This window comes from Kogia breviceps, chromosome 6 (genome assembly GCF_026419965.1).
Source record: "Kogia breviceps isolate mKogBre1 chromosome 6, mKogBre1 haplotype 1, whole genome shotgun sequence".
NCBI lineage: Eukaryota > Metazoa > Chordata > Mammalia > Artiodactyla > Physeteridae > Kogia > Kogia breviceps.
The window spans coordinates 119,938,488-120,191,628 of NC_081315.1; the positions used below are offsets into that span (position 1 = coordinate 119,938,488).

The 253,141-nt window shown below is 38.7% G+C and overlaps 3 protein-coding genes, 1 long non-coding RNA gene and 1 other non-coding gene across 7 annotated transcripts; 3 read left to right on the forward strand and 2 right to left on the reverse strand.

Moving 5' to 3' along the window:
* Positions 1-47,381: 47,381 nt before the first annotated feature.
* Positions 47,382-53,127, reverse strand: LOC136794399 (uncharacterized). Its single transcript, XR_010841131.1, has 3 exons — positions 52,845-53,127; positions 52,127-52,269; positions 47,382-47,779 (listed from the first exon to the last, which is right to left on the reverse strand). It is a non-coding gene; the product is annotated as an uncharacterized lncRNA (long non-coding RNA).
* On the forward strand, positions 52,433-90,895 carry AP1AR (adaptor related protein complex 1 associated regulatory protein). Of its 3 annotated transcripts, XM_067036491.1 has the most exons (11): positions 52,433-52,941; positions 71,865-71,913; positions 72,407-72,433; positions 75,018-75,043; positions 77,607-77,703; positions 79,483-79,581; positions 81,519-81,577; positions 82,396-82,463; positions 83,541-83,669; positions 86,450-86,711; positions 90,095-90,895. In XM_067036491.1, the coding sequence occupies exons 1-11, from the start codon at positions 52,859-52,861 to the stop codon at positions 90,096-90,098; spliced, it is 903 nt and encodes a 300-aa protein (XP_066892592.1). In that variant the 5' UTR covers positions 52,433-52,858; the 3' UTR covers positions 90,099-90,895. The 3 variants fall into 3 exon arrangements, with proteins under 3 accessions (XP_066892592.1, XP_066892591.1, XP_066892593.1); XM_067036490.1 differs by lacking the exon at positions 90,095-90,895 and having other exon boundaries at positions 86,450-87,706; XM_067036492.1 differs by lacking the exons at positions 79,483-79,581; positions 90,095-90,895 and having other exon boundaries at positions 86,450-87,706.
* LOC131759024 (small nucleolar RNA SNORA70) lies at positions 78,029-78,163 on the forward strand. Its single transcript, XR_009336359.1, has one exon. It is a non-coding gene; the product is annotated as a small nucleolar RNA SNORA70 (small nucleolar RNA).
* Positions 90,896-93,190: 2,295 nt separating the features above from the next.
* Positions 93,191-99,670, reverse strand: TIFA (TRAF interacting protein with forkhead associated domain). Its single transcript, XM_059066661.2, has 3 exons — positions 99,361-99,670; positions 98,719-98,954; positions 93,191-94,676 (listed from the first exon to the last, which is right to left on the reverse strand). The coding sequence occupies exon 3, from the start codon at positions 94,650-94,652 to the stop codon at positions 94,095-94,097; it is 558 nt and encodes a 185-aa protein (XP_058922644.1). The 5' UTR covers positions 94,653-94,676; positions 98,719-98,954; positions 99,361-99,670; the 3' UTR covers positions 93,191-94,094.
* An 8,861-nt stretch (positions 99,671-108,531) lies between these two features.
* On the forward strand, positions 108,532-227,234 carry ALPK1 (alpha kinase 1). The gene is made up of 15 exons (XM_059066614.2): positions 108,532-108,655; positions 122,129-122,180; positions 172,672-172,903; positions 177,181-177,335; positions 204,092-204,290; positions 207,981-208,040; positions 210,344-210,430; positions 211,188-211,264; positions 212,141-212,236; positions 214,159-214,263; positions 214,949-217,079; positions 219,719-219,872; positions 223,584-223,746; positions 225,256-225,442; positions 226,563-227,234. Exons 3-15 carry the CDS (start codon positions 172,783-172,785, stop codon positions 226,760-226,762), a joined length of 3,735 nt encoding a protein of 1,244 aa, XP_058922597.1. The 5' UTR covers positions 108,532-108,655; positions 122,129-122,180; positions 172,672-172,782; the 3' UTR covers positions 226,763-227,234.
* Positions 227,235-253,141: the final 25,907 nt, after the last annotated feature.

Here is a 253,141-nt window from a genome sequence, read left to right on the forward strand (position 1 = left end):
ATGAGCTTAGCAGGAGCCTGCTAAGATTCAGAACTTGGTCATTCGTATGCTTATTAAATTTGAATTGTTATCTTTTCAGCAGCTAAAGTTTTTTGTTTTTTTTTTTTGAGGAGGGGAGCTGAGTTCAAAGATGGGACCATATCATAGTTTTAACAGGTACCATCTTGGACTTTTTTTTTTTTTTTTGGAATTTTTGAATTTTATATATTTTTTAATACAGCAGGTTCTTATTAGTCATCCATTTTATACACATCAGCAGATAAAGTTTTATCATTTAACCTTTCATCAAATTAATCAGTTGGAAATTTCTTTGCTAGTTTTCCAAAGCACCATAGAATATAGTGACTTTCACCACCAGACCATGGGCCTTTTTTATTATGGGTTTACCCCTATATTACAAGAAGCTAGCTGATGGTATATTTTTTAATGTGAGGTTTTTATAAAGGGAAGAATGAAAATTCTATATATAATATACTTATTTATACCATAGTTGCTATAAGACAAAATCTTAAGAATTATTTTTGTGGGGCCAGGGGAGTGGGATATGTAAAAACTCAATATTTAAGAATATGTGCCATCCATCCACTGAATGCCCTTCTCTGGTCTGTCATGCTAGCTTGTTATATATTTTCCTGGTTTTCCATATGTAATATAAAAAATATTCATGTCTATTATTTAATGTATTTTCAGCTTTTTAAAAGGCACAAGAGTATATGTGTAAACATAACATACAAATAAAGATCAAGAAGAAACAATTACACTCCATAGATGTTGGTTTGGAAAGATTAACCTACATAAATTAATCTTGCACAAAACCATAATGATGATTTTTCATATAAGGTGAAACATTGTTTAATTGTTGGATCAGTGGCCTTCAAAGGTTTTAGTTTGTTTTGCTTTACGTGAAATCTTACATAAATATCCAATATATATAAATGATAAAAGCAGAGCTGCTATAAGTGATTTTGCTATAGGTCCCAGTCTCCTGGGAGGCAGACTCCAGGAAGACATTAGCATGCGAGAAACTTATTAGGGAGAGCTCTGGGATCAACACCCGTGAAGGAAGTAAAAGAAGCAGAATTGGGCAGTTCAATACAGTCACAGCAAGGCCTCAGTGACTACCGGGTGCTCCGAAACAGGGATGGCCCTTAGGGATTGACCTATAGTTGGGACAAGGGAGCCCTCTTCAGCCAAAAGTAACCGCCAGAGAGGACGGACAGCTGGGGGTTGTCATCTAGCAGCGTTCCAGCAGCCATCAGAGAACCTTTGGTTCTGAAGGAAGGATCTGAGCAGCACAACACAGCATCCACGTAGACTCTATGATAGGTTAAAAAAATTAAAAACGGGTACAGCCTTTATTCTGTTGTGTTGCCTGCTTCTATTATGAGATTCAGGTCTCCAATTATGATAAAGTTTTAGTTGACTAAACACTATGCCCAGAGTTCAAAAAAGGCTTGAAGTTATTACAAACAGGTGAGCAAATGATTGACAGAAAGGCCCATTACTTAAAATCAGGAGTAGGAAATCTATGAAATTTTTTATATGTAAACTGCTTATGCCAAAATTTATGCTATTAAGTCCCTCAGATAGTGCCTACAAGACATCAGGACAAACCATCCGGGCGTGTGTTGGGAGCTGGGTAGGTTCAAGCCTAGATGTAGGTAAGTGTTTTGTGCTTTCTGGCCCCTTTCCCAAGTTCCAAAGCAGTTTTAATCCTCAAACTTTTGAAGCACGTTTAAAATAAAATTTTCAGTGGCAGAGCAGAACTCACTTGTAAAGAAACCATATTCCCCTGCCCCCAACACACTACTGCAACTGATTTATGACTTGGAGATTTGGCCCTAATCATGGCTTTTCTATTTATTTTTAGCACAAAAGTCTCAGCAGCTGAATTTGGTAATTCAGTAGGCACTTAAACTTTCTCCAGTCTTGGCCCAGAATATTTTGGGGGCTCCTAAGAGTAATTTTAATTACTATTTTTATCCCTGGAATTTTAGGAGTGAGCAAGATCAAGCAAGACAGTGGCCCTAAGCCAGTTACATACTAAAACTATAGCATTGTTTAGGCATGATTTCCCCCTTTGGTTATAGGAAAATTTTAGAAAAATGTACAGACTTTCAGATAAAAAGACCTCTTTATGTTAGACATGAATTTAAGACTTGGTTCTGCATTTACTAACTGTATAATTTGTATAAGTCACACCCACATCTCTTTAAACTCCAAGATTCTCACCTGTAAAATGGGGTAATTTTATGTAAGGCTGAATAAATTATCGCATATCTTATCGTAGTGCCTTACACATAGCCAGCTTTCAATAAACGATAGTCATTAAATATAACATTCACACATAAGAGAGGACATTCTTCATTATCCATGGATACATTCAGAGCCATAAAAGATGAGTATTTTCTTGTTGCCAAAAGATAAATACAAGGGAATTCTATTACAATGCTATGGTTCACGATTCTTCATGATTGAAATCTTCTGTGAGTTGTCTTATTAATTTCAACTATTAGTGCTTCATGAATCAAAATGGTCATAAAAATAAGGAATCGAAAAAAAGAAATAAGGACTCAAGAGCCTAAAGACTTGAATAGAAATGAAATTATGCTCTGTGCAACCACACCTTCCTTAACGAGATGTTATTTTCTCTAAACACCTGCTTACCACAATACCATGCACTTTCTATTGCTCCTCTGCCTTAGTAAACTTACGTGCAGAATCACACTCACCAATGCATACACAATTCTGCCGTGGATTTGCACAGTTTACAGAATTAAATCAATTCTGAAGATACTTTTCTAAGTTTTTCTCCATTGCATAGGCCAAGAGTACTATGTTATGTTTATAGAATCGCAAACGGTATCTTGCTTTGATTCCAAAGTGAGATTTCAGACTAATCTGTTGGTTTATATGTTATATTACATTTTCAATGTGCACTAGAAATGTTATCAACCAAGATATGTATAATTGAACACTAGTACTCTCACATTAAAAATCCGTACATACATAGATACATTCTGTACACAGGTAGAAAGTATAAGCCAGTAAAGATTATTAATATATAGTGTTTAAAAGAGTTTTATTAATTTATTCATGAGGTCTTATCTTTTTAGTCTGTAAAAACATGCTAAAAGCATATTATGATCTTAATTTCTATTGTAGTAAATCTTCAATTACATTGCTCCACCCTGGGTTTCTCTTTCATACTTCCTTTTCCTTTAAGTATTCTCCCTACCTGCAAAGTGAAAGTTCCTCAAATCAGATGTTTATGGATATGAATGTTTTATAATAAACTATGGCGTATCTTTAGTGCCATCTCCTAGTGCATTTCAAAACTGGTTCTCCCACATTTTCCTTAACTGTCAGTTTATGCTTCAGATATTTTTATAAGATGCTCAGATAGAGCTAATGTTGGCAAAATAGAGCTCTCTTCAGGCATTTCTTCCTTTTTCAACTTGTAAGAAACATTTCTTGAGAGCTCCATGCTTAGCTACCTAATCATCACAATCTCCTTCCTCTGTAATGGAAAGATACTGTGCTTTTCCTTCCCCGGCCATATCACTGACACTGAAGTAGATGACACAGGCTTTTTTCCACCAGCCTGACTTACAAAAGACCTAGGCTAACAAAGGAGACATTATTTTTGTAATGCAGAAAGGTTTAGACACAAAAAGCCCTGAACTTCCATGCCTGTTTTAAATTGCAGGTGCTTTACTGATATCATTTACTAGCGCTAGGTTCTGCTGCTTCATTTCTGCCAAAGCAAGTAAGACAAACTGCTGTGAAAACTACCTCTTTACTAGATGAGTCACTTCTCTCCATCAGTGCCTAGCAGAAGTGGTCACATCAGGAAAAAATGATCCTAGGGAATCCTCAAAGTATTTCTAAACTAGGTACTTCATCTCTTCATTGCCATCTAGTCAAAGAGCAAGGTTATTGCACCCCCTGCCCGACTCTTTTATTTGCTCTAATGTTGACCGAGCTTCCAGTTCTATGCAGGGCTTTGTGCCTCATAGAACCATGTTTTTCAATATAATCTAATCTTCAGAGGAGGCCTAGAGAATGGACAATAATTTTTTTTTCATAGATGTGGCACATATAATCATAGCAAGACTGAAAGGAAACTTGCTGCGAGACACCATCTGTTGCAAACTTTTTTCTTTACGGAACAGGAACATCAGTATGAACTCATGTTTAGCCTAATATAGATACAGATAAATAAAGACGGAAATAAGTATAGATATGAGTATATGCAATGGCTTAGCATTGAAAGAGTTCAGGACATGACACCCCAAAATATACCACTTTGGTACATTGATTATTTTGAGCTGAAAGCACGTGAAAAGCAGCAAATGCAAAGGAGGCTTTCTCTGAACTCCCCTTATCTGCCTAAAGACAGATCCTCTAAAAGGAACTCAGTCATAAATCCTCTTGACATGAGTTTCATCAACCAGGGAACGTTGACACCTATCACAGGGGAGGAGACTAGTGGACACCACAGCCAGATACACTTTGTCACAAACCATCATACCTCCCATCTCCCATTCTTCTAAGAGCCCATTCAACTTTCCTAAAAATCATTTTCTAAATTGCCTATATCCTCACTCCCCTTCCCCTATTAAGATGGTATATAAGTTATCAAATCTCATTGGTTGGTGGGGTGAGGGTTAATTCATTTTTTTTTCCTGTGATGCTCCCATGCATGAAATATTAAAATTTAATGAATTTGTATACCTTGTCTCCTATTAATCTGTGTGTTGTCAGTTTATTTCAAAGACACAGCTATCCAATCCAGGAGGATAGAGGGGAAGTCTTTGCTCCCCTGCAGCATACACTCATATATTTCCAAACTGAGAGCACCTAGAAGTAAAAACACCCCAGTGGTAATCAGTACACCAGCACCCAGACCTTTGTTTCTAATACCATTCTCTAATAAAAGGAACCCAGGCTTCCTGGAGAAATGGCCGATTCTAGACTGGGCAGGGAATATACAAGATGAGCCTGGGATATCTTACAGTGCCAGAAAGTAAGGGCTAAAATCAGTCAGTCTCTCTCTTTCTCTCTCTGTCTGTCTATCTCTCTGTCTCTGTCTCTGTGTGGGTCTCTCTCTATGTTTCTCTCTGTCTCTTTCTGTCTCTGTCTCTCTCTCTCTCTCTCTCTCAAATACACACACACACATACAGAAGGGGTATAAGAGCCAACTGAAAGAGTTCCCAATGGCCAAAGCTGGAACAATTTGAACAAGAAAATATATGAAGTAGTATTGTATTGTAACACAAAGTATAATATAAATACCCATGAGTTCATCCTGATATAAATAAATTAATGTGGGAGAACAGACAAATCTCCTATACAGAAGAATTCAGAATAATTAATATAGATACTGCCCCCTCAAGAATGTGGAGCATAACTCCTCTCCCCTTAAGTATGGGCTTTTACTTTCCAAAGATTACTGTATGAAAGGGAGATGGCGAAGTAACTTTATAGTCGAGAAGCCTGACTACCTCAGCCATGTTATCAAGCTCAGTATCATCAGTGGTAAGTCATGTTAACAGCATGTACCCTTGATGGGATATGATAAGAATGTTACTTTACATCTGTGATCTTCCTCTCAAGAAACCATATCTCCATGCTAACCATGGGGAAAACATCTGACAAATCCCGACTGAGTATCATTCTACAAAATATCTGACTGGTACTCCTCAAAACTGTCAAGGTCATCAAGAACAAGGAAATTCTGAGTTACTGTTCCAGACAAGTGGAGGCTAAGGAGACATGACTGTTGAATGTAATGTGGTATCCTGGAAAGGATTCTGGAACAGAAAAAGGACATTAGGTAAAACTAAGGAATTCTGAATAATATTTGGACTTCAGTTAATAACAATGTATCAATATTGGTTCATCAGTTGTGACAAATGTACAATACTATAAGAATAAATGTAAATGTAAGATGTTAATAGGAGAAACTGGATGCTTGAATAGATAGGAACCCTATGTACAATCTTTGCAACTTTTCCACAAATCTAAAACTATTCTAGAATTAAAAGTTTATTTTTAAAAAAGTAATTTAATGAATTCCACCTAAACCCTTAGTCATCTCAGTAACTGTGTATTATCCCCTTTACTGTAAATGTAATTTGTGTTATCAGACAACATGAGTTTCTGATGATTTCTTTTCATCCTCTTTATATATTATTTTATAACAGCAATATGAAATTCACATTAATTCATTCTTCTTTGAAAAATCATTTAACTTTCCATGTGAGCATTTGATTAATGCTTAATAAATTTCCAGGGGAAGAGGAAAGAATAGGAATCTAAATGTCCTTATACAAAGCAATTAGCTCATACCCAAGAGAGCCTTTGGGTTTGACATATACTCCTATACTTGTAGATGTTCCTTCTGGGTGTGGGGTGTGCCTCCAGAATGCCCTGGAAGTGGACACACTGTAAATGCAACAGAGAGTCTGCTGGCTCAGAGGTCCTGAAGACTCTCACCACTGTTAAGTGTTCTGACCTGCTCAGGACACACCAAACTGGATCACCATCTCCTTCCCCCATCAACACCCAAAGAAAAGTCTTAATCTCAGAGCCTACCCAGAAGAGAGTTCCTAGGCTGTAAATATCTTTAAAAGTCTTTCCAGGGCAGCCTCCAAGGTTCATATCGATATGCCCCTGTGGCCTTAAGGACCCTGGAGAGGAAGCATGCAAGGATAGGTCCTGCAGCCTGGCAACTTCCTTTTGCACTCATATCTGCATGTCACTAAGAGGCCTTCTCGGGGGGAGAATAACAGGTGCTGGGTACTCTCTATAGGGTAAGGCTTTACAAGGTCTGATAACTGCTTCTGACAGCAACACCTGTTCTCTTCTCATTAAGGGATCTTGTGCTTTCTGAGCATTTGAAACTATTTCTGCCTGAGTATCTTCAGTATCTTCCTATCATTTTTTGAAGGTCAGCGATTCTAACTATCCAATGGTGATTATGGAGACTATGTGTACATTGAACAGGTGACATAACAGAGAAAAAGGAATTTCACTTGCAATCTGTTCTTCACTCCTGCCCTTGAGGAAGCAGGCTGTGCTTTGGTTTTCCTGTTTGTAAATGTCAACTTAATCTAACTCTCGAAGGGGTAAAACATTATCAGATAAGGTTTAAAAAACATCTTGACTTTGGTTAAATATTAAATTTAAATTATTGGGTTACAGTTATATATATATTTATTATGAATATTTATTATACTTATTTAATTTTTATATACATTTTCCAGAAGACATAGTAATGTGTTAACAGTGGTGGACATGTTTTTATTTCATCGTTTTTGCTTAATTTATTTTCTACAATGCAGTCCATGTACACTAGTAGCAAAAGGCTATTGTTTTTAATCTATGCTAATTTATGCATTCAGTACATTAAATTTCTCTATCTGCTCCCTGCCTGGCAGAAAAGTGATTTTTTTTAAAGGATAATCTATGTAATGAAATAGAAAAGCTGCAAAAATACATACTAAGAATGTTAATAAACTGAGTTTTTATTCATAAATAAAATGCTCCTCGAAGTTTTCCACGAGGTATTGGCCTTCAAGATGGAAATTTCCAAACTGTTTTCACTTGCTACTATAAAAACTGCATGAGTGGTCAGGCCTGAACACAGATGGTGAAACTTGGTGATGCCTAGATGACAAAAAAGGATAATAAGGCCCATATGCTGAGCCGTTTTCTTTACACTGCACCTGGTCTATGGGAGCCCAAAGTGCTCCAAAGCTGATGTCATAATTGGTTGCTGGGAAAATGAGCTTAATGTCACAGAAAGGTCAATCGTTAACACTGAAAACCATTTGAACTAACTTCTTATCACTGTACTTTGAACGTAATTTTTATACAGTTATTTTGTTCAACTGTTTGCATACCCAGGACAAATAATGAAAGTTTAAATTCTGGAATCCCTGAAAACATTCTTCAGGAAGTTCCTTACCTCTGCTGCTCTTCCACTCCCATCATAACAGAGTGCTAGGGAAGAGGGGAATAATTCCAAACAAGGCCAAGACAAGTTCCTTTTGAAGCCCACTTGGACCATCTGCTGGAGCAGTCCTGTTCTCTCCCTCAAGTTGGCAAAAATGCCTATTTTAATCTAACTAATCAAATAAACAGCAAGTCCAAAATTCTTATTTCTTAAAACTTAATTCTTCCCTTATACATAGTCAAAGTGCCTTGCAGACCTGCTCAACCAGGCTTTGCCACATTCTGGATAGTATGGGAGTTAGGTAGTAGCTGAAACTAAATAATACAGCCCAGCTCTCAAGTGATTTGCTCAAGTCTAAGTGTCTATCTCCCAAACATTATGACTGCTTTCCTCATTTCCTTTCATGTAAAATTGTACAGAACTTATTTAAATATTGCAAAAGTTAAAAAAAAAAAGTTCAGTTACAGATTTTTAGAAGATTTTCTTCCTTTCTTCAATATTTTCTCAAAACAATGGGCCAAGTAAAAATTTCTCACCTATATGTTATCCAGACATTTGCAGGGAAGAGAACCCTTTGGAAAAGCAGTCTGCGCCTTCACTTGGCATTTGCTTTCTGTACTGAGATTTTGGGGGTTTGTTTCATTTTGGTCTTTTGGAAAAATTTTGCAGGTCTGCTTTTTCTGTTGAATCACTCAATCTGCAAACACTTATTAAACACCTATAATCTGCAAAGCAATGCAGGCACTACATGCTACAAGAAATTCAAATTATAAAGCCTGGTATTAGATGCTACAGAGTTTATAATCTAGCTGGAAGAAATCAGAAATAAATGTGAAAATTTTACTAGCAACAAGAGATAAAAATAGGTTATAGATCCAATTCTGTGGTTGAATATGATAAAGTTAGAATACTATTATATGGGGGAGTGACATCAGCAAAATCGTGGCATAGGAATTTCTAGTGCTTGTCCCCTGCCAAAAAAAAAACCCCATCAAACTGAACAATTATCCATGCATGAAAATATTTACCTTCACAGAGCCAAGGATTCCAGGCGAGGGATTACAGCACCTGGGTAAAGCATAGAAATAAGAAAACATGCAGTGAAGAAGATAGGAAACATAGATTCACATTATACCCATCACTCCTCCCCCAAGCCCAGGCCACCGAACATGGAGAGAGGACCCTCCCGGTGGAAGGAGAGTGAAGGGAGCAGCCGCCTTCACCTCGGACTCCAGCACCACGATGACTCCCACGGCCCTAGCTGGCTCCCTGTGGGCTCCTGCGAAACCAGGCCCCAGGCTCACCCCAGTGTCTACTGGCTCCAGCAGCCCCAGGTGACTCCTGAGGCCCCAGGCAGCTCTTGCAGCACCGGGCTCCCAGCTCACCCCTGTGCAGGACAGCTCCCAAGCCCCAGGCTCCAAGTCAGCACCGCCCCCCCTCCTCTGCAAACCCAGGTTCCCAACCGGGCCCAGGGCCGGGCCAATTACCACAGATGCAGCCTTTCAACCTACCCCTGCACCAGGCTAGCTCTCGCGGCCCCAGGCCCCCAGCCCTCTCCAGCACCAAGCTAGACTCTGCAGACCTAGACTCCAGATTAGCTCCCTCCACTAGGAACTGCTCCTTTCCCTCTCTGGAGACACTAAGCTTAGTTCCTTCCCCTAATGTTAGAAATTATAGTTTTAGCTGCTCTCCTATGCACTTCTGGAAACAAGAACCACTGCTTTCCTTGCTTGGACTGGAGATGCAGAACTCTTACATCTGGGTTTAGGTGAGCCCAGAATCACTCATATACGGAGAGCTGCATAAATCAGGATAGAGCATGGACTCTATAACAAAACAGACCTGGGTCTAAATCTCAGCTTCCCTACCTCCTAATTTCTGATCTCTCAATTTTCTCATCTGTACCTGTTGAGATGTTCTGACAGCTAGGGATAATGAGTCTGGCTTCTTATAAATACCCAACAGCACAGTTATTATTTTCTCAGTCCTTGACTTACTTGCTTAGGTCTCTATTAACAGAATTCGACTAGATGTGATGTTTGCTAGCTCCTTACAGCTCAGTAGGACCCAGTCTTGATTCCCTATCTACCAGTCCTCAACTGAGTCTGTCAGGGAGAGAGATTAAGGGCAAATCTTTCCACTTCAGAGTCACAGATAGACAGAAACCCAATGGGCAGTATTATTGAGCTACATGCTACTGAGGTAACAAAGGTAGGCAAAGAAATTATGATGAACTGGCATTTGTCTTCAGTGTTTGTCTGCCAGCCCCTTTCTTTAATTTCATCTTTTGTTTCGCTTTGCCATTAATCATCCTGTCTCTCCCCTGGGATCTTTCTTTTTCATTCTTTCAATTTTTTTGAACTAAAATCATGGCCTTACAAGTTGAGAGGGACACCGAATACTAACTGCATCTGTGTCATTTTAGAAGTGAGAAAACTATGGCTCAGATGAGTAATTTGCCCAAGTGAAGCCAGCTTCTTTGTTCCAGACCGGGGATAACCACACAGGTCTCAAGGCTTCTGGTCACATGCTCATTCCATGCCTCCCTACTGTCTTCATATTACAACTGAAGTAAAATCACCAAAGAAAAAAGTCTACAATTCAACGGTATGCTTTGGGAGTTCATTTAATTTTTTTTATTTATTAATATACATAATAAAGATCAAAAATACATTAAGTATGAGTGTATTTATGCATTTTAATTAAGAGGATATTTTGTTAAATAAGACAGACAACCAATATGAAAGTTTTTAAATTGCAGTGAGTATGTAAATAATGTGGGAGTTTCTTAAGTCCAAAAAGTGAATATCTAGTAATTTACTCAAAAAATTACATTTTCTCTGACACCATCACAGATGATCAGATATTACAGAACTAAACTACAGGTAAGGGAAATGGTACCATGAGAAAATTAATTTTATGTCTAAAATCCCTCCTCTTATGAAAGGAAGGATGAAATAGTCAATGGTGGAAGGAAGGAAGAAAAAAAGAAAGAGTAGTAGAAAATGCTTATTTCAGAAAAGGTTTAACTCTGCTTCAGGAAGATTTCACAGCAAAGTATCAGCAACAAATTCCAGAAAGCCAAATTTATTATCAATTCAAAATCAGAAACATTCCCAGCTTCTCTGTATGTTTGTAAGATACATGATACTGAGAGTGAAATAGTTAAACCTTAAGCCCCTAGGAAGTATTAATAGTATTTCACAGTCAGGATAAAGATGCCCACGCTTCTGCCCAATGGAGAAATCCATTACTGGCTAAGGCTCAATCAAGAAATTACTTTTTCTGCCAAAAGGAACAGAATTTAAAATGCCTTCTCCAGTCCCTATAGAGGTATAAATTAGAGCATTCAGAGCAAGTTTAAGGGAACTATGAAAGGTAAATCTTTTCTTTGTGTAACTACTACAGATGTTTTACAGAGCATATTGTAGAAGTATACTTTCTTAGGAATACCATTTATAAAAACTCAATACTTCAAGTGAATATGGAACATACACAAAGAGACTGGTAATTCTGCAAAATAATAGGCAAAGAATAGGATCAACAGAAGTGGAACAAACAAAAAGAAAAAGAAACCACATTAGACAAGAAAAGGGACCCATTGTCTTAAACCATCCATGATTTATAATTTTCACCGATAAATACTATAAAGAGGACTTTAAAACACGTGTGTGTGTGTGTGTGTGTAACATCTCTGGAAGATTATACCAGACACTGGTAATAGACGATGCTTCTGAGTAGGGAAACTGGGGCACAAGGGAGAGAGAGACAACATTTCACTGTGTTCCATGTGAATGTATTAACTAGTTTTTTAAAAAGTAAATAATCTTAAATGCATATATATGATATCCAAAAGGATTCATACCAGCATGTTAATAGTGGTTATCTCTGAAAAATAGACTGATTGCTTTTCTTTTCTCTTCTGTATTTTATAGTTGTCAAATTTTCTACAATGAGTGTGTATTAATCTTATAATCACAAAAATATGTACCGTTAAATGTCTTTAAAAACATAGAATAGTGAGTAACCAATGAATCAAAATAAATAAAATAAATAATATCAACATTCTTACTATATAGCATTAGTAGTTGTTGCATATAATTTCACGTAAGTCAACAGTATAGAAAACTAAATACAGTTGTCATTAAACAGTATTCACTTTCAACGAACTTCTTTTTTCTTCAGTAATTTCACATCTTAAGGAACTCATCAGGTACAGATACCTGAACTAAGTGGTGCCTACCCTGGTACATTTGGGTACCTACCCGGGACATCTGGGTACCTAAGAAGTACAAAACTGGATAAGCAGCACTCCTAACTGGCTCTACCACGGCTAACTTCCACATAACACGTGCTCAAGGCTGGCCCTAGAGAAGCAGATGCAGCTGATATAAGAGTAATGTAAAAATTATAATTTTATACATAAAATATATTTAAAACTTTTATACCTATATCTATTAATGTCTTGGATAAATAGGTGACATGAGAAAGTTTTTAAAATTTTTCATTATATTTCACCAAAGAAAACATACAAATGGCCAATAAGTACCTGAAATGATACTCAATATCATTAGTCATTAGGAAATAAAAATGAAAATCACAAGATACTAGTACACACCCACAAGGATGGCTATAATCAGTAACAGATAATAACACGTGTGCAGGGATGTGGAGAAACTGGAACACTCATGGATTGCTGATGGGAATTTTAAATTGTGTAGCTGCTTTGGAAAACAGTTTGGTAGTTCCTCAAAAATTTAAACATAGAATTTCCATATGACCCAGAAGTTCCACTTCTACATATATGCCCAAGAGAAATAAAAACACACATCCACAAAAAAACCTGTACACGAATGTTCAAAGCAGTATTATTCATAATAACCAAAAAGTGAAAACAACATAGATGCCCATCAGCTGATGAATAACTAAACAAAATGTTGTATATCCACCCATACAATGGAATGTCATTCAGCCATAAAAAACAATGAAGTACTAACACATGTTACAACATGGATGAACCTTGAAAACATTGTGCTTAAATGAAAGAAGCCAAAAACAGAAGACCATATGTTGTATAAAAACATAGATATGAGATGTACAAAGATAGAAAATAGATTAGTGGTTGCCAGGGGCTGAGAGGAAGCGAAAATGAGGAGTGACTGCTAACGGATACAGAGATCCTTTTGGGAGTGATGAAAGTGTTCTGGAATTAGATAGCGGTGATGATTGTACTGTCTTGTGAATATGCTAGAAACTACTGAATTGTACATTTTAAAGGGGTGAATTTTATGGTATGTGAATTATATCTCAATGATTTTTTAAAATTTCATTATGAGCTGCATGCCCAAGGTCAGGGTATCAACCTGGTCAAGTTTATTGACCCACGGGCATAAGGATCATGTGGGCTGATTCTTTGGGAGACAATGGTGTTATTGTTATTTATTAAATAGAATATTAAAACTAATGCAATACAGACCATATTTAAAATCTCCTCAGGGATATGCTAGTCCTTAAATTTTACTTTGGAACTTATTACCAAAAGAAAAGTAATATGACACACAAACAAGAGCAAATATGCTTTTTCACAGACTTTCATTATAATAGCATAGGGGTTCTGGTTATTTTTAGAGTTCTTATCACCAATGACAGTGAAAATTGATAACAATGTGGCCTCAAATATTAATTTGACTCATACAGCAAGTGTTTGGCAGTATATACGAATATGGCCATAGCCTGACTTTTAATATTCATCAATACATCTTGTATATTTTACATACAGATTATGCAGAATCCATATTTTAATTACTGTAAACTAAACATTATTATGACTAATTTTAAAATTAGAATGCTTTTTAATGTTCAGAGTATATTGCAGTTATTAAATTTCTATGTATTATTAACATATGTAAATGAAAACATCTAAATTCTCTTGGTTTTTCTCCTGAATTATTTGGTTAATATTTTGTTAATATAATATTGTAAGAGGACAATAAAATTAATGAATAACAGTTCTCCACCCCTCATTTCCCTCTTCCTCCCCTACACACATGAAGTACTCACAGTTTTACTTAAGAGTGTTAGTGCCAATTTAAATGTTTTTACTTAGCATTTCATTAGGAAATTTTTTATACCAATAAAGTTGATTTTACCTTATAATACTGAATTAGTTATCTACTGCTACATAACAAATTACCCCAAATCATAGTAATTAAAAACAAAAACATTGGGCTTCCCTTGTGGCGCAGTGGTTAAGAATCCACCTGCCAATGCAGGGCACACAGGTTCGAGCCCTGATCCAGGAAGATCCCTCATGCCATGGAGCAACTAAGCCCGTGTGCCACAACTACTGAGCCCGCGCACCTAGAGCCCGCGAGCCACAACCACTGAGGCCCATGTGCCACAACTACTGAAGCCCGCGTGCCTAGAGCCCATGCTCTGCAACAAGAGAAGCCACCGCAATGAGAAGCCCGCGCACCGCAATGAAGAGTAGCCCCCGCTCACCACAGCTAGAGAAAGCCCGCATGCAGCAACGAAGACCCAACACGGCCAAAAAAAATAAAATAAATTTTTTTCAAATTAAAAAAAAATTTATTATCTCACTGTTTTCGTGGGTCTGGAGTTTCAGAGCTGGGTGGTCTGGCTCAGGAGTTCTCATGAGGTTGCTGGAGCTTCAGCTGAAGGCTTGACCGGGACTACAAAATCCATTTCTACACCAGTTCTGCTACATGGCTGTTGGTAGGAGGCCTCAGTTCCTCACTGTACACAGAGCTGTTTCGTATATTCCCCCAAAGCCAGTGACCCAAGAGAGAAAGCATGGAGGGAGCCAGGATGCTTCTTATGATATAGTTTTAGAAGTCACACCCATCATAATATCCACCGCATTTTATCATTAGAAGTGCATCTCTAAGTCCGGCCCACTCTTAGAAATTAGGTTCCACTTTTAGAAGAGAAGAATGGCAAAGAATTTGTACACATATTTTTAAATCTCCACAAATCCCTTTGAAATCAATCAATCAGCATGAGTATATAGTTAATGCATTATAAATAAATCTCATGTTGTATTAATTTGGCTCCAAATTTCACTTGACTAATTTTAGTTCTTTTTTAAAATTAACTAATTTATTTTTTCAGTAGATTTGAAAGATTTCTGTATTTCAAATCAAGAGATCTAATAAGAGAATCACTTGTCAACAGGCATTCTGTGCATCTTACCACATGCAAATTTTATAGACTAATATTGCTGACCATAATCACTTTATGGAAATGTTTTGCTAATAGAAATAAAGACTAAATAGATTTAACTATGTCATAGAATATATTTCAGAGTAGGCTTAGAACCTGTTTTTTGTTTTTTCACACACACACACTGTATTTTATTTTTACAAGAGATAAACTGACACCAAGCATTGTAAGTGGATGACCACAACAAAAGCAACAATGATTGCAATTACCAAACACACTCATACTATGTCATAATATTGACATTCAGTCCAGTAATCCTCCACTGTAACAGCTCCTTTACTTTGCAGTGAAAATTGAGTTGTATATTTTTGGCCTCTGAGTCCTTGTGGGATTTTTTATTATTATTATTCAAACAGAAAGTCACAAAAATTATAATCATCCTCATCAGTTCACTCAGTCCCATGTAATTAATTTTTTTATCTTGATCTTTTGTTAGCACTTTTATGAATTCATCAGTTTTCCATTAGAGTTCTGAAAATGCTAATTCATTCAGTTCAGCAGTATAGTCAGTTACCAGCAACCTGTACTTGTCAGAGTCTTTTCCATGAATTCCTTGAAGATGAAACCCTTTTATGGGAACATTTTTGCAAAAGCATCAGAGTACACCCAGGACTGTCTGTAAATGACAAAAGACTTAAAAATGACCACGGTTAAAGATTTGATGAAAGTTCATAATAATGCAATTGACAAGGAAATTTAGTTATTTCTGAGATATACATTTTAAAGTAAAGGAAGTTCTATATTAGGATTCTAATTGTTTTGTTGGAAAATTTGTTTTCTCTATTTCATATATCACTTTTCTGTAAAAAAAAAGTCAAGATTTAACAATAAAAGCAATGTGACAGAGACTATTAAATCTCATAAAATATACATGTGTTTCTGTATATGTCATAGCCTTCCCTACAGTTAGATTGGGGCCATACGTCAAGTTCTAGCTAATAAATTGTAAACAGAAGTGATGAATGTCATACTCAAGCCAAGACAGTTAAAAGCTGAGTTGCCTTTTCAAGCCCTCTTTTCTCTCCCACAGCAACTTTGAATAGTGCATGCTCCAGTTCTATAAGAAGACATCTCAATCATTATTGAACTATGTTGTGAATGAAAGGTAAACATTTATTTTGTTAGGCTACTAAAGTGTGAGGATTAATTTGTTAGCTAGCATAGCATAACAGAGCATAAAGTGACTAATTCATACTGCTAATACTTTAAATATTTGAAAGTACAATTTTTTTATGTCCTAAACAAATGTTTTTATCCTTATTAGAAATTAAGATATTTCCTTCCAAGAACAAATAAAAGCAACTGACACTAGAATATTTAAATCCAGTCAATGGAGCATCATACTGTATCCCAGTTAATTATTACCTAAGAGGTAGAATCAAAGAAAAATAGCCTCGAGAACAAAGAAGCTATGAGGAAAAATTAATGGCAGCAATTTAATCTCAGAAAAACCCAGAGGTTAAGAGAAATAGTAAAAGATGTTCATGACTTTATGTGAAATTCACTCTAAACTGATATTTCTTAAAGCTAAATCCAAGGCTTAAAAAATAATTCATGGAAGAAACAAGAAAAAGAAACAGCTAAACTTGCACATTCCTAATCTTTGGAGGCTAAAATCTGAGATAAATAATGTTTTACACATGGCAAGACTTAGGGTTATGTACATACTAACTAATCGAAAATTAAATTCCTAAATCCAATCATTATCGTTTAGAAATCTTACCACATGTGTCTTTTGGTGTGGAAGATAGTTGAATAAGGGAGGAGAAGAGGATGATGTTGACCAAACGACAAGTGAAAAAATGGGAATTAAAAAAACTAACAACAAAGGAAAATCAGGAAAGACTGGTAAATCATTGGAGGAAAGAGGGAGCTAGATTATTTTATTTTATTTTATTTTATTTTATTTACAGTAGGTCCTTGTTGATCATCTTAAATATTTTAAATATTTCAGTGTGTACATGTCAATCCCAAACTCCCACCCTATTATTTTAAACAAAGAAAAAATGAGTACTGATGATGAATTCAATCCCATTCAAAAAGAAAAAAGGCCCAGTGAATTGCTATTTTATTTTTTGCCTGCAGGTGGCACCTCTAGCTAAATATTAACAGAGATATTCCCAAGTATTTCTGTACTATCCTCACGTAGGTAATCCTGAGAATTAAACCTACGCTCTCACTTTAAAAAGAAAAAAAAAAGAAGCCAAAATTGTATTTCTGTCACTTCTTAATACAGTACTAAAATAGGAAGTTTTCAAAATTTTTCATGGTTTTTGTCACTTCGCTAAATAGCATATTTTTATTACAATTTCAATTGCTTGCTGTAGTACATACAGAAATATGGTTGATTTTTGTATTTTGACCTTATATCTTGAAATTCTGCTGAATTCATTTATTGACATTAGTATTTTTCTGTAGATTCATCAGGATTTTTTATCTACCGGTTCATGTCATCTTTGAATAAAGACAAGGAATGCCTATGGCCAATATGCATATACATTATTTCTCTCTCTTTCTCTCTCTCTCTCTCTCTCTCTCTCTCCTCTCTCTCCTCTCTCTCTCTCTCTCTCTCCCTCTGTCTATTTCACTGTCTAGGACTTCCAGTTTAATAGAAATGGTGAAAGCCAACATCCTCGCCTGGTTCTTCATCTTAGCAAAAAAGTATTCATTCACTCTTTCACCATTAAGTGTGATTATAGCTGTAGGTATTTTATAGAGTTCCTTTATCAAGTTGAGAAAGTTCCCTTCTTTTCCTAGTTTGCTGAAAATTGTTATAATGCATGGATGTTAGATTGGTGAAATACTTTTGTTGCTGTTGTTGGAGTAATGGCTTAAGTATTAATTTTCTGCTTTTAATTTAATTTTTTTTTTTAATTTTTATTTTTTTTGAAGTACGCGGGCCTCTCACTTTTGTGGCCTCTCCCATCGTGGAGCACAGGTTCCGGACGCGCAGGCTCAGCGGCCACGGCTCACAGGCCCAGCCACTCCACGGGCATGTGGGATCCTCCCGGACCAGGGCACGAACCCGTGTCCCCTGCATTGGCAGGCAGACTCTCAACCACTGCGCCACCAGGGAAGCCCTAATTTTATTTTTAAATTTTATTTTCACACACACACACACACACACACACACACACACACACACACTGTATTTTATTTTTACAAGAGATAAACTGACACCAAGCATTGTAAACGGATGACCACAACAAAAGCAACAATGATTGCAATTACCAAACACAAAACACACTCATACTATGTCATAATATTGACATTCAGCCCAGTAATCCTCCACTGTAACAGGTCCTTTACTTTGCAGTGAAAATTGATTTGTATATTTTTGGCCTCTGAGTCCTTGTGGGATTTTTTTTATTATTATTCAAACAGAAAGTCACAAAAATTATAATTATCCTCATCAGTTCACTCAGCCCCATGTAATTAATTTTTTTTCATCTTGGTCTTTTGTTAGCACTTTTATGAATTCATCATTTTTCCATTAGAGTTCTGAAAATGCTTATTCATTCAGTTCAGCAGTATAGTCAGTTACCAGCAACCTGTACTTGTCAGAGTCTTTTCCATGAATTCCTTGACGATGAAACCCTTTTATGGGAACATTTTTGCAAAAGCATCAGAGTACACCCAGGACTGTCTGTAAATGACAAAAGACTTTAAAATGACCACGGTTAAAGATTTGATGAAAGTTCATAATAATGCAATTGACAAGGAAATTTAGTTATTTCTGAGATATACATTTAAAAGTAATAACTGGAATTATGACTTATAACACTATACCAGAACTTATAAGATTTTTAGAAATTTCATGTATGTATGAAACATTTATATTAACATATTTCCATACAAATAACCCAAAGAAAGTTTAGTATTAGTTGTTTCTTTTATACTGCAGGTTCTTATTAGCCATCAATTTTATACACATCAGTGTATACATGTCAATCCCAATCACCCAATTCAGCACACCACCATCCCCATCCCACCACAGTATTCCCCCCTTGGTGTCCATACATTTGTTCTCTACATCTGTGTCTAAACTTCTGCCCTGCAAACCAGTTCATCTTTACCATTTTTCTAGGTTCCACATACATGCATTAATATATGATATTTGTTTTCCTCTTTCTGACTTACTTCACTCTGTGTGACAGTCTCTAGATCCATCCACGTCTCAATAAATGACTCAGTTTCGTTTCTTTTTATGGCTGAGTAATATTCCATTGTATATATGTACCACATCTTCTTTATCCATTCGTCTGTCGATGGGCATTTAGGTTGCTTCCATGACCTGGTTATTGTAAATAGTGCTGCAATGAACATTGGGGTGCATGTGTCTTTTTGCATTATGATTTTCTCTGGGTACATGCCCAGTAGTGGGATTGCTGGGTCATATGGTAGTTCTATTTTTAGTTTTTTAAGGAACCTCCATACTGTTCTCCATAGTGGCTCTATCAATTTACATTCCCACCAACAGTGCAAGAGGATTCCCTTTTCTCCACACCCTCTCCAGCATTTGTTGTTTGTAGATTTTCTGATGATGCCCATTCTAACTGGTGTGAGGTGATACCTCATTGTAGTTTTGATTTGCATTTCTCTAATAATTAGTGCTGTTAAGCAGCTTTTCATGTGCTTCTTGGCCATCTGTATGTCTTCTTTGGAGAAATGTCTATTTAGGTCTTCTGCCCATTTTTGGATTGATTCTTTGTTCTTTTACTATTGAGCTGCATGAGCTGTTTATATATTTTGGAGATTAATCTTTTGTCCATTGATTCGCTTGCAAATATCTTCTCCCATTCTGAGGGTTGTCTTTTCGTCTTGTTTATGGTTTCCTTTGCTGTGCAAAAGCTTTGAATTTTCATTAGGTGCCATTTGTTTATTTTTGTTTTTATTTCCATTACTCTAGGAGGTGGATCAAAAAAGATCTTGCTGTGATTTATGTCAAAGAGTGTTCTTCCTATGTTTATCTCCAAGAGTTTTATAGTGTCTGGTCTTACATTTAGGTCTCAAATCCATCTTGAGTTCATTTTTGTGTATGGTGTTAGGGAGTGTTCTAATTTCATTTTTGACATTTAACTGTCCAGTTTTCCCAGCACCACTTATTGAAGAGACTGTCTTTTCTCCATTGTATATCTTTGCTTCCTTTGTCATAGATTACGTGACCACAGGTGCGTGGGTTTATCTCTGGGCTTTCTATCTTGTTCCATTGATCTATGTTTCTGTTTTTCTGCCAGTACCATATTGTATTGATTACTGTAGCTTTGTAGTATAGTCTGAAGTCAGGGAGTCTGATTCCTCCAGCTCTGTTTTTTTCCCTCAAGACTACTTTCGCTATTCGGGGTTTTTGTGTCTCCATACAAATTTTAAGATGATTTGTTCTAGTTCTGTAAAAAAAATACCATTGGTAATTTGATAGGGATTGCATTGAATCTGTAGATTGCTTTAGGTGGTATAGTCATTTTCACAATATTGATTCTTCCAATCCAAGAACATGGTATATCTCTCCATCTGTTGGTGTCATCCTTAATTTCTTTCATCAGTGCCTTACAGTTTTCTGCATACAGGTCTTTTGTCTCCCTAGGTAGGTTTATTCCTAGGTATTTAATTCTTTTTGTTGCAATGGTAAATGGGAGTGCTAATTTCTCTTTCAGATTTTTCATCATTAGTGTATAGGAATGCAAGAGATTTCTGTGCATTAATTTTGTATCCTGCAACTTTACGAAATTCATTGATTAGCTCTAGTAGTTTTCTGGTGGCATCTTTAGGATTCTCTATGTATAGTAGCATGTCATCTGCAAACAGTGACAGTTTTACTTCTTCTTTTCCAATTTGTATTCCTTTTATTTCTTTTTCTTCTCTAATTGCCGTGGCTAGGACTTCCAAAACTATATTGAATAATAGACAAGGATGTCTATTGTCTCTTTCCTGATCTTAGAGGAAATGCTTTCAGTTTTTCACCATTGATAATGATATTTGCTGTGGGTTTGTCATATATGGCCTTTATTACCTTGAGGTAGGTTCCCTCTATGCCCACTTTCTGGAGAGTTTTTATCATAAATGGGTGTTGAATTTTGTCAAAAGCTTTATCTGCATCTATTGAGATGATCATATGGTTTTTCTTCTTCAATTTGTTAATATGGTGTATCACATTGATTGATTTGCGTATATTGAAGAATCCTTGCATCCCTGGGATAAATCCCACTTGATCATGGTGTATGATCCTTTTAATGTGTTATTGGATTCTGTTTGCTAGTATTTTGTTGAGGATTTTTGCATCTATATTCATCAGTGATATTGGTCTGTAATTTTCTTTTTTTGTAGTATCTTTGTCTGGTTTTGGTATCAGCGTGATGGTGGCCTCGTAGAATGAGTTTGGGAGTGTTCCTTCCCCCGCAACTTTCTGGAAGAGTTTGAGAAGGATGGGTGTTAGCTCTTCTCTAAATGTTTGATAGAATTCACCTGTGAAGCCATCTGGTCCTGGACTTATGTTTGCTGGAAGATTTTTAATCACAGTTTCAATTTCATTCCTTGTGATTGGTCTGTTCATATTTTCTATTTCTTCCTGGTTCAGTCTTGGAAGGTTAAACCTTTCTAAGAATTTGTCCATTTCTTCCACGTTGTCCATTTTATTGGTGTAGAGTTGCTTATAGTAATCTCTTAGGATGCTTTGTATTTCTGCATTGTCTGTTGTAACTTCTCCTTTTTGGTTTCTAATTTTATTGATTTGAGTCATCTCCCTCTTTTTCTTGATGAGTCTGGCTAATGGTTTATCACTTTTGTTTATCTTCTCAAAGAACCAGCTTTTAGTTTTATTGATCTTTGCTATTGTTTTCTTTGTTTCTATTTCATTTATTTCTGCTCTGATCTTTATGATTTCTTTCCTTCTGCTAACTTTGGGTTTTGTTTGTTCTTCTTTCTCTAGTTCCTTTAGCCATAAGGTTAGATTGTTTACTTGAGATTTTTCTTGTTTCTTGAGGTAGGCTTGTATAGCTATAAACTTCCCTCTTAGAATTGCTTTTGCTGTATCCCATAGGTTTTGGATCGTGGTGTTTTCATTGTCATTTGTCTCTAGGTATTTTTTGATTTCCTCTTTGATTTCTTCAGTGACCTCTTGGTTATTTAGTAACGTATTGTTTAGCCTCCACATATGGGTGTTTTTTATGTTTTATTCCCTGTAACTCATTTGTAATCTCATAGCGTTGTGGTCAGAATAGATGCTTGATATGATTTCAATTTTCTTAAATTTACTGAGGCTTGTTTTGTGACTCAAGATGTGATCTGTCCTGGAGAATGTTCCATGCGCAGTTGAGAAGAAAGTGTAATCTGCTTGTTTTGGATGGAATGTCCTATAAACATCAATTCAATCTATCTGGTCTATTGTGTCATTTAAAGCTTCTGTTTCCTTCTTTATTATCATTTTGGAAGATCTGTCCATTGATGTAAGTGAGGTGTTAAAGTCCCCCACTATTATTGTGCTACTGTTGATTTCCTCTTTTATAGCTGTTAGCAGTTGCCTTATGTATTGAGGTGCTCCTATCTTGGGTGCATATATAGTTATAATTGTTATATCTTCTTCTAGGATTGATCCCTTGATCATTATGTAGTGTCCCTCCTTGTCTCTTGTAACATTCTTTATTTTAAAGTCTATTTTATCTTATATGAGTATTGCTACTCCAGCTTTCTTTTGATTTCCATTTGCATGGAATATCTTTTTCCATCCCCACACTTTCAGTCTGTATGTGTCCCTAGGTCTGAAGTGGGTCTCTTGTAGACAGCATATAGATGGGTCTTGTTTTTGTATCCATTCAGCAAGCCTGTGTCTTTTGGTTGGAGTATTTAATCCATTCACGTTTAAAGTAATTATTGATATATATGTTCCTATGACCATTTTCTTAATTGTTTTAGGTTTGTTTTTGTAGGTCCTTTTCTTCTCTTGTGTTTCCCATTTAGAGAAGTTCCTTTAGCATTTGTTGTAGAGCTGGTTTGGTGGTGCTGAATTCTCTTAGCTTTTGCTTGTCTGTAAAGCTTTTGATTTCCCCATCGAATCTTAATGAGATCCTTGCCGGGTAGAGTAATCTTGGTTGTAGGTTTGTCCCTTTCATCACTTTAAGTATATCATGCCACTCCCTTCTGGCTTGTAGAGTTTCTGCTGAGAAATCAGCTGTTAACTTTATGGGAGTTCCCTTGTATGTTATTTGTCATTTTTCCCTTGCTGCTTTCAAGAATTTTTCTTTGTCTTTAATTTTTGTCAGTTTGATTTCTGTGTGTCTCAGCGTGTTTCTCCTTGGGTTTATCCTGTATGGGACTTGCTGCACTTCCTGGACTTGGGTGGCTATTTCCTTTCCCATGTTAGGGAAGTTTTCGACTATAATCTCTTCAAATATTTTCTCAGGTCCTTTCTCTCTCTCTTCTCCTTCTGGGACCCCTATAACACAAATGTTGTTGCGTTTAATGTTGTCCCAGAGGTCTCTTAGGCTGTCTTCATTTCTTTTCATTCTTTTTTCTTTATTCTGTTCCGCAGCAGTGAATTCCACCATTCTGTCTTCCAGGTCACTTATCTGTTCTTCTGCCTCAGTTATTCTGCTATTGATTCCTTGTAATGTAGGTTTCATTTCAGTTATTGTAGTGTTCATCTCTGTTTGTTTGTTCTTTAATTCTTCTAGGTCTTTGTTAAACATTTCTTGCATCTTCTTGATCTTTGCCTCCATTCTTTTTCCGAGGTCCTGGATCATCTTCACTATCATTATTCTGAATTCTTTTTCTGGAAGCTTGCCTATCTCCTCTTCATTTAGTTGTTTTTCTGGGGTTTTATCTTGTTCTTTCATCTGGTATGTAGCCCTCTACCTTTTCATCTTGTCTATCTTTCTGTGAATGTGGCATGAAATACTTTTTTTTTCCTGCATCTATTGAGAGGATCATATGTTTTTTTCCTTTTTAATCTATTGATATGGCGAATTACACTGATTAGTGAACATGAACCAACCCTACAGTCCTGGGATAATCCAACTTAGTTATGATGTTTTATCCTTTTTATATATTTCTGGATTTTATTAGCTAATATTTTGCTGAAGATATGTGCATCCATGTTTATGTGATATATTAGTCTTAAATTGTCTTTTCTTGAAACGTCTTTGAACTGGAATCAGAGTGAATGCTAGTCTCATAAAATGAGTTGGGAAGTATTCCTTCTCTTCTATGTTCCAAAAACATTTGAGTAAAATTGATATATTTCTTCCTTAAATGTTTGGTAGAATTTACCAGTGAAGCCATCTGAGCGTGGAGTTTTCTTTGTGGGGAGGGTTTTAATTAAAAATTCAATTCAATCTAACAATGTCTGCCATCCAGTTGGGATGTTTGAAGCATTTATAGTTAATGTACTTATTTATATGATTGAATTTAAACCTACCACCTTGTTACTTTTTCCTTTTTCTCCAGCAGTGGACTGTCATTGCTTGTTACTTGATGGGTAGTTTATGGTGGGATGTAGAAGGTTCTTATTTCTCCTGCCCATCCTCAGCCTTAGCCAGGCCATATGTACCCATGTGCTTAGGTGTAGGCTTTCCCAATTTTTCTGTCCCTCCCAGCTCTAGGAATCAAACTCTTGGGAGTCTTGGTCTGGAGAAGGTTTTCTGCCTCTCCTCCAGCAGCATACAGCTCTTCTTCCAGTACAAGACTTGTGGTTGGGCAGAGGAGTTTCCTGTCCTTCTCACTGTGGCATATGGCTTTTGCTTCTGTCCCTTCCTCAGCAGCACTGTACCTATGCCTGGCCCTGGGAGTAGAATGGTTTCCTGCCCATCCCCCAGAGGCTTACAGCTTTTACTTTGCATGTGAGAAAAGTCTAGAAAGTGGACAGATTTTCACCAAGGAGCATGCTCTCGGATCTCCTGGCCTGTACCCAAGACTGTACTCACAGTCTTTTTTGTGAACACCAGGTAGAGACCAATGGACAAGAATTGACAAATGAATGACTCAAACGCTCCCAAATACCCTAAGCTGTCAGAGTAGCCCCCACTCAGCTTTAAGGTTTTGTTAAAACTTTAACTGTTTTCTTTTTCCTGCTTTTATGACAACAACCTCTTCTGTCTATGTTCTGCAAAAGGTGAAACAGGTTGTCTGTGCCATTTCTCCCTGGAGAGACTTGTCACCCTTTCGAATTTATCTGTTTGCCTTGAAACCTCAGTTCTCTGATGGGTTTGATAAGTTACTACCTGGCTTTTTTCTCATTGTTAGGATGCAAGCGACACTTTGGGTTTTTTTGGTCATGGGAGATGTGCAAGGAGATAGATGAAACAAGACTGGCAAAATGAGTGATGGCAGATGGAGATTAATATTCCTTTTTTTTCTAATTCTGTATATGTTTGAAATTTTCCAGAATAAAAAGTTTTTGAATAATTGCCTGAAGATTGAAACACTTTAGAGATTAGGCTTCATATTCTAGAAATTGCTTTATAATTAATATTTATTCTAAAATAGAAGCGTCTTTGATAAACTGAATTTATAAAGTAAAGGATTTCACCTCTGAAAGCAGAAGGATGTTAGAAAGAGTGGTGAGGAATTTGCCCTAATAATTAACTCAGAAGCTCTGATTATTGCATTTCCATCCCATGACCTCTGCAATCTTCTTGTCAATGTTGCTAACTTCTCTCAGTGTAAAGAAGTTAATTTTCTTGTCAACTGAACTTTGGGTCTTTTTATTACCAGCTATTACAGATACTTGTGTAGATTTCAATCCTGGTAGAAAGGACCCCAATGATGAAGAAATTTTATTAAATACTCCAGCCCTTAATAAAAAGATTCTATTTCTAAGTTTATTTTTTTATTAAGGTATAGTTGATTTACGATGTTGTGTTAATTTCTGCTGTACAGCAAAGTGACTCAGTTATACACATATATACATTCTTTTTTTGTAGTCTTTTCCATTATGGTTTATCCCAGGAGATTGGATATAGTTCCCTGTGCTATACAGTAGGACCTTATTGATTATCCAGTCTAAATGTAATAGTTTGAATCTACTAACTCCAAACTCCCAGTCCATCCCTCTCCCTTCCCCCTCCCCCTTGGCAACCACAAGGCTGTTGACTTTCCATGTGAATCTGTTTCTGTTTTGTAGATAGGTTCATTGGTGCCATTTTTTAGGTTCCACATATAAGTGATTTGTTATTTGTCTTTCTCTTTCTGACTTACTTCACTTAGTATGATAATCTCTAGTTGCATCCATGTTGCTGCAAATGGCATTATTTCATTCTTTTTTTATGACTGAGTAGTATTCCATTGTATATTTGTACCACATCTTCATTCCTCATTCATCTGTTGATGGACATTTAGGTTGTTTCCATGTTTTTGCTGTTGTGAATAGTGCTGCTATGAACATAGGGGTGCATGTATATTTTTAAATTATAGTTTTGCGAGGTATATGCCCAGGAGTGGGATTGCTGGATCATATGGTAAATCTATTTTAAGTTTTCGGAGGAACCTCCATACAGTTTTCCATCATTGTCTGTACCAACTTACATTCCCACCAAGAGTGTAAGAGGGTTCCCTTTTCTCCACACCCTCTCCAGCATTTGTTATTTGCAGACTTTTTAATGATGGCCATTCTGACCAGTGTGAGGTGGTACCTCACTGTAGTTTTGATTTGCATTTTTCTAATAATTAGTGATGTTGAGCATCTTTTCATGTTCCTACCGGCCATCTGTATGTCTTCTTTGGAGAAATGTCTATTAAGGTCTTCTGCCCATTTTTCAATTGGGTTGTTTGTTTTTTTGGTGTTGACTTGTATAAGCTGTTTGTATATTTTGGAGATTAAGCCCTTGTCAGATGCATCATTTGCAAATATTTTCTCTCGTTCCATAGGTTGCGCTTTTTGTTTTAGTTTTAGTTTTTTATGGTTTCCTTTGTTGTGCAAAAGCTTGTAAGTTTGATTAGGTCCCATTTGTTTATTTTTGTTTTTATTTCTATTGCCTTGGGAGACTGACCTAAGAAAACACCGATACAACCTACGTCAGAGAATGTTTTGCCTATGCTATGCTTTCTTCTAGGAGCTTTATGGTATCATGTCTTATGTCTGTCTTTAAGCCATTTTGAGTTTTTTTTTTTGTGCATGGTGTCAGGGTGTGTTCTAAATTCATTGATTTACATGCAGCTGTCCAACTTTCCCAGTACCATTTGCTGAAGAGACTGCCTTTTTCCCATTGTATAGTCTTGCCTCCTTTGTTGAAAATTAATTGACTGTAGGTGTGTGGGTTTATTTCTGGACTCTTTTTTCTGTTCCATTGATCTGTATGTCTGTTTTTGTACCAATACCACACTGTTTTAATTACTGTAGCTTTGTAGTATTGTCTGAAATCTGGGAGAGTTATGCCTCCTGCTTTTTTTCCCTCACGATTGCTTCAGCAATTCTGGGTCTTTTAGGGTTCCGTATAAATTTTTGGATTATTTGTTCTAGTTCTACGAAAAATGTCATGGGTAATTTGATAGGGATCACATTAAATCTGTAGATTGCCTTGGGTAGTATTGCTATTTTAACAATATTAATTCTCCCATTCCAAGAGCATGGGATATCTTTCCATTTCTCTGAATCCCCTTTAATTTCCTTTATTAATGTTTTATAGTTCTCAGTGTATAAGTCTTCCACCTCCTTGGCCAGGTTTATTCCTAGGGTTTTGTGAGGGGTTTTGGTGCAATTTTTAAAAAGTTTTTTTTTTACATTCCCTTTCTGATATTTCATTATTAATGTAAAGAAATGCAACTGATTTCTGAATGTCAAACTTGTATCCTGCTACTTTGCTGAAGATTCTATTTCTTCCTTTTTTTTTTTTTTTTTTTTTTTTTTTTTTTTTTTTGCGGTACACAGGCCTCTCACTGTTGTGGTCTCTCCCGTTGCGGAGCACAGGCTCCAGACACACAGGCTCAGCGCCCACGGCCCACAGGCCCAGCCGTTCCGCAGCATGTGGGATCTTCCCAGACCAGGGCACGAACCCGTGTCCCCTGCATCAGCAGGCGGACTCTCAACAACTGCACCACCAGGGAAGCCCTCTCCTATTTCTTAAACCACTCTCTCTGGCTTCTTTTTCTTTGCATAACCCCAATGCTCCTTGACTGCCAGTCCACTCTATAGCACTGACCATATATAAGGTGCATAGTATGTGCCAGGCACTGTGGCAGATACTTTTATACATATTACCTTCACATCACACAGACTCTCCTCCATTTCCACAGGTTCTCTTGTTGACCTCATCTGTTGCTCTGCCTCAAATTTCAATTCTAGCATCTCTAGGTCTGCCCTTTGTCCACAGGTCTAGGGCCACATTCCCAACAGATGGACTTCTTCATATTGTCCTCTCTTGCCCCTCAAACTTGATATGTCTGACATAGAAATACTTATGCTATTCCAGCTGTCATTTTATATCATGCCAGAAAATATGTGCTAAAAACTTACCACAGAAAATATTAAAACATATTTCAAGTCACACTAAATACTGAAAAAAATTCTATATACCTCAAACCCTACAAAGTTGTATTTTTTAATGATGCGACATTCCTTATCTATGTTATTGACCATGCTAAAGGGGAATAACTCTTACCTTTTGGCAAAATAGCTGAAGAATTATCACAAAATATATTAAATACTCACTATAAGCTGAAAATATGAAAATGTAATTCCTAAAAACGATGAACTCCCAAGAATATGGGGGAAGAGCTTAATTCTCTGAGTTAACTTTCACAATGTTAGAGTGTTCCCCCAAATTAAACTGCTCCTTAATTTTATCAAAGGGAAAAAATATAAAGTTAACTTTGGGTATTTTTTATTGTTGTCTATAATGGTGTCATGCTATGTAACTGAAGAGTAATGATCATTATAGGGTCTAAAATAAGAGAGCCAAAGAGCAATGTTTGTCATTATTTATCAACTTTATTCATAGCAGAAGGTAACTTGATTGACCAATTCAAGCATTTGAGTCAGATTCACTTTGTCTTTTTTAAAAAAATAAAATTATTTATTTATTTATATTTATTTTTGGCTGTGTTGGGTCTTCGTTTCTATGTGAGGGCTTTCTCTAGTTGCCACAAGCAGGGACCACTCTTCATTGTGGTGCATGGGCCTCTCACTATCGTGGCCTCTCTCGTTGCGGAGCACAGGCTCCAGATGCATAGGCTTAGTAGTTGTGGCTCATGGGCCCAGTTGCTCCGTGGCATGTGGGATCTTCCCAGACCAGGGCTTGAACCCAAGTGCCCTGCATTGGCAGGCAGATTCTCAACCACTGCGCCACCAGGGAAGCCCTCACTTTGTCTTTATATAATAGTAAGAAGCTCTTCTGGTTTGATGACAACTCTCCACAGGTCCACCCAGCTACTTTTCCTTTTTGCTGTACCAGATGGTCGTTCTTATTGGGAAGAAATGCAATCAAAAACCAACTCCAAGATAACTGAAAAATTGAATTCCTTTGCTTTAAAGCTAAGACCTGGGCCTTCAACCACAGGTGACTGATCCATTTATAACACAGCCCCTCCCTAGGGCTGAACAAGCAGAATCTAGTTTCCCCTTTCCCTGCCACATTTTACAGTTACCTTCATTTGTGTAAAATTCTGCTTGGTATGACCTAATGAAGTGTCCCAATTTTTATTACAGGCTTAGAATTCTGCTCTTCATTCAAACAGTAAATACATTTGCATTTGCCTGAAATACTTGAGTGAATTTTTTATAAAATTTATTTTAAGAAAAATTATCAATGTCTTGTTAAAATACTTGAATTTGTAAAAGGAGAGAAAAGTCCATAACTCTGTTATTTTAATACAGCTGTTATCATTTTTTTGTGCTCTGTTCTGGTCAAACTGCTTTGCAAAAGAGTGACAACAGTTGACAACTCAGGAATGTATGTATACAGTGGCAATTTTTTTCAGTAAAAGGCCAGACAGTAAATATTTCAGGCTTTGCAGGCCGTACAGTCTGATGGAACTATTTGACTCTGCTTTTGTGGTACAAAAGCAACCACAGACAATGCAGAAACAAGTGTCGCTCTGTTCTAATAAAACTATGAACATTAAAATCTGAATTTCATATAATTTCCATGTGTCACAAAATATAACTCTTTCTTAATTTCCTCTCAGCATTTAAAAATGTAAAATACAGTCTTGACTTGTGGGCCATACAAAAGTGAGTAGCAGGTTGGTTATCCATGGGTCATAGATGGCCAGCCCTGTTTAAGACCTTATCTCTAATTGTGAACCATGTCCTGAGCTCCACAGCCACAATTTCAGCTTTTTCCTGAACATCCCATCAGCACCTCAAACCAAAACCATTTCAAACCTAACTCAGAACATATGTCTCATCTAAACTGTTTGCTTGTCTCAAATCTCCTATTTCTGTTCATGGAACACTTGTCTCCCAGTCATCCAGACCTGAAGTTTAAAAATCATTCACTATCCTTGTCAAGTCCTGTCCTGTCTCAAATATGTCTCCAGTTTGCAATTCCCACACCCAGCATCGGAGTTCAGGCTTTCATTCTTTAGCCTGCATTGTTATTGTAGTACTATAACTGGTTTCCATGCTTCTAGCACTCCAATGTATCTAATATATTGCTTTCAGAATAAGCTTCCTAAAGGGCTGCTCTAATTATGTCACTATGGAACACTATCTTAAAACTCTGTGTAACTCTATTGCTTGCCAAATTAAATACAAACTTTTCAACTAGCTTTCAAGACCATCCAAAACATCCCAAATATCTTTCTAGTCTTGCTTCACCCTAAACCTTTGTTCATTCATTCAACAAAAGTGAAGGAGCACCTATTAAGTACCAAGGCACTATGCTGGATACACAAGGGGATACAATGATGAGCAAAAACCACATGACCTCTGCCTTCATAGAGTTTACAGTATAGTTGTGGAAAAAGACATGAGTCAAATAATCACTTAAAAGGTATAAGAAGAGGGGCTTCCCTGGTGGCGCAGTGGTTGAGAATCCACCTGCCGATGCAGGGGACAGGGGTTCGTGCCCCGGTCTGGGAAGATCCCACATGCCACGGAGCGGCTGGGCCCGTGAGCCATGGCCGCTGAGCCTGTGCGCCCGGAGCCTGTGCTCTGCAACGGGAGAGGCCACAACAGTGAGAGGCCCGCGTACCACAAAAAAAAAAAAAAAAAAAGGTATAAAAAGAACATGAAGCAATATTTTCAAAGTACTGAAAGAAAAGAACTTCAAATCTAGGGCTTTACATAAAACTAAACTATTATCTAAGTGTGTGGCTGAAATAATAATTCTTTCAATGACATAAGCATCAGAACATTCATCACATAAAGACCACCTTTAAAAACATTTCTAGAAGTGCTCCGGCAATAAAAAAACAAAAACAAAAACCTCTGCAGGCTTTGAGATCTATGGGAAGTAGGTCTACTTTAAACTTTGATAGGCCTGACTGTGGTGATATTTTACAGCTGTATACATACGTCAAAGCTTATAAAATTGTACTCTAAATATGTGCAGTGTATGTATGTCAATTATACCTCAATAAAACTGGCAAATATTTGGTAAGAAAAAAATTTTAATGTTAATGTACAGTTTAAAGTAAAAGAATAAAAGGAAAAAGAATAAAAGAATCACCTAGGTTATTTTTTAAACCCATAAATAAATGTAAAATTATGACTGTGAATACAGAGAGAGCATAGATGCTCCACCCCTTTTCCCATATCTTGCCGTATTCATCTCTTCCATCTTAGAAATGGCTGTTCCTAAGTTATAGCCGTTCATAATGAACCAGTGATCTAGTAAACAAAATGTTTCTCTGAGTTCTGTGGGCAGCTTTGCAAATTAATCAAACCGAAGGAAGAGTTCATGGGAACCTTCAATATACAGCCAGTTGGTCACAAGCACAGGCAACAACCTGGGCTTGCGGTTGGCATGTGGAGTAGGGAGGGATTAGGGAGTACTGTGGAACTGAGCCCTCGACTTGCGGAATATGATGCTGTCTCTGGGTAGATAAGGTAGAACTGTAGAATACCCAGCTGGTGTCAGAGCATTGCTTGTTAGAGGTGTGGCGACAAAATCTCCACCCCCATAACTTAGAATTGGGTGCTCAGAACTAAAAAGACCCCCCATTTTACAAATTAGGAAACTGAGGCACAGAAAAGCTAAGTGCCTTGCCTGAGGTCATGCCGCCGGTGAGTAGTAGAACTGGGATTACAAACCAAAGTAATCTGGTTCAAGAGTCCACACTCTTAACTATGAAATTAATAGATGAAGAGGGAAGAGAAAGAATTTCAAGCAGATGAAGCAATACATGGAAATGCCCCATGTGCTTGGGGAGTGTGGGGATTCAACGTAGGCCAGTGTGGCTGGGGCAGAGAGGGGAAAGAAACATGAAGACATCTCTGAGAGGAAGTAGAGGACTATTATGCAAAACCTTCTAGACCAGGTTGCAGAATGTTGTCTTTATTCTTAGAACAATGAATACCATATAAGTCTTGTAAGTAGGAACTAATAGGAATTTTGAAGATATTATTTTGGTTTCAATGTGGAAAAGAGATTAGAGAGGGCTAAAGTGGATGTGAACAAACTCATTATTGCAGTTGTACACATGAGATGTGCTGGTAGTTGAACTATGATAAAAATCAGTTTGAAGAAAGAAAGGCAAGCTGGAAATAAACATCTTACTACATAATTCAGAAGTCTTTTCCTTTGTAATAATTAGAGGCAGATTGATATTGGGAGGGAATGAATCTCCTCTGAAACTCTCAAGGTGATGGTAGACATAAAACTCAAGTTCTGGTACAGTGAAGCCTGGAGAAGACTGCTAGTGTCCTGCCCACTCTAAGCAGAATTTTTAAAAATAGGCTATCTTTGGAGAAGAGCAGACAGCCTTCTCCCACAGAGAAAGTATTAGAAGAACACAGAATATAGCGCCTAGTGAATAACTATTGTTCAATGTGTGCCAAGTGCAATTTTATTATGTACTTGGTTTAAATACTTTCCATAAGAACTCATCTCCAATCTTATAATGGAAGTCAGAGGGAAAATAAATTCCTACAACATTTAACTTGGAAGAGATATTGGATATTATGTAGTCACATTCTTTTTACAAATGAGGAGCCCCATCTAAGCTGTGATGTTAATAATTTAATAAACAGTAAATTAACTTGAAAAGTACCTGGCAGAACATGACACATATTAGCCACTTAATAAGTAATATTTATTAGTATTATGCTTAACATCACTATTTTTGATAAATATTATGTTAACAATAAGAATTCAATAGATGTTTATTCAGTGAGTTCTATGTGTCAGATGTTGGTCAAGGCTTGGAATATAAAATAACTAAAACACAATCCTTATTTTGAACTTGAGGTATTCACATCCTACTGATGATTAAATGAAATACGTAAAAGGCTAGATTACAACGTGAGGGGATAACTGCAACATAGTGAGTATTAAAGCATTATTTTTAAAGTTTTGTGGGAATTCAAGCCTTATTACTCACAGACTCCGTGTTCTTCCCACTCAACCATTTTGTCTATTCATATAACCCAATACACACACACGTATACATACAAACTCAGAGTCAGGTTAAAAATAATACACTCATGTTCCAAATTAGAGAAACACTGAGTTGAAAGTGAAATTGGTTTTATCATAGGGATTTTCACAGCATAGACACTGTGAAAATCAGTATTTGAAGCTTAAAGCTTTTGTGGTTCAAAATTCAACAAAATGGCATATACCTCACAGGTTTTTCCTTTTATTTTAAGAACAATTTGGATCCCAAAGAGAAAATGTAACCAGATAATAGGCTATCAGCCTAAACTTTATTTGGATTTTTGTTTGACTGGGAGAATCCATGCTTATAAGGATTATTATTGTTTAGATTAAGATCCCAGCAACCTCACACTTAGCAAAGTGTTAAATATATTAAACTTGAGAAGGTTTTCTGATATATGTGGTAGAGGACATTTCTTTTCTGCTCAGCATCCTTTCCTTTGGATTAATATGGAATCTCATCCATTCCATATTAATAGTTTCAGTCCATGCAAATCACGTAAGACTGTCATGACTCAAACAAAACCTATTAAAATATCTCCAGATCATCAGAGATTTCATATCTGGTAACTAGGAAGGAGTATAATGTTCTATTTTTCTGGACAAATGACTTGTAAAATGAAGTAGATTTGGAGAAACACTAGGCATCTTTCCATTATGATATTCTCTTTCTGAGAATGACGTCAGGCAAAGATGGATAATCTTAGTGATGGAAAGAAATAGAGTCCTAAGGATATCATTTCAACCCTGTATCTAGCTGTGCCTTAAAGCTCTAGCTCCTCCCACTGAAATTTCCACATATGTGAACCAAAAGAATATGTTTTCCACTTAAGCTTGTATGAGTTGAGTTTCTGTTGTTTGCAACCAAATGGTCCTGATGCATACATGCTGGTAGTACATAACATTTATTGCTATTATTATTTCACAATTATTCAGCACCAGCAATACCTCATACATAGTACTGTACAATATAACAGGTTTAGTATCACAATTCCTATCATCTAGGAACTTATTTAAATTCGGTCATGACACATATATACAATGGAATATTACACAGCCAGGAAAAGAAACGAAACTGAGTCATTTGTAGTGAGGTGGATGGACCTAGAGTCTGTCATACAGAGTGAAGTAAGTCAGAAAGACAAAAACAAATATCGTATATTAACGCATGTATGTGGAACCTAGAAAAATGGTACAGATGAACCGGTTTGCAGGGCAGAAGTTGAGACACAGATATAGAGAACAAACGTATGGACACCAAGAGGGGGAAGCCATGGCGGGGGGTGGGGATGGTGGTGTGATGAATTGGGCGATTGGGATTGACATGTATACACTGATGTGTATAAAACTGATGACTAGTAAGAACCTGCTGTATAAAAAAATAAATAAAATTTTAAAATGAAAAAAAACTAATACTAAACTTTCTTTGAGTTATTTGTATGGAAATATGTTAATATAAATGTTTCAGACATTACATGAAATTCCTAAAAATCTTATATGTTCTGATATAATGTTATGTCATAATTCCAGTTATTACTTTAAAATGTATATCTCAGAAATAATTAAATTTCCTTGTCAATTGCATTATTATGAACTTTCATCAAATCTTTAACCGTGGCCATTTTTAAGTCTTTTGTCATTTACAGACAGTCCTGGGTGTACTCTGATGCTTTTGCAAAAATGTTCCCATAAAAGGGTTTCATCGTCAAGGAATTCATGGAAAAGACTCTGACAAGTACAGGTTGCTGGTAACTGACTATACTGCTGAACTGAATGAATAAGCATTTAGAACTCTAATGGAAAAATGATGAATTCATAAAAGTGCTAACAAAAGACCAAGATGAAAAAAAAATTAATTACATGGGGCTGAGTGAACTTATGAGGATAATTATAATTTTTGTGACTTTCTGTTTGAATTTTTTAAAATGTGATGTAAATTTATGTAAAAAGAACTTAATGTAAAACAATGCCACCCTTCTCACATATTTTCTCTTGTTTTGGAAAATATAGATATTTTCTGTTAAAAATGTGATTTATGCTGACACGTAATAGGTTGATTATTGTTATTATAAATGAATTAATAAATATTTTTAAGTTTCAAAAAAAAAAGACACAGACGTAGAGAATAGACATGAGGACACAGGGAGGGGGAACAGGAAGCTGGGATGAAGTGAGAGAGTGGCATGGACATATATCCACTACCAAATGTAAAATAGATAGCTAGTGGGAAGCAGCCGCATAGCACAGGGAGATCAGCTCAGTGCTTTGTGACCACCTAGAGGGGTGCAATAGGGAGGATGGGAGGGAGGCTGAAGAGGGAGGGGATATGGGGATATATGTATACATATAGCTGATTCACTTTGTTATACAGCAGAAACTAACACAACATTGTAAAGCAATTATACTCCAATAAAGATGTGAAAATGATTTAAATAAATAAATAAATAAGGCCATGAAAATGAGAAGGATATTCATTTGTCAGGAAAGAAGGTGAGGTAAATAGAAAGATTGTGATACTACACTGATCTCTCTGATGTGCTTTTCCTTAGACGTTGCCCTTACCCATTCAGAGGACAATCTGCAGTAATTTTACTAGGTTAAAGCAAGTATGAGAAGGTAGAGTAATAACCAACAAGAAGATAATTCAATTGCCATATACTCATAAAACTAGAATACAACAGCAGTAAAATAAATGCACCACAGCTCCACACATCACATTGATGAATTTCAAACACAATGTAGAATGACAAAGCAACTTCAGAATACTATAAAAACATAAACACTTAATGTACCACTAGAAATATATAAACATAGAGTAAAACTATAATGAAAATTGAGGAAATGATCAAATTAATATTCAGAATAGTAGTTACCCTTGGTAAGAAAGGAGAGGGATGTGACTGGAGAGGGGCAGACAGAGGCTCTCAAAGGCATGGTTAACGTTCTATTGCTTAATCTGGGCTGAGAGCACATAGGTGTACTGGTTCCTATTGCTGCTACAACAAATTATTGCAAACTTAGTAGCTTAAAACATTAAAATTTATTATCTTTCAGTTTTGAAGTTTAGAAGTCTGAAATGGGTCTTACGGGGCATAAATCAAAGTGTTGGCAGAGCTGAGAGTTTTCTGGAGGATCTAGAAGAAAACACATTTTTGGGCTCTTCCAGTGTTTAGAGGCTGCTGCATTTCTTGATTTCTGGCCATACTGCTCCAACCTCTGCTTCTGTCATCACATGTCCTTCTCTGATTCTGACCTTCCTATAATAAGGATCCTTGTGATTACATTGGGCCCACATAGATAATCCAGGATAATCTCCCCATCTCAAGATCTTTAACATAATCACATCTGCAAAGTCCCTTTTTCCATGTAAGGTATACTACTCATATGCTCCAGGGATTAGTACATGGACATCTTGTGTGTATGGTGGGAAGGAGGGCAGGGATTATTCTTTCCAACACAGTGAGTGTTTGTTTTATTTCTTATGTCTTATTCATATGTTATATATATTCATAGTGGATGCTGTAGCGTACCACTCAAAATTCTGTTCAGGCCTAAAGCACTCATGCCTTCTGGGGAAACTGGCAGCTGACAGTGCCCTCTCTAGGAACTGCCCTTAACCAAAGAGAGGCACTTCACCTGATGTTTTCCCCTTCTCCAGAAGCAGCAGATACAGAAGTATAAAGGCCTGGCCTCCAGAGCTTCCCAACAGCTTCCTCTGCCCAGTCTGACTTCTTCTCCTCCCCTTATAGGCATTGATCTCAAGAACATGTCACAGTAGACCCACTGAGCAGAAATCTCTCTCTCAGAGTGTGTTTCCTGATCTACCATAATATCATTTTGTAAAGATAAAATATTTTGTGATCATTTAAAAAAATTTAAGGACTACTTAGGGCACTAGTAGGGAGTAAATAAATTCAGAAACAAAAACAAGATGTATTGGAATAAAAAGAAACTGGAAGCACTAAGTCCAATTTAAAATCCTATGGAAAAGGACACATGTACCCCAATGTTCATTGCAGCACTATTTACAATAGCCAGGACATGGAAACAACCTAAATGTCCAATGATAGGTGAATGGATAAAGAAAATGTGGTACATACATACAATGGAATATTACTCAGCCATTAAAAGGAACGAAATTTGGTCATTTGTAGAGATGCGGATGGACCTAGAGTCTGTCATACAGAGTAAAGTAAGGCAGAAAGAGAAAAACAAATATCACATATTAATGCATATATATGTGGAATCTAGAAAAATGGTACAGATGAACCTATTTGTAGGGCAGGAATAGAGATGTAGATGTAGAGAACGGACATGTGGACACAGCGGGGGAAGGGGAGGGTGGGACGAATTGGGAGATTAGGTCTGACATAAATATACTACCATGTGTAAAATAGATAGCTAGTGGGAACCTGCTGTATAGCACAGGGAGCTCAGCTCGGTGCTCTGTGATGACCTAGATGGGGGTGAAGGCGAGGAGGGAAGTCCAAGAGGGAGGGGATATAGGTATATGTATAGCTAATTCACTTCATTGTACAACAGAAACTAACACAACATTGTAAAGCAATTTTACTCCAATAAAAAATAAAATAAAAATAAATTTAAAAAATAAAATAAAATCCTATAGATATCTAGACACCTAGTAGATGCTTTGATTGAGGGATTAGCAGTAGATCTCAAAAGAATTACATAAATCCAACATTTCAAAATAACTTTCAATATGAATTAGCAACTGAACTATTCAGGGAGGTCAGGGTTAACACTCTTAATTTAGACTTTTGGATTTAGTCCCAACTCTGCTTCTTAACTTCTGTGAGCTGTAGTTTTCTTACTATGAAATGAGATAATTGGCTGCTAATCTCTAGTCTAAATAGTTCTAAAAATGTTTTAATCCAATCACAAAAATAGTATTTACACCAATTAAAAGATCTGAAAAATGAGAACAGACATAAACCAAAAACTTGCCTTTGAAAAAAATGCTGAATCTTTTGTTCTGCAAGCTATTAGGTGCCCAACATGGTTCCTGTACTCTAAAAGAAAAAGAAAAAGGATGGAAAAGTCCAACCTCTCACAGAGGGTCAGTGATAATTCAAAATCTACATTTGAAAATATTTTCCTCCCTACTGACAAAAGTCTGAATAGGTCCTGACTTTCATATTTTACATTGTGTATATTTCAAATACAACATAACTAAAGATTAACTCAGTATATCTCCTTATCTACTACTTCACTTGGAATATTAATATTGAATGTGTATATTCATGCCATGACCTGTTGTAGAATAATACCTTTTATGCCTATTATGTCATTAGGAATAGTATATAAAATATTCTATATTGTATATAGCTATAATCTATCCACACAAGTGAGGATTTATATGGCTAGGGAAGATACATTATATGAACTGGTAAGCATAGACAGATGTTCCCTGCAATCACTGAGCCATTTGGTTTGGAGCAAGCCCTACTAGCATAAATCTAAACCACCATGGGCTCACATATTGGAGAAAAGTCCATTGTGGAGTAAACACTCATTTATCAGCAAGTGTGTGTAGTGCAGGATATGTGACAGATATTTCATCTGGAAATCTAGCCTTGGCCTAAAGCCCCAACACAATTTTAGAACTCACTAGGTACTCTGAACTGAAAATAACAAATCCAAAGCCTAAGAACCAATTAAAAGACAAACCAACCAACCTACTACCTAAGATTAGGAAAAGTACTGCTTTAGACTTGTTCTTTAGTTTCCCATGTCCAATTTGATATTAGCCTCCTAGAACCATAAAGAAAAAATGGTTTTGAAATCATATTTGGGCCTAATCATAACTTTTGCCACATTTTGGTTTTTTGAATTTGGACGATACCTAATTATTTTAGCTTCAGCTTTCTCATTTGTAAATCTAACTTCCTCATTGAGAAAGAAAAATGAAATAATTAATTTAAACTACTTTAGGATTCTAAAAGGCTATGCAACTGTGATTCTGTTCTTGATGAAGTTGGTTTTGATGGTGAGGGGTTGACAGTGTTACCACCTTATTCATAATCAATAGAATCAAGACATTAGAAGAAAAAGAAAATGCTACAACAGCAGCATGAAAGAGGAGGCTGGTGGGGCAGGCATTTTTTCCATTCAAAAAATGACTAACAGGGCTTCCCTGGTGGCGCAGTGGTTGGGAGTCCACCTGCCGATGCAGGGGACACGGGTTCGTACCCCGGTCTGGGAAGATCCCACATGCCGCGGAGCGGCTGGGCCCGTGAGCCATGGCCGCTGAGCCTGCGCGTCCGGAGCCTGTGCTCTGCGGCGGGAGAGGCCACAACAGTGAGAGGCCCGCATACCGCAAAAAATAAATAAATAAATGACTAACAAAGGCAATTACATTAGAAATAATATTAATATGGGATTTGTATACTAAATCAATCTACCTTCTAGGCAGCCATCCTAGTTAATCAGTGAACCTAGCCCTTTTTCCCAGATGTGTAATTCATAAAACATGTCAATCCCGTAGGAAACAGCTAACCAAGCCATGTGCCCATTCTTGTATATGTCAAACAACAACAAAAAACACAAAATCACTAAATTGATGGTCTCAAGATTATGTTTGTAATAACTGCAGAAAAATGCTAGCACGAATTCAGCTCTTATCAAGCCATTGGTTCAAAGGCATAACAGATTATAGAAAAGGAGGAGACAACAGGCTAACTTAGAATATTATAAATGACACTAGACTAGCTATCAGTAATCAGAATTCAAATGCTAGCTCTTCCAAGAATTAACTGTTTTACTTCGTATAAGCCACTTTGCTTGTCTGGGCTTCTGCAGTTACAAATGCATTCTATGACTTATTTATTCAACAAATATTTCTTGATCACATACTAAGTACCAAGCACTGCTTTAGTTGCTAGTGATTCAATAGTGAGCAAATACAGATATAGTTCCTACCCTCATGGAATTACTAAAACTTGTTTCACTTTGTAAATCAACTATGCCTCAATTAAAACAAAAACAAAAACCTGTTTCACTGGATTATTGTGAGAATGAAACAAGTTAATATACTTAAAATATTTTGTTGTAATGTACTACAGGTAAAATCTAAATGCCTGTGCTCACCTCTCTTTAATTTATTTAGGTTTTGAAGAAATTAGAAAAGTATAGAGAATAACATAAACCTATATGTACCTATCCTCTAGCTCTAGTCAATCTTGCCATTTTTGCCTCATTTTATTTCTTTGTTCACTTTAGCTCTCCTCTCCCTCTACTTTTTCCCAATCTTATTTCCCTTCCTTCTTGCCTACATGTAGCTACTATACTGAATGTTGTGTTTAACATTTCTATGTAGTTTTAAAAAAATAGTTGCTACATAAATTAGTACCTTACGGTAGCATTGTGAATTTTGGAATTCCATTTAAATTGTATTACACTGTACATATCGTTCACCAGTTGGTTTTTCATGAAAAATTTTATTGGAGATTTTTAAAAATATTATCATAGTACTAGTTCATTCATTTTCAGTGCTATAGAGAAAGGACTGGCAAACTTTTTCCATAAAGGGCCAGATAGAAAATATTTTAGGCTTTCTGGGCCACATTGTCTTTGCAGCAACTACTCTGTGTTTTGACACAAAAGCAGACACACACGACACATAACAAATGAGGATGGCCATGTTCCAATAAAACGTTATCTACCAAAATAGGCAGCTGTGGACGGTAGTTCGCCAACCTCAGCTGCTGAGCAGTAGTTCTCAACCTTGACAGTACATTAGTGTTACCTGGAGAACCTTTAAAAAATGCCCATGTGGGCTTCCCTGGTGGCCTGCCGATGCAGGGAACACGGGTTCGTGCCCCGGTCCGGGAAGATTCCACATGCTGCGGAGCGGCTGTGCCCGTGAGCCATGGCCGCTGAGCCTGCGCGTCCGGAGCCTGTGCTCCGCAACGGGAGAGTCCACAGCAGTGAGAGGCCCGCGTACCGCAAAAAAAAAACCAAAAAAAAACCATGCTAGGTACTGAGACTACATTGGTTAAATCAAATCGCTGAAGGTGGCCTCTGGCACTACTGGCTCCCCCCTCCCTTTTTCTCAAGAACTTCCAAGGTGCTATTAAAAATTTTTACAACTGATATGATAATCTAAATTACTATAGAAATCAATATATAGATTCAAACATTAAAAATGTATTTCACTTTTGTCCTCTAAACTATACTACAGAATTATGTAAAACTGCTTGTTAGTAATATAAATTATAATGTGTATCATTCATCAAATCATTCTAGTTATTTCCAAATCATTTACTGAACTTTACAAATTGCCATTACAATCTTTTATTTTAATAGGTGTCCCTTGCTGAATGATACCCCTCTCTTAGCCATGACTTGACGTAGGAAACTATATCAAACTGTTTCAATAAACTCTGCACTAAATTGAGAGTAATTAGGCAACTTACAGTCTCAGTACATAGAGGTTCTCTTAATATTGCTACCAAGCAAGGGCTCGCTGCCAGACACACATAGAAGTCAAACTATTGCACCGACCTTTGAGAAAAGAAAGAGCTTTACTGCAAAGTGGACCGGCAAGACAGGAGGCAGGGCTCAACTTTTTTGAACTATGGAGGACAGGCTGGTATGCACAACTGCTGGAGGGGCAAGTTTCCATTGGAGAGCTTTACACTTGGCCATAGATGGTAAGGTATGTAATGGTGGGTTTCAGCATCAGATCTTCCTGGACAATGGACCCCTTGTTTCTGAAAGGGTTCCAGTGTGTTCAGGATCCAAGGGGAGGAGATGTAGGTTCTGAGTGTTATTTGAGGGGGGCTTTCCTTCTCTGCACATGCCCAGGTTACATGACTTGCAGTTTTGGCTCTGCTGTATCTGCAGGACAACTAAACATCCTTTTTATCAACAGAGAAGGACCAGTTTGAGCTGGTCCTGCGGTTATAATATTAATAATTTTAATTGTTAAAATATTGACCTATATTTTTTTCCAATTCTCATATTACTAAGATTTTTACATAGTTATTAACTCTATTATCTCTTACATGATTATCATACTTAATTCGGTTAAACCTAATCCTACAATCCAGAAGAAAAGAAGCACAACATTGCAATGATTATGACTGGCTCTGTGTCTAGGCTTCCTGGGTTGAAATACCAACTCTTCCTTAAGTTTTGAATATCTTGTTTATGTTTTAGTTTTGCCATTTGTAAAATGAGAGTGATAGTGATAATTCTATGACCCAAATGTGATTCTATGACCCAAATGTGTTTATATTTATAGTGATGCCTGACACAGAGCAAGCAGTATATAATTTAGTTCTCATTTTTACTATAAAAACAAATGTTGTGTACCTGTGATGGAGGGTGTAAAAATGGTTTTAACAAAGTTATCCTATTAAATAGAAGTGAAAATAAATAGGATAATAAAAAGGGCATCCTCTGGCTCCAAACCACCCATGTAGGTCTGCTTATCCTCTGTGGCCTTGTGTCTGTCATGGCATGTCTCCTATGCTGGAAGAACTTGCAGCACCTGAGCAGGGACAAAGGTGGCCTCCATTACTGCTATTAACTGATTTCTCTGTTTCTTCATAGCTTTCTCAAAGTCCTAAGGAGATTACAATTCCCACAAGTGACCATTCAAAGGTGAATCCAAAGGCGAGTCAGCCTGCAGCAGGTGGCCACAGCATTGGCAAGGGAGTCAGACTGGTGCTGAGCATTTGTCCCCAAGAATACAAGGGCTGCTCCAGTGGCACAGAAGCCCATTTTGGCCTGGAGAACATTGTATATTGGGTGCCACCACATGGGAGCCACAGCAACCTGGCTTATAAACCTGTAGGCTGGCAGGTACCTGCACATACTTCCAGTGGTACCCACATTGACCTCCACCACAACAAGGACCAGGTGATAGGCTCAGGCAAAGAATAGGCCAGTCCTTTGGGGGTTTGGGGGTTCTCTGGGACATCCAATGGCAGTGCCTGGGAAGCAGGATTTGGCATATGGGCAGGACCCAACTAATCAAGATAGACACCAATCTCAGGGCTGGAACAAGGTCCTGGAAGCCTCTCTCTGTGCCAGGAATTAACCTTTTAGTTGTTAGATTCTATAGAGATGGGAGGGAAGGTCCTGAGGGACACTCCAAGGGCTTGGAACAACAAGTATGTTGTTTACCAATCAGTATGAAAGTATCCCAGTATCTGAACAACAGTACACACCATAGTTGTGTGAATTAGATATAACAGATACCTTTATTTTGTTCTCACTGCTAAACAATGTTTTAGCTGGGTATTGGTTTATTTTCTCTCAGCACTTTGAGTATATTACTCCATGGTCTTCTGGTTTTTCTTGTTGCATTGAGAAGTCTTTTGAGGATCATCACTCCTATAAATGCAGTATGTTTCTTCTTTGGGGTCCTTGTTAAGATCTTTATGACTTGGGTGTTTTTTAGTTTTCATATGATGTGTCTAGATATGGAATTATTTTCCTCAGGAATTGTATTTTCTGAATCTGAGGATTAATTTCCCATCAAGTATTGATGATACTTCAGATATTATCTCTTTGAGTATTTCCAAACCCTATTCTTTCTTGCTTCTCCTTCTGGAACTCCTATTATACCTGTCTATTCTATACCCTACTCTATTAACCTCTTTTTCATATTTCCATCTTTAGGTACTAGACTCTAGGCAACTCCCTCAGAATTTCTTACTAGTTCATAAGTTCTCTTTTTAAAAAAATTTTATTTGTACCAAGGTAATAAAGTATCAAAGAGGCAACCACTTTAAATTTTTTTTACTGATTCCTTTAGTTATGACTTTCGTATCCCTAAATAACATGCTTTTATTGCTAGTTCTTGATTTTTCAGATTTAAGTATTACATCTGTTATCTATTGCTGCATAACAAATCACCCCAAAATGCAGTGACTTAAAACAATCTATTATCTCTCACAATTCTGTAAGGTGACAGGGTGGTTCTTCTTCATATGATATCAACTAAGATACTGGACAACTAGAAGGCTTAGATGACCTTACTCACATAGCTGGCAATTTGCTCTGGCTGTCAGATGGAAGCTTAGCTGGAGCTGTGGGCAGAGCACTTCAGCTCTCCTTCACATGGTCTAACATGGCACCTGAATTCTCAGACTCAATTAATAGGTACATGCACAAGTTAGGATTGTTATGTCTTCTTGATAATTCAACTTTATCGTAATAAAACATCCCTCTTTACCAGTGGTAATGTTCCTTGTATTGATGTCCAATTTGTCTCACATTAACATAATCATACCAGCTCTATGATTTAGTGTTTGTATAGTTATCTTACTTTATCCTTATTTTTAATCTATCTATGTTTTCATATTAAAAGTGCATCTCTTGTGAACAACATATAGTGGGATCTTTTTTTTTAATCCAGTCTGCAAAAAAAATTCTTACCTTTGAATTGATGTGTTTAGCCCATTTACAGTAATAATTAATATGGTTGGTTCTACCATCTTGTCATTTGTCTTTCATTTGTCCCATAAATTCTTCCTTGTTTTTTTTCTTATTTACTGCACTCTTTTGGATTGAGTCCTCTGTTTATTTCCTTGCTTTTAATATTCCCTTTTACCTCTTCCATTGGCTTTACAGCTATAACTATTTGTGTTTGTGTGTGTGTGTGTTTCCTTTATTGTGTGTCTTCTAGTGATTGCCTTAGGGCAGCAGTTCTCAATAAGGGGTAATATTGTTTCCCAGGAGACACTGGCAACAACTGAAGAAATTTTGGTTGTCACACTGGGGAACATGGATACAACACATCTGGTAGCTAGAGGCCGATGATGCTGCTAAGCATCCTGTACAGGTGGTACAGGACAGACCCCATGACAAAGAATTATCTGGTCCAATATGCCAATAATGCTGAGATTAAGAAATCCTGCTTTAGGAATTATTATGAGTCTTTAATTTACCATAGAAATTGAAATTATATTAAAATATTAAACCACTTCTCTGCTAATAGAAGAATCTTACAACCATGTACTTCCATTTAACCTCTCCATTCCTTTGTGCTACTGTTATATATTTTACTTGTACATGCTACGACTCCCACAATACATTGTTGTTCTTTTTGCTTTATAAGCTCAATTTTCCTTTTAAAATTTTAAAGAAAAAAAAAGTGGCTTATATTTATCCACATTTCTAGCACTCTTCATTCTTTCTTATAAATCTGCATGTCCATCTGGTATCATTCTCATGCAGCCTGATAACTTTCTTTAGCATTTTTTGTAATAAAAATCTGTTGCATTAAAAATTCTGTTTGTGTTTATCAGAAAATGTCTTTATTTTGCCTTCATTGTTGAAGGATATTTTCCCTAAATATAGACTTCTAAGTTGACAGTTGTTTTTTTCTTTCAGTCCTTTAAAGATATTCTGTTGTGGCTTGCATTTGTTCTGACAAGTCAGATGGAGTTCTTACTCTCCTATAATGAGTCTTTTTTCCCCATGCTTTTTTTTTTTTCTGAGATTTTCTTTTTATCTTTGATTTTCGGCAATTTGACCAGGATATGCGTAGATGTGGATTCTTTGTATTTATCCTGTGTAGGGTTTGTTAAGTTTTTCTGGCTATGTGGTTTGATGTTTTTGATCAGGTGTAAATTTTTGCTATTATTTCTTCTTCTACCAATTCTCTCTTTCCCCTTCTTTTGGAACTCAAGCACAAATAGGTTGAACCACCTGATATTATCTCATAGGCTGTTGACAATCTGACTTTTTTCCCCAATCTTTTTTTCTCTCTGGATTAATTTCTTTTTCACTATTTTCAAGTTCACTAATCCTTTCTCCTGCACTATCAAATCTGCTGTTAAGAGTAACTGATACTTTTAAAAAAATTCTGGTATTTTTCAATATAATTTTTAGTTCTAAAATTTATTTTTTTTTGATCTTTTTCTTTCCTGAAATACTATATATCTTCACCTATTATATCCATGCTTTCTTGTATATGCTTTCATCTAACAGTTGTGTTAAAGTTCCTGTCTGTAGAGTCGAATAGGTGGGTCATCTCTAAGTCTTTTATTGACTATTTTTCTTGATTACAGTCCCATTTTTCTGCTTATTTTCATGCCCATTAAAAAAATTTACAGCTATTTATGTAAAACAGCAATGAAAACAAAAATGTAATTTGTTTCATTTTGATTATTCCCAGAGAGTGTAAGCCCTTTCCTCAGTTAGGGTGAGGGTGATTATTCAGATTATTCCAAAAGTTATGTTGAACAGAGTCAAGCCACACTTTTTCTTCTAGCTTTAATTCACCCATAATTAGCCCAACTCCCAACACATTAACTCTGTCTTTTTTTTTTTTTTTTAAGTATTTGAGTTGGGAGGAGGTTGGGTACTTTCAGATAACTTTGGCTCATTTTTCGATTCAACTCTGATAAGGCCCACAACACCAAACATTGTGAGGATGTAGAGGAGTATATTTTTTATATCTATTTTCCAGGCTTTACTCCTTATTGCTGCTTTCTTGGCAATGTTTGGGTGTAAGTGGTATGTGGAGAGGGGGGAATTGTCAAGGTGGGTAATTTATTTTCAAATTTGGAGCTTATTCCAGTTATCTATTGCTCCATCACACATTACCCCAAATTTCGCAGTTTAAACATTTGAAACAAAGACATTTGAACGGAAATAAAACAATAAAATTTGAAATAAGATCATTTTATTATGTTCAGGGATCATGTGAATCAGGCTGGAAGTAACCTGCCTCCAGGGAGTAGGAATCTTCTAGAGGTGGCTCCAATCACATGCTTGCAGGTTGATCCCAACTGTAGGCTGCAAACTCAGCTTGAGATGATCCAGAACACCTCCATATGACCTTTCCTCATACCACAGCAGTTTTAGACTCCTTACATTGCAGTTGGGGTTGCAAAGTCATGCATCCCAAGAGGTCCAGCTAGAAGCTATAACACCTTTTATGACTTAGTCTCAGAATTCACAAATCATTATCTTCACCATTGTCACAAACTTGACCAGATTCAAGGCAGGGACCATGAACACTACCACTCCGTGGAAGGAATGTCATTGTCACATTGTAGGAAAGATTCTGTAGGATGGAAGATACTGTTGAGGACAATTTTGGAAAACTCAATCTACTATAGTCTTCTTCCAAACTCCTGTGCATCCCACAAGCCCACATTCCTGTCAAAATCTTGGTTGGTTTCTTCTCATCTCCATCTTTGACAAGCTAATTCTCCATCTGCCTGTATTTAGACCAGGTGCCTACTCCCAAGTGGGAAATTGTTGAGGCTTTCTGTTCATTTATGAATGCCTCATTTCTCTTTGAAAAGCAGTTCCTCAGGGTTTTCTTTCATTCTTCATTCCTCGCTGACCTCATTGAAAAATATGATTTTAACTTTGTTGAGGTTTTTCTTGTTGCTACCATTTGTCTTTCATGTACTTCTACATCTTAACTGAAAGCAGAAATCTCTCCTTACAGTTTGATTTTAATATCTTTATTTCTATTAGTTGTTTTAATTAACTATTCTCTTGTATTTCCTTGCTTTCTTTTTTATGACATTAACTATTTTAAACATACTTTAGAGTATCTATCTGCTTGCTTTATTACATTTATTCTATAAAATACATGGGATTTTTTTCCCTCTGCTATCCCTGTGTCATGCCTATGTCATGGTAGTTTGTAATATGTGATTGCAGGTTAATTTTCAGTGTAGTTTTATATCCACGGGAGTCCTGTGCAACCTAGATGGAAGTTATATCCCTCCCTCAGACCAAATATGATTTTGCTTTGCAAGAAATCTCAAGGGCATCACTGTATCAAAACCACTTTTATGTTAATTTCTTGGCCTGGCATTTCAAAACTCTGAGGTTACTGTAAATTCCAACTCCTTAAGTAGAAAGAAGACAGACCTTGTGTTTTTTTTTTTTTCCTAACCCAGATCACATCAATATTAAAAAGCTTCCTTTATATCTCCCACCTTTCTTTGCCCTGTTTTTTGATGCTACAACTCAACTGTGCAGACTACCTTTCTCCTTTGCCGGCAGGCTTTATGCTGGGATCTTCCAATAAAGGTGCTAGAGGGACACTGCAAGGCTGGAAGAAGCAATTCACTCTTTTTCTGCTGTTCTGTTCTCCATATGGTGGCAAGCAGATCAGCAGGAAGGAATCCTGGCAGTGATTACCACAGTGGCCACAGCCCTCTACTTCAGTGGTGAATGCCGCCTAGCCTACAGAAGTGGGTTCACCGTCAGACAGCTTTCCATCTAGCTTCTCAGTTACCACCATGATAGGCAGCATGTTTCTATGGCATCCACACTGTCTTCTCAGAGGTCTGAATGTCTAGTATGTAGGGCCTTCCTCTAAATGTCTAAATTTCTTCCCTCTTTACTCTTCCTCAGTCCCAGGCTGGTGGCAGCTCCCTGCAGTAGCTACATGTGTTAGACCTTCAAGTTTCCTTCTAGCATTAACCACTACTTACCTACTTAATGATTCCTTGTATTAAATTTTCCCTGCTCAAATTACTAGTACAAAGTTTCTGAACAGGCAAGAGAGATCTGGGACAAACTCTACCCAGTGGAAGCACTTCATATTAATCACATAACTGTTCTTATTAATCCCTCTCTGTAAAATGTAAATGTTGAATGAGCAAAGAAGGAAATCACTCAGTGTGCATTGTACTCAGTGGTACTGACCAACTAATGAAGCTCATCACACACCCAAAAGTCAGAATAAACGGGTCACTGGTGATTCAGCCAAGAGTTAAGTAATTTCCCCTTCTACTTGCCCTTTTATCTTTAAGCCCATCTTTGCATACCTTTGTTCTTGGAAAATCACTTAAACGGTGGTCCATTTAGCTATTTAGTTATGCAAATGTAAAGTAAAAGACCACTGCAGAAATAAAGTCATTTGAGAAGAGTGATTTTAAGGAGCTAAACCCCTCTGTAAGATAATGCAAAGGCTGTGTGCATGGTAGGCAGAGTTGTTTCACTTGGACTTTTTTTTGGAGAAATGTTTGTTTTTTAAGTATGAACTTAAGCTGTGACATGCCTGCAAATTGTTAGGACTTATTTTTATGGAACTATGCTCTTTTCAAGGCACTATTGAGCATTCAGAAGCTGACGCTATGTTTAGTGAACCTAAATTTTCACTTCATAATGAAGGTAAATATGTACAAAACAACTAGGCAATGCTGGGTTAAGTTAAACCTGGATTGGACTATTGGCCTTTTACCCAGTTAAGAATTGGTCTTTTACACAGTTAAGAATTAATAACAAGACTTTAGGAATCATAATGATACTGGATTATTGCGTTATGGTGAGATTGTGGGCTCCCAAGACAAACACTCCTAGCTGATAGGGGATGAGGTCTCCCTGTAAGTCAGTGGATATTCTAACTTTCAATCATCCTGGAAAAGAGGGAGATCATGGAACAGATAAGGCCTGAGAGTTTGAGAACTCATTCCCAAGTAGTCCACACTTTCTTAGAGTCTGATCTCAAGTAGTAATGTGGGGTATGCCTGAATGCATGCCTAAGAAGTGCAATTTTGAAAAAGCTAACTTTTTTCATGGGATGCCAAGGATGTAACTACAAAGGAAAGAATAACTTGTTGATAAAAATCTCCTTTGGTCTGTGGATAATAATAACAGCTAATATTTATATTACATTTATGGCATTACAGATAATTACAGCATAATATACAGAGTACACGATTGGAATTATATGTGTAATTATATTATTCTAAGCACTTACTTTTATATTACTAAGCATTTGATTAAATGCTTAATCATTTATACTGACAACAATCCCGTAAGGTAAATTTCATTATTATCTCCATGTTGTAGTGGTCATATCTAGTATCCTGTGTAAATCTGGTCATTCAAACAATGCTCCAATGAATGAAAAGGATGCATTTACATCGATAAACTCAGTGGATGAGTGTGGCAATGAGGAGCACAGAATTCTTCCCCAGCAGGGAACCCCTAACCCCCAAAACAGCACGATGGTAGCAACCAATCTCAAAAGAACAAAAAGTGATTAATAGTCAATACAAAAAAAAAAAAAAAAAAGTCAATACAGAGGGAGTTCTGAGCGAAGAGAGATTCCAATTTGGAACCACATAATCCAAAAGACAGTTCAAGGTACAGACCGCATCCTGATGGACTCCAGAGCATCTATAAGAAAAACTCTTGCTTTGACTTCAGGATAAACTACGAGAGAGAAAGGAACTTTGAAAGGGATGGGGAAGACGGAGAAAGGTCTTATTACCTGGAAGGTGGGCACATGGGGTCTCTCTAGAAGGCTGACATTAAGTGCCCATAATTGTAAATAATCTATTTGTGTCTCTTACTGGATAACTGAATATTCTGCCTGGGCAACTGCCATATAAATGAATTCTTTAGCTGTGTTACACTTGTCTATTGTCTTTACTGATTTCATACCCATGCCCAAATGTAGGGTTGAGAAAGTGATACTGTATCCATTCAGTATAATTTCCTGCAGATTTATTTAAGGTGTGTGTATCAATAATGTTCCTTTTTGTTGCTGACTAGTATTCCATAGAATGGAAATTCCATTGGAATAGAAATTCCAGCTGGAATGGAAATTCCAGTTGCTTTAAACATGTAGAGTTAAATTTTAAAGACTACTTCACAAATATATTTGCTTGATTTCAGGGGCTGAAACAGGAAAAAAAATACAGTCACTATTCAGGAAGTCATTCAGTCATTCCACCAACATTCACTGATGGCAGACTATTGGACCAAATATATCCCTATACACTTGATTACGAAAAAAGACTAAAACCAAAATAAAATCAAAATTAGTGAAGTAGCAGGGCTAAGGTTGAAACCCACGTCGGAATAGAATTCAGGAAGCAAGAAAATGAGTAGGTCAAAGAATATGTTATCATTAATAACAATTTTCTAAAATGTACAAATATTCCTAGAAATTGGCATGTCTGGTTAGTTAGTAATTAAAACATCCTATCCACTAGACCAGGCGTTTACTAAGCCATGACTTACACCCGATTTTAAGGCCAACCACAGAAAAAACCCTAGTTTTAAAGGAGCACTTGAGGAGGGTGCCGCAAACCAAGTCGCATCAGAGTAGCTGTCTCTTCCCACCTACTACTGTTCTGGTAAGCATGCTTGGACCGGCAAGGCTGGTGTCCCTGAAAAACCTTAGCCCTCTAACATATTTCCGCCGGACCCCAACTGCTCCTCCGAAATTATTTGACGGTTTGATTCTAAACAGAACAAATAAGGCCAGTAGGGCACTGTTTATAAACTTCCCTACAATGTTGACAGTATGGAGACTGAAACGCAAACTAGAGACCAGAGAGAAAAAATTCTTAGTGCTTCAAAACAACCACAGTCAGTTCCCTGACTCTATTTACCACTTATGGTGTAATATAGACAAAACCTAAGCACACACCTCACAGAGAAGTGCCCCCTTCACACCTGATGACTCCTGGCCCGGGGCTCTAGGTAAGCCGCTCACAAGGCTTTGGTACAAAGTTCGAAAACTGAGCCTTGATAGTGTGACACCGGAGACGCTCGGGACCCAGAGGCGGGAAACTGCAAGGAAAAAAGATTTCCTAGTCAGGTCAAGGTACAACAAAACAAACACCCACTCCCACGAATTGAGATATGTACCCCAGAGCTGGCGGAAGTGACGTAAGGCCAGTCGCCGGAGGAGGCGGGGCAGCCGAGGGAACGGCCTATTGGGGCCCGGGAAAGCCCAGGGGTGTGGCGGAGACGGTAGCCAGGCGCCGGCCTGGGCGCGCCGGAGGGCGGGGCATGGGCGCGGGACTCTCGGGGACTGGCCTGTTTCGGCGCCAGGAGGCGGTCACTGGATCTGAGCTTGGGGGTCTGAGGCGAGCGAGGGGCCATGAGGACAACGAGGGAGTCTAGAGCCCGCTGCCCGGCCCTCCTCCCTCGCACAGCGGCGACTCGGCGGCCGCTGGAGTAACCGCTCGCTGCCTTTGTTCCGAGCGCCTGTCCCTCCCGTCGCCCTAGCCTCCCACTCCGCCGCGCTCCGGCCGGCCCGCCCTCGGTCCCCGAACCCCCATTCGGCTCGTGCCGCGCGGATGCGGCTGACGGGCCTGGGTTTGGGCTTTGAGCTGGAGGAGGAGGAGGAGGAGCGGCGGCACCTGGGCGGCATGCAATGGGGAACTGCTGCTGGACGCAGTGCTTCGGGCTCCTCCGCAGGGAAGCTGGGCGGCTGCAGCGAGTAGGCGGAGGCGGAGGGTAAGCCCCCGGGGGGAGGGGCCCGGCGCCCGCTGACTCCTCCTATTTGGCCCCTGGCGGGGAACCCCTTTCACTTCCCCAATGATTTAGAGGAGGCTGGGAGCCCCGGTACCCTCACGGCTGAACAGGCGTGAGCGGGTTGTCGTAGTGGAGGCCCTGGGAAAGAGGTAGAGAAGGGGGCGGGGTATCGCTCTTGCCGCCTCCGAGCGAGATTCTCGCCGGGCGCGCTATCACGCGGGGAAAGAGTAACTGGAGGCATCATCTCTAGGAAGCACGGGGCACCGTCACACGAATGGTCAGTAGAACAGGATCCACGGCAACCCGAGCACTCCCTACGTTGAGCTTGGTTTATTGCTAAAGCTGGTAGTAGCTATGTGTTTGATTCTCTCTTTAGCTCTGACAGAGCAGGTGGAGAATCTCTTCCAAAAAGTTGATGTCTCAGAGATTTTTTAGTAGAAGTCATTTGGATGCTGGAGTAAAATAAGGTTTCAGACATTGAGCAGTTCTTTGATACTTGCGAATTGCTGGGTTCCTACTGGGCATTCGGATTCTTAATGTTAATAACAAGAGGAGCAGTGTGTAGCTTTTTCGTATTATTTTTTTGGAATTTCGAGGGGAATGCCATACCCTGATTGCTACCCACAAGCTCTGTAACACTAGGGAAATCACAGTCCTTCTGAAGTTCTCTTGATTAAATCTGGGATATGCCTAGGTTTTTTTACTCACACCATCCATACAATAATAGAATTTTATAATTATTCCATTTTTGTGTTTTTTATTTCATAAGGTAGTGTAAAACTTAAATTCCTTAGAAATTGACTTTGTTGTTGTTGTTAAATATTTCCCAGGAATTCAAACTTAGAATTGAAAATCGGAATCACACCACTTTATGTAAGGAATAAGACATTAATTTTGCACTTTCTGGAACACATTGCTAAGTTTTCACGATCTGTCCCATTTAACCAACATCATTAGGTAATAAGATGTTCAACATACACATATTGAAAACATGATTTATCATTTGGATCTTTTGGCCATGTAGATCTCATATGAGTCACTCATTCGTTCATCAGGCATTGTGTGACCTCTCTGATGCAGAGTAGTTAGGGTTTTACACTAAGTGTCCCTTGAATGGAAAAGTAAGGACTTGAAGACTTTGTGCCTAGTTTTAGTATTTTGGTTTTCCTGACTTAAGGGTTATTACTGTTACATGGGAACATGGCAGCTCTTTTATGTTGTCAGCAAAAGTCATCTGAGTTACTTCTAATTTTTATTCGTGGATACTCATTATAGTCAAGCTGCTTAAATAGGCTTGCCTAAGAACTAGGTGCCACAGAATCTTTGGCTTTGTTAATATTTTTATTTGTTCATTTGTAGTTGTGTTGTAGGATAACTAAAAATAGGATCTTATACTCAAATTAGGTAAGCAAAAATCATTTATATTTCACTTTGGAGTACATTGTTTGGTGTCTGTGGGATTTGGGGGTTTTGTTCTTTCTTGGTGATTTTACAAACTGAAAATGTGTTTTCCTTAGAGTCTAGCATTAAAATTACAGGTTTTACTCCCTGAGCACATGAACTTGACAGCATAGGGAAGGGTGAGGGGAAAATCAGTGAATCATTTTGAGTGTTAATTGTCTGTAGATGTGTCATAAAGTCATAATAGTTGGATGTGTACTCTTCTGGCTGTGGGCAAAACTTGAACAAACAAGTCCTATTGCGGCAGTGAGAGTCTGTGGGTTGTGGACACTGTCATCTAAAACAATATAATAATATTATCCATCCTTCTGTTTTAATCTGTAAATGTAGGTTTGGACAGTCCGTTGCTTGAATCTTCTGATTAACTTATTGTTTTATATTCATTTTAACATTTTAGGAGCTTCTAATAAACATGCAGAGGAAGGTGGTTATAGTTAATTGTTGTTTACAGAATAAGGTTAAACTTTACCTCTCTTAGTAGTTGCCTTTTTTTTAATCACCTGGTAGTTCTGATTTTCTTTCAGTTATAGGTCTAGGTACTTAACTAGCAGTTCATCTAAGGGCAAAAAAGTTGAGGAGCAATCTCAAAAACTTGATTTATACTTTGTCAATGTAGTGACCATAGGTGGAAGAATCCTGGGCTTTTTTAGGCTGCTTTAAGCTGGGCCTCACAAGGGTACGTTATAATCCAGGGCCTGATTTCTTAGCCTTGTAGATTTCCAGGGGTAGCTCAGAGTCAGATCACTCACTTTTCACTATCCAATTTCAAAACCAGAATTACCTATTTTTCAATTTATAACATATTAGTGAATTCTGGTATTTTATATTCTAGAATATGTCGACTAGTCAGAATATCAATATCAGTGTTAAGGTATGTCAGAAACCTTGCTACTAATAAAATTATTTGATGGTTAAAGCAGAGGGAGTTAAATATCTTCAAGGAATAACATTTAGACATCCTAATGAGTCATCCTTTTTCACGCCAGGGAGTTTTGCCTACCACACATTCTAGAGGGCGCCATCTGCTGGTCAGCTCTCCTTTTTGGGGGTAGTACAAGAGATACTTTGTATAGACACTTCCTGTGTTCTTAATTTTTTCTTTCTCAAACTGAAGGTCCAATTAAGTTTTGTTGTGTTTTATTTTAATTCCTATTTTTATCTTACCATATAATTAATTGCACATAGTGGTTCCAGTTAAGATGTACTGTAGTTTTATATGAAAGTATGCTCACGTTTTATATCTCTCTTGATGTTTAACATTTGTTGGCTCCAGCAGCAAAGTTGCCTTCAGTCGATAATTTACAATGATTTGCTGTTTTCTTTCCTGGTAAAAATGATTTTAATAATAGCTGCCAACATATGATTACTTCCTGTGTTCCAGGCACTGCTCTCAAGTATTTTACATTATCTCATTTATTCCTCACCACAATTCTGTGAGGAAGGTGAGTACTATTATATACACTGTAGGTTGAAAATCGAAGTTTAGAAAGTTTAACTTGCCTAAGATAGCAGAGCTGGGATTGCAGCCCAGGTCCCTCTGAATTGAGAGCCTTTACCCTTAACCACTAATATTTCATGGTTTTGTATTAAACATAAATATTACAAACATTTAGTTGCTCTGTCTCTCAGTGCATTATCTTGTACTTTCTCACTGGGAGATCTTATGCATATATCTCCACAACTTGGCTCTTTATTCTGTGTGATAAACTGTCTTTTCTTTTTTTCTTTTTTTTTTTTTTTTTTTGCGGTACGCAGGCCTCTCACTGTCGTGGCCTCTCCCGTTGTGGAGCACAGGCTCCGGATGCGCAGGCTCAGCGGCCATGGCTCACGGGCCCAGCCGCTCCGTGGCATGTGGGATCTTCCCGGACCGGGGCACGAACCCGTTTCCCCTGCATCGGCAGGCGGACTCCCAGCCACTGCGCCACCAGGGAAGCCCCTGTCTTCCTTTTCTTGAAACTATGCACTTGACCTCTGCAACATTGCTTTTATCTTTTTATTTTCCTGTTCCTGTCCTGGCTATATTTACTCTATCTGCCCATTAAATATGGAATTTTTCTCTGTCTTTTCTCTTCTTTATTTAGTTCCCTTAATTTCATCCACTCCTATGGTTTCAACCACCACCACTTCCAAATCTCATGTCTTCTGAACAGACTTCTTTTCAGAGGTTCAGCACTGTATTTTCAGTTGCCTATTGAAGAGATATACTTAGATGTACCAAAGCTCCTCAAATCAACTTTTCTAAAGTATCTAATATTTAATATTTGTGTCCCACTAAATATCTGAAATAGCGTGTTTCCTTTTCCCCTAGATTTTTTCTTCCTCTGCTTCATGTATTCCCTAATCAGGGATTAGGGACTCCCTTAACAGCTCTGTTCATAGTCTCTATACTACGAACTTTATAGTCCTCACTAATCAGCTATTCAGTCTTTCCTTAATACATACTGAACCTCTTTCCTTCCTCTGTGCTTCTTCCTAAAACTTTGTCTTTCAAATTGCTCTCCCTATTGTATCTACAGTTCATGCCATCTCCCCTTCCTATCAGTAGAGTTAAGCTTTCTAAAAACCACACTGGATCATGCCATTCCCTTGCTTAACAGTTTCCATCTGCCAACTATTTCCTACAGCTAAGTTGCTCAACCTTTTTTTCCTTCTGTGACAGGTGATGAGTTGCATGGCATTCAAACATGCAACATAATGTCCATCTGAATACTCAGGATTATATGCAGTTCTGCATTTGGGTAAAGAGTATGATCTCACTCTTTATTCTCTCATTCAGAAAATCATGTCAGAATACAAATCAGAATAACATTAAAAGGAAAGCAATGACTCTATTCTAATTTCAAAAAACTTAACTCATTCATAAACCTTAGTATTTTAACTTCTTTGATAAATGATAACCTTCCAGTTCAGAATAGTATGAAGTTCAGACTCCTGACAAGATAACCTTAATCTATTTTACCAGCCTAATTGCATTTTCTAATTATATTTTCCTTAGAGCATAGCATTAAAATTGTAGATTTTACTCCTTGTGCACATAGCGTGGCAGCACAGGTGGGGGGAATTAGTGAAAGGATTCTCTGCCATTCTTTCACTTGGTACATCCCCAATGGCCTGTATACCAGTTGGACTATACCTGTTTCTGTTTTCCTAACATACAGTGTTCTCTCATCTTGTGCCTTTGTGTGTGATATTTTTCTTCTTTTCCTGTTCTTGGTGAGCTTTTACTTATCCTTAAATATTCCTTCCCTGCTGCTCTAACCCCCTGAAACAATATTATCTCCCTGAGGCAGTAATATTTTCTACAGGCCTAAATCTGCTGTGTATTAGGGATTGAAAACTTTTTCTGTAAAGGGCCAAATAATACACATTTTAGGCTTTGCAGGCCATAAGGTCTCTGTTGCAGCTATTCACCGTTGCCGTTTTAGCACAAAAGCAGCCATAGATAATATGTAAATAAATGAATGTGACTGTGTTCCAATAAAACTTTATTTACAGAAGCAGGCATTGGGCCAGATTTGGCTTGTGGACCGTAGTCTGCTGCCTCCTGGTATATACCATGGTATGGGTTGAGAGCTTCTCAAGGTCGGGGACTATGTTTTATCTTTATCTTTCTTCATTTTTAGTATCTCATGTTTATTGAATGAATGAGTATTATTTATGAACTGTAAAATCTAGGGAACAGTGTTTTCTCCTTTTTTTTCCTCAAGATAATTCCCTAACTTTGGCATCACTCACATAGTTAAATATATATCCTACCAGTTTTATGTTGACTTACTTTTTAAAGAGACCGTATAGAGAATGAGAATTTTAAATATTTTATCATAATGTATATTGCTAAAATATACTAATCAGTAGTCATTATTGAATGATTCAGTTTGGTTTTCTGCATGTTTGTCAGCTTTGAGAAATATACAAGCATAAGATTTTTCTCTTGAAATTTCAGAAGTTAGGAAGGAAAACAGTAGCAGACTTAAATGGATATGAATTTCCTGAACATTCTGTGTTGTACCTTGAAGACTCCCCAGGGCTGTGTTCTGAATCTCACTCTGTTCTTCCTTAATATATTTTCCTTCCTTAATGTACTTTCCCTGGATGGCAGGAAAACACATGACCTTACCTACTACCTGCGTACTAATGAGCTCAGTCATCTCAGTCTGAGCCCTGAATATCTTAATTGCCTACTGAGTATTTCCCCTTGGGTATCAAACATAACCTCAAATTCGGTTTGTAAAGTTGAGCTCATCTTTCTTTCCTGCTCACAGTTCTTTACTCCTTTTCTTCATTTTTTTAAAGCCCCGACCATTTTTACTACTTTGTGTCCTACTTTGTGAGTAGTAAAATAATATACAGTTACCAAAGCCATGAACCTGCGAATCATAATAAACTCTTCCCTTTCACTCATCCTCCAAATCCACATTGTCAAGGTCTGAATGTCCCCTACCATTTTCTTCAGTGCTTTACCATACTTCTAGGATAAAGACTGAAATATTTAATGTAGCTTTCAAGACCTCACATTATCTATTTCTTGCCTTTTTTTTTTTTTTTTTTTTTTTGCCTCATTTGTGCCACACTCTTCCTTGAATCAGTTTCTTCCCTTTTTAGTTAGATAACTCCTACTCACTCATCTTTTAAATGCCACTCAGGTTATAATTATATCTGAAATAGTGTGATTATTTGGTTAATGTCTGTCTTCCGCTCTCAGTGTAAAGAAAGAAGTTCATGCCTATTTTGCTTACCATTGAATACACAGCTCCAAGTTATGTACATAGTATGTAGTAGATGTTTAGTAAATACTTGTTGACAGAATTAATGTATGCAGTCTTGATCTTTTCATTCCCCTTTGCCTTTGGTAGCTCTGCTCCCTGAAACATTCCTTTCCACTACTTGGGGGCCTGGCTAATTCTTTCTCCTTCAGCTGATTTTGATGCTCTTCATCTGAACATATCCCTTTCAGAGCATGGTAGTTGTTAATTTACCTGTGTGTCTACCCCATTAGACTGTAAACCTCCTGGGTACGTGGGTCAATTTTTACTCACTTCTGTATTTTAAATATAAATACATAGCTATGTCTGTCATTCAGTTGTCCAGGGAAGTAAGAAAAATTAGAACGTTCAAAATCGTAGACACATAAGTGGCAACAGTTTCTGAAAGAAGAAGGTGGTCAACAATTTCAGATGCTGCTCACAGACTACAGAGGATGAACGAGAAAGAACTAAAAGACCTCTAAGATCCATTCTAGTTGTTGGTCTCCTCTAAATCAGGCTCCTCTTAAAGGACAGTGACTTTTTTTTTTAACCCATGTTTTCCATCTTCAACATGTTTAACAGGAAGATTTGTCTCTTCCAAGGAACACAATAAATTTTTTGAACATCCAGTCTTCCTAAATTTGCCTTCATTAGGGAGGGGCTTATTTAACAGTAAATATTATTACTTTATTATTACCACTATGTTGATGCTGTTCTACCTGGAAAATCTGTTGGTGGATCATCCCTTGAGATTTGAATGGTTAAATCTTCACTGAAGTATTTGATACGAATTGAAAAACAATGTGTCCATCATCTTCAGTGTAATTTGCCAGGCTTCTATTTGTAACCATTCCAATTTTTGTCCAGAAAAAAAGAGTCTTGGGAAGCTTTTAATTTTTAATAGACTGTGGAACAGTTTACCATGGTTCTTCATTATTTTTTTATAATGTCAAACAGAAGATATAAGGAAAGACTATTATTTTAACAGATACTATACAGGAGAATATGAAGAAAAGGAACAATAACAATATAGGATTTATGAGAATTTTTAGTTATCTTTTACTTATGTCACTTTGATATGAGTATTTGCCTGCTTTCCATAATAACATGTAGAAGCATAAAAAACTGCATTTTCATTCTATTCTTGATTAGACTGATTTTATCCTTAATAAAAGATTATCTTGATATCTACCTTCACAGCATTGACTAAATATATATGCAAGAATTGCCACTTTTGTACCTCTTTACTTTCAAGCTTTTCCAAATTCCTTTACATGCCATGATCATTTGGAGTATGACAGCCTATCTTTTCTACCTTTTTAATATCCTTTACATGTTTGAGTCTACTTTCACATCATCAGCAATAGTAGAATGGTTATATAGAAACTTACATTACTTAGAGACAGCTCTCAGGGGCATAAGGATTGTGTATAAAGGAATGTCCATGGATGGCTTTGGAGAGCTCTAGACTTTTTATTTTATTTTTATTTTTATTTTTATTTTTATTTTTATTTTTTAGACTGTTTTTAAAAAGAGGGAAAATAGATTTCAGTTTTCTTTAAATTATTGTTTTTGGAACCTGTTTCAGCAGCTCACCTGTCACCATAATTAATACACCTGAGTATACACACTCTTGAATATGATGGTGAATTGTTGCCCATCTTATTTCTCACCTCACCCTTCCCTCCGGGGCATATGACTGAATTCATGAAAGTTAAATGCACACATGATGGGACTTTAACCAGTTATTTCACAGCTCAGCTTTATTTTATGTGTATTCCTAGAGGGCCTTTCCAGCGTCTTATATCACTTTGTCCTTTATCGTTTTCACCCCTGACATTTAGTTGCTGTGCGCCGGCTTTCTCTAGTTGTGGCAAGTGGGGGCTGCTCTTCATTGCACGGTCTCTAGGCACGTGGCTTCAGTAGTTGTGGCACGTGGGCTCAGTAGTTGTGGCTCATGGGCTCTGGAGCACAGGCTCAGTAGTTGTGGCACAGAGGTTTAATTGATCTGCGGCATGTGGGATCTTCCCGGACCAGGGATTGAACCCATGCCCCCTGCATTGGCAGGCAGATTCTTAACCACTGCACCACCAGGGAAGTCCCTGTACATCCATTCTTGACTCCTGCTTTTCTGTTACATCCGCATTGAGATTCTGACACTTCTCATCATCTCTCATTTTCCAGTCCATCTCCCACACCAGATGATTTTTATCTTCTAAATATTTCTTTAAACTATTCATTTCTCTTACACCACTCTAGTCCAAGCTATTATCATTTCTTGCCTAGACTCAAATTTTAATTGCATAATTATTCATGTATTCCCTCACTCTCTGTGCATTTATCCCCACTCATTTCTCTAGGATTCACATGGTTCCTAGCACTTGCAGCTTTTTATGAGGACCCATGTTTTCTCTTCTTAATTTGAAGGAAATAATGGTGTTTTCATTCCCTGATATAGTCACTTTAAATACAATAAACATTGATTGATTAAGTCTTTGATTTAGGGTGGTGATTCTTAACTGAAATATTCATTCAAAATTTCCATCTTCATACATGCAGCTCAGGTTCATTCATTTCTCCTTTGTAGTGTTTCATTGAGTGAATAAGCCAATGCTTAAGTTGATAAGCATTTAGATTATTTCAAGATTTTTTTTTTTTTACTATTACAAACTACTTCAGTTAACATTCTTGTAAATGTTTCTTTGTACACATGTACAGGAGACTCTTTAGGCATATATACCCAGGAATTGAATTGCTGGGTCGTAGCTCATGCACATCTTCAAATTTACTAGAACGTATCCGACTTTTCAAAGCAATTATCTCAGATTATACTTCTGCCAACAGTGGGTTTTCATTGTACCACTTCCTAACACTTGGTATTATCAGATGTTCCTGATCTATTAATGTGAAATGCTATCTGTTAGTTGTATTAAAACTTTATTGTATTCCTGTATACCAGCAACAAACAGATAATGCATATTTTTATGAGATAATGCATATTTAACTTTCTATGTTAGCAATGAAAAATATAACAAACTAGGGATAAATCAATAATAGATCTGTAAGACCAAAACAACATTTAAAACCAAAATAAATGGAGGACAATACCATGTTCATAGATAGAAAGGTCTGAATTCAATGCAATTCCAGCAGTTGCACTGAACTTGACAAGCTGATTCCAGCAATTTTTATGGAGGAGCAAAGGGCCAAAAATGGCATAAGGAAGGCATGTTAAAAGCCAAGATAGGCCGAAAGCTTGGCCTCTTGTGCCAGTTAGCCAAGTTGTGAATGCAAAGCAAAAGTCCTTGAAGGAAATTAAAAGTGCTACTCCACTGAACACACGAATGATCAGTGAAATAGCCTCATTGCTGATATGCAGAAAGTTTTAGTGGTCTGGGTAGAAGTCAGACCAGCCACAACATTCACTTAAGCCAAAGCCTAATCCAAAGCAAGGCTCTAACTGTTCAATTCTGTGAAGGCTGAGAGAGGTGAACTATAGCAGAGAAGTTTGGAGCTGGCAGAGGTTCGTTTATGAAGTTTAAGGAAAGAAGCCATCTTTATAAATGCAAGGGAAAGCAGCAAGTGCTGATATAGAAACTACAGCAAGTTATCCAGAAAATCTAACTAAGATAATGAAGGTGGTTATACTAAACAGCAGGTTTTCAATGTAGATGAAACAGCCTTCTATTGGAAGTAGATGCTATCTAGGACTTTCATAGCTAGAGAGGAGAATGCCTGGCTCCAAAGGACAGGCTGATTCTCTTGTTTGGGGCTAATGCAGCTGGTGACTGTAACTTGAAGCCAGTGCTGATTTACCATTCAAAAAATCCTAGGGCCCTTAAGAATTATGCTCGGGGGCTTCCCTGGTGGCGCAGTGGTTGAGAACCTGCCTGCCAATGCAGGGCACACGGGTTCGAGCCCTGGCCTGGGAGGATCCCACATGCCGCGGAGCACCCGGGCCCGTGAGCCACAACTACTGAGCCTGCACGTCTGGAGCCCGTGCTCCGCAACGAGAGGCCACGATAGGGAGAGGCCCGCGCACCGCGATGAAGAGTGGCCCCCGCTCCCCGCAACTAGAGAAAGCCCTCGCACAGAAATGAAGACCCAACACAGCCAATAAATAAATAAATAAATTTATTTATTTTTTAAAAAATTATGCTAAATCTACTCTGTGGTCTATAAATGGAACAACAAAGCCTGATTGACTGCACATCTGTTTACAACATGGTTTACAGAATATTTTAAGCCCACTGTTGAGATCTACTGCTCAGAAAAAAAGTTTCCTTTCAAAACACAACTGTTCATTGACAATGCACCTGGTCACCCAAGAGCTCTGATGGAGATGTACAATGAGATTAATGTTGTTTTCATGCCTGCTAACACAGCCTCCATTCTGCAGCCCATGGATCAAGGAGTAATTTCAACTTTTGAGGCTTATACTTAAGAAATACATTTTGTAAGGCAGTGTCTGTCAAAGACAGTGATTCCTCAGATGGATCTGGGCAAGGTAAATATGAAGCCTCCTGGAAAGGATTCACCATTTTAGATGCCATTAAGAACATTCATGATTCATTGGAAGAGGTCAAAATATAAACATTAACAGGAGTTTTGAAGTTGATTCCAACCCTCATGGATGACCTTGAGGGGTTCGAGACTTCAGTGGAGGAAGTAACTGCAGATGCGGTGGAAATAACAAGAGAAGCAGAATTAGAAGTGGAGTTTGAAGATGTGACTGATTTGCTGCAATATCATGATAGAACTTTAATGGATGAGGAGTTGCTTCTGATGAGTCAGCAAAGAAAGTAGTTTCTCGAGATGGAATCTACTCCTGATGAAGATGCTGTAAAGATGTTGAAATGACAACAAAGGATTTAGAATATTACATAAACTTAGTTGATAAAGCAGTGGCAGGGTTTGAAAGGATTGATTCCAATTTTGAAAGAAGCTCTACTGAGTAAAATGCTATCAAACAGTATTGCATGCAACAGAGAAACCATTTGTGAAAGGAAGAGCCAATCAAGCAGCAAACTTCATTGTTGTCTTATTTTAAGAAATTGCCACAGACACCCACCCCTCAGCCACCGCCACCCTCATCAGTCAGCAGCTCTCAACACCAAGGCAAGACCCTCCACCAGCAAAAAGATTATGATCTCTCTGAAAGCTCAGTCAATGGTTAGCTTTTTTTAGCAAAAAAGTATTTTTTAATTAAGGTATGTACACTGCTTTTTTAGACATAATGCTATTGTGCACTTAATAGACGACAGTATAGTGTAAATGTACTTTTTTAAAAATTGAAGTATAGTTGATTTACAATATTATGTTTAAGGTGTACAGCATAGTGATTCAGTATTTTTGCAGATTATACTGTATTATAGGTTATTATAGGATGATAGGTATAATAAACATACCTTTTTTTTTTTTTTTTTTTTTTTTTGCGGTACGCGGGCCTCTCCACTGTTGTGGCCTCTCCCATTGCGGAGCACAGGCTCCGGATGCGCAGGCTCAGCGGCCGTGGTTCACGGGCCCAGCCGCTCCGCGGCACGTGGGATCTTCCCAGACTGGGGCACGAACCCGTGTCCCCTGCATCGGCAGGCGTACTCTTAACCACTGCGCCACCAGGGAAGCTCAAAACATACCTTTCATATGCCCTGGGAAACCAAAAAATTCATGTGACTTGCTTTGTTACAGTAGTATTCACTTTATTGTAGTGGTCTGGAATCAAACCCACACTATCTCTGAAGTATGCCTGTAAATGAAATTAATTTGATATTCAGTAGCTTTAGTCAAATGCTACAAATATGAAAGCAGAGAATATGATTTTTAGCTTTGTATTTTTATTTTCAAGCAATCATGTTTGCATAATAGAAAAATCTTAAATTGTTGTATACTGATTGACTTTATAATTTTTCTTAGTAAATTTAGGAAGCTTTGTACAGTATGACCCACTTAAATGCTAGCAGTAGAGTCAGCAAAAGTAGGATGGCCATTCTTTATTTTTTAGATTCTTAAGAAGTTAATGATGAAGATATTAGACCAGATTTTCTTTTAAATGTAACCAGATTTATATACCCCCAATATTTAGTGAAAAACTTCTTATGAATAATACAAACTTATTTTTTCTTCTAAGAGTGTACTAAAAGCACCTATTGTGAGCAGCATTACATGTAAAATCAGCATACTTTTTAGTTTCCAAGTTGCACAAGTAGTATTTGAACATGAACATCAGTGTTTTTAACTGCAGAACTGTGATCAGTTAAACTTGGAGGAGGGTTAAGGAAACACAAAAGATACGTTTTTGATCATGGATATATGTTGTAAAGAGCTTAGTTATTGGAGTTAGATATTTTATATTCTTTTTTTTTTGTACTAAGTCTCCAAATTCCAGTGTGTATTTCAAATAACCTTCTCATTTCAGACTAGCCGTATGTCAAAGTGCTTGATAGCCACATGTGTGGCTGTCATATTAGACAGTGAAGATCCACTCAATAAGATTACAGTCTGAGGACTATTGTGGGAAGGAATGTATGTAAAATACATATAAAAACTAAGTTCATACATACCTAACCAAACCTGCCCATTGTAAGTATTCAGTAAATATGTCTCTCTTTGCTGTCCATTATAGAAATAGCCTGTTTGTTACACTTTAGTTTTGTAGCGTCATATATAGTCAGAAACTTCAAGTCAGTAAAGTACTAATTGTTTTTCAAATTGGAGGAAGCAAAATGTTATTTCTCTAGATTAAATAACAGTAATCAAGAGTCAGGCCTTTGCAGTAAACATTGCTTTTACTCAGTTTGTTTTTTATCTTTCCTTCTAAGATTTAACTTTCACTGAATGTTGTTGGAAATGTTCTTTAATTGGTTAGTACCAAATTTCTGGTTTTACACTATGGTCCTATTTCTTTTTATCTCATTTTCCTTTGCTCTTTTTTTTAAACAGTGCCTCCTTATACACAACTAAAACTTCATTGTTGAAGAAAATATTCTCAACCAGGACCTATGTATTGTACTATAATGAAATATAACTGCACAGTACTTGGGAGACCTGGTTAATCCCTGTGATTTTTCCTGTGGCTCATTTTGTTGTCTCATTGATACATAGTTATTTTGTTTGAACAACCACATTGGTGATTTCACCTTGTCTCTAGCTCTTGCTCTCAGCCTTATTGAGTCAGATATAAAAAACCAAAGGCAAATTTAGGAATTAAGAATGAAAAATATAACCGTCCAGGAACTATATAGTACTTGTATCTTGAGATAAGGACATTCTTTCATTATGAGTAAAGACTAATGAGATGGAGGTGCTTAGTGAGAATAGATTCAGAAAAAGTTAATTATACAATTCAAATAACTCATTACCTTGTAGCATTACCTACCACCGGGGCCAGACAGCTCAGTTCCTTGAACCAGGGACCCTAGTACAGGTAGACTTTGGATGAACTCTGCTAACATTTGCTTCTCTTTGTTCTGGTCTTCCATTTTCTCTACTTATCATGTTCTTCATTTAGATGTCATCTTATTATCTCTCCTTTAAGTCTTAAAACCCAGGAGCCATTCTGTTTCGTAAAGGTGAGCCAGCTTGTCAAGGTAACTGATCCATTCTGTATTGCTTTTGTAGTTTTAATTTTTGGTTCATATATTTCTAACTTGTTCAGAGATAGTTCATTCTTCCTGTCTCTCCCAGGAATAGGCTATACTTCTATTTTTCCATGGTGATTAAAAGTAAAATCCTTAAAAACAATAGACATGTATATGTATTGGTGATAACATGAAGCATATGTATAGGAGGGGAAAGATTGCTGACATTGCATCTTTGTCTACAGCCAACATTCCTTAGGATAGGAAAAGAAAACAAGATTAATTTCCTAGGTTTGAAGCAAGAAAGAAAAGTATAGTTTTCTTACTGATCTGAGATTGAGAAGTAGCCCCAGGGTTAGTTAAAGTACTCTCAAGGGGTGTTTGGACTGATGTTAATGTTCTAGGCTTGGAATTTGAATAGAGGACTCTCATCTAGACTCTTAACTGTGTGGACGTCAAACTCAAGACATCTAAAAACACAAACCTGCTCCTTTCCAAGACTTCTTTATCTCAGTAAATGGCAACTCCATTCTGGTTGTTCAGGCCAAAAACTTAGGAGCATCATTGATTCTTCCTTTTAATATATACTCTTACAGCTAATATATTAGGAAATTCTATCAGCCTTTTCTTCAGAACTACTTCTCATTACTTCAATTTGGTGATCCAAGCTACCATCATTTCTCTGCTGTACTATTATGATAGCTTCCTAATTGGGACCCTTAAAACTTATGGCAGTTCACCTATTCTGGATTTTCCACTGAAGTTTTTATACCATTAATAAATTCTTAAGGAATGATAGTAATAAAAAATCATGATTTTTGTACCTTCTAATGAAATAACAGAGCTGAAATGATTTTATCAATGGATGCTAAAACCATTTGGTAAAAGGATGATGTAAAGCTTTGTAAGGGACGGATTAGACTGATAATACCTGAACCTACAGGTCATTCTTAGTGTCAGTAAAAGTGAAGCAGACAAAAATAAAGTTCCTCATGATTTGATTCAGTAGCAAGTACCACATATGAAGGGTTCTTGCCTAAAAAAAGTGCACTCAATATAATCAAGGTTTTAAATAAAATTACCAGTACATAGGAAATACAGAGGGTAGAGGAAAAACTTTAAAAATACCAAGAGGAAAAATATCAGCCAGATCTAGGAGGTGAGAAATTCTATGGGGCAAACGACATGAAAAAAGGTAATGGTGCAAGAAGGAGGGCTATTAAAGAGGCTTAAGAGGCCTAACAAGCAAATGCAGTGTGTGCATCTTGTTTAAAATCTGATTTGAACAAATCATGTATAAAAAGATAATTGGGGGAAAAGTAAATGCCAAAGACAAAAAAAAAATTCTCTTTTGTGAGTCTCATCTAATTGAGAATAAAATCCAAAACCCTTTCCATGGCCTGCAAAGGCCTATGGTCTGACCCTGGCTACTTCTCAGACTTTATCTGCCTTTCTCCTCCACTCTAGCCACTCAGGCCCCCATTTTCTTAGAATATGCCAAGCACTATTTACAATAGCCAGGACATGGAAGCAACCTAAGTGTCCATCGACAGATAAATGGATAAGGAAGATGTGGCACATATATACAATGGAATATTACTCAGCCATAAAAAGAAATGAAATTGAGTTATTTGTAGTGAGGTGGATGGACCTAGAGTCTGTCATATAGAGTGAAGTAAAACAGAAAGAGAAAAACAAATACCATATGCGAACACATATATATGGAATCTAAAAAAAAAAAAAAGGTTCTGAAGAACCTAGGGGCAGGACAGGAATAAAGATGCAGACATAGAGAATGGACTTGAGGACACGGGGATGGGGAAGGGTAAGCTAGGACGAAGTGAGAGAGTGGCATGGACATATATACACTACCAAACATAAAGTAGATAGCTAGTAGGAAGCAGCCGCATAGCTCAGGGAGATCAGCTAGGTGCTTTGTGACCACCTAGAGGGGTGGGATAGGGAGGGTGGGAGGGACATGTAAAGCAATTTACATGTCCCTCCCACCCTCTGCTCCAAAGATATTACCACATTGGTGGGACATTGTAAAGCAATTATACTCCAATAAAGATGTTAAAAAAAATTTTAAAAAGAAAACGCAAAATATCAGGACAGTTTTTTTTTTTTTACAATGGTGTGTTTCTGCTCTATAACAAAGTGAATCAGCTATACGTATACATATATCCCCATATATCCTCCCTGTGTCTCCCTCCCACCCTCCCTATCCCACCCCTCTATGTGGTCACAAAGCACTGAGCTGATCTCCCTGTGCTATAGGCTGCTTCCCACTAGCTATCTATTTTACATTTGGTAGTATATGTAAGTCCATGCCACTCTCACTTCTTCCCAGCTTACCCTTCCCCTTCCCCGTGTCCTCAAGTCCATTCTCTATGTCTGCATCTTTATTCCTGTCAGGACAGTTTATAATGGGAAATATTGAAAAAGTCACATTCGAAATGTGTTAGGCTTTTAAGAATCCAATAATACGGAAAGATTTTAGTTTCAGTTTCTTTCATTTACTGCTTAAGTAATGGAGAGCACTCTGAAATCTGAAAAGATACTTTCGAAAACTGGCTTTCTGATTACTTTTAAAATATGTATCACAAAGTTTCTCATCTTCTTTTCAGATAAATTCCAGGATAAAGCTCTTCTAATAAAAATGTTACCCCTGAGTTTGCCAAATTGCGTATTACTTTAATCTATCAATATAATCTTAGCATTTATGGTAGTAGGAGTCAGTATGTGCCCTTTGTGAGTAACAAGGTCTCAATCTAATCTGTCCTAAAAGGAAAGCTTGAATTTTCTTCCAAACTGATTTTGCTTTTTTGTTTTCCTTCCATTAAATTTTTTTTTTTTGCTATTTTTAAAATTTGCTCTTTTGCCATTCTATCTCTTAGACTCTTGTTTAGTTATCAGACAGGACTTTGGTTATGGGGACAGAAACCCAAATCAAACTATTGTAGGCAAAAGGTAGAATTTCTTATAAGGATACTAGGTTTGTCAAGTACTAAGGAAACTATGGACAGGGCAGGGATGCAACTGGTCCTTAGGAATGACTTCAACACTGTCAGAACACTCTTTCAATTGATTTCATTCCTCTTTGCAGATTGTCAGAAGTATAACCCCTAGCTGCTCCTTAGAGCTCTCAGGAGGGTATATCTCTGTCTGCTCAGTTTCTGTATAACCCTGAACCAATCAAATGAAGTCTGCGGGATGGCTATGATCTAGGTTGGTCAGATAATCAGGGAGTCAGAGTCAGGCAAGAGCATGATTGTCCTCACCATAGTTAGATGTGGAGAGAGGGGACAGAAAAGATAGACATTTACAACAGCCAACACCTTGGGCTTCTACTGAAGTTATCTATCTATCTGTGTAAAATTGGGACAGAACACAGTACTCTGTCATCTAATGTAAGTGTAGTGCATCAGTTACTTCCCTTGGCTTGTATTGAGACAGTTTTAGCTTCAGGCTTTGCTTCAGCAGTGAAGTCACACTGATGGCTTATACTGGGATACTTGGTATTACTAAACTTTATTTTACTATTCGGTTATATCACTCAGTAAGCCTGGAAGAGGAAATAGATTAATCAGAGACAAACTCTTCATTCAGGGAAGAGAGTGATGGTTACTGAGGGAGAGTGTGTAGCACTTTATGCATGAATCCTAATGCCAGAACACAGTGCTACTGGAAGGCTCAACTCATTTCTGTTTTTATTTGAGAAATAGGGAAAATAAAAGAATGGGAGCACTAGATGCCTAGAGAATTGGGGTATTTTATTTATATTGGATATGTTGCATGAATTATTCGATTTATGAGATGACAATACCAAATGTTCCGTTTTTACCAATGATCTCTTAATGGGCAATAAAACTGCTTTGCATCTGTTAGCAAATAAAGATTGTAAAGGAAAAATTGCTTTTTTTATTCTTTATGGTAATAAAAACTTAGTCATGATAATATACCATTCTCTTTTACTAAGCCCGTCCGCCACCTCTGCACACATACACACATAATACAAAGCATTCCTACCTGTCCTAACCCCAGGATTCTCCCCATCTCTCAAAGGGGTGCTTTTTGTTCAAGAGTCCTGACACATTAGGAACCCACAGTGTGATTTTGGATCCCCATGGGAGGATGGGGGTCTTCTGTGCCATCAATTTAGGCAGCAATAACAGAATCCACATTATAAGTGAAAGTCTTAAAATTTACTGGTACTCCCAGTAGTAAGGGAGCTTGAGGGGCTCTGTCCTATACCAGCTTTCATACTATAATAGTTAGAGGACATATAGTTAATAGAATGTGGTGATATCTTTGGAGCAGATATAACAAAGGAGATGCTTATTTGACTACATGTAAGTTTCACTAGCAGGAGCAGAAGTAACTAGAATTTTTAAATTTCAGCTTTATTGAGGTATAACTGACAGAATTGTAAGACATTTAAAGTATACATTGTGGTGATTTGATATATGTATACATTGTGAGGAGAAATTAAAGTCCATATTTCACCCTAGTTGGAAAATTAATGTAATGGATTATTTGGTTGATGTATATGTGATGTATATTGTTTTTCATTTTCTTTCTTTTATTTGTGCAGGCATGGGATGAGAATAAAAAGCACCTAAGCTTTATATAAACATATATGATCCCACCATCTAGAGATAACTACTCTTAGCATATTGGCATATATCTTTTTTAGATTTTTGTTGTTTTGCAAATGTTTAACAAAATTGGGAACATGCTCTTATACATTATCTAACACAGCAGTACTTTAACAAGATATTTTTCTTGATACAGTAAAAATAATGAGATAAAATTTTAAATTTAATTGTATTCTGTTCTGTGTAGTAAATATAGTAATTAACTTATTATTACAGGTGTAGTAAATATTAGGACCAATAGAAAAATATTGGTTGACTAAACACTTTTAAACCCACAGCTAAGTTTAAAAATCTGGAGTGTTTATATTCTTATGTAAGTTTAATGGTTCCTTTTTGTAAATATAAGATACTATACATTGGAGAATTTAAAGTTGCTTTTGATGAAATGTTTTTATGGTGCTATATTAACTCAGTTTTAGGATTGATAGTAATTTTTAAAGTTGTTTTCCTGTTTTTCTTCCCAGATCCAAGTATTTTAGAACATGCTCAAGAGGTGAGCACTTAACTATAGAGGTAAGTAGAGTCGTAAATCTGATTGAATAAAACTAGCTTCGGAAGGGCAGGAGAGACACTTTTTTTTAAGTAAGGGGAAGGCTCTGTACCTAAATGTAGTATGGACTCTTTATATTTCAGTATTATTGATAACTAGTGAATAGGGAGAGAATTGGAGTGGTGGGGGAAGCGTGAATAGGGAGAACAAGTTTGCAAAAGATTAAGATCCCATTCTTCTAGTAGAATTGTTATTTCTACTTAAGAAGTGGTGGGGTTTTTTGTTTGTTTTCGTCTTTTTTCTGCCCTATACAACTGAGCGAGAGGGTGCACTTCTATCAATTATAGTGGCTTATAGTGCCAGTGATTCTAGAGACAGATCAGTGGTCTGCCCTATTAGAGGTGTGGCAGAATCAAAACAGCAAGTTGATCTTGAACAACTCCACTGTATAATTTTTTGTGAGATATGTACCTTAGACAAATGTTCATCCTAACACTCACTTTCTTGTTGTTTCAGTTTGAGAATCTAGTAGAAAGTGATGAAGTAAGTATTTTCACAGCAGTATAAAATCCATATTTGTTCTCATTAGTCATCTCATAAGTTCTGACAATTTTTTCAATTTTTATTTTATTTTAGAATTTTTACTTCTTAGTTGTTATTTTTACTTTTTAGTCCCTTATCGTTTCCTTCTTTTACTGATTTATATTAGCAGATTATTCAGAATTTTCTATTATTTAACATATGTAATACTATATATACGACATATATATGTATTTTCATACATCAGTTATATATTATATGTGTGTGTATGTATACATATATATAAAACAGGTTTTTAAAGTATTCTGTAGAACTTGAGAAACTTTAAAAAAAGATATTTCTAACATCTTGCCGTCTTACCTAAGGTAAAATTCCTCCAGAGTAGACCCATTGTTTGACCATAGTTTTTATAGATTTCTGAGGGTAGAATTTATACGTTTGTTCTGCAATCACTTTCTGACTTTAGCCATTATCTTTTTTATAAGTTATTCTTTTTGTTGATTTTTGTATTTCACCTCATCTAAAAATGAATTTTAAGATGCATCCCAAGTACAGAAATGTTAAAATGGAAAAAAAAAAAGTACATTTTAGAATTAGTGAAATATGGTATATATTTCTTCTGCACTGGTATAGTTAGAAGAGTTTTAGTTTGTGTGTTAATATCCAACTTTGCTAAACTAATTATATGAGTTTGTGTAAATTATTTAACCTGCCTTGGGCCTACTTTCCACATCTCTAAAGTGAATTTGACTAGAAGAGCATTGCAAGTTTTTTTTTTCTTCATCATTTTTGTTTTCTAAAGAAAGAGAAAAATGTATTAAACTAAATTTAAATTATTCTTTAACCCAGCATTTCCCAGAGTGTGTACAGAATACTAGTCTCAGAGTGTAAATTGGCATATTAAAGGTTCTGGGAAGAACTATTAGAGAAATTGTAAAAGAACTGTTAAAGAAAATTATTTAAACTTGTCCAATTTAGCATTTCCCAAGTTAATTTGGGTATAAATTCATTTTTAAAATAGTAATACATATTTATTATTATCTGGTAGAATATATTTGAGGACCTGTCTTAGCCTTTTGTTTCCCAGTAAAATTTCTCCCAAATATTTTAGTGTTTCATAGAATCTTGTTTCTTTCCCTTTTCAGAAGTAACATTAATTTTGTGTATTTTTTAAACAAACACTTAACATGATATTTTTAAAGTTTCTGACAAGTACTAAATGTAAGATTTCTGTTAACCTTCAGTATAGTTCATCCCCCCATCATACAGCTTTTTAAAAGAATGTGTGATTCCAAGTGTCTTCCTAAGGTGTGTTTTGTTTGGTTTGAGTTTGTTTGTTTGTTTGTTTGTTTGTTTTGCTAACCAGTCTTTTCCTCTCTCATGTCATAGTTAGTGTTCGGTTTAGTTGAATGTCACATCCTGCTTTGTAGTGCTTTTTCCTAAGTTAATTTGGACCATTTGAAATTTTATCTGCTGTTACTTAGTCATACATTTTAATTGTGAGATGTGAATAGCACAGATGTGTAAGAAATACATAAATCCGAATCAGCCTTGAAAGTAGTTACAGTTTGCTTTGGAGGAAAAAACTATAGGTAATTTCAGAATCCCATGAAAGAGAACAAAAACAGTCTCGTTATCTGTGGTAGTTACATTCTATGAAGTTGCCGTGAATACTGAATTAGTGGATACCGGAACATTACTCCTAGGGGAAATACAGAATTAGCTTCCTACAGGCTTCTGATCACATTTTCATCAACTGATCAGTATATAAGCTTGTTTTATGTTTCCGTTTGACACCTTATTTTAATGTATATTATTGATTCATCAACTTTGAACTCACTACCAACAGCACTAATAATTCATGCCTGAATGAAGCAGATCTAACACATGTATGTGTAGGCACATGTAGGCATGTCACACCTTCTTTTGATTAGGAACAATAGGCAGCACTTCAGCACTACACATGGGGATCATTTTAAACAGCAAAATCAGGAACAAAAAAGCACAAAAATGCAAAAAGTGACACTGCATAGACTGCAAAGAGGGAACAGTAAGAGTGCTGAAACAGGAAGGCAGAGCATCACCTTCTACTTCAACTAGGAATGTGTATGTCAGGCAACCAGATTGTTTGCTGCTCTCTGCATGCCCATGAATGACCATAAGAGTGAGGGGAGCATTGGTTTTGATGTTGCAAATAAATTTTAACTCATTGGTGAATTTTCAAATCCGGAATCTGCGAATAATGAAGATCAATTGTAAATGATGAGAACATAGAGAATATGTTGTCTAGTACCATCCTGAACCCAGAAGGTCATTTGGTATAGAGTAAATATTTGTTATAAAAAATTAGGAAATGTCCAACAATTGGTTGCTGTATAATTAAGATACATATTAAACTAAATTTTGCCTTTGAGAAATAATAAAATGTTAAAGCTTTTTGTTTAAAACACTTTTAATAATGAAATTTATTACCAAGGTAAAATAGATAAGCAGAAAATATTTTGATTAAATAAAAATTTTATTGGCTTGCCTTAAATAGAATTCAGCTAGTGAAATTTGTATAATTGTTTAATTAATTCTTGCACAGGGGGAAAGCCCAGGAAGCAATCATAGGTAAGGCTTTTTTTTTTTTTTTTAATAAAACAAACGACTTCTATGTGAACTATAAGAAGCTCTTTAAAAATCCAGGCTCTGTCATTTGCTTGCTTTGAGGCTTGAACAGTTTACATTTCAGGACCTTGGTTTTCTCTTTCTATAAGACTGAGGCAAATAATAACATATCTCAAAAGGTTGTTTTGAACATTAAAGAATTTAATCTACATAAGTGCCTAAGTGCTTTCCTCCTGAACCTAAGTTGTTATGTATATTTTAGCTTTAAAAAACTATTTAATATATTAAGATTGATAAGTATATTTCTTTGAATTTGTAAAACTATCCCCCTTTTGCTTCCTTATGACATTCTAAAACTTGTTTTACTAATCATGTTTTTTACTTTATATAAGTAATACCTCAAAAACCAAACAAACAAAAAGCCCTAGGTAGAAGTTAGGGCTAAAGGAACAAAAGTAGGAGACATTACCTTATACATGGCTGGTTATAACCATGATAATTATCAAGACCTGAAGTTGGGGAAGGGGGAGGAAGTGGGGTGATTGGAGTATGGAGAGAGAGCAGTTGGTCTGAAGACTGAATAGGCAGACACTAGAAGAGGATTCAGAAGATAGCCAAGAAGCAGTGGGCAAAAAGAACCAGGAGAACATAGAAAACCAAGGGAAGAGGTAGAGACAGACTGACAGATGGAATGGAGGGAATGGTCAGCATTGCCACATGAAACTGAAGAAATATTAAAAGGACTTAAACTGTCTCATATTTGGCAACATAGAAGCCTTTGATTACCTTTGTTAGAGTTAGTAGAGCGATGAAAGGAGAGGCAGACTGTCGTGAGTTGATGAGAGAATGGGAAGTAAGGACATAGAAGGGAAGAGAAACAGTTGTTAGGAGCAAGGAGCTAGACTACTTGGGTTCAAATTCTAGCTTTGCCACATACTATATGACTTACTTGAATATAATCTGTCTTCATCTCATTTCCCTCATATGTACGATCTCTGTATATACCTTACAGGGTTGTTTTGAGAATTAAAATTAGTCAATATATATATGTAAAGCCCATAGAAAAGAACCTGACACACAGTAAGAGCTAGATGTGCTATCAGTAAACTTTTAGTTTCAGACATTTTGGCTGAAATGGGAAGGAGAGAGGGAGCAGTAGTTAGAGATAGGTATAGGTTAAATGAAAGTTTTCCCTTCTTCCTTTCTTTCCTTTCCTTCCTTTCCTCCAATCTTCACAAGGAAGAGGTGAAAACAGACAAGAAGAGTAGACTAAAGAAAAGAGGTACTAATTGATGGAGCAATATCCCACAGAATTCTCTGGAGTGAAGGTGGTGTGGGGTAGCATCAGTGATGAATGAATCAAGTATAAGTGTGACAGGTGACCTTGAACAAATTAAGGAATACCACCTCTTTAGAGGAAGGAGGGAAGAGTAGGGAGGATAGACTTAGGTAAGAGGAGGTCTGGCAAGAAGTTGAGGGATTTGATGGTTGGAGACATGCTCGTCACGTCTCAGAGTGTGGTGAAATTGACTTCTAAGAGAAAAGAGTTTGAATGAAGAACTTAAGGAGTGTGTTTGTGAAGATTTTGAAGTAGTTAGCATAGGATGTGAGAGGGAGTTGGCCATGTATAAGTAAAGGGTTATTGCTAGGGGCAGAAGGCCAAACAGATGTTGGATTTTCTCTCGCAGCTCTCAGCAGAAAGAGCTAATCATGGAAATGATCCAAGGTCAGAGAATGAGTAATCTGGGTGAATAAGGCATAATGACAGGTGTGCAGGAAGGCGAGTATGTGGGTCAGAAAGTACTTCAGATTTACCACAGACTCCACACTGGTTGTAAGTGAAGTGAAGCCAGGAGATGATCAGGATCGATAAACTGAGAGAAAAGGGAGGATCAAGGGCCTGGGGTGGTTAGAGGGACTGAGCAGGATAAATAGAGGGCAGTGGGTATAAGAGTTAAGAGTTCCAAAATGATATGAGGGCTGAGATCAGAGTATAGTATACTGAAGTTTATATTTTATGATGAACATTTTGGGATATAGTCAGATGGCTGAAGAGCCAAAGTAAAGGGAGTACACATTTCTTTAAAGGTGATTATATGGGGGGCTTCTGTGGTGGCAGAGTGGTTGAGAGTCCGCCTGCCCATGCAGGGGACACGGGTTCATGCCCCGGTCTGGGAGGATCCCACGTGCCGCGGAGCGGGTGGGCCCGTGAGCCATGGCCGCCGCGCCTGCGCGTCCGGAGCCTATGCTCCACAACGGGAGAGGCCACAACAGTGAGAGGCCCGTGTACAGCAAAAAAAAAAAAAAAAAAAAAGTTGATTATAGGGCTAAAAAAGGTACTCAGATAGTATATCATCTTATTCAACTTTATACCAAATTATAACAAGTATTAGAATGTATGATTTTTTACTCTAACAATTGAAATCATAGCATCAAATTGCTTTAATACAGTTTTGACAGTAAAATTTCAGAATTTCACTGATTTTATGAGTATTTTATTTAACTTGGACTCATCAGCACTTTTTTTTCCCTTTTCTTTCTTTTTCTGCCTTATTTTTCTCTGTAGGCCTCTTACTGAGGAAGAAATTGTTGACCTAAGAGAGAAGCATTATGATTCTATTGTTGAAAAACAGAAAGATCTTGATATGAAAATCCAAAAAGAGGTAAATAGTCTTATGTTGCTTAAGTACATATTATCATAAAGTCTCTGTTTATATGGGAAAGGTGTCATTAAATAATATATTGCATGTGAACAGTCATTGGACCTAAATTTAGATATATAGAGGTGAAAATGATTTAAAAGTTAAAAAATTATTCCAGCCTATAATAATTTGGTTTAGTTTGGTTCAATTTATCAGAAATCATATGCTGCCAATAAGTGAAGAGAATACATTCTTCTGAAAATAATTTCTGAATTCACAAGTAGGGACTCTGGCAAGATACATGCACCTTTGTGTTTAAAACTAACTTTAAAAGTTACTCTGTTTTTTGCAGCCAGTTAAGCCAACTGTGCTCTTTTCCCCATGGGGGCCCAGTGCTCAATGGCTGCAAACAGCAGCCTCCTCAGTAGTGTATGCAGCCTGTTGCCTGTATGGGTTGCCCTAAGGGACCTTGGAGACAGCCCTTTCCAGTGGACATTAATGACTGGCATGCTGTCCCCAATTAGGCTCCAAACAGGTATGCGTGGTGCCTTTGGAGAGCCCCAGGGCACAGTGGCCAGGGTGCACAGTGGCCAGGGTCCACACTGGCCAGGTCATAATGTCCATCCACACCAAGCTGCAGAACAAGGGGCATGTGATTGAGGCCCTCCGCAGGGCCAAGTTCAAGTTCCCTGGCCGCCAGAAGATCCACATCTTCAAGAATTGGGGATTTACTAAGTTTAATGCAGATGAATTTGAAAACATGGTGACAGAAAAGCGGCTCATCCCATATGGCTGTGGGGTCAAGTACATCCCTAATCGTGGCCCCCTGGACAAATGGCGGGCCCTGCACTCGTGAGAGACTTGGCGCTGCCCCCTCCCTACCCGTGCCCACCAATAAACCCTACTTTCTTGTCAAAAAAAAAAAAAAAAAAAAAAATTACTGTTTCACAATAAGTGATTTATTTTTTTTAATCTTTTTTTTTATCTTGGATTTATTTATTCTTAGTAAGTGAACCAAGTACTTCTAACAGTCATAAATGTTATATTTACTTCAATATATTTACAGAGGTGGCCTGTAATTATAGTTTTACATTCACTAAACTAAATGGAATTAGTCATATTCCATTATACATTTAAAAATAGTCTGTTTAGTACCAATTAGTGATTTCAACAGCATTAACTTAACCTACACAATAGATGCTAATATTAGGCTAAAGAAAAATATTGTGTTGAAATTTGATTTTTAAATTTGACTTGCAGTAGATTATCATTAAAGCAGTTTGTATGCTATTATGAATGGCAGGAACTTAAATTTGGAAGTAATTTTTTAATAACTTGATGGTAATAAAATACAGGACATGTGTATCAATGCACCATGAACTTTGTGAAAGCTTAGTTCGCTTTGGTAGACAGTGATATGATTGACCTTAGTTTTAAAGACCTTGCACTAAGGAGGGCCCAAGCCATGAAACTAATCAGGGTGATCGGCATTGGAATGATAGTTGAGAATGAAGATCACTGCATATTCTAAGGAAAGAAACAGTTTTGTATTTATGTAAACTAGGTGATCTACTTCATAATTGAACCTCTAAAGAATTCTGTAACATGTTTATATCATTTGAAGTATTTTGTAAAAAGAGAAATTGAGAAATCACAGAAATTTTAATTCTATTATGCTTTGTAGAGCTGTTATTTTTTTTAATAATTTATTTTTTATTTTATAAATAGAAACATTTTATTTTTAGAGCAGTTAGACAGGTTCTGATTTTTGTTAACCCTTATTGTTTTGTTCATGTACAGTTAGCCTTACAAGAAGAGAAGTTAAGACTAGAAGAAGAAGCTTTATACGCTGCACAGCGTGAAGCAGCCAGGGCAGCAAAGCAGCGAAAGCTCTTGGAGGTGAGGGGAAAAGACCCCGACATATATTAGGGCTGCTTTTCTCCTGATTTTCTTTGACAAATCTTAGTTGGGACTTTTTCCCCCTAGAATCAGGGCTTCTTGTTTAAGAACAAATGTATTTATTCCTATACTCTTAGGAATTTTAAAGGCAAATTAGTTGCTCTTTAACAGCTAGAAATAACATCAAATTATATGCTTGATACTGAATGCTGTTAGCTTTAAATTACCAGAGGCTAATTCTTGTTTATCCCCAAAATGAACTTTATACTTTTCCAAAATTCAGCATTTTTTTGGAAAAATATACTCTTAGATGAAACATTGCAAAACTAACCTTTAAATATCATTTCTGCACCATTTTTTGGTTTATTTTTGTGAGGTTTTTTATTTTTTTTTAACTATTTCTTGAGCTGCTAGACTTTCTTATACTTCCTAAAATTGGGTAAGCTGAGCGATTTTGCCCCATAGGAATACACTGTATTTCTCATCTTTATACTTGTGTCTTTGGGAGATTGGGAGTTTGGGTCTTGGGAAATCTTTGATGTATTACCAGAAAAAACAACAGATTTATCATATCTTACCATGCTGTATTCAAATATGGCATTGTCATAATTCCAGACAGCTATTAATAATAGACATTTATGGAGCCCTGGCTAAGTGTCAGTAACTGTTCTGATTAGTTTACATGTTTTACCTTGTTTAATTGTCACAACAGTTCTAGGAGAAAGGTAGTGTTTTTAATCCCCATTTTATAAGTGATAAAACCAAGGGACAGAGTTGTTACGTAACTTAAGATCCTACAGCTAATAAATGGCAGAGCCAGAATTCAAGCACTGCTTAGCCACTTTTCCATTTAGTACCTTCCTCCATCTTTTGCCTGTGTGAACTCTACTGCAGTGTTAACTGAAGTGTAGTACAAGGATTATGTCACATAATAATTGTAACTTAGATGAACTAAAAAATCATGTATGTTTCCGTGAGATTTCTATGGGATCTGTGCTCTTCATCTCTCTCTCTTTTTTTTTTTTTGGTGTTTCAACAGATTAATTAGATTATGTGAGGGAGTATCTTTTTTATTTTTATTTTTTAGTAAGTTCTAAGTAGTGGGAAAGTTTAAAAATTAATTCACCTTCTACTAAGAAAGGAAAGTATTTTTCTGGTTATAATTTAGACATCTCTTTTTGCTATAATACTCTGCTGCTCACCTTTTAAAGACTAAAATGATTCCATATGCAAAATCTGAGTTCCTGAGTTTTTTCTTCCTTGAATAAATATTGATATGGGAACACATAGCAGTCTGTACACATATGCTGACACAAAGATACACAGATACATGCAAATTCATTTGATTTTAACAGTAGCCCTATGAATTTGCTAGGGCAGTATTATAGCCATCTGTAATGTACAGATGAAGAAACAGAAAATAAAGGACATGCCAGGGACATACAGTAATAACTGTCAGAGTCATAACTCTGACAGGTTTTCTGAATCCTTTGTTTTTATTATTTCTGAGTCAAGCCAGCCAGGTCTTTTAGATCTTTTGTTTAATTGCTACTTATTTCACCCATAATGGAACTTCATATACTGTTTTAACTATTACTTTCTTACCCCTCATCTTTCCAGTTATTAGACGTTCTTAGGTGTAAGAAGGAAGTCAGATACACCAATATATATTTTTTAAGTTATTTTTTAATAACAGTATGAATATTCTGACCACTTAAGGATTATACACTGAAAAATTGAGAGAAATTCTACCCATGAATAAGAGGATATAGAAGTGAACAGTGATTAATTTAAGGAAAAAAAACTTCAATAGAATAACTTTTAAAGTTTTTTTTTCCCCCCAAACTAGAAAATAACACTTTATGGCATTGCATGAATAGTGTTAAAAAACATAATTTTACAACAGAGTGATTTTGTGTTGCATTATGTTTCCAAAGCAAGAAAGACAGAGAGTTTTGCAGCAATACCATCCTTCAAACAATGGAGAATATCAAAGGTAAATAGTGAAATATACTTCTTCCCTTTGTGGTAGAAAATATTATTTCCAAAGAGAACACAGTACACCTCTGGTTGCTTATATACATATTCATGTGTATATGTTGCATTAAAAATGATTGCTTCTTGAAGACACTTGTATGAATACTGAGAACATTTGCTTTCTTTATGTTGGAAAATGATCATCATTTATTTTAAATTGACTTTATTGCACTCTTAAGAGTGGTCACATCTTTCATACAGAATATGATGCAATAGCACACTGAATGCCTTTGGATAAATTGTTTATGCCTTGGTTGTTTGTGTTTTCTTTAACTCCTCTCTTTTCTTATAATAAGTTTATGTGTGATTTTTTTTTTTTTTTGGCTGTGCCATGGGGCATGTGAGACCTTAGTTCCCTGATCAGGGATCAAACCTGTGCCCTGCATTGGGAGCAAGGAGTCTTAATCACTGAACTGCCAGGGAAGTCCCTGTGTGATCAATTTTTAGAAGATACATTTCAGTGTCACATTTCCAGGAGTATTTCCTACTCACTCAAAGAAAATTGTTCATGCTTCATTATTGTAAATTACAAGTTAGACTTATGGCTAAGCTTTGGATTTTGACTTCAAGATGAACCAAAATCTTATTATTTTTCAGTTTATTGTTAGCATTAGGAAAAGTAAGACCTGTTTTGACTAGGTTATTCTAATTGTACAGCAATTATGAATTTGTGTGGGATAGACCTTTTGAAACCAAAATGCCATCATTTAACTTAAGCATGAATTATGTTGTATCTACTATGAATATATAAAAAAAATTATTTCACTTTTATTACAGTTCAGAACCAGAAGATGACTTTGAATCTTGTTTGAGAAATATAAAGTCACAGTATGAAGTTTTTCGAAGTAAGTCTTTTAAAATATCTGCGTTCATTTTAAGGTTACTTTATGCCACATTAAACAGATAATTGAAAATCCTGGCTCTGTTTTTCTAGAAGAACTTCCTGCCCTTCAATTTGTGTTGCCCAAATAAGTCAATTAACTAGTCCTTAATTATACAATTTTATCTTTCCTTTCTAAAAAGGAGTTGGAGAAACAGGAACAGACTCACAGATACAGAGAACAGACTTATGGTTGCTGGTGGAGTGGGGAAGGGGGAGGGATTGATTGGGAGTTTGGGGTTAGCAGATGCAAACTATTATACATAGAATGGATAAACAACAAGGACCTACTGTATAGCACAGAGAACTATATTTGATGTCTCATAATAAACCATAATGGAAAAGAATATGAAAAAGAATATATATGTTTTCACTAAATCACTTTGCTGTACAGCAGAAATTAACATTGTAAATCAACTATACTTCAATAATATAAATTTTTAAAATAAATAAATAAAAGGAGTTGGAGCAAAGAAAAACCTCAGGCTATTTCTGTAGATATGTATAGGGAATCAGGAATTCCTTTTTCCATTTCCACTCTGATCTCACTTCTCCTCCTCCCAGAAAAGGGAAGTAGGTACACAAAAGTGTATTTATTTTACTTACTACAAATTAATTTATAAGATTAAACTTTTCTCCAAGTTTCAAAAGTCAAAACTCCTATGCTCCCCAGATATGGAAGCATAGTAGTGGTTCCTTTTGAAAATATAGGCCGCTTTTCATTTATCATTTTTCTTTTTTTCTTTTTTTTTGCCCTCTTTTGTAATTGACTATTAAAAATACAGCCTAGAGTTCATCATATTTGAAAAATTTATAATTCATTTAAATTTGCATGTGTACTGTGCTATATGGCAAAACAAAAGTAAAAAGAAAGCAGGAAAAGCCCTTTATACTATTTCTAACAGAAACTTACCAATGTAATGATTTCAATAATCGTTTTTTATGATGTTATGATTTGAAGAAAGGTAATTATTGCAAAATAAATGGTTGTAGTAAAAGAGTATAGTTCACCATATCTAATTGTATTTGGTGTATATTCTAGGACTCTCATCAGATGCCACAGTTTTGACACCAAATACAGAAAGCAGTTGTGATTTAATGACCAAAACTAAATCAACTAGTGGAAATGATGACAGCACATCTTTAGATCTAGAATGGGAAGATGAAGAAGGTATTTTATATTTAAAATTTTACCTGAATATTTTTATTTACTTTGTGTTACTTTATAGAAATCTACTTTGTATTTTACTTTATTTAAACTGAAATGAATGCAAGGCCTTGAAAAATCAGTGTAAAAATTTCTTAAACTCTTATATTATTAGTGATTATCATTTGTTGTAAATTGTTTAGAAAGTTTCTCAATTCTTTTTTTTTAATTGTTTTTATTTTTGACTGCATTGGTCTTTGTCACTGCGCATGGGTTTTTCTCTAGTTGCGGTGAGCAGGGACTACTCTTCGTTGTGGTGCGTGGGCTTCTTCTTGCGAAGGCTTCTCTTGTTGCGGAGCGCGGGCTCTAGGTGCGCAGGCTTCAGTAGCTGTGTCACACGGGCTCAGTAGTTATGGTTCACAGGCTTAGTTGCTCGGCGGCATGTGGGATCTTCCCGGACCAGGGCTCGTACCCGTGTCCCCTGCATTGACAGGCAGATTCTTAACCACTGTACCACCAGGGAAGTCTGAAAGTTGCTTAGTTCTTAGTGTTTCTTGAGATTTAGAAAATAAATGTTGTTTCTCATTTTAAGGTTTTTGTAATCCAGCCCATTTTACTCTGTAGGAATTACTGCCCGCTTGTGAGCAACCTAAAGCCAAAATTTAATTAACTTTTGGTTCATAATAAATAAGCAATTTGTTAGTTCTGTTGGTAGTACAAAAGCCATAACACAGACGTGAGTTTGAATTTTACCTGGTGTGTCTTCCCAGCTGTAGTACTTTAGATAGGTTTCTTAATCTCTCTAAACTGCAGTTAGTTCATCATAAAAAGGGAATTATAAACCTACTTTGAAGAATGATAATTCACTATTATATACTGATGGTCTAAAAAAGCTTGGCACATAATAGACAGTCAATAAATATTTGAACAAATTAAATCATGAATGTTAGGAGGAGTAAATAAAATTTATGTAAAACACCCAGTACATAGAGTGGCACATAGCAGGTACTCAAAATTATAGCTAAATGTGGACTTTTTTTTTTAATTTTTAAAAAAATATTCAGCTATTTCACTGAAAAAGGCCCAAGTCTTTATTTTCATTTTAAGAAATAGGTAATCCCAAAAGGAAAAATCAGTTACAGAATATGGAACTTTAACTTTAATTTTTTTTAATATTAAATATTTCATAGAATTTTGAGATGGAATAGACCTTAGATATCCTCTAGTTGAGCCATTTGTTTTATCAATAAAGAAACTGAATAACTTTAGCAAAGATTGCATTAATTTACTTAAGTCTTCTCAGCTAAACACTGTTTCCCCAACCCTATACTTTTGTTACTGTGTATTTAGATCCCAATCTAGATTTTAAATTTATTTTTATTTTAACATCTTGTTCAGTTTGATCTAAAGCCTTTCAGGTGTTTTAAGTCCTGATTTGTTATCCTTGCTGTATGCTAATCAAATTTTTAGATAACATGACTTTCAAGTTTGTTATTCAAGTTATTATAACAGAATTATTAAACTAGACTAGGTAGAGGACAGAGCCCTCTAGAAACCTGATGATGTCTAATCCAGCTTCCTTTAGACATATTATTCAATTAAATACAAATCCACAAACTTATATTAGTCTCCAGCTCATATTTTTATTGTGTCTATAAGGATGATTTAGTTTGCTAGGTTGAGTGTGCGATTTGGGGGGAGTGACAGACAATAGTGATAGATTTTTTTTTCTTTAATGTATTTATTTCACTGCACCGGGTCTTAGTTGTGGTATGCGGGATCTTTAGCTGCAACATATGAGATCTAGTTCCCTGACCAGGGATCGAACCCCAACCCCCTGCATTGAGAACATGGAGTCTTAACCACTGGACCACTAGGGAAGTCCCTAGATTTAAATGTTCTTTTATTATTGTAGGATCTGATTCTTTAAGCTCAGAAAACAAAATTATTGGGTGTGTCTAGAGATATTCTCTTATAATCTCTTTTCCTAGATTTTAATTCTATTAGCAGTGTTGATTCTGCACTCGCAAATTCAAGTTTCTTTTCTGTCCTCCCTCTCTTCCTTCTGCCAAAATGATGTTTTTTTCTTCGAAGATTTTTGACACTCACTTTACTGATCAATTTCTTTCTGTTCAGAATTAGATCTAGAACAGTTTCCCCTAGAAATGTCTCTACTTTGTTATACTAGAGTCAGACTAGCAAAAGCGCACAGACTTGAAGCCAAACTGCATGGAATCTGTTTCTTGCCCCACCATTTCTATTGCTATATGACCTTGGGCAAATCACTTTCCTCTTTCTGCCCTAGTTTCCTCAACTGCAGAATGGGGGATAATGACTGTAGGTAACTTCATAGAGTTGTTGAGGATCAAATCAGTTAATATATGTCAAGTGCAAACAACGTTAACTGGAACCTAGTAAGTGCTGGAAATGTGTATATTGTTATCATTATCATTAGAGTTATTATCTCTGAGAAATAAAATTGTCATCTAGGTAGGAAAGAAGTTTTGCAGACACACTAATTTGGCCATATAAGACTATTAGCAATTGAAATCCTCCATGCATTCTGCTTTACTTATGGCTCTTCAGAAATTTCATCTTACTGGATTACCAGTGTTGCATTAAAACTGTCCTTTGTTGAGTATTAATGTTCACTGTAGGATTATACCCTAACATTTCCCTTAAGAAAGGCTTCCGTATGACTGGCTTTTTAAGTTAATTCACAAATCAAGTCTGATAGTTTAAGTCTTTTAATATAGCTCTTTAAATCTTTACTGAGATTTCTAATAACCCTGCCCATATAATAGGAATGAATCGAACGCTTCCAATGAGAGAACGTTCCAAAACAGAGGAAGACATTCTCCAGGCAGCACTTAAGTATAGCAGCAAGAAGACTGGAAGTAATCCTACATCAGCCTCTGATGATTCCAACGGGCTGGAGTGGGAGAATGATTTTGTTAGTGCCGAAATGGATGATAATGGCAATTCCGAGTATTCTGGATTTGTAAATCCTGTATTAGAACTGTCTGATTCTGGCCTAAAGCAATATGATGTGGATCAACAAAAACGGTAGGGAAAAATTGTGTGATCTTGTTTATCACTTATGACCAAATGTTTAAAACCAACTAGAATGTATAAATGGTTGTGCTGAGCCTTTTTGTAAGAGGGGAAGTAAGAAACATGTTATAAATGCTTATTAGAAAGGAATAGGAATGATAGGTTATATCTGAATTGCTTCAGAATTAAGTGCAATTTCATCATCTGCCTTCTGCTTTTCAAAAACAATTTAATGGTTCTGTCATGTTATTAATTAAATTTCTTTAACTCTTTTCTTCATAGCAATCCTGTTTAATGTTTGTAGATTTTCAGCTTTTAAAATAGTTTTATTAATTTCACCATGAATGCTTTCTTAACTCTGTTTCAGTAGCTAACTGCGAAAATACTAAGGCATTATGTATTAATTCTCAGCAGATGCAAAGGGAGCATGAGGAGGGACTACCAGATTCAGATTCAGAATAGTGTTCCCTTTTCCAGCATCATTTATTCCTATGACTTTATGTAATAGTAGGCACAATTAATTTGAGTAGATGACCCGAAAGGCCGAAGTATCAGTTTCTTTCTACAGTTGTTACATATCCTACTATAATAATGTTGACTCAATCTGAACAAAGTATATGATATGTTAAAATAATCTTTCAGAGTTTGGACACTTAAAGTGAGTAATCAAAAGATATTTAAGAAAATATATATACTTAGGTTTTTCACTTTTCTGTGCCACTATAAACGAATATTGACTTTAATTGATATAGTAAATTTCTAGCTGTCATTTTTTAAAATTCTGTATTTCCAATGAATGGTCTTGAAAGATTTTACACAGAACATACTCTCTGTGCATGATTTATTAAGAAAGGGAAAACCTGAGAAAGGTAATACGGGTATTTCAAAGTAAATAAAATCCTTTCTGGTATGAAAGAATCCATTGATTTTATTAAGCTTTCCTTTTCCTTGTAATTACACGGTACTTTAATGGGATGGAACTAAGTAAAGCAATATATATAACTGAATTTTACAATATCCAGTTAAGTTTTCTTTTCTCTAAAGTTTACATATCAATTTAAAAGGCCAAGGATATAAGGCACTCCCTGATTGCTTGTCTTGGTTTTGCTGAGGATTGAATATGACTTTAGTAAGCAAACTGTTTTTCAATTTTTCCTTAGTGTTTTTTTTTCTTTTTCTTGCAACAATGACAGTGCATGTTCTTGAAAATATAGGAAGGTCCAGATATAAATAGTAACTTAAAGTTCTTGCTATACTTTAAAAATATCATGTGGCCCTTTCAATATTTGAACTGCTGGGCAATGACATCTATAGTTTTGTCACCTTTTTTTATCTCATAGAAATAAATATGATACTTTAAATATGTAAATATATTAGGTAATGCTGTTATTTATGTCTCAACATAATTTAAGTTGTAGCTATGTCATTGGAAATATTTTAAAGATAATCTATATTCACGTTGCCTGTGTTATGCTTTTTAAAGTTTGTATACATCAGATGTATATTTTTGGTTTGGCATAAGCTACTATTGTAATTTTTCTTGGCATTTTGTTCATAAAGAATTTTTTGAAGGAATGGTAACTTCTCAAAGATTGTGAATAAACACATTTTTACATTTAAAAATAATAAATTATTTGCTTATTACTAGTTTTACTCCATAAACATGCAACAGTTTTGACTCCTGGCTTGTAATTATTTTATTAAATCTGCTGTGAAGACAAAAAGGAATGAATTGGTAAAGCAGGATGGAACTAAACTTGAAAATGTGTTTGAACTGCTAAGAAAAGGATATCAATTTTCTTGCTTTATATGTTTATAAAAAACACTAGAAATAACATTTATTCAGCAAATATTGGAGAATCTACTGTACCTGGTAGGGTGTTAGAGAGAGTGAATTTTATTTGATGTAGAATAGGAAGCCACTGACTTTTTGTAAGCCAGAGTGTACAGTGATCAGATTTGCATTTTTGAAAAATTCCTCTAGCTGCTGCTATGTAGAGAATATGCTGTAGGAGGGCACAAGTGGATATATGTATCATACTCCCAGTGGGACATGGTGTGGCTTGGATTGATCATTGCTATAGGAATGCAGAACAGATTGCCTTTAGAGGTAGACCAACAAGATTTTTTTTTCAGTTTTATTGAGATATAATTGACACAGAGCACAATATAAATTTAAGGTATACAGCATAATGATTTGACTTACATACATCGTGAAATGATTATCACAATAAATTTAGTGAACATCTATCATCTCATAGATACAAAATTAAAGAAACAGGAAAAAATTTGTTTTTCTTGTGATGAGAACTCTTGGGATTTACTCTCTTAACTTTCATATATAACATACAGCAGTATTATATTTATCATGTTGTACATTACATCCCTAGTACTTATTTATCTTACAACTGAAAGTTTGTACCTTTTGACTGCCTTCCTCCAAATTCCCTCTCCCCCTGCCCTCCACCTCTGGTAACTACACATCTGATCTCTTTTTCTATTTGTTTGTTTGCCTGTTTTTGAAGTATAATTGACCTACAACACTATGTTAGTTCCTGTTACACAACATAGTGATTTGGTATTTCTGTACATTTCAAAATGATCACCACGATATATCTAGTTACCATCTGTCACCATACAAAGATATTATTACATTGTTATTGACTATATTCCCCACACTGTACATTTCATACCCATTACCCATTTATTTTGCAACTGGAAGTTTTTACCACTTAATCTCTCTCACCTATTTCTTTCCTCCCCTTACCCACCTCCCCTTTGGGAACCACTTGTTCTCTGTCTTTTTTATTTTTATTTTTTTTGCGGTATGCGGGCCTCTCACTGTTGTGGCCTCTCCCATTGTGGAGCACAGGCTCCAGACGTGCAGGCCCAGCGGCCATGGCCCACGAGCCCAGCCGCTCCGCGGCATGTGGGATCTTCCCGGACCAGGGCACGAACCTGTGTACCCTGCATTGGCAGGCGGACTCTCAACCACTGCGCCACCAGGGAAGCCCCTGTTCTCTGTCTTTAACTCTGTTTCTTTTTTGTTATGTTTGATCATTTGTTTTTTAGATTCCACATATAAGTGAAATCATACAGTATTTGTCTTTCTCTAACTTATTTCCTTTAGCATTATACCCTGTAGGTCCACCCGTGTTGTTGCAAATGGCAAGATTTCCTTTTTTTTTAATGGCTGAGTAATAGGCACGCACACACACACACACACACACACACACACACACACACACACACACACACACACACCATGTCTTCTTTATCCACTTATCTATTGATAGGCACTTTGGGCGCTTTCATATCTCTTCTATTGTAAGTAAGGCTGCAATGAGCATTGGGGTGTATATATCTTTTCTAATTAGTGTTTTTGTTTTCTTCAGATAAATATCCAGGAGTGGAACTGCTGAATCATATGGTAGTTTATTTCTAATTTTTTGAGGAATCTCCATACTGTTTTCCATAGTGGCTGCACCAATTTACATTTCTACCAACAGTGCACAAGGGTTCCCTTTTCTGTACATCCTTGCCAACAACTTGTTATTTGCTGTCTTTTCGATAATAGCCATCCTGACAGATGTGAGGTGATACCTCATTGTGGTTCTGATTTGCATTTCCCTAATGATTAATATTGAACATCCTTTTATGGCCTGTGAGCCGTCTGTATGTCTTCCTTGGAAAAACGTCTTCAGATCCTCTGCCCACTAACTGTAGGGTAATGCATTCAGCATGGTGCCCTGGCGACCTTGCTCACTTTGCATATCTGCATAGCCAACACTCAACCGTAGTCTGACCCAAGTCTTGACAGAAACCCCTACGGTCCTTCCTGGAACATGGCAAGACAGGCAGTCTTAGAGGAGCCACCGCAAGGCCGTTTATCATCTGCCTCCCTGGCTTGCAGAAGGCTGCCGTGAGGCAGTTTCTCATCGCGCTCCCTGGTTCCAGCAAGGCAAGGGATGTCCACCTCACCCGCATTCAGGTACAGATGGAGGCTAACAAGGCTGCTTGGTTGGAGTTTAGAGTTGGTTCCTCAGTAACAGAGCTGCCCTCCACTGAAGGCATCTGTCATCCAGCCCACCCCGGTTCAGTGTTAGCTCCAGACATCCCTAGCGACCAGGGCTGCGGGACACTGACTCCTCACTGGTCCTGCTTTTGCTGTGTAAGTAATAAACTGTTTAAATCTATTCGAGTTCATTGCCTTTCTGTTGGCCAAATCTATGGAAGTATGACAGCTGAACTAGCAGCTACGGCTACTCTTGATGATAACTTCTTGGTTTCTGACTTAATAAGTATAGTGGGAGGAACAGGTTTGGGAAATTGGAGGAAATTAAGAGCTCTGTTTTGGAAAGTTAAATTTGAGGTATTTATTTAAAAAAACCTGAATGAAGATGTCTGCCAAGTAGGTGATGGGATATAAGTCTACAGCTCAGAGAAGAATAGGTACAAGTTTAGGAGTCGGTAGTAGGTAAATAGTAAGTTAAGTAATTATTCCAGCTGAGATTCCCCTGAGGAAGCTGACAGGCCGAGAAGCCCAATTAAGTGCTGCCCTTCAGAAGTCGCGGGTAGAGAACAAGCCAAAAGAAGCAGATACGGGAGGAATTCGAGGAACCAAAGAATGTGGTGTCACCAGAGCCAGAAAGAGAGGAGTCAATGATATCAAATGCTGCTTGGGCACTGAGAGAAAGGGCACGTGCATCAGCTGGGCTTGGGAACATGAATATTGTATGTTCCATTTTTTCAAATGAAGGGATGGAAACTGAGAAGTATCTTGTAAGGGGCAAAGAATAAAGAATGGCCAGCGTAGACAATTTATTTGAAAAGTTGCAGTCAGAGCAGAGAAATAGGGTAACTGGAGGGTATATGGAGTTGTGTGAGTGTTTTAAGATGCTAGAACTTTTAAAATGGTATAACCAGGAATTATGCCTGCTTTTATTGTTTTTTTCCAGTAATTGGAGCGCTGTGTGACTTGTGGGGATCTTAGTTCCCAGACCAGGGATTGAACCTGCGCCCTCGGCAGTGAAAGCGTGGAATCCTAACCACGGGACTGCCAGGGAATTCCCATGTCACACCTTATTTTGACTGTCTAACCTCATAAGTTTTCTGTTTTAAAATATTACTACCTTGATTTGGGTTTTTGAGAAATGATTCCACTAACAGTATTAAGAAAGCAGTTGTGTTCCCCTGCATCTCACGATGATCTCTTCTATGAAGATGCTAGTAAGCAATGCCAAACTGGCTCATCTCTAGTCCCTCAGTGGCCTTCCACCAGCAACAAAATGTTGAAACCAGCATCAGCGCTAAAACCACTGCTTTCCTATTTTTTTCACCAGTGTCCCTACCCTAAATGCATTACTTAGAGAGATACCTGGCCAAATAAATATTTTCATGTAGGTTGGATAGTAGAATGATGAGTGATTGGACTTGGGTACAACTCATACCAACTAGAAGCCCAGTAAATTCCAATCACAATTTTCCAAGTGTTCATCCTCTGTCATCACCTCAAATGGAAGATCTAACTGTTTGAATCAGGCTCCAGAAAATAAAATAGTAACCTCACCTGTTATTTTAACAGATGATAACAATTACTGTAAGGAATTAAACAAGTGTTAGAGAACTGAAAATGTTTAAAGGGCCATGAGATAACATGGAATCAGCTACCAAATATATACACACGAAATGTGAACAACAGTTATCTCCTGGTAGTAAAGATTATAGCTAATTTTTCCACAAGGCATATTAAAACTAATACTACTAATACTACACTCATGTTAGAGCCTAAAAGTAATGCTTCTTCAAGTCAGTCAATGCAGTAGATAGTAGACAGAATCTTCTAGAATATGGTTATATAATCACATAGAATATGATATTTCACCATTGGAAAGCACCCCCTTGTCATAAAGTTTCAGGTTCAAAAAGAGACTGCCTATGACTATAACACTGGCACCAATTAATACACCCCTTTACTTAAAGAGCCCAAGAAAAATCAGTTTCCTGGGACAAGTGAGTCCTTAAGCGGTGAACAGTGAGTCTCACAACTTAGCTGCAGTACCTAGTATCAAACACCAACTGTTTTGTTTGCCCTCACCCACACCCCACTGTGGCCATTTTTTGAGAAAATGCTTTTCTTATCCACATTGTCACTGACTGGAGCAGCCATTAGTTAACGTGACCTGAGGCAAGTTGATTGGTAGATGGGTGGGCACCTGACCCAAGCTGACCCTTCTCTTGGACTAGAATTAGGAGATGAGGTTCTCTTTGAGTGGGTGATTGGTAACATATAGAACTTGGGAGCTACTGGTGGCCATGTGCCTCCATGCGGGGTGAGGAACAAATAACGGAGCCAGTATGCGTTGAGGGTCACAGCTGGATGTGTCTGAATCCCCAGCCACAGCCTCTGCCTGCGGCCTACTGCAGTCCTCCCTTAGAGCAGTCTAAAAACAGTTCCTCCCTTTCTTCAGAAAGAGTTTCAAAGAAAATGGTTAGAGAATTAAACTTTGACTTTATTATGTACACGGATGCTGTTAAAATTTTGAATTCATGGAATTTAAAACTCTAGTACATAAAAAACTATTTAAAATTTGGTAAGAAAAATGAAAAATTGGGAATCCCTGGCAGTCCAGTGGTTAGGAGTCGGCGCTTCCACTGCCAGGGGCCAGGGTTCAATCCCTGGTCGGGGAACTAAGATCCCGCAAGCCGTGTGGTGCAGCCAAAAAAAGGAAAAAGAAAAAGAATTCTAAATTTAACACAGTGGCTCGTTAAAATGTTTAAAATATTGGTTTTAGATACTGAATACAGACAAGGAAAACGGTATTCTTGGGAATAAACAGTATAAGTCTATAGAGAAAAAAAAAAACAGAAAATCAAGGTATTATTGCTCAAATAAGTCTTCCCATATTAAAACCACGATGACACACTAAAAAACATTATGCTCTGTTCCAATACTCTGGTACTACAAATACCAACAGGCTACAACACCCATAATAACTTGTTTGTAGCCCTGACCTTGAAAACAAATGACTACTGTGAAATAATATGACCAAACCAAAACGAAACAATATAAAACATAGGACCAAAATCAGGCATAAAAAGAAAGTAACATAACTCTTTTGAGAACACTATTCCTTCATCACAAAGGATACTATCTGTACATTAATGCTCACAGATATACACTTACAGTAATTCTTCACACATCCAGCAATGCAACAGGTGACTAAATCAATGACTAACACAAGTTACAGAGTTCAAATGATAACACCAGATCTCAAATTTGACAAAGTAATAGATGACAGTAATATACTACACTAAGAAACTCTTAATAAGTGGACTGTCTGTAAAGTGTCTACAGAGTTCTTCATCCTTCATGATTCCCTTAACCCTCTGAGTTTACCATTCATTTTCACCCATTTCTATAGGAGAATTGTTTTGGGTGGAACAGGATGAAAAACTGCCACACTCAGGTGTGGGCTTCTGTGGTAGCCAGTTGTTCTCTTGCAAGAGTGGTCTTGTAGACAAAGAAAATTGAATCTCAAAAAATTCTAATGACTCTCCATCTTCCTTCTCCATCAGGAACTGATAGTTCCCAAACCTAACCAGGCATTTGTGTGGCAGGTCCATTTTATTTAGGTAGCCCAGCTCCTTGTTGTCCACAATCAGATTGGTCTTCTTACTCATATTTTTAATTTCAAAAGAGAGAACTGAGCTATCAAACTTTTTAAATAGCTGCAAAGAAAACTGGACTCGGGAAACCTGTTTGTCCCAAAAGGTATAATGACAGGTGTTGGAACTTCGGCCAAATTTCACCACTTCGCTGGAGGGGAGTTTTTCTCGGTTAAAAAACCTTATTGATTGGAATATTCCATTTTGCTGGTGGCCAGGATGGTAAACAGTCATCTGGAGACAAGTTACTGTCTCTTCTGTGTCGGCATCTTCGAAACTGGACATGATGTACACCAGAATCTGACCCGCCTGCAACAGTCAAGTCAGCACGTTAGTTCACTCCCATACATCAGGCATTGAGATCTCTGATTCTAATATTTTGATGAAAATCTTCTGATTTATTTAGACTTTAAGAAAACAATACATAGGCAGGATACTTTCAGTTAATGAGTAGGTATGTGAAATCTTATACCAAACCCCATACAAACTGGTGCATTACTTTTTCCTCTCTATTTTTCATTTCTAGTTTGACAGTAAGACCATACATATAATCTGGACGATAACAGGGAATGACTATTGATAAAGTAATTTGGGGGGAGCATAAAGAAACTTCCGTTCCTTTTTCATTTAAATAGAGTGACTTGGTCCCAGACCAAACATGACAGCTGTACTTTAAACATAAAATCAGGAATAAAGAAATGAGGATATAAACATGAAGGAACCTACAGTTTATTAACTGAATTAAAACTTAAGGTATTATGAAATTTTGTATTGTTTTGGGTGGAACAGGATGAATAACTACCACACTCAGGTATGGGCTTCTGTGACTTTTGAGGTATTATGTATTATCCTGATTAAAGACATGTAAAAGTTATATACAAATAACTGCAACATTCGTCCTTTATATCCTGACTTAGATTTCTAGTAGGTAAAGGGTTAGAAATAGTAAATGCTTTAAAAGTTTACTTTATTCTATAATTTTTTAATTTAGACATTACACACTTTTTATTTTTTTTTAAAAAATCTCCATGAGGTAGTTCTAAATATCATAGTCTGTACTTGTACTGGAATTATTTATTTTTGTCAATGGTTCCTACTGACTGGACAGACAAACTGTCATTAGCCACAAGCAGGTCAATCTAACTGCTGTTAACCCATCCCTCTAGAGTGCATGGCCCCATGGTGCCCTCCACCTCCAACTCACTATATGTACCTTTAATAATCAGTGGAGTAGTTTAAGCAGTAAAACAGACAGAAGAATTAATTATTAAAATCTGTGAGGTTATTTTGACCCCAAACTGCCATTTTAAAACCAGTTTATTTTAAAAGAATTACACGCACATGATTTAAAAATACAAACACTGAAAAAGGATTTTTTAAAGTATCTTCCCTTCACCCTAATCCTTTTTTTATTTTTCTAGAGTCAACCACTATAAATGTTGCTTTTATCCTTACAGAAGTCTTCTTTACACCCCAAGCAAAACTCTGTGTGCACTCAAAGACACATAACACATTTCTACACAGAGAGAAAAAAAATTCTTACACAAATAGGAACATACGGTATTTAGTTCTAGACCTTGTATTTTTCAATTAGTAACACAAATGGGTGATTTTTTCCATATCTATACATGTAAATATACCTCAATCTTAAACAGCTGCATAGAATTCCTTTAATCTAGTGTGGTAGTAACTTATACCAGTAGTTAGAGTGATGCTGAGTGCTCCCTGCATTCCTTAATACAGTATTTACAGTGGGGTTTGGGGAGCAATAGCCTTAAGCGAAGTTGATTTGTAGTTTTACTGGTTTTTGTTTGCCATCTATATTAGATATTGGTATCAGAATTATGCTGGTTAAAAAGAAAAAAACAATGTTTTCCTTTCCATGCTTGCTGCAATTTACTTTTAAAATACAATCTTCTGTTTTGCAAAGTTGTGTTGCAAAAAGTCAATTTATTCAATTACTTAACAAATAACTAAGCAAAATTTCTTTTTTATTGATTTAGAAACGTATTTTTAGTTTTAAATTTACTTTCATAATAGGTTCTTTTTGGACATTATTTTATCATATTGCCTTACCCAAGCAACAAATGTCCAGCTATAAGCAGAAAAAGAGAAAGGAATGCTCAGAATCTTGGAGCAAGGGTGATAAAAATTACTATGAAACCAAAGGCAGCAAGAATTAACACACAGTGGGTAGAACTGGTTAATCACCATGATTTGAAAATACTTTAGTTACAATAATAAAGTCGTTATTCAAGAAACGGACAGCTTAAAAGAGAATAAATATAATAAATCATGAGATGATGCAATTAGTGGTTGACAAGAAAACAATTAGCTGATAACAAGTAAAGAGCCTAAAAAGAAAGAGCAAGAATCTGTCATGATTTCTGCCTTGTCTAGGATACACTGCCATCACTAATTCATTCTTGGACTTTGGACAATAACAGTTCCAAAGGGAGACCTGGATATTAAAACATGGTATATTCTGGATACAGTCTTTTGGTAACACCCAAATTTGTGTTTTTGTGTTTTTTACATAACCTAGTAGCTTAGAATTAATTCAGTCTTTTGAGAAAATCCACCATCAAGAAAATTTTGCCCCATACAGGCTCTTATGCCTAGTACCCAGGGGAGATATATTAAAGGAAAAATTTGGCACTCTGGCTTATAAATCAGTGGCTATAAGTGTCTTGGGGTGACTCAATTCTCAGGTTTTGATGAACTTCTGGGTTCACAGTTGTAACCTGTGTTACTGTCAAGTATTTGCTGCCCCCCACTACCAGGCCTATCTCTACTGGTTCAGCCCCTTTAGAAAGATGATACTTCCCACTCCAGTGACAACCATATCAATGAAATGTGAATGGAAGTAACATGAAGCTTATTTCCAAGCACAGGTTTTAAAAACCACTGTGTAGATAGACCTGCCTCTTCTCTTTCCGTATGCCACATCGGTGGTCCACAAAAGTAGCAGCTCAGCGTGGGGTCCCAGAGGGAAGGGCCAAAGACAGAGCCATAGAGACTCATAATATAAGCAAAAATTAACCCTTCTTGTAAGGTGTTACTGAGCCATAAGGTACCCTGACACATGCACTCACCTATCTTATGAATGTATGAAACGATAACAAAGACTGACAGTAACAAAGGCTGCTACTTACTGTATGCCTTTCATGTGCCAGGCACAAGGCTAGCCCTTTATACGTACTGTCTTACTTAATTTTCAAAATAACGCTATGAATCACCGCTTCACAGATGAGGGAGCAAAGTCTCAGAGGGTTTATCTAAGTAGCCCAGGTCACAAAGACAGTGTCAAAGGCAGGATTCACACAACGGAAATGCACCCTCTCTCTTGCCCACTACAAACATTACTCGCAAATACCAGTCACTTCACAAACTATAGCAGCTGACCAGTAGAGAAGAAGGCCACGGAGGTGTCTGTCAGAACTAGCAGGACACCAACCTAGAATCTAGTGTTGGGGATGCAAACACATTGTTACTGGCTCCTCATAAGAGGAAGAGGCTGTGAAGCACCAGGTTACTTCGATTATCAGTTAACCTTAAGCCTGGGTGTATGGATGTTGGCAGGTCACTAGTAATTATGGTGGGTTGTTAGGGAGCTCCAAAGGTGAGGAAACCATGGTATCTGACCTCAAGGAACTCAGAAACTAACCTATTCATTAGTCTGCAGAGCTGCAAGTTCCCTCTACAAAGTGACCTGAATCTCTGACATTTCAGAGTGGTCAGTAGAAACAGAAAAGACAGAAACTAACAAAAAAAAACTAAAATAATAAAATTGTTGGATTTTTTATTTAAAAAGTCACTAGTGTGCAGGTGCTCAAAAGCAGCTTTTTCAAATCTGTTTGGCCTAAGTTATCAAAGAAACATAGTAACAATGAGCTTATGTAGTGGTATCAGTGGTTACCTCTGGAGAGGGAAACTGGGATCTATGGTGGAAAGGAGACTTGTCACTGCACACTCTGTACTTTCGGAATTTTATACCATGTGCATCTAATATCTATTCAAACATATAACAAATACTTTCTTTACAAAGTCACAAACCATCTGATTTTTATGGAACTAAATGGAGTTGGAGATTATCATCAAAGTGGGTTTAAACCATTATCTCTGACATCAAAAAGCTGTAAAACACTGTAATGATGTCTGACATACAGTAATATTTGTGTTAACAAATGAACTACAATAACTTTGCTGGCACTGAGCTAATAGGAAGGGAAGAGAAACTTGGAAGCACAGCAAAAGACAACTATCCTGACCCCCCTCACCAGGTCATCACCCTGTAGTGTGGCTTTGAAGACATCCGTGAACGCTACTGTTCAGCAGAATCAATACTTACTTAAGCAACAGGTCTTGCTAAAGGAGTCGTGAAAACCAAAATCAACAGGAGGAAAACCTTAGTAAAGCTCAGTTTTTGCCGGAGACGATGTCTTCTTTCCCCCACCGTGCCTGATTGGCCTGTAGCCGGCCAACATTGCAGAGTCCGGTTCTCTGTGGCTGCGGACTTCTGCTGCGAGGCTCAGGGTGTATTCTCGCTCCAGAAAATTTGGGAAATTCCTCCTTTCAATCTGAAAGCTGGAGAAAGTCCCAGGAAACAACGGATTACGTTATTTTCCTAACCAAACAGGCTGAAGCAAGGCAGGTCTACATGCAATTGCTCGGTGAGCTACACTTCATAAATGGAATTCCTTTTTGTTTACTGATTGGGGGGTGGGTAACTTTGCAAAGCACGGGAAAGTACAAGTAAAACCCATCTCCAATATTTCCTTTCAGAGCTCCCTCGCTCCATTTATAAATATTCCTATAGTTTGTAAAGCTGGGATCACTCCGTGCGTCTGCCCGCAGCCGAGTACGCGGGAGGAGCAGGAGATGACTCTACACAACGCCCCGGAAAACCCCTCGACAAAGCTTCCCTCTCCGGGCGATAAGCAGAAAAGACGCAGTCCCCACTTTACACCCCAGACCGCCCCTAGACAGGTACCTTGGGGTCCCAGAGTCCGTGAACTTCCCTTTGCTTTCCGGGCTCGGCACGAGGTTAATGGACGCGACCTGGCGGAGGCCCTGGATTGGGGGGTGGTCACCGCCCGCCGGCCGCGCCGCCGCCACTCTGCGGTCTGGGGTGCGAGGAGGGGGAGCAGGTGTGAGCCGAAGCGGAAGGGACAGGGCCGAGCGGGGAGAGAGGGACGCAGACGCAACCCAGCCGGGGCCGCGGGGGACTGCGGCTTTCAGACGCGGAGGCGCGCACGGCGACTCCTTCCATCGGCCGGCCGAGTGCGCCGCCTCCGCTGAGCCCTTAAGACCGAAAGCGCGGAGGTTCCTAGACTCCGCCCGGCCCTTGCCAGCCCCACCCCGTCCCCCGCCCCCCGCCTTCTCCGTGTCCGACGCTGCCCTGTCAGACCAGAAAGCCCAGCCTCCAGGTCGGGTGGGATGCGAGGTAAGCCGGCGAGGACCTCACCTCCCAAACGAGGGCCCCTCCGAAGAGGGTGTGCCTTGCGAGCCGGATTTTGAGAAGGGGACTGAATCTCTTCAACATTAAGGGCGACTTCCCCACACACATTGCGAGTGTTGGCCTGGGACCGTTGTGGGGAGAGGCGAGGAGTTGACAGGTGCGGGACGCACGTTACTCTTATGCAATCCTCACAGTCGGGAGAGTAGATCCACTTTACAGATGAGTCAACTGAGGCCCAGAGAGTGATTAAGTTTCTGAGCGAGGAAGAGGCAGAACTTGCTCCAGAGCTCCTGATGAGCCTCTCTCCCCATCGTACCTGAAGGCAGTCCTCACTCAACCACCCAGGGTCTCGGGTTCCAAAAGTAAGGGCTAGTACCTGGTACAACAGGAAACGCTCAATCTCCCAGGGTCCTTTATAGCTTAGAGTAAATAAGATGATACTATTTTCCTGCCTCAGGGAGAAGATCTGGGATGAGCGAAAGGTGTAGCGAGCCTAAAGACAATAGGTGTCTAGAGGGAGACAGGAGACTGTATGAAGAGAAAAAGGGCTGAGAACAGCAGTGGGGGGACAAAGCTTCTGGTGACCGAGGTCATACTGGCTTACTTACTTCAAGGCTTGGGAAACCGCCCACCAACTCTGGTAAATGTCTGATGGAAGCCGCTCATTTGTCTGGGTTCCGTCCTTGACTTGAGGAGAGCGCTTGTTTATGGGTCCGTTTCACTGGCAATAAAATAACAGTGATTGGGCTTCCCTGGTGGCGCAGTGGTTGAGAATCCGCATGCCGATGCAGCGGACGCGGGTTCGTGCCCTGGTCCGGGAAGATCCCACATGCCGCGGAGCGGCTGGGCCCGTGAGCCATGGCCGCTGAGCTTGCGTCGTCCGGAGCCTGTGCTCTGCAACGGGAGAGGCCACGACAGTGAGAGGCCCGCGTACCAAAAAAAAAAAAAAAACCTGAGAAAAAAATAACAGTGATTATTTTACAGTTCTACAGATTTTACTTTTTTTACTGTTATTCAAGATAAAAGTTTAAATAGAGTAACAATAGCATTTACAGAGAAACATGAACATCGTTCTTTGATAATGAAAATGTCTTTGCTGTTAAAGGAACACAATAGGACTTTATGTGATGAAAGTTTACTAGATATTACAGGAAGAGGTTTATGAAATATCCTCGTCTCAGCCTGTGATTTCTCTGAAAGCAAGAAAATTACTAAAAGCCCGTGTGAAAATACTTCAGCCAAAGTAACATCAATCTGAAGAAATGTAAGGATTCCAGCATGTGCTACCATCACGCATGTGCTGATGAGAACATACCTACTGAAAAGCACTTTTTAGGGCCTCTTATTTGCAGATTTCCTTTTCGGAAAGGAGCAAAACGATTTTTGTTTTGGTTTCGATGCGGTTGTGTCATTTTGACAAACCCGTTCTTTGATTTTGAAGTTTCAAGAACTTTCTCTTGCACTCAGAACTGCTCATGAGTTTTCAACATCTTTTAAATTACACGGAATGTGGATAGACTCCTTTCCTGTGAGTTTAATGAAGGAAGGCTTTGGATGGCTTTAAAGGTTGGTTAACTTCACTTGACACAGCCAAATGCTGTGAGTGTTGCCAGGGATAGATGGAGTAAGCTAAATGCTTTCTGGAGGGTTTAAGTATTCCTAGGCTACTAATTAGAGAGATTAAAAGGAACCCTTCAGAGAAATGGTACCTCAAAAGTGAGACCAGAATTGTTTATCAGAGCAAAACAGAAGAAACACCAGGCATCTATATTGTTGATAGGAAAAAAAAAAAAAAAGAGAGGGATTTACTATCTGAATTAGTGATGAATCGTTTAATCTGGAAATAACATAAAATGCCTACAATTCAATAAATTTCTATCTACCTTTGAACACTTTGAAATTTCCAAATTGTATTAATGTTAAACAGTAAAGTAAAATTTTGTCTCAGCTCTCATATTCAATTGGGTACAGACTCATCTAACTGTCCCCGGCCCAGCTAAGATGCTCAGATTCAGAGTGACTCAGTTCAGGAGTGCCCCATCTCAGGGCTGATGCTCTCTGCCAACCTGTGCAAACATTCAGAATCAACTGAGATAACTCACTTAGTTCTTTTCCCATTATCCACTAAATGGGAGACAGGAGTGGGCCTAAAGTATTGAGAATGAAGAGAAACTAGTCTAGACTTCACTTTCTCCCTATATTGGGGTCAAGCATCTGCAGTTAACACAACTTAGAACTATGTGGAAAGATCTGATGGATGCATCACTAAAGCAAAAGACCAAAGTGCAGAACAAAAATGCTGTATTTGTTGGGGGAAATATGTCTGTAAATGCATGAACTATCTACAAAGAGATCCAAGAAATGGAACTGTAATACCGGCTAGTCTGAGAAAAAGAATTTGGGAGACAGAGGGCAGAATGTGGAGGTGGGAGAGATTTTTCACTGTGTACTTTTTCAAATTGTTTGGATTTTGGTCTCATTTGCAAGCAATATGGTTCCACGCACACACAATAAAGATTTTTTTAAGAAGAACCAAATACAAGAAGTCTCCTGAGAGAAAGGTCTCACTTAATGCTTTGATGCCTTAATACTTTTCACATGAGGAGAACTGCAATAAAATTCAGGCTCTCAGGAGAGTCAGCAGATGGTGAGGAGAAAATTGGAGCCCCCAGAGGTAGCACACCCGGAGGGTGGAGTGAGAGGAGGAGTCATGCTGTCTCGAGCCATTTGTCCGGCCCCTCCTTGGGCAGTTATGGAGAAGTTGAGTGGTAGGCAGAATTCTAAGACAGCGCCCAAGATTCCCACCCCCTGGTATACACAGTTTGTAAAATCTCCTCACCTTGAGTGTGGGCAGAATCTGTGAATATGATAGGATGTCTTCCTGTGACCAGGTTTCTTATCAGTTGTCTTTGAATCCAAAGGGAGATTATCTGGTTGGGCTGGACCTAAACATGTGAATCCTTAAAAGGGCTCAGCCCTTCAGGAAGTCAGAGACACATGCCCCTGCTGGCCTAGACGCAAACATCCATGTCAGGAACTGTCTACAGAGACCACACGGCCAGGAACTGTGGTTGACATCTGGGAGCTGAGAGTGTTCCCCAGCCAACAGCTACCAAGAAAATTGGCAACCTTGGTTCTATATATGGAATTCTGCCAACAACCTGAATGGGCCTTGAAGGAGTCCCCGCAGGCCTCACACGAGAACTGCAGTGTTCTCAGCTGTAATGTGCCCAGATTTCTGACTGAGGAGACCTTGAAATAATAAATGGGTGCTGTTTTTGTTTGTTTTTGTATACCAAAGGACCTTTATTACTTTTCCTCTAAATTCTTAAATACTTATAAAATGTCCATGCTCTAGTTATAATATCATTTTATAGACATTTAAAATGCATCTTCATTTATAAATATTTTACATTTAGTTCATAGAACAGATCATTTAATGCGTGCCGTTTTAAGCTGCTAAATTTGTGGTAATTTTTAGACAACAATAGAACACTAATAAGGTTTTTTGATTAGAGGAGCCCAGTGGGTTATGAGAGACTCCAGTGGATCCTAATCCTGGAATCCCCAGTCACTTATTATGAGAGCTGTGTAAGCAGGAAAAGAAGGACCAGTTTTGGGGGGAGGGATGCATTATTTCTACCTGTCACATATCCTCCAAACCAAGTAACTTAATTTTGCCTTGTTAAATCTAAACTTTGTCATATAGTACTCCTTATTAGTGTAATTTTTAGTAAGAAAGAAAATAAAAACCCAAAACCTCCTCCTCTTTAATATTATATTTAAATATTTACATTTCATTTGTTAGTGCTTTTCCATTAATTTTTTTTTTTTTTTTTGGTTGCACTGGGTGTTAGTTGTGGCAGGCGGGCTCCTTAGTTGAAGCATGCAAACTCTTAGTTACGGAATGCATGTGGGATCTAGTTCCCTAAACAGGGATCGAACCCACGCCCCCTGCATTGAGAGCACAGAGTCTTATCCACTGCGCCACCAGGGAAGTCCCAGTGCTTTTCCATTAATTTTTAAAATCTAATGAATTACCAGCATCCTAACAAATAACAACTTTATGCTACTAATGAGGGATTAGACAATATACATTATTTAATTTATAATACAATAATTTCATTTTCTCATAACATAAAACAGAAAGTCTTTCCCCAGAAAAATGCCATACCTGGAATAAGTTCTCTTTTTATCCTCCATCTCTGGTTCTTTCTTTATATCATCATTGTGCTGACAACTAATGCTGAGAAGAAAGTTCCAGAATGACATTCTGGCCATTTTGCCCATAGAAATATCACCATTCCCTGCTGTTTGTGGCCTTCATGTTTATTATGTAATTAGTTATATAATAAAAAGGTTAAGTTGGTCTTGAGATCATATTGCTCCATCACTGAAGACCTTTGCAAAGAAAGTAACCCCCTCCAAAAACAGGCTCCACCTGGATATTTTATTTAATGTAGGCTTAGATGGAAATATTCTCTTTCTACTCTATTTATCTTAGTATGATTTTTAAAATATTTCATCTCCTTTCTACCACTACTCCGCTGAATTTGTTCTTGTTAAAACTATCCTTGACCTACTTGCCAAGCCAATGGACACTTTTCTATCCTCATCCTTCTCACTTCTCTGCATCATTTGGTACTGTTGACCACTCCCACTTTATTGAGATATGACCCAACCACTCTCACCTACCTGGCTTTTAGGAAGGGCTGCCTTCATGAGGGCGTGACCTGAGCGGTGGCACAGGGCCCCATACTCAGGGCCTCATGCTTGGCTCTGCTGTCGCCATCTTGAAATTCTTAATAATTTTTGGACAAGAGATCCCACAGATTATACAGCCAATTCTGGTTTTAGAGCATAATTTTGTTTTGCTTTCTCTGCTGTGATCTACACATTCTTTCCCCGTCTCGTTTGTGGCCCCTGTCTTCTGGCATGAATACTGATATTACCACACTTGCTCTTTGTGACTTTTCACATCTTCCCTTGGTAATCTCTAACTACAGTTATTGTTTTTGGACAGCCTCTAAGTCGTTTACCCATACTTCTATGTCTCTCACACAGGCCTGTGAACCTACCTCCTAAATATTTCTTTCTACTTTTTAAAAAAAATTTATTTATTTTATTTGTTTATTTTTGGCTCTGTTGGGTCTTCATTACTGCGCACGGGCTTTCTCTAGTTGTGGCGAGCGGGGGCTAATCTTCATTGCAGTGCATGGGTTTCTCATTGCGGTGGCTTCTCTTTTTTTTTTTTTTTCGGTACGTGGGCCTCTCATTGTCGTGGCCTCTCCTGTTGTGGAGCACAGGCTCTGAGGCCATGGCTCACGGGCCCAGCCGCTCTGTGGCATGTGGAATCTTCCCGGACCGGGGCACGAACCCGTGTCCCCTGCATCGGCAGGCAGACTCTCAACCACTGCGCCACCAGGGAAGCCCTTGTGATGGCTTCTCTTGTTGCAAAGCACGGTCTCTAGGCACGTGGGCTTCAGTAGTTGTGGCATGCAGGTTTCAGTAGTTGTGTCTCGCCGGCTCTAGAGCACAGGCTCAGTAGTTGTGGTGCACGGGCTTAGTTGCTCAGCGGCATGTGGGATCTTCCTGGACCAGGGCTCAAACCTGTGTCCCCTGTGTTGGCAGGCAGATTCTTAACCATTGCACCACCAGGGAAGCTGGTATTTCTTTCTGCTTTTTATTTCTACTGTTATTCTTATTAATTAAGCCCAGTCATAACCATGGTATAGACCAGTGCAGTAGTATTCTAACTCAATTTGCTAACTCCAGTCTTGCCTTCTAATCCATCCACTATCATGATTTTCCCCTGGAATACACCTTGTCCCTTAATCCAACCTTCCTACTACAATGAGCATTCTTTCTAAGATAGTTATATGATTTTACTATATTCCTTAAAATTTTCTATGATTTCCCAGTGTTTTCAAGATAAAAGTTCAAACTCCTTAGAATTAAACACAAAGCTCTCATATTATGAGCTAACTCCTATCTTTCCAGGTAATTTCTAGCCATATATCCACCAATCTATCTGTCGCTGTGATTGCATTAAGGGTATTTCTTACATGGTCAGTCTGAATCCATGGCACCAATGTAACACTAGGCACAATATAAATGCTCTAAACATGTTCTTTGAACAAATGAATGATATCAGCTTGTTTTAGTGATTTATAGTCAAGATTAGAAAATAGTCAAACCTAGAAAATAAAAATGAATATTATGGTGCAACCAGTTTTTCTAAGTGTATCATAATATACTTCTTTTATGAGTGTACATCTCACCATAGTTGAGGCTTGCGTTATTAGTTTTCCATCTCAAAGAATTTTTATCTTTGAAATCTTTCTAAAGCTCAACATTGTGATCATAAATGAGACAGTCTATCTTTGTGTTTCCATGGCTCTGGGAATTCTACGAGAAATCGCTATTGGAGACAGATTCAACTGTTGTCCAGATAGTAGGGAAGATAAATGCCTCATTGCATCCCTCAAATAAGGATGATAAAAGTATCAGTACCCTTTTCTCTCTTTCCATTCCCAAGTATCCAATGCCCTCTTTTAGGCTCTAGAATACTGAATTTCTAACATTTTTGCTCATTTACTCTCAAACAGAATTTTACAAAAACAACCCTCTCACACATTTTTAAGTTGATATCCATCTTTTATCATCACTTTAAATAGTTGCAAAGGATCTAAGTCAGATGTTTAATAACTCTTTTAGATGTACCCAATGGAAATTATATATGCTAGTAATTTGATGACCCCATCATCCATTTAAAAACACAGGTACAAGTTCTTGTACATGTACAAGTTTAACAACTGGAAAGTTTACATTATTCATCTCCTTTAACTTTTATTTCCATTACACTTTCTCCATAGGATTTTCTCCTAATATTAGTAGTTTATATGCTTGAAAGTTATTTTAATCATATTTCTTGGGAATTCCCTGGTGGTCCAGTGGTTAGGACTCCACACTTTCACTGCTGAGGGCCTGGGTGGGGGAACTAAGATCCTGCAAGCCAAGCAGCCAAAAAATATATATATATATATCATATTTCTTTACAATAAAAACATGTGCATATTAAAATTAAACATTTTTAGATTTCATTTTTATTTCCTCTGGCCGTAGACTTGAAGTGTTAATTTTTTAAATACTGAGTTGTACATTACAAGGATTATGAATTCATAATAGATTTGAAAGACAAAAATAAATGATATATTCTGCTGAATAACTATTAAACAGAATAAGATTTTATGGAAAATGCATTTCTCAGTGAGATTTATAAGGTTTTTAAAAATTAGTTCATGGATGAATGTTACTGAAAGCTAGAATAAAGCAGCATTCTACAAAAAAATGCATACAAAGAAAAGAGAAACTCTTTACATAAATAAAAGGAGAAAGAGTTTTGATATACAATTCATTTGGTTATTTGAACTTCTTCTAAGGTCATATATTAAGAATTACATAGTGATCTATAATAAAAAAATTTTTTAAGTTGTCTAAATACTGAGTAGTTAGTACTGAAAATATTTAGTAGCTGAATACTTAAGTAGTTTTTCTGTTTTGTTGAGAAGCAGAGTTGGAAACCATCCAGCTTGCCGAAGGATTTGTCACCCACTTATTCGTCATTCAGTTTCTCAATTTGGGGGAACTATATCAAAAAGGCTTTACCAAGACTTATCAAATTACTACTAATGAAATCTCTTACTCCTTCACTGGAGAGGACACTTCTTTAACCCAGCAGGCTCAGAAAGGACTGAGGAAATTAAAATATTGTTGATGTCAACAACTTTTCCAATAAAATGTTGTTAAACATTTAAACATCTTTTCATGTACTTTTGATATTTTTTGTCAAAATTTGGAGCCGCAGATTTAGATTGAAGGACGATATCCACTATATAACACTAGTTGACAGTCCTCACTGTTAAGCCAATCAGCCCTATGAGATAAATTCCAACTTCATTTTTCTTAATTTTTTTTTTTTTTTTTTTTTTTTTTTGCAGTACGTGGGCCTCTCACTGTTGTGGCCTCTCCCGTTGCGGAGCACAGGCTCCGGACGCGCAGGCCCAGCGGCCATGGCTCACGGGCCCAGCCGCTCCGCGGCATGTGGGATCTTCCCGGACCGGGGCACGAACCCGTGTGCCCTGCATTGGCAGGCGGACTCTCAACCACTGCGCCACCAGGGAAGCCCCCATTTTTCTTTAATTTTTGAATTTTATTTTATTTATTTTTTTATATAGCAGGTTCTTATTAGTCATCAATTTTATACACATCAGTGTATACATGTCAATTCCAACTTCATTTTTCAATTCAAAAAACTTGGTAATATAGGTGTCCTTGTGACAAGAAGCTCAATTCTGCACACTAGTTCTAAAATAGATGGAGCGCCGAACGGAGCTGTAACATGAATTTCTTTTGCTAATAGATCAAAAACAATGTCATGTTCATTGTTTCTTACTAACGGTCTCTTTCCTCAGCTCTCAAGGGGACTGGTTCTCCATTCTGACTTTGTCCAAATAAGGAGTTTTCTTGCACTTTCTTTAGAAGAAGGAACTTTTCTGTAGTAATACGACTCCCAGAATACCTTTCACTAAAGCAATCCCTAAAGGGGCGTGTCTTATGGTGCAGAACTGCTGAAAGTCCGGGAGTTGAATTACACAATCAAACTCTGAGACAATAACAGGCTATGTTTTCTTTCAAATTCCTACTTCCTGAAACGGAGGCCGTTTATGAGAAACAGTATATTTCAGGGAGGTTGTGCCGTAATTAACTTTTTTTCAGAGTTAGATTTGCTAGTTTTATAGTGTATTTCCTCTACTTCGAGATAAAGGTGAGTATCAGCCTTTTAATGATAAAAACTCAGTAGATGTGGGTATAAAAGATGACATAGTTTTTAAGGAAGTATTTTCTTAAATTGTGACCGTTTCCACCTGGTGGCCTTCTCTACATTGAAATAACTTTGGAGCTCCAAGAACATTTGCACTTCTGAAAACTCCCCAGAAAGGGAGGGGGAGGGGAGAAGGACCACCTACAGCAGTAAAGTTAGGTTATTAGGGAGGGGAGAAAAGAAACCAGTTTCTTTTCTTTTTTATTTATTTTTGGATGCGTTCAGCCTTCGTTGCTGTGCGCGGGCTTTCTCTAGTTGCGGTGAGCCGGGGCTACTCTTCGTTGCGGTGCTCTGGCTTCTCATTGCAGTGGCTTCTCTTGTTGCAGAGCACGGGCTCTAGGCGCACCGGTGTGGCTCGCGAGCTCTAGAGCGCAGGCTCAGTAGTTGTGGAGCACGGGCTTAGTTGCCCCAGGGCACATGGGATCTTCCCGGATCAGGGCTCGAACCCGTGTTCCCTGCATCGGCAGGCGGATTCTTAATCACTATACCACCAGGGAAGTCCCGAAACCAGTTTCTTTTAAAGACGTAAATAATGGGGACTTCCCTGGAGGTCCAGTGGTTAAGACTCCGGGCTTCCACTGCAGGGGACGCAGGTTCCATCCCTGGTCAGGGAACTAAGATCCCCCACGCCGCGCTGGGCGGCCAAAAAAGAAAAAAAAAAAAAAAAAAAAAAAAAAGGTTTAAATAATAAAGTCCTCAAGTCATGAGACTTGCTAGAGCTGCTGCTAGTGAACATCTGGCTTTATTTATCACTGAATTATGATTGATTACAGGAATTGGGATTACTTATTTAAAAATTAACCTTGGGACGCTTGCCTGGAGTACATAGGTAGAGATAATAGAAACTGTCACTTTTATGATGGCTTCAATAGTTTTGCCAGGAAACAGATAAGGCTGAAAAATTGCTCTTCTCATTTGGGATGAACCCCGCAGGGAATTCTGGATGTGGAGAAGCATTATGTAGAGAGAAAGTATGAAAAATTAAAATCCTTCGTATTTATATTCAAAAGAGTCCTTTCATTAACCAATTTTAGCATTTAAAATTAGGGGTCCAGATGACTTTTTAAAGCCACAGATTAAAACCTTTAGAATCGTTTGGAATTTGCAGGTGGGTGAGGGCGCAAAGAGAGGCAGGATCAGAAGGGAGAGGACTTTATGTCACAACATAATGGCATCTCTGTTTGCTTCTATCTCCCTCTCCCTTTTCGTTTTACTTGATGCAGCTAGTAGTACGCTTATGAGAAACAATATTCGGTTTTGGTTGGCTGATACTTCATTGTTAAGAACATTTTTAATTCTTCACATGTAATCAGTGTTGCTGTACAAGTCTATACATGATGGTTCATCATAGTCTCAAATTCTGTTGTTTCTCCTCTTTCCTCCTTGACCTCAAATTCAAGTGAACCAAAAGAGTATTAGTAATTGTACCACAGAAGCTGTGCACCCCTAGGTCTGAGTGGTGTGTCAGCAGATGACATGACTGCATGGTGTGCATTATTTTGGGTAAGGGTGGGTGTAGGTTAATTTACCACTTGGATAACACAACAGATGTAAACAAAAGCCACATCAAGTCTTTATATCCACTGACCAAAATAATTTACTTCTGTCTTCCCACCTCCTTTGTCCAAATCCTGTCAACCTGCAGCCTCAAAAGAAACAAAACACTTGAAATTATTCTAGCAATAATTTACTCTCCACTTTAAATGTCTTTTTGAGTCTGAGATGAATTCTTCAAGTTCTTCCCCCAACAAGACTCCAGAATTTTATAGCATCCACTTGCATGAGTAGGGAGACAATAACTACTTTAAACTCTGAAAAAATATTTTTTGAAGTTAAAAAAAGCTATATGTAAATTATGATCGATATTATAAAATCTCACATAAAATAATACTGTGTAATGAGCACACCTGATTTGTTAAGCTGTAACAATCCCCCCTAAAGTGCTATGTGATCTAAGTTTGGGTTTAGAACCTGGAATTTTCCTTAAGAATAAGGGTGTGCATTTCAAAATATTTCTGAAATTCCATGGCTTCTCCCATTCCAAAATTTCACTGACCCCTTTCCCAGAACACAGCACATGTACTATTTTCCTGTCCCTTAATCTTTTGCAGAGAATGACAGCTTTTCAAAATAAAATGTTCATTGTAAATGCTTTTATTTCCTGATATTTTAAGTTCTATGGGTTGAAGAACTTTAACAGGAATGGACATTCAAACTTTTATTGTAAACTCATTCCATATTTACGTTTACTGTATTTGTTGCCTCTCTATATGGGGGACTGTTTCTTGTTATTGACAGTGACATCTATTTTTTCAGGATGTTGTGATTTGCTCTGTTTATAGAGATCAGTGGAGTAGATGAATTTAAAAGTAAGAATATTATCTGATGCAATCATTCTTCTGAAGAACAGAAAGAGATGATCATAGCTTAAATATCAGTTATATATTAATATCATTTGCCCAAAGTATGGTATACAAACTACTGATTTTAGGTATCACATATCCAAACTGAAAATTTGAGTTGTGTTTAGTTTAATGTGCATTAAAAATATAATTAGCTTTAAAAATGTAAGATTTCATGGATATTATTGCCCAGAAAGATGTAAAGTAAAAAGAGAGCCACTTTACTATTGATTTTAAGGAAATGATTAAATAACTACTATTACAGATAATATGCAGATATGGTCAAGATTGTGAAGGTGGCATGTAAATGGCTAAAATTTTGGAAATACTGCTGTAATGTGTTTGAGAAGTGGATATTTTCCGAACCAGTGCAATATCTTTGAACTTCACTGGTCCTTGGTGACAGAGCTCAACAGATAATACAATCTTGAAATTCCTGATTATAGATGTACAAAATATAGATAAAGAAATGCTTTATCAAACTTTTATCAGACCTGTGGTCCTCATGAATTGTCATAAAATTGAAGAGATGCAGCATGTAGCTAATATTTTTTGAAATAAGAATCATAGAGAGGGTGAGTTATCCCAGAGAAAGCATTATAGCTCCATTTTGCTGGTTTCATTGAGACACCATTATCTCTGAAGTAGGGGTCAGATTGGGGCTGAAGGGTGGGAGTTGGGGGAGCATCATCTAGGTCCAGGGCCATTAACATAACATGGTATGTGCCAGTGACCATTAAAATGGTCATATTGGCAGTTTCTTTTTGGGAATTCATTCTAGGGAGGAAATAATTCTAAGTTAAATCCCGTGGAGACCATAGCTCCTATGCTAGCAGACCAGGCCGACACTGATCTTCAGTTACTTGCTGCTGAATTTTGAGAGGTGGAAATAGCATTACAGAATCATAGAGTTGGAAAGGACTTCAGAGACCTTAGCAACCCCCCGAATTTTATTAAAAATATTTTTTTCTTTTCTTAACATTAAAAAAAATTATTTTGTATTGGAGTATAGTTGATTTACAATATTTTGTTAGTTTCAGGTGTACAGCAAAGTGATTTAGTTATACATATACATATATCTATTCTTTTTCAGTTCTTTTCCCATATAGGATATTACAGATTATTGAGTAGGGTTCCCTGTGCTACACAGTAGGTCCCTGTCGATTATCTATTTTATATATAGTAGTGTATATATGTTAATCCTAACCTCCTAATTTATCCCTCCCTCCACCTTTCCCCTTTGGTAATCATAAGTTTGTTTTCTAAGTCTGTGAGTCTGTTTCTGTTTTAGAAATAAGTTCATTTGTATAATTTTTTAGATTCCACATATAAGTGATATCATATGATATTTATCTTTCTCTGTCTGACTTACTTCACTTAGTATGATAATCTCTAAAACCCCCCTAATTTTAGAGGTGAGTAAATTGAGGTCTAGCAGGGAAAGGTGACTTGCCTAAATTCATACAACTGGTTTGTGACAGAGCCAGAATTAGAATCCAGGTATTCTAATGTGTGATGAATAGAAAGAGCCTGGGAGCAAGAGACTTACTGTATGGTTGGGATCCAACATGAAGTGAACAGATCAGAGTTCAGGGAATTCGTGAACAGGCAGTATCTAAAAGTCTAAGAAGCCATGGAAGCAGGTCTCTCTCCTACTCACCATAAATGACAATCTGTCCACCAATGCTAAATAAAGATAGTTAATAATAAGTATCCATTATTCGTTAATGCATATTTATTGAGCATATTCTGTACAGTAGTCCCCCTTTATCTATGATTTTGCTTTCCATGGTTTTAGTTACTCTCCATCGGAAATATTAAATGAAAATTTTCAGAAGTAAACAATTCCTAAATTTTAAATTGCCCACCCTTCTGAGTAGCGTGATGAAATCTCGCGCTGTCTGGCTGGGGCGTGAATAGCGTGGATCGTCTGTTTGTGGAGTGTAGCCGCCCATTAATCACCTGGCGGCCATCTTGGTTATCAGACCGACGGTGGCGGTATCTGATCGGCATGTACTGCGTTCAGGTCACCCTGATTTTACTGAACAGTGGCCCTAAAGAGCCAGAGTAGTGATACTGGCAATATGGATATGCCAAAGAGAAGCCGTAAAGTGCTTGCTCTAAGTGAAAAGGTGAAAGTTCTCGACTTAATAAGGAAAGGAAAAAACATCGTACGCTGAATTTGCCAAGATCTACGGTAAGGACGAATCTTCTGTTCGTGAAATTGTAAAGAAAGAAAATGAAATTTGTGCTAGTTTTGCTGTCACACCTCAAACTGCAACAGTTTTGGCCCTAGTGCATGATTAGTGCGTAGTTAAAAGAGAAAGGCATTACATTTGTACAGTAAGATTTTTTGAGAAGGAGGGAGACCGCATTCACATAACTTCTTTTACAGTATATTATTACAGTTCTATTTTATTATTATTGTTAATCTTTTACTGTGCCTAATTTATAAGTTAAACTTTGCCATAGATAATGTACGTAGGGTATATATAAGGTTCGGTACTGTCAACGAAAATTCACTTACCAAGTTAAGAAGAAAACGTTAGTATCGAAGAAAGGAAAAAATAAATTGACGTTTGCAGTTGAGCAGGCATTCCCACCTTTGAGGAGGTCTGGTTAATGTATAATGCAGATGAACACGGCACACTAAAGGGGGAGGGAGGAGGACCAAACGGACAGAGAGAGAGAATTTTATGCTTAAATTTTCTTGTCCTGCTTTAAAATACAAATTTTATTTCATCAGTACTATTCACGGTTTCAGGCATCCACTGGGGTGTCTTAGAACCGATCCCCTGTGGATAAGGGGGGGCTACTGTATGGCAGTCTTATTGTTACAAGGCTTATATACATTATCTTATTTAATATGCACTACAGTTTTGTGAGTCAGGTACTATTATTTGTCGTATTTGTTTAATAAATGGTAATAATTATTATTTCCACCTCTTTGCTGTTAGTGTGACTCCATTACTCTACCTCATGGCAATACACTTCCTCCACCTCTAATTGCAACCATTTGCTAGAAGTCTGCCAGTGGTCTCTTCACATCCCTAGCAAGTGAGATGACATACCTGCCAGACCAGACTTTCCCCAGTACCTGCAGCTGTGTTTGTCCTTCAGGTGCCTTCCTGACTTGAACAGATAACTCCAAAGGAGGTTCTAGCCTTACTCCAGGCTCCTGCATCCTGCTATTAAGTGCACTATGCCTGCCCTATACACGATAGGAGAGATCTTTTCTTAGGAAAACTTTGATAAAGGTTAACACTCACTGATGAGGGTTTGGATTAGTCATCTGTGATAGGTGGGAATGTAGGGGCCAGGCAGAGTGGTAAGGATGTCTAGTTGCAAAGTAGGGCTGAAAGAAAAACAAGATAACACATGCAGTAACCATACCTAAGTTAACCATAGGACATAGTAAAAGAAAGTGCCACCAAAACATGTACAGTGTCACCATGTTTTGTTAAATCACTTCTGAATATATGTAGGCATCGTAATTGAGAGGCAAAAATCAGACTGCTTAATTAGTCAAAGAATACTCAAATTTTGAAAACTTTTTAAAACTTCATTATAAGTATTATAACCATGCACAGAAACAATGATATCAAAATATTTATAGCGCTTATTTATTAGTGAGACCATAGGTAATTCTTATTTTCTTTTTTACCATATTTTTTCTCCAGATTTTCTACAATAACACTTTTTGCTCTCATAATAATAAACTGTTTCAAAAATCTAAATTCTTAAATAATATATCAGAGATTACTGTGGCACAACCTTCAAGACTTTTATAATTTAAATACTTCTTGATCAGGGCTACTGGGAAACATCCAGTAGGTTGGTAATACCTCTCACCTGCAAGCTAGTAGCCACTATGTGTGAAAAAGGAAGTCAGAGTGGAAGAAAAGCATTACTTATTATGCAGCAGATTTCAGAAGTTCCACAGCATCTCAACACTGTAATTCCCCCAAGTCACTGTTGTCAGAGGAAAAGCTTTTTAGACTGAAAGCTGCACACGTACAAAGTGAAAGGCTGAGTGAACATGAGGGAACCAAGGAGTTCCCCTGGCCAAATTTTTCCGAAAATATGTATCCCTTCGGGTCATCCCATCTGCTCCCACTCAGCCTCTTCTGAATGCATAGCTCTTCTAAGAGCTGGTCTTTCATTTATTTTACTCTCCTGGAAGGGTGTAGGCATTAGCTGAGGCAGATCAGGAGTTCAATGTGGACATCTGGGAAGTATCATGCTTATTGGATATCCAAGTGCACGTGTCAAATAAACGTTTGAAAATATGTTTCTTAAAAGTTCAAGAGAGAAGTTTGAACTGGAGATAGAAATCAGATGACTGTCAACCAATACGTGGTGTTTAAAACTATTAACTGAATGAAATCACCAAGGAGTGGATTTAGATTGAGAAAGGAGGGCCAGAGACTGAGCCTTTGCACATTCCAATACGATGGGGTCCAGGAGAGGAGGGGGAACCAACCGAAAAGTCTGAGAAGGAGTGATCAGTGAGGTAGTAGGAAAACCAAGAGAGTGTGGTATCCCGGAGGGCAGTAGAGGAGGAAGGGATTGTGTCACATGCTGTTGGTAGGTCAACTAAGATGAGGAGTGAGAACTGACCATTGGATTTAGGTATGTGGAGTTTATCAGTGACTTTGACCAGGGCAACTTCAGTGGAGTGATGGAACAATAGTCTGATTGCAGTACATTTAAAAGAGAATGGGAAAAGACAGGTTGAAAGCTCAAGTAGGAACAATTCTTTCAAGGAATTTTTGCTGCAAAGAGCAATAGCTACTGATGAAAGTGAAGTCAGGAGACTTTTCTCCTAAGGTGAAAGAAATAATGGCTTGTTTGTAAATTGATAAGAATGAGCCAGTGGAGAGCAAAAACTTGGTGATGTAAGAGGCAGAGAGAGGAGAGTGAAAACGTGCATCAATGTGCTTGAGTAGAGAGAGGGGTAGAATTATTATGTGAATGGAATGATTGGCTTTAGATAAGAGAATGGATTATGGTTTTCTCTGGATACATGCCCAGTAGTGGGATTGCTGGGTCATATGGTAGTTCTATTTTTAGTTTGTTTTTTTTGTTTGTTTGTTTTTCAGTACGCGGGCCTCTCACTGTTGTGGCCTCTCCCGTTTTGGAGCACAGGCTCTGGAGGAGCAGGCTCAGCGGCCATGGCTCACGGGCCCAGCCTCTCCGCGGCATGTGGGATCTTCCTGGACCGGGGCACGAACACGTGTCCCCTGCATCGGCAGGCGGACTCTCAACCACTGCGCCACCAGGGAAGCCCCTATTTTTAGTTTTTTAAGGAACCTCCATACTGTTCTCCATAGTGGCTATATCAATTTACATTCCCACCAACAGTGCAAGAAGGTTCCCTTTTCTCCACACCCTCTCCAGCATTTGTTGTTTCTAGATTTTCTGATGATGCCCATTCTGACTGGTGTGAGGTGATACCTCATTGTAGTTTTGATTTGCATTTCTCTGATAATTAGTGATGTTGAGCATCACTTTTCATGTGCCTCTTGACCATCTATATGTCTTTTTTGGAGAGATGTCTATTTAGATCTTCTGCCCATTTTTGGATTGGGTTGTTTGTTTTTTTAATATTGAGCTGCCTGAGCCATTTATATATTTTGGAGATTAATCCTTTGTCCGTTGATTCATTTTGCAAATATTTTCTCCCATTTTGAGGGTTGTCTTTTCATCTTGTTTATAGTTTCCTTTGCTGTGCAAAAGCTTTTAAGTTTCATTAGGTCCCATTATTATTATTATTATTATTATTTCCATTACTCTAGGAGGTGGGTCAAAAAAGATCTTGCTGTGATTTATGTCAAAGAGTGTTCTTCCTATGTTTTCCTCTAAGAGTTTTATAGTGTCCAGTCTTACATTTAGGCCTTTAGTTCATTTTGAGTTTATTTTTGTGTATGATGTTAGGGAGTGTTCTAATTTCATTCTTTTACATGTAGCTGTCCGCTTTTCCCAGCACCTTATTGAAGAGACTGTCTTTTCTCCACTGTATATCCTTGCTTCCTTTGTCATAGGTTAGTTGACCATAGTTGTGTGGCTTTATCTCTGGGCTTTCTATCCTGTTCCATTGATCTGTATTTCTGTTTTTGTGCCAGTACCATATTGTCCTGATTACTGTAGCTTTGTAGTATAGTCTGAAGTCAGGGAGTCTGATTCCTTCAGCTCCCTTAAGATTGCTTTGGCTATTCGGGGTGTTTTGTACCTCCATACAGATTTTAAGATTTTTTTGTTCTAGTTCTGTAAAAAATGCCATTAGTAATTTGATAGGGATTGCATTGAATCTGTAGATGGCTTTGGGTAGTATAGTCATTTTCACAATATTGGTTCTTCCCCAGTGTTCATTGCAGCACTATTTACAATAGCCAGGTCATGGAAGCAACCTAAATGCCCATCAACAGGCAAATGGATAAAGAAGATGTGTTACATATAAACAATGGAATATTACTCAGCCATAAAAAGGAATGAAATTGGGTCATTTGTAGAGACGTGGATGGACCTAGAGACTGTCATATAGAGTGAAGTAAGTCAGAAAGAGAAAAACAAGTATCGTGTATTAATGCATATATGTGGAATCTAGAAAAATGGTACAGATGAACCAGTTTGCAAGGCAGAAATAGAGACACAGATGTAGAGAACAAACATATGGACACCAAGGGGGGAAAGTGGCTGCAGGGGTGGTAGTGGGATGAACTGGGTTATATGAACTGACATATATACACTAATATGTATAAAATAACTAATATGAACCTGCTGTATAAAAAATAAATAAAATAAAGTTTAAAAAATAAAATAAAACAGATAACCAAGAACGACCTACTGTTAAAAAAAATTAATTAATTAAAAAGAGTTGTTACAATGTACACTCTCACAAAGCGGTATAGGCAAGTGATTTTAGCCTGGTTTCATCCAGTGTGCTTTGTAATTTTGCAATTATCTGTTTTTATTAGTTTCACATTTCTCAGATTTACCTGCCTCCATGTGAATCAGATGGTCCAAACATGTTAGTGAGACCAACACTATCCATTTAATTGCTTCAGGAGGTAAGAGTTTTTTAATCACCAGTTAAGTAAACAAATCAAAGGGAATGTCTTACTGATAGTAAATTAAGATAATCATTTCCATACACAAAAGACAGCATATTAATTTTTTTCTAGTAAGATTGATGAAATGTTATTGCGTTTATGAAAGTTTCAAATTAATATTTCATTTGATAATATGCAAATTTTTAGGATTGTGAAATTTTTAAAAATTTGTATCAAGCCTTTTTTCACAGTAAGCTGTAAGAATTCAGAACACATAAAGTTTCTGGTTTAATGATTGAACCTAAATACTTGGAATTGATAACACACTACTAGGTTGTCATAGATTTTCTTATTTTTAGATACAGATTGTGAGGGTTTTTTTTTTGGTAACTGTACTGTGATTACACAAGATAATTTATTAGGTAAAACACACTAAAGTATCAATATTAAGGAGAAAACAGCATGATGAATGCAACCTAATTAAAAATAGGTATATTTTATTATTTAATAAGTACTATATCTACATCTACCTGTGTATATACCTATTTATATACCTATCTATCTAGAGAGGAGGATACAGCAAATTTAGCAAAATATTAAAATTTGGTGAAACTGAGGAAATAGTTTTCTGTATACTTGCAGCTTTTCTATAGATTTAAAAATATTTCAAAATAATATACTGAATATAAAGCATAAAAATAAGCAACAGAACCAATTTACCAAGTTAATTTGACATAAATTTGTAAATATTACTAATATATGATGAGCTTTTACAATTCAAGGAGTTTGGATAAACTTATAGCAAAGGAAATAAATGACATGAATGGAGAATATACAAAAGAAAAGAAGTCAGATACACATAAAAATCATGTTTTTTCTCTATAGAAATTAAATCATATTAAAATCAAATACATTTTCATCAATAAAACTAGTTAATTTCTTCTTCATTTTTTTGTTGTTGTTGTTAATGCTGAAATAGCAGGAAAGGCTCATGTATATAATGATTGTGGGAGCCTAATTGCCACAAGCTCTGAGAAAAGCAATTTGACAGTATTTATCTAGATCATTAAAAATGTTATATACTCTAGTCCATTAATCCTGCTTCTGTAATTATTTCTTAAATAAAATGATCTAGAAGGCAATTTTGCAATTTTGCAATTGCAGCTGTTTTTACTAGTTTCACATTTCTCAGATTTACCTGCCTCCATGTGAATCAGATGGTCCAAACATGTTAGTGAGACCGGCACTATCCATTTAATTGCTTCAGGAGTTAGAGTTTTTTAATCACTAGTTAAGTAAACAAATCAAAGGGAATGTCCTACTGATAATAAATGAGACCATCATTTCCATACACAAAGAGAGCATATTAAAGTTAATTTTTTTACTGACATAAAGAGTTCCTTGATTTTTATCTCAAGCATTAAAAAATCTATTTTGTACTCTATGACATCTCAATAAACATTTGTTGATTTTCTTTTGAACACACACACAAAGAAAAAAAAAGAGAATTGGGTGATTCATCTCTGACAGCAGATGGGAAGGCAGGGTGTGGGGTGCAGCTGCTGTTAGATTGGTAGAGGGGGGTGGCAGTCTGTGGAAATCCTCTTCTGATTGCTGAGAATGAAGGTAGAGGAGGGAGAGAAAGTGTGAAATAGGCAACTAAGAGATTGGAAGGTGAATGGACCCAAGAAGTGCTGTGTGATTGCAGCATTAGTTGCTGAAGTTCTGTTTTGCTGAAAGCCTGCTTTCGGTTTTAAGGTTCATTGGATTCACTGGCAAAATAACCACTCGTTTCACATAAATAGCTTTCATCAATTCTTTAATGAAAGGTGATTCAACTCAATTTCAATATACAATCATTAGAAGGAAAGAAACAAGAATATTAGGGAAATGTAACGGTATACATCACCAAATTGGGCTGATGCCTACTTCCAGATCCAAATAGCAGCTGCGAAGTCTCTAGTGACAGCAATCTGGAGCCCCAGTTGGGAAAGGTTCCGGGCCGTGCATCCACCCCACAGGTGAGACTTCAGATTGGAGTTCTGGGGGCTTCCATTTATAATTCCAGGCTGCAAATTGATATCATCAGTTTGCGTGCAAAAATGCAGCTCTGGATTCACTTTTAAAAATGCTGTTGATTTCACCATGTGAGTCACAAGATTTTCCAGACCCTGGGGGACTGGCCAGGTCCCCAGGGCTCAAGAAATTCCAAGACCCACTCCCTTTCTTATCATAAGGCTGCTTGACCTGCTAGCAGCAGTTGTTAGGTATGCAAGCAGGGGCGGCGCAGTCCAGCCAGGGTCACAGGTCTGGCAGAGGCCTGATTCTGCCTCCGAAGCCTGAATAAGACTACTTTATTAATTTTCCCAACAGGTTCAGAGTCAGAAATTTAAAGTGAGGACAGGTGGCACAGTTATGTATTTTTCCCATCATTGCTCAGCTGTGTAAAAGTTGGATTTAACTAAAGTTGTGATTTTGACATGCAAATATTAAAAACAAGGGAGTCAAAGGTGTATGTGGATGGTGATTATCATGATTGACCATGGAAATTAAGCTGGTTAAAAAGAAGAGACAGGACCTCGAAGGGGGTGAGGGTCCATGGAAAGGTGATAGGATCAGTGGATTAGAAGTCCCAGTGGAATGTTAGGATTGTTGAATTTGGGAAACTCAAAAGGGACAAGATGTGTGGTAGTGGACAGAGTGGAATACATGAATTTGAAAGTATGGAAGAATAAATTTGGTCATAACAAAGTGTAGGCTGTATGACCTTGGGAACGAATACCTAAAGTTGGGTTAAGGACAAGATCTTTGAAGAAACGATTTCAAGGAACTGAGAACCGCTCATCACTATATAGTTGAATTCTCCAAGAGTAGGGGTGGTTTGGAGAGAACAGTAATGATCCAGGAATTAAATGCCCTGGGAGTTGGCAGTTGACAGCAACAATGAGGGGCAGTGGGTGATGACATGAAATTCAAAGCTGTGGGGAGGAAGGGTGTGCAGCTTAAACAGGGAAGGAAAAAGCAAGGTCCAAAGTGGCAATAAAGCACAGGAGGCTGCTTATCCAGAACTGGTGGTTCAGGGGTGCTAGGTACCTAAGCTGCCCCTTGAGAGATTTTTCAAGGTGATTGAAAAATGTAAAGCGTTATGAAATGTAATGTATTGCCTTTTTTTTTTTTTCTTTTCCTGCCGCTCTGCTCAGCAGGCATGTGGGATCTTAGTTCCCCAACCAGGGATCGAACCCTTGCCCCCTTCAGTGGAAGTGCAAAGGCTTAACCACTAGACCACCAGGGAAGTCCTGTATTGCCATTGTTAACATATGAAAAAGTAGTGATTATTATTGCAAACTCTTTTAGCAAAATTTTTGTATAAATAACCAGGGGAATTCCCTCTCTCTGGCAAGCCCCTAAAGTAATAAATAGATTTTTTTTTTTAAGTCAGAGAATGAAAGTTCAGAACTTCAAGACACAAGATATCCAGTAGGGTTTTTTCTGCAAAGGCTCTCTCTTTCCTGCATAACAAAATTATCAGATAGTACCACCCCTGATAGTTTAGACCTGCAGTAATGAGGTTTCTCTCCTTTATGGTTGAACTGCTTCAGAAGTCTAAGGAGAGATTTGAAACCTCCTCCTCTATTTAAGGGGATGGGGTAAGGGGGAGACCAAAAGAGATTTGTACCCCATCAAGCACTCTGGACAGGATCTGGTCTTCTTTGATGTGATACTCCTCCTCCTTGTGTATCTAAAGTGAGGAACAGCAATGACCAACTGTAACTTCTCCAGTCTCGCTGGGGACACAGGAACATGAGTTTCCTTTTTTCTCTTACTCGGATGTTTCAGATAGCAAGCATGCAACAATGCCTATGACATAATGCAGGAAATAAAGAGTAGAGATTATTTCCTACTGTGTTTATACTTTTATTATAAGAGAGGCCTCTGAGTTTAACTTTTTTTTTCTTAACTAGGAAGTTCTCCTAAATCAGAAGTGGATTGAAATCTAAAAAACACGGATTTTGGGTAAGTTTTCATGTGAAACTTTTGAATTAAATTCTTTTTTCCTAATGATATAGCTATATATAGTCATTGCAGAAAATATGAAAAGAAGAAGAAAATAATCAAAAAATGTTACTTAGAGGCAAAGACTCAATATTTTGGTGTACTTCCTTCTGATGATTTTAAAATTATTTTCTTAAATTGTGGTAAAATGCACATAAAGTTTACTTGTGTAACTATTTTTACGTGTACACATTTAGTGGTATTAACTTACATTCACGTTGTGCTACCATCACTCCCATCCATCCACAGAATTCTTTGCATCTTGCAAAACTGAAACGCTGTACCATTAAACAAACACTTTTCATTCTCCCCTCTACCTGCCCCCTGGCAACCGCCATTCTACTTTCTGTCTCTGAATTTGACAACTCTAGGGACCTCATGTGAGTAGAATCATGCAACATTTGTCCTTTTGTGACTGGCTTATTCACTTAGTACAATGTCCTCAAAGTTCATCCATGTTGTAGCAGTTGTCAGAATTTCCCTTTTAAGGCTGAATAACATTCCATTGTGTGTATATACCACATTTTGCTTATCCATTTATGTTAATGGACACGTAGGTTGCTTCCATCTCTTTTTGGCTATTGTGAATAGTGCTGTTATGAATATAGTGTACAGATACCTCTTCAAGCCCCTGCTTTCAATTATTTTGTGTATGTACTCGGAAGTGGAATTGCTGGATCATATGATTATTCTATTTTTAATTTTTTGAGGAACCACCATACTGTTTTCCATAGCAGCTACACCATTTTATATTCCCACCAACAGTGTGCTAGGGTTCCAGCTTCTCCACATCATGGCCAAAACTTTTTCTGTTCCTTTTTTATTTTTTTCAAAGTAGCCATCCTAGTGGGTGTAAGGTGATATCTCATTGTGATTTTAATTGTCATTTCCTTAATGGTTAGTAATGTTGAGCTTCTTTTCATATGCTTATTGGCCATTTGTATATCTTCTTTGGAGAAACGTTCAAGTCCTTTGTTTTTTAGTTGGGTTTTTTGTGTTTTTGTTGTTTGGTGGTAGGAATTCTTTATATATTCTGGATATTAACTCCTTATCAGCTATATGATTTGCAAATATTTTCCCCATTCCATGGGTTTCCTTTTCACTCTCTTCATTATGTCCTTTGATGCACAGAAGTTTTTTAATTTTGATGTAGTCCAATTTATCTAAAAGTGGGATACCTCCAACTTTATTCTTCTTTTTAAAGATTGTTTTGATTATTTCGGGTCCCTTGAGATTTTATATGAATTTTAGGGTGGATTTTTGCTATTTCTGGAAAAAACATCATTGGTCCTCAGTGACTTTTTAAAATATAATTGCTATCATACTGTATGAACTATTTTATATTCTGCTTTTTCTTAACATTATAATATAGTTATCCCATTAAAAAATAAACATTAGTTCTTTTTATTGAAACACTTCATAAACATACTGTACAGTGACTACATAAAGGAGAATATTAAATGGAAGTATAACTGAAAGATTAGAAAACAGTTATGCCTCAAATTTTGTGACATCCGTATACTTTTCAATACTATAATAATAAAAGTGAGAAAAATTTGATTTGAGACATGTCAGAGTATTAGGAGGCAATATTTATACTGTGAGTAGGAAGGAATGACGACCAATTGTATTAGCTTAAAAGACTGTTAAAATATATATTTATATTACTTTTGACCAAATACAACTTTGGAATTCATTTATTTACTCAGCAAACATTACTGAGTCTCTGTAGTTTTTGAAGCCCTGGAAACCTAGATATACGTTATATGTGGTCTTCACCCTCAGGGAAAGGGAATAAATACTAAAATTTCATGAAAGTCTAGTATGTGTCATGAGCCATGTGAGATCTTAGTTCCCCACCCAGGGATGGAACACACACCCCATGCAGTGGAAGCGTGGAGCCTTAACCACTGGACTGCCAGGGAGTTCCCTCACTTTCTTTTTTAATCTTTGCATTAAACCTATGGGGAAGCAGTGTTAGCCCCATTTAGAGATGAGGAAAATAATGTTCATTTCATAAAAGCTGACCAAAAAAATAAAATAATTTGGGAATTGCCTGCCGGTCCAGTAGTTAGGACTCCACGCTTTCACTGCTGAGGGCCTGGGTTTGATCACTGGTCAGGGGATAAGATCCCCCACAAGCTGCACAGTGCAGCCAAAAAAAATAAAATAAAATAATTTAACAGCAAGGTCCTACTATATAGCACAGGGAACTAACTATATTCAATATCCTGTGATAAACCATAACAAAAAGAATATTTTAAAAAGTCTATATATGTATAACTGAGTCACCTTGCTGTACAGCAGAGATTGGTACAACATTGTAAATCAATTGTACTACAATTTAAAAAATTAAACATTAAAAAGGAAAAGAAAAGCTGAGCTACCTGTTGAAAGTGACACAGAGAATGAGTGGTGGAACTAGAATACAAGCTCAGGGCTGTCTGTGTCCACAGCTCATGCCTTTTTCACTCTCCCAGGTTGCCTTTCAGCGATTATGACCTAGCACAGGAGACAGGAGTATATACAGCTAACTGTAACATGAACAAAAAACTGTGATAGCAATTAATTCTGCTAGATAAGAGTCAAGAAAGGCTTTAGAGGGATGGCATTATAATCTAAGACTTGAAAACGGAGGATTTCATTAAAGATGGGGAGAGCAGCATTCATTCATTCATTCATTCATTCACTTATCTGTTCATAAACCTGCACTGAGCTTCTCCTGTGTGTTAGTTACACAGCTAGCTCCAGTTGTGTGCTGGAGATTCAAAAGAGAACCAGTGAGACACTGGCCACTCTCAGGAGTCACAGTCTCTTGGGAGACAGTTAAGTAACTGATGTATGACAGAGCCTGAGACCAAGGTCTGCCACAGAGTCAAAAACAAAGTGCTGGGGGATGCTATTCCAGGATACTAAGGGCAGGTGCTCAATGGCAGAAACTATGCTGCACTGTATGTAGTGCTGAGCATGGCAGGTTGGACTCTCCATGCCAAGATCAGAGGATTGGACTTCATCCTATAGGCAACAACAAGCCAACAGACATTTTTAAGTAGAGAAGCGACACGGTTCTGTTGTTAAGAAGCTATCTGGGGGCTTCCCTGGTGGCGCAGTGGTTGAGAATCCGCCTGCCGATGCAGGGGACACGGGTTCGTGCCCTGGTCCGGGAAGATCCCACATGCCGCGGAGCAACTAAGCCCGTGAGCCATGGCCGCTAGGCCTGCGCGTCCGGAGCCTGTGCTCCGCAATGGGAGAGGCCACAACAGTGAGAGGCCCGCATACCGCAAAAAAAAAAAAAAAAAAAAAAGAAGCTATCTGGCAGTCCGTGAAGAGTAGAATGTGGAAATGGGGGAAGAGACAGGTAGCAGGAAAACCAGTATAGAGGCTAACAGTCTGAACTGGAGAGGACCCAGTACAGGCAGCAACAGGAGAGACAGAGAGCGTGGAGACCACATTTATGAGAAGTTGGCAGACCTCATCGACTGTAGGATGTGTAGTGAGAATAAGGTAGGAGTCAAGACAACAGTGTGAACAGAGGATTCAGATGATGTGTATGTTCAGAACCACTGCATTATTTGAAAGTGAAGGACCTATGGAGCATTTCATAAACAGATAATACTCTTTTGAATTATCAGTATTTCTTTCATTTATTTAGTCATTCTAAAATACTCTAATAGTTTAATAGATTTTTTTTTCTCTCAAGCAGTTTAAACATGCCCTGCAGTGCTATTTACACTGTTAATTTGGTTAGCAAACTCTTGCTCTATAGTACAAGTGTGATTTTTATTGTTGTTGTATTAAAACATCATAGAGATAAAACAATGGATTAATTTTTTTTCTATAATGAAATTCAATAAGATTAATGGATTTTTACTGAAATGCAGTTAAGATTATTGGTTAGGTAAATATGTCACTATTTTAATGTTTCAAAAAAGTTTTCCATTTTCTCACATCATTACTCAGTCTTGTAATTTATTAGTATCTTTTTTGTTCTGTGGAGTGCCATATTTGTTTTCATTAATAAGTAAAAATATACATCTAGTTAAAAGTTATCTCATGTGCCTGTGCTGTTATGTGCCACCAGAAGAGGGCGGCAGTGAGGCGTTAGAAAGAATAAATTTACAGGCTCTCCAATTGCTGAAAGACAGTTAAGATCATGATGTGAACGACGAAAACATTTCTCCGGGCAGACATCCTAATTAACTGACTCATTTTCTGAGCCAGAGACTATGACATAAACATTGTAACAGAATTTTCAGAAAATCTGATGATGAGCTTATAATGCAATAGGGTAATAAATTTGTGGAAATTTCTATTAAGATTGGTGAGGATCGACACTAAGAGATACTCTGAAAATTTTACATCAGTTTGCAAGGAGGAGATTGGAGGGTGAATTAAAAGTAAGCATGTTGTTTCTTGTCATTTCAACAGTGTAGGCAGAGAATGTAATAGTTTATAGAGACAATAAAAGGCATTATCTTCTTTGAACATTATAGATATTCCTGAAATAAAAAGAAACATTTCAAACTTATCAAACATGCAGTAAGCAATGCATAGGACAAATTGACTAAGAGAGTTTTCCCAGACTTATCTGGTGTCTTCTTTTATAAATATTTAACCACCACAAATTTTTTTTATTGAAGTATAGTTGATTTACAATGTGTAAATGTTGTGTTCCGATGTACAGCAAAGTGATTCAGTTATACATTTATATACCTTTTAAAAAATATATTATTTTCCATTATTTCCATTCCATATCTATTCCATCAATATCCTGCTTATCACAGGATATTGAATATAGTTCCCTGTGCTATACAGTAGGACCTTGTTTTCCTTTTTTTTTTTTTTTTTGATTGTTCATCTTTTATTATTATATAGCTTAGTAGTGGAAGAAATGATTGTGGTCAGTACATGTATGAAAATTATGAAGGTCATGGTTTAGATAGTAGGACCTTGTATTCTATCCATTCTATACATAATAGGTTGCATCTGCCAACCCCCAAACTCCCACTCCATCCCTCCCCCTTGGCAACCACATGTCAACAACAAATATTTCTGAATACCTCTTATGTGCTAGGAATTATTCCAGGTGCTGAATATTCCAGGATATAGAACAGAACAAAACAGGCACATTCCCTGCCCAGTTGGAATGTATATTATAGTGGGGAGGATGGACTTTACACAAAGCCTCACAATTAATTCATTAGTTACAGTTGAGAGAAAAAGTGGAAAACAGTCTACCACAGGGCCCTAAATAAATTAGTTTGGGGTCAACCTCCAAATTGGAAATTCAGTGAAGTTTTAAATAGGACTCAAGAACAACTTGTCTGAAGTTCTTAATACCCATTTATATTATTTATGTCTTTCACAATACATAAAATGCATCAGGTAAAATTTACAGAGTTGTGAAAATAACATTGTAAAAGTGTATTTGGGTAGTTGATATGCAGCAATAAAACACTTTGCCAATTTGAAGTGTTGTAAAATGCCCCGTGCCTCCTTAGACTTCTGTTTTGTTTCTTTGACCTCCATTGTATGCACTTCCCAGTCCTGGGTTGGCTCAGCTCTCTAAGCCAGAGCTGAGAGGGTTCCCCAGCTGACTCTGATGAGATCCATTAAGGTGAACCATAGCTGGGTTCTCAAAGATGCTTATCAATTCTTTTATTCATCCGTAATTGATTGTCTTTCCAATTCTCCACAGCACCTGTTTCAATCCAGGATCTCTCTTTTCAAGCTGAACTCACTCCTGCCAAATTTCCATCTGTTTGACTTAGGTTACCGGGTTATCCATCCATGGTGAACTCTCAGATTTTCTCTAAATCATTAGCCATTCATTTCTCCTTCCATTCTGCCTCAGAAAAACAATGTTCTACCTTGCATCCAAACCTACTCCTTCTATCTTCTTAAACCAACATCTTTTAACCTATTTTTTGATATTTCTCATTATTCATAGTCTCTTTCTTTCATCTCTCTTTTTAAAAAATTTTGCCTTCTGACATCTCCTTAGCCTATGCACATGTTCAAATCTAATGATTCTTATGAAATATTCATTTCCCTTGAGACTATATTCTTTTTCCTTCCCTTAACAGCAGTGCTTCTCAGAATAGTTCTGTTAAATTTCCTTGTTTAACACTCATCCATCAACTCTCTGGTCTGTCTTCTTCTGAAACGTCTATTTACAAGATCAGTGAGAACGCACCCAGTCTAGTTGCCTCTTCCTAGTTGCTATCCTGGGGCTTCCTGTAGAACTTGTTGCACAGTATCATGTCTCTACACTCCTGCTTCTCACATTTCCAGCTGCTTTTTCTGCAGGCCACTGTTTGACTATTTGGCTCCTGGATAGAGGCATTCTCTAGAAGTCCATGTCTTCTTCATGTCCAACCTTTGCCTCTAATCTCATGTAATGGCTTCAATTATTGCCCCTGTGTGGATGATTCCCAGATTCATCTCCTGTTCTAATCTCTCTCCTCAGTTTAACTAACATTTCTCACCTCTTGTAGAGAGCACCAGTTCTCTACAAGGTTTCATGGGCACTTCAAGCAGAAATGGCCTGAACTCATCATCTCTCAGTGGTGTCCGGGCACCCTGGACTACCTGCTGGTTTCTGTTATATCTGCAAGATCCTGCTGCATCTTTGCTCTTGCTGTGTCCCCATCTCATGCCGTCTGTCTGCAATGCAGCTCTTCACACCATTTCCCTTGTTTCCTATACCCTGCCACTCGCCCATTTTTCCCACTTGTTGGTGTCTCTGTCCTTCAGTGTTTGGCTCATGTTTGGACTTCTGAATAAACAATAACTGAACTAAATCTCCTCTCCCCCATCGTTTACCCATTCTTTGCTTAGAATTCAACTATATCTGATCACACTCAGTCTTGTATTTGAGATACACATTTGTGTTTGCTGTCTCTATTAAACCCTGAGTCCTAAAAGTACTGGGACTATGTCTCTATCCCCTGCAGACCCTGGCACTTAGCAGAAATCATGGAAATTTTGCTTAGTTTGCATTGTTGGAAGAAAAGTACCACAGATCTTAATTTTTAAGAATTGTTACTTTTGAAGAGCATGGAATTTGTAATATGCAGGCTACAAACTTGGGAGAATGTAGAAAGTATAAAAACAAATTTATAATGAATGAAGTTGACATTTTTACCTTTGTCCTATTTTAGACAGACTTTTAGGGAATTTTACTCTGCAAGAGGCTTGTTTAAGGGTGATGAAATTCTTGGAAATTAAGATTGTTTCAGGGTCTGGGGTTTTATTTTACTCTCCTTAGAGTTAATAAGTTAGCATGCTACTGTTCCATGGATGCTGGCAGAAGACATGAGACTCCTGGGTCAAAGGCAAAGGACTTCACTACTCAGCACAACAAGCAGCATGAGCATCATGTTGCCGTCAGTTCTTCACGTCCTCCTAGTCCAAAGGAGTGATACTGAGCGATCCAGGTGGTGGTAGCGGGTTTCTGCTGCAGCCAAGGAACATTGAGCTTGGGGAATCCACTGCTTTTATAGCAGGGCTACTCTTTGGCCCAGAGTAAGACTTTACCTCATCCCTCAAGGTTGAGGCAAATACAAACCCGATAGATAGCCCAGGCAAGGAGAGATTGGTCTGGCATTCTTAACATCCAGCAAGAACTTGCAGACGTGCCCACAGCCCGGGGTGGATTGCCCCTCCCCAAATCGTGTAGTGAGAATAAGGATTGTGGTTATCCTGGCACATCAGAGGGGCTCAATAAATACTTGTTGAATCAAATTAACTGATTAATGAGAAGAAAGGGAACCACTAAGGAACTGAAAAAAGGCAAAGAGTCCCCTGTTTAGGATGACCATCCCCTGAGAAAACAGTTCTAGATTTCAGATCTGATTAGGAGAAAAAAATCAGAGGGCTAATGAGAATAAGCTATTGTAGGCCACCTGGTTTCATAACAAATAAAATTTCTAAACACCTTACCTCATGGCAAGTGAGTCTATGACTCATATACAAAATAACTGCTAAGTCCAAACAACCTAAGGCAATGTCTGTAGCTTGCTAAGTTAGTATTACGGTAACTATAGTTCTTTACATCTGCAGCCTTTTGCCATATACTGAATTGCATTGCAAGTTTGAAAGAACTTTAGACACGATACTCATTTGGGAACTTTTACCAGACATGATTTTTACTTTTTCAAAATGATAAATTGAACTACAAATCAAAGTAGAGTCTGCTAGTAAATCTGATCAGAATTAAACACTTCCTTAGAAATTTGCAGTTGAACAAATGACATATCTTACCCTCTCAAGATTCTCTTGAAGGAAAGGAGTTAACCTGAAATATCTCATCAGTGTACAGAAGTGAGGTACCTGAGACATTCAAGTTGGCAGTCCAGACTTCGGAGGGGAGTTTATTTTTACATTGATAATTATAATTCCTATTTCCAGAGACCACATTAGCCCTAATGCCTGAAAAACTTAGGCAACCGTCACAAACATTTTGTTGCTGCCTATTTCACCTTTTAGCCACCCCACTCCCCATTTGGGGGTGCTTTCCAGTCTTCGCAAGCTGTTGCTGCAGTGTCACTATTCTCCACCTGCTGCTCTTAAAATTGGAGATTGCTGCCTCCGGGTTTACAGGTGTTTCTGCTTACCTTAGGTAATTTGAACTTCTCAGCAGCCACGAGTTTTTTTCAGACTTTTCAAGGAAGGCCTTGTTTTCAAGATCTGTAATTCCCCTGCTCTCCCCTCTCCGCTCTCAAGGAAAGTCACCCAGGTTCCCCTTATGCAGGGTTAGAGGGCTTTTGAGTAACCCGTTCTTCATTCAGAGCCTTCCACTCAGACTTGTGTCCCCACATAGACCATATGTCTGGGAACCCTTCCATACCTCATGGTGAGTTTTCAGCACTTCTGAGGCGCTTTCCTTTTCTTTTCTCAAGTTATGGAAACTTTCATCATTCTTTTATCTTTGAAAATCTTTGCAGTAGAGATGAGATGATCATCATTTCCTTCACAGGTCATATCCTCCTTATCAACATCCCGTTTTCACACAATTTGCTCTCTTCTTCCCTGACTGCTGAGACTGTCCCATGCAACTCCCCCTCCCTCCCTTCCAGAGTCATTGTTGCTATACCTGATTGGACCAGGGGTGGATAGCTGATACCAGAGGTAACAAGCTGTCTGTTGTGCTAAGATTTTGTCTTTGAACTGAGGGTGCTGAGACTGAGTCAGTTTCTGTTGAGGGCTTGAATCAGGAGGGCATGTAAAACCAGGGTAAGCGGGTCAGATAAGGATGGTCTACAGAGAGGAATAAAGCTGACCTTGTCTGTTCTGTTCACCTCTGCACTCTTACCACCTAGCATGGTGCCTGACATAGTAGGCTTTCAGTAAGTCTTGTTGGAATGAATGAAGCAGACTGTGGAGTGAGAGAGAGAGAGATTATTTTTGCCTCCAACAAATTTCCATGTCCTGATTGTAATCCCTCATGAAGACTATCTTCATTTTCTGTCCTTACGTCCATGAGATATCCCTGTGTCCACCCAATAATTTCCCCTTTATGTTAAAGCTAGTTTGGGTATGTTCTGTTCCTTGCAGCTAAATTAAACCGAAGAATCTCCTAATTCAGTCTTTAAAGTCTTCTTGTCCCCAGGGAACTATGGTTTCTCATGCAAACTAGTTATTTCGGTGGCCTATCCAAAAATTACTGGATTCCAGAAGTGGGCATGCCTCCACTTTGCCCAAGTGAACCTCACCTTTGGGGACAGAAAAGAATAGAACCTTAAATTCAACTGAAAATAAAGAAACTACCTCCCCAAATAAATCTTCTTGATCTTCTAAAAAGGCAAACTCTGAAGAAAAATATGACAGAAACTGCAAATTGAGGATCCTTTAGGAGAGAGGGTTGGACCTTAGGCATTGTTGATTGAACACGACTTTATTTAAAGTCAGTGGAGAGGGTCAGATATGATCAGGACACACTTGCCAACCTAAGCTCCAGGAAGAGGGAGAAGAAGAGCGGGTCACAGCTCTATCCCGGACTTCTGGAATTCTCCTGGAATGCTACTGGACTAACTTGGTGATGCAAGAGACTGCTTCGCAGTTTCTGGTTGTACTCTTGGCTGTTGTACAGCACATTGAGGAAAAAGGTTATTCTTTCCTGCTCCCTGCCTGGGAGGACAAGTATTTGTATTTATATGTTTACCTCAAAGGCAGGGGAGTAGTTAAAAAATACATAGGCAGTCATCATAGGCTTGAAACACAGAAAAATGAAATACTTGGGGGCAGTATGGTGGGTTTTTCAAGAGCATAGATTTGAAGTGAGACAGATTTCCAAAACCAGCTCACTAATTAGCTCTATGTCCTTGGCTAAGCTGCTTAACCTCTTAGAACCTCAGATTTCTCATCTACAAAATGAGAATAAAAGTACTTCATAAATGTGCTGTAAGTATTAAATTAGATACTGTTTATAAGTTCTTAGGCCAGTGGTACCAAGCTAAGGGCTCAGTAAATGGTAGGGATGATTAGGATTATTAGTGCTTTGTAATACAAGTGTTAATGAAAGTGTGTTATTTTTATGTTAACCAGAAGGAAGGGTGCATTTTTTTAAGTTAAGAAACATGACACTAAAACATGTATTTCATAGCTCCTCTTCACTGTTACCTTTTTAACGTAAATCCCTGTGTGTAGACAAATGTAAAAGAAGAGTCCAGGAAATATCTAACAAGGCAGTAGTTATGCAGTAAATAGCCATCAGTTGTGGTTTCAATCAACAGCAGTATAAACTCCCCCAAAAGGAGGCACATGTGAATCCTCCCATGCAGTCTTCTCAAAAGCAGTTGTAAATTGTATGACCTGCAGATGGCGAACTTGGATCGAGTGACTATTAAGCAATTACTACGTAGAAAAGAAAGCAGTGGTTTTTGTTTCGTTGAATGGAGGGCTAAGTAAAGTGGATACATTAGTAAAGGCTGTACAAGCCAAAAACATCCTTTGCCGACACACTGGGTACCTTCTTCCAAGGGGACCATTAATCTGTCTCTCAAAGTGAGTCTACCCTCAATCATATGTGCTGTGAGAGACAAGTCTGCATTTGCTTCTGGTAGAAAGGTTTTGGTTGAGTATTCATGCTGGTTGCTAGTCGCTAGTCACTGATACAAAGAAAAGGAGTATCGAGTAGGGAACATCAATAGATTTCTTGTAAGTCTCTTGGGGGGTACAGAAATGTTACCTTCTCAGAATATCCATATGTAGCACTATTTAATTATCTGTACCCATTGTACATGTCCAAAGAGTCCACATGTTTTGATGTGTTTAAGTAATTATATCCTCCCTTGCTTGATTACGCCACTGTTGAGTATTTGTTCTGTACCCTCCCCAAGGCAATCCTTTAGGGACCAATTACCATCCTTTAGTGACATCATTTCACTGGCTGAAGGAAATTTCTAGAGTACCACACTGGGCATTCAGGATTCCTAAGGGAGCTCTGTAGTACTTTGTATAATCTATGTGCCCTACCTTCTGGAGAAACATTTTTTTTCCTCAAAATTCTACTTTGGAGTTCAGGTTTTACTATCCCAGATCACAACTACATGAGTTTGTGGGAAAATTAGTGTGACTTTCCAAAACTGCTTGTTCCTGCAGTGGCCTGAGATGGTTTTGTTGGTTCTTTCAGTTGTGAAAAAGCTCAGCAACTCACCCAACATGATGGATTGATGACTTTTTGCTGCATTATAAAGCAGGGTCACTGTCCCCAAAGAGCCTCTCAGCTTGTGGGTCAGGTGAAGGGACATCTCTAGGCCTCTGTAGTGCCTCTGCCTTGTCATTTATCATGAGGCTGTAATTATTGTCTACATATCAGCCTCCCCACGACTAGGTACTTCTAGACTCCAGAAACAGTACCATATTCATCTTTTTATCCTTAAACATTTTGTGTCTGGCACATAGTAGGTACTTACAAGAATGTTGAATGAATTAAAAAATAAATATTTGTGCTTGGGTAGAACAAGCAGCCAAGAAGGAGGAAAGGTCAATTTAGGGGGAAAAAAGAGGAAGATAGTCCACCTACCCATGAGGGATTTTACCTATATTAGACAAGTATTATTCCTAAAGAATAGAAAAAGAGGAAAGAGCAGTGGATTGTGTGCAACCTAATCCTTTTATTTTTACTAACCAAACTCTCAAGAGACTGACTTACACATCAGCATCCTGGTTGACTATTGCCAGTGGAGAACACATCTCTCCAGAGATTGCATTGTGTCCCAATTCCATGTATTTCACATCTTCATTCATTTCACAATGCAGGCTACTAACCACTACACGGTCACGGCATCTTCATTCATTTCAAAAGGAAGAAAGTCCCTAGCTCTCAGGATGAGACAATTCTGGTTTTCAGGTAGCTTCTAAAAGCTTCTAAAATGTTGTCGTTAATCTAAGCCATGGTAAATAGAGAAGTTATCAGAAAATTCAGAAATTGGGTCTAAAGGCACCCACTGGTGAAAGACAGAACCTAGAGGATGGGACTGATGAACAGTCAGAAACAGACTCTGAAAGACAGTCCAAATAAGAGGAGCCACATATCACATGTGTTGCCCATGGAATTGACAGTGGGCATCTGACATGGAATAATAGAGATAGTCGAGGATATGAGGACCGTGCACAGTGATGAGGAGTAGCCCTGTTGCATCTGCACATGGTAAGCACTCAACAAATCCTGGTTGAATGAACAGGTCGTTCTGTGGCTCAGCTGCTGCTAAGGGAAGTCATGAACTGCTTTGCTAAAGGCAGGGTTTATTTATAAATAGGAACCAAAGTGACATGCACTGTTAAAAGTGGGTATAAACCAGTGCAGGAAAAGTTAAAGTGAAAAGCACTGATCAGAAACCATTTAGAAGAAAGGAAGGAAGCAGTGTCTGGAAACCTGAAGTGAATGAATCATTACAATGGAGTTTATAGGAATCTCTGAGCTTCCAGACAACCAGTTTAAAAGAGAAACATGCTAGATTGTACTGTTCTCATGAGTCAGTAAGGTGTGTAAATTCATCTGGAAATGCAGACTCATTCTTAGAACTTAATTCTAGAAAGAATTTATTGTGTAGACAGTTAAGAGAAAGAAGAGGATATTTGATAAGTTTTGTGAAAGCTACATATATATTATTCATGGACTAAACTATAAAGATCATCACCACCGACACAGCCTAGGTAAAATGATAGGTGAAAAGAGATGGGGAAAAATCAAATAGGTTACTGTATGAACATACACACTACCATGAAAGCAAGAAAATATAAATATTGACCACAGCCCCCCTTTTTGCAACTATTATGAGGCTAGATTTATAGCTTCCTTAATGCACTCTCAGTAAGGGGAGGAAGCGTAGTAGGAGAGGTTCTACCCCCACTTCTTCCCTATGATCCCTGGATCCATGCGATCTGTCCTTGGGTGAAACACACCATATATTGGTTATTGATTCGGAGCATACACCATTTTCTCTGCGCCAGTACCCCAGCTTCATAAGATGTCCTCCAACTGGCCCTGTGAGTCTTTGTAACAGACTATTTTACTTCTTTCTCTACAAGGCCAGCACCTCCCGGGTTACGGTAAAACCAATGTATCCTGTGGGAATCCTATAGCACTCTTGGCCAGAAGTAATAGTGTATGGTTACTGTGGGCTAAATAAGCTTTCAGTAAGTTCACCGAAAGTTTGCTCATAGAAGCATAACAGGCAAGTAAAATCTATATGCATAACATATTCTAGTGAGAAAAATTGCTACCAAGTCCACGCTGAAAGAGGTTCAGTGTATTCAGTCAACAGGAGGCTAGCCATGCCACCCTGTTCCCCACACTTGGAGCTGTATGGAGGGCTCAGCATGGGTTTCTGCTGCTGGCATTTTTAAGCGTTCAATTGAGGTGGTAGCTGGATCTGCCTTGGTAACAAGTTCTCGTGGTTGAGCCCATGGATAACCTCCATCTCTGTCACCACAGCCACTTTGCTTTTGAACCTACTGAGGAATAGTCGTGTTTCTGGGGAAAAAGGATAGCTGACATTTGCAGTACTGAGCTTCCTGCCCATCTGATTATTGAGTCTCCTCTGTAGTGAGAGCCCTTTGCTGAGCATTCACGTGAGGCACAATATTCTCACAGCATGAACCTGTTTTGAGAGGTGTATACATGTACCTCTACCCTAAACCTCCTTGTCATCCAATCTTGTTCCTTCCAACTTGCTCATCATTGAAACAAACCTTTAGGCTCTATGTATGAATCTTCACTATGATGATCTTTCTTTCTAGGTAAAATATACAATTAGATGTACTTCTCAAAGTTCTGCTTATTGTGAAGATTTATCTTCCTACTTGTCCTTCATGGCCAACAGTGTGGAAAACTCTAATGCTGCCTCAATTTATTTATGGCCATTGCCAGTATATTATGTATAACCATTAGTAAATCAGTCTTGAACTGTTTCTTCCCTGTCCATAAGGTAGTCCCCGATATGTGTGGGTCCAGGAAGAGGTGGCATTACAGCAAGATTAGGGGCCATGAGAGTTGGAGCCATTTGCTCATGAAAGTTTCTTGTGCTTCTAGAACATGGTTGAGGGTGACCTTGTATGTACCATTTCATCTTGATGATGGAGAGCTGCTCTGCCCATCCAAATTTAACAATAGGTCCACCAAACAGCATCTAATTTGGGAGAGACGGCACAGGTCTCATTATCAGTTCATTTCCCATGACCAGATATCTGAATATCTTTAGCAGAACCCAACAGAAAAAAACAGGAGAAGTTTCTTGAGGACATTAGTTATTTGTCAAAGAGGTATGGCTTTGCTGTCAATTCTAGGGGCTGTACTAATTATTGTGTTATTTGGGAATTCCATAGATTCAATGATCTGCTACAGAACGTTGTAAACATTAGATTTCCTGGGTCACAAGAGCTAAGTGGCAAGAGTGGCTTTTTCTTTAAACTGAACTGGCTGAAGAATATTCATTTGCTTTGAGCCTTCCTTAAATATAGAAGCCTCATGGCTTATTCAATAAGTAGGAAGGAGCAACACCAATGTAATATTATTTTGCCTCTCTTATACTAGAATCCCACCAAATGTGTGTGCCTCTTTCTTTGTGGAACTGGATACAAGGTGCAGCAAATTGTCTTTTAGTTTGGAGGGGATACCTCAGTGTACCCCAGATCTCTAGACTCCCAGAAACATCAGTGAATTAATAGCTCTCTGAACTCTCATGGAATTTATCTCTTATCCTCAGTTACATGTGTGTCTTACCAAGGCGTCTTATGTATTTTCTACTTTCTAACCAAATTGTGATAACCAATCCCACCTAATGAAACAGCACAGTGAATCTAGAATCTCTGGTAAATGTACCCATGTTAATCATTTTGACCTAAGGGAGCTATGTTCCTTTTTCCAGCATTTTAGAATTTATTTTCACACACATTCCCCTAGTTTCTGTTGATATCAATATAAGTCAGAAAAAAATCATGCAATTTTTTTTTTTGGTGTGTAAGCCCACTCCTCCAGGTGTAAGTTGGTCAGACTATTTTTCTGCTATTTAGATACCTCAGTTTTAAAAGGTAAGACATTACAGCTTCATGATTTTTTTCCTTTCACTTTCTTCCTCTCTCTTGCTCTCTTTCTTTCTTTTTTTGGAAACCAGAATAAATTGACTTTATTTATTTTATTGTTTAACTTAACATACAGTAAAATTGACCTTTAGTTTGGTCTTTATTTTATAATTTTAACACATATATAGATCTGCATAACCAACATACAGTGGGGATAGATAGGGAAGTACCCTGCATAATGGAAAGTAGGTTCACTAATAGAGTGGGTAAAATGAGATTCAGATAGATGTCTTTAAGCGTTCGATCAGGGGAGGACAGCAGACAGAAATTACAGTTTGAGGTATGAATTCTGATGTGTAAAACAAAAAGCTTTAACAGCAAGCAAGTTACTTAATTTCCTTGAGCCTCATTTTCCTCTTTTGTAAATAGGGATAACCAAAAATTAATGAATGAAACTTAATAGCTAAATACAATTTTAACATCTTTATTGAGATATAATTTACATACTATAAAAGTTACTCATTTAACAGTACAATTAAATTCTTCTTAGTAAATTTACCAAATTATGCAAATATCACCAAAATCCAGTTTTAGAACATTTTAATCACCCAAATAAGATCCCTTATGCTCATTTACGTCTAATCCTTGTTCCTGTCGCCAGCCCTCATCCTACTCCATTAATCCTCTTTCTGTATCTCTTGACTTGCCTTTTCTTAAAATTTCTTATAAATGGAATCACAAAATATGTGGTCTTTTGTGTCTGGCTTCTTTTACTTAGCATGTTTCTGAGGTTCGTTTATGTTGTAGCAAGTTCCTTTTTACTGCTGAATAATATTCTGTTGTATGGGTATGCTACACTTTGTCATTTCATCAGCTAATGGACATTGGGGTTGTTTATTAAAAGTATAGATGAGGGCTTCCCTGGTGGCGCAGTGGTTGAGAATCTGCCTGCCGATGCAGGGGACACGGGTTCGTGCCCCGGTCTGGGAAGATCCCACATGCCGCGGAGTGGCTGGGCCCGTGAGCCATGGCCGCTGAGCCCGCTGAGCCTGCGGGTCCGGAGCCTGTGCTCCTCAAAGGGAGAGGCCACAACAGTGAGAGGCCCGCATACCACACACACACAAAAAAAACAAACAAAAAAATACAGATGATTTAGGAGAGGATGATATCTTTAAAATATTAAGGCTTTGAATCCGTAAATATTATTTGGTTGTTTGTTCTTTTGTTCACCTCAGTAAAAGTTTCTTTCCTCTTATGGCTCAGATTCACCTCTTATTAAATTTACACTTGGCAGTTTATATTTTGGAGATATGAGTGGGCAACAGCTGTGTCTACTATAGTTATCTTTAGTTATCTTTTTTTTCATTGTCTTGGTCGGATATTAATAGAAGTGTTATATCAGCCTCATAAAATGAACTGGAAATGTCTGTTACATTTTTCTGTCTTCTGTAATAATTTAAATATCCCGGAAATCACATAAACCTGAAAGATTTGGTGGAAACTGACTCTGATATCATCTGAACCTGACACCTTTCTTGAAAGTAAGAGAATCTTTTCACTTATTATTAGTCTTTATTATATTCTAGATTTTTGTTCAGTTTTGATAGTAAATCAAAATTATCCTAGAAAATATACACTTTATGCAAATGTTCACATTTTTAGGTGGATTTTTACATATAGTCTCTTATACTTCTAAAGTTTGTACCACGTTTCTTGATCTGAAAATATTCTCTCTTCTTTTTTTCCATTAGATTTTCCTGAAAGCCAACTTATTGGTCTTTTCAAATAAATGCCATTTTGATTTATTTACTACTTTACAAATAATTATTTTAAAACATTTTATGTTTATTCATCCCTCCTGTTTCCCTAAGACTGTTTGTTTCTCCCTTTCTTTAAGATGAAAGCACAGTTTGTACTTCCTTTTTATTATAAAAGATTATCAAGCTATGTATTTTCTTTTGAGTATAGTTTTGGTTTCATCCCTGAAGTTTAAAAATGTATCGGAAAATAAGAGTGAGATGACTTGTAAGTGCTGTTGAAATTTCCAAGTGAGCCAATTATAAATTTAAATGTTTTGTTAATAATTTAGAGCTTTTATGAATTTTGGTCAAATATTTTTTCCTTTTGCTGATTTATGAAGTTTCTTTGGGACCCGCTATATTATCCATTTTATAAATGTTTAGCAGAAACACACATTTAAATATATATATTTGAATAACAGCTGAAGGGTTTGCATTCTTTAAATCATTTTGATTAACAAACCATTTTATGTCATTTTTTATTAAGTACATTCATACTTAGTGCTTTTTTCCTAAGACAATAGTTTTTGAGTAAAATATCATGAACAATTTTAAATATACCCAGTTCTCTACTTCTTTTTCTCCTTTGTTTAAATTAGAAGTGTGGGAGAAAAGTGACGCTAAACAGACACTCAGGAAGAAGTGTAAGAGAGAATAGGAAAATCGCCCAGAAAGAGGTGCCTTAACAGTTTTAAAATGGTACAGACACAGAAGGAGGCACGCCACCTAGGAAAGGTATTTGCTAATGTCTGGATGACTGTAATAAAATCTTTCAGAGTATGTTTTACCTTGGAAATTATTGGAATATAAGAATAAGCAGAGAATTATACTCATTATAAATGAGGCTTTAGTCTGAATTTAGGTATTGCCAGGATTAAAGCAAGGGGTACAGCAAAAAAACTTACCGCAAAGTTTTCTTTGGTGTCTGGAAGTGCCAAAGTTGCCTACAGCAACAGAAATAATTGGTTGCCTGCCTCATGGCTCAGTCACCTCAGAAGAGCAGGCAAATAATTCCTGCCACATAGTAGGTGTACAGCAAATCCGGGCCTATTTTACTCCAAGAGCTGAGTTCTTTCCATTGTTCCAAGAAAACTTTATCTGGCATATGCTTGTGAAGAAAACGGCCAAATGAAATAAGAAACACTATTGTGAATTGTATTTTAACTTGCACACACGTTCAAAAATATTTGAAATTACCTATAAAGAGACATATTCATATGTCTAGAACTACTAAGCCAATGGTAAAGAATGTGGACCAAGTAACAAAGGGTCTGGGTTAGATGGTTTGTACAAAATTATCTAAGTGAAGAACAGCATGGAACTGAGCACAAAATCTGAGTTTCCTGGGAGTAAAGGCGAAAAGGGACAATATGATGAGGTTTAGATTCTCATAGTCTAATAAAAAGAAATATTTCCATTTGGGATGAAAATCAAAGTGTCTCCTGTTTTAATCATAGGAGACTTTACCATGTGGCACTTTAAGTAAAATAACATTAAGCAGTATAATGGATATATTCAATAGCAATTTTTACCAAATAATTATTTTCAAAATTACAATTTATAAACAATTCTTTACAATTTAATTATAATCAAATAAGAAAAAACAAGATCAATTTTATTTATAGTACAATCTAAGCATTAGCAAGGGAATATCATCAGAAGAAGGATGTACTCACTTTTCTTTGTTTTTAACTAAATTTCTGCAATGTTGTACAACTTTTAGTTTGTTATATTTTGTTGAAATTAGATACTGGATTATCTATATGCTGCATAGATAATGCTAGCTAAGTCATCTCTGTCTGCGGAGAAGTGAGCTACTACAAATTACTACATCTAAATGTTTAATGTTATCCTATAAAAATAGGGTAAAGAAAAGAAGACCTGTGGCATCACTGAGTCTCTTTCCTCTGATTATCCAGGGTCAGATTCCCTGGATGAAAGATGTGGTTAGCACTTGATGCTAATCAAAGGACCCAAAATACTTGGATATAGTTCATTTTAATCTTGGTTGAAAACATTGTGGATAGACACTTAGGAAAAAGTGAAATCAACATAACATCTCCTCTTCAAGTACAATCCAGCTTTCAGAGTGGTAACGTGGATTTCGGCCTCCTCGTAATTCTCCTTGATGAAAACAGAAGGATTTCACAGCACAGAAAGCAGTGGTTTATGAGTCTGGGTACAGGGGATGCACAAGAGAACTCTGTTCATCGTCTTCAAAGTGATGCAGCGATGGCATGGCTGCTGCTGTGGCTACATGTAATATAGCCTGTAGCTCTTTAAAGAGGATTAGCTTTAGTGCGCTGGGAGCATTCAATGCTGGATTTCACGTAGAGTAGAATATGCTAATGAAATGTAAATATCTATGGCAAACATGGCATAATATCGAAAAGCCTCAAAACTGAGCTTTGTCTCTTGCACAGTGGGAAACCAAACTTTATCATATCAGAAGAAAAACTAAAAGAGAAACAACCTTTTACTCTTCTGCCTATGCATCTGCTGCTATGAAAAGTGAATTTAAATATATACTCATATTTGAACTAAATTAAGTTGCCATGTCAGTAGAAAAACCAAAGTTCAGTCATTCAAAAACATCCTACTAGATCTGTGTCCAGAGATGAATGTGAAATAATTCATCTTTGTAGAAAAGGATATACATATAATATGAATTTTAAAAAACACTTTAACACTATTTTTTAAACACTCTTTTAGGATTACAGAGGGCTTGCAGAGTGGGTCTTTACCCCATTTCACCTTAAAATTTCTTGCTTGCAGTTTTTTTGCCTGCACAATGTCTTTCTGCTCAATATTGGACAAATGCATCTTTATAATTTTCCATATAGTGTTTTTACTACTTTCATAGGAAGCCAATGTGAGATTTGATTGGTTTCTTAAAACTGCACGCATACTTACTTAATATGAAAATTATTTTCACATATTTAGAATTTCAGACCATATCTGGCATTGGGAAGGTGAATTCATTATAAGGTGTGTGCTTTGCAAACCATGTAACTGTGTGTAGCCTCTTGGAATCTATAGACGTGGTTCCCAAAGACTGAAAGCCCCCTAAAGATTTCATCTCAATTGCTGGGAAATAAAGATCCTGCAAACACATGGAACCAGGTGCCTGTGGCTCGATTTCCTATGCGTGATCTTTCATTAGTTACTAGCATTTCCCTGCACTCAACCGAGTAGCTTAGGTTCCCTTGGTTTTTGTTGGTCGGTGGTGTGTGTGTGTGTGTGTGTGTGTGTGTGTGTGTGTGTGTGTGTTATATCTCCGTTTTGAAGGGTTTGTCTCTGTAGGCTTCGAGGGATGGTAATACATATTCATGAAAGAACACTCTTTCCAGTCCTTGCCACCACTGACAAAGCCTTAGCTGTTTCACACAGCAAGCTGGCTGGGATTGTGTGTGGGGCTGCATGGCCAGATTAGTGCAAACAGCAAGCCCACTCCTCTGCTTGTTAAGGCCTTGCCTTCCTGACAGTTTCCCCAATTGTCGTTTGTGACAAGGCTGTCATTAGGTGATGGCTTCTTTTGGCCATTTTCAGATAAAGATAATTTCATTAACTTCCATTTTATTTGACAACAAGCCGTTTGGGAGAGAAAGGAAGTGCTTCAGTAGTTTATGGATTAGGGTTTTGTCACTTCAAAGGCATCTTTGATCTAAAAATATGTGCTGTACCAAATTCATTATGTCTTTCCTTAAAGAGCTTTTAAATTTATTGATCTTCTCCTCAATTATTCTCCTTTTACTTCCAGTAATGATGTGTGAGATGGTAGTGTTGGGAAAAGCCCAAGGAGGAGGGTGGGGAAAATGCAGCCAACTGGTCACTTCTGAGGCCATTACGAGAACACGAAACAACAGGTGCTTTTGTTTAGTGTCAATTCTCTTCTGAATCTCCATGCAGACAAAGGCCCCTCTGCTGTGTGAAGATCAACATGAAGATATCATACCAATAGAATAAGAGAAAATTATGTCTGGCATTACAGCCTAATGAAGATTTTGAAAACTTCACACTTTGTCTAAAAATTGTGCCCACGGTTGTCTTCATCCTCACTGTTGAGTCCGTGGGTTTTGAAAGCCAGCAAATAAGTAATGGAGAAAGAGCAAGCACTTCTTTGTGGACCAATAATTTGGCATCCCCTAGAAGCAATCCTACATTTTGCTGAGGCTCAGCTTGCTCCAGTTTTTATAACTGGATCCTTAGAAAGTCATACAGAGCAGAAAGTAAGAGACTAAGAATACATAAGTGAAAATTTACTTTAAAAACACAGCAAGAGGAGCATGTACAGCTCGTGGCTCTCTTGTTTAGAAGGTCCACTTACCCTTTTTGCCCTCCTTTTGTTGTTGTTGTTGTTCTAAACAATTGCTATATGGAATTTGTGTTTTAAACAATGCTATGGACAAAGAGGTAAATAGTTGATATCCAAACTATCACAGTTAACTATTGCCTTCTAAAACTTCACATATAATAACCTCAATTTACAACAGCACAAGCTACTCACTTCCATTGCTATAACTAGGAAAAGGGGGTTAAAGCAAATGGCTTAAATTTGCGGGGGGGTCTAAATATTTTATTAGCCTCTTGACAGACTATTTTATATTTTAGAGATATTCAGATGCTATTGATAAGTTTATTTTAGCAAATCATAATTTCAAACTCTTACACATTAAAGGAAGTATGTAAAGTATGCCCTTAAGTTCCTAAAAGCAATACAAATGGTTTCTTTTGAAAATCAGTTTTGTGAATTTCTAAAAACTAGTAGAACATAATGCCTCTCATTTTGAAAAATTAGTTTAGAGGTTTGGGCCTCTAAACCAAGCCTAAGGAGGAGGGTGGGGAAAATGGGCCCTCATTACTCCTCTTCATAAAGTCAGGATAGAACTAGCCCTCAAATAGTGTCAGAAACATTTTCCATGTGTTAGGTTATTTCATCCTTATGAAGAGGTAGATACTATTATTAGCTTGATTTTACAGATAAGGAAAGTGAGGCACGAAGAAGTTCAGTAACTTGCCCATTGTGTCATATCCAGGAAGTGGTGGAGCCAGATTTGGGTACTTTGGGTCCAAAACCTCTGTTCTTAATGCTTGGGCCTGGGTGACATGGGACCTAAAATATCTAAATAGTCATCTCCTAACTCCTTCTGGTGCTGAACAAGGAAATGTTAGTTCTCATCTCCCCTGCCATGTCTTTAGCTCCCCAGTCCTGGTCGTTTGCTCCGTGCAATCCAAGGAAATGAGACGAGAGAGTGCAAGGGGAATCTTATTCTCTGCTTACGTTCATCCAGTTTTCCTTCTGCCTGCACGTTAAACACGGGGGATTGGCATGCCAAAATCTGATAAATTCAGACAGTAGGGTTCATGGTTCATTTTGCTGTCTTTTCAAAGAATCCTCTATCCCTTCATTGAAGTTCTGTGATGTAATCTCTCTTGACTGTTTTAACCAGAAACCCTTGATTTTGACTTCCTTGTGAAACTAGTAAAAAGTACTTTGGAGGAGGAAAGAAATAGATTTTGAGGAAGGTTTTGGGGAGAGATCTCTGTTTTGTCTTAGGGTTCACCTGCTTTGTGACACGTGAACGCACCACATAAACTGGCAGACAGCAGCACCATCAGCCTGCCTCAGGAGACACAAAAGCAAACACCCGTCTCAAAGAGATTGCGCTGAAATATGATATCAGCTGCAAGAGAAGGCCATCTCCTCCAGTCAAATGAGAAAAATCATATTATCCTCACTGTGGTATACAAATAGCTTGTAGGCCACATTCTCCATTTGAACGATAACAATAAAGTGCTAACCTCGCTGCTTCGGGCCAGCCTGATCCCATCTCCAAACACAAACACTCTGCCTCAGTTTTGGCTGCGGGCTGTGCAGTGGCCTCCCAACCCCACCCTTTCTTTCCCCCTGTTAATTGGCTGAGACCACCAGAATTTGGAGGACACAGATGTCACTGATCGTTTTCCTAGGGAGCACATTCATGCCCATCTGTTGCAGCCTAGAAGGCTGTTCGTATATCCACAAGGCCTTCATTTAATTCTTGTCAGAAAGTAATGTAAATCCAGTTTACCTCAGAGGTCGCAGCCGAGATTTATGCCAATGAGCCCCCTGCAATTTACACACACTGTAGTTGTATAGGATGAAAAGAAAGCCTTTCATGTTGGTGCATATTAACAAGAAAGCCTGCCTTCCGAGAGGGGCTTTTTGATTGAGGTTTTTCCTGATTTTAATACAGCCGATGCCAGTTGGTATACTCAGCTTTAGAAAAAGAAAAAAAATCTAATCTTTAAACTGAAGTTTCTTCTTTTATAAGAGGTAAAAGAGAAAGAGAGAAATCCTAGCAAGTGGCACTGCCATGTCTTTAATTATCTTTATGAGACAAAACTCCGCCGAACTTGGAGAAGATAGAGTGTGACAGGAGAGCGTATTCTGGCCTGAGTTATTGCTGCTTGAAGGTTAGAGAGAATTCAGTTGTGAGCAATTGTCTTTCCAATGTGAAAATAGTAGGAGTGACCAGCTGAATTAGTCTCTGACTTTTCAGCTGTCTCTCTCTAGTGTATTTAGAGGAAATTGTGGAGTTTGATTAACTTTCTTTGGACCCGGCTGGGTAGAAATTGATTCATTAGTAAAATGGAAGCATACATATGTGATACACACATATATATTTATAGAATTATTTTATTGGAAGTCTAATAAGAGTACCTAGAAGGGCTTCTCTTAATCCTATCTTTCTATATATTAATGCATTCTGAAATGTTCAGGACTATGTCAGTAAGCCGGAAGGCATATGATTTTAAAAGCACCCATGGGGTCAAAATCTTCTGGAAAGTTTGAATATGCCCCTTATTCAGTATGTGACCTTAAGGCAAGTTACTTAACCTCCATGACCCTCAACTTTCTTATCTCTAAAGTGGGAGTAATAAAGTCTACATCATAAGGGATTATGTCTGAGGTACACAGTACCTAAAGTATAGAAAGTATTCAACTAATGAAAAATTCCCTCTCCATGCTGCCTTTTGGTGACAGCAAACTATTTAAAAATATTAGTTAACTTAGTTCAAATACCCTAAACATTCAAATCATCAGACTACTTTTTCATGTTTAAAAAACGTTTAAAGACAGATGAAGTTGGAGATTTTCCTTCCACAGTTTGGAATTTTCGTTTTGTTTAACTTCTTAATTCTGTGAAAAGTAGAAAAATAGGAGCATGTCACATAGTTTTGGTAAAAGCAGCCATGGCCTCTCTACTCACTCACAGTCATAGTCTCTGATTTCCCAAGACAGTGTTAATAGGGGGTGTGCTTCTTGTGTTTTTTATAGACAGAACTCATTTACCCGTGCTAATGGCTTTGAAGTATTTGGTATGATTATTTTTGCACCACATTTAACTTTTTGTTTATATTTTGCTTAAGATAATATTAAAATTCGGGTGTGATTTCGAAGCACAAACTAACAGGGAAACGCAACAGAGTATGCTAGAAATGTTATATGATGGGCATGTAGGTAGAATGGGGCCATGATAAAAAACACAACGTGTTGTTGGTAACTCATTAGGCAGACACTCCAAATGTACATCATCACAGTCTGGGCTTAGTTATAGAATTGGATGAAGCCGTAGCCTCACTTTACAGAGCCTTACTTCACATTAGGGAACTAAAGCCCAATTTTGTTGACTATCGAAAGCAGGGACTAGGCAGAATTAAAATAATTTCAGAAATGTCTTTTGCTGCTTCTCAGAGTTCATCAAAGCCATTCCTTTTTGCTTACAGTCCTCAAAACAGAGTCTTTTAAAATTTTTTATTATGAAAGGTTTCAAATATGTGCAAAAGTGGTGGGGGCAATATAAGAAATCTGATGTAATTTGATTCAGCCTCAACATTTAACGACCTATAGCCAATCTTGCCTTATTCACATTCTCACTTTCTCCCCGCTTCCATGCCCTACATCTCAGACTTCATATAATTTCATCTGTAAATATTTCAGAGTGTTTCCTTAAAAGATATGAACTCCTATTTAACATAACCACAGTACTATTATCTCACCTTGAAAATTAACACTGATTCCTTAATATTATTTATTGTGGCTTAATATTATCAGTCAGAAAATGTCATTCCCCACCCCCCCGCACGGCCCCGCTTTTTAAAGGAACTTGATTACTTGGCTCTCATGTTCCAAATTAGTTGTTTTGCTTCCATGACACAATCGTTTCATGAATACTCTTTTATAATGACTTTCATTGTGGATGTATGTAGTTGGTGTGTTTTGTGATATATTGTAGTATCTTCCTAGAATGAAAATTTATCACCTAATTGAAAAATAAAAGCTAGTCATACCCCACCTTTATTAATTCATTTGGATAACTGTTCTCCAAACTTATTGGCTTCAAATGAAATTACATGAGAAAGGCCCCTGTAGAACATGGATAAAAATGAAACTGCTCTGGGGCTAAGCTGCTGACCACTCATGCAGCTCATTCTTTCCCTGTGTGGGTTTTTGCAGGTTTTGGTATGTGAGTGCTTTTTTAATAAATGTGTACCATTTTCCCATTTTGATTTCAGGGCAGACAAATTGCTGTGCAAAGCAATGTAAAGAATAAGAGAGGATTGCATGCATAGCCAGTATGACAAAAAAAGACAGTACAGTGCTTAATTTTTAAGTTTACTACCACTGAAAAGAATGTTTCACTTAAAGTAATTAAAAAGTTTATTGTAATCAGAAAAATCCACTGTGCTCATAATGACCCCACTTCTCAGTTGGCTATATTGGGGCCTCCTGGGAGGAGATGTTATTTGTTCCCTGTCAAGATTAATCTGTAAATGCAGTCACCAGTTAGACCTCATCAGTTCTTTCCTTCCTCTTCATTGGTCCCCCTGGAAATATATTACTGCTTGAATACGGTCAAATTAGGATACTTTTTCCCAAGAAAAAACATAGCAGTTGTTATTTCAGTGCTTTAAAATTTGAGAATCAAGCCTGTTTTTTTAAACACACCGGGTTATACATTTCTGTCACAGAATCAACAAACTACCAAAATAATACATACTTTTTTTCAGTGTGTGTATTGGTTTCTTCCCCCACAAAAGCCAGGACACAGAGTGGTCTCATGTAAAGCCACAGTGGATTGGATATTTAATAGCTTGTGTCTAACTCCTGCGGATAATCCCAGTGAATTGCCAGTGAACTTGGACAGATCACTAAACTTCTAACTTTACTTTCAAATTGGCACCATATTTCTTGCTACCTTCCTCACTGTAATGTTATAAAAGTAAAATTATGAATCCAGTTCTTCTGTTTCCTTTTGTCAAGGTGTAATATGAAACGCCTTTTCTTCTATAATAGTTGGAAGTATAGAATAAGTTCTCCAACTTGTCTAAATTTAAATAAACTCATCCTGTGAGTCAGAATGTTGCTTTGGAATTTTTTGTAAATTGAATTATATATTCATTTTACTTCCCCAATAAGGTTGTCTTTGAGGGTTGGAAATGTTTATTCTGTTTCTTGTTAACCTTTAAAAGTTTGAAGTACAGTATATAATGGATACTCAATAAAGGCTTAACTACCATTCAAAGTTTGCAAATACAGTCAGTATGTAGTATTTTATATTTTAAACCTCTAAGTTAGCTATTAAAGCCAAGCATTAAGGAAACAGTAGGAAATAAAACTTTTTTGCCAGTAATAGATTGTGTAAAAAGCTAGTGTGTTTCACTTGCCTTTTTTTATTTTCTCATTTTTAAAAAATTTTCTGTATCACTGTTAATTCTGTACTGGCAAATATTCCTTCATTAGCTAAAAGTAAAGAATAGAATGAACACCAAGTCTCAGATCTCTATCCTCTTTATTAAAGAAAAGAGAAAATGAGAGTTCTTCCACTTGAGGAGCTACCAAAGAAAGTGAGTGGAGTGGCTCAAAAACAATCAAGTTATCCCCCAGATCAGGTGATTTAACACACTGAGAGCATTTGCTCTGTGACTGAGCGGCATTTTACTGAGTAGCAGAACTTTTATAGAAAGCATAGAATCCTGAAATTCTAAAACTGTACTCATTTTCCAAGTCAGCCTGATGAAGTGAGAGCCTGGGGGTTCTCTGCAGGTACAGAGAGAACAGAGTAGGTCTGATTTTCTACTTGAGCCTTTTTGGCTAAGGTGAGCCATGTTGAGGACTCTGTGTGTTTGCATATGCAGTGGGATGCCTACCTCAAGAGGTAAATACCCCCCAAATTAAATGTGCTATCTTTCCTTTTTAGACACTTCTTTTTCCTTTACCATCATACAGAAGTAGTAAAATTCTGCTGTAAACTCTTTGTCCTACAGAGCCCCTTGCCTCCAGGCTCTACTTGGTTGTTACCATGTTGAAGTAGTTTGGTGTGTGGTTGTTTGCCCCACTGAACGATATTTTTGCCTGTGGGCCCTCAAAGTGTGTGGATATCTGAGTGGTTCTCCATCACAGTCACTTGCCACTGGAGGAAACACAAGTCCGTACTTGTTCCCAGGCCAGAAGGAGGCTCCCTGCCAAGACCCATCGGTTGCTGGTGACATGCACACGCTGTGTGAATCACACAGCCCCATGGTGGACTTTTATTATGTCTGCCCAGGAGCGTGGCCTGCCAATCCCCGGTCCAGAGGCCCACCCCCAGGCGCTTTTGACATTTCAAGTATAAAATAAATAAAGAGCTTTGCATGTGTCTCAGAGCAAAGAAGAAGATGAGGGCCTGGGGATGTTTCTGTCTGATCTGTAATCCAGTGGACGCTCTTTCCCTTAGCCACTTCAGGACTCACTTTTCTGACACTTCAGACAGCTGATTAAACCAAGTTGGCTGGGTTTAAGGTTTTTTTTTTAAAGCAGGTAAAACGCATCTTTCCTCCTGAAGATGTCTGACTGGTCATAATATTTCAATTCTCTAACAGCATGTCTATTTATTAATTGAATGTGGACCTGGAGAATTATTTAGGTGATAATCCCATTTATTACATGCCTTTATACTGGGAGAAATATCAAGAACCTGAAGACTTCGCATAGCCAAGCAATTTTCTTTCTCAAAACCATAAACACTAATGAAGCCAACAAGGAAACCAAATCCAAAAAAAAAGATAAACTAAGGAGAAACTGGGTGACCCTTTAAAAATAAAACTTTATTTCTTGAAAACTTTATTTATAACAGTAACTGATACCTACAAAGCACTTATTACATGCCAGGTAATGTTCTTCATATTTTACAAATATTAAATCAGTTGATCCTTTTAACACTCTGGGAGATTGGTCCTATTACTACCCCTTTTTTAGAGATGAGGAAACTGAAACATGATTTGCCTAAGGCAGCTCAGCTAGCAAGTAGCAGAACTGAAATAGAAACCCAAGAACCCTGACTGCAAAGAGCAAGTGCTTCACTTGGCTGCCTATTGAAGACGAGCTACACAGTGAAACTGCAGTTCTTCGTTTCAGTACCTTCATTTTTCTGCTGCAACAGTTTCAGAGCCCCCTCATCCCTTTTCTTCAATACAGACTGCTCCTTTGTGGGCTATCTCTAACTTCAAAATCTACATGGTTATTTGCAAAATAACTCTCTTGGCTGTGGGAATTATAGATAACAGATTTTGTTGCAGAATTAACCTTAATCCTCGCATTTGCTGGCCTCATCAAAAGTGTATAATGCTGCATAGCCCTGGCAATTTTATATCACAGTATGCTTCATGCCATTTCCGTATACATAACACACCATCACCTGGACTTTCCTCCTATGCCGTCCCTGGAGACTTCCAGCAGCTTTGCCATTCTGACTCTGTAGGAATAAGCAGAGCATTTCAGTTGCTTCATCCACCACAGCACAGACTACTCCATTTCTTCTTTTAAAGAAATTTCTTTTTTAGAAGAAAACTGTTTCTCTTCTAGCAAATTACACTTGCTGAGTTTATCTCCAGAACTGTAATGTCTATTTAAAAGGGAGCAGGTGTGTTTTGAGGACAAGTCAGAACCCTGAATTCTTACCTGATCTCTGCTTGGGGCTTTGGGCAAGTTACTCGACCTCCTTTTGCCTCTTCACCCCCTCTTCATGGCTCAAATTCTTTACCTAGAGTTTGGGTAGACAATATCTGCTTCCCAGAGGATATGCCTCAGATTGAAGGCCCTTCAAAGTTTATAAAAATCACTTTTCCAGGAAATCCCTGGTGGTGCAGTGGTTAAGAATCTGCCTGCCAGTGCAGGGGACATAGCTTCAAGCCCTGGTCTGGGAAGATCCCACATGCCGGGGAGCAACTAAGCCCGTGCGCCACAACTACTGAGCCTGCGCTCTAGAGCCCGCGAACCACAACTACATAGCCTGCGTGCCACAACTACTGAAGCCCGCACACCTAGAGCCCGTGCTCCACAACAAGAGAAGCCACCGCGACAAGCGGCCCGTGCACCACAATGAAGAGTAGCCCCTGCTCGCAGCAACTAGAGAAAGCCCACGTGCAGCAATGAAGACCCAATGCAGTCAAAAATAAAAATAAATTAATTAATTAATTAAAAAAAATTTTTTCCTACTCTGCAAATGGCTCCCAGTATCATGGCAGCTCTGGATTTGGAGACATAATGGAGTCAGTATATGGGAGTGCTCTTCTCTTCTTTGGGGTGCAGAAATACAAAGAAAACTCTCCTAAAAGGATCATTTGGTAGTCATAAGCACAGGAGCCCTGAGCAGGACCAGATGGCAGGCCTGACTCACCTTGACCTGAGATGTCGCTCTTCTAGCCATGGGGGCTAGGCTAATAGTTCATCAGATGTCACCATGGCTGATGAAGTGGGTAACTGTAGCCGGGGACTATGAGCAACAGACCTTGCAACTATGGCCTTTTCTTTTTCCTCTTCTTTCTTCCTGAGGCCGGCAGGTAACCCGTTTGTGACCCGGAACACTCGCATTGCACTTTCCTGTGCAGTCAAGTTTGATAAACACATTCAGCTGCAGGGAACTGGAGAGGGTGGGGCACATTAGCAAGAGAGAAAGAGGGAAGAGGCAGCTTTGGCCTCCAGTTTCCCATTTTAACAAGGTGTGGCCGTCAGGCTGGAAATCTTGATATAAAAAAGCCATAGCAAAGAACTTCATCTTCACTTATAGAATTTTCTAAAATCTATTTCACTTTTTAAAAAAAATCACAGCACACTCCATTTTCCTTATAAATGGAATGAAAGATAAATTGAATTTCTGGGCAATCTAGTGTTTGTTAAATTAATGGTTCAAGCTGCCTGTCTCATCAGTTACTTCAGTAGCCTATGCATACTCATGACTTCCCAACATAAGAGGAGGATCTCTTCCTTGAAGTCTCTGCTCAGTTCATTCCCCAACTAGATTTCTTTCCTTATCTTCTCTTCAACTATTCCAAATCCTACCCTTGAAAAATCCCTCTGCAAGTGCCCCTCCCTGCTCTGAAATCCTGTGTCTTTTACTGTCTTTCAGTGGAATCACTGGCTCCAGCCCTATGGGTGGGAACTGACTTATGACCTATGCAATACTCCTAGACTTGGGTTTCCATTTTATTATTTTTAACTTTTTCATTAAATGTCAAATAGATATCAAAAAATTTAAACTAAAAAAAAAAAAAAAAAAAAAAAAAAATTTAAACTAGGTGTAATATACACGGAACATGGTGAATACCCATAGATCAAACAACCAATTTAAGTAAAAGAACCTATCACTTTCTTTGAAATCTCCTGTGTTCGTATACCTACCTCCCATCTTCTTCACTCTTCCCTCAGTAAATCCACTATTCTTTTCTTTTTTTAAGTCCTTGTTGAATTTGTTACAATATTGCTTCTGTTTTATGTTTTGGTTTTCTGGCCGAAAGGCATGTGGGATCTTAGCTCCCTGACCAGGGATCGAACCTGCACCCTCACCGGCATTGGAAGGCAAAGTCTCAACCACTGGACCGCCAGGGAAGTCCCCACTATTCTTGTGTGTGTGTGTGTGTGTGTGTGTGTGTGTGGTACGCGGGCCTCTCACTGTTGTGGCTTCTCCCATTGCGGAGCACAGGCTCCGGACGCACAGGCTCAGCGGCCATGGCTCACGGGCCCAGCCTCTCCACGGCATGTCGGATCTTCCCGTACCGGGGCATGAACCCGTGTCCCCTGCATCGGCAGGCAGACTCTCAACCACTGTGCCACCAGGGAAGCCCCCCACTATTCTTAATTTTTAGTTTATCATTCCCTTTTATTTGTAATTTTACCTTATATATTTGTATCCTGTGTATGTTGTTTAGCTGTGAATGTTTATAAATTTTATGCATGTATGCATCTGTGACTTCCTTTTTTGTTTCTAAGATTCATCAATGTTGTATGTAACTGTAATTCATTCATTTGCTTATTCTATTCCAGTGTATAACTGTACTTCAGTTTTCTAATTCATTCTCCTATTGATGGACATTCAGATTGTTTCCTTTTGTTTGTTTGCTATTACAAGCTGTCACTGTGGACATTCTTACACATGTCCTCTTGACACAGGTCCAGGAGCTTCCCTGGAGTATATGCCTAAGAGTGACACTGGGTCATAGTGTGTGTGCATGTTTGATTTTACTGGATAATACCAAACAGTGGTGGATGGGAGTAACTAATACTGACTGTTCTTTACAACTGTTATCCAACTTACATTTTTTTTTCCAATCAAGGAGTTGTGAATGTTTTTTCATTGTGGTTTGGATATATATTTCCAAATTACTAATGAGATTGGACACTTTTCATAAGTTGATTGGCCATTCGTGTTTCCTTGTGTGAAGTTGCATTCAATTATTTTGCTCATTCTTTTTCTACTATGTGGTTAGTCCTTTTCTCATTGTTTATAGGAATTCTTTACATATTCTGGATAGAAATCTTTTGTCAGTTACATGTTTTACAAGTACTTTCTCCCAGTTTGTGACTTCTCTTTTCACTTTCTTTTTTGATGACATTTTACTAATCAGAAACTCATCTTTCCAGTTAATTAAATATATGTCTTTTCCTTTATAATTTGCATTTTTTTGTAAGTGTTTAAGAAATTCTTTCCTAACCAAAACTCATAAAGATAGTCTCTTTTAGGTATTCTCTTTCAGAAGTTGCACGGTTTTCTCTTTCACTTTTTGGTCTGTGACTTGTATTCATTTTATTTTATTTTATTTATTTACTTAAAAAAAATTTTTTTTGCTGTACACGGGCCTCTCACTGTTGTGGCCTCTCCCATTGCGGAGCACAGGCTCCGGATGCGGAGGCTCAGCGGCCATGGCTCACGGGCCTAGCCGCTCCACGGCATGTGGGATCTTCCCGGACCGGGGCACGAACCCGTGTCCCCTGCATCGGCAGGCAGACTCTCAACCACTGTGCCACCAGGGAAGCCCTATTTTTTCAAAATGTTTATTTATTTATTTTTGCCTGTGTTGGGTCTTGGTTGCTGCGTGCAGGCTTTCTCTAGTTAAGGCAAGCAGGGGCTACTCTTTGTTGCGATGTGTGGGCCTCTCAGTGCAGTGGCTTCTCTTGCTGTGGAGCACGGGCTCTAAGAATGTGGGCTTCAGTAGTTGTGGCATGCGGGCTCTAGAGCACAGACTCAGTAGTTATGATGCACAGGTTTAGTTGCTCCGCGGCATGTGAGATCTTCGTGGACCAGGGCTCGAACCTGTGTGCCCTGCATTGGCAGGCGGATTCTTAACCACTGCACCACCAGGGAAGTCCCTATATTGATTTTTAAAAAAACAATTAGCTCAGTGTCATATATTGAGCTCTGTAATAAATCAAGTTTTCCTATGTACGTGGGTCCTTTGCTGGACTCCTGATTTAATTTAGAAGATCCATTTGGTCTATCCTAGTGCCAGTAATTTTTGTATCATTTAATGTCATTTTGTATTAATTATTGACATCTGGTGTGACACCCCCTCTCCTCCCTTGTTATTTTTCACTAGGAGTATATTGATTATTCTTGAACTTCATTCTCCCACATAAATTTTAGAACCATTTTGTGAGGATGCACACAAAGACAAGCACACACAGAGCTGTTTGTTTTGCTTGGAATTGCATTAATAATTTAGATTAACTTGGTGAAATTGATGCCTTGATAATATTGAGTTTTCCATGCCACTAACATGGGGTATCTCCTCATGTATTTAGATTTTCATTAATATCTTTCAATGAAGTAAGTTTTATAATTTCTCTGTAAATGTCTTGCATATTTATTGTTAGAATTATTCTTAGGTACTTTATATATACACATATATTGTTTTTATTATAACTTACATATTTTATGCCATTGTAGATGGTATATTTTTATTAAATTACATTTTCTAGCCATTTGTTGCTGATTTTAAAAATATTTTGCATAAGATTGGATTTATTTGCCCAATCAAGTTTACCAGTAATTTGTCAATTTCATTGGTCTTTTGAAAGAATTTTATTTTCTTGATCTTCCTATTATTTGTTTTTTTATTTCATTAATTTCTGCTCTTTATTTTCTTTCCTCTACTTTCTTTTCGTTTACTTTTTCTATTCATTTCCTTAGTTTTGGTTATATAAGCTTAACTCATTAATTTTCCATAATTCTTCCTTTCTCTATTATAAGTATTTGGGCTATAAATGTCCTTCTACGTTGCACTTTGACCGAATTCCACACTTTTTGATATGTAGTGCTTATCATTCCATTTTAATATTTTCTAATTTTCATAATGATAACTTCTTTGAACTGTGAGTTATTTAGAAGCATATTTCTTAATTTTCATCTATATAAGGGTTTTTATCTAGTCATCTTTTCATTATTGAATACCAACTTAATTGAATTTTGGCCATACAGTGTCATCTGTATGATTTTTTGTTCTTAAATTTAAATTTTATTTTATTTAGTTTTGTATACAGCAGGGTCTTATTAGTCATCAGTGTTATACACATCAGTGTATACATGTCAATCCAATCTCCCAATTCATCACACCCCCCCTACCACCCCCCCGTGGCTTTCCCCCTTTGGTGTCCATAAGTTTGTTCTCTACATCTGTATCTCAATTCCTGCTCTGCAAACTGGTTCATCTGTACCATTTTTCTAGGTTCCACATATATGTGTTAATATATGATATTTGTTTTTCTCTTTCTGACTGACTTCACTCTGTACGACAGTCTCTAGATCCATCCACGTCTCAACAAATGACCCAATTTTATTCCTTTTTATGGCTGAGTAATATTCCATTGTATATATGTACCACATCTTCTTTATCCATTCGTCTAAATGGTCATTTAGGTTGCTTCCATGACCTGGCTATTGTAAATAGTGCTTCAAAGAACATTTTGGTACATGACTCTTTTTGAATTATGGTTTTCTCTGAGTATAGGCCCAGTAGTGAGTTTGCTGGATCATATGGTAATTCTATTTATAGTTTTTTAAGGAACCTCCATACTGTTCTCCATAGTGGCTGTATCAATTTACATTCCCACCAACAGTGCAAGAACGTTCCCTTTTCTCCACACCCTCTCCAGCATTTGTTGTTTGTAGATTTTCTGATGATGCCCATTCTGACTGGTGTGAGGTGATACCTCATTGTAGTTTTGATTTGCATTTCTCTAATAATTAGTGATGTTGAGCAGCTTTTCATGTGCTTCGTGGTCATCTGTATGTCTTCTTTGGAGAAATGTCTATTTAAGTCTTCTGCCCATTTTTGGACTGGGTTGTTTTTTTCTTTTGATATTGAGCTGCATGAGCTATTTATATATTTTGGAGATAAATCCTTTGTCCATTGATTCGTTTGCAAATATTTTCTCCCATTCTGAGTGTTGTCTTTTCCTGTTGTTTATGATTTCCTTCGCTGTTCAAAAGCTTTGAAGTTTCATTAGGTCCCATTTGTTTATTTTTGTTTTATTTCCATTACTCTAGGAGGTGGATCAAAAAAGATCTTGCTGTGATTTATATCAAACAGTGTTCTTCGTATGTTTTCCTCTAAGAGTTTTATAGTGTCTGGTCTTACATTTAGGTCTCTTATCCATTTTGAGTTTATTTTTCTGTATGGTGTTAGGGCATGTTCTAATTTCATTCTTTTACATGTAGCTGTCCAGTTTTCCCAGCACCGCTTATTGAGGAGACTGTCTTTTCTCCATTGTCTATCCTTGCCTCCTTTGTCATAGATTAGTTGACCATAGGTGCATGGGTTTACCTCTGGGCTTTCATCTTGTTCCATTGATCTGTGTTTCTGTTTTTCTACCAGTACCATATTGTCTTGATTACTGTAGCTTTGTAGTATAGTCTGAAGTCAGGGAGTCTGATTACTCCAGCTCCATGTTTTTCCCTCAAGACCGCTTTGGCTATTAGGGGTCTTTTGTGTCTCCATCCAAATTTTAAGATTTTTTGTTCTAGTTCCATAAAAAATGCCATTGGTAATTTGTTTTTTTTTTTTTTAGAGAAAATGAGTAATTTTATTTTATTTTATTTTATTTTTTTTTAACATCTTTATTGGAGTATAATTGTTTTACAACAGTGTGTTAGTTTTCCCTCTACAACAAACTAAATCAGTTATACATACACACATGCTCCCACATCTCCTCCCTCTTGCATCACCCTCTCTCCCACCCTCCCTATCCCAACCCCCCAGGCGGTCACACAGCACAGAGGTGATCTCCCTGTGCTATGCAGCAGCTTCCCACCAGCTATCTAATTTACATTTGATAGTGTATATATGTCCCTGCCACTCCCCCACTTCGTCACAGCCCACCCCTCCCCCTCCCCATATCCTCAAGTCCATGCTCGAGTGAGTCTGTGTTTTATTCCCGTCCTACCACTAACCTCTTCATGACATTTTTTTCCCTTAGAGTCCATATATATGTGTTAGCATACGGTATTTGTTTTTCTCCTTCTGACTTACTTCACTCTGTATGACAGACTCCAGGTCCATCCACCTCATTATAAATAACTCAGTTTCATTTCTTTTTATGGCTGAGTAATATTCCATTGTATATATGTGCCACATCTTCTTTATCCATTCATCTGTTGATGGACACTTAGGTTGCTTCCATGTCCTGGCTATTGTAAATAGAGCTGCAATGAACATTTTGGTACATGAGTCTTTCTGAATTATAGTTTTCTCAGGGTATATTCCCAGTAGTGGGATTGCTGGGTCGTATGGTAGTTCTATTTGTAGTTTTTTAAGGAACCTCCATACTGTTCTCCATAGCAGCTGTATCAATTTACATTCCCACCAGCAGTGCAAGAGGGTTCCCTTTTCTCCACACCCTCTCCAGCATTTATTGTGTCTAGAGTTTTTGATGATGGCCAATCTGACCGGTGTGAGATGATATCTCATTGTAGTTTTGATTTGCATTTCTCTAATGATTAATGAGGTTGAGCATTCTTTCATGTGTTTGTTAGCAATCTGTATATCTTCTTTGGAGAAATGTCTATTTAGTTCTTCTGCCCATTTTTGGATTGGGTTGTTTGTTTTTTTGTTATTGAGCTGCATGAGTTGCTTATAAATTTTGGAAATTAATCCTTTGTCAGTTGCTTCATTTGCAAATATTTTCTCCCATTCTGAGGGTTGTCTTTTGGTCTTGTTTATGGTATCCTTTGCTGTGCAAAAGCTTTTAAGTTTCATTAGGTCCCATTTGTTTATTTGTGTTTTTATTTCCATTTCTCTAGGAGATGGGTCAAAAAGGATCTTGCTGTGATTTATGTCGTATAGTGTTCTGCCTATGTTTTCCTCTAAGAGTTTGATAGTGTCTGGCCTTACGTTTAGGTCTTTAACCCATTTTGAGTTTATTTTTGTGTGTGGTGTTAGGGATTGTTCTAATTTCATACTTTTACATGTAGCTGTCCAGTTTTCCCAGCACCACTTATTGAAGAGGCTGTCTTTTCTCCACTGTATATCCTTCCCTCCTTTATCAAAGATAAGGTGACCATATGTGTGTGGGTTTATCTCTGGGCTCTCTATCCTGTTCCATTGATCTATATTTCTGTTTTTGTGCCAGTACCATATTGTCTTGATTACTGTAGCCTTGTAGTAGAGTCTGAAGTCAGGGAGCCTAATTCCTCCAGCTCCATTTCTCGTTCTCAAGATTGCTTTGGCTATTCGGGGTCTTTTGTGTTTCCATACAAATTGTGAAATTTTTTGTTCTAGTTCTGTAAAAAATGCCAGTGGTAATTTGATGGGGATTGCATTGAATATGTAGATTGCTTTGTGTAGTACAGTCATTTTGAAAATATTGATTCTTCCAATCCAGGAACATGGTATATCTCTCCATCTGTTGGTGTCATCTTTAATTTCTTTCATCAGTGTCTTACAGTTTTCTGCATACAGGTCTTTTGTCTCCCTAGGTAGTTTTATTCCTAGGTATTTAATTCTTTTTGTTGCAATGGTAAATGGGAGTGTTTCCTTAATTTCTCTTTCGGATTTTTCATCATTAATGTATAGGAATGCAAGAGATTTCTGTGCATTAATTTTGTATCCTGCAACTTTACCAAGTTCATTGATTAGCCCCCGTAGTTTTCCAGTGGCATCTTTAGCATTCTGTATGTATAGTATCATGTCATCTGCAAAGAGTGACAGTTTTACTTCGTCTTTTCCAATTTGTATTCCTTTTATTTCTTTTTCTTCTCTGAATGCTGTGGCTAGGACTTCCAAAACTATGTTGAATAATAGTGGTGAGAGTGGACATCCTTGTCTCTTTCCTGATCTTAGAGGAAATGCTTTCAGTTTTTCACCATTGAGAATGATGTTTGCTGTGGGTTTGTGGTATATGGCCTTTATTATGTTGAGGTAGTTTCCCTCTGTGCCCACTTTCTGGAGAGTTCTGATCATAAATGGGTGTTGAATTTTGTCAAAAGCTTTTTCTGCATCTATTGAGATGGTCATATGGTTTTTATTCTTCAGTTTGTTAAGATGGTGTATCACACTGATTGATTTGCGTATATTGAAGAATCCTTGCATCCCTGGGATAAATCCCACTTGATCATGGTGTATGATCATTTTAATGTGCTGTTGGATTCTGTTTGCTAGTATTTTGTTGAGGATTTTTGCATCTATATTCATCAGTGATACTGATCTGTAATTTTCTTTTTTTGTAGTATCTTTGTCTGGTTTTGGTATCAGGGTGATGGTGGCCTCATAGAATGAGTTTGGGGGTGTTCCTTTCTCTGCAATTTTTTGGAAGAGTTTGAGAAGGATGTGTGTCAGCTCTTCTCTAAATGTTTGGTAGAATTCACCTGTGAAGCCATCTGGTCCTGGATTTTTGTTTGTTGGAAGATTTTTAATCACAGTTTCAATTTCATTCCTTGTGATTGGTCTATTCATATTTTCTATTTCTTCTTGGTTCAATCTTGGAAGCTTATACCTTTCTAAGAATGTGTCCATTTCTTCTAGGTTGTCCATTTTATTGCCATAGAGTTGCTTGTAGTAGTCTCTTAGGATGCTTTGTATTTCTGTGGTGTCTATTGTAACTTCTCCTTTTTCATTTCTAATTTTATTGATTTGAGTCCTCTCCCTCTTTTTCTTGATGAGACTGGCTAATGGTTTATCAATTCTGTTTATCTTTTCAAAGAACCAGCTTTTAGTTTTATTGATCTTTGCTACTGTTTTCTTTGCTTCTATTTCATTTATTTCTGGTCTAATCTTTATGATTTCTTTCCTTCTGCTAACTTTGGGTTTTGTTTGTTCTTCTTTCTCTAGTTCCATTAGGTGTAAGGTTAGATTGTTTATTTGAGATTTTTCATGTTGCTTGAGTTGGGCTTGTATATCTATAAACTTCCCTCTTAGAACTGCTTTTGCTGCATCCCATAAGTTTTGGATCATTGTGTTTTCCTTGTCATTTGTCTCTAGGTATTTTTTGATTTCCTCTTTGGTTCCTTCAGTGATCTCTTGGTTATTTAGTAACGTATTGTTTATTCTCCATGTGTTTGTGTTTTTTACGTTTTTATCCCTGTAATTCATTTCTAATCTCATCGTGTTGTGGTCAGAAAAGATGCTTGATATGATTTCAATGTTCTTAAATTTACTGAGGCTTGATTTGTGACCCAAGATGTGATCTATCCTGGAGAACGTTCCATGCACACTTGAGAAGAAAGTGTAGTCTGCTGGTTTTGGATGGAATGTCCTATAAATATCAATTCAGTCTATCTGGTCTAATGTGTCATTTAAAGCTTGTGTTTCCTTATTAATTTTCTGTTTGGATGATCTGTCCATTGGTGTAAGTGAGGTGTTAAAGTCCCCCACTGTTATTGTGCTACTGTCGATTTCCTATTTTATAGCTGTTAACAGTTGCCTTATGTATTGAGGTGCTCTCTTATGTTGGGTGCATATATATTTATAATTGTTATATCTTCCTCTTGGATTGATCCCTTGATCATTATGTAGTGTTATTCCTTGTCTCTTGTAACATTGTTAATTTTAAAGTCCATTTTTTCTGATATGAGTATTGCTACTCCAGCTTTCTTTTGATTTCCATTTGCGTGTAATATCTTTTTCCATCCCCTCACTTTCAGTCTGTATGTGTCCCTAGGTCTGAAGTGGGTCTCTTGTAGACAACATATTTGTGGGTCTTGTTTTTTTATCCATTCAGCAAGCCTGTGTCTTTTGGTTGGACTATTTAATCCATTCACGTTTAAGGTAATTATCGATATGTATGTTCCTATGACCATTTCCTTAAATGTTTTGGGTTTGTTTTTGTAGTTCCTTTTCTTCTCTTGTGTTTTCCATTTAGAGAAGTTCCTTTAGTATTTGTTGTAAAGCTGGTTTGGTGGTGCTGAATTCTCTTAGCTTTTGCTTGTCTGTAAAGCTTTTGATTTCTCCATCGAATCTGAATGAGATCCTTGCCGGGTAGATTAATCTTGGTTGTAGCTTCTTCCCTTTCATCACTTTAAGTATAATATGCCACTCCCTTCTGGCTTGTAGAGTTTCTGCTGAGAAATCAGCTGTTAACCTTATGGGAGTTCCCTTGTATGTTATTTGTCATTTTTCCCTTGCTGCTTTCAAGAATTTTTCTTTGTCTTTAATTTTTGTCAGTTTGATTTCTGTGTGTCTCAGCGTGTTTCTCCTTGGGTTTATCCTGTATGGGACTTGCTGCACTTCCTGGACTTGGGTGGCTATTTCCTTTCCCATGTTAGGGAAATTTTCGACTATAATCTCTTCAAATATTTTCTTAGGTCCTTTCTCTCTCTCTTCTCCTTCTGCGACCCCTATAATGCAAATGTTGTTGCATTTAATGTTGTCCCAGAGGTCTCTTAGGCTGTCTTCATTTCTTCTCATTCTTTATTCTTTAGTCTGTTCCACTGCAGTGAATTTAGCCATTCTGTCTTCCAGGTCACTTATCTGTTCTTCTGCCTCAGTTATTCTGCTATTGATTCCTTCTAGTGTAGTTTTCATTTCAGTTATTGTAGTGTTCATCTCTGTTTGTTTGTTCTTTAATTCTTCTAGATCTTTGTTAAATATTTCTTGCATCTTCTCGATCTTTGCTTCCATTCTTTTTCTGAGGTCCTGGATCATCTTCACTATCATTATTCTGAATTCTTTTTCTGGAAGGTTGCCTATCTCCCCTTCATTTAGTTGTTTTTCTGGGGTTTTATCTTGTTCTTTCATCTGGTACATAGCCCTCTGCCTTTTCATCTTGTCCATCTTTCTGTGAATGTGGTTTTTGTTCCACAGGCTGTTCCACAGGCTGCAGGATTGTTGTTCTTCTTGCTTCTGCTGTCTGCCCTCTGGTGGATGAGGCTAACTAAGAGACTTGTGTAAATTTCCTGATGGGAGGCACTGGTGGTGGGTAGAGCTGATTGTTGTTTACTGGGCAGAGCTCAGTAAAACGTCAATCGGCTTGACTGCTGATGGGTGGGGCTGGGTTCCCTCCCTGTTGGTTGTTTGGCCTGAGGCAACCCAACAGTGGAGCCTACCTGGGCCCTTTGGTGGGGCTAATGGCTGACTCTGGGAGGCTCATGCCAAGGAGTACTTCCCAGAGCTTCTGCTACCAGTGTCCTTGTGCCTATGGTGAGCCACAGCCACCACCCACCTCTGCAGTAGACCCTCCAACACTAGCAGGTAGGTCTGGTTCAGTCTCCCCTGGGGTCACTGCTCCTTCCCGTGGGTCCTGATGCACATACTTTGTGTGTGCCCTCCAAGAGTGGAGTCTCTGTTTCCCCCAGTCCTGTCAAAGTCCTGCAATCAAATCCCACTAGCCTTCAAAGTCTGATCCTCTAGGAATTCCTCCTCCGGCTGCCAGACTCCCAATTTGGGAACCCTGACATGTGGCTTAGAACCTTCACTCCAGTGGGTGGACTTCTGTGGTATAAGTGTTCTCCAGTCTGTGAGTCACCCACCCAGCAGTTATGGGATTTGATTTTGCTATGATTGCACCCCTCCTCCCATCTCATTGTGGCTTCTCCTTTGTCTTTGGATGTGGGGTATCTTTTTTGGTGAGTTCCAGTGTCATCCTGTCGATGATTGTCCAGCAGCTAATTGTGATCCTGGTGTTCTCACAAGAGGGAGCCAGAGCATGTCCTTCTACTCCGCCATCTTGGTTTAGGGCCCTCCTCTCTTTTGTCATTTAGTTCATGTCATATGTTTGATATTAATGCTTTGAAGTTTGTTGAGATTTCTTTTATGGCACAGCAGGTGTTAAATTCTTGTAAATGTTCCATGTATGCTTCAAAATAATGTGTATTCTGCTACTGTTGAGTATGCTGTTTCATAAATATCTATTAGATCTGTTTGTTAATTCTGTTGATCAAATCAATTGTATAATTTCTGACTTTCATCTGCTTAATATGTTAGTTTCTAAGAGAAGTATGTTAAATTTTCCCACTATTATTATGTATTTGCATATTTTTCTATATGATTCTTTCAATTTTTGTTTCATATATATTGAAGTTATGCTACTAGATATATGCAGTGTTAGCATTGCTATACCTTTCTGGTGAGCTGAACTATGTATCATTGTGAAGTGACCTTTTTATTGGTACTAATGATTTTTGCCTTAAAGTCTGTTTTTTGTTTGTTTGTTTTGTGTGTGGTATGCGGGCCTCTCACTGTTGTGGCCTCTCCCGTTGCGGAGCCCAGGCTCCGGTCACACAGGCTCAGCGGCCATGGCTCGCGGGCCCAGCTGCTCCGCAGCATGTGGGATCTTCCTGGACCGGGGCACGAACCCGTGTGCCCTGCATCGGCAGGCGGATTCTCAACCACTGCACCACCAGGGAAGCCCTTAAAGTCTGTTTTATCTGATATTAATATAGCTACATCAGCTTTCTTTTAGTTAGTATTTTTCTATATCTTTTTTCATCTTACTACTTTTAACATTTCCGTATTCTTATGCTTACCTAAATCCATGTAGCTATATTTTAATCTAGTCTATCATTATCATTTTACTGTATTATTTAATTCATGTGTATTTATTGGAAGCATTGATATGTTTATGTTCCACTTTGACTGAATTCCATTTTGATATGTAGTATTTATCATTCCATTATAATATTTTCTAATTTCCATAATAGTGACTACTTTGACCTGTGAGTCATTTACAAGTATATTTCTTGATTTTCTTTTTTTCTTACCTTTTTTAGATTGTTTTTTTTCATTTTTTTTCCTTTTACTAGTTTCAAAGTTATGTGTTTTATTTTAATTTTTTATGGATTATCTTAGATATTTTATCACAGTCTAAAGTTAATGTCTCCACTCTTCCTGACCAACTCAAGGATCTTTGAAAACTTTAATGTCAGTCACTTTCCTCCTGACATATATGCTGTTGGTGTTTGTATGTATATTGTTCTATTTTTTTCATCCACAAGACAGACATTGTTTTTGTAGTGTTACACAATCAATGTTTGTTTATACTTAGCCAGTAACTTACCACTTTTATGATTATTACTCTCCTTGAATCTCAAGCCTTTCATCTGTGACCACTTTCCTTTTATCTAAAGTACATACTATAGATGTATGTTTGGAACTGTTGATGTTTATTTTTAAATACTTTTATTTTGCATGGTTTCCCCTCCTAGCATATTAAAGCTATCTTTTCACTGTCTTCTAGTTTCCACTCTTGCTTTTAGGTAGGTATCTATAAATTCATTGTTATTTCTTTGAAGGTAATCTGTCTTTTCTCTCTGGTCATTTTAAAGATCTTCTCTATATCTTTTGTGTTACCTAGTTTCACTGGATATTTCTAGGTATGAATTTTTATTAATTTATCCCACTTGAGTATTATGGGAATTTTGATTATTGTCTTTCACCTGGTCTAAAAGTTGTTAGTCATTATCTCTCCAAAGTTCTTCTGCTTCCTCAGCTTCTTTCCATCTAGGACTCTGAATATGTATTAGAGCTTTTCCATCAGTCCTCTGTGTTTCTTAATCTCTCTTGTATTTTCCATTCCTTTGTCTTTTTCTGTTGCATTCTAGGTGATGTGTTCTGATGTATTTTTCAGTTCAAAAATTCTGTTTTTAGCCAGAGGTAATATTTTATCAAATATATCTGAATTTTAAAATTTTATTATGTTTTTTGTTTCTAGAAATTGTATTTGATTCTTTTTCAATATGCTTGTCCCTTTTTATAGTTTCTTGCTCTTTACTCATACACTCAACATTACTCTTTCAGTTCTTTAAACATATATATTTTGTAGTATATATCTGATAATTCCATTATTTATAGTCTTTTGTAGGTCTGATTTTACTATCTGTTGTTTCTGCTTTCATTCATTGTTCTTTTTTATCTTATGCATTTTGTGAGCTTTGACCAGGAGCTCATATTTCTTGGTATTTTATAGATGACAGTCTTTGAAACTTGGATTGAAATCAGATTCCTTTAGAGAAGATTATGTTTCATTCCACCAGTTGCCTGAGAAAACCACCAACCTGGGCTCATTTGTAAATAGTTTATTTAAAAATAATTATCAGCTAGATGGGGCTTCCCTGTGGCGCAGTGGTTAAGAATCCGGCTGCCAATGCAGGGGACACATGTTCAAGCCCTGGTCCAGGATGATCCCACATGCTGCAGAGCAACTAAGCCTGTGTGCCACAACTACTGAGTCTGCGTTCTAGAGCCCATGAGCCACAACTACTGAACCCACGTGCCACAACTACTGAAGCCCGTGCGCCTAGAGCCCATGCTCTGCAGCAAGAGAAGCTACCACAATGAGAAGCCCGTGCACCACAACAAAGAGTAGCCCCCACTTGCTGCAACTAGAGAAAGCTTACATGCGGCAACGAACACCCAATGCAGCCATAAATAAATAAATAAATAAGCAAATAAAATCTATTTAAAAATAATAATAATTATCAGACAGAGGTTTTGCAGACCTGTGGCTTCAAATTTGCAAGGGAAAAGTTTTTGTTCTCCTCCTTAAAGCAGCATGTTTTGCCACAGAAAATTTTCCTGGCAGATAGGGGAAGAAGATGAGAATATATTTTTAGCTCACCCCTACACTAAAAGTGCAACCTTTTAGGATCTCAGTTTTATGCAGGGGGGAGTCTCCTCTTTTATTTCCCTCCTGGGTAGGCCTTTGGTTTTATTTCCTATCCTCCCATGTTCCAAAATAGTGAAAACCAGTTTCAACTCACAGTGTTTGGCAAATACACTCAAGGCAAATGTTAGCCTCTATGTTAATTTTCTGGGTTCCAGCTTTTACTTGATTTTTGTCTTCTGAGTAGTCCTTCCTTTTTTGCCATTTCATTGATATATTTTAGATATTTTAACACTCTTTTCCATCATTTTTCGTTGTTTTCAGCAGGAATGTTGTCAGAGCGTATAGTCTTCCATATTGCTATAAAGAGAAGTCTACCCTTTAGGTTTTTGGTGGTTTTTGGTGGGTTAGAAGTTGCCTTCTCCTTCTCCCTTTTCATGCAGTTTTAAAATGCTAACAAATGGCTGTCACCCAAACATATCTAAGCAAGCTGTACAGTTGTATTACTCTCCAGTCAAATTTATTTTTCTCCTTTTATTTACCCATTTTGACCACCAATCAGTGCAAGAGGTAATATGGTCAGAGTTGATGTGTGGTGTTGCTCGGAAGAGGGTGAAATGGTGGGAAAGGCTGGATTGTCATTGCTGAGGCCTGATTAGATAAACTTATTCTTGTTATTCTATGTGGGAGACCAGAATATATTTTCTCCTAAAAACAATGTGATACATAATTTTGAATGTAGATGAAACAGTACTTTTAGTATAATTATTCATGTGCATATGAATTAAATGAGCTCTGTAAACTTGCTTATAAATTTAACCATTAATTAAATTCCAACAAAGATAATTTAAATTGAGCATTTAGAATACAATCATGTGTGATATGCTTTGAATAGTTCATTTTTTATATATTTATGTCTTATTCCTCTAATTACATTGTAAACTTCTTGACAGTAGGAGTCATCTCTTTTACCTCTTTACGCTTCCCCACATCTTCAAGCCTAAGGATTCTCACTAGTTGGCTGGTCATTTATTATAAAGGTGGCAGCCAGTAGACCATGGAATACCTTTGGAGTTCTTTTATTTTCCCTAATTTACCCCCTAATAAGTATACTGATTGTGCAGTGAAAAAAACTTAAACACAAATGCCAAAAGAAATGGGGCTTTGAATAATCCACTGATGTGCTTCTTTCTAATGATGGCTGACTTGCCAGTTATTCTATAAATCAGCTACTCAACTAAATTCTTAGTCATCAATAGAACTAAAGTATTCATATGCCAAAATCAAACACAGTGTATGAACAAATAACTATTTGGCTTTATGTGTGCATGTGTGCCTTAGAGTCTGTGATTCTAACTTATTCTAGAGTTATCTGTTTGCATGTTTGTTTGCTTTTTTTTTTTTTTTTTTTTTTTGCGGTATGCGGGCCTCTCACTGCTGTGGCCTCTCCCGTTGCGGAGCACAGGCTCCGGACGCGCAGGCGCAGCGGCCATGGCTCACGGGCTTAGTTGCTCCGCGGCATGTGGGATCTTCCCGGACCAGGGCACGAACCCGTGACCCCTGCATCGGCAGGCGGATTCTCAACCACTGCGCCACCAGGGAAGCCCCTGTTTGTTTGCTTTTTCTGGTCTCTTTCCATTTGATTTTTAAAGAAAAAATATATGGGGGACATTAAAATAGAAAAAATAATTCATAGATTATAAAAAATATTGGGAAACATCAATTTTCCAATTTAGAAATAATGTATAGCTCACAGAGCATCACAGCTCAGGGGGGCAAAAATCAGTATGTGTTAAAATTGAAAATGATTCTTTTATAAATTAAGCTGACAAAAATTTTCAGCGGGACTGTTGCCTGAAGGAAAATTTCCTGGGCTCCAGCCTCTGTTATGCCTAACAATGAACCATACAAGTCTAGACAGATGGTTGGATTCCATAGTGTTTCTCATGTTACAATATTTTCTTCCTATTGTCTCTCTTGAATTCTACAGGGAAAGGTGGAAATGCTATAACTTTCAAAAAGTATAAAGAATATCTTTGGTATAGTTTGGGAAGTTACAAGTAATAAACATTCATTATCTTGGAAATCTCTTCTTCCTTTTTAGACATGCTTTCTTGGTTAAAATTTGATTGCTTATGTTGAACAGTATGATTTAGCTTCCTTACTATCTTTATTGCTAGAAATAGAAGGTGTATTTATGTCTTTTCTCATGTGTGTTCCCTGTCTCAAAGTATGCTAACGTCATCTATTCAGTTTTGAACTATGGTGAGGTAGAAAGTTGGGACTCATCCTTAAGACCATTCATAGCTATCCAACACCAATAGTGCATATACTCCCTAAACAGTTCTCAAATCTGTCCAATTTTCTATATCTCTGATATCATCACTCTGGTCCAAAGTCCTTATATCTCTCACCGGGATTATTGCAATAAGTACCTAACTGATCTCCCTGCAGTCACCGTCTTCCTCCCTGCCCCCTTATACAAAAACTACATTCAAAACAGAATGATCATTCCCAAATGTAAATCTGGTTGTGTTCCTACTGCTACCAGTAGTTTTCTGTGACTCTCAGGGTAAACACAAAATTCCTTACCTGGCATGCACGGCCCGTCACAGTCCCTGCTTACCTCCCCAGCATCACTTCATGTCAGCTTTCTCCTTTTATGTCTAGTTCAGCCAACCTGACCTTCCTTCATTCCCTCTATATTTCCTTCTACGTTAAGACTGTTCCCTACCATTTTAACTTCATTAAGCCCTGTTCCTCTTTCAGAGGTTAATTCAGGCATCACATCCTCAGAGAAGCCCCCCTTGACCTGCCCTATCCTTACCCAAATGCTTAGGTCAAGTCCTGTTGTTTGCCCTCACAAAACCATGTATCTTATCTCTCTTTCACAGCACTTAGACAAAAGGAAGAGATTTATGATCCTGTGCATCAGGAATCAGGGTTTCAAGTGAGGAAACAAAAGCAAAGAAGAATATTTAGTAATCAGCCTCTAAGATTCAAGCCCATACTTCTAACCCACAGAGAAAAGTATACATAAAAACATTACACTTAAGCGTTCTGCAAAGAGCCAGGAATTTTTCAGTAAATAGATATCAGATATTCTTTAGTCTGTCTATTCTTTAGATAGACAACCTGGTCTATCTAAACTGCTGCTGAGTATGTAATTTAAGACCTGGAAACATTTTAACAATTGTTCCCAACCAATCCCCTCAAAATATAGATGAGAAAAGTGAATCTCAAAAGTGAAACTCAGAGGTCTCACAAATAGTTAATAGTAGAGAATAAAGTGGAATTAGTCGTTGAGCACTATTATATATATTAGTTTTCCTATTTCTAGGTCTTCTTTTCTTTACTACATTCTCTCTCTGCTTAAAATGTTAACAGAAACAAAGCAGTTAAAATTTATAATGGAAGACTACTGTCTACCCTAAGAGGATGATACAGCACTAATAAAACATTACTATAAGCCTTTAGACAAAGGGGTGATGTGCTATTAAAATTATATTATAGTGCAGTTTTATTTCTTTGTGCATGAGCTCTTTATATTTTCTTCTTATACCTCTCTTTCTATATGAAGTCCTATAAAAAGGATCCTGGGAAAGTGAACTCCCCTCTTGATTTCATTTAGGACTTGAAGAAAAGTGAGAGTCCTACTCACCCGTAACTCATTCCAAGCAAAGTTTGTTCTTAACTTTCTCATCCACCAACTGCATTTCTCAATTTCCATACTAACCTTCCGTTATAGCCACCATCTCCCTTTTTCAGGGAATGGTGGGAATGGGCTATCATTGCTACATGGCCCCTTGCTCACTCTAGTCTACTGATTAACTCTCTGACCAGCCCTTACTGTTTAGTTCTTTTCATAGAAAGGCAAGCTAATGGTCAGCTTGTACCACAAAACATTGACATAAACACTTGAGCTAAAAGGGACACTGAAAACCATTTAGTCCAACAACCCAATCCATGCAGGAATACTCTATGAAACATCTTCAACAGAAAAGAGATTAAATGTATAATTATGTTTAAATGCTTCCAGCAACTAATTTCATGACTTCACTTATGTAAGTGCTCTTTCAAGTAACAAGACTGTTGTATGAAAACTCTGCTTGTGTTCTTCATCAACGAATACATGATTGTCTTCATGAAACAAGTCTGTTGCATCCTAAAACTTTACTTTGGCACTTCTATCTGTGTGTGTGTGTGTGTGTGTGTGTGTGTGTGTGTGTGTGTGTGTGTGTGTGTGAATGAAAACCTAAAGCATAGCGAGGATAAAATTCAGGTTAGAATAAAAATTACAGAGTTTAGATTTCACAGCTCATCCTTCATTTTCTGTTCCTGTTAAGTCATAGAATATAAAAAAGATAGAAAAATGCTTTCTTGCTATTTCAGATATAAAACCAGCTTCTTAAAGTGAGGCCATTATGTAGCAGAGCACATTTTCCCCAACACCAACACAATAATTCACTGGTTTAATATTTTTAATGATTACTAAAACAGTAAAATATTGTGTTGCATGGATCTGCTAGATAACAGAAGGAGTAGATCATCCATATATCTGTTGTACTTTCTTCCTTTTCAGATTCTCTTGCTTTGGTAATAAGATTCTGCATGCCATACAAGAGTGTCGCAACCAGACAGCAGCTCCACTGTCTATTCTGGCAAATTCAGGAAGAGAATAACTTCCTTTGTTTTGTCTACAATGTACATTCTTTAATAAAAGGAAAACAAACAAAATGATTTGTTAAACTACTATAGAGAATATAGATAAACAACAAGGACCTACTGTATAGCACAGGGAACTTATACCCAATATTTTGTAATAACCTATAAGGGAAAAGAATCTGAACAAGAACATATATGTGTGTGTGTGTGTGTGTGTGTGTATATGTGTGTGTGTGTGTATATATATATATATATATATATATATATATATATATATATGAAGTTGAATCACTTTGCTGTACACCAGAAACTAACACAACATTGTAAATCAACTATACTTCAATTTTAAAAAAGATTTGTTAATCAAGAGACTTTTCAGTATTTGTCAGGCATTTTTATACAGTCAGTGGGTTATTTTGTTCCTGAAATTACTTTGACTGCAATAGCTCATTACAGTATACTCATATTTATATAAGAAGTCTCTCAGCTGTATATGTGTTAAATAGGATATAAGTAGATCTATCCATATGATAGATCTAGGAAATTGGGTTTTCTGGGATTACATTTCTTTATTTTATTTGGCAATGTGCATGGCAGTGAAGAGCTTTAAATTTGGCATCTGTCATTGCCTATTTTGGTCCAAATTATATGATGCTAAATACCATAAAGAATACTGCACAGGGGAAGTCAGCAGTGGGTTATGAGAGTGGTAAACTTTATATTACCATGTGCTTGTGTCTGAATATTAGAACTGTTAGCCAGATGCTTCCTGTAGGCTTCCAGAGAGGCAGGAAGTGTGGTGCCACTGGGATCCAGAGGCACTGATATGAGGTATTCAGAAGATACATGAATCATGGGGTATATTCATTTCACTTGGCTCCATGTGGTTCCACTGACTTCACTGTGGGTAACCAGGTCTGCGCCAGGACCCTTTCCCTTCTGCTCTCTGATGACTTCGAGGTGCTGCCCATCTAGACCAGGCCCTGCAGTAATTTCACACACTCCCCTAAGAAAGTCCTCAGGGGCTGTCATGTATTTTCATGTGTTTGCTCTATTATCCCGCCCTGCTTGAGTCTTACAGATAATTGATGATGCTTCAGTTAATCATCTTTCCCCCTCTTTTGTTCACCAGGTACCTCAGGCTTGAAGGGGCTCTTTTATTGAGAATCGATGTCTTCTCCTAGGTAATTGATCACCATAGACCCAGGGACACTCGACTCATCATCGAGGGAGGGTAATCATCATGAATAATCAAAAAGCTGTAGCTGTGCTACTGCAAGAGTGCAAGCAAGTGCTGGACCAGCTCTTGTTGGAGGCATCAGATGTGTTAGAGGAGGACAAGAGGGAGGACCAGCGGTGCAGAGGTGAGGTCCTGATGGGAGGTGCTGGGGGGAGTGGGGAGCGGCGGGTTTGCTCTCCTTTCCCCTGTCTGAACAACACATTCTCACCTCTGCCCTATTTTTCTTCTCTTGGCAGATGACCACAGAGAGATGAGTGGATTTCTAGGGCATGAATGGGACATGGGCTGTGGGTGGACGGGCAGGGGAGGAAGCCCACTTTGTTGCAGTGAATTGCTGTCAGTTCTAATTTTAAGCTTCAGTAAACATGAGGCCACAAGAAACAGTTTAGTTCAAGAAGAACAAAGGGTCCAAGTGGGCTGGTGCACGTAAATTTCAATTATTAAAAAATTGAAGCAACTTCTGAATGGTGGCACATACTTTTTTTTCAAACTAGGCTTTTGTGCCTCATCAGTTTCCATAGACTTCTATGGTTTCCACAAATATGTCATCTCATCAGTCCCATCTCTCTTTTCTGATCATCAGTACATTTTCTCATCGTGTATTTACATCCCATTTGTAAAATAAATCCACTCATACTGATACATACTTATTGCATCATTATCAGCGTTTAAGAATTTGGCTTTTTTGCTCATTCATAGTTTGTGCCATTCATAGTTTTAGATGAGTCATTGTTTGGGAAGTTTCAGTCACAAAGCCTAGAAAGTTAAAGCAATTCTGATTTCTTCTTTAGCCAGTTTTGAAGAGGCAACCTTCTTAGATTTCTTTTTAGCATTCAGATAAATTTCCCTTCATTTCTGTCAGTGTGTCCCTTTTATGTGCTTTTAATATTTTTCTTTGTATTTTTAGTCATTTGCTATTCCTTACAGAAATAAGATCCCCATAGAAAATGCACACTCCCCATCCCTTTTGTTGTTGATTATGTAATGGGAAAAGGTTCTAGGAGAGTCTTTTTCCCACATTCTTGTATATAGGCACATATATTTTCATAAGAGAACTTTTAGGTGCCTTTAGAAGTCTTAATTTTTTGTAACCTGTCGTCCATGCTCTTTTCAAGATAACATGCTCCATGTCCAGTTGTTTCACAGCCTTAGTGTTTTCTTTCGTTACTAGCCAGATACATCAGGGTCTAACTTTGCTTGTTCCGGTGCTGATCCTAGTTCTCCCCAGGGGCAGTGTGTTGTGTTCTGTTATTTCTCCTGAAGTTTTTCTCTTCTCCTTTTACTACATCATGTCCTTTGTCCCTTCAGCCCAAATTCCTTTAAGCTTTGTGTTCTCCTTAGTGAAGACTCTGAGCCCCCAATCGGGAAGGATTTTCATTTTCTTTTTCTTCCCAAGTGCCACAGAATAGGAGAAATAATCAGTTTAGTTCCAGATAAGGCAAATCACAACTGCAAAATCACTCAATTAGCCATGGCCCTTCAGGTAAGCTGCTTGGGGAAGTAAGTGACCAGAGAGGCAGAGGAGGCTACTGCTCCATCAGGGGCGGACTGCTGGGGTTGGCTGAATCCAGTAAACCAATGGGGGAGGAACCCTGTGCTGAGCCATTAACAAACTCAGCATTTGCCCATCGCCACTGTGTGTTGCGTGGTCCACCCGAGCGCCATCAGTGCGGTTGGACACAGTCTGAACACGGAGCCTGTCCCTCGGCAGGTGGTTTCTGAGCAGCTCTAGCTCATGGGTCGGGCTGCCACTGCCACTGATGTCATCACCCGCATGGGCTCCCAGAGAAGGGCATTAGTACAGGGTCACTTAAGGCGACAGGTCCAGCCGGTGGACTCAAACACGAACACTGTGGGTTTTAGTCTTTTCCCTCTTCCTCTCAACCCCATCCTTTTTCTTCAGAAATTGTCATAGTCAGCATGGGTGACTAGTCCTAGCAACTCTAACTCCCTGAGATAGAGAAGGAACTGAAATCCAAAAAGAGATATATACATATATATATATATATATATATATATATATATATATATATATATATATTTTTTTTTTTTTTTTTTTTTTTTTTTTTTTTTTTTGCGGTACGCGGGCCTCTCACCGCTGCGGCCTCTCCCGTTGCGGAGCACAGGCTCCGGACGCGCAGGCGCAGCGGCCACGGCTCACGGGCCCAGCTGCACCGTGGCATGTGGGATCCCCCCGGGCCGGGGCACGAACCCGCGTCCCCTGCATCGGCAGGCGGACGCCCAACCACTGCGCCACCAGGAAAGCCCCAAGAGATATATTTTTAAAACATACTTCAGAGGCATCTTTTATTTCAGTATTCCCCAGTGGGCTGTCCACGTTCTGGCACGATCTGTACGGAAAGGGTGGTATGAGGAGGAAAAAAGGATTTGTAACAAATAGATCATCATGAAGAAATTTTGAAAATATTTAAAGCAATTCATTGCCAAAATATAGTGAAATTCTGGGAATCCAGAAATCACATTTCTGTTGTCATTTAACTAATCATTTGACTCCTGAGCTTGACACTCATGGACATAGTATCCAAATAATTTATCAGAACTGAAGTACTTTTGAGAGTGAAAAAGCACTATTAATAAGTACACTATGATTACATAGGACTGTCCTAAGCAAACAGAACTGAATAGTCGTCCTATTCATGATTATTTAGATATATCATTTAAGAAATTTTCTCTAAAAAAAAAAAAAAGAAAGAAATTTTCTCTATATGTATATTGGAAACATTTTCAAAGATTAAAATTATGTCAGTGCTGGTAAGAGGAGATTGTGACCACATAGGCTTCCAACCTCGTGGTTTTGCTTTCACTGGGAGAGTGCCATTGCACAGCGGGTGCTCAGTAGTTCTGGGTTACTGAATGGGGCAGGGGGTGGGGGAACAATGGTTTCAGTGTGATACTTGTAAGTTATCCTTAGTAGTCAGTCCAGATTGATCATTCATTGACATAGCCCGTGCATTATCCCCTCAATGCCAAGCAGTCCTTCCCCTCAGGAGACTTCCTTACATTTGCCCAGTTGGTGGCAAGGACTCAAAAAGACATCATGAACCAAGGCAGAGTTAGCTTTTCTTCCTTCTCTTCTTTTTTTTTTCACTCTCTTTGTCATATCTCTTTTGTCTTCTTTAGCATGTCTCATGTAAACATGAGACTAATCTTTCTTTTAACAATCATGGTGTGGTTTACAAAAGTGATAAGATGTGATACCAGCTTTCAGGGAGCTGACAGTCCACAGTTCAGGGAAAGGATAGATGTGGCTAAAGAACAGTGGGATGAACGCTGAAAGGAGCGTATGCACCTGTGGGTTTGGGAGCACTCATGAGGGACATCTCAGTTCCACTGGGAGATCATGGCGGGGCTGATGAGAAGTGGCAGTGTTTGCACTGAATGCTGAATGAAGTCAGTGGGCCTGAGCTTGGTCATGAGGCAATTGAGGGAGGGCAATGCAAACAGTGAGGACAGGATGTGCAAAAGCATTGGAGAATTTTGTGTAGAGCAATGGCCTGGTCCATACCTTATTCACAGCCCTGGTGGGGGGGGGGTGGGCACATGTGCTGCAGAATTCAGAATTTTTTCAAATGTTAGAAAGGAAAGTATGGTGTAAATACCATCTGTTACACTAACACTCCAGTAGAAGCTGGGGCAGCATCTACAGTCAAACATTAAAATTTTCAGAACAAAATGTTGACTAATCTCACTATAACAAGATTATAAATAGCCTCTAGTCAATTCAAATCTGGTTCGGGTGCCAAACTTAAAAAAAACCTTCTAGTTTGCAGAGCTTTTCAGGTTTCCCAAGTTTGGATAGGAGATTGTTGACTTATATAATTAACTGGGTTTGATGTCTATTAAGAGATTAACTATATCTCCTAATGTGAAACAAGGCCATTTCATAATAAATTGATATGGGTTTTTTGCATTCATTGTCTATATTCAAATGTAGTCCACAGGGAAAGTCTGAGGTGAGGTGAGGTCTTAGAGGAGAAAAAAAGAGGTTGTACAGATTGATTCTCTGCATTACCCAGCTGCCACAAGCCCCAAATGCCATTCCATCTCAGTCCCGTTCTCATTTTACAGGAAAAATAATATTTCCTTCATTCCTTTCTCTGATTCTTCATGCAGAGATAGTCACTGAAGTGCTTTACTTCCTGCTAAAACCTTTTTTAATGCCTGACTACCCCAATTTACCTGTAGGGCAAAGTAGACCAGGGCCACCCCTGACAGATAGCTTTTTGCTATTATTCTTGGAGTCAGAACCACCAGGTTAGGCCAGCCAGCAAGAAGTAGGAAAAAAAATTTTTTGCCACTGAGGTGCTTCATCATAACATTGGTAACTCAACAGCCTTTTCTTTGACTGCAATTTCCTTACCTGAACTCTGACCTTTTCAGCTTCACTCCCCAGCGAGTTAAGAACCCTGATCCAGGAGGCAAAGGAAATGAAGTGGCCCTTCGTGCCTGAAAAGTGGCAGTACAAACAAGCTGTGGGCCCAGAGGACAAAACAAACCTGCAGGATGTGATTGGCGCCGGGTTGGAGCAGTTACTGGTAGGAAGAACCACACCACCTGTTCCTCTGACACCCCCAAGTGAGGCATTTCGCCTCTAAGTGGTCTAATAGATTAAATTTCTTTGAAGCATAAAACAGACCCTACCCTTATGGTTGGCTCTGCCAGATTGACTAATGTGTGTGGGGGGAAGCTTTTTAAGAGGGTTTGCTTGCCCATAAGACCTTCTGTTGGAAAGGCAAATCAAGTACAAGTGAAGAAGGGTAGTCAGTGGGCCCAGTGAGAACCTGTCATGCTGAAATATTTGCATGACTTTAAAAAATATATATATTCTTTTTTTTTTTAAGTCTTTATTGAATTTGTTGCAATATTGCTTCTGTTTTTTATGTTTTGGTGTTTTGGCTGCAAGGCATGTGGGATCTTAGCTCCCCGACCAGGGATTGAATCCTCACCCCGTGCACTGGAAGATGAAGTCTTAACCACTGGACTGCCAGGGAAGTCCCTATTTGCATATTCTTGGTGGGGCAGAAGCAGTAGTTTTGATTCTGCCATGCCTCATAGCATTTTCATTTTAAAATACTACTTTCTAAAAGTTGGGTAGGTTAATCAAAATAAATTCACCACTATTTCATCCATGTGACTTGCTGTCTAAGCTATTGAGGTCTGGCATGTCCCTTCCCTGAGCCCTGCCTGGAATCCTGTTCACTCCCTTATCTCCTCATGATTCACACTGTTCAGGAAGTATCATATCAAAGTCATTGGCATGCTTATTCCTCACCTCATTTATTGGAAACTAATCAAATGGGTACCTCTACCCCAGATAGGAGAGAGCCTTAAGAATAACACATGAACACAGATTTGAGCTCAGATTTCAGGCTTAGGTTCTGGGGATGCTACTAGGAGTGCCATTTTCCTTTCTGATAGTGTTTTTTTTTCCCTACATTCTCTTAGATGATTATCAAAGAAGAGACTCTATTAGCTTGTATATTTTTTCTCACATAAAGTATAGACATTTGTCTGGAGACCAGGCATTACAAGTAATGATAATATTCCCCAAATTTTATTTTATTGGTTTACATGGGAATGTGTTTTGGGGTCATCCCAAAATAAATGTATAGATATAGACATTGTTTTTACCTATTAAAACAAAAATCCAGGGAAGATCCCCTAATCTGTGTACACATAACAGCATTGTTGGAGACAATGACTCCAACAGTCATTACTGTTGTCCAGTCATTACTGTTACTGGAGGAACAGTAACTGCCCCCCAAAAAACTTTCCAGCCCTCCAGAAAACAAACACCCAAGGTTAAGCAGACTGAGGACCGTAGGCAAAGGGAAGTGAATACTTGGAACGAATTCAGTGGTGAACCAGGGGTTTTAAATAAGTGTGCTTGTTGTTAGTGGAGAAATGGAATGGAACAAAAGCTGTAGTGTGTATATCACTGTAGGGTTTACAAAATGCTTGCACAGGCATCATCTCATTTAATTCTCAAAGTAGCCCTCCAGTGATTATTACCATTATCAAGCCCATTTTGCAGATGAGAAAATTAAGGTGCAGGGAGATTAACTTGCCTAGGGGAACAGACCAGTGAGTGGTGGAGCTGTGACTTAGGCCCTTCCTCCGTCCTGCTCCAGTTCTCCCTCTGGAAGCCTCAAGGAATGAACTTGAGAGCACAAGTAGAAGTCCTGAAACTTGTTTACTCTAATGCAAGCTGTAGAGTAGAACTTCCTGCAATGTTGGAAATGTTCTGTATCTCTGTTGCGCAATACATTTAGCCCCTGGCCACATGTGGCTCTTGAGCACCTGAAGTGTGGCTAGAATGACTGAAGAACTGAATTTTTAGTTTTATTTAATTTTTAAAATGAACTTCTTTGTAAATAGCCAGAGGTGGCTAGGGCCACTGTTTGATTGGATAGTGCAGCTCTAAAGCAATGGTGCTTTAATTAGACCTCCCAACAACAGCACTAGCATCATGCAGAAACTGAGTCAGATTCCTGGGCCCTGCACTAGTCTTACCAAATCAAAAACTCTGGGTGTGAGGGTCTAGCAGTCAACATTAGACAAGCCCTTCAGATGATTCTGTTGCATGTTAGAGTTTAAGAATGACTGTTGCAAAAAATAGGGTGGCCATTAATTGGGCAGCTCTAAGAATCAGTGCATTAGGCTGCTTCAGCCCATAATGTGTTTAACCTGGGAGCTCTTTGAACTCTGAGCATCATTTTCTTTAGATTACCCAGCAAGCTCTAAATTAAAGGCAGAGAGGCTGAACAGGACTGTGAGTGGAGAAGGGCTTGGAAGGCCCTGTGTGATTCGGCCGGTGGCATATAAGAACTTTCTATGGCTTCCCCGGAAGGTAAGAGCAGGATAGCTTCACAGAGGGAGTGACCCCTGCTTTGACCTTTGGGGCTTAGCAAGTTCCTCTGAATTTCCAGCCTAGGCTGAGAAACTGAGATGCAGCACATCACTGTAACCAGCGTTTTATTCCCTTCATTCCACGCACGCTTACCAGATCCCCCTCGCTGTATTCACAGCTGGTGGTGACGGCGGCGGAAAAACTGAAAATGGTGTTTTAAAAACTTCCAGGTCTCGCTGCATTTGGGGTAAATGTGAGTTGAGAGACAAACAGCTCATAGTTGTTAGACTATTTCAGGAATCCATTCATTATTCCTTCTACGTTCCCTCTATATATTGCACGGATGTCACAACTGGGGGGAAGTAAAGGCATAGAGAATTTAAGAAGTTTGTGCCCCGCTCACAAGGTCACTCAGGAGCAGCTCTTAGAATCAGCGCATTAGGCTGCTTTAGCCCGTAATGTGTTTAACCTGGGAGTTTTTTGAACTCTGAGCATCATTTTCTTTCGCTTACCCAGCAAGCTATAAATTAAGCAACCACACCTCCTAAAGGCTCTCAGGATGCTTTCATATTGTGTCAGACCCCAAGTGCACAATTGCTAAACCACTCTGTTTTGTAAATACGGAGAACTATAGCACCCTGTGAACTCAGGCTACTTTTAATATCTTAGCTTGTCAAAAGTATCTCGAGGAAATTCCATGATCCATGATTTGTTTTTGTCCCGTTATCCACTGGTTTCAGTATTACACTTTACTGAAGCTGGAGGACCATGTTATAATTGTGAGATTCTGTTCTTACATAAAAAATAGTTAAAGGCTGCTGAGTTTGGCTTTTCAGTTATCTCTTCTTACCGTTTTTTTTATAAATCTAAATTTCCGTGATTGTTTTTTTACCTTGAAATGAATCCTTCCCATAAAAAGTTTCCCTTCCATGTTAAAAATTAGCATTACACTTGAGGTGTAAACGCTGTCTTTAAGTTTATTCCACAAATAACAGGGCAAAGTTAAGCATAGAATTGTGCTGAGCGCCTGAGTTAGTAAAATTAAGGGTCATTTCTAATGTTCCTCTCTTAGGCTTAACTTAATCAAGAAAAATCGTATGTGTTTTGTGCTCTCCTTTCTGTTCTCCACAGCCTCCCCTGTTTCCTCCCTCTCCTACGTCCCCATCCCCCCAATCTTTTCTCATTTGGTGTGTGGCCACAGACAAATTTATGGCAGGGGCCAACCTCTTTTACGCTCCACACAAAGCTTGCTGACTTGAGAGAGTTTGTCTGCTCTCTCTCAGAAAAAACACCTGCAGCATGCTCCCCAAGAAACCTGGAGAGATGGGAGATTAATGTGGCTGTAATAGCTGGGCAGTGTTTTGGGTATTATGCCCTCTCCCCAGGTAGATGGGTCTTTTCCGAGATGATACCAATTATTTATTGCTGAAACATCTGTTGATAACTGCAGCTGCCCTTGCGAAACAAAGCATATCACGGGGTCACAGGCTATAGGGACCTATAATCCTACCTCATGCTAGTTTTAGACTATTCAGCAACACCCTCAAGTCCATGGGTTACCGTCATCTTCAGTGTCTTATCGTGCCATAGAAAATACTTTGTAAACACTGCCCTGCCCTGCAAGCTTTGAAGTATTATTTCATCTTCATCGGTAATTTATATTCCAGTGCCATTGTACTGTGGGAAAAAGAGGGGGAACCTTTTTTGTTTTCCATTTAATTGTATATCGCCTGACACTTTGACCTGTATTATTAGTATTAGTCAGAAAAAGGATTTTCTCCCTCTCTTATTTAAAAATAAAATTTCAAGGGAAAGTAAGCGCTCCTTCAGCTCCTTTCACTCAAAACAATGTTTACACTCTGAGAGGGAAAGATGAAAAGCACAAGCAATTTTTTTCAACTGTCAGAGAAGGGCATTTCAGTTTTTGAAAGAGAACAGTAAGGCCCTTATAAATATCATTCAGCAAAACCTTTGATGGATTTTTCACAAAGTAGTGAAGGCTTTTAGCCTTTAGCATTAGCTTCAGTTTAGCTTGGTTTGGGGAGAACACAGCAGAGTTCTAACTAGTAAAACTGTCCTTGCTTGTGAGATGCCAGGACACGAAGGCACTGGCCTCAATGTGATTGCCAACTTTCGTGATTTCTTCAGTGACTTTCACACTCCTGAAAAGGACAACTTCTACATGATTAAGAGAAAATATGAAAAGAAAACTTTTGAAAGGGAAATAAAGGGCCTGTTTGGATTTGCATGTCAGCGGCAGTTGGGAGCAGACAGGGCTGCAGGGCCAAGAATTGTTTCATAGACCAGGGTTTTGAGCATTCCCTGCAGATTTGGGGGTCCTGATGCAGGAACTGGCCTCTTCCCAACCCTGCTTCTGTGGGGGGAGGGAACCTGGATTTAGTGTGGTACCTCTGTAAAGAGACACACCGTAATCTTTATAGGTTGTCTAACTACATACAGTACAAGGAGATGAAGCAGGCTCACAATGAGGATATTTTTTCCATTTCACAATCATGAGGATGGACAATCTGATAACCGTTACTCAACAGACTTTAAGGGATTTGAAGAGAGACCAAAAATATAACTGTTTTCTTATGCTCATATGGTTGAAAAACATTTGTGGATGAATACAGTTTGATAAATTTAGCTTTCAGAATATTGTTTCTAATATGTCTCTTTAGATAGTCTAGGTGTCTTTAAATTGTTGGTATTTGTAATTTTGAACTACTTAAAATATTAAAGCGTCAAGAATTAAAACATAAATAAATATGAATAAATGTAAGAATCACTTGTCACAAGACTTCAGGGAAATTTTTTTTTTTTTTTTTTTTTTTTTTTTTTTTGCGGTACACAGGCCTCTCACTGTTGTGGCCTCTCCCGTTGCGGAGCACAGGCTCCAGACGCGCAGGCTCAGTGGCCATGGCTCGGGCCCAGCCGCTCCGTGGCATGTGGGATCTTCCCACACGTGGCACAAACCCATGTCCCCTGCATCGGCAGGCAGACTCTCAACCACTGCGCCACCAGGGAAGCCCGGGAAATATTTTTAAATGTCTAGTGTGAGTAACCTGGAAGCAGAGAGGTAGTAAAGAAGGGCCTTTAGTGAAAGATAACTAAAGTATGAATTTATTAGAAAATGAAATGTGAGGTCGAAGAAAGATACGGGTATGAGGACAAAGTAAGGGGGTGAGATGCTATCCATAGGAACAATAAAATTTCCTCCATGAATAAGCTCTGGGTTAAAAGATGTTCTTAAAACTAATTTTAAGACCATTTATTACAGGCACCAGTTTTCATATTAATAGTAGAGAACTCAGAACAGTAATAGGTGCTTTTGGGGTTATGATTTGTTCAGCAACTTATTTTCTCAAATGAGGTTTTCATCTTTAACTATGTCGTTTGGGGCTTTAATAACAAATCTTTTTCATCAGGATGCTAAAAGCAAAGTGAATATGAACTGTATATTTATTCATTCATTCAGGAAAACTTTATTGAGTATTAATATGTGCCAAGAATTTGATATAGAGCACTGAGAGTAATGCAAGAGAAATAGAAGACCTAATTCATGTTCCAGAAAAACTACCAGAGTGAAGAGATAGGGCAACCCTTTGTCAAAGGCTTGCTTGTTGGAATGGTTCCTCCCATTTATTAACCACCAAATGTGTGGCGGGTAGTCAATACATATTCTTCTAATTCCTACAGACTTAGCCATATGACCTGTCCTACCAGTGAAAGGTGATTAGAAGTGACAGAGCTTTATAAGCCATTGTGTAGTTCAGCAGTTGGAAGCTTTCCTTTGCTTCATGAGAAAGAGAAAGGCTGCTCCCTCAGCCTGGATCCTGGAAAGGGCAAGATACAGGGAGCAGAGTCTCCGAGTTAGAGCCAAACTGCACCCAATGTGAAATATGAACAAACACCAAAAACTTTGTTGTTAAAGGCACTGAAATTTGGGGGTTATCACAGTTTTACCAAGCGTTATGGGTTGATTTGTTCCCCATCAAAATACCCTGATGTCCTAACTCTCAGTACCTCAGCATGTGACTTTATTTGACAATACGGCCATTGCAGATGGAATCAGTTAAGACGAGGTTATAGTGGAGTAGAGTGAGCCCTTAATCCAGTCTGACTGGTGTCCTTATAGGAAGACAGCCATGTGAAAACACAGAGACACAGAATGCCATGTGACGATGGAGGCAGAGGTTGGAGTTCTGCAGCTACAGGTCAAGGAATGCCACGGATTTCTGGCAACACCAGAAGCTAAGAGAAAGGCAAGGAACCTTAGAGAGAGCATGACCCTACTGACACTTTGATTTCAGACTTGTGGCCTCCAGAACTTTGAAACAACACATCTTTATGTTTTAAGCCACCTCGTTTGTGGTACTTTGTCATGTCAGCCACAGGAAACTAGCACACCAAGTGAAAGCTAGCTTATGCACATGTAGAATATAATGAAACAAGAAAGCTCTCAAATGACTTCAAGATTCTTAGCACGTGGTCCTCTGCCCCCATAGGGAGGAAGGCAAAATAAACCACAGTCCAGTCAAGAACAGAATTTGTTCCAAAGAACATTTCAACAAAAATAGTGTCTACAAGGGAAAAAAAAGTAGGTTCTAGTATCTGCTGTATTATTTCATCCCTAAGCATGACTGGAGAAAGTAGACTGGAGAAAACATATCACTCTTCCTACTTCATGCCGTTTTGAGCAGCCCACTAAACATCTCCATTTGGATGTCCCAGATAGCTCAAGTCCAATAGGTCGAAACCTGAACTCCTCATCTCCCAGCTCCTTCTCCCTCCACCAGCCACGTTTTATTCTCCTCCAGTGGTCACCGTGCCATTAAATGGTACAATGAACCACCCAGTCACCCCGGTCAAGCCGTAGGAATCTCCTGTAACTCTATCTCCCCCTCAACCCTCATTTCTTATTGGTTATCAAATCCTAATTTTCATCTTAAATATCTCCCAAATGCATCTTCTTCAACCCTAGTGCAGCTATACTAGTTCAGCCCCCTATTATCTCTTTCCTAGACCATATTCCAACCCTCTCCCTATCTCTAGTCATGTCCCATGTGTCATAAGGATAGTAAGGTTATACTGCAGGAAAAAACCCAAACAACTCCAAAATCTTAGGGGTTTAAAGCAATAAAGATTTGTTCCTTCCTCTTGCTATATGTCCATCTGAGGGAATGTTGGTGGGAGTTCAGCCTTATGTCACTCCCCCTCAGAGTCAGCTTGATGGGATACCTATCATTTAGAATATTGCTGGTTGCCATGGCAGGGGGAAGGGGAAATTGTGACTTGCACAGTGGCTCTTAAATACTTCCATACAGAAGTGACCATTGGTCAAGATAAGCCACATAGTCACACCTCGTTTCAAGGAGCCAGGGAAGCACAATTCTACCATGTGCTCAGAAGGAGGAGACCCAGAAATACATGGGCAGATAGTACCCATTATTGCCATGGCTCCCAGCTTTTCTCCACACTGTCGCCAAAGCCATCTTTCTAAAAGAGCAATCTGACATTTTTTCTTGCTTAAATTTTTTAGGATGAGGGTGGGGGAATCTCAGTTAATTTAGAGATAATAAATAACATGTATATTTTACAAAAGCATCTAATACTAATCCTGAACAATAAAATCTAAATAAATTTGAATGAACATTTTTATTAAAGTGGTGGGATTACAAGTTACTTTTATTCTTTATATTTCTTTGATTCCATAATAGACATCTCTTACCATTATAGAAAAAAAAAAAAAAAGGAAGGGGATTGAGAGAAAGAGAAGAGCATTTGTTGTTCAGTTGCCCTTAAATCTAAATAGGATCAAATGTTCAAAAACCTAAGTGAGGATAGTAAAGTTATGCTGCATCACTTCTCTAAGAGCATATAAAGTCAAATATGAACTGCTCAGATTCTAAAGGAGAAGCTAACGTCATTAATTAAATGACATCGATCATGCATCTTTTTTTTAACATCTTTATTTGAGTATAATTGTTTTACAATAGTGTGTTAGTTTCTCCTTTACAACAAAGTGAATCAGTTATACATATACATATGTTCCCATATCTCTTCCCTCTTGCGTCACCCTCCCTCCCACCCTCCCTATCCCACCCCTCTAGGTGGTCACAAAGCACAGAGGTGAACTCCCTGTGCTATGCGGCAGCTTCCCACCAGCTAACTTACATTTGGTAGTGTGTATATGTCCCTGCCACTCTCTCACATCATCACAGCTTACCCTTCCCCCTCCCCATATCCTCAAGTCCATGCTCTAGTAGGTCTGTGTTTTATTACCGTCCTACCCCTAGGCTCTTCATGACAATTTTTTTTCTTAGATTCCATATATATGTGTTAGCATACGGTATTTGTTTTTCTCCTTCTGACTTACTTCACTCTGTATGACAGACTCCAGGTCCATCCAGCTCATTACAGATAACTCAGTTTCATTTCTTTTTATGGCTGAGTAATATTCCATTGTATATATGTGCCACATCTTCTTTATCCATTCATCTGTTGATGGACACTTAGGTTGCTTCCATGTCCTGGCTATTGTAAATAGAGCTGCAATGAACATTTTGGTACATGACTCTTTTTGAATTATGGTTTTCTCAGGGTATATGCCCAGTAGTGGGATTGCGGGGTCATATGGTAGTTCTATATGTAGTTTTTTAAATAACCTCCATACTGTTCTCCATAGTGGCTGTATCAATTTACATTCCCACCAACAGTGCAAGAGTGTTCCCTTTTCTCCACACCCTCTCCAGCATTTATTGTTTCTAGAGTTTTTGATGATGGCCATTCTGACTGGTGTGAGATGATATCTCATTGTAGTTTTGATTTGCATTTCTCTAATGATTAATGATGTAGAGCATTCTTTCATGTGTTTGTTGGCAATCTGTATATCTTCTTTGGAGAAATGTCTTTTTAGTTCTTCTACCCATTTTTGGATTGGGTTGTTTGTTTTTTTGTTATTGAGCTGCATGAGTTGCTTATAAATTTTGGAGATTAATCCTTTGTCAGTTGCTTCATTTGCAACTATTTTCTTCCATTCTGAGGGTTGTCTTTTGGTCTTGTTTATGGTATCCTTTGCTGTGCCAAAGCTTTTAAGTTTCATTAGGTCCCATTTGTTTATTTTTGTTTTTATTTCCATTTCTCTAGGAGGTGGGTCAAAAAGAATCTTGCTGTGATTTAGGTCATAGAGTGTTCTGCCTATGTTTTCCTCTAAGAGTTGGATGGTGTCTGGCCTTACATTTAGGTCTTTAATCCATTTTGAGTTTATTTTTGTGTATGGTGTTGGGGAGTGTTCTAATTTCATTCTTTTACATGTAGCTGTCCAGTTTTTCCAGCACCACTTACTAAAGAGGATGTCTTTTCTCCACTGTATATTCTCGCCTCCTTTATCAAAGATAAGGTGACCGTATGTGCGTGGGTTTATCTCTGGGCTTTCTATCCTGTTCCATTGATCTATATTTCTGTTTGTGTGCCAGTACCATCCTGCCTTGATTACTATAGCTTTGTAGTATAGTCTGAAGTCTAGGAACCTGATTCCTCCAGCTTCGTTTTTCTTTCCCAAGAGTGCTTTGGCTATTCAGAGTCTTTTTTTTCCCATACAAATTGTGAAATTTTTTGTTCTAGTTCTGTGAAAAGCCAGTGGTCATTTGATAGGGATTGCGTTGAATCTGTAGATTGCTTTGGGTAGTAGAGTCATTTTCACAATGTTGATTCTTCCAATCCAAGAACATGGAATATCTCTCCATCTATTTATATCATCTTTAATTTCTTTCATCAGTGTCTTATAATTTTCTGCATACAGGTCTTTTGTCTGCTCAGGTAGGTTTATTCCTAGATATTTTATTCTTTTTGTTGCAATGGTAAATGGGAGTGTTTTCTTAATTTCACTTTCAGATTTTTCATCATTAGTGTATAGGATTGCAAGAGATTTCTGTGCATTAATTTTGTATCCTGCTACTTTACCAAATTCATTGATTAGCTCTAGTAGTTTTCTGGCAGCATCTTTAGGATTCTCTACGTATAGTATCATGTCATCTGCAGACAGTGACAGTTTTACTTCTTTTCCAATTTGTATTCTTTTATTTCTTTTTCTTCTCTGATTGCCATGGCTAGGACTTCCAAAACTATGTTGAATACTAGTGGTGAGAGTGGACATCCTTGTCTCGTTCCTGATCTGAGAGGAAATGCTTTCAGTTTTTCACCATTGAGGATGATGTTGGCTGTGGGTTTGTCATATATGGGCTTTATTATGTTGAAGTAGGTTCCCTCTATGCCCACTTTCTGGAGAGTTTTTAATCATAAATGGGTGTTGAATTTTGTCAAAAGCTTTTTCTGCATCTATTGAGATGATCATATGGTTTTTATTCAATTTGTTAATAAGGTGTATCACATTGATTGATTTGCATATATTGAAGAATCCTTGAATCTCTGGGATAAATCCCACTTGATCATGGTGTATGATCCTTTTAATGTGCTGTTGGATTCTGTTTGCTAGTATTTTGTTGAGGATTTTTGCATCTATGTTCATCAGTGATATTGGCCTGTACTTTTCTTTCTTTGTGACATCTTTGTCTCGTTTTGGTATCAGGGTGATGGTGGCCTCGTAGAATGAGTTTGGGAGTGTTCCTCCCTCTGCTATATTTTGAAAGAGTTTGAGAAGGATAGGTGTTAGCTCTTCTCTAAATGTTTGATGGAATTCACCTGTGAAGCCATCTGGTCCTGGGCTTTTCTTTGTTGGAAGATTTTTGAACACACTTTCAATTTTAGTGCTTGTGATTGGTCTGTTAATATTTTCTGTTTCTTCCTGGTTCAGTCTCGGAAGGTTGTGCATTTCCAAGAACTTGTTCATTTCTTCCAGGTTGTCCATTTTATTGGCATAGAGTTGCTTGTTGTAATCCCTCATGATCCTTTATATTTCTGCAGTGTCAGTTGTTGCTTCTCCTTTTCATTTCTAATTCTATTGATTTGAGTCTTCTTCCTTTTTTCTTGATAAGTCTGGCTAATGTTTCATCAATTTTGTTTATCTTGTCAAAGAGCCAGCTTTTAGTTTTATTGACCTTTGCTATCATTTATTTCTTTTTCATGTGTTTCTGATCTGATCTTTATGATTTCTTTCCTTCTGCTAACTTTGGAGTTTGTTTCTTCTTTCTCTAATTGCTTTAGGTGTAAGGTTAGGTTGTTCATTTGAGATGTTTCTTGTTTCTTAAGGTAGGATTGCATTGCTATAAACTTCCCTCTTAGAACTGCTTTTGCTGCATCCCATAGGTTTTGGGTTGTCGTGTTTGCATCATCGTTTGTTTCTAGGTATTTTTAAATTTCCTCTTTAATTTCTTCAGTGGTCTCTTGGTCATTAAGTAGTGTGTTGTTTAGCCTCCATGTGTTTGTATGTCTTACAGATTTTTTCCTGTAATTGATATCTAGTCTCATAGCGTTGTGGTCAGAAAAGATACTTGATATGATTTCAGTTTTCTTAAATTTACCAAGGCTTGATTTGTGACCCAAGATATGATCTATCCTGGAGAATGTTCCATGAGCACTTGAGAAAAATGTGTATTCTGTTGTTTTTGGATGGAATGTCCTATAAACATCAGTTAAGTCCATCTTGTTTAATGTATCATTTAAAGCTTGTGTTTCCTTATTTATTTTCATTTTGGATGATCTGTCCATTGGTGAAAGTGGTGTGTTAACGTCCCCTACTATGATTGTGTTACTGTCTATTTCCCCTCTTATGGCTGTTAGCCTTTGCCTTATGTATTGAGGTGCTCCTATGTTGGGTGCATAAATATTTACAATTGTTACATCTTCTTCATGGATTGATCCCTTGATCATTATGTAGTGTCCTTCTTTGTCTCTTGTAATAGTCTTTACTTTAAAGTCTATTTTGTCTGATATGAAAATTGCTACTCCAGCTTTCTTTTGATTTCCATTTGCATGGAATATCTTTTTCCATCCCCTCAATTTCAGTCTGTATATGTCCCTAGGTCTGAAGTGGGTCTCTTGTAGACAGCATATATATGGGTCTTGTTTTTTGTATCCATTCATCCAGTCTGTGTTGTTTGGTTGGAATATTTAATCCATTTACATTTAAGGTAATTATCGATATGTCTGTTCGTATTACCATATTCTTAATTGTTTTGGGTTTATTATTGTAGGTCTTTTCCTTCTCTTAGGTTTTCTGTCTAGAGAAGTTCCTTTAGCATTTGTTGTAAAGCTGGTTTGGTGGTGTTGAATTCTCTTAGCTTTTGCTTGTCTGTAAAGGTTTTAATTTCTCCGTCAAATCTGAATTAGATCCTTGCTGGGTAGAGTAATCTTGGTTGTAGGTTTTTCTCCATCACTTTAAATATGTCCGGCCACTCCTTTCTGGCTTGCAGAGTTTCTGCTGAAAGTTCAGCTGTGTTAACCTTATGGGGGTTCCCTTATGTGTTATTTGTTGTTTTTCTCTTGCTGCTTTTAATATTTGTTCTTTGTATTTAATTTTTGATAGTCTGATTAATATGTGTCTTGGCTTGTTTCTCCTTGGATTTATCCTGTATGGGACTCTCTGTGCTTCCTGGACTTGATTAACTATTTTCTTTCCCATATTAGGGAAGTTTTCAACTATAATGTCTTCAAATATTTTCTCAGTCCCTTTCTTTTTCTCTTTTTCTTCTGGGACCCCTATAATTCGAATGTTGGTGTGTTTAATGTTGTCCCAGAGGTCTCTGAGACTGTCCTCAATTCTTTTCATTCTTTTTTCTTTATTCTGCTGTGCAGTAGTTATTTCCACTATTTTATCTTCTAGGTCACTTATCCGTTCTTCTGCCTCTGTTATTCTGCTATTGATCCCTTCTAGAGAATTTTTTATTTCATTTATTGTGTTGTTCATCATTGTTTGTTTGCTCTTTAGTTCTTCTAGGTCCTTGTTAAACCTTTCTTGTATTTTCTCCATTCTGTTTCCAAGATTTTGGACATCTTTACTCTAGTTATTCTGAATTCTTTTTCAGGTAGACTGCCTATTTCCTCTTCATTTGTTAGGTTTGGTGGGTTTTTGCCTTGCTCCTTTATCTGCTGTGTGTTTCTCTGTCTTCCCATTTTGCTTATCTTACTGTGTTTGGGGTCTTCTTTTCGCAGGGTGTAGTTTCGTAGTTCCCGTTGTTTTTGGTGTCTGTCCCCAGTGGCTAAGGTTGGTTCAGTGGGTTGTGTAGGCTTCCTGGTTGAGGGGACCAGTACTGGTGTTCTGGTGGATGAGGCTGGATCTTGTCTTTGTGGTGGGCTGGTCCACATCTGGTGGTGTGTTTTGGGGTGTCTGTGACCTTATTATGATTTTAGGCAGCCTCTGTGCTAGTAGATGGGGTTGTGTTCCTGTTTTGCTAGTTGTTTGGTATAGGGTGTCCAGCACTGTAGCTTGCTGGTCGTTGAGTGGAGCTGGGTCTTGGCGTTGAGATGGAGATCTCTGGGAGATTTTCGCCATTTGATATTACATGGAGCTGGGAGGTCTCTTGTGGACCAGTGTCCTGAACTTGGCTCTCCTACCTCAGTGGCACAGCCCTGATGCCTGGCTGGAGCACCAAGAGACCGTCCTCCACACGGCTCAGAATAAAAGGGAGAAAAAAAAGAAAGAAGAGGATAAATAAAATAAAGTTATTAAAAAATAATTGTTAAGAAAAACAATTTTTTAAGTAATAAAGAAACAAAATGGACAGACAGAACTCTAGGACAAATGGTAAAAGCAAAGCTATACAGACAAAATCACACACAGAAGCATACACATACACACTCACAAAAAGAGAAAAAGGTAAAAAATATGTATATATCGTTGTTCCCAAAGTCCACCTCCTCAATTTGGGATGATTCGTTGTCTATTCAGGTATTCCACAGATACAAGGTACATCAAGTTGATTGTGGAGCTTTAATCCGCTGCTTCTGAGGCTGCTGGGAGAGATTTCCCTTTCTCTTCTTTGTTTGCACAGCTCCCAGGGTTCAGCTTTGGATTTGGCTCCGCCTCTGCATGTAGGTCGCCTGAGGGCATCTGTTCTTAGCTCAGACAGGACGGGGTTAAAGGGGCCACTGATTTAGGGGGCTCTGGATCACTGAGGCCCGGGGGAGGGAGGGGCACGGATGCGGAGCGAGCCTGCAGCGGCAGAGGCCAGCATGACGTTGCACCAGCCTGAGGCGCACCGTGGTTCTCCCAGGGAAGTTGTCCCTGGATCACGGGACCCTGGCAGTGGCGGGCTGCACAGGCTCCCTGGAGGGGATATGTGGATAGTGACGTGTGCTCGCACTCAGGTTTCTTGGTGGCGGCAGCAGCAGCCTTAGCGTTTCATGCCCGTCTCTGGGGTCTGCACTGACAGCCGTGGGTTGCTCCCGTCTCTGGAGCTCGTTTAGGCTGCGCTCTATTTTTTTTTTTTTGCGGTACGCGGGCCTCTCACTGTTGTGGCCTCTCCCGTTGTGGAGCACAGGCTCCGTACGCGCAGGCTGAGCAGCCATGGCTCACGGGCCCAGCCGCTCCGCGGCATGCGGGATCTTTCCGGGGGACGAACCCGTGTCCCCTGAATGAGCAGGTGGACTCTCAACCACCGCGCCACCAGCGAAGCCCGAGGCTGCGCTCTTAATCCCCTCTCCTCGCGCACCGTGAAACGGAGAAACAAGAAAAAGTCACTTGCCTCTTAAGCAGCTCCAGACTTTTTCCCGGACTCCCTCCCGGCTAGCTGTGGCGCACTAGCCCCCTTCAGGCTGTGTTCACGCAGCCAACCCCAGTCCTCTCCCTGGGATCCGACCGAAGCCCGAACCTCAGCTCCCCCTCCCCCGCCCGCACTGGCGGGTGAGCAGACAAGCCTCTCGGACTGGTGAGTGCGGGTCAGCACCGATCCTCCGTGCGGGAATCTCTCCGCTTTGCCCTGCGCACCCCTATTGCTGCGCTCTTCTCCGTGGCTCCGAAGCTTCCCCCTCTGCCACCCACAGTTTCCGCCCACGAAGGGGCTTCCTAATGTATGGGAACCTTTCCTCCTTCCCAGCTCTCTCCGACTGGTTCAGGTCCCGTCCCTATTGTTTTGTGTCTGTTTTTCCTTTTTTCTTTTGCCCTACCCCGATACATGGGGAGTTTCTTGCCTTTTGGGAGGTCTAAGGTCTTCTGCCAGCGTTTAGTAGGTGTTCTGTAGGAGTTGTTCCACATGTAGATGTATTTCTGATGTATCTGTGGGGAGGAAGGTGATCTCCGCGTCTTACTCTTCTGCCATCTTGAAGCTTCTCCAGATCTTGTGCTTGTTTTAAAGGTAGAACCAACAGCATTTGCTGATGGGTTAGATGTAGAGTATGAGAGAAGGAGAAGAGCCACAAACTTAGAATGAAATCTCTGAACTTTTGTCCCTCAGCAAATGAATGAATGAGTTGTCATTACTGAGATGGAAAAGCAAGTATGGAAGAGAAAATAGAGTTTTGTTTTAAACATGTTAAGCTTGAGATACCTAACTGACATCCACATCGGGCTATTTATTGTCTAGGCAGTTTCATACACTGGGCAGCATTGCAAGAAAGAACTCAGTATGGTATTTAAATTTGGGATTGTCAACAGAAGTGATATTTGCGGCCATGGAACAGTCTAAGTGAGTGTAGCTAGAGGAGGGAAGCAGTCTTAGGACTGAATCCTAGGGCTTTAACATTCAGAGGCTGGAAAAGAAGGATTCTCCAGCAAATTAGAGTGAGCAGCCAATGAGGTAGGAAGAAAACCAGGAGAGTGTGAAATGCCAGAAGTTACCTGAATAAAAAAAGAGGGATTGATTGTCACAGCCAAATGGTTCTAGGAGTTTGAATAAGATGAGGATTAATAAATGGTCATTGGGCTTCCCTGGTGGCGCAGTGGTTAAGAATCTGCCTGCCAATGCAGGGGACATGGGTTCAAGCCCTGGTCTGGGAAGATCCCACATGCTGTGGAGCAGCTAAGCCCGTGCACCATAACTACTGAGCCTGCACTCTAGCGGCCGCGAGCCACAACTACTGAAGCCTGCGCACCTAGAGCCCATGCTCTGCAACAAGAGAAGCCACCACAATGAGAAGCCCACGCACTGCAACGAAGAGTAGCCCCCGCTCACCACAACTAGAGAAAGCCTGCGCGCAGCAAAGAAGACCAAAATGCAGCCAAGAAAATAAATTAAATTTTTTTTAAAAAAAGGTCATTGGATTTGGAGGTTGTTGGCAACCTAGAAAAGAATGGGTTCAGTGGAGTGTTGGGGATGAAAGCTATAGATTTAAGAAAGAGTGGGAGGTGAGGGAGCAAAGACTGAGTTTAGGCAACTCTTGAGATTGGCTGTAAAGAGGGACAGGGAAGTGGGATAGGTGCTGGGGGCAGAATGCTGTGGACTGAATATTTGTATCCTTACCTCCCAAATTCATAGGTTGAAATGCTAACCCTCAAGGTGATGGTTTTGGAGGGGGTTCTTTGGGAGATGATTAGGCCTTGAGGACAGAGCCCTCATGAATGGGATTAGTGCCCTTATAAAAGAGGTCCCAGAGAGACACAGAGAAAAGATGCCATCTGTGAACCAGGAAGCAGGCCCTCACCAGGCATGGAATCTGCCAGTCTTGGACTTCCCAATCCCCAGAACTGTGAGAAATAAATTTCTGTTGTTTATAAACCACTCAGTTTATGGCATTTTTGTTATGTCAGCTTGAAAGGACTAAGATATATGGTTATGGGAGGACTTTTTTTAAAAAATAAATTTATATTTTTAAAATTTATTTATTGTTGGCTGTGCTGGGTCTTCGTTGCTGTGCATGGGCTTCCTCTAGTTGCAGCGAGCGGGGGCTATCTTCGTTGCGGTGCGTGGGCTTCTCATTGCGGTGGCTTCTCTTGTTGCAGAGCATGGACTCTAGGCACACGAGCTTCAGTAGTTGTGGCTCGCGGCTGCAGAGAGCAGGCTCAGTAGTTGTGGCGCATGGGCTTAGTTGCTCCGCAGCATGTGGGATCTTCCTGGAACAGGGATCGAACCTGTGTCCCCTGCATTGGCAGGCGGATTCTTAACCACTGCACCACCAGGGAAGTCCCGGGAGGACTTTTTAAGATGGAAGATATTGTAATGTTTGTATGCTGATGAGAATGATCCAGTAGAGGTAAGGAAATTAATGATGCAGAAGTGAAAGAAAAGTATTTACAAGCATAATGTCCTAGAGTAAAGAAGGCAGGATAGAATTGAGTATTTAAGTGGGGGGTTGGCCTTACACATGCCAATAGGAAAGTAGGGAGGACACATGGGTTACAATACAGGAGGGTTGGCAGATTTGGGTAAGAGAATAAGGGAGATCTCATCTCACTGACTATTTCCTTAGTGAAATAAGAAGCCAGCTCATCAGCTGAGTGTGAGGAGGTTAAAGGGGCTGTGGCAGCTGGAGAGGAGAGCAAAAGTATAATAGTAGCTGGGTTGTTAGGCCATGCTAAGGGCCAGCCTCAGGTTATGGTAATAAATTTAAAGTGTTATGGTTGTGTGTTTTTCTCCAGCCACATTCACTTGCTTGGGTAGCAGCTCAGATTAAGCAGAGAATTACACACAATTTGAAAATATTAAGTGACAATAAATAATATTCATCTTCCCCTCCTGTATTCAGAACCAACTGAAAGATAGATGCAAAAGAGCAATCTTTATTATTCTAAAACAGATAGGGGAATGTAGCTTTAGGTTTTCAGACAAGTGGGTTGGAAAATTCTTCACTCCAGACACATCTTGTTGCTGGCAGGCCCCTTCCCTTACTGTAGAACAGGGAGGAAGACTTGAAGAGAAGAAAGAGGAAGGTCTGAGCCAGGAATGCTACTCCCATCAGATAACTCACTCCACCCCCAGTAGGGAGGAGGAGTGAGGGGTGGGGTAAGAGGCTAAAGGTCAGGCCAGCTCCCGGGTTCTCAACTCTAGAATCATGGGAATCACCTGGGGATCATCGGTATCACCTGGGTATCGTTTAGAGAAACATGTCTGGGTGCACTTCCAGAGATTCTGATTTAACAGGCCTGGGGTGCCATCTGGGCATCTGGATTTTTAAAAGCCTACCTAGGGGATTCTAATACGAGGCCAACATTTTTTCTTAACAATAAACATGGTCAGAATTGCCAGGCAAATATGATAGAAGTTGAAAGCAGCAAAGGAGCGAAGAATGCTTATTAAAAAGTTGCTGTGTTGATGCACCATGGAATTTAAAGAGGCAAGTGAGGACATGAGGGATTGATGGCGTAGCACGCACGCACGCGCGCACACACACACACACACACACACACACACACACACACACACACACACAACCCCAGTAAGGTCAGCAGATAGTGTAGATGTCCCCAAAGGGTTGCAGAATTACTGGAGTTGGGCTATCCAGGAAGGGAGCTGGGAGAATAAGAGATAAAGATTAAAGAATCAAATGCTGGAATTGAGATTCTGATTGTGATGCCACCAAAGTAGCAAGTTCTAAAGTGACTGACCATGAGAGTGACTAAGCTTAAGTGTAGAACAAGATCCTTGGAGATAAGGAGGCCATGGCAAAAGAGACCAGTGTGCTGGGTGAGTCATCAGTGTGGATGCTGAGATCACCGTGGTGGCTGTAGCAACCTGGCGTCCAGAAGAAAGGTAAGACACGCAGGTTCACAGTATCCAGGGGCTTTGAGGTTCACCAGGATCCTGGTTAGGTGGTCTCTGTTTTGATATTGCTTTCTTGTTCTTTTAACAGACAGCCCAACTCCATTCACAGTAGATTTGAGAGAGGGAGGGTAAGAAAGTAGGGATAGATGATCCAAAATATTATCTTTACGTATTGAGATTGAGAAAAAGGTTATAACTATTTCTGGAAAGTGCTTGAATCTGCATGCCCCACTGGTAAAATGAAGGAAAGATTGGTGAAATGTTAACAGACCCTGAACATAAACTGTAAGAAAGTTCAGGTTTTTTCCTCTCCTCCTCCACCTCACGTTTTGGTGGGAGGACAAACGTGGTACATGCTGTGCTTGGTCTTCCCTTGACCTTGGGTAGTCCAGTTTGATCAGTTGACTCTTACTCTGCTTTATTGTTGATATATAACTATGCAGGCGTCAGTCACTTTTCATTTGTTTATTCTGCTAATTCCTCACCTCAGGACACTTCCCCCCTCCCTTTCCCCTGTCTTTTTCCTATCTCCCAATTTGCTATGCAGCAATAATTTCCCCTTACACTGCGCCTGCCAATTGCAATGCCAGATGGCTTCTGTTCTGCATCCCCTCACCCAGCCCCCCTTGAGAACAGCTGCCATTGTCATTGCTGTGAACACATCGTGGCTTTGAACCCATAGCTGGGACCCAAACTTGATGCTCAGCGTTGGGAGGGGCTAGCACTAATGCCAGGACCCATGAAAACAGCACACACTTTTCCTGCTGCTGTTCAGTAAAAGCCCTTAGAAAAGGCTCTTTCGCATTTTTTCAATCATCTGCGTATTGAAATCTCATTGTGGAGTTTAATTCCTTTACCACCTGACTCAGCTTCCTCTCCATGAAGTTCCCTTTGTGCCATCAACTCAATTAGGACCCCATATTTCCCATCCTGAAAACAGATGTGAAAAAACTGTGGTGTGTGTGTGTGCACACTTGTGAGCCTGTCTCTTTAGAGCTCCAGCGTACACACTCCCTTATCTGTATCCATATATTTTTATTTAAACAGGTTCATTCAGGAAGAAAAGCCACAATTCAGTGGCTATTGGGACAAGCTTCCTAAGTCAGCCTCTGAGGAAAGATAATAAAATAGAATTCCTTTTTTTTTTTTGTCTTGAGTTATCCTATGTTGGTCCCATCACTAAAATTCTGTTACTCTGACACCATCTTAAAAGATTATATTTTTGAGCCCTCTGTGATGGCAGGTCAGTCGTGGGTCTAAAAACCCAAACAAAAAGAATCCTGAATCAAATACCATGTAGACCAATATGCATTTCAAAGGCACTGCCACGTAGTCAGTGGGTTAGGGTTTTTGTGTCGTTTTTTTTTCTTTTGGGGGGAGTGGGGGAGGGAAAGGGTCTCTCTTTCATGTTAATCTAATTGTGCATAACCCAGGAACATTTTACCATGTAGGGAAACTTTCTCTTTAGCGTCCTTCCCTACCACACACTCGGGCCTCCTTTCATTCCTCCCTTTCTGAAGTCAGAGTGCTCTCCCGGTGTACATTTGGGGGAGATTCCCAGGATGGTGATGTATTCTGCTTTGCTGCTGAGGAATTTACTATCCCCCCACTTGGCAACAAATGAAAGTGGGTATTAATTTCTCAGAGTGCTGGTAGAAACACGAGAGAGGGGCTGCAAGAATGATACCCACCTAAATCTGTATGTAGTGCACAGCAGGCCACCGTTTCAAAAGAGGGAGAGGAAAGACAATGACAAGAAAGAAAACATTCCCCTGAGTTGACTTCTCTTCACTTTGCGTCGTTAGGTTTTGGAGAGAGATGCGAGAGGTTCGGGCCCTGAACAGAGTCAAATTATGCAGCTGTGGGGATGCCAGGTCCTCCAGAATAGGATGCTTCGTTTAGATTTTCCACAATGCTATTGAAGTGCTTATTTTCCTCCTGAAGAGACACAAACAGATGCAAACTTCTGTAAACACTTTAGAAATGAATTCAGTGAGTTTGGCCTCTCAGCAGTGCTCAATAGCTGACAGAAAAATGTCTAATTAGTGCAAGTGGAAATAATAGGGCCACTTGGATTCCTTCCATCCTCCTCCAACTCTACTTTTCCAAGGAACTCAAAGGGCCTTTGTCTAGCAGGTCACCCTCTCTCAGGCTTTGTGCTCCAAACTATTAAGAGTAGAAGGGGGAAAAAAAGATGAGGGAATGTTCTCTGCTCAAATATATGGCGTGTTCACGCAGGATGCAGAATGGGGTGTTTGTGGCATCCTTTACAGGTGCTCGGGAGGGATTCCTCCATTGGCGACAGCCAAAAGCAGCTCACACGTGCATGCTAAGAAGCCTCCCTTTCAAGAACCAGCTTTCCTTCACCAATTGCCATAGAGCCTGCTCATTTTCCTTTTCTTTTTTTTTTTCTCAGCTTTCAGTAACATCAGTCCTTAGACTTAGTGAAGAGAAGAAATTAAATGAGAGGTTTCACCATTTTCTGAGATAAACCTTAGAGATGTTATACGCATGATCTGTTATTTCCTTTTTACTCTGTTGAAAATTCCACGACATTTCTTTTAGGAACCTGTCTTTGCTTGTTGTTATTTTGTCATACAGGAGAATGGGAGCACGTGAACGGAATTCTTTTTTCCTGTTTTTTTTCGTAGTGTTCCTCTTCGTTTATTAAGCACCCACAATGTGCCAGGCTCTGTGCTGGACATTTGACCCACATTTCCTCTAATCCTAAAGCAGCACTGAAAATAGGTACTATCCACATTTCACAGATGAGGAAATTGAGACTAGGAGAGGTTTAGTGACTGGCCGTGGCAAGCAAATGGAGGACCTTGGACACAATCCAGATACCTGTGGTTTCATCTCAGACATTTTTTTATCTCTAGAAGTTTAATTTGGATCATTTTTTATATCTCCCATTTCCCTCATCCCACCTAATTTTTACCCTACCTTCTTGAACTTATAAAATACAGTTAAAACTGTCATTCAGGGTTCAATTTCTATTGACTTCTTTTTAGTATAGGCTTCTTTCAGGCCTGGTAGTTTTTGACTGGATGCCAAACATGATAAATTTTACCTTATAATATGGCAGATAATTTGGATGCCTATAAATATTCTTGAACCTTGTTCTGGAATTCAGTCAAGTTAGGAAATAGTTTGATCCATGCCGTGCTTGCTTCTAAACTTTCAGAGTGGGCCAAGAGCCCTCTTCCTCTGAGGTTAATTTTGTCTCACTACTGAAGCAATACCCTTCTGAATGAATATTCTACCCCCTGCCCTGTGAATGACATGATTTCCTACTGTGGCTGGTAGAAACACAAACTACATGAGGCTTGGGGATTGTTTCCTCTGCTCCTTTCAGGTGGTTCTTTCCCCGGCCTTAGGTGGTGTCTTTTCATACATGAGCTGATCAGTAGTGTTCTGCTGGAGACTCAGAGGGGACCCTCTGCAGATCTCTGGACTTCCTGCTTTGTGCAGCTCTCTCCTGGTTCTCTGCTCTGTGAACTCTGGCCACCTTAGCCTCTACAGACTCCTAGAAGCTCCATCTCCTCAACTTGGGAAGACCACCTCACTAGACTTGTAGAGCATCCTTTCAGCTCTGTGTAAGAAATTTCCAGTTGGAGAAATCCCCAGCTAATCACCAAATTATCACTTGGTCTTGTGGTACCAACTTTCACTAGAGAATTTCAAAATGCTGAAATTAAAGGCCATCTCCTGGAAAGTTTTCTTTGCTTTCTCTTATTTTTAAACACATAACAAGAACACTCTTTTCAATTGGGATTTGTTTTTATTTGTCCCTGTTTTTTTTTTCTTAGAATTTTTTTATCATAATAAGGGATACAGGTTCCCTTAGAACCACTGTTTGGACTCAGTGAGTGGTGAGTTCAGCCCTAGCTACAAAGACCCAGATTCCTGCGCCCAGATTAGGCCCTGCTCAAAATCACCTTCATCAGACACAGGTGGAAGGCAGAAGAAAAACTGACCCCTGGGAGACTTGGGTTCCTCAAGTATTAGCTGAGGATGTAAAGAAATTGAAACTCTGTGCACTGTTGGTGGTATTGTAAAATGGTGTAAACTCTATGGAAAACAGTATGGTGGTTCCTCAAAAAATTAAAAATATAACTACCATTTAATCCAGCAATCCTATTTCTAGGTATATATCTCAAAGAATTGAAAGCAGGGCCTCAAAGAGATATTTGCACACCCATGTTCACAGCAGCACTGTTCACAATAGCTAAGTGGTGGAAGCAACCCAAAAGTCCATTGACAGATGAATGGATATAGATTCATCCATACAAAAGTTGGTATATACATACAGTGGAATATTATTCATCATTTAAAAGGAAGGAAATTTTGTCACATGCTACAACACAGGTGAACCTTAAGGACTTTATGCTAAGTCAAGTAAGCCAGTCACAGAAAGACAAGATGAGGTACCTAGAATAGTCAAATTCATAGAAACAGAAAGTAAAATTGTGGTTACCAGGGGCTAGGGAGAAGGGAGAAAGGGTTGTTGTATCAAGTTTCATATTTGCAAGATGAAAAAGTTCTGAAGATCTAATTCACAATAATGTGACTATACCTAACACTACTGAACGCCATTCTTTAAAAAAAGCTGAGATGGCAAATTTTATGTTCTGTGCTTTTTACCACAATAGAAAAGAAAAGAAAAAAAAAGAGCCGAGTTCCTTCCTGCCTCACCCTGACCCTTTTGACCTGTAACTTTGGAAAGTCAACTTCTCAACTGCGGTTTCCTTATCTTACTTAGATTTTGTAGTTACTATAGATTTAAATGAGTTAATCTGTGTGAACGTTTTTCATAAACTAGATGGTACTACAAAGATGGAAACCATTATTATCAGGGAGGAAAGGGTGGAGAATCAGCCCTAGAGAATAGACCAGCCTCTAAACATTGCATCCCTTGTAGGTACTCAGTTACCCCCAAACTGAAGTGAGGCACCTGTGAGAATGGAGAATAGAACTAAACATGAAGCATGCACCTCAAAGAGAGGGGACTCACTGTGGCTTGCTGAGTACCCTCCACAGGGTACATAGTCATGAGCAGGGTGACAGGAATAGAGATGCTGTTTCAAAGAAAGGTTTAAGGGAGCCTGGCAGTGGCAGAAGCTGCAAGTTCTACAGGTAGCAGCTGAGGTTGCAAACCAAAGGGCTATATTTATGTGTAGCTAGCATAGAAAGGACTCTTGATCAGAGACTGTCCTTATTAAACAGAGCTGGGCATACATAAAATCATCAATTTCCTATTCCATCTTTAAGTTTACATTTCATGAATATCAAATGACTGACATGTTCTCATTTTAAAACTTGTGGTTTTCAGATTGATAGTTTATTTGACAGACCTCAATTGCAGTTTTGAGCATTTCAGTTTTAGTTAGGCTGTTTTGGTTGGGTGAAACAGAGGCTCACACAAGCAAACTCATAAAATAGAGCGTACATTGTTATGAAGATACACATGGAGCAATAAAGGAAACCTGTGACTCTAAGAACAGCACTTGCGAAAAGGTGGCTTTGGAGTCACATTCTTGGATTTTCACTCTGGTGTCGTCTATAAATGTAGCTTAGCTACACTCTACTCTCTGCTTCTTCCCATCCTGCAACAACTGGAAAATTCTATCCTTCTTAGTTCAGATCAATAAGTTCATTTTTCAAGCCAGGCCACAGAGTCATGGGCCAAGTGTCAGGTGGGTACTCTTAGGTTAGCCTTGAGCTGGTGGTAAAATGAGGAGAGGGGATCAAGGTCAAATAGCAAAATACATTGCTGCTTCGAAGGCAGTGGCTGTGGGCAGAGCAGTTTCCCTTAGAAAGGGTTACGGTATGTCAGGCAGTGATTAATGTTGGGGTAACTAACACCTCTCTTCCCTTCCTGGAACAAACTAAGATATAAAAGAAAAGAGTTAGGCAGACAAGAGATTAAATATTACCTTTAATTCTGACAAAGGCTAAATTGAAAGATATAGCTTGGTATTAGAACAAGGGGGTCTGCTAGATGAACCCCAGAATTATGTTGACTTTCTCATTCAGTCACAGAAATTACTGGGCCAAGCAGAACACCCCATATAGGGTGGCTTTCTGATGTAGAAGAGCAGAGAAGAATCCCTGTTTCCTTCAGACAACTCGTGCCCAGAAGAAAAAAGAGAGGAGCTAAGCCATGCATGCCCAGTTTCTTCTTCCCAGATTTTCTAATCAGTGTAGTCCACCTCTCCTGGGACAGAGTGGGTAAAGGAGTAGAGAGGCCAGGAGTGCTACAGTACTTGAGCTCCCTTCACGTGGAAGGAAACCTCAAAAGGAGAGAAGAGGTATTCCCCTAACAACTGGCATCACTATCACAGTTTCAGTAGTGATCAACTAAGGACAAAAGGGTAAATACAAGAGCACATTACCACTTTTCAAACTTTAAAAACACGGGGATAGGTTAAAACCCTCAACAAATTAAGAAAGCATCAGTTTGAAAAGAGAAGGATTATTGTGCTGATTCTCTGTAGGCAAGGTATAAATGAAAAGAAATAGGTTTCTAGGAGTAAGAGTGGGAGGAGTGATTCAATTGGATGATTAAAATATTGGTTTTGACCTTTGAATAAATAGAACCTACCTCTTAGGATTGTTGTGAGGATTGAATAAATTCATACATATAAAGCTCTTAGCACTGTGCCTGGCACCTGGTTTTGCCCAATAAGTGTTAATACTTATGTGGTGAAGAAAGCAATGCTTGTATGATAAGATTGTGGTAGGAGAATGGGCAATGCTTAATAGTGCTTTTCTAGGCTTCATACGTGAGCTAACATGCCCAGAAAAAACTCTGCTTGATATAGTTTAGCAAATGGAGAAAGTACTAGTGGGTGGTAAACTCATTTACGCTAACAGCTGCATGACTTTCAATGTCTTTTGTATAATACCTTAAGAGGCCAAAAGATGTTTTTTTCATAAAAGTTTGCCTCATTTATCTCTACTTCTCACTGTTTATGTTATACGTTCATTTCATGTCTGTTTCTTTTCTTATTTTATTCATTAACTAAACATAGTCATATAAAATAAATATAAAATAGTGCCTAGAAGTCTATATTTCTTTTTAATTAAAATAGAGGCAATAAATGAAGCAGAATATTATGAACTGACATGGCAAGTTCTAGATGTTATGATGACAAAAATGTCAAGTAGCAAACAATATGTCTAGTGTAATGTCATTTAGGAAGGGATGGAGGGAGGAAGGAAGGAAGGAAGGAGGAGGGAGGGAGAGAGAGGAAGGAAGGAAGGGAGGGAGGAAAGAAAGAAAGGAAAAGAAAGAGAGGGAGGGAGAAAGAAAGAAAGGAAAAGAAAGAGAAAAAAGAAAAAAATAGAGGGAGAAAATGAGGAGAGAGAGAGAAGGCAAGGTAGGACAAAGAATCAATGTCTAAATAAACAGAAAAGGGTAGAGGAAAGGAAGTTCTGGAAGGATCTCTGGGAAACCATTATCAGGAAGAATGAGAATGAAATTTGTGGCAGGAAGGGAAAAAATAAGGTAAGGAGTCAGAAAAAAACAAAGGGGCGCTTTTAATTTTTACTTGGTGTTTGAATTTTTTCATAACAAGAAATATGCATTTATTACGTGTATAATATTAGAAATGTAATAGGGAAAATGGAATGAAAGAAATATTTTATCCCACAAAATGAATTGGGCTTTTCATTATCATTATTATCATTATCATTATTATTATCTTTTTGTTCAGTAGTGTACTGTTTCCTCTCCTAGCTCTAAGTTTTGTTGTTGTTCTTGTTTTGATAATAATACCTAGAAGACTACTGGTCCCAAGACTGCCTTCCGTTCTGCCCAACTTTATTTCTTTTCATTCAGGCGTCCCTGAAAGCCTCCATCCTCGCCCGGGAGTGTGCCACTGCCGCTGCCATTGTGTTCCTGAGCGACCGGTTCCTGTACGGGCTCGACGTCTCGGGCGAACTCCTGCAGGTCGCCAAAGGGCTGCACAAGCTGCAGCCAGCAACGCCGATCGCCCCGCAGGTGGTTATTCGCCAAGCCCGAATCTCGATGCACTCAGGTAGGCTCCCTCCTGCTGGCACTCCTCGTCCCGGAGTCGTCCCCTCTGGGGCTCACCTTCCTCGGGGCTCCTTGACTTCCGCGGGGACGGCAGGCACCGGGGCCCTCGGGCCTTCTTTTGTAGCCGCCGGCGCTCCCGCCAGCCCGCCGCCTTGCCCTTCCCCCTGCCTCTAACCAGCACAAAGGCCCTGGCATAAAGGATTTCAGAGCCAAAAGCAATAGAGAAAATTGTGAAAGGGGGTGGAAAATACTAATTGGAGCTTTTGTCGTCTAACAAATCTGTCCTGCTGCTTTCAAACAGGGGTATCTGAATTGCTATACTTCTGACCAGCAGCCTTTAAAAATCAGATTAGAATTCTACTATTTTCTCTTAGCTCTCCAGTCTCCTTTCTGTAGGGCCACTTGACTATGCTAACAATAGACCTGACAAACCCACTGAAGTAATTTGAGATATTTTTCCATCACACGGAACACCGGTACAGTACCTGATTAGGCCTTAAAGTATCTTTTTTTCCTTCTGTCACTTTGAATAAAATGAAAAATGAGGCTGACATTCTAACTTAGGCTGTAATGTAGAGGGGGACTGGAGGGGAGAGGGGCCTGCTATGTGTTACAGCAAAGTTCACTTTCATGGAATTCTTGAATTATTTAAATTACTGATAACCATGAGGTTTAGAAACCTGTAGCCTGCTGTTCTCTTTTCCAAGAGTGAAAGGATAAAGGATGAAAATAGAATGCAAGTTGCCTCTCCCAGAAACAGGACTGGCTCATTTTTTAAATTGGGTTTAGCTATTGCTATTGTTTTAATAACTCTGGCCTTGAAGAAGTTAAAATATCTTTTAACTACTTCATTTCCTTTGAGAAGGAACCGTACTAACTATACTGAATGGGACAGTTGCTGAGTACGGAGAGGGACAGAGATAAAAGGACATGAGAGACATGGGCTTGTGGACGTTAACTTTTCACGAGCCCAAGTTAATTCACTCTCTTGCAGCTGTGCATAAATTGTACCCGTATCTTATTATTTACTTTTCTAAAGTAATTGCATCAACAGAGTTGAACTTAGGAAAAAATTCTTATTTCAAATGTCCGTGATTTGGGACATTTTATAATGTTTGGGGTTTATCATGTTGAGGGGATGAGAAAAACCTGACCACTAATGCGCCTTCTGAATGGCATCAGGTGCAGTAATGTGTGAGCAGAGCATTCTGTTAGGGGAACCGTAAGTTGAGGGCCGGGCGTGCGTGGGCAAACTGATGTTGGTTCTCATCAAACAGAACTCGGAACAGTTACTGAGGCATGTTTCATGATACACAGATTTACAGATTTGCTATAGTGTGACATGGAAATCAAGGTCAAGTGGTAAGTAGTCATGTTGATAGCTTTGCTTTGCACAACCAAATAATCTTTTCACTTACTTGTTTGGTTGATTGTTCCTCTCATGCCTCTAACTGAGGTGGTATAGACTTTTTCTTCTGATGACAATTAAGCCTTGATACCATCATGAGCAGTACGCTCCTCTGCCCGCACATCCCATGTCTAAGGTAAAAGTCCTAGATCTTATTCTGCAACAGTTGGCGTTGTCTTTTCCTCAGAGATACTACCAGAAATGCCACAAGAAAACAGACACAGCCTCAGAGTTAAAGTGCTTATCTGTAAACTTCTGCCCCCAAACATCTCTTGAGGCTCTACCTACACTGGGGTTCTCAGACAGGAAGGGGGACTTAAGGCAGGGGTGGTGTCCTGGAAAGAGAACAAGGTACAGTGAAAAGGGGTCTCAATCCCCAGCATTTGGGAATCCTGGGATAGAGAAAGGAGAGGTGTGTACGATGTTATAAGGGGTAAGGAAAAGCAATAAAGATAATATGAAGGGACAGCACAGTCTTCCTGTTTTCCCCTTTGACCCAGACCATCCTGGTACCCACTCAAAACCCATTCCAAAGGTCCAGGCATTCAATGTCGTGCGATTTCAGAGGCAAGAGAAGATGCCCTGGGCCTGCCCAGCTCACTCCTGCCTGAAATTAGGAGACAAAACCTTTCAAGCCACAGTTAAAAACAAAGAGTCAGACTTCCAGTTCCATCAGCGTGGAGGATTGAGCAAGTGCGGAATCTTCTCCCATTACATAAATGTCGTGAATTAAATATTTTTAAAGTACCTGAACCATAGAAGACATTCAAAATCAGAATAGTGGACTACTGCTCCTGACACTATAGCCAAAGAGATTTACACTTGGATATAGTCTTAGGGGAAGGGATTGCCACTTTAATTCCTGTGCAGGGACGAGACAGGGCCTTGGGCCTACGTGGAGTGAAATATTTGCATAAAGCTGGAATCCTTAAAGGTTTGCACAGCTATGAAATGGGACTGAACTGCTCTACCAGCCCACCCAGAGAGGTGATGAGGAAGCTTATTCTCTGCCCAAGCTCTGAGGTGGAGGCCAAAAAAAATCTCTGTAAAGAAATGAAAACCCCAAGTCTGTGCCAAATGTCTGTGTGGAGTCTGAATTTACCCACAAGAGAGTGAATCACCCACCAAGTAATTAAGAAAAAAATAATTCAGGACTGAAATTTCTGGGACCTAGAAGATCAAGTACAAAATTATGCTGTAGAGAAACATCCACACTCCAGAGGCATCTCTTAATGTCCTGACCAGAAAGGTACACAGTGTCACTTCTGCCACATCGATTGGTCACAACAGGTCACAGGGCCAGTTCAGGCTCAAGGAGAAGGAAAACAGATTCCACTTCTTGATGGAGGAATGGCAAGGTCACGTTGCTGAAGAGCATGTGGGATAGAAGATATTGTTGTGACCTCCTTTGGATCACAGTCTACCACAGTCAGGTATATGTCTGTATCTGCACTTTGAAATAGGGTGGTCAGGGAAGGCCTTATGAGACAGTGAAGTGACATTTGAGCAAAGACCTGAAGGAGAAGGGAGCAGGCCTTGGAGATATCTGGCATAAACGCATTCCAGACTAAAATAAGTACAAAAACCCTGACATGGGAGCAAGCCTGGCAGATTCAAGAAACAGTCAGGAGGCCACTGTAACCAAAGTAGAAGGAGTGAGGGTGAGGGAAAGAATGCTAAGAGAAAAGGTCAAAGAAGTCCCAGGGGCCAGGTCATATGGGGCTTAGAGGCACCTAGGAGCAGAAATGGATAAAAGGATGAATGATTGAGTTTCCTCCTTACAGAAAAACAGCCATCCATAGTGTAGGCCCCTCCTACGTGGTGTTAATGAAATAAATGAAAAGTTTACAAAGAACCTCTCTACCCACCCCCTAAAAAAATTCCTTCCTGATAATTCTGTAAATAGACCTATTCACGGACAACTCTCCTCCACTTCTGGAGGCATAGTTTTCACAAAAAGGAGACACAGCCTTTGACAAAGGTTTGCCTTTACTTCTCAAGGCTTACTCTATATGAATGGATTATTCATTCATATGAATGAATATGTGTGTGTATATGTATGTACATGTATATGAATCTAATTGCAATTTCAGATACTGTACCACTTCCCACCTTACCAGTTCCTGAAAACTTCGTCCTCTTTTTCACTTTTGTGTATGATGTAGCTACTGATTTTAAAATTTAAAATAGAATGTTTCCCCGTTATAATGTGTTAACCTTAGAGCATGAACAGCAGTATTTAAAGCACATGTTCAGAACTAATTATGTGTTGCTTCTTTTCAGGGAAACTTTTAAAAGCAGAGTATATCCTGAGCAGTCTAATAAGCAACAATGGAGCAACAGGTAAGGTGCTCTCATATCTTCACAATGACCTTCACCCTCCACCCCTACCAGAGTTCCAGTTTAAAAACAACTTAATGGGGACTTCCCTGGTGGTCCAATGGTTATGACTGCACGCTCCCAATGCAGTGGGCCAGGGTTCGATCCCTGGTCACAGAACTAAGATCCCTCATACTGCAACTGAGCCTGCACGCCGCAACTAGAGAAGCCCGCACATCGCAACTAGAGAAGCCCATGCACTGCCATGAAGACCCAGCACAGCCTAAATAAATAAATATAAATAAATAAAATGTAATGACCTGGTAGTTACTATACACTAGACGTTCCCAGAACTACCTAGGACTGGCTCTGCTACTGATGAATGAAATGGCTTTGATTAAGCAGGTTACTTCTCTATGTTTCCATTTTCTCTATTTAAAAACAAAACAACCCAACCAAGTCTTCTAATATCGCCCTGCTTTATTGTAGAGTGTATTATCTAATCAACATTCGCTGTGAAGGTAGGTAACTCCCTGGACCTCAGAAAGGGCTCAGCTACAGCTTTGAAAAGAATTGTGAATGGAAATTGAGCCTGTAAATTCAGGAGAATACACTTACAGTTTTATGTATTTAAAGGGTCTGGAAAATAAATTTTATTTTGCTACAGAGGAGCTATAATGAAAACTTACTTTGAAATAGATTTCTTTTGATATTTAATCATGCATGAAAGGAAGCAAGTCCTAATAGTTGGGTAACAGTTTAAGCCTCAAATACCTTGTCTGAATTTCTGGGCACTTAAGTCAACAAGTTTCCCATTACGTTGAACACAATTCCTAGTAGACTTTTACGCTCAATATGCTTGGATATAAGGTCCTGAGCTCCTTGAAACTTGTAGACATTTCCAGTGGTGAGGCAGTTTGAAATATAGGTATTGACCACATACCCCCATTTGTGGCCACCATCACTAACCTACAATATGCATACTTCCCATCTTCTCCACCACACACACACACACACACACACACACACACACACACACACACACACACACACACACACACACACACACACACACACCACACACACACAGATTAAAAGCTAGGGAGAAAGTAAAGGAGGGTGATGTGACACAGAATAATGACAGCATGTAATAATGAGTCTGACTTTATTTTTGATGTTTGGCAACTGGCAGCTGTCAGGCCCCAGCTTCTTCCCTCTTTGCCCCACATCTGGACAGACTGATTTTTTTTTTTTTTTTGCGGTACGCGGGCCTCTCACTGTCGTGGCCTCTTCCGTTGCGGAGCACAGGCTCCGGACGCGCAGGCTCAGCAGCCATGGCTCACGGGCCCAGCTGCTCCGCGGCATGTGTGATCTTCCCGGACCGGGTCATGAACCCATGTCCCCTGCATCGGCAGGCGGACTCTCAACCACTGTGCCACCAGGGAAGCCCCCAGGCTGATTTTTTTTTAAGCTCATTTATCAGTAAACCCTGGCCTAGCTGTGGGAACCTTTACCCCAGACCCACACCGTAATCACAATAAAAACAAAAGCTACTCACCACTCCCTTCACTTAAGTCAAACGGACCAGCTTGGGTGCCTTCCCTGCTCTCCTCAGAAAGGCTCATTATGTGAGCACTAAATCTTTTCATGTACTCTTAGTGCGTGTGTAGAGTCATCAGTTTCAACATTCAAACCAATTTTGGGTGGATGGGATGGATCCCGCCCTCCATGAGGCAACCACAAGACAGTGGGGGTGACACTGTAGTTAATTAACCTGGGGAAACCTCGGAGGCAATAGCACAGAGGATGAGCCCTGAAGTAGGAGCTAGAGGGGCGGAATCCCTCGCTCTAGCTAGAGGGAATGGCAAGTGCAGATACCGTGAAGCAGGAGACGGCTGCTATTACAAGGAACACAATGAAGCTGCATGGCAGAGCCCAGTTGGTGACGAGGAAAGGTGGAGACCAGGTAGGATTCAGTTCCTGTGAAGCCTTATAGGTTGCAGCAAGAAGTATGGACCTTATTCTAAATACAAAGAAGAGATTGTCTCCCAAATTTATATCACATGTGTTCATTAAGGCTTCTATGAAAATCGTTTTATTTCACCAGGCCATTTCTTTAATAATTCAAGGCCAGGGACTTCCGTGGAGGTCCAGTGATTAAGACTCCATGCTCCCACTGCAGGGGGCACAGGTTCGATCCCTGGTCAGGGAACTAAGATCCCACATGCTTAGCGGTGCAGCCAAAATAAATAAACATTAATTAAAAAAAAATTTTTTTTAATAATTCAAGGCCAAAAATGCTTTTCTTTTTTTCCTCTTTATTGTAGGTACCTGGCTGTACAGAAATGAAAGCGACAAGGTCCTGGTGCAGTCGGTCTGCATACAGATCAGAGGGCAAATTCTGCAGAAGTTAGGTACAGTCATCCTCTCAAGACTCATTTACCAAGTCAGGCTACAAGATTTTACTATGGACTTTTCTCATTGTATCTGGTTGATACAGTTCATCCCCACTTCCCTTAGTTTCCTTATGGAAAAGAGAATGACACTTAAGATACCAGGAATGTTATGAACATTAACAAAACAAAATATTTTTCTGTTGAGTTTTGTTAAAGAAATTTACAGTTGTATATTATGACTGTTAACCACAGGATTCTCGGTATTATTTCTGGCATCTGGCTCTCAGCTCATTAGGACTCCGTTTGATATAGTGACACCTTATTCGAAACCCACCCTGACAGCTTACCCATTCCTTCCTGGGAAGGTATTCCTGAGTTTTACAAGCAAAGTTTATAGGACCCTAATTATACTTTAAAATGCAGACTAATGTATTTGAAATTTATCAGAGGATGGTAATTGTTATCTTGTAAATAATGGAGAAAATTATTTCTATATTAATATATCTTATATGTACACAGGTAATATATACTATTTCTTACTGTTTCCCTGTGAAAGGGAAAAATTATCTGTATTAAACCAACTGGAAAAACAGATTGCTGTTTTTCCAGCAGATTGCTATCTGCTGATTACTGTCAATCTAATCTAGTCATATATTTTCTTAACAAAATCCAATGAATCTTCTTTCTGTTTTATTTTTTAAAGGTATTTTCTGACACAAGAGCACAGATACTCGTAGATACTAGCAGTTTTTCCCATCTCCTCCTTTTTTTACAGGAATGTGGTACGAAGCGGCAGAGTTAATACGGGCCTCAATCATAGGCTATCTGACACTTCCTCAGCCAGATAAAAAGGTGGTTTGTCTAGTGCTTATTTTCTCATTTCCTATACTTGTCTTTGAAAGATTATCTCCTTATGGCACAATTCAGTTTATCATTTATCAATTTTATTGGTCCTGTTTTTGTTGATTCTACACAGGCATCGGACCAGGAACATTTGGTAACTTCCTTCTAGTGTCTTGCTTGTCCTCATTCACAGCTAGATGCCTGGCATATATTTAGTATTTCTATATATATTTGTAACTATTTATGCATTTATTTCTACCAATCCATTTATTTTTGATACCTATTTTATTATATATTTAGCCTTTACCTAATTCCATAGCAAAGTTGAGATGGTCAAGTTGCTTATATGTAAAATCATTTTTCTTGAGTTGAGTGGGAAAAGACTTCGATTAACTGTTTACACAGCATCTTTATTCAAGAAATTGAGAAGCGACATTTGCCTTCCTACTTGATGTTTTCATTCTTTCTGACTCTGTGAGAATATTCTCCTTGTTAATTGAAGCTTTGGGTTATACGTCTTCCCGAGCTGTGCCAGCAGCACTGCTGCCTACAGTCCTTTTAACAGCACAGGTGGAATGGGGTGTGAGGACTCTTGCTTGGGCCAATTCATTATGCCTAGAAGTATGGACAAGTTAGTGTTGAACAATCCAGTGAAGCCCAACTAAGAAATAGCTGAGTTTGCACTACTCCCATGTCCTCAGGATGTGATGATCTTTCAAGCCCGGTGACATCCGGTTGAGAAGTATCCAGAGTGTCATAATAACAATAGTAATAATAATAAGCAGTGGTTTATTTAGAAGGCTAATCATTGACTTTAGGCCTTGAGATGAGAGCAACAATTGACTGTGAATTCCTAATCTGTGTTTTGTTTGTATTTCCTTACAGGGCATTTCCACATCACTAGGTATACTGGCAGATATCTTTGTTTCCATGAGCAGGAAAGATTATGAAAAGTTTAAAAGCAATCCTGAAATTAACTTGGTAACTATCATTTGTCAAAACCACTGTGCAGAGTGGCATCACCTGCAAAACCGTCAGCATTATTCTTGGCGCTTGGTTAGTTCTCTCTCCAGGAGTCATGGGGCACAGTGTCTCCCCTCTGCAAGTAATGTGAGCAGTCCTGGAGACAGTTCCTATGGTGTCCTCTTTGGCTTTATTATCCCAGCACCTAGCACAGTACCAGACCTACAGAGGGTACTGGGGAAAAAAAGACTGATGGATGAATGAATGAATGAAATCAAAGTGATAAATGCTTTGAACCCCGTGATTTCCTTTCAAATTATCACAAAATGCAGTTTCCACACTTGGGCTATCTCAATGACAAAGTAAAGGGGTAATAACTTTAAGACTTTAATTACCATCTGTTCAAATCAGAGCATCAGTCGCTTGCTCAGGCTCTTATCTGTGATAATAATGATTACAAATATTTGTATATTGCTTTATAATTCAAAAAGTGTGTGTATATATGTATGTGATCCACATACACCACATCTACCTATGAGGTAGGTAGAGCAAAATGTGTCAGTCCCATTTTAGAGAAAAATAAACTAAGGTCCAGAGAAACTAAGTGACCTCTGCAACTTGTACAATCAGTAAGAAAGAGAACTGGGAGCAGAAGCAGGTCTCTAACCAGTTTGGAGCATCGCACAGACATTGACTTCTCTCCTGCACTGCACTGAAATTGAGATTTTTAACGGTATCATCAATTACTGCCTTTTTTAAAATACCAAAGCAGGACTTCCCTGGAGGCCAGCAGTTAAGAATCCGCCTGCCAGTGCAGGGGACATGGGTTCGAGCCCTGGTCCGGGAAGATCCCACATGCTGCGGAGCAACTAAGCCCGTGCGCCACAACTACTGAGCGTGAGCTCTAGAGCCCGCGAGCCGCAACTACTGAAGCCCGTGCGCCTAGAGCCCGTGCTCCGCAACAAGAGAAGCCATCTCAATGAGAAGCCCGCTTACCGTAGACGAAGGGTAGCCCCCGCTCACCGCAGCTAGAGAAAGCCTGAGCACAGCAACGAAGACTCAATGCAGCCAAAAATAAATAAATAAAATAAATACATTTATTTAAAAAAAAATACCAAAGCAGCAACAGTAACTGTACTCAGTACTAATTAGTGTAGCATAAGAACACATACAGCTTGCTGCTAGCAATCTGAATCTTAGCAAAATGTTGCTTTTGCTGTCAGACCAAAACACAGGAAAAGGGTTATGCCCCTTGTTCAGTGAAGTTGTCGCTGAGGACTATTTAACATTGCAAACTGCCCTTCTGCCTTGGACCTCCTCAACCTCTTCTCACTTTATTTTCCTTTGGAACACTTGCTGCCATCTCATATACTACGCATTTTACTTATTTTGTGTATTGACTGATCTCCCCTTAACAGGAAATAAGCTTATTGCAGGCTCACTGTCTGCTCTCTCCTTCATGGCTAGAACAGTGCCTGGCACATGGAGGTACTCAATACATATTTCTGAATAAATGATTGAATCTTATTGCTGTGAAATCGTACATTAAAGGGCCCTTTGCCAAGAACAATGCAGAAATCATCAGTGAATCTGACTGCAAAATGTGCAGAGTTCTGTGAACAAAGAGCTGCACGATCCTCCAAAGAAACTTGTCTGAATTACTTTGCACAGGCAGGCAGGTGTGAATGTTTGCACATTTGAGGCCTTCTCTGCGGTACAAGTTGGGGATGGATGATGTATGGGTGTGGGGGAAAGGGCAGTCACTGTCCTGGGGTCTTTTGACCCACTTACTCTTTCTTGGCCCTGTTCTGAAATGGTTGTGATGAGGCGCAGGGCATGCCTCAGAATCTTGAAAGAAAAGCAAAGGAATTTTATAGCCTGTCTTTTGCTAATGGATCAATAATTGTCAACAGTACACTCGGCCTCCTGTTTTCTCACAGGGCTTGCTGAAGGAGTTTGACCACCATTTGCTGTCAGCCGCTGAAGCCTGCAAGCTGGCAGCTGCCTTCAGTCCCTACACGCCTCTCTTCGTGCTCACGGCTATGGTAAACAGTGCAACCCTCACTGCTTCTCTCTCCAGTGACAGATGTAACTGGTGGGAGGGAAGGGTCTAACCTTAAAATAGGCTTTGTGTATATCATTAGATAATTGTGGTCAGACCTCACATATGTAAAGGTTTTATCAGTCAGAGTAGAGACATCCTGGTGGGAGCTAAGTTAATACAGCTGGAGGATTTGATGTTATCTGCTCTAGAACAATGGTTCCCAAGCATGTCAGAATCACCTAAAAGCCCTTTCAAAATACATATTCTTGGGCTCTATCCTAAATCCACTAAATGTATCCCTGGGATTTGTACCCAGAAACCTTTCATTATGAAATACTGCCCAGGTGATTCAAATCCACAGAGGGTTTTGGAAGCCACTAATCTATTGTTTCGACTATTATTAAACAAATGATGTTTGTATATAGCAAAATTATTATGTCCACATTCCACGTATAGACTCTGTTTGCTAAAACTAACAATAGCAACAATAACAAATTTATCGTCTTTGATCAAAAAGTATCAGGGCTACAGTAGGATGGTAGCTGGTAGTTTCTGTACTTTTCCATGGCACATGCTTATTTTTTTATGATATTTCTAATGACTGTCCTCCAGGGATGAAAAGTTTTCCCTGATTCACCTCCAGTTTCCAATTCAGTGTCTGATTTTGTATTTGGTATTTTCCTCAGAATATTCGCGGCACATGCCTGTTGTCATATAGTAGTTCTAGTGACTGTCCTCCAGGAATGAAAAATTCATATCTGTGTGAAGCCAAAGAGGCCTTTGAAATTGCCCTCCTTACCAAGAAATGTGATGAACCAGTTACTGGAAAACAGGAGCTCCATAGTTTTCTCAAAGCTGCTTTCGGTCTCACCACGGTGCACCAGAGGCTCTATGGGGAGATGGAGACGGTCCACACAGCAAGTCAGCTCTGTAGTGAAGCTATGGGAAAGCTGTATACTTTCAGTACTTCCTCCAGAAGTCAGGAGAGAGAAGCTGTCTCTCAGGAAATCATGTCTGTTATCACCAGGGTGAAGGAACAGTTACAAGTTCAAAGCTTCTCAAATTTAGATGACAAGTCTTATGTTCCAGAGGGTTTCAAGTGTGGGTTGGAGAAACCCATCTTGCATGGGCAAGTGGATTTCCAAAAAATTATTGAAACCTATTCACAGCACCACACTTCAGTGTGTGACATATTTGAAAGCACTTGTGGAAACAACAAAAATAAACAGAAAGGTACAAAAACAGGAGTCTGTATCACTGATCTAAAAACAGAAACAAAAAACATAGATACTGTGAGTACTACTGAGGACAAACCACGTTTTGAAAAAGACATGGTAATGTCTTCCTCCCAAATGGCTAAGAATGGTTGGGAGAAACTCAGGAGGGTAGGAAGGAGAAATTGGGCCGGTTCTGATGCATTTCGAGTCTGCGTGGATGAAGATGTGGAGACTGAGGCTGAAGCAGCAGACCATAGCAGTGGTGGGGGAGCTGTTTTGAACAAGTCTCTGAGCGACAGCCAGAGCTCCAGTTCTTGCAGCAAGTTTTCAGGGTGTAGTTCTTCTACAAGCTGGGAGGAAGTGAATTACCACGTTGGTGATATGTCAGCCAGAAGAGAGCCTAGCAAGGAAGAACATCATGTGGACACTCAGTGTTCCACTGCCCTGGCAGAAGAACTGGAGATCGATGGGGAGAGCAGAGCTGTACATCCACTGTCTTCAGAGCTTCATGGTCTCTCTCTCCAGGTGTCCAGGGATGACAGTTTAGAGTCTTCTCAAAGTCAGCTACACAAGCCCATGCCCTTGACAACTTTTCCTCCTCATAACACAGCAGGCACTTTGTTGGCCTCAGGTGCAGGGCTGTTAAAAGGAGCTCCAGAAGGTATGTGGGAAGCCGGAAATGTGGGGTCCAGAAATACTTCTGCTCATTCCAGACCCTCATTTGGTTCTGCTTCTTGGTCTTCTGATTCTGGTTGGCCCAAGAACATGGCCACATATCCTTCAATCCAAGAAGAAGAAACCTTTGAAATAATTGATAAGTTTCCAGAAATCAACTGTGACGCCAAAGACAGGCATGAAGAGAAGAGAGAAGAAATCAAAGGAGACACAGGTCCCACATTTAAAGATAGCCCCTGCTGGGTCGACCCAGAAGAAGAAACAGCAGAGAGAGCAGAAGATATGCCCGTAGACTTCCACATAGTTGTGGATGAGCCTCTGGGCAAAAATTCCATGATAGCATGTAGCACTTTCACTCCTCGTTGGCTTGTACAAAATCCTGACTCAAGGAAAAGTGGTGGCTCAGTCAAAGAGCAGGGCATTGATCCTGATGCCTCCACGGTGGATGAGGAGAGCCAACTGCTGGACAGCACAGATGTTCACGCCACAAGCATACATGGCTCTCACAGACCATGTGCTCTGAGGCAGCTGCGTGGTCAGGGAGCCCAGATCCCCAGTTCCTCGGTAAGTGGTAACACTTCCATCCCTGTCCTCAGCGAGGACTGCACTACCACAGAGGAAGCAAATGAACCTGGAAACCTGCTAAACTGCAGCCAGAGCTCCAGCTCGTCCTTGGCATGGTGGTTGGAATCACCTGCAATTTCCAGTGGTTCTTCTGAGGGAGAAAACCCATGGTCCTTTCTGAATTCCAGTGGAAGTTCTTTTGTTTCATTGCCAGGAATGACAACGCAAAAGATCCTTAAGGCTCGCACCCTGCAGCCTGATGACTTAGAAAAACTCTTGGCAGGGGTGAGGCATGATTGGCTGTTCCAGAGACTGGAGAATACAGGAGTTTTTAAGTCCAGGCAACTCCATGGAGCACATAGTAAGTACAGCCTTTCAGGAAGCATCTCTGCATGTTCAGGGCCCTCTGAAGCTCTTGTTATGTAGATCACTTAAAGCTCATGAAAGATATCGACCCCTGTTATGCTTTGTGAATATATAGAGAAATGTGTAGTTCAGGGACCTTCTTCCCTGCTATAAAGACGCACAAGGCAGTAAGGGAGAATCTTACAGGACTCGGGAGCAGTCATCAGTCAGGGCTTAAAACAGCTCTGGATGCCATATACACGCAGCATTTGTCTCCTCCACTGATTCTCATTACCAACCAGCTGATTTTTCTCTTATTTTTCCCATTCAAATCCTAGGGAGATGGGGTTTGACCTAGTTACACATCATCCTTCTAGTGGGCAGAGATGTTCACACCTGTCCTAAGTGGTTTCTCGCCAGTCAATGGATTGATCAGGTACAATTAGCAACTGCTTCCTGCTTAAGGAACAGCGCAGGGTCTCTTCCCCTGGCAGGAAGCCTCGGCTGGGGCCACCCAGCCATCAGCATGTTCAGCACAGCTTAGAAGTGGTGGAAAGCTGGGACGAAGACAAAAGAAGGTTCTTCTCTTAGCCCAGAGGATCACATTGTAATGCCCTCCAAGGTACTGAAGAATTATTTGAATGAGAAAAAAAAAACTATTGTAAAATGCATTTCGGAGGAAACAAACTATGTAGATTGCTGAGCACTGGATACTAAAGTAGTAGTTCTCAACACTGGTATCGCATGAGAATCTCCCAAGAGGCTTTTTTTTTTTTTTTTTAAGGCTACTTTGGGTCTTCATTGCTGCACGCGGGCTTTCTCTAGTTGCGGCGAGCGAGGGCTACTCTTCTTTGTGGTGCACAGGCTTCTCATTGTGGTGGCTTCTCTTGTTGTGGAACACGGGCTGTAGAGGTGCAGACTTCAGTAGTTGTCGCAGGCTTAGTTGCTCTGCAGCGTGTGGGATCTTCCCAGACCACGGCTCAAACCCGTGTCCCCTGCATTGGCAGCTGGATTCTTTTTTTTTTTTTTTTTTGCGGTACACGGGCCTCTCACTGTTGTGGCCTCTCTCGTTGCGGAGCACAGGCTCCGGACGCGCAGGCTCAGCGGCCATGGCTCACGGGCCCAGCCGCTCCGCAGCATGTGGGATCTTCCCAGACCGGGGCACGAACCCGTGTCCCCTGCATCGGCAGGCGGACTCTCAACCACGGCGCCACCAGGGAAGCCCATGGCAGCCGGATTCTTAACCACTGCGCCACCAGGGAAGTCCTGAGAATCTCCCAAGAGGCTTTTTAGCTTTTTTAAACTTGCAGTGCCTCACCCCAGAGATTCCAGTCTCATGGGTCTGTGATGTGATCCAGGCATCCGTATTTTTTAAGAGCTCCCCAGTGACTTTGTGTAAAGCCAGTGTAAAGAACTTCTGTTTCAAAGTATTTCAGTGTTTTGCCTGCCACCTTGAAGTCAGACTAAAAGATAGATCAGGTTGTTGCCAAAAGAAGCAAAATTTTCTAATAAGAGGGTTTCCCTGCTTACTGCGAGATTCTGCAGTTTCAAAATCATATTTCTGAGAGTTAGGTAGCTGCCTTATTGTTTTGTCTGTGTGCCAATTTATGGGTGAAAAAACTCATTGGAGGAAGCAAGGCCCAAAGTTGAAAAAACTGAACAAGTTATGCATTCTCTCCTTGCTTCTTCCCTCAGTTCACTGCCCTTTTTATGTGTGTGTGCAAGCAGCTCACCTTCCGTTTCCTTCCCCAGCTTCTCTGATTGAGTCACCCAACCGCGATCACCTTCTCCCCCAACCCGGTCATCTCCCTTCCCGATCCCAGACATGTGGGTTTATCTCACTTTAAGTATTTTCTCTCCCGAGTCTCCTGTTCATTTACCCTTTATCACAACCTAGACACTGGAAGTCTTTGTTCACTTCACTTTAACTTTGATCCCCAAATGTTGCATTTCTTCCTTAGGGTTCGTGTTGGTCTTCCCCCTTAAAGAGATGTTTTCTTGCTAGCATTGGTCTTCCTTTCTTTAAGGTGGAAACAACCCTTACTTTTTCCTCTTATCTTTTCCTTTTTCAGTGAGTTTGCATCTTTGTACAGTAGCTATATTTTCTCAGTAGTTCCTGGACTTTCCCAACTTAAACAAAATATGTAAGAGAAAACTAGGGTGCACTTTCATATGCAATCTAGGATTCCTGGAGTTGCCAGGAACCTTTGGGGTAGAATTATTCAATTTATTTCTATCTGTGTGATCTGGCATAGGTAGCAGCCTCTATTATTTGAGGTCCCCAGATAATTAGAAGAAGATGTACACACTTATCACTTGTTCCAAGATGGTCTCTGGGATTTTGCTGTTTACAAAGCCCTTTTATTTTCCATTACTTTCATACAGAAGCTCTGACCTTAATAAGTTGCCATCACAAACGAGATTTTGTGAACCAAAGGCTATACTTCATTGTAATTTCTCAAGCTTTACCTTTTTATCGTACTTCACTAACTTTTTAGTAATAGTCATAGAATAGGATAAAGTTTGAGAAAATACATTAAAAAATTGAATACTTCAAATGAGCTGGACTGGGACCTGTGTTACTTCAATTTTATCCATGAATTGTAAGATCTTTTTGAAAAATAAGATCAATATTCATCTTATCTTTTTTTCAAGATGCTCTTTTGTTGAGATATTCCAAGAAATCTGAACTATGGACAGCCCAGGAAACTGTTGTGTATTTGGGGGACTACCTGAATGTGAAGAAGAAAGGCAGACAAAGGAATGCATTTTGGGTATATCATCTTCATCAAGAAGAAACTCTGGGAAGGTATTGCTTAAAAGCACCTATATCACTAATGTAAAAAGGGCTGATTTTTCCCTTCTGTTAAGTAATTGTTTATGAGACTTTGAAAGGGCTGAAAAAATGGCTAAAATATATGTTTTCAGAATTCAACTCCTTTTTCCTCCTCCTCATTAGTTAGTTAATAACAGTTATCATATATGGAGGACTCACGTTATGTCAGCCATTGGGCTGGATGTTTTATATATATGATTTCAAACCCATTAGGGAACATTAAACCCCATTGTACAGATAAGAAAAATAGTGTTCCTGGCTATATGACAGGCCACAGAGTCTTAAACACTGTCACTAAAAATGCTGGCAAGAAAGGCTAAACTATGCAAGCCATACTTCTAAGTAAATGGGTGAGCCTGCAAAAAAAGGCAGAAAAATCCTCTAAGGCCAGGGTTGAAGCATATCCAGGGATATAAGTGAATACTGAATCCTTAAGACACCCTCCATAGAAGTTTTGGGCAGGGGAGGGATGAGAGAACAGCTAGTGACAGAAGTTACACATGGAAGGGGATGAGTTTGGAGACCACGGATATATATATATATTTTTTTTTCCCCCCAGTTGGAGTATAGTTGCTTTACAATGTTGTGTTACTTTCTACTGTACAGAAAAGTGAATCAGCTATACATATACATATATCCCCTCTTTTTTGGATTTCCTTCTCATTTAGGTCACCACTGGGCACTGAGTAGAGTTCCCTGTGCTGTACAGTAGGTCCTCATTAGTTGTCTATTTTGTACATGGTATCAATAGTGTATATGTGTCAGTCCCAGTCTCCCAATTCATGTCCCCCCTTCCTCCTTGGTATCATGCATTTGTTCTCTACATCTGTGTCTCTATTTCTGCTTTGTAAATAAGGTCGTCTATACCAGTTTTCTCAGATTCCACATATATGCATTAATATACGATATTTGTTTTTCTCTTTCTGACTTCCTTCATTCTGTATGACAGTCTCTAGGTCCATGCATAGAGACCACCGATATAAAGCAGGGACACAGGAATGACTACATGCTCAAAAATAGGTTATTTAAAGAAATGCCACCCCCACTGAGGCAAATAACCTGGAAAGTTTTTGTTTGGCCTTAGTTCTTGATGACAACTTTAAGCAAAAACGCACCTGAAAATTAGTGATCACAGGTGGTACTCATTGGGTTTAAGGCCTAATTTTATACCATGTGTGTATTTTAAAGGACCTATAGGCAAGACTTTTAATTTGATGTAGACCTTGATCTTTAGCCAAATCCAAAAAATCTAAGAAATAAATAGGAAGAGAAAAAAAGAGAGAAATTGGGTGACTCTTAAATAGTAGAAATACATTTCTTGAAAAGGTTGTTGATGATAATAATAATAGTAAACATGTACATTTCTTACTACTTCCCAAGCCCTGTTTTAAGTCATTGATATACTAATTTAATTAATCTTCAAAAAACCCTATGAGGTAGTTACTACTGTGTTACTATCCCCATCTTACAGATGAGGGAACTGAGACACAGAGATGTTAAGAAACCTGCACCAATTCACACGTCAAAGTGGTGAAGCCAGGTGTTACGGGTATAATTGTGTCCCTCCAACCCCAGATTCAAGTTGATGTTATAACCCCAAGTACCTCAGACTGTGATCTTATTTGGAAATGGAGTCATTGCAGATGTAATTAGTTAAGATGAGTTCATACTGGAGTAGGATAGGTCCATCATCCACTATGACTGGTATCCTTATAAAAAGAGGAAATTTGGAGATAGGCACACACAGGGAGAATGCATGTGAAAGTTGTAGTTACACTGCCACCAAGCAGGAACTATCAGAAGCCAGGAGAGAGGCCTGGAAAAGATCCTTCCCTAATGCCTTCAGAGGGAGCATGGCTCTGTTGACACCTTGATCTTAGACTTACAGACTCTAGAACTGTGAGAAAAATTCGTTTCTGTTGTTTAAGCCACCCACGTTGTGGCACTTTGCTACACCAGTTCTAAGCAACTAATATACCAGAATACATGATAGGAGGATCTGAGATGGAAATAAAAGAGAGAAGAAGAGAAAGGGAAGATGGAGTGAAAGGGTCTAACATACATCTGACCAGAAAAAGGTTACAGAGCAAATAGAAGAGAATTACTATTTTTTTTTTTTTTTTTTTTTTTTTTTTTTTGTGGTATGCGGGCCTCTCACTGCTGTGGCCTCTCCCGTTGCGGAGCACAGGCTCCGGACACGCAGGCCTAGCGGCCATGGCTCACGGGCTTAGTCGCTCCGCGGCATGTGGGATCTTCCCGGACCAGGGCACGAACCCGTGACCCCTGCATCGGCAGGCGGATTCTCAACCACTGCGCCACCAGGGAAGCCCGAGAATTACTATTTTAATAGATGATTTCTGACAATTTTCCAGAACTGCCAAAATATACTAATCTTCAAATACAGGAATCACAGTGAATCCCAAGTAGGATAAAAAGTGTTGTGCAGGGGCTTCCCTGGTGGCGCAGTGGTTGGGAGTCCGCCTGCCGATGCAGGGGACGCGGGTTCGTGCCCCGGTCCGGGAAGATCCCACATGCCGTGGAGCGTCTGGGCCCGTGAGCCATGGCCGCTGAGCCTGCACGTCCGGAGCCTGTGCTCCGCAACGGGAGAGGCCACAACAGTGAGAGGTTCGCGTACAAAAAAAAAAAAAAAAAAAAAAAAAAGTGTTGTGCACATAATAGGTGATGATGGAAAACAAGTATTTGTACAGATAAAGTAACTATAAAAGGAAAGGGTAGAGGAAACCTTCAGATCGATTAGTTGACCTAATACAAGGTCATGCTGCAGGGAGTGAAAGATCTGCTTCCAGAGTCCATGCACTTTCCAATACCCATGCTGGCTCCCTTGACTTTACCGAAGAAGTCTGGTGAACTGCTACACTAAGTGGACACTTTCTCTTTAAAATGAGTATCATCTGGGGTCAGTGTATTAGGATTCTCAAGAAACACAAAAAACCAGTAAGGTATATGTGTGTGCGTGTGTGTGTGTGTGTGTGTGTGTGTGTGTGTGTGTGTGTGTGTATATACATATATATATATATATATATATATATATATATATATATATAAAGATTTATTTTTAGGAATTGACTCCCATAATTATGGAAGCTAGCAAGTCTCAGCATCTATAATTGGCAAGCTGGAGATCCAGGAGAGCTGATGATATGTAGTTCCAGTCCAAAGGCCAGCAGGCTTGAGACCCAAGAGGAGATGATGTTTCAGTTCAAGTCCCAAAGCAGGAAAAGATCAGTGTCCCAGCTCAGAAGCAGTCAGGCAAGAATTCTGTTACTTGAAAGAAGGTCAGCCTTTTGTTCCATTTGTCCCTTCAACTGGATGAGGCCCACTCACATTAGGGAGGGCAGCCTACTTTACTCAGTCTATTGATTTAAATGTTAAACTCATCCAGAAACACCCTCACAGAAATACCCAGAATAATGTTTGACCAAATATTTAGGCACCCTGTGGACAAATCAAGTTGACACGTAGACTTAACCATCCATCAGCTAATATGAATTATGTTCCAGTGTTCAGGTGGCTCTTACAAAATTATTTGAGTCATGAGATAAGATAACATTAACAGTCTAAGGTGGAGAAAGAGTAACATCTTTCAAGCATTTTTGCATATCTCTCTTGATCTCTTCTTTCTTACTGTATGCATTTCTTTGTGTGGTTTTTCTCCACTCACAGATATGTTGGGAAAGAATACAAGGAGCAGAAGGGGCTCTGGCACCACTTCATCGATGTGGAGAGGCAGATGACTGCACAGCACTATGTGACAGAATTTAACAAGAGACTTTATGAACAAAATATTCATACACAGATATTCTATATACCATCCTCAATATTACTGGTAAGATTAAAGATATCAAGAGTTTGATTAGGGGCTTCCCTGGTGGCGCAGCGGTTGGGAGTCCGCCTGCCAATGCAGGGGACATGGGTTCGTGCCCCGGTCCGGGAAGGTCCCACATGCCGCAGAGCGGCTGGGCCCGTGAGCCATGGCCTCTGAGCTTGCACGTCCGGAGCCTGTGCTCTGCGATGGGAGAGGCCACAGCAGTGAGAGGCCCGCGTACCGCAAAAAAAAAAAAAAAAAAAAAAAAAAAAAAAAAAAAGAGTTTGATTAAGCAGGACTGTAAATATATATTAGGTTAGATTTCTATTGCCAACCTACCATTCGTCTACCTCCACCATCATTCTGGTAAAATTCAATAAACTCAGTTACCAGCTTCCTGCATCTACTTCCTCTGCTTCAACTACTTGTAAGATATGTAAGAAATACGACCCTCTGTACCCTGATGCATCATTTGGATCCTTCAAGTCACATTTGAAGATCTGTTGATCCTGGTACCTGGTCCCTCATGGTCGAGTTAGCATTTTTAGTATACTTTTCCTTTGTGTTGTCTTTGTCCTTCTAGAGAGAGAGAAAGGACCCTAAAGATCATATCTAATACAAATTATTCCCTCAACGTGATGCAGAAATCCTGTTTCATATTCATTGACCCCCACCCCTTACAATCAAGTGATAACTAAGTCATAGCTTAAACATCTTCAGTAAGAAAAAAATAATTATGTTTTTTTTTACTTTAAATAATTCCAGTTGTTAGGAAGTTGGCCCAGATCTGTCATCTTCTAATTTCTACCTGGATTGTAGCTCTTCCCTCTGGGACCATTGAGACCAATCCTTCTTCACTATGATACCTGTTTAAATATGCAAAGGCACTCATCCCCACTGACATTTCTCTTCTTTGGATTAAGAATACCCTGCTTCCCCAGAGATGCTGGATCTTAGCACATTTACACCCTAAAGAATTTTTTTTTTACTTTGGCCAGAGATATTTTTAGACACATATTTTTTATTACTTATTTAATAATAGCTGTTATCTATTTTGCAATTTCTTTATGTGAAGCACTATGCTGAGCATTTAACAAACAAACATTAACCTTTGAAACAAAATAGATCTACAGTCTACAAAATAGATCACATTGCACAAAAATGCTTGAGCTGATATTCCAACCCAGAGTCACAGTGCATGATCTAGCTACATGCCCTGGCAAGCCAGCCCCCTAGGATAGGTCACTTCATGGACTAACTTTTATTTGCACTTTTTAATAAAAGAATAATAAAAATTTTAGGTTCCATTATATGCCACATACATGTTAACCACTTTACATGCATGGTCTCATATAATCCTTTTAATGGTCCTATAGCTATTATTACACCCACTTTACAAATAAGAAAACCAAAATCTAGAGAAGTAATAGTGCTCCTAAGTGGCAAAGCCTGGGTTCAAATTGAGATCTTCTGACGTCAAAGACCATGACCTTCACCATTGTTATACTGTCTCCCATTTCTACTTTTCAGATTTTAGAGGGCAAGGCAATAAAAGGTTGTGTCAGTGTGGAACCTTACATGCTGGGAGAATTTGTAAAATTGTCAAATAACACGAAAGTGGTGAAAACAGAATACAAAGCCACAGAATATGGCTTGGCTTACGGCCACTTTTCTTATGAGTTTTCCAATCATAGAGATGTTGTGGTCGATTTACAAGGTATGTGAAACTGGGAATTATTTTTTTATTTTTAGTATTATTTATATGTAAACGTGAGGCTTTGTTACTAGGTCTACTAATCATTATTTAATAAATAGATTGTTCAGTGCATAGGCTACTGTTTGGAATTAATCAGTTTTGCTGTATGTAGCAAATGATGCCTAGAAAAAATGTTTAAAGCTTTCTACAAGTGTCTAAGGTGTCAAATAATCAGTGAGAAGATCTGGCTCACATTCTCTTAGGCTTCATTCTAGAGCAAATCCGTAACAGCTTTTTTTAAAATTTCACTCAAGTGGATTTGAGTGATATAGGTTTCTTATGACTGCATGTTTTAATGTGTCAAAGTCTTTCCACACTTTCTTTCCTCTAGCTCTTTACCTTTATTACAGGTGTGATACTGGGTTTCATAATTGGAATCATTATGGAACAGAAAGCTCTGTGTACTTGAATCTAACTTCCTTTAAAATCTGTATTAACATTTAAATTTCATTATTCTATACTTCATTTAAATGATAAATGAGTTTTATTATAATTATTTCTAGTAAAGGTTCTATGACCATCCTCCAAGATCATTTCTATCCCCCTCCCATAGCATTTATCATCTCTCTGTTATATTACATATTTTACTTATATTGTTTATTAATCTGTCCCCCTTCACAAGAATGTTACACAAATGAGTACAGAGATTTTTTACTAACTTGTTCACTGCTGTATCTCCAGCACCCAAAACAGTGTTTTATACAGTGTGTACACTCAATAAATATTTGGTAAATGAACAGAGGATTGTATAAATTAATGAGTGAAGCATTAAAGAAACTTCTGAATCATGAAAATATTGTGATTTAATAATTATACTAAGTGCATGTTATTGCTCTCTAATTCCTGGGTCTGGTATGTCATATTTGCCAAATTTAATTACCCAATATTTAATTATTCTTCTTAAAGCAATAATTGGAATATGCAACACCACATCCCTTAACAGAGATTTATTTATCATAAACCAGAGGATGATCAGGTTTTTAAAGTGTCTTGTATATATTATACATATATTTTTTTTCAGAAACACTTTACTGACATTTATAGAGGATTTAATTCTCAGACCTACATATTTCTCTTTTAGGTTGGGTGACTGGTAATGGAAAAGGGCTCATCTACCTCACAGACCCCCAGATTCACTCTGTTGATCAGAAAGATGTCACTACCAATTTTGGAAAGAGAGGAATTTTTTACTTCTTTAATAACCAGCATGTGGAATGTAATGAAATATGCCATCGCCTTTCTTTGACAAGACCTTCAATTGAGAAACCAAATAATTCATAGACTATCTAGAGTGATAATGACCGCTTAGTGCTGCCCACCAATGCCGGGCTCTCCCTTCCTTCCAGGGACACCAGTAATGGCACAGCCTGGTCCCTTGGGTTTAGGTGAGAACATGGGACTGGTTCCAGCCAATGATCTGTGAAAGGAATTGATGAGTATCACCTTCAGGCCCACATTAAATTGCCAGGGCAACACCAGGGCAGAGTCTCTTTCCCTCTGTGCAATTACCAAGCGTATACCAGGAGATAGCTGCTCATCAGCATAAGTCCTGCAATGAGGAAATCACAGGAGAGAACCCCACTGACCCACGATGGACGGAAAACACATATGAGAAATAAACTTTTCTGGCTTAAGCCATGGAAATTTTGGAACTTTTGTCACTGTCCATCAAGACTGATACTACTGGTGTTTTTCTTATTGATTTAGGAGTTCTTTAAATATATATTAAAGAATTCAGGCCTTTGTGATATGCATTCCAACTTTTTTGTCTGTCTTTTGACTTTGTATGAACCTTTTTTCCATGCAGAATTTGTTTTATACACTTGAATTCATCAGTCTTTTATTTTATGGCTTCTAGGTTGTATGTCTTCAGTAGATCTTCCCTACTCTGGGTTTTGTTATTTTTAATCCTCCCACATTTTCTTCTAGTGCATTTACACTTGTGAGAGGTCTGAGGGAAGACAGTGTGTTTTGATGGCCACCACAGTCTGCCCTTGCACCGCACAGATCTGGTGCTTCACACAGGTTTGGAGATCAGCGCCTCCATGATCTCACCAAAAGAAGTTTCCAGAAAGAAGATTGGTGAGCTATTCCCTTACTGTAGTTAGTCTTCGGGGCTGCAACTGGTACACACTCTCTCCCTCCTCCACTGTTCATTCTAAATTTCCCTTAACTATTACTGAGCAAATCTGAGTGCCTTACCTAGTGATGTGACTCAGGCCTACATACGTGCAGGTTCTGAATTCTAAATAGTTATACCTTTCTCAGTTTGAGTTTACTGCACATGTCTTTTCATAATTGCACATGGAGCAGGTGAGGACCATTCAGATCTCCTGAAACGGTGAGTATAGTTGACTGACACCCCCACCTTGCACCCCTCTCGATCTACCACTGTGTTCACAATTGAAGTCATGCTCCCCCAGTGTGCTCTCAGCAGTGACTAAGTAAAGCAAGGACGCCAGGCTCAAAATACTTCTAACGGGTGACTATGCACAAGATCTTCCCATCGGCCTGACCAGAACCTTCTTAGAACTCTGCTGTGGTCTCTGTTGAGACTCTTCCTGCCCAGTCCTCCTCTGTTTGCCCTCTCCTTTCACAGTGCCAGACCTCCATCATGGTCTCCCTGCATACTCCTATTCCCTCCCATCGATCCTTTACAGTCATTTCTCCCAATCAATACCTTATATGTCTAATCCCTTCTTGGCATGGGCTTCTTGAAAAACCCAAACTAACAAAAGTTTATTAAAGAAAAATTTTTAAGTTATCTTATTAACAAAATAAAGGAGGAAAATCATATTATAATCTCGAATATGCAGACAAATCAGTTATGGTTTAAGAAAGCTCTTTGGGGGCTTCCCTGGTGGCGCAGTTGTTGAGAGTCCACCTGCCGATGCAGGGGACACAGGTTCGTGCCCCGGTCTGGGAAGATCCCACATGCCGCGGAATGGCTGGGCCCGTGAGCCATGGCTGCTGAGCCTGTGCGTCCGGAGCTTGTGCTCCGCAGCGGGAGAGGCCACAACAGTGAGAGGCCTGCGTACTGCAAAAAATAAAATTTAAAAAACAAAAAAGCTCTTTGCAAACTAGGCATCAAAGAAAAAGTTCTGAATCAGATAAAGGATATTTTAACTTTTTTTTAAAGGAATATCATAATTAATAGTGAAGCACTTAAAGTTTTCCATTTGAGAAAGGGAATAAGCAAATTAGCTCACTGTACCAACCCTATCCACCATTTGGAAAAATCAGAAAATATATATATTGTCTCTGTCCCTGGTTCCTGACACAGAGCTCCTAAATCCGTTGGAATTTCCTGACGATAGAAGTGTCTCTTGTTAGAATGAGGTGACTCTACACCTCAGTCAATCATCACTAAAAGTGGGAGAGTAAATCAATAATAAAATAACATTTTGGGGACAGTTAGGGATTTTTAATGTGTATTGAGTGTTAGATAAAATTAATGAAGTGACATCTTTTAAAACTACTAAAGCCAAAAAAAGTGGAAGATGCTTGGCTTTTTCTTGATAGTCTTGAAGCAAGGAGAAGGGTACATAAGAATTCGTTACACTCGTCTTTCCCCTTTTGTATATATTTTTAAATCTCCAAAAATGTTCTTTAAATGTAAGATCATATAAAGGAAAAAATACCAGGAAAACTCCAAAGGACTGGATAGATAGAGATGATGAAAACCAAGATTTACATAAAACAAACTAATCAGAAATGAATATAAGGAGTGTTCGACAGTGTAAAATCCTGCAGAAAAATCAAGAAGAAATAGAATTATGTATTGGGTGAGAGCCTGAGGACAGTGAAAAGAGATTGCTGGCAGCAAAAAGAAGCCACTGACTAACAGAGTGACCTTTTGGATGTTGTAGACCAGGGATCAGCAAACTGGCCCATGGGTCAAACCCTGCCACCATCTGTTTTTGTAAATAAAATTTTACTGCAGCACAGTCACACTCACCCAGTCATGTGTTGTCTTTGGCTGATTTTGTTTTACAGTGGCAGAGTGGAACAGTTGTGTCAGAGACTACTTGTCCCGCAAAGTCAAAAATATTTATACTGTCTGGCCCTTTACCAAAAAACTTTGTCAACCCTTGCTGTAGAAGATGAAAGCGGAAAAAAAAAAGGTCAGGATGTTTACACAGTTCGTTACATATGGTTTGTTGGTAACATATTACAAAGAAATATTGATATCTCTACTAACATAAAAGAAAAAGGGGTAATAATGGGTGAAGAAACTGGAAATTGAAGGTAACAGAAGTTATTAGAAAGCATATGTCAGAACACATTTTTCTTTGTGAAGTGAAAAAGGTAGGATACCTGCTAAGTGAGATGAGACTAGCAAAGTCAGGAATTTGAAAGGAATAAAGATTTTGAAACAACACATATCTCTGTATTTCAAAAGGCAGAAATAGAACTATTGAGAGGAATTTGAAGAAAATTACATTTAAAAAATCTCTTTAAGTTGTTATTTATTTACACCAACGCCCATATATCTGGCTTAAGAAATTAAATGTAATACTACTGTTGAATCCTTCAGTAGATCCATCCCTGATCTCTACCTCCTCCTCCCCCTAAGAGGCAATTGCTGCCCAGAAACTGCTGATTCTCATTCCCCTTAATGTTGTTACTCATTTATTTAATGTGATACACTTATATTTTGTATAAAAGTAACAATAAATATCCAGTATTAGCTTTCTGAAATACTTTTAAGCTTTGTATAAATACAGGAAAAGACCAGCTGGGTTTCAAAAGAGCCACAGACTTTCTCAAAAGTGAAAAATACAGTCACTGATATTTATAATTTAATAGAAAGGTTAAATAGCTGACTAGGCATAGTTCAAGTAAGCCTTATTAAGTTGGAAGGGAAATGTGAAGAAATTAACCAAAATGCAGCAGAAAGATAAAGGGATAGAAAATATAGAAGAGAGACTAAGAGATTTGGAGGAAAGAAGGAGAAGGTCTAACATCACTAGCTGGAGTTCTAAAAGGAGAAAAAGAGAATGAAGGAGAGGACATCCTCTCAATCCGGTGAAGAAAATGAATCAAGGAGGGCATGATCAATTGTGTCAGATGCTGCTGATAGATAAGATGAGGGCTATGAACTACACTGTTGACGTTAGCCCTGTGGAGTGCCCTGCTGACCTTGATATGGGCAGTATAGTTTCATATTGGGGATGAAAACTTGCATGGAAAGGTGTGTTAGTTTTCTCTTGCTGCCTAATTAATTACCACACACTTAGCAGCTCAAAGCAACACTCATTTATCATGTCACAGTCACCATGGGTCAGAAGTCTAGGCACAGCTTAGCTGGTCCTCTGCTCAGTGTCTCCCTGGGCTGTGATCAAGGTGTTGGCCAGACTGTGTTCTCATCTGGAGGCTTAACAAGGGAAGAATGCACTGCCAAGCTCACCAGGTTGTTGCAGAATCGTCTCCTCACAGTTGCAGGGCCGAGGCCCACATTTCTTTGTAGGCTGTTGGCAGAGGGCCACGCTCACCTCCCAGTGGCCATCTGCAGCTTCCTGCCAAGGGGCCCTTTCACAGCGCCTCTCATCAGCTAAGCTTCTTCAAGACCAGCAGGAGAACATCTCTTTCCTTTCCAGTAGGTTAAGAGGGAGTTTTATGTAACATAACCTAATTAAGAGTCTATTCTGATGGATAGAAGCCACTCACAACTTACACCCAGATTCAAGGGGAGGGCATTATACAAGCGTGTGATTCTCTGGGGTTTACCTTAGAGTGTATCTACACAAAAGGGTTTAAGAGAGAAGAGAGGAAAAGAATTGGAGAAAGAGCAAATAGAACCCTCTGTGTGTTTTGCTGTAATAGGGAACAAAGGAATGGTGTGGTAGGTAGTGGGGAAAGTGGAATCAGGAGAGATACAGATTTTTTTTTTGTAAATGGGAGAAATTACAGCATATTGATGGGAGAGTTACAGAAGAGATTGAAGAAATGATGATACAGGAGAAACAATAAAGAATTGTTGGTGCAGTGCTGTTGAGTAGGTGAGAGGGATGGAATCATTATACAAATGGAGGGAATGGCTTTAGACCAAAGCACGGATAGTTTACCCATGGTAACAGGTGAGAGGGCAGAGCCCTGAGTGCAATGCACAGGGGCGTGAATAGGGATGAAGGTAATAATGTGAGGAGACTCTGTGTGAGTCCTTCTCTAGCTCTTCTTGAATTCATTTCCTTCTCTGTCCCTATGACCAGAACCTAATTGAGGTCCGCGTGATCTGTGACCCCAGTGTTGCTCCCCATTATCCTCCGAGACACTGGTGATCGCTCTGAAATACAAACCTTATCATGTCATTAACTTGCTTTAAATCCACCGTAAAACACTAACAAACGAGGAGGAAAAAATAGACAGTGTAAATAGTGAATTCACAAAAAAAGGAAATACTATTTTCAGTCATCAAATCGCAAATATGTTAAAAGGTAATAATTCTGGAAAGGTTGGAAGAAACTCTCTTATAACTGATGAAGGGAATATAAATTATGACAGCCTTTACGGAAAGAAATTTGACATAATGTCCATTCTTGGACCCAGTAATTGTACTTCTACAAATCTCTAGTGAGGAAATAACCAGAAATGTGAACAAATGTTTATATACAAGCATGTCTGTTATAACTTTACTTATAAAAGTAAAATAATAATATTTCAAGAGCAGGGAAATAGTTATATATTATAATTTATCCATATGCCTAATATTATTCATCCATTGAAATTGTATATTTTCAGAAATATTTATTAATATACAAACTTCAAAGTAAAAAAAAGCAATCTATAAAGTAGCATTTATAGTATTGATCACAATCTCAGTATATATATGTAAATAGAAAAAATAGTATATATACAATATATGGAAATGTGCATTGTGTTTTTCCCTGGCTAGTGTATTGGTGGTAGGGAATTTTATTTTCTTCTTTATTATCTATATTTTCCAAGTTTTCTGCAATAAGCATGTATTACTTACACCAAAAAATAGTATTTAATAAGAAATTCAAACAGTTCTCTTTTTCAGTAGGAAGTCCACACTTGGACAATCATATAGTGCTTTCTCCTTTAGCCCATTGCTACTACCAGTCTTGTAATGTACTCTCTAGGAACACCGAACTGCTTATGGTGTCAGTTTGTAGTCCACCCTGCCTCCTTCCACCCCCTGTACAGAGATGTTTTGTCACTTGGTGAGTGTTTTCATGCTTATACCTACAGGGACAATTACCCCCTATAACTTCTCATCCTTGAAGACTCACTTCAACCAACACCACCTTCAGAAAATCCTCCCTGATACCCTTCATTCTCATTCTCTCCCTTCCCACAACCTAGGTAAGTTACCCCTCCTTTGATCTCCCCAAATAACTATGCAACAATCACTGCACAGTTACCATGGAAGCTAATATACCCTTGTGTCGTATTATCTACACTATAGGTGAATTATAATTATCTGTCGTATTATTTATGTATTGCTTCATGACAAATTACCCCCAAATTTTAGAGGCTGAGAATAACAATTATCTACCATCTCAAAGTTACTACAGATCAGAAATTGGGGATTGGCTTTGCTGTGTGCTGCCGACTCAGAATCTCTCTTGAGGTTGCTGTCAAAATGTCAGTGGGACTGCAGTCATCTGAAAGCTTGACTGGGACTAAAGGTTCTGCTTCCAAGCTTCCTCATGTGACTGTTGTCAGGAGGCATCTTGCTTGATGACTGTTGGTCAGACGCCTCAGTTCTTCACCACGTGGGCCTGTCCATACGACAACATGGCAGCTGGCCTCAACCAGAGCAAAACATCTAAGGGCAAGAGAGAAGTCACAACGTCTTTTATAACCTAGCTTCAGAAGTGACATACCATCACTTTTATATTCTGTTAGTCGCACAGACCAACCCTGGTACCGTGTGGGAGGAGAGCAAAAGGGCGTGAATAGCAAGAGGCAGGGACCACTCGGAGGCCAACTCGGAGGCGACTCTGTCTCACTAGCCTAAACTGAGCCTTAGGCCCCTTTGTATCCCCCATCCCACACTTGCATATTATAGTGTCTGCTTAACAGTTGATAATTAGTTCATTTTTGTTTAAGGAAGTGAGTAAATGAATGAGACATCAATGGTAATTCTATGTATTTCATATGCTCAGTAAGTGCTTATTAGCTAACTACCTCTTGCTACAATAAGGCAAGAGGCAATAATAATTTATGTCTTAATTATAGAAGTAAAGAATGTCTGAGCTCTCCAGCCTTCAGAAAACCATTCTGCAATAAGGTGGGCTGTGGGTAGATAAGTGGATGGACAGAAGGCTGGAGAAAGTTGGAAAGAAAAGCAAAATTCCCCTCAGCCCCACCTCTGTTTTTTGTTTTTTTAATACTTTATCATTTATTTATTTATTTATTTTTGGTTGTGTTGGGTCTTCGTTGCTGCGTGCAGGCTTTCTCTAGTTGCGGCGAGCGGGGGCTACTCTTCGTTGCAGTGTGCGGGCTTCCCATTGCGGTGGCTTCTCTTGTTGCAGAGCAAGGTCTCTAGGCGCGCAGGCTTCAGTAGTTGTGGCTCGCGGGCTCTAGAGCAGAGGCTCAGAAGTTGTGGAGCACGGGCTTAGTTGCCCCGCGGCATGTGGGATCTTCTGGGACCAGGGCTCGAACCCATGTCCCTTGCATTGGCAGGAGGATTCTTAACCACTGCGCCACCAGGGAAGTCCCCCACCTCTGCTTTTATAAGGAAAACTATTTTGCTTCATTGTGTTTACTTTTTTCTAACTTCTTCCCCCTATTCTTTAATTTCTCATAGCAAAATTGATATTAGGAAATTTTCAAGTAATTTTTAGAAAAATTCCATTATCATTTTTCTAAATTGAACTAAATAATTAATTTGTATTATAATCTTTTGTGTGTAGAGTTGTGAAATGACAGTATTTTAAAAGCTAAGTTTGAGGAGTTGAGTTCAACGTAAGGAGACAATTTCTGTCCCTTCAAACATCAAAAATGTCAGGCTTTTGTTACTGTCTTTCAGCACTGCTATTGTTTAGAGGATGATGCTTGTTCTGTGCAGTTTGGTTATACAGATGTCCTCTGCCTGAACAGTTCAGTAGAAACTAGGTGTAAAGTGTAAGAAGCAAGAGAGAGTGAGAGGAAAAAAAAATAAATCTCTTTATTATGGTGCATAAACCTTCAGTGTGAGGGAGCTTTGCAGCTGCACAAGGAGAAAAATGCATTCAAAACTATAATGCCAGTGTGAATAATCCTTTCTCAAATGCTGCTTGCAGACTGCTCCAGCTTTGTCAGGTGAACTTGAACCGGGCCATCAGATTGGCCCCCATTCCCATTGCACACTCTGTCTATCACCCCAGGGCATTCACCATCTTGACTGTTGTTTAAAGAGAACAAGCAATCCATCATTGAACCAGGGAGTCACTTTCTCATAGAAAAGTAAAATCAGCATGTGACACTACTCAGCCCTAGTGTTTTGCAGATTAAAATGATACATGGCGACTCACGTGTTACTAGGAAGATTAAGTCAGTTATCTTGTTCTGCTGCCCAGACAAAAGAATTCCCCTCAAGCAGTAAGTGGGAGCTTTACAGAAACTGAAAAAGTTGGACTCAACTATACGGTGGTAATCAGAGAATTTAACAAGAAGGCAGAAAAAGAATGTTACTTTACATCTAGGCACCTTCCCTGAAAAAATGGTACAAAGAAGAATCCATCCCGAAAGGAGGAGCTATTAAATCTTTGTACAAGCCTCTGCTGTTTGAGATGCCAGTTTTATTACCAGAGATGGGCACGCAATTTATTGTCTGACTGCCTTAGCAATTGATTTAAATATGGTGAAATAAATGAGCAGCCGCTGGCCCTGAGGCAGTTAGCTTCATGAGAGTAGGTTGCAAATCCAGCAGCTACAGTATCTCGTTATTAACACTGTTATTCCATTGTGTTATCTACACAGTAATAAAATGTTTAATGAATCTCATACAGAAATGAGTTCAAATTGGAAGGCTGGGATTACAGCCTTTAGTTTAGCAAACTGAGGTAAACATTTATCATGTTACACAAAATAGTATTTTTAAATAATTGAATCTGTAACTGTTATATTTGTTTTCAAAAGTAATTTCAAAAGGAAGAAGACCCAAGTAAGTATCAAACTGTTTAAGATTAAATAAGTGCATTAATTAAAGTTAACATGAGAAAAATTCATTTCTCTCTAATTAAATTTAACTTAAAATGATATTCAAGTTTAATTTGTGTTTTGCCATTTAAGCCATACACTGAAAATGACACAAGTTAAAGAGAAAGAATTCTGTTTCCTTTTAGGGTCTCATGAATTTTAGGCAACACTGTTGTTAGAAATGTCTTCACTATGTACATTTTGCCCATACTTTGCCAAGCCAAATTCTTCCTTCCTTAAAATACAGACCATTTTTCTAGTCAATGGGGTTTCAAATCAAAGAATGCCCTATTTTGTTACTTTTAACTAAATTTTCAAACATTACTTATCTATATCCACCTGTATATTCTATACATGATCTATAAGAATAAATGATAGTGCTGGAATATGTAAGTTTTCTCTGCCAAGGACAGACACCAGATTTAACCCTCTTTTCCTACACAAATCACCAAAAAGGAGAGGGACTATTTAAAAACTTTTGTTAGACATTTGACATGGTCTTTTCCAAATAACAGAAGGACCCACAGAGACTGGCTTTGAAGGGCCGTGTTCCCAACGTGGTTTCAATAGGGGACATTCTCTCTGGGCTGAGCACCTGGATCGTGTGCAGCGTTCCCTTGGGCTGGACAGCAGTCACTGAGCCACCTGCATCGGAGAGGATGGTGTATGAGGGACGGGAGCCTCTGGCCAGCTGTACCCTTCCCCAGCCTCCGGGGCACGTTAGTGCAGAAGCCAGGCCAGGCCCGACCAGCACACAGGCATCATCTGAGTGGCTGGCCTCTTTGCCCTACCATGGACGCGTTAGCAAGGTCCTTCAATGGGTGTAGATAAAGGTTAAGTGCAGTGGAGCCTGGGGCCGTTGAAACATGCCTTGTGCAAAGACTCAAAGCCATAAATTGTACTGACAAAGGCAATTTAAAATACCAAAGCCCTAGGTCTTTCAGACGAGCACCAAGGAAGACGATGTGAGGCTGAGCTGGATATTAGTGAGAGCTCTGCAGTTCAGCATGACCTCGACAACTACTGCAAAGAGACCCGAGCTCATCCCCTCCTGCCTGCTCTCCTCACTCCATCCCGGCAGCGCGGCCCCTGCCCTGTCTGAGCTGAGCAAGGACACAGTCAACAAACAAAAAATTATTCCTAAGCATCTTGAGACAACATGATCACATACAAAGGCTAATTAAACTTGGCATCTATCTCTAAAACTCTGCATTGCTAAGTATCAGCTTTTATTACATTTCACTCTTGGTTACCAGAGGGAAGGGAAAAAATGCAAACAATAAAAAAGAAGCCTTTTGTTTAAGATCCGTTCTACATAGGCCAATAACACATTGTTGTTGTTCAGTGGCTAACACAGTAGCTGATGATTGGGAGACAGAAACCTGCAAATTGCCCTGGATGTGAAGAGATGCCAGATTTTGTCAGCAACTTAAAAATTAAATTAAAAGACAGATCAAGATGAATTAAGTGCTTTGGTCACTTGGTATATGTCACCTGTTTTAGTTCTTTGGTGATTTTTTGAAGATGTGCCCAAAATGTTTTGCTCAGAACATTTACCAACCAGAGCGTATCTCAAATGCTAAAATGGTGAATTGAAAAAGGTATTTCAGAAAAGTCAATATTTTATAAATTTTAAAAATCAGTCCAGTCATCAAGAAAATATTGTTTTCAGGAAGCATTTCATAGTTCAGTACAGCTAACTCCTGCAATTGCTAGAAGAGAGAAGAGAAACTGCCAAGTGATTTGTGTATTTATTGTAGTGTTTCCACTGGAAAGACTAAATATATATTCCACCCTGCTGACAGTCGCTTCCCTTTTGCTCCCGCAAAATAACTCAAGAGTTATTTTCTCTTTCAGACACTAGCAACATCATGTTTCTTGTGAAAAGAGCTAAGACTCAGAGAGCCACAGGCACCTAAGTCTGAATTCAGAAGTATGACCTTTCAGGAAATACACCCAACTTTTTCTTTTTTTTTTTTTTTTGGAGAAAACTGTTTAAAAATCCAGACTGAATAGCTGCTTCTCAATTGGAAAGGTCACTTTAAGTGCACTGTCCACAACATTAACTAGAAATGACCCTTGTCATCACTCTCAGCATGTGGGACAGAAGAAACAAATGAAGAGGCACACCCAAAAGATGGTTTCTAGAATAGGCCACTTGGATAATAAATGAGACGCTGTGCTCATGGACCACATGGGCTCCTGAGGCATTGTTCCCACTGTGAGAGCATGCTGGGTGGCTTCGAGATTACAAGGCTGCAGAGAACTGCAGCATCTCCCCTGGACCATCATCCCGAAGTGATGAAAACACTGTCTAAAGTTTCCCAGCTATGTATGTAAATACATTCCCAGTAATGTATTTCAGATTTGATGTTGTATTTTGGTGATTGTATGTTCCTTCCTGTGCACATTTTTAGGAGCATAAATCAAGGAAAATGTTTTAATTATATGATGTGCACACAGTTTTTTCCCCCTGGTATTTAGCTGTTGTCGGGAAGGACTTCACTAAGCAGAATGTTCTTTGTCCTTGCTACAGTAAACAAAGAGTTAAATAGAGCCAGCTGGTTGCTTGCCAGGGAGGTTGGAGAGGAAAGAGCATCCTGTCTTCACTTTTCTTCCCATGTTACCAAACTGCTTCTTATAGACCACCATCCTCATCTCCTGCACCCTCTCCTCTTTCTCCCTTCCTACCTCTCTAAAGCCAAAAACATTAAAATTAAAAATCGAGAACTTCTGGCACTGAACTGATGGTTGGGGCTACACCCATTTTCTGGTCTTTCCTCTTCTGGGAAATAACTTTTAAACATCAGCAGGTGGTGAGGTCACTTCTAGTTCTACCTGCAGTCACTCTTATTAGGCCTCCTTGAAGGGAAGAGTCTGGTGAAATCACAGGTATGTGCCCTGGCTCTGCCACTTACTAGAAGAGTGGTACCTAGCCTCTCAGAGCTTAGAGTTTCCATATGTAAAAATGGGTGTAAAAAGACACACCTTGTGATGTTGTGAGGATGGAGATAACGCATGTGAAGGACCTAGCCCAGTGGCTGGCACATTTTGGTGTTCAGTAAATGATAGAAGTTTGTTATGATTATTATCTAAACTCTCTCTCCTTTGCAGTCCTGCTGAATTCATTTCCCCAGCCCGACTCTCACTAACTTTAGTGGCCAAGGCCATTTAACTGCAGGTAACCTCGGACTCTCCCCCCAGATGCAGGGAATAGTCTTGCTTTTAAGAAGTCATTTCGTTTTTTTGAAAATTTTTATTGAAGTATAGTTGATTTACGATGTTGTGTATAGTAGGACCTTGTTGTTTATTTTATGTATAGTAGTGTGTATCTGTTAATCCCAAACTCCTAATTTATCCTCCCCCCACCCTTTCCCCTTTGGTAACCGTAAGTTTGTTTTCAATGTCTGTGAGTCTGCTTCCATTTTGTATATAAGTTCATTTGTATCTTCTTTTTAGATTCCACATATAAATGATATCATATGATATTTGTCTTTCTTTTTCTCACTTATTTCACTTAGTATGATAATCTCTAGGTCCATCCATGTTGCTACAAATGGCATTATTTCATTCTTTTTTATGGCTGAGTAATATTCCATTGTATATATGTACCACATCTTCTTTATCCATTCATCTGTCAATGGACATTTAGGTTGCTTCCATGTCTTGGCTATTATAAATAATGTTGCTATGAACATTGGGGTGCATGTATCTTTTCAAATTAGAGTTTTCTCTGGATATATGCCCAGGAGTGATATTGCTGGATCATATGGCAATTCTATTTGTAGTTTTTTAAGGAACCTCCATACTGTTCTCCATAGTGGTTGTACCAATTTATATTCCCACCAACAGTGTAGGAGGGCTCCCTTTTCTCCATACCCTCTCCAGCATTTGTTATTTGTAGACTTTTTTTAATGTCAGCCATTCTGACTGGTGTGATACTTCGTTGGAGTTTTGATTTGCATTTCTCTGATAGTGATGTTGAACATCTTTTCATGTGCCTATTGCCCACCTGTATGTCTTCTTTGGAGAAATGTCTATTTAGGTCTTCTGCCCATTTTTGGATTGGGTTATTTGGGGTTTTGTTATTGAGTTGTATGAGCTGTTTGTATATTTTGGAAAATAAGCCCTGTCTGTCACATCGTTTGCAAATATTTTGGAGAAGTCGGTTCTAATCAGGGTGTGAAGAAGTGGGAAATGCAAATAACAAAAACAACAACAGTAATAGGTTCCATTCATGTAGTTATTTACTAATGCTTATTCATCATTATCATGTCATTTAAACTGTATCAAATTACTGTTTTTTAAGTCAAAATAGTCTAATATTGACAAGTTCATTATGGCTCAGCCTAAATAATACTCAACATGATCCTCTTGTTCCACCTCTCTTCAACCTTATCACCAGGTAGTCCCACATCCTCCCAGCCTCACCTGACTGCAGTTCCCCAGGTATGCCTGCCCTTCTACAACTGTTTCCCGAGGCTCTTGCCTTTGCCTGCAATATCCTCCCCTACCTCTCCTGGGAAGCTCTTATTTGCCCTTCAAGACTCAGCTCAAATTTCACCTCCTCCGGGAAACCTTCTCTGACTCTTCTCCTCCTACTTCCCTTTAGTTATACACGCACACAAACACACACTTGCACGCATGCACACACACACACACAGAGGCTCCATTACACCATCACAAACTTTTATGGTGGGACCTCAGCTGAGCAGTAATTGCTTGTTTATGTGTCTGCCTCCCCCATTAGATTATGAGTACGTGAAAGCAGAGATTGTGAGTTCATTTTGTTAGCACCAGTGCCTAGCCTAGCACTTGGTCGTTAATAAGGCCCTGTTGAATGAGAGAATTAAATCATTAAAAATCACAAGATTAATTAAGAGTGTAGTTTTATGATTGACCCATTTTGGCATAATTCCTGGTGTAATACACTATTTAACATTATGCCACGCACATTGCACGTGTTCCATAAATGTTTGTGAACTGAATGAATGAGTGATGGCAGGTGAAAATCTCTTAATTAGATCCAGAGGGTCCTCTTTATTTGTACAATCCAAACAAGAAAGGCGTTCTCAGACACTGAAAAAAACTATGCTGCCATCTTTGTCTTACAAAAGACTCATCTGAATGATAATGAGTGTGGAAAATGGATTAGCTCCTGGGTGGACAGGTTTTTTCTGTTTGTTTGTTTGTTGTTTGGTTTTTTTTTTTTTTTTGGCTAGGTAAAAAAATAAAAGAGTGATGAGTGCTCCATTGCTTAGGGAGATTTAGTCCCCTCTTATTTTCCATGATTTTAATTTTAGTGCTTATTTAATTAAGCAAATTAAACTATTTTGGGTACATGAATTAAAATTGGTAAAAAATAATGGTTCACAGGGTTGTATTAATGTTGATTTTTATCATTATTTTGTATCTCTTCCAATCATATAACTCCAGAGAAATTGGTTATCATCTGCTTGGATTCTAGTGATAAGGCATCATTATCACCAGGAGTATTCTACTATTATGTGGCCAAAATATGTTAGTAATCTAATTTTTTAAATGATCAATAAATGTTGCTAACCCTCATTGTATGTATTATTACATAATATGCGTCAAATAAAGTACTGAATTATTTTTTAAATAAGAAGACCTAATTTTTTGGTCTTGGCTCAGAAACCAAGTGTTTTAAAGTGCATTAAGAAGGCTGTTTTTCAAGTTTTGTGAATTAAAGAGTGTGGTTCATCCTTTAGCCAGAGCAGACAAGCATCATTGAGATTAAGGATACATCATAAAGCTAAAATCAAGCAAAACAGACTTCAGAAAAAAAAATTATCAGGGATAAAGAGGGTTTTTAATTGGGTAGTGTGAAGTCTGTGGATCAAATTGGGAATCTAACAAAGTGTCTGACTCCATTTTTGATGTTTGATGATTGACAGCTATGAAGCCCCTCCACTGTCCCTTGCCTCTCTGCCCCACATCTGGATGAGCTGACCAGAAAGCCTAGGTGCTTTCTCCTTTGGCACCAGCAGGAAGTTAAAAGCATGAAACTCCAGCCCTTGGAAGGAACTCTCACACCAGCCCCACCCTCTAAACTCCATAAAACCCTAAGCCCATTCTTTCAAGCCATTTTACACTCGTTTGGGAGGCTGCCTTGTTCTCCCCAGAAAGCCTGTTATGTGAATAATAATCTCACACCCTTTTGGTGCATGTGTGGCATCATCAGTTTTGACATCCAAATTTTGGACGGGGCAGGGGATCCATTGTGCATCTGCAGGCTGACCACAATAGGGGAAAATTGACATTTTTAACAACGTGGAATCTTCTGATCCATGAGTACCATACATCTCTCCATTTGTTTAAGTCTTCTTTAATGTTTCCATAAATACTTTCTAGTTTTCAGCATGCACATTTTGCCCATATTTTGTTAAATTTTTCCTAAGTAGTTTATATTTTGATGCTGTACATAGTCTTATTTTCTTGTTTCAATTTCCAATTGTTCTTTACTAGTACATAGAAATATAATTGAAGTGACATCAGCAAGATGGCAGAATAGGAGTTCTCTGCCCTCATCCCCCCACAGTACATCGACTTTTACAGTCACCCACGGATAAGAGCACCCTTTGTGGGAGTCCAGGAGTCCAGCAGAGAAACCCCAGCGTGCCATTGAAGCAGAAGAATCCAATAGTAGATTCATTGAAGATGGTAAGAGGAGCAGTTTCACTTTGCCCACATCACTCTTCTCCTAAGGCTCGGTGCCAGGAAAGACCCCCACAGCCATGACTTCTTTCACAGGGAAGACTGAGAGCATGTAAGTGAGTGCCTGGGTTCTCCAGCTGGGCAGGATGCTACCCAAGAGACCCGCTTCTTTCTCACTTCACCCAGGTTACTGAGGGGATCTGCAATCTTGAGTGTTGGGAGAAGTTGAGAGTACAGCAGCCAGGGCTCAGAATTCAGCAAGGGGATACTACTAACTGCTTCACGGTTCTGCCTACTAACTGATTCACAGACTCTTGTCAGAAGGTCCCTCCACGAGAAATGATGGATGCCTCACATGCAGCCCCCCCACCAACGCCTAACTGCCCGCCTCCTCGCGTAGCTGTCTTCTGTGGACAGTGAGAACGAGTACTTGCAGATGACTAGCAAGCAAGCACAGAAAGCCAGTCTAATTCTGCAAGATTAGATGAAGACTCACAGACTTGAGCATGTCAGAACACTTCATTAGGGAAAACAAACGGGACACTTTCAACACCTAGCCAGGCTTTGCAGGACTGAGAGACGGTATACACTCTTAGGAAGTTCCTTCCCCAAGAAGGAACAAAAAGTGTGGAGCAGGCACACCCATGGAAAAGGTCTGAAAAAGCCTCGGAATCTCTGGCTGGGCTATCAAGTGAAGGTATCTCTCTCCAAAAGCCAGTCACTAAAGCCTAGAGGTGACTGCTTCTTCAAAAGTGAAAACAGCAATGTAAGACTTAAAGCAAGGAGCATGAAAAATCAAGGAAACATGATATCGTCAAAGAAGCACAATAATTTTCTAGTAACTGACCCCAAAGAAATAGAAATCTATGAATTGCCTGACAAAGAATTCAAAATATAATAATTGTTTTAAGGACACTCAGTGAGTACAATTCAGTGAGCACACAGATAGACAATGTGACAAATTCAGTAAAACAATGTATGAACAAAACTGAGAGTTTCAGTAGAGAGATGTAAACTACCTGAAAGAGAAATTAAGAAAGCAATCCCGGGGCTTCCCTGGTGGTGCAGTGGTTGGGAGCCCGCCTGCCGGTGCAGGGGACACAGGTTCGTGCCCCGGTCCGGGAGGATCCCACATGCCGCGGAGCAGCTGGGCCTGTGAGCCATGGCCGCTGAGCCTGTGTGTCCGGAGCCTGTGCTCCACAACGGGAGAGGCCACAACAGTGAGGCCCGCATACCACAACAAAAAAAAATAAAATACTTAGGAATAAATTTAACCAAGGAAGTAAAAGATCTATACACTGAAAACTATAAGACATTGTTGAAAGAAATTGAAAGAGACAAATAAATGCAAAGACATCCTATATTCATGAATTGGAGGAATTAATATTAAAATGTCTATACTATCCAAAGCAATCTATAGATTCAATGCAATCCCTATCAGAATTCCAAAGGCTTTGTTCATAGAGATATTTAAAAATCCTAAAATTCTTACAGAACCACTAAAGGCCTCAAATACCCAAAGCAATCTTGGGAAGAAGAACAAAGCTGGAAGTATCACACTTCCTGATTTCAAACTATATTGCTTAACTATAGTAATCAAGAGTATGGTACTGACATAAAAACAAACACATAGACCAATGGAACAGAACAGAGATCCCAGAAATACAGTCAACTAATCTGATAAGGACACCAAAAACATTCAAATGGGGAAAGGATAGTCTCTTCAATAAATGGTGCTGGGAAAACTGGATATCTACATGCAAAAGAATGAAATTGGACCTCTACCCTATTCTACTCACAAAAATTAACTTGTGATGAATTAAAGAGTTAAATCTAAGACCAGAAACCGTAAAACTCCTAGAAGAAAACATAGGGGGAAAGTTCCTCGAAATTGGTCTTGACAATGATTTTTTGGATAGAAAACCAAAGGCAGAGGTAACAAAAGCAAAAATAAACAAGTGGGCTACATCAAACTAAAAAGCAAAGAAAGCAATCCAAAAAATGAAAAGGTAACCTAGAGAACATTTGCAAACCATATATCCAATAAGGGACTAATATCTAAAATGTATAAGAACTCATACAACTCAATAGCAAAAAAACCCAGATAATCTGATTTTAAAATGGGCAGAGGAACTGAATGGACATTTTTCCAAAGAAAGTATATAAATGGCCAACACGTGTACAAAAGGATGCTAGACATCATTAATCATCAGGGAAATGCAAATCACAGTGAGATACCACATCACACCAGTTTGGATGGCTATCATCAAAAAGAGAAGATACCAAGCATTGGCAAGGATGTAGAGAACAGGGAACCTTTGTACACTGTTGGTGGGAATGTAAGTTGGTATAGCCATTGTGGAAAAAATGGATGTTCCTCAAAAAATTAAAATAAAATTGCTATATGATCCAGCAATTCCACCTCTGGGTATATATCCAAAGGAAATGAAATCAGTATCTTGAAGAGATATCTGCACTCCCATGCTCACCGCAGCATTTTTATTCTGTAATCTATGTAAAAGACATAGCAATGGCCCTCATATGTGGGAAGCACATGATGAATATTAGCCTTTATTATACCTATTACATGATAGTTTTCTGCACATTATTGTAATCTGCTCTTTTTAATGATATATTGGAAGCATACTTCCCTGTGAATAAAAAGATACATGATTTCTTATTCCTATGCACTCTTTCATTGTAAGAAAATAAATGTGAGTGCAAATTTTAGCTACAGTGCTATTTATTACCACACTGGGTAAACCAGAGGAAAACTGGACTTGTCTAAATATCTTGTGGTATTACAAGTTTAGAATCAAGAAAGTTCAGAAAGGTTGTGCAGCTGCTATGGAAAACTCTATGGAGGTTCCTTTTAAAATTAAAAATAGAACTATCTTATGATCCAACAATTCCACTTCTGGGTATTTATCCAAAGAAAACGAAAACACTAACTTAAAGAGGTGTATGTACCTCCATGTTCACTGCAGCATTATTTACAATAGCCGACACAGGGAAGCAACCTAAGTGCCCATAGATAGATGAATGGATAAGGAAAATATGTTACATATGTACACAATAGAATATCATTCAGCCATAAAATAGAATGAAATCTTGCCATTTGCAACAATATGGATGAACCTTGAGGGCATTATGCTGAGTGAAATACATCAGACAGAGAAAGACAAATAGCATATGGTCTCACTTATATGTGGAATCTAAAAAATAACAACAACAAAAACCACAAGAACACACACACACACACACACACAAAAAAAAAAAACCAGCTTATACCAGCTTGTTGTTTATTTAATGTTGTAGCCAAAGAGGAGAGAGCTAACTTCCCATTCAGGCTAACTCAAAATGAGGTAATGAGGCTGGGATTGGACGTTCTCACTGCCAATCCTATTTGCCCCGTGAGGGGCTTTAAGGTGACTTTGAAGCAAATGCCAACTTGAGGGCAAATCCTACTGGAAAGTCCAGATTCACTTAGATGGAAAAGGAAGAAATTTCCCAAGGATGGAGCTGAAACTGATTGAATTAATCTGACATTGAGAAGCAAGGAATAAAGGGGCAGGGAGATTACTCTGTGACTGGTCTCCAGGTTTCTTGGTGTCCTGAAAACTGTTGCCTCTTTGTTTATTATAAAAGCAAAATAAGGCCTGGTTTAAAGAAAGGAGCCATACTGCAGTCTGGCCAGTCCCAAATGTATACCTTGATGGAACCTTAGAATGCTTGTCTCAATCATAATGTGTATATTGGTTATCTTTAATTACCTGGTAATACAAACATAAAATTTCATACTCTATGGTATTGTATACAGCACAAAAGAAAGGGGCCTTCCTTACCCCACCAATGCAATCCCATTCCCCAGTGGCTACTATTATTATTTGGCAAGTACTCTTTCATTCTTTCAGGTTCTCCTATGTTCATAGGAACGTGTGGATACAAATAAAAATATGTTGACATTTTTATTAAAATTGATTTATTCCATACATAATGTTCTACAAATTGATATTTTCATTTACTAAAACATTGTGGACAATTTACCTCTTCCCAATTTTGTCCAAGACAGGCTTTACCAGGAATAATGTAAATAGGAAGCATTACCTTAATACAGCCTCCCTCTCAAAGCCCTCCCAAATTATATATGTGTATTTTAACCAGGGCCATCTGGAAATAATTCTTGATACTTGTCTGTCCTGTTTCACTGCACAGTTCCTGAAGGCCCATCCCAGAACTAGTGCCAAGCTGGCTGTGTCAGAATCATTCTAGTTTTTAAAAAAATATAGATTCTGGGCTCTAGCTTCAACAAGTCTCATCCCATAATAAATCTGGAAAAGGAGGTGGGAATTTATAAAATGTAACACAAGTGATTCTAATGATCAGCCAAGTGTGGAGACAGTGGGACCATCAGTGTTTCCTAGAGACCACATTAGCCATATCAGTAGTGGAAAATGAGCTTGTGGTCACCACAGCAAGTCAGTTTACTTAGCAATACTCCACTCTTAACGACAGTGCACTGTATTCCACCACGTGAATGTGCCACGCCTTGTGCAACTTACGCCCTATTGATGAACATTTAAATTGATTCCAAACTTTTTTTTTTTTAACAAGTAACACTGAAACAAACATCTGAGTGTGTGTGCTGTATATGTAAAAACAGAGACACAATAAGAGAGTTTCTGTAGAATAACTTCCTAAAAAGGGAATTTCAGGTTCAAGGGGTATCTGCTTTTTAATTTTTGAAACAACCCCTCCAAAACCACACCACATAGGCTCCTTTCTTGTTCTCTGCTGTATTATCAAATGATGAAGTATTTTATTACATTCTCCGAAGAAATACATTAATTATAGTTATTAACTATAAATAATGTCATTGTAAAGTCAATGGTAGTTATGATTATTCTAGATTTTTACTAATCTGGATTTTTCTTTGATACTTCAACAGAACTCATGTTGTTCTTTACCTTTCTCAATTATTACTTTATTTTTTTATTGAAGCAAGTTGCTGTACAATATTATATAAGTTACAGATGTACAACATAGTGATTCACAATTTTTAAAGGTTACACTCCATTTATAGCTATTATAAAATATTGGCTATATTCCCCGTGTTGTACAATATATCCTTGTAACTTAATTTATACCTAATAGTTTGTACCTCTTACTCCCCTGCCCCTATATTGCCCCTCCTCCCCGCTTCCCCTCCCTTCCTCCCCACTGGTAACCACTAGTTTGTTCTCTATGTTATTTTTGAAATAACTAAAAATCCTAAGTCTGTATAATTTTTATACGTAAAATATCATGTTCATTTGTTACTGAACTTTCCCCCAAAGTCCAGCAAGCCAAATGCTGAGACATGGAGGTTTGCCTCAGACAAAAGGTTTATTCAGGAGGCAGCCAAGTGAGGACAAAGAAGAACAAGTCTCAAGTCAGCCTCCCCCAAGGCGAGGGGCTCGGAATATTTATGGGATAAAGCTGAGGCACGGGGAGCGTGGGGAAAGGTGACTGAAAATAAGGAAAAGGTGAGGTCATTGTCCTGCCCTGTAGATGCCACAGGTGCAACTCAATAACAAGCCTCTTCATGGAGGAAAACGGTGGTTAGCATGCTGTAAGCGTGGAGTTTTTGGCCCTCTGACATCACAGGGTCACCAGTGGACACTCGCACATGCCCAGTTGGAGGGTCGGTGGTCTCAAACCCGCTCGAACTAGACACAGGTGACTCCAAGTTCCTGATAGAACAACTTGGGCAAACATTGTTTAGGCTACCTGACACTTGGAGGACGTGCAAATTTTTGCAAAAATAATCGAAGATTTATCAGAGAAGGTACGTTAAAGTGCATTATTTATTAAACAATTTAAAGGCTCTAACTGGTGACTACCCTTGGTTTCACATTTGGTACACGTGTATTTCCAACGAATAACCAAATAGCAACCATTTGTTGGGACTTACTATGTGCCAACCACATTACATGTACTAGCTCATTTAACTCTATTTAGAAATAGGGAACTAAAGCCAAAATTAATTTGACCACACAGCTAATAAATACTAGAAATGAGATTTGAACCCAAGCTGAGTGATCCCCAAGCCCAGGCATGTGATACTCAGAGGATTCAAATTTAACTTTTCTGTTTTACTGTGATAGAGCAATGTGAATGGAAGCTCAAGTATATTACAACACACACAGAAAGGCGCTACTTACTCAGCCATATAAAGGAACGAAACTGAGTTATTTGTAGTGAGGTGGATGAACCTAGAGTCTGTCATACAGAGTGAAGTAAGTCAGAAAGAGAAAAACAAATACCATATGCTAACACATATATATGGAATCTTAAAAAAAAAAGGGTGGGGTCAGAAGAACCTAGAGGCAAGATGGGAATAGATTTGAGGATACGGGGAGGGGGAAGGGTAAGCTGTGACAAAGTGAGAGAGTGGCATGGGCATATGTACACTACCAAATGTAAAATAGATAGCTAGTGGGAAGCAGCCACATAGCACAGGGAGATCAGCTCGGTGCTTTGTGACCACCTAGAGGGGTGGGATAGGGAGAGTGGGAAGGAGGGAGACGCAAGAGGGAAGAGATATGGGAACATATGTATATATTTAGCTGATTCACTTTGTTGTAAAGCAGAAACTAACACACCATTGTAAGGCAATTATACTCTAATAAAGATGTTAAAAAAAAAATAGAAGAGAGGGGGTATGATGCAGTGACGGGAGAAGGGTGGGAAGTTCACACAGCTTTCTGCAGCAGCATTTCTCAGAAGGCATTTGCTGATTCTGGCTGCAGGGCTGGAAACTACATATCCAAGAAGAACTGCTGGGGATCAAGAAACCAGCAGAGCTATTGTGATCATAAAGGACTGGAGAGACACAGCTGGAGAGTGGAGGGGTCTTGAGCATTCAGTCCCTTACCCCAACATGGTTATATATAAACTCTGAAGCTTCACGGACTGTAAAGAGAAAAAAAATACTGAGAAAAACTAAAATTAATCTATCAATATGTCAGAAGCTAGGATTGCAGTTACCCTTGGACGTTAAGGAGTTTTAAGAGGGATTGTGCATTGCTGGTAGGGTTCTGTTTCTTGATCTGGGTGATTTTTGCAAGCTATATTCACTTTGTGAAAATTTATCAAGCTACATGCCTATTACTTGTGCAAGTTTCTGTAGTATGTTTCATATATATATATATATATATACACTTAAATATACATATACAAGAAGCATGTTTCATACATAGAGACACACATAAACACAAATATCAATACATAACTGTTTTAGATAAATATTTGTATGTATCCACATATACACAACATACATTTTTTCCATTATTCTTTTATGCAGGTAAAAGGGTTTCTTCTTCTTAATGTTTAAAATTGTTAAAATAGTATGGAAAATTTAAGACTTTTACAAGCTAAGACATTAAGGGGAAAGATATCCACTCTATACCCTGGCTTAATAAAATTGCCTAAATTTTAATGAATGTCATTGTTATCAACAGTTCAAAGTCACACATAAGTTCATGTATTAAACTTTGTTACTGAGCAATATATCATCACATAAAAATGAATATGAATCAGAGGATCATTATGAAATAAAATGTGTAATGACAAAAAAAAAAAGGCACTACTGTCACCTCTTAACCTGTTCAAACAATTGTGTTTATGTAGCATATACCCTGAATGGCTAACTCCCACCTTGTCCACTACCTCACCTCTCAGCTCTTCTGTCTGCTCTTCTTAGCTTTGGAAGATTCTGGGTGCAGCCAGAAATGATTAACTATTGCATAAAAAAAAGAAGAATTGCTCAGGCAGACCCATTTATGACCACATCCATCTATGACAGGGGTTGGGGGAAGGGTTAACATTTTAACACTCTACTTTCTTTTTATCAAAGAAGCGGGGGAGAGGGACTTCGCTGGCGGTCCAGTGGTTAAGACTTTGCCTTCCAACTCAGGGGGTGCAGGTTCCATCCCTGGTGGGGCAGCTAAGATCCCACATGCCTCGCAGCCAAAAAACCCAAACATAAAACAGAAGCAATATTGTAACAAATTCAAAACAGACTTTAAAAGATGGTCCACATCAAAAAGAAAAAAATGTATTTAAAAAAGGTTTTGGGACTTCCGTGGTGGCCCAGTGGTTGAGAATCCGCCTTCCAATGCAGGGGACGTGAGTTCGATCCCTGGTAGGGGAACTAAGATCCCACATGCCACGGGGCAGCTAAGCCTCCGCTCCACAACTACCCAGCCCGAGCACTCTGGAGCGGGAGCCCCAATACTCGAGAGAAGCCGGCGCGCCACAAGGAAGAGCCCTCGTGCTGCACCTAAGACCCCAAGCAGCCAAATAAATTAAATAAATAAAAACGGGGGAGAGCTTTGAGATGTTTCTTAATAGAGTATGCATATAAATAGGAATTGGGGACTGATTGTTCTTTGTCTATTAAAAAAATTCCTCATTCGTCAGCGTTAACTCCACAAATACTTGCTGAGCTTCTACTGTATGGGAGGCCCTGTTACAGACGCTGGAGGAGAACGGGCGTGTGTGCACGTGCGCGCACACTTCCTCCTGGAGCCTACTGTAACAGGATAACTTAGTGAGATCTTATACCTGTTGGTGATAAGTGTGAGGAAAATAAAGATGGTTTGACCTTTCCAAAGCGATGTACACAACTGGACAAGAATAAACAAATCATATGTGTATTCAATACACTGTCCCCAATTGAATTAATATCTAAAAATAAGGTATAAACTTATAAAGGAAAAAGGCCATTTGTTGACTTGGATCTCTCAAAGTCTCTGCATCATAAGGTGAAGAGCAAACCTCCTTACTAAAAGATCCATACTTTTATTGCTTTTCATGAAGTTCAGTGACAGAGTAGTATACTTCTTCCAGCCTTTGGAAAACAAGTATTGACATTAATCTAAGGTGAAGCTAGGAGAACACTAGTTCATAAGGAATGAAGTAAAAATCCAAACTGCCATGCTTGGGGCTGGCTCTCTGCTCTGAGGCCCATCCTCTCCCCTCTTCAGCAAACCAGACCATCATGTTAATAAGAGTTGATTTGTAAATAGCGTCTCCCTCACGCCATCTCCATCCCCCTTTGGCCAGGCTCCTACTTTTCTGCTCAGTGGCACAGATGCGGCTTTGAGCTGACTGGGACCAGGCAGCTATTAGCAGCAAATCCAGTGAGGGAAATTAATGAAGGGGACAACTAATAAAAGACAGCTCAGGACAGCCAGACTAACTTGCTCCGAGCAGTAATTAACTTTTTTTCTTTTTCTTTTCTTTTCTTTTTTTTTAGCTCATGAAGGTAAATATGCCATCGGCACTGGTCCAGTCTAACTCTTCTTTATTAAAAAGGAGAGAGCAGAGCTATTCATAGGGAGCTGAGACTTAATCTGTTTTCCCCCCAAGAAGAACAATTTTAAATTACTTGTGTGATGTGTTTGTAGATCCTTGATGCCCAAATCAAGATATACCTTTAAAGATGAGGGAGAAAGGAGGTAGATGAAGAAATACGTCTCTGAATAAAAGAAATAGTCATCCTCTGCTCAGAGGCAGCTTGAAAGAGAGAATCTTTTTTAAAGGTTTGCTCTTCTTCCATACCTAAAATGATTGACATTTTCTGTTCAATGCAAGCTCTGAATAAAAAACAAAATTGGATTCAAAGTGCACGGCAAGTCTTAGATGTCAGTGTTAAATATTAGCCTAGCTTGAGGGACGTTTCAGTTGCCTTTCTCCATCCTCCAATTTCCATCTTTAAAGACACAGTTATAAAAGGCAACTTAAAATTTTGTGTCTTCATCTATTTTTGAAAATCAACACAGCTCTTCTTCTGAAGATATGTCTTCTGAAAATACACGTACCAACATAAAACAGAGTTTGTCCAAAAGTGTTTCTAAAAACAAACCTATAGTATTTTATAAAAACTTTGAAAATCAGAACTAGCAAAGACTTTGGAAATATCTAGTCTTATCAGGCTTATCAGGCTGAGAGACTTACTCATGGTCACACAGCCAATCAGTAACAAAAAGGACCCTCACCACAAATTCAGCCTCTTGGCTCAATCCAGTGCTCTGGCTTCCCCAAAATGAAAAGCCTCAATCACATACTCTTAAGTTAATAAGCTGATTATAGTACTTTGGCCAAATGTGTCATTTATCTTTACTGTCCCCTTAACAAATAACATTATCACAGTGAGTTTTATCTGTACCGCCCCAGGAATCAATCTACTCTTCAAACTAGCCTCCAGAACCTATAGAAGCACCTCGGTCGCTTTCTGGATAGGATGGGGCAAACACATAATTACATGCAGGGCTCTCTCAAGAATAGATGGCTTCAGATAATGGGTGCCCTCCTGCAAAACTGCCTTCAGTCAATCAGTAACACTATACAAAGGAGAGTACAGCTGCATATTATTATTTCCCACAAGATAGCAGAAAGGTTATGTGTCGTGAATGACAGAACTTCATACATACTTACTTCTACATCAGCAGTGTGGAGAAATAAAGTTTATTACAATAGAGAAAATGAGGACAGTGACATTATATACTTTAAAAATAAAAATAGCTTTTATTACATAAGGTATGTAAAGTAGTCAAATTCATAGGAACAGAAAGAAGGATATTGGTTTCCAGACGTTGGAAGGGAGGAGAAATAGGAGCTGTTGTTTGATGGGTGTAGAGTTGCAATTTTGCAAGATGAAAACATTCTGGAGATTGGTTGCACAACACTGCAAATATACTTAAAACTACTAAGCTGTACAGTTAAAAATGGTTAAGGTGATTTTTAACAATCACTCTAAGAATGGCTGTAGACTTTGAGGCATAA

Excerpts from the sequence above, each read along its gene's own strand:
- TIFA (XM_059066661.2), bottom strand. The coding sequence starts at position 94,652 with ATGTCCAGTTTCGAAGATGCCGACACAGAAGAGACAGTAACTTGTCTC.
- ALPK1 (XM_059066614.2), top strand. The coding sequence starts at position 172,783 with ATGAATAATCAAAAAGCTGTAGCTGTGCTACTGCAAGAGTGCAAGCAA. Across the intron at positions 214,264-214,948 it reads TCTTCGTGCTCACGGCTATG|AATATTCGCGGCACATGCCT; the intron begins GTAAACAGTGCA and ends TATTTTCCTCAG. Across the intron at positions 217,080-219,718 it reads GCAACTCCATGGAGCACATA|ATGCTCTTTTGTTGAGATAT; the intron begins GTAAGTACAGCC and ends CTTTTTTTCAAG.
- AP1AR (XM_067036491.1), top strand. The coding sequence starts at position 52,859 with ATGGGGAACTGCTGCTGGACGCAGTGCTTCGGGCTCCTCCGCAGGGAA. Across the intron at positions 52,942-71,864 it reads CGAGTAGGCGGAGGCGGAGG|ATCCAAGTATTTTAGAACAT; the intron begins GTAAGCCCCCGG and ends TTTTCTTCCCAG. Across the intron at positions 75,044-77,606 it reads AGCCCAGGAAGCAATCATAG|GCCTCTTACTGAGGAAGAAA; the intron begins GTAAGGCTTTTT and ends TTTTCTCTGTAG.